Genomic DNA, 288358 nt, shown 5'->3' with positions numbered 1-288358 from the left:
AGCCCTTAGAGCCTTCCATGCAATAACGAAGCCGCTAGCCAGTCTAAAACCTCCTACAGAACTGTTACTTAAAGGGACAGTCTAAACCCTCCTACAGAACTGTTACTTAAGGGGACAGTCTAAACCCTCCTACAGAACTGTTACTTAAGGGGACAGTCTAAACCCTCCTACAGAACTGTTACTTAAAGGGACAGTCTAAACCCTCCTACAGAACTGTTACTTAAGGGGACAGTCTAAACCCTCCTACAGAACTGTTACTTAAGGGGACAGTCTAAACCCTCCTACAGAACTGTTACTTAAGGGGACAGTCTAAACCCTCCTACAGAACTGTTACTTAAAGGGACTACATACACTGGGCACTGGGAGGTACAGACTGGGTAACAGAACAAGAGGGAGTGTTACAGGTCACTACAGAGAGAGTACAGACTAGCTGAGTATCTCACATGTGTCACTAAACACCTTACACACAGCTCTGAAGGAGAGGTACACTGAGCACTGGGAGGTACAGACTGGGTAACAGAACAAGAGGGAGTGTTACAGGTCACTACAGAGAGAGTACAGACTAGCTGAGTATCTCACATGTGTCACTAAACACCTTACACACAGCTCTGAAGGAGAGGTACACTGGGCACTGGGAGGTACAGACTGGGTAACAGAACAAGAGGGAGTGTTACAGGTCACTACAGAGAGAGTACAGACTAGCTGAGTATCTCACATGTGTCACTAAACACCTTACACACAGCTCTGAAGGAGAGGTACACTGGGCACTGGGAGGTACAGACTGGGCAACAGAACAAGAGGGAGTGTTACAGGTCACTACAGAGAGAGTACAGACTAGCTGAGTATCTCACATGTGTCACTAAACACCTTACACACAGCTCTGAAGGAGAGGTACACTGGGCACTGGGAGGTACAGACTGGGTAACAGAACAAGAGGGAGTGTTACAGGTCACTAAAGAGAGAGTACAGACTAGCTGAGTATCTCACATGTCACTAAACACCTTACACACAGCTCTGAAGGAGAGGAACAGATAGGGTAACAGAACAAGAGGGAGTGTTACAGGTCACTACAGAGAGAGTACAGACTAGCTGAGTATCTCACATGTGTCACTAAACACCTTACACACAGCTCTGAAGGAGAGGTACACTGGGCACTGGGAGGTACAGACTGGGTAACAGAACAAGAGGGAGTGTTACAGGTCACTACAGAGAGAGTACAGACTAGCTGAGTATCTCACGTGTGTCACTAAACACCTTACACACAGCTCTGAAGGAGAGGTACACTGGGCACTGGGAGGTACAGACTGGGTAACAGAACAAGAGGGAGTGTTACAGGTCACTACAGAGAGAGTACAGACTACCTGAGTATCTCACATGTGTCACTAAACACCTTACACACAGCTCTGAAGGAGAGGTACACTGGGCACTGGGAGGTACAGACTGGGTAACAGAACAAGAGGGAGTGTTACAGGTCACTACAGAGAGAGTACAGACTAGCTGAGTATCTCACATGTGTCACTAAACACCTTACACACAGCTCTGAAGGAGAGGTACACTGGGAGGTACAGACTGGGTAACAGAACAAGAGGGAGTGTTACAGGTCTCTACAGAGAGAGTACAGACTAGCTGAGTATCTCACATGTGTCACTAAACACCTTACACACAGCTCTGAAGGAGAGGTACACTGGGAGGTACAGACTGGGTAACAGAACAAGAGGGAGTGTTACAGGTCACTACAGAGAGAGTACAGACTAGCTGAGTATCTCACGTGTGTCACTAAACACCTTACACACAGCTCTGAAGGAGAGGTACACTGGGCACTGGGAGGTACAGACTGGGTAACAGAACAAGAGGGAGTGTTACAGGTCACTACAGAGAGAGTACAGACTAGCTGAGTATCTCACATGTGTCACTAAACACCTTACACACAGCTCTGAAGGAGAGGTACACTGGGAGGTACAGACTGGGTAACAGAACAAGAGGGAGTGTTACAGGTCACTACAGAGAGAGTACAGACTAGCTGAGTATCTCACGTGTGTCACTAAACACCTTACACACAGCTCTGAAGGAGAGGTACACTGGGCACTGGGAGGTACAGACTGGGTAACAGAACAAGAGGGAGTGTTACAGGTCACTACAGAGAGTACAGACTAGCTGAGTATCTCACATGTGTCACTAAACACCTTACACACAGCTCTGAAGGAGAGGTACACTGGGCACTGGGAGGTACAGACTGGGTAACAGAACAAGAGGGAGTGTTACAGATCACTACAGAGAGAGTACAGACTAGCTGAGTATCTCACATGTGTCACCAAACACCTTACAAACAGCTCTGAAGGAGAGGTACACTGGGCACTGGGAGGTACAGACTGGGTAACAGAACAAGAGGGAGTGTTACAGGTCACTACAGAGAGAGTACAGACTAGCTGAGTATCTCACGTGTGTCACTAAACACCTTACAAACAGCTCTGAAGGAGAGGTACACTGGGCACTGGGAGGTACAGACTGGGTAACAGAACAAGAGGGAGTGTTACAGGTCACTACAGAGAGAGTACAGACTAGCTGAGTATCTCACGTGTGTCACTAAACACCTTACAAACAGCTCTGAAGGAGAGGTACACTGGGCACTGGGAGGTACAGACTGGGTAACAGAACAAGAGGGAGTGTTACAGGTCACTACGAGTACAGAATAGCTGAGTATCTCACATGTGTTACTAAACACCTTACACACAGCTCTGAAGGAGAGGTACACTGGGCACTGGGAGGTACAGACTGGGTAACAGAATAAGAGGGAGTGTTACAGGTCACTACAGAGAGAGTACAGACTAGCTGAGTATCTCACGTGTGTCACTAAACACCTTACACACAGCTCTGAAGGAGAGGTACACTGGGCACTGGGAGGAACAGATAGGGCAACAGAACAAGATGGAGTGTTACAGGTCTCTACAGAGAGAGTACTAACTAGCTGAGTATCTCACAAGTGTCAACAACCCAAAGCACAGACAGATACTCACTAAATACAGAATCTCTGACCACCAGTTGGAAATAGAGACTGGCAGATATCAGGCAAAATGGAGACCCAGGGCAGCCAGACAATAAGCACAGTGTGACAGTGGGGACATAGAGAGTGAAGCGCACTTCCTCTTGTACTGTACAAGATACAAAGGGATAAATACTTCCCAAAAATAATGAAAGAAATAACAGACTTCCCACAGATGTCGGAACAAGAAAGACTATGTGTACTCTTAGGGGGAAACAACAAAGCTACAAGGATAGTAGCAAGATATGTAGCAGACTGTCACATGACCAGAACCCCCAATCAGATTAAATGAAATATCATATTTACTCACTATACTCCTACTTTATAAATTGTTATTGATCTGTTTTATTGTAACATATTACTTTGGCAACACATGTAGTAATGTCATGCTAATAAAGTATTCTTGACTTACAGAGAGTGTAGGGGGTGAGGGTAAAGAGAGTGTAGGGGGTGAGGGTAAAGAGAGTGTAGGGGGTGAGGGTAAAGAGAGTGTAGGGGGTGAGGGTAAAGAGAGTGTAGGGGGTGAGGGTAAAGAGAGTGTAGGGGGTGAGGGTACAGAGAGTGTAGGGGGTGAGGGTAAAGAGAGTGTAGGGGGTGAGGGTAAAGAGAGTGTAGGGGGTGAGGGTAAAGAGAGTGTAGGGGGTGAGGGTACAGAGAGTGTAGGGGGTGAGGGTACAGAGAGTGTAGGGGGTGAGGGTACAGAGAGTGTAGGGGGTGAGGTACAGAGAGTGGGAAGCAGTGAGGTACAGAGTGTGTAGAGGGTGAGGTACAGAGAATGGGAAGCAGTGAGGTACAGAGAGTGTGTAGGGGGTGAGGTACAGAGAGTGGGAAGCAGTGAGGTACAGAGAGAGTGTAGGGGGTGAGGGTACAGCGAGAGTGTAGGGGGTGAGGGTACAGCGAGAGTGTAGGGGGTGAGGGTACAGCGAGAGTGTAGGGGGTGAGGGTTCAGAGTGAGTGTAAACCTCACCCCCTGCACCCTCTCTCTGAACCCTCACCCCCTGCACCCTCTCTCTGAACCCTCACCCCCTGCACACTCACTCTGAACCCTCACCCCCTACATTCGCTCTGAACCCTCACCCCCCTCACCCCCTGCACCCTCTCTCTGTAACCTCACCCCCTGTACCCTCTCTGTACCCTCACCCCCTGCACTCTCTCTCTGTACCCTCACCCCCTGCACTCTCTGGACCCTCACTTCCTGCACTCTCTCTGTACCTCACTGTGCCCTCTCTCTGCCCTCTTCCCCTGCAGAGGGTGAGTGTAGAGAGGTTATAGAGAGAGTGTAGAGGGTGAGGGCTGAGAGAGGGCACAGTGAGGTACAGAGAGAGTGTAGGGTGTGAGGGTAGAGAGAGTGCAGGGGAAGAGGGTAGGGAGAGGACATAGTGAGGTACAGAGAGAGTGCAGGGGGTAATGTACAGCGAGAGTGCAGGGGCTGAGGGCACAGAAGTACACAGAGTGTAGGGGGTGAGGGTACACAGAGAGTGTAGGGGGTAAGGGTACACAGAGAGTGTAGGGAGTGAGGGTACAGACAGTGGAGGGCAGCATAGCCCGGAACAAACATAAGAATTAAGGCCCTTAGGAGTGTGCTGCTGTGAAGTGGCAACAATGTTGCATTATTGAGGGTGGGGTTTAGCTTACCTTTAAGAAGTCAGGTTACAGGCCCCAAACCCTCTTTCCAGCTCATCTTCACATCTTGCAGGATCTGTCATTCTGTCTGATACCAGTCTGATCTGCTGCAACAGGAAGTGTTCAGCCGGAGTGCCTGTAAGGATGGATGAGTTAGAAGAGCTGTTGATAGGAGACTTTGATTCTGAGGAGGATATTGTGCCGCCATCACCTACTAATCCGGTGAGTCGTGCCCCTGTTTCCTCCTCTTTATACCCTAATGTCAGGGTGGTCCCCCCTTCTCAGGCCCCTCTGTCTGTTGTCCCCACATCAGGCCCCCTTCCCCTTGGTTAGTGGTGCTGGGGTTCCTTGTGGGTCCGGGGTTAGCCCCCCATCCTCTAATGTATTTCCCCCTAATGTACCGGTGGCTGGGCCTAGTGGGAGTGTCGTGGCCTTACCCTCTCTGTCGGTCACGCTGTCCGGTGAGGCAGTGTCCACGGCCGTCGCGCTCCTCCAATCGCTTGCGTCGGTGCTTTCTGGCGTCGGGCTTCCATCTTCTTGCGTCGGATCTCCTTCTCCGGTCCGTCGGTCAGCTGCACGGGTTCCGTTGTCCACGCCTGCTTTGGGTGACGTCCCTTCTGGTTTGGCCATTTCCGGTGACGTCACATCCGCTGACGTCACTTCTGGAACGGCCATTCGGGACCAGGCCAGCAAGCGGGCAGCATCGTCTTCGCCTCCGGGGTACTTGGGTAAGAGAGGAGTGCCTCGGGGGGGGCGAAGCCCGCGGGGGGCACAGCGAGCCACAAGTATGCAGCGCACGCATAGGGGCGCACCATGTTGGCAGTTTCTGAGCGCAGTATTGAGCAGCACGAGGGCAATCATGGCGCATATGAGCTGACCGGGGGTACGCAGTAGCTGTTAGTGCACAGGCAGGGGGCAATTGTGGTGCAGATGTGCAGGCTGCTAGTACGCCATTAGCCGTTAGTGAGCCGCAGGCAGGGGGCAATTTTGGCATATATGAGCAGGCTGCAGGCCTGACCGGAGGTATGCCAGTAGCATCTTTGGAGTTAGGGCCTCAGGCTTCAATTAGACAGGCGGGGGGCAAACGGCAGGCTGCATTGCGCAGCACCCGCAGCACATCGCAGGGTGTGCGCGCATCACCCGTGGGCACGGCCCTCAGTGGGGCTACCCAGGGAGCGGTTACCAGGGCTTCTGCTAAGAGCACCCCTAGCTCAACGCTTAGCTTATGCCAAGGTGTTTCACAAAATACAGAACAGGGCCTAGGGAAACAGGTCCAGTTTGCTGATGCAGTTTTGGATGACCATGTGGGAAGTGTGTCTGATAATGTGATGCATTTGAGTGGCGTAGAGCGTAGGAATATTAGCCCTGGGGGGATTGTTGCCTTTGATGATGGGCCTTCGTCCTCTCCCCGTGGTACTCCTCTCTCGCATTTCTCTTTTCAGACTATCATGGAGCCACAGAGCGCTTTGGTGCTAATGCAGTCCAGTCCTGGTGAGGAAGAGCGGAGCTGGGAGCAACCTTCGACTTCCTCGGATCCTTTGCCGGTGCAGCATCCCCTGGGAGCTGGTAAGCCCATTTTGCCTTCTGGGCATAGGGGTTTTAGTTCCTCATCTGATAACTCGGGGTCTGAGAGTGATAGATCACTGGGGTTGGAGGCTAAGGGGCAGAAAAGGATGTATAGAATGGTTAAATGGCTAGTTGAGTAAAGGGAGGCCATGGGTTTGCCTCTCCCCCCTGGTTCATCCCGCATGGAGCCCAGTGTTCCTTTGCCGACACCTCCCACGCCAACGGGAGTTGCTAGCCCTGAGGCGACCAATAGGCGGAAGGCGGCTATGTATGGTGACACAGACCTGTGGCCTGCATTTTGCCTGCATGAACATCTTAAATCTAAAATGGTTCGTCGGATTCAAGACGGGAAATATGTTCACATGTTTGAACTTTCGGCTGAGGCCTACCGTCAGAAAGAAATGGCAGAGGATGGTACGGGCCCCAAGAAGTTTAAAAGGCCCGATACGTATGATGAGTGGCGCAAATGTTTTCGGGTGTATGCGTCATGTTATATAACTAAATTCCCTGATCAGGCTTTGAATATCCTGAAATATCAGGATTCTGTCGAAACCGTTTATGAGCGGTACAAAGGAGGGGCGTGGCTGGACTATGACATCGCGTTCCGCAGGAAGAAGGTTGGTAACTCTCTCCTTTCTTTTGGGGATATAGATTCACGGCTGTGGGCGCAATTGGGGCCTGAAAAGCAGGTTGTACCTGTACAGGCTCCCACTGGTCTCTCTGGCACTCGTGCCTCCCTGTGTTCTCGACGGCGGCCTACAGGCGTATGCTGGTGATTCCAGGATAAGCTCTGCGCTAGGGGAACAGCGTGCGCTTTCCATCATGCCTGTCATTACTGCGGGGGCGGCCACTCGGTTTCCGAGTGTACCAGGTCCCAGGATGCAGGCCGGTCCCAGGAGCGTCTGGGTCTCGCTTCCAAGCCTTTCACTTCTGGAAAGGGCGGCCACCCCACTGAGGGTAGCCGTAAATGGCTGATTCTTTATCCAGATAAAGGGGCCGCCGATTTACTTTGTGACGTTCTCCGATGGGGATTTATTATTCCCGTCGGTTACGCGGTGGTCGGTTCCTCGGTTCATAGGAACCTGAAGTCCGCATATCAATTTCCCAACGTAGTGAGGGAGAAATTGGAAAAGGAGATAGCGTTGGGTCGCATGGCTGGCCCGTTTGGAGAGATTCCGATTCCGCGGTTGGTTGTCTCTCCTTTGGGTGTCGTCCCAAAGAAAGAGCCGGGTAAGTTTCGGCTCATTCAGCATCTATCCTTTCCGAATGGTGGTTTCAGTCAATTATGCTATGTCCCCCGAGCTTAGCTCGGTTCATTATCAGTCCTTCAATGACGCGCTTGCGCTGGTCCGTAGGGCTGGGGTTGGGGCCTGTTTGGTGAAACTGGATGTGGAATCCGCATTTCGGCTCCTTCCAATTCACCCCTCCTCCTTTCGGCTTATGGGGTGTTGGTTTGAGGGCAAGTATTATGTGGATAAATGCTTGCCTATGGGTTGCTCCATTTCCTGTGCCAATTTTGAAGCTTTCAGTAGCTTCTTGCACTGGTCCATCGCGGCGGTTGCTGGTTTTAATGGCCTGGACCACTATTTGGACGATTTTTTGCTCGTTGGTCATGCAGGGTCTTCCGAATGTGCTTTCTTGATGAAAGTCACTAGACTTCTGCTGAACAGAATGGGAGTTCCTCTGGCTGAGGACAAGACCCAGGGTCCTTGTACGTGCCTCACTTTTCTGGGCATCGAAATTGATTCTGCGGCAAAACGGTGTTGTTTGCCGCAAGATAAAATTGCCCGCATGCTGGAGACTGTACGTGCTATAAAGGTGAAGCCTTATCGGTCCGTGAAGGACCTTCAGACTTTATTGGGCCTACTTAATTTCGCCGGAAGGATTATTCCTATGGGAAGGATTTTCCTTCGGCGGCTCGAACGGCAGATGTGCGGTGAGCGGTCGCAGACTTGCAACTTTCGTGTGTCGCCTGAAATGATAGACGACCTGACTGTATGGGAGCAATTTTTGACCTGCTTTAATGGTATTTGCCTGTGGCAGGAGGTTGTTCTATCCAATGCGGGGATTCAATTGTTTACTGATGCGGCAGGGTCCCATGGGTACAGTGCTTACTTGTCCGGGCAGTGGAGCACCGGCTGGTAGCCTCGCTCGTGGGTTGACAAAGGCCTGGTTCGTAATCTTTGCCTTTTGGAACTTTTTCCCATTATAGTAGCCCTGGAAGTTTGGGGTGATCAGCTTCGGGACCACGAAGTGATTTTCTGGACGGATAACATGAGCGTTGTCTTTGCCATTAACAAGCTCACGTCCGGTTCACCTCCTGTTGTGCGATACTTACGGCTGTTGGTGTTGAGGTGTCTGCTCCTGAATATTGTGTTCCATGCTAGGCATGTCCTGGGCGTCCAGAATAGGATTGCGGATGCGCTTTCCCGCTTTCAATGGGAAGCCTTTTATGCATTAGTGCCTCATGCGGATACTAACAGTTCGCTTTGTCCTGGTTATTTATGGCAGGTTGTGCTGGATGGGGACCTTTGATCGGGATGATCCGTTCTTTGCTTGTCCTGTCCACCTGGAAAACTTACGTGAAACATTGGACCGAATGGATCGCTTTCTGCGACAGGATGGGCCGACCCTCTTGTGATGGTGACCAATGGGGTCTTCTGGACTGTATTACCGAACTCAAAGGTAATGGGGTATCGAAGGGGGCGGTCGGGTCTCGACTGACCGCCGTGTCCTTTTTCTGTAAGCTGTACGGCCTCACTGACTCTGTCCTTGTGTGAAAAAAATAGCAGGCACTGCATACAGGGTTTCATGCAAATAAAATCCCAAGTTTATTGGATAAAGTAAACGGTAAATACCAATCCAAAGATGACAGGACAGTCCATCAAAGTTACTCATAGACAGGCTGTGGTGGGGACAGAGGCAGTGGTCTGACGTGTTTCGCGCCACCTACAGACGCTTACTCATAGACCTAGTACATATCTAAACAATATGCTCTTTATATACCTTACTAGATTAAAAATTAACCCTATAGTGACCATGAAAGCAGGACACAGGGAAAACACTTAATGTAAAATACTTAGACAAGCAATATACATGTAAAAGACAGCTAAACTATATACTAATCAGTTGAAAGCTTACGACTTTCTACTCATATACTAAACAACATATTTTGAACCAAGACAAGTTATGGAGATTAAGATATGTTAAGAACACTATCTATTGGCAATGAAATAAATCTTAATAGCAGATTTAAAGCATTAAAACAAGCCTATATAACAAAATGTTCCATAACAATGTGCAAGCCTTTACAAAAAGGACAAAAATAGACAGATGATATCAATAATGAACTACTTATATTCACTAAATTCTCTAGAAGTGGTGTAAAATAGGAATTGGGAATACTGACAAAATATATTAACCTAATAAATGTAATTGGGAGGTGAATAAAAATCTGGGAAAGCAATTAGATATTCCTTTCAACAGAGATTAGGCATCAATAAAAAAATTGATGTCACATTCTCTATTCAATCCAAAAGGACTTCTTGTTTTTAATTGGAGAATCCAATAGATTTCCTTTCTTTGCAGTATATAATATCACCTCCTCTGGATGGCAAAGTGGCAACATCTATGATACGGATGGAGACATTTGCTATATTTGTGAAATGTTCTCCGTTAAAATGGTTGGCTATAGCTGACTCCTTGACATCATTTTTGGTGTCCCTGAGATGTTCACTGAATCTTTTTCTGACCTCCCTAGAGGTTTGACCCACGTATTGCAGCTGACACAAATTACATGCGAGTAAATAGACAACGAAGGTAGTGCACAATTGGCATAAAAATTGGTTATACCTCCGTTGAGTGATACTTCTGGTAAAGTGATCTCCCAAACCAATACAGGCAAACATTCCACAATTTCTACTAAGGCATTTAAAGTTCCCTTGCTTATTAAACCACCTAGAGCTTGTTAAGTGTGCTCTTGTTACATTGCTGGGAGAAAGACTTCTAGCTAAAGTTTTTGTTTTTTTTAGCAACAAATTTACAATGTGTGATAATGGGCGCTAATATAGAATCTCCTTCAAGTATATGAAGATGTTTCTGTAAAATTTTAGCTATTTTTGTATACTGACTGGTATATTCAGTGGTAAAAACCATAGCTTTATTGAAAGTATTCTCTTTGGTTTTATTGTTACGAACATCATATGATTGAATGTCTCTTCTACATTTCTCTAATGTGCGTTCATTGTATCCTCTGGCTATGAGCCTCTTTTTGAGGTCTAATGATTGTGATTCATAGATTTCTGGTGACTGAGTATTTCTCTTTAACCTTATAAACTGTCCTCGAGGAACAGCTTTAATAAGGTGACTGGGGTGCTGAGAAGAAGCGTGCAAAATATTGTGCTGCCTGCAACTGGCTTACGGTAAGTTTTAGTGATAACCTTATTGCCACTAATCTGTAAGGTTAAATCAAGATAATTCACCTCAGCTTGATTAAAAATTCCAGTGAATTTAAGATTCATAAAGTTATTGTCTAAAAAACCAATAAATCTATTAAACATCTCTTCATCAACAGGTTTTTTTAAAATGATCAAAATATCATCTATGTATCTCACAAATAACAATATATCTTCCAGCCATGGGTTAAATGCACTATAGATATAATTTAGCTCCCACCAAGAAACATATAGATTTGCGAACGCAGGGGCAAATTTTGCCCCCCTAGCCGTCCCGCAAATTTGTCTGTAAAAAGTCCCTTCAAACAAAGTAATTGTGAGACAGCACAAACCAAAGGACATCACCAATATATTTTTTTGGTATCATATTCCAGACTCAATTCTCTTTCCAAAAATAATTCTACTGCTTCAATTCCAAGATGTTGTGGTATGGAAGTATAGAGTGAACCAATGTCTACTACTAACCATGTGTAGTCTGGTTCCCACACCACAGTTTGTAAAGTGTGTATAAGATGTGAACCGTCTTTAAGATAGGATAAATGTTTAACAGCTAATGGTTGGAGGATACTATCAATCCATGCCCCCAAAGGTTCAAACAAGGACCCCACTCCTGAGACAATGGGTCTACCCGGAGGGTGAGTGAGGTCCTTGTGAACCTTGGGGACATGGTAAAAGATAGGTACAAGTGGATTTCTAGGGAATAAAGTGTCTAAGTCAGTCTCTCTGAATACACCCAAGTGAATACCTTCAGTTATTAGTTTCACAAGGTCATGTTTATAACGTTTGACAGGGTTTCCTGTGAGCTTTTGATAAACCTTAGAATCCGACAGCTAAGCTAATCCGACATTCTAAGGTTTATCAAAAGCTCACAGGAAACCCTGTCATACGTTATAAACATGACCTTGTGAAACTAATAACTGGGTGTATTGGGTGTATTCAAAGAGACTGACCTAGACACTTTAGTCCCTAGAAATCCACTTGTACCTATCTTTTACCATGTCCCCAAGGTTCACAAGGACCTCACTCACCCTCCGCATAGACCCATTGTCTCAGGAGTGGGGTCCTTGTTTGAACCTTTGGGGGCATGGTTGGATAGTATCCTCCAACCGTTAGCTGTTAAACAGTTATCCTATCTTAAAGACAGTTCACATCTTATACACACTTTACAAACTGGTGTGGGAACCAGACTACACATGGTTAGTAGTAGACATTAGTTCACTCTATACTTCCATACCACAACATCTTGGAATTGAGGCAGTAGAATTATTTTTGGAAAGAGAATTGTTTTGGAATATGATACCAAAAAATATATTGGTGATGTCCTTCGGTTTGTGCTGTCTCACAATTACTTTGTTTGAAGGGACTTTTTACAGACAAATTTGCGGGACGGCTATGGGGGCAAAATTTGCCCCTGCATTCGCAAAACATAATTTATGTAAGAATTTACCTGATAAATTAATTTCTTTCATATTGGCAAGAATCCATGAGCTAGTGACATATGGGATATACAATCCTACCAGGAGGGGAGTAAAGTTTCCCAAACCTCAAAATGCCTATAAATACATCCCTCACCACACCCACAATTCAGTTTTACAAACTTTGCCTCCTATGGAGGTGGTGAAGTAAGTTTGTGCTAAGATTTCTACGTTGATATGCGCTTCTCAGCATTGTTGAAGCCCGATTCCTCTCAGAGTACAGCGAATGTCAGAGGGACGTGAAGGGAGTATCACCTATTGAATACAATGATTTCCCTAACGGGGGTCTTTTTCATGGGTTCTCTGTTAACGGTCGTAGAGATTCATCTCCTACCTCCCTTTTCAGATCGACGATATACTCTCAAATTTACCATTACCTCTACTAGGAACTGTTTTAGTACTGGTTTGGCTATCTGCTATATGTGGATGGGTGTCTTTTGGTAAGTATGTTTTCATTTACTTAAGACACTCAGCTATGGTTTGGCACTTTATGCAAATTATATAAAGTTCTAAATATATGTTTCTTTCATGTAATTAACAAGAGTCCATGAGCTAGTGACGTATGGGATATACATTCCTACCAGGAGGGGCAAAGTTTCCCAAACCTTAAAATGCCTATAAATACACCCCTCACCACACCCACAAATCAGTTTTACAAACTTTGCCTCCAAGGGAGGTGGTGAAGTAAGTTTGTGCTAGATTCTACGTTGATATGCGCTCCGCAGCAAGTTGGAGCCCGGTTTTCCTCTCAGCGTGCAGTGAATGTCAGAGGGATGTGAGGAGAGTATTGCCTATTGAATGCAGTGATCTCCTTCTACGGGGTCTATTTCATAAGGTTCTCTGTTATCGGTCGTAGAGATTCATCTCTTACCTCCCTTTTCAGATCGACGATATACTCTTATATTTACCATTTCCTCTACTGATTCTCGTTTCAGTACTGGTTTGGCTTTCTACAAACATGTAGATGAGTGTCCTGGGGTAAGTAAGTCTTATTTTCTGTGACACTCTAAGCTATGGTTGGGCACTTTATTTATAAAGTTCTAAATATATGTATTCAAACATTTATTTGCCTTGACTCAGAATGTTCAACTTTCCTTATTTCCAGACAGTCAGTTTCATATTTGGGATTATGCTTTAAATTATCATATTTTTTCTTACCTCAAAAATTTGACTTTTTTCCCTGTGGGCTGTTAGGCTCGCGGGGGCTGAAAATGCTTCATTTTATTGTGTCATTCTTGGCGCGGACTTTTTTGGCGCAAAAATTCTTTTCCGTTTCCGGCGTCATACGTGTCGCCGGAAGTTGCGTCATTTTTGACGTTATTTTGCGCCAAAAATGTCGGCGTTCCGGATGTGGCATCATTTTTGGCGCCAAAAGCATTTAGGCGCCAAATAATGTGGGCGTCTTATTTGGCGCCAAAAAATATGGGCGTCGCTTTTGTCTCCACATTATTTCAGTCTCATTTTTCATTTGCTTCTGGTTGCTAGAAGCTTGATGTTTGGCATTTTTTTCCCATTCCTGAAACTGTCTTATAAGGAATTTGATCTATTTTGCTTTATATGTTGTTTTTTCTCTTACATATTGCAAGATGTCTCACGTTGCATCTGAGCCAGAAGATACTACAGGAAAACCACTGCCTGCTGGATCTACCAAAGCTAAGTGTATCTGCTGTAAACTTTTGGTAGCTATTCCTCCAGCTGTTGTTTGTAATAATTGTCATGACAAACTTGTTAAAGCAGATAATATTTCCTTTAGTGATGTACCATTGCCTGTTGCAGTTCCCTCAACATCTAAGGTGCAGAATGTTCCTGATAACATAAGAGATTTTGTTTCTGAATCCATAAAGAAGGCTTTGTCTGTTATTTCTCCTTCTAGTAAACGTAAAAAGTCTTTTAAATCTTCTCTCTCTACAGATGAATTTTTAAATGAACACCATCATTCTGATTCTTTGGACTCTTCTGGTTCAGAGGATTCTGTCTCAGAGATTGATGCTGATAAATCTTCATATTTATTTAAGATGGAATTTATTCGCTCTTTACTTAAAGAAGTACTAATTGCTTTAGAAATAGAGGATTCTAGTCCTCTTGATACTAATTCTATACGTTTGGATAAGGTTTTTAAAGCTCCTGCGGTTATTCCAGAAGTCTTTCCTGTTCCTAATGCTATTTCTGCAGTAATTGCTAAGGAATGGGATAAATTGGGTAATTCATTTACTCCTTCTAAACGTTTTAAGCAATTATATCCTGTTCCGCCTGACAGGTTAGAATTTTGGGACAAAATCCCTAAAGTTGATGGGGCTATTTCTACCCTTGCTAAACGTACTACCATTCCTACGTCAGATGGTACCTCGTTTAAAGATCCTTTAGATAGAAAAATTGAATCTTTTCTAAGAAAAGCTTATCTATGTTCAGGTAATCTTCTTAGACCTGCTATATCATTGGCTGATGTTGCTGCAGCTTCAACTTTTTGGTTGGAAACTCTAGCGCAACAAGTAACAAATCGTCTATCTTAGCCAGAAGAGCTTTATGGCTTAAGACTTGGAATGCTGATATGGCTTCTAAATCAACTCTACTTTCCATTTCTTTCCAGGGAAACAAATTATTTGGTTCTCAGTTGGATTCTATTATTTCAACTGTTACTGGTGGGAAAGGAACTTTTTTACCACAGGATAAAAAGTCTAAAGGTAAAAACAGGGCTAACAATCGTTTTCGTTCCTTTCGTTTCAACAAAGAACAAAAGCCTGATCCTTCGTCCTCAGGAGCAGTTTCAGTTTGGAAACCATCTCCAGTCTGGAATAAATCCAAGCCTGCTAGAAAGGCAAAGCCTGCTTCTAAGTTCACATGAAGGTACGGCCCTCATTCCAGTTCAGCTGGTAGGGGGCAGGTTACGTTTTTTCAAAGAAATTTGGATCAATTCTGTTCACAATCTTTGGATTCAGAACATTGTTTCAGAAGGGTACAGAATTGGTTTCAAGATGAGACCTCCTGCAAAGAGATTTTTTCTTTCCCATGTCCCAGTAAATCCAGTGAAAGCTCAAGCATTTCTGAATTGTGTTTCAGATCTAGAGTTGGCTGGAGTAATTATGCCAGTTCCAGTTCCGGAACAGGGGATGGGGTTTTATTCAAATCTCTTCATTGTACCAAAGAAGGAGAATTCCTTCAGACCAGTTCTGGATCTAAAATTATTGAATCGTTATGTAAGGATACCAACGTTCAAGATGGTAACTGTAAGGACTATATTGCCTTTTGTTCAGCAAGGGAATTATATGTCCACAATAGATTTACAGGATGCATATCTGCATATTCCAATTCATCCAGATCATTATCAGTTCCTGAGATTCTCTTTTCTAGACAAGCATTACCAATTTGTGGCTCTACCGTTTGGCCTTGCTACAGCTCCAAGAATTTTCACAAAGATTCTCGGTGCCCTTCTGTCTGTAATCAGAGAACAGGGTATTGTGGTATTTCCTTATTTGGACGATATCTTGGTACTTGCTCCGTCTTTACATTTAGCAGAGTCTCATACGAATCGACTTGTGTTGTTTCTTCAAGATCATGGTTGGAGGATCAATTTACCAAAAAGTTCTTTGATTCCTCAAACAAGGGTAACCTTTCTGGGTTTCCAGATAGATTCAGTGTCCATGACTTTGTCTTTAACAGACAAGAGACGTCTAAAATTGATTACAGCCTGTCGAAACCTTCAGTCTCAATCATTCCCTTCGGTAGCCTTATGCATGGAAATTCTAGGTCTTATGACTGCTGCATCGGACGCGATTCCCTTTGCTCGTTTTCACATGCGACCTCTTCAGCTCTTTATGCTGAACCAATGGTGCAGGGATTACACGAAGATATATCAATTAATATCTTTAAAACCGATTGTTCGGCACTCTCTAACGTGGTGGACAGATCACCATCGTTTAATTCAGGGGGCTTCTTTTGTTCTTCCGACCTGGACTGTAATTTCAACAGATGCAAGTCTCACAGGTTGGGGAGCTGTGTGGGGATCTCTGACGGCACAAGGAGTTTGGGAATCTCAGGAGGTGAGATTACCGATCAATATCTTGGAACTCCGTGCAGTTTTCAGAGCTCTTCAGTTTTGGCCTCTTCTGAAGAGAGAATCGTTCATTTGTTTTCAGACAGACAATGTCACAACTGTGGCATACATCAATCATCAAGGAGGGACTCACAGTCCTCTGGCTATGAAAGAAGTATCTCGAATTTTGGTTTGGGCGGAATCCAGCTCCTGTCTAATCTCTGCGGTTCATATCCCAGGTGTAGACAATTGGGAAGCGGATTATCTCAGTCGCCAAACGTTGCATCCGGGCGAATGGTCTCTTCACCCAGAGGTATTTCTTCAGATTGTTCAATTGTGGGGGCTTCCAGAGATAGATCTGATGGCCTCTCATCTAAACAAGAAACTTCCCAGGTATCTGTCCAGATCCCGGAATCCTCAGGCGGAGGCAGTGGATGCATTATCACTTCCTTGGAAGTATCATCCTGCCTATATCTTTCCGCCTCTAGTTCTTCTTCCAAGAGTAATCTCCAAGATTCTGAGGGAATGCTCGTTTGTTCTGCTAATAGCTCCGGCATGGCCTCACAGGTTTTGGTATGCGGATCTTGTCCGGATGGCATCTTGCCAGCCATGGACTCTTCCGTTAAGACCAGACCTTCTGTCACAAGGTCCTTTTTTCCATCCGGATCTGAAATCCTTAAATTTAAAGGTATGGAGATTGAACGCTTGATTCTTGGTCATAGAGGTTTCTCTGACTCCGTGATTAATACTATGTTACAGGCTCGTAAATCTGTATCTCGAGAGATATATTATAGAGTCTGGAAGACTTATATTTCTTGGTGTCTTTCTCATCATTTTTCTTGGCATTCTTTTAGAATACCGAGAATTTTACAGTTTCTTCAGGATGGTTTAGATAAGGGTTTGTCCGCAAGTTCTTTGAAAGGACAAATCTCCGCTCTTTCTGTTCTTTTTCACAGAAAGATTGCTATTCTTCCTGATATTCATTGTTTTGTACAAGCTTTGGTTCGTATAAAACCTGTCATTAAGTCAATTTCTCCTCCTTGGAGTTTGAATTTGGTTCTGGGAGCTCTTCAAGCTCCTCCGTTTGAACCTATGCATTCATTGGACATTAAATTACTTTCTTGGAAAGTTTTGTTCCTTTTGGCCATCTCTTCTGCTAGAAGAGTTTCTGAATTATCTGCTCTTTCGTGTGAGTCTCCTTTTCTGATTTTTCATCAGGATAAGGCGGTGTTGCGAACTTCTTTTGAATTTTTACCTAAAGTTGTGAATTCCAACAACATTAGTAGAGAAATTGTGGTTCCTTCATTATGTCCTAATCCTAAGAATTCTAAGGAGAAATCATTGCATTCTTTGGATGTTGTTAGAGCTTTGAAATATTATGTTGAAGCTACGAAATCTTTCCGTAAGACTTCTAGTCTATTTGTTATCTTTTCCGGTTCTAGGAAAGGCCAGAAAGCTTCTGCCATTTCTTTGGCATCTTGGTTGAAATCTTTAATTCATCTTGCCTATGTTGAGTCGGGTAAAATTCCGCCTCAAAGAATTACAGCTCATTCTACTAGGTCAGTATCTACTTCCTGGGCGTTTAGGAATGAAGCTTCGGTTGACCAGATCTGCAAAGCAGCAACTTGGTCCTCTTTGCATACTTTTACTAAATTCTACCATTTTGATGTATTTTCTTCTTCTGAAGCAGTTTTTGGTAGAAAAGTTCTTCAGGCAGCGGTTTCAGTTTGAATCTTCTGCTTATGTTTTTTGTTAAACTTTATTTTGGGTGTGGATTATTTTCAGCAGGAATTGGCTGTCTTTATTTTATCCCTCCCTCTCTAGTGACTCTTGTGTGGAAAGATCCACATCTTGGGTAGTCATTATCCCATACGTCACTAGCTCATGGACTCTTGTTAATTACATGAAAGAAAACATAATTTATGTAAGAACTTACCTGATAAATTCATTTCTTTCATATTAACAAGAGTCCATGAGGCCCACCCTTTTTTGTGGTGGTTATGATTTTTTTGTATAAAGCACAATTATTCCAATTCCTTATTTTATATGCTTCGCACTTTTTTTCTTATCACCCCACTTCTTGGCTATTCGTTAAACTGATTTGTGGGTGTGGTGAGGGGTGTATTTATAGGCATTTTAAGGTTTGGGAAACTTTGCCCCTCCTGGTAGGAATGTATATCCCATACGTCACTAGCTCATGGACTCTTGTTAATATGAAAGAAATGAATTTATCAGGTAAGTTCTTACATAAATTATGTTATTGTACTTATATTTGCCATGAGTCAGGTTCATGTATTTCCTTTTGCAGACTGTCAGTTTCATATTTGGGAATATAAACACTAAGAAATTTATTTCTTACCTGGGGTTTAGTCTTTTTCAATTTGACTATTTTTTGCATTTGCGGGTATTAGGTCCGCGGGTGCGTCAAATGTTAGACTTTATTACGTCATTTCTTTCATGTAATTAGCAAGAGTCCATGAGATAGTGACGTATGGGATATACATTCCTACCAGGAGGGGCAAAGTTTCCCAAACCTCAAAATGCCTATAAATACACCCCTCACCACACCCACAAATCAGTTTTACAAACTTTGCCTCCTATGGAGGTGGTGAAGTAAGTTTGTGCTAGATTCTACGTTGATATGCGCTCCGCAACAGGTTGGAGCCCGGTTTTCCTCTCAGTGTGCAGTGAATGTCAGAGGGATGTGAGGAGAGTATTGCCTTTGAATGCAATGATCTCCTTCTACGGGGTCTATTTCATAGGTTCTCTGTTATCGGTCGTAGAGATTCATCTCTTACCTCCCTTTTCAGATCGACGATATACTCTTATATATACCATTACCTCTGCTGATTTTCGTTTCAGTACTGGTTTGGCTTTCTACAAACATGTAGATGAGTGTCCTGGGGTAAGTAAGTCTTATTTTCTGTGACACTCTAAGCTATGGTTGGGCACTTTTGTATAAAGTTCTAAATATATGTATTCAAACATTTATTTGCCTTGACTCAGGATGTTCAACATTCCTTATTTTCAGACAGTTTCATATTTGGGATAATGCATTTGAATCAATCATTTTTTCTTACCTTAAAAAAATTGACTTTTTCCCTGTGGGCTGTTAGGCTCGCGGGGGCTGAAAATGCTTCATTTTATTGCGTCATTCTTGGCGCGGACTTTTTTGGCGCAAAATTTTTTTTCTGTTTCCGGCGTCATACGTGTCGCCGGAAGTTGCGTCATTTTTGACGTTCTTTTGCGTCAAAAGTGTCGGCGTTCCGGATGTGGCGTCATTTTTGGCGCTAAAAGCATTTAGGCGCCAAATAATGTGGGCGTCTTATTTGGCGCTAAAAAAATATGGGCGTCACTTTTGTCTCCACATTATTTAAGTCTCATTATTTATTGCTTCTGGTTACTAGAAGCTTGTTCACTGGCATTTTTTTCCCATTCCTGAAACTGTCATTTAAGGAATTTGATCAATTTTGCTTTATATGTTGTTTTTTCTATTACATATCGCAAGATGTTCCACGTTGCAACTGAGTCAGAAGATACTTCAGGAAAATCGCTGCCCGGTGCTGGAGCTACCAAAGCTAAGTGTATCACTTTTGGTATCTGTTCCTTCAGCTGTTGTTTGTATTAAATGTCATGACAAACTTGTTAATGCAGATAAAATTTCCTTTAGTACTGTTACATTACCTGTTGCTGTTCCGTCAACATCTAATACTCAGAGTGTTCCTGATAACATAAGAGATTTTGTTTCTAAATCCATTAAGAAGGCTATGTCTGTTATTTCTCCTTCTAGTATACATAAAAGTCTTTTAAAACTTCTCTTTTTTCAGATGAATTTTTAAATGAACATCATCATTCTGATACTGATAATGGTTCTTCTGGTTCAGAGGTTTCTGTCTTAGAGGTTGATGCTGATAAATCTTTGTATTTGTTCAAGATGGAATTTATTCGTTCTTTATTTAAAGAAGTATTAATTGCATTAGAAATAGAGGATTCTGGTCCTCTTGATACTAAAACTAAACGTTTAAATAAGGTTTTTAAATCTCCTGTAGTTATTCCAGAAGTGTTTTCTCTCCCTGATGCTATTTCTGAAGTAATTTCCAGGGAATGGAATAATTTGGGTAATTCATTTACTCCTTCTAAAACGTTTTAAGCAATTATATTCTGTGCCATCTGACAGATTAGAGTTTTTGGGACAAAATCCCTAAGGTTAATGGGGCTGTCTCTACTCCTGCTATATTTTTAGCGGATGTTGCTGCAGCTTCAACTTTTTGGTTAGAAGCTTTAGCGCAACAAGTAACAGATCATAATTCTCATAGCATTATTATTCTATAACATGCTAATTATTTTATTTGTGATGCCATCTTTGATATCATTAGAATTGATGTCAGGTATATATCTCTAACTATTTTAGCTAGAAGAGCTTTATGGCTTAAAACTTGGAATGCTGATATGTCTTCTAAGTCAACTTTGCTATCCCTTTCTTTCCAGGGTAATAATTTATTCGGTTCTCAGTTGGATTCTTTTATCTCAACTGTTACTGGAAGGAAGGGAACTTTTTTACCACAGGATAAAAAATCTGAGGTAAATTTAGGTCTAATAATTGTTTTCGTTCCTTTCATCACAACAAGGAACAAAAGCCTGATCCTTCATCCTCAAGAGCGGTATCAGTTTGGAAACCTTCTTCACTTTGGAATATATCCAAGCCTTATAGAAATCCAAAGCCAGCTCCTAAGTCCCCATGAAGGTGCGGCCCTCATTCCAGCTCAGCTGATATGGGGCAGTTTATGTTCTTTTCAAAGAAATTTGGATCAATTCCGTTCACAATCTCTGGTTTCAGAACATTGTTTCAGAAGGGTACAGAATTGGCTTCAAGTTAAGGCCTCCTGCAAAGAGATTTTTTTCTTTCCCGTGTCCCAGTAATCCCAGCAAAGGCTCAAGCATTTCTGAAATGTGTTTCTGATCTAGAGTTGGCTGGAGTAATTATGCCAGTTCCAGTTCTGGAACAGGGGCTGGGGTTTTATTCTATCTCTTCATTGTACCAAAGAAGGTCAATTCCTTCAGACCAGTTCCGGATCTAAAAATATTGAATCGTTATGTAAGGATACCAACATTCAAGATGGTAGCTGTAAGGACTATCCTGCCTTTTGTTCAGCAAGGGCATTATGTCTACAATAGATTTACAGGATGCATATCTGCATATTCCGATTCATCCAGATCACTTTTAGTTTCTGAGATTCTCTTTTTTAGACAAGCATTACCAGTTTTGTGGCTCTACCGTTTGGCTTAGCATCAGCTCCAAGAATTTTTACAAAGGTTCTCGGTGCCCTTCTGTCTGTATTCAGAGAACAGGGTATTGGTATTTCCTTATTTGGACGATATCTTGGTACTTGCTCAGTCTTCACATTTAACAGAATCTCATACAAATCGACTTGTGTTGTTTCTTTAAGATCATGGTTGGAGGATCAATTTACCAAAAAGTTCATTGATTCCTCAGACAAGGGTAACCTTTTTAGGTTTCCAGGTAGATTCAGTGTCTATGACTCTGTCTTTGTCAGACAAGAGAAGTCTAACATTGATATCAGCTTGTCAAAACCTTCAGTCACAATCATTCCCTTTGGTAGCCTTATGCATGGAAATTTTAGGTCTTATGACTGCTGCATCGGACGCAATCTCCTTTGCTCATTTTCACATGCGACCTCTTCAGCTCTGTATGCTGAACCAATGGTGCAGGGATTACACAAAGATATCTCAATTAATATCTTTAAAACCGATTGTACGACACTCTCTGACGTGGTGGACAGATCACCATCATTTAGTTCAGGGGGCTTCTTTTTGTTCTTCCGACCTGGACTGTAATTTCAACAGATGCAAGTCTTACAGGTTGGGGAGCTGTGTGGGGGTCTCTGACGGCACAAGGGGTTTGGGAATCTCAGGAGGTGAGATTACCGATCAATATTTTGGATCTCCGTGCAATTTTCAGAGCTCTTCAGTCTTGGCCTCTTCTGAAGAGAGAGTCGTTCATTTGTTTTCAGACAGACAATGTCACAACTGTGGCATACATCAATCATCAAGGAGGGACTCACAGTCCTCTGGCTATGAAAGAAGTATCTCGAATTCTGGTTTGGGCGGAATCCAGCTCCTGTCTAATCTCTGCGGTTCATTTCCCAGGTATAGACAATTAGGAAGTGGATTATCTCAGTCGTCAAACGTTGTATCCGGGCGAATGGTCTCTTCACCCAGAGGTATTTCTTCAGATTGTTCAAATGTGGGAACTTCCAGAAATAGATCTGATGGTTTCTCATCTAAACAAGAAACTTCCCAGGTATCTGTTCAGACCCCGGGATCCTCAGGCGGAGGCAGTAAATGCATTATCTTTTCCTTGGAAGTATCATCCTGCCTATATCTCTCCGCCTCTAGTTCTTCTTCCAAGAGTACTCTCCAAGATTCTGAAGGAATGCTCGTTTGTTCTGCTGGTAGCTCCAGCATGGACGGATTCTTTTTCGGATGGCCTCTTGCCAACCGTGGGCTCTTCCGTTAAGACCAGACCTTCTGTCGCAAGGTCCTTTTTTCCATCAGGATCTCAAATCTTTAAATTTAAGGGTATGGAGATTGAACGCTTGATTCTTGGTCAAAGAGGTTTCTCTGACTCTGTGATTAATACTATGTTACAGGCTCGTAAATCTGTATCTAGAGAGATATATTATAGAGTCTGGAAGACTTATATTTCTTAGTGTCTTCTCATCATTTTTCCTGGCATTCTTTTAGAATTCCGAGAATTTTTTTACAGTTTCTTCAGGATGGTTTAGATAAAGGTTTGTCCGCAAGTTCCTTGACAGGACAAATCTCTGCCCTTTCTGTTCTTTTTCACAGAAAGATTGCTAATCTTCCTGATATTCATGGTTTTGTACAAGACTTGGTTCGTATAAAACCTGTCATTCAGTCAATTTCTCCTCCTTGGAGTTTGAATTTGGTTCTGGGGGCTCTTCTAGCTCCTCCTTTTGAACCCATGCATTTATTTGGACATTAAACTTCTTTCTTGGAAAGTTTTGTTTCTTTTGGCCATCTCTTCTGCCAGAAGAGTCTCTGAATTATCTGCTCTTTCTTGTGAGTCTCCTTTTCTGATTTTTCATCAGGATAAGGCGGTGTTGAGAACTTCTTTTGAATTTTTTCCTAAGGTTGTGTATTCTAACAACATTAGTAGAGAAATTGTGGTTCCTTCATTATGTCCTAATCCTAAGAATTCTAAGGAGAAATCATTGCATTCTTTGGATGTTGCTAGAGCTTTGTATTATTATGTTGAAGCTACTAAGTCTTTCCGAAAGACTTCTAGTCTATTTTTCATCTTTTCTGGTTCTAGAAAAAGCCAGAAAGCTTCTGCCATTTCTTTGGCATCTTGGTTGAAATCTTTAATTCATCATGCCTATGTCGAGTCGGGTAAAACTCCGCCTCAAAGGATTACAGCTCATTCTACTAGGTCAGTTTCTACTTCCTGGGCGTTTAGGAATGAAGCTTCGGTTGATCAGATTTGCAAAGCAGCAACTTGGTTCTCTTTGCATACTTTTACTAAATTCTACAATTTTGATGTGTTTTCTTCTTCTGAAGCAGTTTTTGGTAAAAAAGTACTTCAGGCAGCGGTTTCAGTTTGAATCTTCTGCTTATGTTTTCATTAAACTTTATTTTGGGTGTGGATTATTTTCAGCAGGAATTGGCTGTCTTTATTTTATCCCTCCCTCTCTAGTGACTCTTGCGTGGAAAGATCCACATCTTGGGTAGTCATTATCCCATACGTCACTAGCTCATGGACTCTTGCTAATTACATGAAAGAAAACATAATTTAAGTAAGAACTTACCTGATAAATTCATTTCTTTCATATTAGCAAGAGTCCATGAGGCCCACCCTTTTTGTGGTGGTTATGATTTTTTTTTGTATAAAGCACAATTATTCCAATTCCTTATTTTTTATGCTTTTGCACTTTTTTCTTATCACCCCACTTCTTGGCTATTCGTTAAACTGAATTGTGGGTGTGGTGAGGGGTGTATTTATAGGCATTTTAAGGTTTGGGAAACTTTGCCCCTCCTGGTAGGAATGTATATCCCATACGTCACTAGCTCATGGACTCTTGCTAATATGAAAGAAATGAATTTATCAGGTAACTTCTTACATAAATTATGTTATTTATTTAAAATGGAATTTATTCGTTCTTTACTTAAAGAAGTCCTAATTGCATTAGAAATTGAGGATTCTGGTCCTCTTGATACTAAATCTAAACGTTTAGACAAGGTCTTTAAATCTCCTGTAGTTATTCCAGAAATTTTTCCTGTTCCTGGTGCTATTTCCAGTAATTTCCAGGGAATGGAATAAATTGGGTAATTAATTTACTCCTTCTAAACGTTTTAAGCACTTATATCCTGTGCCGTCTGACAGATTAGAATTTTGGGACAAAATCCCTAAAGTTGATGGGGCTATCTCTACCCTTGCTAAACGTACTACTATTCCTATGGCAGATGGTACTTCCTTTAAGGATCCTTTAGATAGGAAAATTGAATCCTTTCTAAGAAAAGCTGATCTGTGTTCAGGTAATCTTCTTAGACCTGCTATATCTTTGGCGGATGTTGCTGAAGCTTCAAATTTTTGGTTGGAAACTTTAGCGCAACAAGAAACAGATCATGATTCTCATAACATTATTATTCTTCTTCAACATGCTAATAATTTTATCTGTGATGCCATTTTTGATATTATCAGAGTTGATGTCAGGTTTATGTCTCTGGCTATTTTAGCTAGAAGAGCTTTATGGCTTAAAACTTGGAATTCTGATATGTCTTCTAAATCGACTCTACTTTCCCTTTCTTTCCAGGGTAATAAATTATTTGGTTCTCAGTTGGATTCTATTATCTCAACTGTTACTGGTGGGAAAAGAACTTTTTTACCACAGGATAAAAAATCTAAGGGTAAAAACAGGGCTAATAATCGTTTTCGTTCCTTTCGTTTCAACAAAGAACAAAAGCCTGATCCTTCATCCTCAGGAGGAGTTTCAGTTTGGAAACCATCTCCAGTCTGGAATAAATCCAAGCCTTCTAGAAAAGCAAAGCCAGCTTCTAAGTCCACATGAAGGTACGGCCCTCATTCCAGCTCAGCTGGTAGGGGGCAGATTACGTTTTTTCAAAGAAATTTGGATCAATTCTGTTCACAATCTTTGGATTCAGAACATTATTTCAGAAGGGTACAGAATTGGTTTCAAGATAAGACCTCCTGCAAAGAGATTCTTTCTTTCCCGTGTCCCAGTAAACCCAGCGAAAGCTCAAGCATTTCTGAAATGTGTTTCAGATCTAGAGTTGGCTGGAGTAATTATGCCAGTTCCAGTTCTGGAACAGGGGCTGGGGTTTTATTCGAATCTCTTCATTGTACCAAAGAAGGAGAATTCCTTCAGACCAGTTCTGGATCTAAAAATATTGAATCGTTATGTAAGGATACCAACATTCAAAATGGTAACTGCAAGGACTATCCTGCCTTTTGTTCAGCAAGGGCATTATATGTCTACAATAGATTTACAGGATGCATATCTGCATTTTCCGATTCATCCAGCGCACTATCAGTTTCTGAGATTCTCTTTCCTAGACAAGCATTACCAGTTTGTGGCTCTGCCGTTTGGCCTAGCAACAGCTCCAAGAATTTTTACAAAAGTTCTCGGTGCCCTTCTATCTGTAATCAGAGAACAGGGTATTGTGGTATTTCCTTATTTGGACGATATCTTGGTACTTGCTCAGTCTTCACATTTAGCAGAATTTCATACGAATCGACTTTTGTTGTTTTTTCAAAATCATGGTTGGAGGATCAATTCACTAAAAAGTTCATTGATTCCTCAGACAAGGGTAACCTTTTTGGGTTTCCAGATAGATTCAGTGTCCATGACTCTGTCTTTGACAGACAAGAGACGTCTAAAATTGATTTCAGCTTGTCGAAACCTTCAGTCACAATCATTCCCTTCGGTAGCCTTATGCATGGAAATTCTAGGTCTTATGACTGCTGCATCGGACGCGATCCCCTTTGCTCGTTTTCACATGCGACCTCTTCAGCTCTGTATGCTGAATCAATGGTGCAGGGATTACACAAAGATATCTCGACTAATATCTTTAAAACCGATTGTACGACACTCTCTAACGTGGTGGACAGATCACCATCGTTTAATTCAGGGGGCTTCTTTTGTTCTTCCGACCTGGACTGTAATTTCAACAGATGCAAGTCTCACAGGTTGGGGAGCTGTGTGGGGATCTCTGACGGCACAAGGAGTTTGGGAATCTCAGGAGGTGAGATTACCGATCAATATTTTGGAACTCCGTGCAATTTTCAGAGCTCTTCAGTCTTGGCCTCTTCTGAAGAGAGAATCGTTCATTTGTTTTCAGACAGACAATGTCACAACTGTGGCATACATCAATCATCAAGGAGGGACTTACAGTCCTCTGGCTATGAAAGAAGTATCTCGAATTCTGGTTTGGGCGGAATCCAGCTCCTGTCTAATCTCTGCGGTTCATATCCCAGGTATAGACAATTGGGAAGCGGATTATCTCAGTCACCAAATGTTGCATCCGGGCGAATGGTCTCTTCACCCAGAGGTATTTCTTCAGATTGTTCAAATGTGGGAGCTTCCAGAAATAGATCTGATGGCGTCTCATCTAAACAAGAAACTTCCCAGGTATCTGTCCAGATCCCGGGATCCTCAGGCGGAAGCAGTGGATGCATTATCACTTCCTTGGAAGTATCATCCTGCCTATATCTTTCCGCCTCTAGTTCTTCTTCCAAGAGTAATATCCAAGATTCTGAAGGAATGCTCGTTTGTTCTGCTGGTAGCTCCGGCATGGCCTCACAGGTTTTGGTATGCGGATCTTGTCCGGATGGCCTCTTTCCATCCGTGGATTCTTCCGCTAAGACCAGACCTTCTGTCGCAAGGTCCTTTTTTCCATCAGGATCTCAAATCCTTAAATTTAAAGGTATGGAGATTGAACGCTTGATTCTTGGTCAAAGAGGTTTCTCTGCCTCTGTGATTAATACTATGTTACAGGCTCGTAAATCTGTATCCAGAGAGATATATTATAGAGTCTGGAAGACTTATATTTCTTGGTGTCTTTCTCATCATTTTTCTTGGCATTCTTTTAGAATTCCGAGAATTTTACAGTTTCTTCAGGATGGTTTAGATAAAGGTTTATCCGCAAGTTCTTTGAAAGGACAAATCTCTGCTCTTTCTGTTCTTTTTCACAGAAAGATTGCTAATCTTCCTGATATTCATTGTTTTGTACAAGCTTTGGTTCGTATAAAACCTGTCATTAAGTCAATTTCTCCTCCTTGGAGTTTGAATTTGGTTCTGGGGGCTCTTCAAGCTCCTCCGTTTGAACCTATGCATTCATTGGACATTAAATTACTTTCTTGGAAAGTTTTGTTCCTTTTGGCGATCTCTTCTGCCAGAAGAGTCTCTGAATTATCTGCTCTTTCTTGTGAGTCTCCTTTTCTGATTTTTCATCAGGATAAGGCGGTGTTGCGAACTTCTTTTGAATTTTTACCTAAGGTTGTGAATTCCAACAACATTAGTAGAGAAATTGTGGTTCCTTCATTATGTCCTAATCCTAAGAATTCTAAGGAGAAATCGTTACATTCTTTGGATGCTGTTAGAGCTTTGAAATATTATGTTGAAGCTACTAAGTCTTTCCGAAAGACTTCTAGTCTATTTGTTATCTTTTCCGGTTCTAGAAAAGGCCAGAAAGCTTCTGCCATTTCTTTGGCATCTTGGTTGAAATCTTTAATTCATCATGCCTATGTCGAGTCGGGTAAAACTCCGCCTCAAAGGATTACAGCTCATTCTACTAGGTCAGTTTCTACTTCCTGGGCGTTTAGGAATGAAGCTTCGGTTGATCAGATTTGCAAAGCAGCAACTTGGTCCTCTTTGCATACTTTTACTAAATTCTACCATTTTGATGTATTTTCTTCTTCTGAAGCAGTTTTTGGTAGAAAAGTACTTCAGGCAGCGGTTTCAGTTTGAATCTTCTGTTTATGTTTTTCATTAAACTTTATTTTGGGTGTGGATTATTTTCAGCAGGAATTGGCTGTCTTTATTTTATCCCTCCCTCTCTAGTAACTCTTGCGTGGAAAGATCCACATCTTGGGTAGTCATTATCCCATACGTCACTAGCTCATGGACTCTTGCTAATTACATGAAAGAAAACATAATTTATGTAAGAACTTACCTGATAAATTCATTTCTTTCATATTAGCAAGAGTCCATGAGGCCCGCCCTTTTTTGTGGTGGTTATGATTTTTTTGTATAAAGCACAATTATTCCAATTCCTTATTTTATATGCTTTCGCACTTTTTTCTTATCACCCCACTTCTTGGCTATTCGTTAAACTGAATTGTGGGTGTGGTGAGGGGTGTATTTATAGGCATTTTAAGGTTTGGGAAACTTTGCCCCTCCTGGTAGGAATGTATATCCCATACGTCACTAGCTCATGGACTCTTGCTAATATGAAAGAAATTAATTTATCAGGTAAGTTCTTACATAAATTATGTTTTTTGGTGCAGGAAATTACGTTTTTTGACGCAACTTCATCATTTCTGGCGTCATACGTGACGTAGAGACCTTTCACACGGCAGCGTCATTAGTGACGCAAGTGTGTCATTTCCGGTTATTTTTGGCGCCAAATAAGTTTTTCTTCATTATTTCAATACCCCATTGTTGTTTGCCTCCTGCTTTCCTTTCTATCAAGAGGCCTATGCTTTTGCATTTTTTCCCATTCCTGAAACTGTCATTTAAGGAAATAGATAATTTTGCTTTATATGTTGTTTTTTCTCTTACATTGAGCAAGATGTCCCAATCTGATCCTGCCTCTGAAGTTTCTGCTGGAACTTTGCTGCCTGACATGGGTTCTACAAAAGCTAAGTGCATTTGTTGTAAAATTGTAGAAATTATTCCACCAAATGTCATTTGTAATAGTTGTCATGATAAACTTTTACATGCAGATAGTGTTTCTATCAGTAATAGTACATTGCCAGTTGCAGTTCTTTCAACTTCTAATGTGCATGATATACCTGTAAATTTTAAAGAATTTGTTTCTGAATCTATTATGAAGGCTTTGTCTGCATTTCCACCTTCTAATAAACGTAAAAAGGTCTTTTAAAACTTCTCATTTAGGTGATGAAATTTCAAATGACCAACAACATAATAATTCATCCTCTTCTGATGAGGATCTATCTGAAACAGAAGATCCTTCCTCAGATATTGACACTGACAAATCTACTTATTTATTTAAAATAGAGTATATGCGTTCTTTATTAAAAGAAGTGTTAATTACTTTGGATATTGAGGTAACCAGTCCTATTGACGTTCAGTCTAATAAACGTTTAAATGCTGTTTTTAAACCTCCTGTGGTTTCCCCAGGTGTTTTTCCCATTCCTGAAGCTATTTCTGATATGATTTCTAGGGAATGGAATAAGCCAGGTACTTCCTTTATTCCTTCTTCAAGGTTTAAGAGATTGTATCCTTTACCAGCAAAATCTATAGAGTTTTGGGAAAAGATCCCCAAAGTTGATGGGGCTATTTCTACTCTTGCTAAACGTACCACTATTCCTATGGAAGATAGCACTTCCTTTAAGGATCCTTTAGATAGGAAGCTTGAATCTTATCTAAGGAAGGCCTATTTATATTCAGGTCATCTTCTCAGACCTGCTATTTCTTTGGGTGATGTTGCGGCTGCATCAACTTTTTGGTTGGAAAATTTAGCGCAACATGAATTGGATTCTGACATATCTAGCATTGTTCGCTTACTGCAACATGCTAATCATTTTATTTGTGATGCCATTTTTGATATTATCAAAATTGATGTTAGATCCATGTCTTTAGCTGTATTAGCTAGAAGAGCTTTGTGGCTTAAATCTTGGAATGCTGATATGACATCTAAATCTAGATTACTATCTTTCTTTCCAAGGTAATAATTTATTTGGTTCTCAGTTGGATTCTATTATTTCAACTATCACTGGAGGAAAAGGAGTTTTTTTGCCTCAGGATAAAAAACCTAAGGGTAAATCTAAGGCTTCTAACCGTTTTTGTTCTTTTCGTCAGAATAAGGAACAAAAACTCAATCCTCCTCCCAAGGAATCTGCTTCCAGTTGGAAGCCTTCCTCAAATTGGAATAAAACCAAGCCATTTAGGAAACCAAATCTGCCCCTAAGTCCGCATGAAGGTGCGGCCCTCATTCCAGCTCAACTGGTAGGGGGCAGATTAAGGGTTTTCAAGGTTTTTCAAGGATTTTTGGATAAAATCTGTCCAAAATCATTGGATTCAGAGCATTGTCTCTCAAGGGTATCGAATAGGATTCAAAGTAAGACCTCCTGTGAGAAGATTTTTTCTCTCACGCATCCCTGTAAATCCAGTAAAAGCTCAGGCTTTTCTGAAGTGTGTTTCAGACCTGGAGTCTTCAGGGGTAATCATGCCAGTTCCTCCTCGGGAACAAGGTTTGGGGTTTTATTCAAACCTATTCATTGTACCAAAGAGAAAATTTGTTCAGACCAGTTCTGGATCTGAAAATTTTGAATCGTTATGTAAGAGTACCAACTTTCAATATGGTGACTATAAGGACTATTCTGCCTTTTGTTCAGCAAGGACATTATATGTCCACAATAGACTTGCAGGATGCATACCTTCATATTCCAATTCATCCAGAACACTATCAGTTTCTGAGATTCTCTTTTCTAGATAAGCATTACCAATTTGTTGCTCTTCCATTTGGCCTAGCAACAGCTCCAAGAATCTTTTCAAAGGTTCTGGGTGCCCTACTTTCTGTAATAAGAGAACAGGGTATTGCGGTGTTTCCTTATTTGGACGATATCTTGGTACTAGCTTAGTCTTTACATACTGCAGAATCTCACACGAATCAACTAGTGTTGTTTCTTCGGAAACATGGTTGGAGGATCAATTTACCAAAAAGTTTCTTGATTCCTCAGACAAGGGTCACCTTTTTAGGCTTCCAGATAGATTCAGTGTCCATGACTCTGTCTCTAACAGACAAGAGACGTTTAAAATTGGTTGCAGCATGTCGGCTCCTTCAGTCTCAGTCATTCCCTTCAGTGGCTATGTGCATGGAAGTTATAGGTCTCATGACTACAGCATCGGACGCAATCCCCTTTGCTCGTTTTCACATGAGACCTCTACAGCTTTGTAGGCTGAATCAATGGTGCAGGGATTATACAAAGATATCACAATTAATATCCTTTAATCCCAATGTACGACACTCTCTGACATGGTGGATAGATCACCATCGTTTGGTTCAAGGGGCTTCTTTTGTTCGCCCAACCTGGACTGTGATCACAACAGATGCAAGTCTTTCAGGTTGGGGAGCTGTTTGGGGGTCTCTGACAGCACAAGGGGTTTGGAATCCAGCTCCTGTCTAATCTCTGTGATGCATATCCCAGGTGTAGACAATTGGGAGGCGGATTATCTCAGCCGCCAGACTTTACATCCAGGGGAGTGGTCTCTCCATCCAGATGTGTTTTCTCAGATTGTTCAGATATGGGGGCTTCCAGAGATAGATCTCATGGCCTCTCATCTAAACAAGAAACTTCCCAGATACCTGTCCAGGTCCAGGGATGTTCAGGCGGAAGCAGTGGATGCACTGACTCTTCCTTGGTGTTATCAACCTGCTTATATCTTCCCGCCTCTAGTTCTCCTTCCAAGAGTGATTTCCAAAATCATCATGGAACAGTCTTTTGTGTTGCTGGTGGCTCCAGCATGGCCACACAGGTTTTGGTATGCGGATCTGGTTCGGATGTCCAGTTGCCCGCCTTGGCCACTTCCGTTACGGCCGGACCTACTATCTCAAGGTCCGTTTTTCCATCAGGATCTCAAATCATTACATTTGAAGGTATGGCAATTGAACGCTTAGTTCTAAGTCATAGAGGTTTCTCTGATTCAGTGATTAATACTATGTTACAAGCTTGTAAATCTGTCTCTAGAAAGATTTATTATAGAGTTTGGAAGACTTACATTTCATGGTGTTCTTCTTATAAATTCTCCTGGCATTCTTTTAGAATTCCTAAAATTTTGCAGTTTCTTCAGGATGGTTTGGATAAGGGTTTGTCTGCAAGTTCCTTGAAAGGACAAATCTCCGCTCTTTCTGTTTTATTTCACAGAAAGATTGCTATACTTCCTGATATACACTGTTTTGTACAGGCTTTAGTTCGTATTAAGTTTGTCATTAAGTCAATTTCTCCTCCTTGGAGTCTTAATTTGGTTCTGAGGGCTTTACAGGCTCCTCCATTTGAACCTATGCATTCTTTGGACATTAAACTATTTTCTAGGAAAGTGTTGTTCCTTTTGGCTATCTCTTCTGCTAAAAGAGTTTCTGAGCTATCTGCTCTTTCTTGTGAGTCTCCTTTTCTGATTTTTCATCAGGATAAGGCAGTTTTGCAGACTTCTTTTCAATTTTTACCTAAGGTTGTGAATTCTAACAACATTAGTAGAGAAATTGTTGTCCCTTCTTTATGTCCTAATCCTAAGAATTCTTTGGAGAGATCCTTACATTCTTTGGATGTGGTAAGAGCTTTGAAATATTATGTGGAAGCTACTAAAAATTTCAGAAAGACTTCTAGTCTATTTGTTTTATTTTCTGGTCCTAGGAAAGGTCAGAAAGCTTCTGCTATTTCCTTGGCTTCTTGGTTGAAACTTTTGATTCATCAAGCTTATTTGGAGTTGGGTCAAACCCCACCTCAGAGAATTACAGCTCATTCTACTAGATCAGTCTCCACTTCATGGGCTTTTAAGAATGAAGCTTCAGTTGATCAGATTTGCAAAGCAGCCACTTGGTCCTCTTTGCATACATTTACTAAATTCTACCATTTTGATGTATTTGCTTCTTTGGAAGCAGTTTTTGGTAGAAAAGTTCTTCAGGCAGCTGTTTCAGTTTGATTCTTCTGCTTTTTGATTTGTTTTTTTCTTTCAAAAATGAAAATAAACTTATTTTTGGGTTGTGGATTATTTTCTCAGCGGAATATGGCTGTTTTTGTTTTATTCCCTCCCTCTCTAGTGACTCTTGAGTGGAAGACTCCACATCTTGGGTATTGATATCCCATATGTCACTAGCTCATGGACTCTTGCCAATTACATGAAAGAAAACATAATTTATGTAAGAATTTACGTGATAAATTCATTTCTTTCATATTGGCAAGAGTCCATGAGGCCCACCCTTTTTATGGTGGTTATGATTTTTTCTATAAATTACAATTATTTCCAAATTTCCTTTGTTGATGCTTTCTACTCCTTTCTTTATCACCCCACTGCTTGGCTATTCGTTAAACTGAATTGTGGGTGTGGTGAGGGGTGTATTTATAGGCATTTTGAGGTTTGGGAAACTTTGCCCCTCCTGGTAGGATTGTATATCCCATATGTCACTAGCTCATGGATTCTTGCCAATATGAAAGAAATGAATTTATCAGGTAAATTCTTACATAAATTATGTTTTGCGAATGCAGGGGAAAATTTTGCCCCCATAGCCGTCCCGCAAATTTGTCTGTAAAAAGTCCCTTCAAACATAAAGTAATTGTGTGACAGCACAAACCGAAGGACATCACCAATATATTTTTTGGTATCATATTCCAAAACAATTCTCTTTCCAAAAATAATTCTACTGCCTCAATTCCAAGATGTTGTGGTATGGAAGTATAGAGTGAACTAATGTCTACTACTAACCATGTGTAGTCTGGTTCCTACACCAGTTTGTAAAGTGTGTATAAGATGTGAACTGTCTTTAAGATAGGATAACTGTTTAACAGCTGACGGTTGGAGGATACTATCCAACCATGCCCCCAAAGGTTCAAACAAGGACCCCACTCCTGAGACAATGGGTCTATGCAGAGGGTGAGTGAGGTCCTTGTGAACCTTGGGGACATGGTAAAAGATAGGTACAAGTGGATTTCTAGGGACTAAAGTGTCTAGGTCAGTCTCTTTGAATACACCCAATACACCCAGTTATTAGTTTCACAAGGTCATGTTTATAACGTATAACAGGGTTTCCTGTGAGCTTTTGATAAACCTTAGAATGTCGGATTAGCTTAGCTGTCGGATTCTAAGGTTTATCAAAAGCTCACAGGAAACCCTGTCAAACGTTATAAACATGACCTTGTGAAACTAATAACTGAAGGTATTCACTTGGGTGTATTCAGAGAGACTGACTTAGACACTTTATTCCCTAGAAATCCACTTGTACCTATCTTTTACCATGTCCCCAAGGTTCACAAGGACCTCACTCTCCCTCCGGGTAGACCCATTGTCTCAGGAGTGGGGTCCTTGTTTGAACCTTTGGGGGCATGGTTTGATGGTATCCTCCAACCGTTAGCTGTTAAACATTTATCCTATCTTAAAGACGGTTCACATCTTATACACACTTTACAAACTGTGGTGTGGGAACCAGACTACACATGGTTAGTAGTAGACATAGGTTCACTCTATACTTCCATACCACAACATCTTGGAATTGAAGCAGTAGAATTATTTTTGGAAAGAGAATTGAGTCTGGAATATGATACCAAAAAATATATTGGTGATGTCCTTTGGTTTGTGCTGTCTCACAATTACTTTGTTTGAAGGGACTTTTTACAGACAAATTTGCGGGACGGCTATGGGGGCAAAATTTGCCCCTGCGTTCGCAAATCTATATTTCTTTCATGTAATTAGCAAGAGTCCATGAGCTAGTGACGTATGGGATATACATTTCTACCAGGAGGGGCAAAGTTTCCCAAACCTCAAAATGCCTATAAATACACCCCTCACCACACCCACAAATCAGTTTTACAAACTTTGCCTCCTATGGAGGTGGTGAAGTAAGTTTGTGCTAGATTCTACGTTGATATGCGCTCCGCAGCAGGTTGGAGCCCGGTTTTCCTCTCAGCGTGCAGTGAATGTCAGAGGGATGTGAGGAGAGTATTGCCTATTTGAATTCAATGATCTCCTTCTACGGGGTCTATTTCATAGGTTCTCTGTTATCGGTCGTAGAGATTCATCTCTTACCTCCCTTTTCAGATCGACGATATACTCTTATATATACCATTACCTCTACTGATTCTCGTTTCAGTACTGGTTTGGCTTTCTACTACATGTAGATGAGTGTCCTGGGGTAAGTAAGTCTTATTTTCTGTGACACTCTAAGCTATGGTTGGGCACTTTTGTATAAAGTTCTAAATATATGTATTCAAACATTTATTTGCCTTGACTCAGGATGTTCAACGTTCCTTATTTCAGACAGTCAGTTTCATATTTGGGATAATGCATTTGAATAAATAATTTTTTTCTTAACTTAAAATTTGACTTTTTTTCCTGTGGGCTGTTAGGCTCGCGGGGGCTGAAAATGCTTAATTTTATTGCGTCATTCTTGGCGCAGACTTATTTGGCGCAAAAAGTTTTTTCTGTTTCCGGCGTCATACGTGTCGCCGGAAGTTGCGTCATTTTTGACGTTTTTTTTGCGCCAAAAGTGTCGGCGTTCCGGATGTGGCGTCATTTTTGGCGCCAAATAATGTGGGCATCTTTTTTGGCGCTAAAAAATATGGGCGTCACTTTTGTCTCCACATTATTTAAGTCTCATTATTTATTGCTTCTGGTTGCTAGAAGCTTGTTCACTGGCATTTTTTCCCATTCCTGAAACTGTCATTTAAGGAAGAAGATACTTCTGGAAAAACGTTGCCTGGTGCTGGATCTACCAAAGTTAAGTGTATCTGTTGTAAACTTGTGGTATCTGTTCCTCCAGCTGTTGTTTGTAATGAATGTCATGACAAACTTGTTAATGCAGATAATATTTCCTCTAGTAATGTTACATTACCTGTTGTGGTTCCATCAACATCTAATACTCAGTGTTCCTGTTAACATAAGAGATTTTGTTTCTAAATATATTAAGAAGGCTATGTCTGTTATTCCCCCTTCTAGTAAACGTAAAAGGTCTTTTAAAACTTCTCATTTTTCAGATGAATTTTTAAATGAACATCATCATTCTGATTCTGATAGTGGTTCCTCTGGTTCAGAGGATTCTGTCTCAGAGGTTGATGCTGATAAATCTTCATATTTATTCAAAATGGAATTTATTCGTTCTTTACTTAAAGAAGTCTTAATTGCATTAGAAATAGAGGATTCTGGTCCTCTTGATACTAAATCTAAACGTTTAAATAAGGTTTTTAAATCTCCTGTAGTTATTCCAGAAGTTTTTCCTGTCCCTGATGCTATTTCTGAAGTAATCTCCAGGGAATGGAATAATTTGGGTAATTCATTTACTCCTCCTAAACGTTTTAAGCAATTATATCCTGTGCCATCTGACAGATTAGAATTTTGGGACAAAATCCCTAAGGATGATGGGGCTGTCTATACTCTTGCTAAACGTACTACTATTCCTACGGCAGATAGTACTTCCTTTAAGGATCCTTTAGATAGGAAGATTGAATCCTTTCTAAGAAAAGCTTACTTATGTTCAGGTAATCTTCTTAGACCTGCTATATCTTTAGCGGATGTTGCTGCAGCTTCAACTTTTTGGTTAGAAGCTTTAGCGCAACAAGTAACAGATCATAACTCTCATAGCATTGTTAATCTTCTTCAACATGCTAATAACTTTATTTGTGATGCCATCTTTGATATCATTAGATTTGATGTCAGGTATATGTCTCTAGCTATTTTAGCTAGAAGAGCTTTATGGCTTAAAACTTGGAATGCTGATATGTCTTCTAAGTCAACTTTGCTTTCCCTTTCTTTCCAGGGTAATAAATTATTTGGTTCTCAGTTGGATTCTATTATCTCAACTGTTACTGGAGGGAAAGGAACTTTTTTACCACAGGATAAAAAATCTAAAGGTAAATTTAGGTCTAATAATCGTTTTCGTTCCTTTCGTCACAATAAGGAACAAAAGCCTGATCCTTCGCCCTCAGGAGCGGTATCAGTTTGGAAACCATCTCCAGTCTGGAATAAGTCCAAGCCTTTTAGAAAACCAAAACCAGCTCCCAAGTCCACATGAAGGTGCGGCCCTCATTCCAGCCCAGCTGGTAGGGGGCAGATTACGATTTTTCAAACAAATTTGGATCAATTCAATTCACAATCTTTGGATTCAAAACATTGTTTCAGAAGGGTACAGAATTGGCTTCAAGATAAGGCCTCCTGCAAAGAGTTTTTTTCTTTCCCGTGTCCCAGTAAATCCAGCAAAGGCTCAAGCATTTCTGAAATGTGTTTCAGATCTACAGTTGGCTGGAGTAATTATGCCAGTTCCAGTTCTGGAACAGGCGCTGGGGTTTTATTCAAATCTCTTCATTGTACCAAAGAAGGAGAATTCCTTCAGACCAGTTCTGGATCTAAAAATATTGAATCGTTATGTAAGGATACCAACATTCAAAATGGTAACTATAAGGACTATTCTGCCTTTTGTTCAGCAAGGGCATTATATGTCCACAATATATTTACAGGATGCATATCTGCATATTCCAATTCATCCAGATCACTATCAGTTTCTGAGATTCTCTTTCCTAGACAAGCATTACCAGTTTGTGGCTCTGCCGTTTGGCCTAGCAACAGCTCCAAGGATTTTTACAAAGGTTCTCAGTGCCCTTCTGTCTGTAATCAGAGAACAGGGTATTGTGGTATTTCCTTATTTGGACGATATCTTGGTACTTGCTCAGTCTTCACATTTAGCAGAATCTCATACGAATCGACTTGTGTTGTTTCTTCAAGATCATGGTTGGAGGATCAATTTACCGAAAAGTTCATTGATTCCTCAAACAAGGGTTACCTTTTTAGGTTTCCAGATAGATTCAGTGTCCATGACTCTGTCTCTGACAGACAAGAGACGACTAAAATTGATCTCAGCTTGTCGAAATCTTCAATCACAATCATTCCCTTCGGTAGCCTTATGCATGGAAATTCTAGGTCTTATGACTGCTGCATCGGATGCGATCCCCTTTGCTCGTTTTCACATGCGACCTCTTCAGCTCTGTATGCTGAACCAGTGGTGCAGGGATTACACAAAGATATCTCAATTAATATCTTTAAACCGATTGTACGACACTCTCTGACGTGGTGGACAGATCACCATCGTTTAGTTCAGGTGGCTTCATTTGTTCTTCCGACCTGGACTGTAATTTCAACAAATGCAAGTCTCACAGGTTGGGGAGCTGTTTGGGGGTCTCTGACAGCACAAGGGGTTTGGGAATCTCAGGAGGTGAGATTACCTATCAATATTTTGGAACTCAGTGCAATTTTCAGAGCTCTTCAGTCTTGGCCTCTTCTAAAGAGAGAATCGTTCATTTGTTTTCAGACAGACAATGTCACAACTGTGGCATACATCAATCATCAAGGAGGGACTCACAGTCCTCTGGCCATGAAAGAAGTATCTCGAATTCTGGTATGGGCGGAATCCAGCTCCTGTCTAGTTTCTGCGGTTCATATCCCAGGTATAGACAATTGGGAAGCGGATTATCTCAGTCGCCAAACGTTACATCCGGGCGAATGGTCTCTTCACCCAGAGGTATTTCTTCAGATTGTTCAAATATGGGGACTTCCAGAAATAGATCTGATGGCCTCTCATCTAAACAAGAAACTTCCCAGGTATCTGTCCAGATCCAGGGACCCTCAAGCGGAAGCAGTGGATGCATTGTCACTTCCTTGGAAGTATCATCCTGCCTATATCTTTCCGCCTCTAGTTCTTCTTCCAAGAGTAATCTCCAAGATTCTGAATGAATGCTCGTTTGTTCTGCTGGTAGCTCCAGCATGGCCTCACAGGTTTTGGTATGCGGATCTTGTCCGGATGGCCTCTTGCCAACCGTGGACTCTTCCGTTAAGACCAGACCTTCTGTCGCAAGGTCCTTTTTTCCATCAGGATCTCAAATCCTTAAATTTAAAGGTATGGAGATTGAACGCTTGATTCTTAGTCAAAGAGGTTTCTCTGACTCTGTGATTAATACTATGTTACAGGCTCGTAAATCCGTATCTAGGGAGATATATTATAGAGTCTTTCTCATAATTTTTCCTGGCATTCTTTTAGAATTCCGAGAATTTTACAGTTTCTTCAGGATGGTTTGGATAAAGGTTTGTCTGCAAGTTCCTTGAAAGGACAAATCTCTGCTCTTTCTGTTCTTTTTCACAGAAAAATTGCTAATCTTCCTGATATTCATTGTTTTGTACAAGCTTTGGTTCATATAAAACCTGTCATTAAGTCAATTTCTCCTCCTTGGAGTTTGAATTTGGTTCTGGGGGCTCTTCAAGCTCCTCCGTTTGAACCTATGCATTCATTGGACATTAAATTACTTTCTTGGAAAGTTTTGTTCCTTTTGGCCATCTCTTCTGCCAGAAGAGTTTCTGAATTATCTGCTCTTTCTTGTGAGTCTCCCTTTCTGATTTTTCATCAGGATAAGGCGGTGTTGCGAACTTCTTTTAAATTTTTACCTAAGGTTGTGAATTCTAACAACATTAGTAGAGAAATTGTGGTTCCTTCATTATGTCCTAATCCTAAGAATTCTAAGGAGAAATCATTGCATTCTTTGGATGTAGTTAGAGCTTTGAAATATTATGTTGAAGCTACTAAGAATTTCCGAAAGACTTCTAGTCTCTTTGTTATCTTTTCCGGTTCTAGGAAAGGTCAGAAGGCCTCTGCCATTTCTTTGGCATCCTGGTTGAAATCTTTAATTCATCATGCTTATGTCGAGTCGGGTAAAACCCCGCCTTAAAGGATTACAGCTCATTCTACTAGGTCAGTTTCTACTTCCTGGGCGTTTAGGAATGAAGCTTCGGTTGATCAGATTTGCAAAGCAGCAACTTGGTCTTCTTTGCATACTTTTACTAAATTCTACCATTTTGATGTGTTTTCTTCTTCTGAAGCAGTTTTTGGTAGAAAAGTACTTTAGGCAGCTGTTTCAGTTTGATTCTTCTGCTTATAATTTCAGTTTTTTTCATTATAAGATTTAAACTTTATTTTGGGTGTGGATTTTTTTCAGCGGAATTGGCTGTCTTTATTTCTTTCATGTAATTAGCAAGAGTCCATGAGCTACTGACGTATGGGATATACATTCCTACCAGGAGGGGCAAAGTTTCCCAAACCTCAAAATGCCTATAAATACACCCCTCACCACACCCACAATTCAGTTTTACAAACTTTGCCTCCTATGGAGGTGGTGAAGTAAGTTTGTGCTAGTTCTACGTTGATATGTGCTCCGCAGCAAGTTGGAGCCCGGTTTTCCTCTCAGCGTGCAGTGAATGTCAGAGGGATGTGAGGAGAGTATTGCCTATTTGAATGCAGTGATCTCCTTCTACGGGGTCTATTTCATAGGTTCTCTGTTATCGGTCGTAGAGATTCATCTCTTACCTCCCTTTTCAGATCGACGATATACTCTTATTTATATACCATTACCTCTGCTGATTTTCGTTTCAGTACTGGTTTGGCTTTCTACAAACATGTAGATGAGTGTCCTGGGGTAAGTAAATCTTATTTTCTGTGACACTCTAAGCTATGGTTGGGCACTTTATTTACAAAGTTCTAAATATATGTATTCAAACATTTATTTGCCTTGACTCAGAATGTTCAACATTCCTTATTTTCAGACAGTCAGTTTCATATTTGGGATAATGCATTTGAATCAATCATTTTTTCTTACCTTAAAAATTTGACTTTTTTTCCCTGTGGGCTGTTAGGCTCGCGGGGGCTGAAAATGCTTCATTTTATTGCGTCATTCTTGGCGCGGACTTTTTTGGCGCAAAAAATCTTTTCTGTTTCCGGCGTCATACGTGTCGCCGGAAGTTGCGTAATTTTTTGACGTCCTTTGGCGCCAAAAATTTCGGCGTTCCGGATGTGGCGTCATTTTTGGCGCCAAAAAGCATTTAGGCGCCAAACAATGTGGGCGTATTATTTGGCGCCAAAAAATATGGGCGTCGCTTTTGTCTCCACATTATTTCAGTCTCATTTTTTCTTTGCTTCTGGTTACTAGAAGCTTGTTTATTGGCATTTTTTTCCCATTCCTGAAACTGTCATTTAAGGAATTTGATCAATTTTGCTTTATATGTTGTTTTTTCTCTTACATATTGCAAGATGTCTCATGTTGCATCTGAGTCAGAAGATACTTCAGGAAAATCGCTGTCTAGTGCTGGAACTACCAAAGCTAAGTGTATCTGCTGTAAACTTTTGGTAGCTATTCCTCCGGCTGTTGTTTGTATTAATTGTCATGACAAACTTGTTAAAGCAGATATTTCCTTTAGTAATGTACCATTGCCTGTTGCATTTCCCTCAACATCTAAGGTGCAGAATGTTCCTGATAACATAAGAGATTTTGTTTCTGAATCCATCAAGAAGGCTATGTCTGTTATTTCTCCTCGTAAACATAAAAAATCTTTTAAAACTTCTCTCTCTACAGATGAATTTTTAAATGAACATCATCATTCTGATTCTGATGACTCTTCTGGTTCAGAGGATTCTGTCTCAGAGATTGATGCTGATAAATCTTCATATTTATTTAAAATGGAATGTATTCGTTCTTTACTTAAAGAAGTACTAATTGCTTTAGAAATAGAGGATTCTGGTCCTCTTGATACTAATTCTAAACGTTTAGATAAGGTATTTAAATCTCTTGTGGTTATTCCAGAAGTTTTTCCTGTTCCTAATGCTATTTCTGAAGTAATTTCCAGAGAATGGGATAAATTGGGTAATTCATTTACTCCTTCTAAACGTTTTAAGCAATTATATCCTGTGCCGTCTGACAGATTAGAATTTTGGGACAAAATCCCTAAAGTCGATGGGGCTATTTCTACCCTTGCTAAACGTACTACTATTCCTACGTCAGATGGTACTTCGTTTAAAGATCCTTTAGATAGGAAAATTGAATCCTTTCTAAGAAAAGCTTATCTGTGTTCAGGTAATCTTCTTAGACCTGCTATATCTTTGGCTGATGTTGCTGCAGCTTCAACTTTTTGGTTGGAGACTTTAGCACAACAAGTAACAGATCATGATTCTCATAATATTATTATTCTTCTTCAGCATGCTAATAATTTTATCTGTGATGCCATTTTTGATATTATCAGAGTTGATGTCAGGTTTATGTCTCTAGCTATTTTAGCTAGAAGAGCTTTATGGCTTAAAACTTGGAATGCTGATATGGCTTCTAAATCAACTCTACTTTCTATTTCTTTCCAGGGTAACAAATTATTTGGTTCTCAGTTGGATTCTATTATCTCAACTGTTACTGGTGGGAAAGGAACTTTTTTACCACAGGATAAAAAATCTAAGGGTAAAAACAGGGCTAATAATCGTTTTCGTTCCTTTCGTTTCAACAAAGAACAAAAGCCTGATCCTTCATCCTCAGGAGCAATTTCAGTTTGGAAACCATCTCCAGTCTGGAATAAATCCAAGCCTTCTAGAAAGGCAAAGCCTGCTTCTAAGTCCACATGAAGGTGCGGCCCTCATTCCAGCTCAGCTGGTAGGGGGCAGGTTACGTTTTTTCAAAGAAATTTGGATCAATTCTGTTCACAATCTTTGGATTCAGAACATTGTTTCAGAAGGGTACAGAATTGGTTTCAAGATGAGACCTCCTGCAAAGAGATTTTTTCTTTCCCGTGTCCCAGTAAATCCAGTGAAAGCTCAAGCATTTCTGAATTGTGTTTCAGAGCTAGAGTTGGCTGGAGTAATTATGCCAGTTCCAGTTCTGGAACAGGGGATGGGGTTTTATTCAAATCTCTTCATTGTACCAAAGAAGGAGAATTCCTTCAGACCAGTTCTGGATCTAAAAATATTGAATCGTTATGTAAGGATACCAACGTTCAAAATGGTAACTGTAAGGACTATCTTGCCTTTTGTTCAGCAAGGGCATTTTATGTCCACAATAGATTTACAGGATGCATATCTGCATATTCCGATTCATCCAGATCATTATCAGTTCCTGAGATTCTCTTTTCTGGACAAGCATTACCAGTTTGTGGCTCTGCCGTTTGGCCTAGCTACAGCTCCAAGAATTTTTACAAAGGTTCTCGGTGCCCTTCTGTCTGTAATCAGAGAACAGGGTATTGTGGTATTTCCTTATTTGGACGATATCTTGGTACTTGCTCAGTCTTTACATTTAGCAGAATTTCATACGAATCGACTTGTGTTGTTTCTTCAAGATCATGGTTGGAGGATCAATTCACCAAAAAGTTCATTGATTCCTCAGACAAGGGTAACCTTTCTGGGTTTCCAGATAGATTCAGTGTCCATGACTCTGTCTTTAACAGACAAGAGACGTCTTAAATTGATTTCAGCTTGTCGAAACCTTCAGTCACAATCATTCCCTTCGGTAGCCTTATGCATGGAAATTCTAGGTCTTATGACTGCTGCATCGGACGCGATCCCCTTTGCTCGTTTTCACATGCGACCTCTTCAGCTCTGTATGTTGAATCAATGGTGCAAGGATTACACAAAGATATCTCAATTAATATCTTTAAAACCGATTGTACGACACTCTCTAACGTGGTGGACAGATCACCATCGTTTAATTCAGGGGGCTTCTTTTGTGCTTCCGACCTGGACTGTAATTTCAACAGATGCAAGTCTCACAGGTTGGGGAGCTGTGTGGGGATCTCTGACGGCACAAGGAGTTTGGGAATCTCAGGAGGTGAGATTACCGATCAATATTTTGGTACTCCGTGCAATTTTCAGAGCTCTTCAGTCTTGGCCTCTTCTGAAGAGAGAATCGTTCATTTGTTTTCAGACAGACAATGTCACTACTGTGGCATACATCAATCATCAAGGAGGGACTCACAGTCCTCTGGCTATGAAAGAAGTATCTCGAATTCTGGTTTGGGCAGAATCCAGCTCCTGTCTAATCTCTGCGGTTCATATCCCAGGTATAGACAATTGGGAAGCGGATTATCTCAGTCGCCAAACGTTGCATCCGGGCGAATGGTCTCTTCACCCAGAGGTATTTCTTCAGATTGTTCAAATGTGGGAGCTTCCAGAAATAGATCTGATGGCGTCTCATCTAAACAAGAAACTTCCCAGGTATCTGTCCAGATCCCGGGATCCTCAGGCGGAAGCAGTGGATGCATTATCACTTCCTTGGAAGTATCATCCTGCTTATATCTTTCCGCCTCTAGTTCTTCTTCCAAGAGTAATCTCCAAGATTCTGAAGGAATGCTTGTTTGTTCTGCTGGTAGCTCCGGCATGGCCTCACAGGTTTTGGTATGCGGATCTTGTCCGGATGGCCTCTTGCCATCCGTGGACTCTTCCGCTACGACCAGACCTTCTGTTGCAAGGTCCTTTTTTCCATCAGGATCTCAAATCCTTAAATTTAAAGGTATGGAGATTGAACGCTTGATTCTTGGTCAAAGAGGTTTCTCTGACTCTGTGATTAATACTATGTTACAGGCTCGTAAATCTGTATCCAGAGAGATATATTATAGAGTCTGGAAGACTTGTATTTCTTGGTGTCTTTCTCATCATTTTTCTTGGCATTCTTTTAGAATTCCGAGAATTTTACAGTTTCTTCAGGATGGTTTAGATAAAGGTTTATCCACAAGTTCTTTGAAAGGACAAATCTCTGCTCTTTCTGTTCTTTTTCACAGAAAGATTGCTAATCTTCTTGATATTCATTGTTTTGTATAAGCTTTGGTTCGTATAAAACCTGTCATTAAGTCAATTTCTCCTCCTTGGAGTTTGAATTTGGTTCTGGGGGCTCTTCAAGCTCCTCCGTTTGAACCTATGCATTCATTGCTTTCTTAAAATTAAATTACTTTAAATTACTTTCTTGGAAAGTTTTGTTCCTTTTGGCAATCTCTTCTGCCAGAAGAGTTTCTGAATTATCTGCTCTTTCTTGTGAGTCTCCTTTTCTGATTTTTCATCAGGATAAGGCAGTGTTGCGAACTTCTTTTGAATTTTTACCTAAAGTTGTGAATTCTAACAACATTAGTAGGGAAATTGTGGTTCCTTCATTATGTCCTAATCCTAAGAATTCTAAGGAGAAATCATTGCATTCTTTGGATGTTGTTAGAGCTTTGAAATATTATGTTGAAGCTACTAAGTCTTTCCGAAAGACTTCTAGTTTATTTGTTATCTTTTCTGGTTCTAGAAAAGGCCAGAAAGCTTCTGCCATTTCTTTGGCATCTTGGTTGAAATCTTTAATTCATCTTGTCTATGTTGAGTCGGGTAAATCTCCGCCTCAAAGGATTACAGCTCATTCTACTAGGTCAGTTTCTACTTCCTGGGCGTTTAGGAATGAAGCTTCGATTGATCAGATTTGCAAAGCAGCAACTTGGTCCTCTTTGCATACTTTTACTAAATTCTACCATTTTGATGTATTTTCTTCTTCTGAAGCAGTTTATGGTAGAAAAGTACTTCAGGCAGCGGTTTCAGTTTGAATCTTCTGCTTATGTTTTTCATTAAACTTTATTTTGGGTGTGGATTATTTTCAGCAGGAATTGGCTGTCTTTATTTTATCCCTCCCTCTCTAGTGACTCTTGCGTGGAAAGATCCACATCTTGGGTAATCATTATCCCATACGTCACTAGCTCATGGACTCTTGCTAATTACATGAAAGAAAACATAATTTATGTAAGAACTTGCCTGATAAATTCATTTCTTTCATATTAGCAAGAGTCCATGAGGCCCGCCCTTTTTTTGGGGTGGTTATGATTTTTGTATAAAGCACAATTATTCCAATTCCTTATTTTATATGCTTTCGCACTTTTTTATCACCCCACTTCTTGGCTATTCGTTAAACTGAATTGTGGGTGTGGTGAGGGGTGTATTTATAGGCATTTTGAGGTTTGGGAAACTTTGCCCCTCCTGGTAGGAATGTATATCCCATACGTCACTAGCTCATGGACTCTTGCTAATATGAAAGAAATGAATTTATCAGGTAAGTTCTTACATAAATTATGTTTTCTTCCTATATCTAAAACTGACTAAGAAGGGAGAGGAGCTTGGATATCTTTGCTGGCCCACGAGGGCTCAGCCTGTTGCCCAGTTAGACTCACCAGGGCCTACATGGACGTGCGTCCGGAGGGTTCATCACAATTCCTTGTTCACAGGGATGGTTCCCCGTTAACGAGGTTCCAATTCCGTAGAGTCTTGGGCTGGGCAGCATCTCGGGTGGGCTTTGACCCGAGGGTCATTGCTTCTCATTCGTTCAGGGTTGGTCTGCTGACCATATTAGAGAGTTGGGGAGATGGAGGTCTAAGATATATTTGTTGTATGTTAGGCCTTTAACTGTGTAAGTGATTCTTTTGCAATGTTCCCCAGTTAACTCTTATTTCTTTTTAGGGCCGAGGAGTGGTCCATTGAGAGTGTGGATCACGGGTCACTCCTACATCCACTGGGCTGAGCTGCGAGCGATCGCGAGACCTGATGGGCGTCAGCTGGGGTTCCCCTCATCTAGAGTCACCATTAGATGGTTGGGGCATAGGGGGCTAACTTGGCAGGGTCTGCCTTAGTTACTGCATGGGGCGTTGCACAGGTGGGAGAAACCCCATGTTTTGATCATCCACGCTGGGGGGAATGATATGGGGCTCTTGCCATGCAAGCAGCTTAGTGCAGTAATTCAGTCTGATCTGCGCACTTTTCAGACTTGGGTCCCTCACGCTAAAATAGGGTGGTCCAACATCACCCCAGAATTGAGTGGCGACACATGCAGTCCCACAGGGCAGCCTTTCAGGTCCGTAAGAAGATTAACAGGGAGGTTAGGATCTTCTTAGGCCAGTCATGAGGTTTTATTGTGGAACACGGGAACATTACAACGGCTGAGAGGAGCCTCTACAGAAGGGAAGGGGGGCACCTTCCCTTCTGTAGAGGGGCATTGACCTGTTCTTATGTAATTTGAGGCATTCTATTTTTTTACACCTATGAGTGGCGGCAAGAGCTATGCCTATTGGGCTGTCTCTTGTGGCGGTTGGTCTGCGCCCCGGTTTGCCATCAGAGGTAGAGTGATGGCTGCGCAGTGGAGGGTGGTCTCTGCAGGCACGCGCCTGGGGGTCCCTCCCCCATTCTAAAGATGCAGAGAACTCCCTAAGACTTTCTGCGTGCAGCTAAGCTCTGCTTGTGTAGGCATTCGCTGGTGCGGCCCTTCTTCCTAGCAGGGGGTTGCTTACTCTCCTAGCTAGATTGCTGCCACCTGTTATAAGTTGGCCTCATTGCCTCAGCCGGTTCTCTTGTTCTACAATAAATGTGACCCACGGGTCTTTTCCCACACTGTGTTTGTGTTTTTATTTATCTATTTAAGGTTATAAATAAGTTACTGTTATATAGTTATGATTGAGTCAGTTCTATGGCTCTTATGTATTACAGCAAGCCAGGAGGATAGGGAATTTAATTACTTATGAGTGAGTGCAGGGGATGAGGGTAGAGAGAGGGTACAGAGAGTGCAGTGGGTGAGGGCACAGTTAGGTACAGAGAGAGTGCAGGGGGTGAGGGTACAGAGAGAGAGTGCAGGGGGTGAGGGTACAGAGAGAGTGCAGGGGGTGAGGGTACAGAGATAGAGTGCAGGGGGTGAGGGTACAGAGAGAGAGTGCAGGGGGTGAGGGTACAGAGAGAGAGTGCAGGGGGTGAGGGTACAGAGAGAGAGTGCAGGGGGTGAGGGTACAGAGAGAGAGTGCAGGGGGTGAGGGTACAGAGAGAGAGTGCAGGGGGTGATGTACAGAGAGAGAGTACAGAGAGAGTGCAGGGGGTGATGTGCAGGGGGTGATGTACAGAGAGAGGGTGCAGAGAGAGTGCAGGGGGTGATGTACAGAGAGAGGGTGCAGAGGGTGAGGGTACAGAGAGAGAGTGCAGGGAGTGATGTACAGAGAGAGTGCAGGGAGTGATGTACAGAGAGAGTGCAGGGAGTGATGTACAGAGAGAGTGCAGGGAGTGATGTACAGAGAGAGTGCAGGGGTGATGTACAGAGAGAGTGCAGGGGTTATGTACAGAGAGAGGGTACAGAGGGAGTGCAGGGGTGATGTACAGAGAGAGTGCAGGGGGTGATGTACAGAAAGAGGGTACAGAGAGAGTGCAGGGGTGATGTACAGAGAGAGTGCAGGGAGTGATGTACAGAGAGAGTGCAGCAGGTGATGTACAGAGAGAGTGCAGGGAGTGATGTACAGACAGAGGGTGCAGAGAGAGTGCAGGGGCTGATGTACAGAGGGAGTGCAGGGGGTGATGGTACAGAGAGAGTGTAGGGGGTGAGGATACAGAGAGAGTGCAGGGGGTGAGGATACAGAGAGAGTTCAGGGGGTGAGGATACAGAGAGAGTGCAGGGGGTGATGTACAGAGAGAGTGCAGGGGGTGATGTACAGAGAGAGTGCAGGGGTGAGGTACAGAGAGAGTGCAGGGGGTGATGGTACAGAGAGAGTGCAGGGGGTGATGGTACAGAGAGAGTGCAGGGGGTGATGGTACAGAGAGAGTGCAGGGGGTGATGGTACAGAGAGAGTGCAGGGGGTGATGGTACAGAGAGAGTGCAGGGGGTGATGGTACAGAGAGAGTGCAGGGGGTGATGGTACAGAGAGAGTGCAGGGGGTGATGGTACAGAGAGAGTGCAGGGGGTGATGGTACAGAGAGAGTGCAGGGGTGATGGTACAGAGAGAGTGCAGGGGGTGATGGTACAGAGAGAGTGCAGGGGGTGATGGTACAGAGAGAGTGCAGGGGGTGATGGTACAGAGAGAGTGCAGGGGGTGATGGTACAGAGAGAGTGCAGGGGGTGAGGGTACAGAGAGAGTGCAGGGGGTGAGGGTACAGAGAGAGTGCAGGGGGTGAGGGTACAGAGAGAGTGCAGGGGGTGAGGGTACAGAGAGAGTGCAGGGGGTGAGGGTACAGAGAGAGTGCAGGGGGTGAGGGTAGAGAGAGGGCAGGAGTCGGAGAACTTACAGAGGGCACAGACAGACAGGGAAGGAGGGAGGAGACATACAGAACAGGGAAGTAGAATAGTGAAAGTAAGTCAGATGGAGCTGAGAAACTGCAGGAACAAGTAGGGCATGTCTGTGGGTACAAGGTAGGTCTCATATACTGTATGTCACACATGCACTGTGTATTACACACACTATGTATTACACACACACATACACACTATGTATTACACACACACACACATACACACTATGTATTATACACACACACACACACACTATGTATTATACACACACACACACACTATGCATTACACACACACACTATGTATTTAAGTATAATAGTTAACCAAGCTATTTTCTAAATTATTTGCTTTGCAAGGGTTGCATTTTTAATTTAAAAAAAGGAAATAACTAAATAACTTTATTTCTAGCATTCCTTTTTTTTTTTTTTTTTTCTGTCTGTGTGGGTAATTAGGGGTGGGATTATTTTCACCTGTGTGTGCCTTGCAAGCCTATAAATTTAGCACATTTACTCTGTGAGCTTGCTCTTTCAGGCTTGCTGAATTGATTCTCTGTTAAAGTAACATTGTCTGTTTAAGTATAATAGTTAGCTAACCAAGGTAGTTAGGCAAACAAGGTTTTGGAGTAACCAAGGGGAAATAAATTTATTTTATACTTTTACGTTAAACCTTTTATTAAGAATCAGTGATAATATCATTCAGTGTACAGCTTGCCACACGTTTGCATCACTGGAGCAGCCGCTTCTGGGATTATATGTTTGTGGCAAGTGCGAGCATATTGTCTCTTTAGAAACTCGTATTGGGGATCTGGAGGAACGAATTGCAACACTACATGAAATTCAGACACTTGAAAGGGAAGTGGATAGGACTGAGCTGGTTGTTAATGGTTCCAGCAGTGGGAATGGGGAGGATTCAGATGAGGAGACTCCAGGATGTAGCTGGGTCACAGTAAGAGGGCGAAGTAAGCGGAAGAGACAGGCCAGTTCTGAGCTGGTACACCCCAATAGATTTGCAAGATTAAGTGAAGATGTTGGGGATATCAGTTCAGGGGTGGCAGTGTCAGAGAGGGCCGTGTTGCCTAGTATAGTGAACAGTCCTTTAGCTGTGGAAGAGGAGCATACTATGGTGGGCAGTCCTTCAGTCATGGAAGAGGGGCATACAAGTCAGGGCCAGAGGCAGATGTTGGTGGTAGGAGACTCTATTATAAGGAAGGTTGATAGGGTAATTTGTCATCCAGACCCTTTACATAGAACAGTTTGCTGTCTTCCAGGGGCTCGTGTTAGGCATATTGTGGAGCGTATTGATAGATTGTTAGAGGGATGTGGGTCTGATCCTGCAGTCATGGTGCATATTGGTACTAATGAAGGAATCAGTGGGAGATGGAGAGTCCTAAAAAATGACTTCAGGGAGTTAGGTAGCAAGCTAAGGACCTCCAAAGTAATATTTTCTGAGATATTACCAGTGCCGTGTGTTAACTCAGTAAGGCAGAAGGAGCTAAGGTCTGTTAATTCATGGCTAAAAACATGGTGTAAAAATGAGGGGTTTGACTTTTTAGAACACTGGGCTGATTTTTCACTAGGGTACAATTTCTACAGTAAGGATGGATTGCACCTGAATGACATGGGTGCAGGTGTGTTGGGGGAAAGGATGGTAGCACGTTTAGAGAACCTTTTAAACTAGGCAAAGGGGGGGAGGGTCAATTAGAACAAAATAGAACAGAGAGATCAGTCTCTGAATATGTCACTCCCTTAATATCTCAAGGAAGGGATGACTTAAGAAATGTCACATTAGAAAGTATAGAGGAAAGTACACCAAGTAGCAGCAGAAAGCACATGAAAATTAAATGTGTGACAACAAATGCAAGAAGCATGACAGGTAAAATGGGGGAGCTGACGCTCTTAGTTGCAGAAGAGGACTATGATGTTATCAGTATAACTGAAACTTGGTGGGATGATTCACATGACTGGGCAGTTAACTTAGAGGGGTATACATTATTTAGGATGGACAGGAATAATAAAAGGGGTGGAGGAATTTGCATGTATATTAAACCTGACCTTAAACCTACAATAAGGGAAGATATTTATGATACAAGTGACAATGTAGAGACCCTGTGGGTTGAAATAAAGAGTGGGGGGAAAAATCCTAAAAAAATATTACTAGGAACATGCTACAAGCCTCCCAACATTAGTGACCCGGAGGAAACTCAACTACTTATCCAAATAGGTAAGGCTGCTAATAACAGTGCTGTAATTATGGGAGATTTTAACTACCCTGATATAAACTGGGCCAATGAAACTAGTAATTCAGCTAAGGGGGATAGATTTTTAAATGTTCTCAGGGATAACTTCTTGTCACAATTAATAGAGGAGCCAACTAGGAGTAAAGCTATATTGGATTTAGTGCTATCAAACAATACAGATATAATATCAAACATAGAAGTTAAAGAACATTTGGGTAACAGTGATCATAACATGGTCACATTTGAAATCTCTTTTCATATGCAGTGTTTTAAAGGCTTAACTAAGACTTTTAATTTCAAGAAAGCAAAATTCAACGATTTAAGGAAATCATTAAATAATATAAATTGGGACAATGTATTTTCTAATAAAAATACAGAGGATAAATGGATAATATTTAAAAATTTGTTAAATAAATATACATATCAATACATACCATATGGTTATAAAAATAAAAATAAAAAAACTAAGCCTAACCCTAAAAGGTTCTTTAAGTACATAAATAGCAAAAAATCTAAGAAGGATAATATAGGTACATTAAAATGTGTGGAGGGTAGCATGATAAATAATGACAGGGAGAAGGCTGAGGTACTAAACCAGTTTTTTTCTTCAGTATACACAAGAGAGGAACCATTGAATGATACTTTGGAACAGAATAGAACATGCCAGTCCATACCACTAACTGGGTTTTGTTTAGAGGATATCAGGAAAAAACTAAAAAATATTAAGGTAAATTAAACTCCAGGCCCAGATGGAATACACCCAAGGGTGTTAAGTGAACTTAGCACTGTTATAGACAAACCTTTACTCTTAATTTTTCAAGACTCATTATCCTCAGGCATGGTACCCCAGGATTGGCGTAAAGCTGATGTGGTGCCACTCTTCAAAAAGGGAAGCAGGGATGATCCAGGAAGCTATAGACCAGTTAGTCTGACATCAATAGTGGGGAAGATATTTGAAGGGATTATAAGGGATTATATTGATGAGCATATTTGTGTAAACAAGATTATGAGTTCTAATCAGCATGGCTTTAGGAGAAATAGATCATGTCAAACTAATCTAATTAGATTCTACGAGGAAGTAAGTAAAAATATAGATAAAGGGGAATCAGTTGATGTGATATACTTAGATTTTGCAAAGGCATTTGATACAGTGCCACATGATAGATTAATGCACAAAATTAAGGGACTGGGAATAGCTGAAAATGTTAGCTCATGGATAAATAACTGGATAAAAGATAGGGAGCAACGAGTACTAGTAAATGGATCATACTCAGATTGGACAAAGGTAATCAGTGGCGTCCCCTAGGGATCAGTACTGGGCCCTGTTCTTTTTAATATTTTTATAAATGACTTGGAGCAAGGATTAAATAGCGACATCTCTATTTTTGCAGATGATACTAAGTTAAGTAAGGTCATTAGGTCAGAGCAGGACGAACTCTCTTTACAAAAGGATTTGCTAAAATGAGAACTATGGGCAAGTGAATGGAAAATGAGATTTAATACGGAAAAATGTAAGGTTCTACATTTTGGAAGTAAAAATAAGCAGGCTACGTATTTTTTAAATGGGACAAGACTTAGCCAAACACAGGAGGAAAGGGATTTGGGAGTAGTAATAGATAACAAGCTAAAGATGAGTGCACAATGCAGGGCAGCGGCTTCAAAGGCTAATAAGATATTAGCATGTATTAAAAGAGGCATTGATTCAAGGGAGGAAAGCATAATTCTGTCATTATATAAAGCCCTGGTAAGACCTCACCTTGAGTTTGGAGTGCAGTTCTGGGGACCGATTGCTAAAAAAGATTTCTTTCATGTAATTAGCAAGAGTCCATGAGCTAGTGACGTATGGGATATACATTCCTACCAGGAGGGGCAAAGTTTCCCAAACCTTAAAATGCCTATAAATACACCCCTCACCACACCCACAATTCAGTTTTACAAACTTTGCCTCCGATGGAGGTGGTGAAGTAAGTTTGTGCTAGATTCTACGTTGATATGCGCTCCGCAGCAAGTTGGAGCCCGGTTTTCCTCTCAGCGTGCAGTGAATGTCAGAGGGATGTGAGGAGAGTATTGCCTATTTGAATGCAGTGATCTCCTTCTACGGGGTCTATTTCATAGGTTCTCTGTTATCGGTCGTAGAGATTCATCTCTTACCTCCCTTTTCAGATCGACGATATACTCTTATATATACCATTACCTCTGCTGATTCTCGTTTCAGTACTGGTTTGGCTTTCTACAAACATGTAGATGAGTGTCCTGGGGTAAGTAAATCTTATTTTCTGTGACACTCTAAGCTATGGTTGGGCACTTTGTTTATAAAGTTCTAAATATATGTATTCAAACATTTATTTGCCTTGACTCAGAATGTTCAACTTTCCTTATTTTTCAGACAGTCAGTTTCATATTTGGGATAAATGCATTTGTTTCAATCATTTTTTCTTACCTTAAAAAATTTGACTTTTTCCCTGTGGGCTGTTAGGCTCGCGGGGGCAGAAAATGCTTCATTTTATTGCGTCATTCTTGGCGCGGACTTTTTTGGCGCAAACATTTTTTCTGTTTCCGGCGTCATACGTGTCGCCGGAAGTTGCGTCATTTTTTGACTTTTTTTGCGTCAAAAATGTCGGCGTTCCGGATGTGCCGTCATTTTTGGCGCCATAAGCATTTAGCCGCCAAAATAATGTGGGCGTCTTTTTTGGCGCTAAAAAATATGGGCGTCATTTTTGTCTCCACATTATTTAAGTCTCTTTATTTATTGCTTCTGGTTGCTAGAAGCTTGTTCACTGGCATTTTTTTCCCATTCCTGAAACTGTCATTTAAGGAATTTGATCAATTTTGCTTTATATGTTGTTTTTTTCTTTTACATATTGCAAGATGTTCCACGTTGCAACTGAGTCAGAAGATACTTCAGGAAAATCACTGCCCAGTGCTGGAGCTACCAAGCTAAGTGTATCTGCTATAAACTTTTGGTATCTGTTTCTCCAGCTGTTGTTTGTATTGCATGTCATGTCAAACTTATTAATGCAGATAAAATTTCCTTTAGTACTGTTACATTACCTGTTGCTGTTCCGTCAACATCTAATTTTCAGAGTGTTCCTGATAACATAAGAGATTTTATTTTTTTAAATCCATTAAGAAGGCTATGTCTGTTATTTCTCCTTCTAGTATACATAAAAGTCTTTTAAAACTTCTCTTTTTTTCAGATGAATTTTTAAATGAACATCATCATTCTGATACTGATAATGGTTCTTCTGGTTCAGAGGTTTTCTGTCTCAGAGGTTGATGCTGATAAATCTTTGTATTTGTTCAAGATGGAATTTATTCTTCTTTACTTAAAGAAGTATTATTTGCATTAGAAATAGAGGATACTGGTCCTCTTGATACTAAATGTAAACGTTTAAATAAGGTTTTTAAATCTCCTGTAGTTATTCCAGAAGTGTTTAATCTCCCTGATGCTATTTCTGAAGTAATTTCCAGGGAATGGAATAATTTGGGTAATTTATTTACTCCTTCTAGACGTTTAAGCAATTATATCCTGTGCCATCTGACAGATTAGAGTTTTTTGGGACAAAAATCCCTAAGGTTATGGGGCTGTCTCTACTCCTGCTAATGTACTACTATTCCTACGGCAGATAGTACTTCATTTAAGGATCCTTTAGATAGGAAAATTGAATCTTTTCTAAGAAAAGCTTACTTATGTTCAGGTAATCTTCTTAGACCTGCTATATTTTTAGCGGATGTTGCTGCAGCTTCAACTTTTTGGTTAGAAGCTTTAGCGCAACAAGTAACAGATCACAATTTTATAGCATTATTATTATTCTATAACATGCTAATAATTTTATTGGTGATACCATCTTTTGATATCATTAGAGTTGATATCAGGTATATGTCTCTAGCTATTTTAGCTAGAAAAGCTTTATGGATTAAACTTGGAATGCTGATATGTCTTCTAAGTTAACTTTGCTTTCCCTTTCTTTCCAGGGTAAATAATCATTTTCGTTCCTTTCCTCGCAACAAGGAACAAAAGCCTGATCCTTCATCCTCAGGAGCGGTATCAGTTTGGAAACTATTTCCAGTTTGGAATATATCCAAGCCTTATAGAAACCTATAGCCAGCTCCTAAGTACCTATGAAGGTGCGGCCTTTATTCCAGCTCAGCTGGTATGGGGCAGATTACGTTTTCTTCAAAGAAATTTGGATAAATTCCGTTCTCAATCTCTGGTTTCAGAACATTGTTTCAGAAAGGTACAGAATTGGCTTCAAGTTAAGGCCTCCTGCTAAGAGATTTTTTTTTTTCTTTCCCGTGTCCCAGGTAACACAGCAAAGTCTTAGCATTTCTGAAATGTGCTTCAGATCTAGAGTTTGCTGGAGTAATTATGCCAGTTCCAGTTCTGGAACAGGGGCTGGGGTTTTATTTTATCTCTTCATTGTACCAAAGAAGGTCAATTCCTTCAGACCAGTTCCGGATCTATCATTATTGAATCGTTATGTTAGGATACCAACATTCAAGATGGTTACTGTAGGACTATCCTGCCTTTTGTTTAGCAAGGGCATTATATGTCTACAATAGATTTACAGGATGTGTATCTGCATATTCCGATTCATCCAGATCACTTTTAGTGTCTGAGATTCTCTTTTTAGACAAGCATTACCAGTTTTGTGGCTCTACCGTTTGGCCTAGCCTCAGTTCCAAGAATTTTTTTCAAAGGTTCTCGGTGCCCTTCTTTCTGTAATCAGAGAACAGGGTTTTGGTATTTCCTTATTTGGACGATATCTTGGTACTTGCTCAGTCTTCTCATTTCGAAGAATCTCATACGAATCGACTTGTGTTGTTTCTTCAAGTTCATGGTTGGAGGATCAATTTACCAATCAGTTCATTGATTCCTCAGACAAGGGTAACCTTTTTAGGTTTCTAGATAGATTCAGTGTCTATGACTCTGTCCTTGTCAGACAAGAGAAGTTTAACATTAATATCAGCTTGTCAAAACCTTCAGTTACAATCATTCCCTTTGGTAGCCTTATGCATGGAAATGTTAGGTCTTAGGACTGCCGCATCAGATGCGATCTCCTTTGCTCGTTTTCACATGCGACCTCTTCAGCTCTGTATGCTGCACCAATGGTGCAGGGATTACTCAAAGATATCTCAATTAATATCTTTAAACCGATTTTACGACACTCTCTGACATGGTGGACAGATCACCATCGTTTAGTTCAGGGGGCTTCTTTGTTCTTCCGACCTGGACTATAATCTCAACAGATGCAAGTCTTACAGGTTGGGGAGCTGTGTGGGGGTATCTGACGGCACAAGGGGTTTGGGAATCTCAGGAGGTGAGATTTCCGATCAATATTTTGGAACTCCGTGCAATTTTCAGAGCTCTTCAGTCTTGGCCTCTTCTGAAGAGAGAGTTGTTCATTTGTTTTCAGATAGACAATGTCACAACTGTGGCATACATCAATCATCAAGGAGGGACTCACAGTCCTCTGGCTATGAAACAAGTATCTCGAATTTTGGTTTGGGCGGAATCCAGCTCCTGTCTAATCTCTGCGGTTCATATCCCAGGTATGGACAATTGGAAAGCGGATTATCTCAGTCGCCAAACGTTGCACCTGGGCGAATGGTCTCTTCACCCAGAGGTATTTCCTCAGATTGTTCAAATGTGGGAACTCCCAGAAATAGATCTGATGGCTTCTCATCTAAACAAGAAACTTCCCAGGTATCTGTCCGGATCCCGGGATCCTCGGGCGGAGGCAGTGGATGCATTATCACTTCCTTGGAAGTATCATCCTGCCTATATCTTTCCGCCTCTAGTTTTTCTTCCAAGAGTAATCTCCAAGATTCTGAAGGAATGCTCGTTTGTTCTGCTAGTAGCTCCGGCATGGCCTCACAGGTTTTGGTATGCGGATCTGGTCCGGATGGCCTCTTGCCAACCGTGGACTCTTCCGTTAAGACCAGACCTTCTGTCGCAAGGTCCTTTTTTCCATTAGGATCTGAAATCCTTAAATTTAAAGGTATGGAGATTGAACGCTTGATTCTTGGTCAAAGAGGTTTCTCTGACTCTGTGATTAATACTATGTTACAGGCGCGTAAATCTGTATCTAGAGAGATATATTATAGAGTCTGGAAGACTTATATTTCTTGGTGTCTTTCTCATCATTTTTTGGCATTCTTTTAGAATTTTACAGTTTCTTCAGGATGGTTTAGATAAGGGTTTGTCCGCAAGTTCCTTGAAAGGTCAAATCTCTGCTCTTTCTGTTCTTTTTCATAGAAAGATTGCTATTCTTCCTGATATTCATTGTTTTGTACAAGCTTTGGTTCGTATAAAACCTGTCATTAAGTCAATTTCTCCTCTTTGGAGTTTGAATTTGGTTCTGGGGGCTCTTCAAGCTCCTCCGTTTGAACCTATGCATTCATTGGACATTAAATTACTTTCTTGGAAAGTTTTGTTCCTTTTGGCAATCTCTTCTGCCAGAAGAGTTTCTGAATTATCTGCTCTTTCTTGTGAGTCTCCTTTTCTGATTTTTCATCAGGATAAGGCGGTGTTGCAAACTTCTTTTTGATTTTTTACCTAAAGTTGTGAATTCCAACAACATTAGTAGAGAAATTGTGGTTCCTTCATTATGTCCTAATCCTAAGAATTCTAGGGAGAAATCGTTGCATTCTTTGGATGTTGTTAGAGCTTTGAAATATTATGTTGAAGCTACTAAGTCTTTCCGTAAGACTTCTAGTTTATTTGTTATCTTTTCCGGTTCTAGAAAAGGCCAGAAAGCTTCTGCCATTTCTTTGGCATCTTGGTTGAAATCTTTATTTCATCATGCTTATGTCGAGTCGGGTAAAACTCCGCCTCTAAGGATTACAGTTCATTCTACTAGTTCAGTTTCTACTTCCTGGGCGTTTAGGAATGAAGCTTCGATTGATCAGATTTGCAAAGCAGCAACTTGGTCCTCTTTGCATACTTTTACTAAATTCTACCATTTTGATGTATTTTCTTCTTCTGAAGCAGTTTTTGGTAGAAAAGTACTTCTGGCAGCGGTTTCAGTTTGAATCTTCTGCTTATGTTTTTCATTAAACTTTATTTTGGGTGTGGATTATTTTCAGCAGGAATTGGCTGTCTTTATTTTATCCCTCCCTCTCTAGTGACTCTTGTGTGGAAAGATCCACATCTTGGGTAGTCATTATCCCATACGTCACTAGCTCATGGACTCTTGCTAATTACATGAAAGAAAACATAATTTATGTAAGAACTTACCTGATAAATTCATTTCTTTCATGTTAGCAAGAGTCCATGAGGCCCGCCCTTTTTTGTGGTGGTTATGATTTTTTTGTATAAAGCACAATTATTCCAATTCCTTATTTTATATGCTTTCGCACTTTTTTCTTATCACCCCACTTCTTGGCTATTCGTTAAACTGAATTGTGGGTGTGGTGAGGGGTGTATTTATAGGCATTTTAAGGTTTGGGAAACTTTGCCCCTCCTGGTAGGAATGTATATCCCATACGTCACTAGCTCATGGACTCTTGCTAATATGAAAGAAATGAATTTATCAGGTAAGTTCTTACATAAATTATGTTATTGCAGAACTAGAAAAAGTTCAGAGAAGGGCCACAAAGCTAATAAGGGGATTGGAGAAATTAACCTATGAGGAGAGGCTAGCCAAACTGGGTCTGTTCTCTTTAGAAAAAAGGCGCTTGAGAGGTGACATGATTACTTTATATAAATATATTCAAGGCCCATATACAGAGATGGCAGAAGCTCTTTTTATTCCAAGAAAATTGTTTGACAAGAGGTCATAATTTAAGGTTGGAGGAAAGGAGATTTAATCTCCTGCAACGGAAACGTTTTTTCACTGTAAGAGCAATAAAATTGTGGAACTCATTACCAAAGGAGGTAGTGAATGCCAATACCATAGATTCATTTAAAAATAGTCTGGATAAATTTCTGTATATAAACAAAATTCATGGATATGATTGCTAGTATTAAATGGGTCACATTTTAATGGGGTTATTTAAGCTTAACTGGAGCTTTTTGTAAGTATTTTAGATTTGTATAGGTTGAACTCGATGGACTTCAGTCTTTTTTCAACCTTATCTACTATGTTACGCACACACACACACACTATGTATTACACACATATGACATGTCACACACACGCGCACACACACACTATGTATTGCGCACACACTATGTATTACACACACACACACATGACATGTCACAAGCACACACACGCTATGTGTTACACACACATGACATGTCACACACACACGCTATGTATTACACACACATGACATGTCACACGCACGCACACACGCTATGTATTACACACACATGACATGTCACACGCGCACACACACACATGTCACACGCACACACACTCGCTATGTATTACACACACATGACATGTCACACGCACACACACACACGCTATGTATTACACACACATGACATGTCACACGCACACACACACACGCTATGTATTACACACACATGACATGTCACACGCACACACACGCTATGTATTACACACACATGACATGTCACACGCACACACACGCTATGTATTACACACACATGACATGTCACACGCACACACACACGCTATGTATTACACACACATGACATGTCACACGCACACACACACGCTATGTATTACACACACATGACATGTCACACGCACACACACACGCTATGTATTACACACACATGACATGTCACACGCACACACACGCTATGTATTACACACACATGACATGTCACACGCACACACGCTATGTATTACACACACATGACATGTCACACGCGCACACACACGCTATGTATTACACACACATGACATGTCACTCGCACACACACGCTATGTATTACACACACGACATGTCACACGCACACACACGCTATGTATTACACACACATGACATGTCACACGCACACACACGCTATGTATTACACACACATGACATGTCACACGCACACACGCTATGTATTACACACACATGACATGTCACACGCACACACACGCTATGTATTACACACACATGACATGTCACACGCGCACACACACGCTATGTATTACACACACATGACATGTCACACGCGCACACACACGCTATGTATTACACACACATGACATGTCACACGCGCACACACACGCTATGTATTACACACACATGACATGTCACACGCGCACACACACTATGTATTACACACACATGACATGTCACACGCGCACACACACTATGTATTACACACACATGACATGTCACACGCGCACACACACACTATGTATTACACACACATGACATGTCACACGTGCACACACACGCTATGTATTACACACATGACATGTCACACGCGCACACACACGCTATGTATTACACACATGACATGTCACACGCGCACACACACGCTATGTATTACACACATGACATGTCACACGCGCACACACACGCTATGTATTACACACATGACATGTCACACGCGCACACACACGCTATGTATTACACACACATGACATGTCACACGCGCACACACACGCTATGTATTACACACACATGACATGTCACACGCGCACACACGCTATGTATTACACACACATATGACATGTCACACGCGCACACACGCTATGTATTACACACACATATGACATGTCACACGCGCACACACTATGTATTACACACACACGCTAATATTACACACACACGCTGTGTATTACACACACACACTGTGTATTACACACACACACACACTATGACATGTCACACACACACATATGACGTCACACGTGCACACACACACACACACACTATGTATTACACACACACGCTGTGTATTACACACACACACACACACACTATGACATGTCACACACACACACACACATATGACGTCACACGTGCACACACACACACACACTATGTATTACACACACATATATGACATGTCACACACTCACAAACACACTATTACACATATGTCTCTCTCACACACATGACATGTCACGCGCGCGCACACACTATGTATTACACACACACACACATGACATGTCACACGCACACACACACACACTATGTGTTACACATATTTGACATGTCACACGCACACACACAATGTGTTACACACACATATGACATGTCACACACGCAAGCGCGCGCGCACACACACACACACACTATGTGTTACACACACAGACACACACATGACATAACACACACACACACTATGTATTACACACACATGTCACACTCACACACACTATGTATTACACAAACAAATTAAATGTCACACACACACCGCAAGAGTACACGATTTTTAGCCCGCCCAGAAGTTACATTACTTGCACCATGTGAACAGGCATAGCGGCGACTGAAGAGAAGATCCTGAGCGCACACGTGACGTGTCTCTCCCTCTGAGCAGTCAGCGTTCCTGGGATGGTCCTGAGGAGGAGGGGAGGGACATAGACTGGGAAGGAGGTGTCTCTAGCAGGTGATTGGTGGACTGGTGTTACTGTAGCATGAGAGTGGCCCATCGGAATTTAGCACCGACACGACACCGGCCTTTTCATTACAGACGGTGCTGTGGGATCATGATACTTCCTGTGAGCCCCACATCTTCACATCTGAGGGAAAATATTAACTTGTTCCAATGTTTAAAATGCACTGAGGTCCCTGGGAGGCAGCTGAGAGGCTAAAACGCTAATAAAGTACCGCTTTATTATGCACTGTGTTTTAATTTGAAATAGTATTTTCTAAGCTGCCTCCCAGGGACCTGAGTGCATTTTAAACATTAGAACAAGTTAATATTTTCCCTCAGATGTGAAGACGTGAGGCTCACAGGAAGTATCACGATCCCACAGCACCGCCTGTAATGAAAAAGCCGGTGTCGTGTCGGTGCTAAATTCCGATGGGCCACTCTCATGCTACAGTAACACCAGTCCACCAATCACCTGCTAGAGACATCTCCTTCCCAGTCTATGTCCCTCCTCTCCTCCTCGGGACCATCCCAGGAACGCTGACTGCTCAGAGGGAGACACACGTCACCTGTGCAAAATGAATGTGTTATAGTAATTTATAAGAAAATCGTGATTCTCCCCCCTCCCCCATATCGCCCAGCCCTAACACACACTACACACTATGAGACCTATTTATGAAATGTCTGTCGGACTCCAACAGTGCGGATCAGGTCCAACTGACATCGCTGAATGCGGAGAGCAATACGCTCTACGTATTCAGCATTGCACCAGCAGCTCTTGTGATCTGCTGGTGCAACGCTGACCCCTGCAGACTCGTAGCCAATAGGACGCCAGCAGGGAGGTGTCAATTCCAGCGATTCCTGTCCGCCTCATCAGAGCAGACAGACAGGTTATGGAGCAGCGGTCTTTAGACTTCTGCTTCATAACTGGTGTTTCTGGCGAGCCTGCAGGCTCACCATAAACACGGGGCATCAAGCTCCATTCAGAGCTTGATAGATAGGCCCCTATGTATTACACACATATATGATTTGAGACAATGTATGCAGCGATCAAAAGATGATGCTATGACTACGGCTATTGCCGAAACGCGTAAGCGAGAGAATGCTACGCTATCTTTTTATATGTTGTTCAAGTGATATGTTTTAATGAAAGCCGCAGTGCTGGAATAAAAGTTGTTTTACTGGATATTGCCTGGTGCTCCTCATTTGGATCTTTTGATCTCTGCATACATTGTCACAAAGGTTGGGTTTCGGAGTGAGCACAGGTCACAGAAGGAAAGTCAGACCCTGGGTGAGAGAGAGGATTTCCCACAAGTCACTGCGGCGTAAGCATAAGCGAACCGGATGAGAAGAAAGTCAGGAGCGAGAGAAGTCACAGCCGTTACTGCATTGATCGAGGAGGGAGCCCGTGCTTAACAAAGGTATATAAAACCGAAATTTGGAAAAGAGGCTCCTGTGGACCGACAAGCAGATAAGACGTGAGTGACCAACAACATAAGTGCCGCCAAGAGCGGGTAAGATACCAATGTATATATCAAGACTGCTTTTTGCTGCCACAACAAATTGACACTTTGAATTAGAAACATTTTATACAATTTGTGAAGTGACATTTGTAAATCAAAAGAAGCACATTTGAGAGGTGCAAATATAGTGGGAATATCCTTGACCACAGGTTTTACACTAAGTGAAAGATAAAGGTCTTTTGGTGCTTGGACTTTTTTGTTTGTGTGACACATATATGATTTGTCACACACATAAATTATTATTAGTTATTTGTAGAGCGCCAAAGGTTCCGCAGCGCTAAGGACATGGGTCTAATATGCAAGGACATGGGTCTAATATGCAGGTAACAGTTATGAGAGACAAAGGGATAGAGGGCTCAGCCAAGAGTATCACTGTTGTAAATCATCTCTCCTGAAAATGATCTACAAAGCAGCTAGGCGTGTAGGCAGGGCCGGTGCTAGACTATGTTACGCCCTAGGCAAGACCAGCTACTTGCTGCCCCCCCAAAAAAAAGAATGGAAAAAAATCTGATGAAATACCTAGTAAGACTCATGATCAAAAAACTTGCAATGATCCATTTGATGTGGCCAATCGCATGTTGTTGCAAGGTAAATTTGAAATACCACAAACAAGTAGACAACCTCGGGTAACTGCAGTATGCACTCAAGGTTTCCAGTGCCACAAATGTCTGAAGTAAATAATTTTTATGTTGAATTAACCATTTCTTTCATGTAATTGGCAAGAGTCCATGAGCTAGTGACGTATGGGATATACAATCCTACCAGGAGGGGCAAAGTTTCCCAAACCTCAAAATGCCTATAAATACACCCCTCACCACACCCACAAATCAGTTTTTACAAACTTTGCCTCCTATGGAGGTGGTGAAGTAAGTTTGTGCTAAGATTTCTACGTTGATATGCGCTTCTCAGCATTTTGAAGCCCAATTCCTCTCAGAGTACAGCAAATGTCAGAGGGAAGTGGAGAATATCACCTATTGAATGCAACGCTTTTCCTAACGGGGGTCTTTTTCATAGGTTCTCTGTTATCGGTCATAGAGATTCATCTCCTACCTCCCTTTTCAGATCGACAATATACTCTCATATACCATTACCTCTACTGATAACTGTTTCAGTACTGGTTTGGCTATCTGCTATATGTGGATGGGTGTCTTTTGGTAAGTATGTTTCTTTCATGTAATTGGCAAGAGTCCATGAGCTAGTGACATATGGGATATACAATCCTACCAGGAGGTGCAAAGTTTCCCAAACCTCAAAATGCCTATAAATACACCGCTCACCGCTCACCACACCCACAATTCAGTTTTACAAACTTTGCCTCCTATGGAGGTGGTGAAGTAAGTTTGATATGCGCTTCTCAGCATTGTTGAAGCGCAATTCCTCTCAGAGTACAGTGAATGTCAGAGGGAAGTGAAGGGAGTATCACTTATTGAATACGATGATTTCCCTAACGGGGGTCTATTTCATGGGTTCTCTGTTATCGGTCGTAGAGATCTCCTACCTCCCTTTTCAGATCGACAATATACTCTTATATATACCATTTCCTCTACTGATTCAGTACTAGTTTGGCTATCTGCTATATGTGGATGGGTGTCTTTGGTAAGTATGTTTTCATTACTTAAGACACATCCAGCTATGGTTTGGCACTTTATGCATTTATATAAAGTTCTAAATATATGTATTATACTTATATTTGCCATGAGTCAGGTTCATGTATTTCCTTTTTGCAGACTGTCAGTTTCATATTTGGGGAAAGTTAATGTTAAGAAATATTTTTCTTACCTGGGGTTTAGTCTTTTTTTTCAATTGACTACTTTGTTTCAAATTACGGGCTGACTTAGGCTCGCGGGTGCGCCAAATGCTACACTTTATTGCGTCATTCTTTGCGCAAGAATTTTTTTGGCGTGAAAGGCACATTCCGTTGATGCAAGTTCGTCATTGACGCAGAGGTTCACACAGGGTTGCGTTGTTAGTGACGCTAGTGTGTCATTTCCGGACATGTTTGGCGGCAAAAATTTTTCCAGTTACGTTGTGCGTCATACTTGGCGCTAAATTTTTTTCAGTATTTATTTGCCCCATTGCTTTTGCCTCTTGCCTTTTTCTATGTCAGAGGGCTATGCTATTTGCATTTTTTCCCCATTCCTGAAACTGTCCTATAAGGAAATTGACAAATTTTGCTTTATATGTTGTTTTTTATTTTACATTTTGCAAGATGTCTCAATCTGATCCTGCCTCAGAAGTATCTGTTGGAACTTTGCTGCCTGATGTCGGTTCTACTAAAGCTAAGTGCATTATATTTCCGAATGTCATTGTATGATAAACTTTGTACATGCAGATATTGTATCCATCAGTTAATAGTGCATTTACTGTTGTTGTTCCTTCAACTTTTAATGTACATGTTATACGAAATTTAAAGAATTTGTTTATGATTCTATTCAGAAGGCTTTGTCTGCTATTTTGCTTTCTAATTAATATAAAGGTCTTTTAAAACTTCTCATAAGGTTGATGAAATTTCAAATGACCGACAATATAATGAATTATCCTTTTCTGATGAGGATCTATCTGATTCAGAAGATCTTTCCTCAGATATTGACACTAACAGATCTACTTATTTATTTAAAATGAAGTATTTTCGTTCTTTGTTAAAGAAGTGTTAATTATTTTGGATATCATGGAAACTAGTCTTCTTGATATTAGAACTAGTAAATTCTGTTTTTAAACCTCCTGTGATTGATCCAGAGGTTTTTTTCCTGTTCCTGTTGCTATTTCTCTTATGATTTCTTAGGAATGGAATTAGCCGGGTACTTATTTTATTCCTTCTTCAAGGTTTAAAAAAATTGTATCCTTTTACCAGCAATTTCTATAGAGTTTTATGAAAAGATCCTCAGCTTGTTGGGGCTATTTCTACTCTTGCTGAACGTACCTTTATTCCTATGGAAGATAGTACTTAAGTTCTTTTAGATAGGAGACTTGAATCTTATCTAAAGAAAGCTTATTTTTGTTCAGGTCGTCTCAGGCCTGCATTTTCTTTGGCTGATGTTGCAGCTGCATCAACTCTTTTGTTGGAGATTTAGCGCAACAAGATTTGGATTCTGATTTATCTAGTATAGTTCGCTTTCTGCAACATACTAATCAGTTCTGAAGCCATTTTTTTATATCATCAAGATTGATGTTAGATCTATGTCTTTAGCTATTTTTAGCTACAAGAGTTTTGAGGCTTAAATCTTGGAATGTTTATATTACTTTTTAAGTCTAGATTGCGATCTCTTCTTTCCATGGTAATAAGAGAACTAAGGGTAAATATTAAGCTTCGAAATCGTTTTCGTTCTTTTTTTCAAATAAGGAACAAAAACCTAATCCTTCCCTATGGAATCTGTTTCCAATTGGAAACCTTCTTTAAATAGAATAAATCCAACCCATTTAAGAAACAAAAAAGACAGCCCCTAAGTCCGCATGAAGGTGCGACTCTCATTCCAGCTCAGCTGGTAGGGGGCAGATTAAGTTTTTTTTCAAGAATGTTTTGGATAATTCGGTCCAAATTAATGGTTTCAGAGTATTGTCTCTCAGGGGTTTCGAATAGGATTCAGAGTAAATCCTCCTGTGAGAAGATTTTTTCTCTCGCGTATCCCAGTACATCCAGTTAAAGCTCAGGCTTTCCCTAAGTGTGTTTCAGACCTGGAGTTTCAGGGGTAGTCATGCCAGTTCCTTTTCAGGGACAAGGTCTGGGGTTTTTATTCAAATTTATTCATTGTCTCAAAGAAGGAAATTTCATTCAGATCAATTCTGGATCTGAAAATTTTGAATCGTTATGTAAGAGTACCAACTTTCAAGATGGTGACTATAAGGACTATTCTGCATTTTGTTCAGCAAGGACATTATATGTCCACAATAGACTTGCAGGATGCATACCTTCATATTCCGATTCATCCAGAACACTATCAGTTTCTGAGATTCTCTTTTCTAGACAAGCATTACCAATTTGTTGCTCTTCCATTTGGCCTAGCAACAGCTCCAAGAATCTTTTCAAAGGTTCTGGGTGCCCTACTATCTGTAATCAGAGAACAGGGTATTGTGGTGTTTCCTTATTTGGACGATATCTTGGTACTAGCTCAGTCTTTACATACTGCAGAATCTCACACGAATCAACTAGTGTTGTTTCTTCGGAAACATGGTTGGAGGATCAATTTACCAAAAAGTTTCTTGATTCCTCAGACAAGGGTCACCTTTTTAGGCTTCCAGATAGATTCAGTGTCCATGATTCTGTCTCTAACAGACAAGAGATGTTTAAAATTGTTCGCAGCATGCCGGCACCTTCAGTCTGTCATTCCCTTCAGTGGCTATGTGCATGGAAGTTTTAGGTCTCATGACTGCAGCATCGGACGCGATAACCTTTGCTCATTTTCACATGAGACCTCTACAGCTTTGCATGCTGAATCAATGGTGCAGGGATTATACAAAGATATCACAATTAATATCCTTGAATCCCAATGTACGACAATCTCTGACATGGTGGATAGATCACCATCGTTTGGTTCAAGGGGCTTCTTTTGTTCGGCCAACCTGGACTGTGATCTCAACAGATGCAAGTCTTTCAGGTTGGGGAGCTGTTTGGGGATCTCTGACAGCACAAGGGGTTTGGAAATCTCAAGAGGCGAAAATCTTGGAATGCTGATATTACTTTTTAAGTCTAGATTGCTATCTCTTCTTTCCATGGTAATAAGAGACCTAAGGGTAAATATTAAGCTTCTAAATCGTTTTCGTTCTTTTTTTCAATTAAGGAACAAAAACCTAATCCTTCCCTATGGAATCTGTTTCCAATTGGAAACCTTCTTTAAATAGAATAAATCCAACCCATTTAAGAAACCAAAAAGCCAGCCCCTAAGTCCGCATGAAGGTGAGACTCTCATTCCAGCTCAGCTGGTAGGGGGCAGATTAAGTTTTTTTTCAAGAATGTTTTGGATAATTCGGTCCAAATTAATGGTTTCAGAGTATTGTCTCTCAGGGGTTTCGAATAGGATTCAGAGTAAATCCTCCTGTGAGATGATTTTTTCTCTCACGTATCCCAGTAAATCCAGTTAAAGCTCAGGCTTTCCTGAAGTGTGTTTCAGACCTGGAGTTTCAGGGGTAGTCATGCCAGTTCCTTTTCAGGGACAAGGTCTGGGGTTTTTATTCAAATTTATTCATTGTCTCCAAGAAGGAAATTTCATTCAGATCAATTCTGGATCTGAAAATTTTGAATCGCTATGTAAGAGTACCGATTTTCAAATGGTGACTTTAAGGACTGTTCTGCCTTTTATTCAGCAAGGACTTTTTAGGTCCATAATGGATTGCAGGATGTATACTTTCATATTCCGATTCATTCAGATTATTATTAGTTCCTGAGATTCTCTTTTCTAGACAAGCGTTACCAATTCGTTGCTTTTACCATTTTTGGATTTGCAACCACTCAAAGAATCTTTTTTAAAGGCTTCTGGTGCCCTGCTTTATGGAAAACAGAGAGCAGGGTATTAGTGTTTCCTCATTTGGACGATATTTTGGTACTAGCTCAGTCCTTCCGTTCTGCAGAATCTCACACTTATCAACTAGTGTTGTTTCTTCAGAAACATGGTTGGAAGATCAATTTTCCAAAAAGTTTTTTGATTCCTCAGACAAGGGTCACCTTTTTAGGTTTCCAGATAGATTCAGTGTCCATGACTCTGTCTCTAACAGACAAGAGACGTTTGAAGTGGTTGCAGCCTTCAGTCTCAGTCATTCCCTTCAGTGGTTATGTTCATGGAAAATTTAGGTTTCATGACTGCAGCATTGGACGCATTTCTCTTTGCCCGTTCTCACATGAGACCTCTCCAGCTTTGTTTGCTGAATCCATGGTGCAGGGATTATACTAAGAGATCACAATTAATATCCTTAAATCCCAATGTTGACACTCTGACGTGGTGGTAAATCACCAGCGTTTAGTTCAAGGGGCTTCTTTGTACAGCTAACCTGGACTATGATCTCTACAGATACAAGTCTTTCAGGTTGGTTTGGGGATCTCTGACAGCACAAGAGGTTTTGGAAATCTCAAGAGGCGATATTACCAATCAATATTTTAGATCTCCATTCTATTCTCAGAGCTCTTCAGTTTTGGCTTTTGTTAAAGAGAGAACTTCATTTATTTTCAAACAGACAATATCACATTCAGTGGCATTCGTCAATCAGCAGGGTGGGACTCACAGTCCACAAGCTATGAAGAAGTATCTCGGATACTTGCTTGGGCGGAATCCAGCTCCTGTCTAACTTCTGTGGTGCATATCCCAGGTGTAGACATTGGGAGGCGGATTATCTCAGCCATCAGACCTTACATTCTGCGGAGTGGTTCCTCCATCCAGATGTGTTTTCTCAGATTGTTCAAGATATGGGGTCTTTCACTGATAGATCTGATGACCTCTCATCTAAACAAGAGACTTCCCAGATGCCTGTCCAGGTTCAGGGACTTCCAGGCGGAAGCAGTGGGTGCGCTGACACTTCCTTGGTGTTATCAACCTACTTATATTTTCCTGGCTCTAGTTCTTTTTCCAAGAGTGATTTCCAGAATCATCATGGAACAATCGTTTGTGTTGCTGGTGGTTCCAGCATGGCCCCACAGGTTTTGGTATGCGGATCTTGTTCAGATGTCCAGCTGCCAACCTTGGCCACTTCCGTTAAGGTCGGACCTACTGTCTCAAGGTCTGTTTTTCCATCAGGATCTCAAATCATTAAATTTGAAGGTATGGAAATTGAACACTTAGTGCTAAGTCATAAAGGTTTCTCTGACTCAGTGATTAATACTATGTTACAAGCTCGTAAATCTGTCTCTAGAAAGATTTATTATCGAGTTTGGAAGACCTACATTTTATGGTGTTCTTCTCATAAATTCTCTTCGCATTCTTTTAGAGTTGCAAGAATTTTACAGTTTATTCAGGATGGTTTGGATAAGGTTTTGTCTGCAAGTTCCTTGAAGGGACAAATCTCTGCTCTTTCTGTTTTATTCACAGAAAGATTGCTAAACTTCCTGATATTCACTGTTTTGTACAGGCTTTAGTTCTTGTTTAAGCCTGTCATTAAATCAATCTCTCCTCATTGGAGTCTTAATTTGGTTTTGAAGGCTTTACATGCTCCTCCATATTGTGCCTATGCATTCTTTGGACATTTAACTACTTTCTTGGAAAGTATTGTTCCTTTTGGTCATCTCTTCTGCTAGAAGAGTTTCTGAGCTATCTGCTCTTTCTTGTGAATCTCCTTTTCTGATTTTTCATCAGGATAAGGCGGTTTTGCGGAATTCATTTCAATGTTTTCCTAAGGTTGTGAATTCTAAACATTAGTAGAGAAATTGTTGTTCCTTCGTTGTGCCCTAATCCTAAGAATTCTTTGGAAAGTTTTTTACATTCTTTGGATGTGGTGAGAGCTTTGAAATATTATATTGAAGCTACTAAGATTTCAGGAAGACTTCTAGTCTATTTGTTATATTTTCTGGTCCTAGGAGAGGTCAGAACAATTTCTGCTATTTCCTTGGTTTGTTGATAAAAGCTTTTGATTCTTCAAGCTTATTGGAGTAGGGTTAGGCCCTGCTTCATAGAATTACAGCTCATTTTACTAGATCAGTCGCCACTTCGTGGGCTTTTAAGAATGAAGTTTCAGTTGATCAAATTTGCAAGCGGCAATTTAGTCCTCTTTACATACATTTACTTAATTTTACCATTTTGATGTATTTGCTTCTTCAGAAGCAGTCTTTGGTAGAAAAGTTCTTCAGGCAGCTGTTTCAGTTTGATTCTTCTGCTGATGTTTTAAGTATTTCTTTTCTTTATGAGAATAACTTAATCCCTCCCTCTTTAGTGACTCTTGCGTGGAGTTCCACATATTGGGTATTTGGTATCCCATACGTCACTAACTCATGGACTCTTGCCAATTACATGAAAGAAAACATAATTTATGTAAGAACTTACCTGATAAATTCATTTCTTTCATATTGGCAAGAGTCCATGAGGCCCACCCTTTTTATGGTGGTTATGATTTTTTTTGTATAAAGCACAATTATTTCCAAATTCCTTTGTTGATGCTTTTTACTCCTTTCTTTATCACCCCACTACTTGGCTATTCGTTAAACTGAATTGTGGGTGTGGTGAGGGGTGTATTTATAGGCATTTTGAGGTTTGGGAAACTTTGCCCCTCCTGGTAGGATTGTATATCCCATACGTCACTAGCTCATGGACTCTTGCCAATATGAAAGAAATGAATTTATCAGGTAAGTTCTTACATAAATTATCGGCTAGATTTAGAGTTTTGCGGCCAAAGGGGTGCGATAGCTACACGTGTTTTTTCCCCCCCGCACCTTTTAAATAACGCTGGTATTTAGAGTTCTCTGAAGGGCTGCGTTAGGCTCCAAAAAGGGAGCGTACAGGCATATTTACCGCCACTTCAACTCTAAATACCAGCGTTGCTTACGGTAGCGGCCAGCTGGAAAAACGTGCTCATGCACGATTCCCCCATAGGAAACAATGGGGCAGTTTGAGCTGCAAAAAAACCTAACACCTGCAAAAAAGCAGCGTTCAGCTCCTAACGCAGCCCCATTGTTTCCTATGGGGAAACACTTCCTAAGTCTGCACCTAACACCCTAACATGAACCCCAAGTCTAAACACCCCTAACCTTACACTTATTAACCCCTAATCTGCCGCCCCGCTATCGCTGACCCCTGCATATTATTATTAACCCCTAATCTGCCGCTCCGTACAACTCCGCCACCTACATTATACCTATGTACCCCTAATCTGCTGCCCCTAACACCGCCGACCCCTATATTATATTTATTAACCCCTAATCTGCCCCCCCAACGTCGCCGCTACCTTACCTACACTTTTTAACCCCTAATCTCTCGCCGCCACTATAATAAATGTATTAACCCCTAAACCGCCTCACTCCCGACTCGCAAACCCTATAATAAATTTTATTAACCCCTAATCTGCCCTCCCTAACATCGCCGACACCTAACTTCAAGTATTAACCCCTAATCTGCCGACCGGACCTCGCCGCTACTATAATAAATGTATTAACCCCTAAAGCTAAGTCTAACCCTAACACTAACACCCCCTAAGTTAAATATAATTTTTATCTAATGAAATAAATTAAATCTTATTAAATAAATTATTCCTATTCAAAGCTAAATACTTACCTGTAAAATAAATCCTAATATAGCTACAATATAACGAATAATTATATTGTAGCTATTTTAGGATTTATATTTATTTTACAGGCAACTTTGTATTTATTTTAACTAGGTACAATAGCTATTAAATAGTTATTAACTATTTAATAGCTACCTAGTTAAAATAATTACAAAATTACCTGTAAAATAAATCCTAACCTAAGTTACAATTAAACCTAACACTACACTAGCAATAAATAAATTAAATAAATTAACTACAATTACGTACAATTAAATCAAGTAAACTAAATTACAAAAAACAAACAAACACTAAATTACAAAAAAAAAAGATTACAAGAATTTTAAACTAATTACACCTACTCTAAGCCCCCTAAAAAAAATAACAAAGCCCCCCAAAATAAAAAAAATGCCCTACCCTATTCTAAAATAAAAAGTTAACAGCTCTATTACCTTACCAGCCCTTAAAAGGGCCTTTTGCGGGGCATGCCCCAAAGAAATCAGCTCTTTTGCCTGAAAAAAAAACATACAATACCCCCCCAACATTACAACCCACCACCCACATACCCCTAATCTAACCCAAACCCCCCTTAAATAAACCTAACACTAAGCCCCTGAAGATCTCCCTACCTTGTATTCACCCAGCCGGGTATCACCGATCCGTCCAGAAGTGGTCCTCCAGAGGGTCCGAAGTCTTCATCCTATCCGGCCAGAAGAGGTCCTCCAGAGGGTCGGAAGTCTTCATCCAGACGGCATCTTCTATCTTCTTCCATCCGGAGCGGAGCGGGTTCCTTTAAATGACGTCATCCAAGATGGCATCCCTCGAATTCCGATTGGCTGATAGGATTCTATCAGCCAATCGGAATTAAGGTAGGAAAAATCTGATTGGCTGATTGAATCAGCCAATCAGATTGAAGTTCAATCCGATTGGCTGATTGGATCAGCCAATCAGATTGAGCTCGCATTCTATTGGCTGTTCCGATCAGCCAATAGAATGCAAGCTCAATCTGATTGGCTGATTGTATCAGCCAATCCGATTGAACTTGAATCTGATTGGCTGATTCAATCAGCCAATCAGATTTTTCCTACCTTAATTCCGATTGGCTGATAGAATCCTATAAGCCAATCGGAATTCGAGGGACGCCATCTTGGATGACGTCATTTAAAGGAACCTTCATTCGGACTTAGGACGTCGTTAGAAGAGAATGGATCCGCGCCGGCTGCTTCAAGATGGACCCGCTCAGCTCCGGATGGAAGAAGATAGAAGACTTCCGAGCCTCTGGAGGACCTCTTCTGGCCGGATAGGATGAAGACTTCGAACCCTCTGGAGGACCTCTTCTGGACGGATCGGTGATACCCGGCTGGGTGAATACAAGGTAGGGAGATCTTCAGGGGCTTAGTGTTAGGTTTTTTAAGGGGGGTTTGGGTTAGATTAGGGGTATGTGGGTGGTGGGTTGTAATGTTGGGGGGGTATTGTATGGTTTTTTTTTCAGGCAAAAGAGCTGATTTCTTTGGGGCATGCCCCGCAAAAGGCCCTTTTAAGGGCTGGTAAGGTAATAGAGCTGTTAACTTTTTATTTTAGGATAGGGTAGGGCATTTTTTTTTATTTTGGGGGGCTTTGTTATTTTTTTAGGGGGCTTAGAGTAGGTGTAATTAGTTTAAAATTCTTGTAATCTTTTTTTTTTTTTTGTAATTTAGTTTAGTTGATTTAATTGTAGGTAATTGTAGTTAATTTATTTAATTTATTTATTGCTAGTGTAGTGTTAGGTTTAATTGTAACTTAGGTTAGGATTTATTTTACAGGTAATTTTGTAATTATTTTAACTAGGTAGCTATTAAATAATAAATAACTATTTAATAGCTATTGTACCTAGTTAAAATAAATACAAAGTTGCCTGTAAAATAAATATAAATCCTAAAATAGCTACAATATAATTATTCGTTATATTGTAGCTATATTAGGATTTATTTTACAGGTAAGTATTTAGCTTTAAATAGGAATAATTTATTTAATAAGATTTAATTTATTTCGTTAGATAAAAATTATATTTAACTTAGGGGGGTGTTAGTGTTAGGGTTAGACTTAGCTTTAGGGGTTAATACATTTATTATAGTAGCGGCGGATTAGGGGTTAATACTTGAAGTTAGGTGTCAAAGATGTTAGGGAGGGCAGATTAGGGGTTAATACTATTTATTATAGGGTTTTTGAGGCGGGAGTGCGGCGGTTTAGGGGTTAATACATTTATTATAGTGGCGGCGAGGTCCGGTCGGCAGAATAGGGGTTAATAAGTGTAGGTAAGGTAGCGGTGACGTTGGGGGGTCAGATTAGGGGTTAATAAATATTATGTAGGTGTCGGCGATGTTAGGGGCAGCAGATTAGGGGTACATAGGGATAATGTATGTGGTGGTGGCGGCGGTGTGCGGTCGGCAGATTAGGGTTAAAAAATTTTATTAGAGTGGCGGCGATGTGGGGGGGCCTCGGTTTAGTGGTACATAGGTAGTTTATGGGTGTTAGTGTACTTTAGAGCACAGTAGTTAAGAGCTTTATAAACCGGCGTTAGCCCATAAAGCTCTTAACTCCTGACTTTTTTCTGCAGCTGGAGTTTTGACAGAGTTCTAACGCTCACTTCAGCCAAGACTCTAAATACCGGCGTTTGGAAGATCCCATTGAAAAGTTAGGATACGCAATTGGCGTAAGGGGATCTGTGGTATGGAAAAGTCGCGGCTGGAAAGTGAGCGTTAGACCCTTTCTGACTGGCTCTAAATACCAGTGGGCGGTAAAAAGCAGCGTTAGGACACCTTAACGCTGCTTTTGACGGCTAACGCAGAACTCTAAATCTAGGTGTATGTTTTTTATTACTTAAGACACCTCAGCTATGGTTTGGCACTTTATGCATTTATATAAAGTTCTAAATATATGTATTGTACTTATATTTGCCATGAGTCAGGTTCATGTATTTCCTTTTGCAGATTGTCGGTTTCATATTTGGGGAAAATTAATATTAAGAAATATTTTTCTTACCTGGGGTTTAGTCTTTCTTTTTTTTTTTCAATTGACTACTTTGTTTCAAATTGCGGGCTGACTTAGGCTCGCGGGTGCGCCAAATGCTACACTTTATTGCGTCATTCTTGGCTGGAGAATTTTTTTTGCGTGTGAAAGGCACGTCCGTTGACACAAGTTCGTAATTTCTGGCATCGTAATTGACGCAGAGGTTCACACAGGGTTGCGTCGTTAGTGACGCGAGTGTGTCATTTCTGGACATGGTTGGCGCCAAAAAAATTTCAGTTACATTGGGCGTCATACTTGCCGCTAAACTTTTTTCATTATTTATTACCCCATTGCTTTTTGCCTCTTGCCTTTTTCTATGTCAGAGGGCTATGCTGTTTGCATTTTTTTCCCATTCCTGAAACTGTCATATAAGGAAATTGATAATTTTGCTTTATATGTTGTTTTTTCTTTTACATTTTGCAAGGAACTTTGCTGCCTGACATCGGTTCTACCAAAGCTAAGTGCATTTGTTGTAAAATTATGGAGATTATATCGCCGAATGTCATTTGTATTAGTTGTCATGATAAACTTTTACATGCAGATAGTGTGTCCATCAGTAATAGTACATTGCCGGTTGCAGTTCCTTCAACTTCTAATGTACATAATATACCTATGAATTTTAAAGAATTTGTTACTGATTCTATTCAGAAGGCTTTGTCTGCATTTCCACCTTCTAATAGGCGTAAGAGGTCTTTTAAAACTTCTCATAAAGTTGATGAAATTTCAAATGACCGACAACATAATGAATTATCCACCTCTGATGAGGATCTATCTGATTCAGAAGATCCTACCTCAGATATTGACACTGACAAATCTACTTATTTATTTAAAATGGAGTATATGCCTTCTTTGTTAAAAGAAGTGTTAATTACTTTGGATATTGAGGAAGCTAGTCCTCTTGATATTAAAACCAGTAAACGTTTTAATTCTGTTTTTAAACCTCCTGTGGTTACTCCAGAGGTTTTTCCTATTCCTGATGTTATTTCTGATATGATTTCTAAGGAATGGAATAAGCCGGGTATTCCTTTTAATCCTTCTGCAAGGTTTAAAAAATTGTATCCTTTACCAGCAATTTCAATAGAGTTTTGGGAAAAGATCCCCAAGTTGATGGGCTATTTCTACTCTTGCTAAACGAACCACTATTCCTTTGGAAGATAGTACTTCCTTTAAAGATCCTTTAGATAGGAAGCTTGAATCTTATCTAAGGAAAGCCAATTTATATTAAGGTCATCTTCTTAGGCCTGCAATTTCTTTGGCTGATGTTGTAGCTGCTTCAACTTTTTGGTTGGAGAATTTAGCGCAACAAGAATTGGATTCTGACTTATATAGCATTGTTTGTTTACTGCAACATGCTAATCATTTTATTTGTGATGCTATTTTTGATATTATCAAAATTGATGTTTGTAACGGTACCAACAGGATACCAAGGGTTAACACCAGGGAACAATGTCCTGCATAGGGAATCAGCAATTCACAACCCAGCCAGTTTTCAGGTTTAAAATAGAATGTCATTTATTAAAGGCTATGCCTAGTATTTATGCAGGTCTGACCCCCCCCCCAGATGGGGGTTGAAAGAATGTTGTACATTAGATGGAGGGAACACGCCCTTGACATGATACAATAGATTTGCCTTGCTTAAGCTGATAACAATTTAAACACAAGACACATTTGGCTTTTCTTATCACCTAAGCATTTGCTCTCTGAGGGTGATTAAACAATGGACTGTTTATCAATAACATTAATGACAGTGCACAATAGCTGAGGCTAAAGCTGAACACAGTTAACTCCTTCAGTGCTGACAGAAGGGTCTGTCACATCTACATAGCACAATATACAGCCTATAGACAACGTTTCTTACGTTATAGTCCAGAAGTGGCTAGGTTTGCCACAATGTTAGATCCATGTCTTTAGCTATTTTAGCTAGAAGAGCTTTGTGGCTTAAATCTTGGAATGCTGATAGGACATCTAAGTCTAGATTACTATCTCTTTCTTTCCAAGGTAATAATTTATTTGGTTCTCAGTTGGATTCTATTATTTCAACTGTTACTGGGGGGAAGGGAGTTTTTTTGCCTCAGGATAAAAAACCTAAGGGTAAATCTAAGGCTTCTAATCGTTTTCATTCCTTTCGTCAAAATTAGGAACAAAAACCTAATGCTTCCCCCAAGGAATCTGTTTCCAATTGGAAGCCTTCCTTAAATTGGAATAAATCCAAGCCTTTTAAGAAACCAAAGTCAGCCCCTAAGTCCGCATGAAGGTGCGGCCCCTCATTCCAGCTCAGCTGGTAGGGGGCAGATTAAGGTTTTTCAAGAATGTTTGGGCGAATTCTGTCCAACATTAATCGATTCAGAGTATTGTCTCTCAGGGGTACCAAATAGGATTCAGAGTAAGACCTCCTGTGAGAAGATTTTTTTCTCTCACGCATCCCAGTAAATCCAGTAAAAGCCCAGGCTTTCCTGAAGTGTGTTTCAGACCTGGAGTCTTCAGGGGTAATCATGCTGGTTCCTTTTCAGGAACAGGGTCTGGGGTTTTATTCAAATCTATTCATTGTCCCAAAGAAGGAAAATTCATTCAGACCAGTTCTGGATCTGAAAATTTTGAATCGCTATGTAAGAGTACCAACTTTCAAGATGGTGACTATAAGGACTATTCTGCATTTTGTTCAGGAAGGACATTATATGTCTACAATAGAGTTGCAGGATGCATACCTTCATATTCCGATTCATCCAGAACATTATCAGTTCATGAGATTCTCTTTTCTAGTCAAGCATTACCAATTTGTTGCTCTTCCATTTGGCCTAGCAACAGCTCCAAGAATCTTTTCAAAGGTTCTGGGTGCCCTACTATCTGTAATCAGAGAACAGGGTATTGTGTTGTTTCCTTATTTGGACGATATCTTGGTACTAGCTCAGTCTTTACATACTGCAGAATCTCACACGAATCAACTAGTGTTGTTTCTTCAAAGACATGGTTGGAGGATCAATTTACCAAAAAGTTTCTTGATTCCTCAGACAAGGGTCACCTTTTTAGGTTTACAGATAGATTCAATGTCCATGACTCTGTCTCTAACAGACAAGAGACATTGGAAATTGGTTGCAGCCTGTCGGCACCTTCAGTCTCAGTCATTCCCTTCAGTCTCAGCCATTCCCTTCAGTGGCTATGTGCATGGAAGTTTTAGACCTCATGACAGCAGCATCGGACGTGATTCCTTTTGCTCGTTTTCACATGAGACCTCTCCAGCTTTGCATGTTGAATCAATGGTGCAGTGACTATACAAAGATATCACCGTTAATATCCTTAAATCCCAATATTCAACACTCTCTGACGTGGTGGTTAAATCACCAGCGTTTAGTTCAAGGGGCCTCCTTTGTTCGGCCAACCTGGACTGTGATCACTACAGACGCAAGTCTTTCAGGTTGGGGAGCTGTTCGTGAATCTCTGACAGCACAAGGGGTTTGGAAATCTCAAGAGGCGAGATTACCAATCAATATTTTAGAACTCTGTGCCATTCTCAGAGCTCTTCAGTTTTGGCCTCGGTTGAAGAGAGAACCGTTCATTTGCTTTCAGACAGTCAATATCACAACTGTGGCATATGTCAATCATCAGGGTGGGACTCACAGTCCCCAAGCAATGAAAGAAGTATCTCGGATACTTGCTTGGGTGGAATCCAGCTCCTGTCTAATCTCTGCAGTGCATATCCTAGGTGTAGACAATTGGGAGGCGGATTATCTCAGCCGTCAGCCTTTACATCCAGGGGAGTGGTCTCTCCATCCAGATGTTTTTCTCAGATTGTTCAGATGTGGGGTCTTCCAGAGATAGATCTCATGGCCTCTCATCTAAACAAGAAACTTCCCAGATACCTGTCCAGGTCCAGGGATGTTCAGATGGAAGCAGTGGATGCACTGACACTTCCTTGGTGTTATGATCCTGCTTACATTTCTCTGCCTCTAGTTCTTCTTCCAAGAATGATATCCAAAATCATCATGGAACAATCGTTTGTGTTGCTGGTGGCTCCAGCATGGCCACACAGGTTTTGGTATGCGGATCTTGTTCGGATGTGCAATTGCCAACCTTGGCCACTTCCGTTAAGGCTGGACCTTCTGTCTCAAGGTTTGTTTTTCCATCAGGATCTCAAATCATTAAATTTGAAGGTATGGAAATTGAATGCTTAGTACTAAGTCATAGAGGTTTCTCTGACTCAGTAATTAATACTATGTTACAAGCTCATAAATCTGTCTCTAGGAAGATTTAGTATCGACCCCGCCTCAGAGAATTACAGCTCATTCTACTAGATCAGTCTCCACTTCGTGGGCTTTTAAGAATGAAGCTTCAGTTGATCAGATTTGCAAAGCAGCAACTTGGTCTTCTTTGCATACATTTACTAAGTTCTACCGAGTTGATGTATTTGCTTCTTCTGAAGCAGTTTTTGGTAGAAAATTTCTTCAGGCAGCTGTTTCAGTTTGATTCTTCTGCTGATGTTTTCAGTTTTTCTTGTCGTTAAAAGAATTAACTTATTATTTGGGTTGTGGATTATTTTTTCAGCGGAAAAAGGCTGTTTTTTATTTTATCCCTCCCTCTCTAGTGACTCTTGCGTGGAGTTCCACATCTTGGGTATTGATATCCCATACGTCACTAGCTCATGGACTCTTGCCAATTAAATGAAAGAAAACATTATTTATGTAAGAACTTACCTGATAAACTCATTTCTTTCATATTGGCAAGAGTCCATGAGGCCCACCCTTTTTATGGTGGTTATGATTTTTTGTATAAAGCACATTTATTTCCAAATTCCTTTGTTGAAGCTTTTTACTCCTTTCTTTATCACCCCACTACTTGGCTATTCGTTAAACTGAATTGTGGGTGTGGTGAGGGGTGTATTTATAGGCATTTTGAGGTTTGGGAAACTTTGCCCCTCCTGGTAGGATTGTATATCCCATACGTCACTAGCTCATGGACTCTTGCCAATATGAAAGAAATGAATTTATCAGGTAAGTTCTTACATAAATTATGTTTTTCTGAGTGTCTTCACCTAATCCATCAATCTAGGAGCTACATTTATTATTGTCAAATGAGACTATACCAAAAACATTATTTACCTATATTTAAAGAGACAGTACATTTCAACACAGTGATCTTGTCAGGTCCACAGTTGTGATTCTCATCATTGATACATTTCTCAACAGATAAAACTAAAGTTTCAAAGAATGTATTACACAGACAGTATACTCAGTGCAGCCAGCTTGCTTTGTGTCTATGGAACATGCTATATAATCACCTGTAAAGGTTTGAGACCCATCTCTATCAGATTTTGACAAGTCGAAGGCCCCGCATTCCTGGCATTTCACCAATGAAAATGAAGCATTGCTCTATATGGGTTACATTTTGCCTCTGGCCTTTTCAATTAGTTTGGTAAAAGCCCCCTTAAAGCTTTCTTCTGGATCTCCAGCAATAGTTCAGTTGCACAATTTGGCAGAAAGTCTTCAACGATGATGCAAGAGATCAACACTGTAAATTATGTGAGCACAAGCAAAAATAATGAAAGCAGTAATTTAACATCGTCTGTAACTTTGAATAAAATTGCAAGCTAAGTCTTATGAATCAGATCACATAATCTAGGAACCTGACTCTAAGACGATAGATATTTGTCTTGCTTAATCTACCAGATAGACAAAGATTCTCTGTGTAGTTAATATCTGAAGAGGTTTCATGGCAAATGTATTCAAAGATCGATTATAATAATAGTAGTAACAATAGTACGTTAGAAATACAAATGATTAAAGCATTTCATTGTAGCTCCAATGTTATTTGCTTACCCTGCTACATAGTTTAACCCAAAAATATTCAACTTGTAAACCTAACAACTGGCAACAACAAAAAGCCTAAAACGTATTAACGGTGATTTCTAACAGGTGCAAGAGGGACATGCTAATTAAATGCTGTAAATTGTTAGAACATTTTATCAAAAGATTTAGTTAACTATAACCTAGATTACGAGTTATGCACGCTATAGGGAAATTAACAAACGCAAGAAAAGTTGCATTATTTAACCCCCTATAGTGCAGCCATTACAAGTTTTTCAAAACCCGGCTTGTGCATGTGATATGGGGTCTTAAAGCTTTATACTGCACCAAAAACAAGCCCTGTTTTGACGTGCTTGTGCACGCTTTCCCCATAGAAATCAACGGGCAGAAGGTGTCAGAAAAAGTCTAACATCTGTGATCGTGGAAAGAAAAGCTCCGTAATGCACCCCAATTGAAGTCTATGGGGAAAGAAAACTAACTAACGTTTAAACCTAACATAAACCCAGCGTCTAAAAACCCTTAATCTGACTGAAGGGGCATCTTTGTTTTGTTCTGAACTATGGAGGCACACATGGAGGTTACAGCAAGACCTTTAACTTTCTTTTCTTTAAGAAGTGCACAAGAGAGGGAAGATTTAAACCCTGACTGTGGGAATATTTTTTCAATGGACAGATCCAAACACACTTTATCTGCATTATTTGAGGAAATGGAGTCCAATCTGATAAGAGAAAATAAACTTAAATGGGACATTTGGACACTGGAGAGCTATACTAAATTGAAAATAATACCCAGAGGTTTAAGGTTAAACAAATATCCTACATTTAACAGAGGATAGGGCATTTATCAATCAGTGGAATGATGTTTTGTCCGAGTGTTCATTTAGATTGATGCAATTGTTGATACAATATAAGACCAATCAACTGCTTAATGCAAAAAATGCGGTTATCTTAATACAGGATGAATTGAATATTAGAAGCGAACATGCAAGCTACCCTAAATTTGACCAAACCCTGCAAAGTATAGTGGCAGAAGCTAAGAAAGTATTGTTAGACAGAAAACATTCCAAATTTGTGAGGGACCAGTCTGATTATACAAATAATATGGTATATATTTGGAATAGAAAAGAGAGATTCCAAACTAGAAGAGATTGTAACCAAAGAAATAACTTTGGGTTCAGAGGCAAAGGCCGAAGAAATAGAGGAAGAGGTAGAAGTGGAAGACATATTGAATTCTCAGACAGTGAAACAGAAGGGACAGGGGACAGCTCATTTTCTGGGGGTGAGGAAGATTCAGGGTCTGGTGCACAAACTAGTCAAGTTATGCATAATTATCCGTATGATCTATAGAATAGATAGAGAGGAGCGCCAAAAGAGGCAGGGTCTGATAAATGTAATGCTAGATCTTAGGTTCGTATAGCTTTTGCTTAGTGTTAGAATCGTCTCTATGCGTATGTATCATAGAAATAAATCTATAGGTAGGTTGTAGTATATATCACACAAAATATTTATTACAATTAGTACGGATAAACCGTATACAAGTTTATACAGTAAAAACAGATGTTATATAGTTAAAACAGTAAGAAATACAATTAAAATTATTAAATACAATCTCACAAATTAAAAACAACAGTTAGGTACATGGATCCATGTGGTCCCAATTCTAAGAAGATATGGCCTAAGGCAATCTAGAAGATAAATATAAATGGTTGTCTGTTTATGATATGGTAAGTTGTTTTACTGGCGTCTCTTGCACAGTGATATAAGTGCAAGAATGCTATCTCAACATAGGTACAAGAATGTCACTTTTAACACTTTAACATAACAAGTGTGGTAGAAGTGTTGTGTAAAAAGTGAGTTTGGTGATAAATAAAAAATGGAAGAAATAGAAAAACGGTTCAAAATAAGATTTACAATAGCTTGTCGGTGAACACTTAAGATATACACCACAGATAAATACAAATGTGATCCAAAAATAATGTGTGTACAAAGGTGTAGGTGTGTAAAAAAGGGTATAAATAAAGGTGAAACCTCAAAAACCTAAAAAACTATTTCTGCACAACTCAAAAATATTGTGAGCAATAAATGTGTGCACAAATCAAACGATGTAGACTAAAAGACTTCTGAAGTATATATGTCCCTAAAGTTCAGTCCATATGATGAAATAATCCTTTGAGACTCCTGAGTTGTAGTCCTAAAGATGTGTATAAGTTGAAGTCCTATAAATGCATTGTGAAAAATATAAAATTTATATAAAAATTTTCAAAAAATTATATGAAAAAATATGTGAAAGTGGAAATGTAATGTGAAAGTGTAATCGTATAAAAAGTGATGAGTCACAGGTCAAAAATGCACAAATATAAAAATAAAAAATGGAAATAGAAATAATGTTGTTCCGGAAATTCCTCAAGACCTACAAAAAAACAAATACTAACATAGTGTGATACTGTTTAGGTATTCTTAGAAATAATAGGAATATAACTCACCATCTATATTGTCAACGCATTTCGGCCTGCCAAGGAGGCCTTTCTCAAGACTAATAGATGGTGTTGGTGAGCTCAAGCTTATAAACCCTTAATTGACCAATCATCTCTATGTTTGTGGCGCCAAAATTTAGCGCCAAAAAACGTTCAGCCGGAACCGGAAGTGATATACCGGAAGTTATCACATGTTTCTCCGGACATTTCAATCCGTTCATTGTTTAGTTCTTTTTTATTTTTCTCATATGTCCTGGCCATTTCCCAATGTCTGCTATCAACTCTAATACTCTCCTGTGGGAGCTCTCACTTTATTCTTACCCACTACCTTGTTGGGTGCCGCAATCGCTATGGACCGGAAATGCCCAAACAAATGTGACTTCCGGTGTGACCCACTGCAACCGGAAGTGTCGGATGAGAGCGTTTCCGGTCCCATCTATATGCTTATGTTGGTTTCTGTGTCTGCCCGCTTAATACAGACCGCCCAACCGGTTTCGATAGATATAATCCTGCCACCTATACTGTAGGTGTCAGGTGTGTGCTAGTTGTTCCAGAAATGGGGAACATTGTTTGGCCAAATTCTTTCCGGTGTTGTTACCCAGAACCGGAAGTCTAAGAGCCGTATCTTAGTCTCTATCTTAAATTGCCACAAATCAAGATCTGATTGGTCAAGATCAAATATTTGTAATGCATGTGTGTAGTCTCATATATGGGGCCACACACAGCCACATGTTCTCTAATTTAAAAGACAATTCCCTATATATCGGAGACCTTATCCCATAGGTCTGTTGTTAGTATGTCATATCCAAAACAGAAATCTGTTTTATATACCATTATTCGCATATGTCATTCTAGATATTTGCAATATATACACAAGAATTTTGTATACAAATATATAAAAAAGTATGATTATTTTAAATCGGAAAGCAACTTTCCACAATTTGCTATATTTTATTTGTTTAGGTGAAATACTCATTGTTGAATGTGTGTTGAATGCCTCCCTTAGGTTGTATGTGTTCTATATGTTGGAGCGAGATAGAGGTGGAATAGAGTTGGAATCTGAGAGATGAAGTAGAGTTATGTTAAGTCTCAGTTGCTGTGTGATGGGTTACATCATGTCTCTTTTGTTTTAGGTGCCCAAGAGGAGTATGTTAAAAAATGAGAACGAGTAGAGATAGAGGATAGTGGAGAATCCCCCTCAATGGAGTGTCATCTTCTATTTGCTGAGGGATATTACTATGATACTTGGAAGCGTGGGCATAGGAGCAAGAGGAGACCTGTCAGCTAGAGGGCATCGTAATGTGACAATAGGTCAGGTTTCTATACATTATTGTAGCAGATGAAGCATAAAAATAGTCAAAGTTCAGAGATAAGACAAGGCATATTATTGTGTGCTAGATTTGGTTTTTCCATTTCGAGGGGGAGCCTTTGGTTATAATTGATCTCCAATATGTTCCGAAGTTGTCTAGAGCGGTGTGCATTCGTCCTTTTGATGTTCGTATGGTTGTATGTTCACTTTAGACTGAGGAGATGGGATAAGTCTTCCTTGTTGTTTAGACCTTTTGGATAAAGGCAGTCGAGGTCGAAGATCCATCTCGACTCTGCAATCAGGAGCTTCTTCTCATAGTTCCCTCCTCTCCAATTTGGTTTTATTGTTTGGATCCCAAAATAGCTGAGGTCTTTTATATTTCCTCTGTGTTTATTGGCAAAATGTCTGTATAGTGCCGTGTCGGTGTTGCCATGCTCAATTTGTAGTAAGTGTTCCCGTATCCTGTCCTTTAGGCACCTTGAGGTCTGCCCGACGTATTGGAGTCCACAGTTGCATTGGATTATGTAGATCGTCCCCTTATTGCTGCACCTTATCAGACTCTTTATTTCGTATTCGGTGTTGGAATTATAGGAGGTGAATTTCTTTGTCTTTAGCCCCCTCTTGCACGCTTTGCAGCTAGGGCACGGATAAAATCCTTTAATGTGTTTTCCTGATGTGTCTTTCACTCTTGTCTCTCTCAGACGTGGGATACTGGGGGATAATATGTTCTTTAGGTTGTCCGATTTTCTGTAAATGAATCTCGGTTTCTCAATCAGGGTTTCCCCTATAATATCGTCATTCCTCAGTAGGTTCCAATGTCTTCTTACAATTCTCTCTATTAACCGTCTATTCTCACTGTATTGAGTGATGAAGGCAACATCTATGTGGTCGGTGTTATCGTCTATTTTCACTCTCTTGTCCTTATATTTCAGAAGCTCTTTGCGATCCCTGCTTCTGACCTCCTCTATGTCCTTCTGTAGTCTCACTTCGTCCTAACCTCTTTCCAGGAAACGTGTCTTAAGTACCTCTGCCTGGGTTTCCCATAGATCTTGGTCTGAGCAGTTCTTTTTCAATCTGATTAATTGTCCCTTCGGGATGTTTTCTTTCCATCTTGAGTGATGGCAGCTTTCGTTGTGGATGTAGTTGTTACAATCTACTGGTTTGAAATATGTGGAGGTCTTGATTTTTCCATCGGTGATCATTATTTTTAAATCCAGAAATGTGATCTCAGTACTGCTGATCTCATAGGTGAATTTGAGATTGTTGGTATTTTTGTTCATGACGCTCAAGGTGTGTTCCAAGTCCTCTTTGGAACCGCTCCATATTATGAGGATGTCATCTATATACCTATGGTAGGACACTAGGTCCGCGCCGGCTGGGCAGGAATCCCAGAAGATGTGCTCCCATCTGCCCATGTAGAGGTTGGCATAGCTCGGCACGAACCTAGTCCCCATAGCTGTTCCGCATAGTTGCCTGTAATATTTCCCATCGTGATGAAAGTAATTATGTGTCAAGATGTAACTGATTCCTTCCAGAATGAATTCTTTCTGAAGATCTGGCAATGTCTGATCTTTCCTTAGGAAGTACTCAACCGCTTCCAGGCCTCCCTCATGCGGTATGCTGGTATATAGGGAGGTCACATCGCATGTGACAAGTAGGTAGCCTTCCTTCCAGTCTGTGTTGTCCAGGATGTTTAAGATTTGGGTTGAGTCTCACATAAGATGGTAGCTTTGTTACATATTTCTGCAGGTTTCTGTCCAGGTATTCTGACAGATTGCTGGATAATGACCCTATGCCGGAAATAATGGGTCTTCCTGGAGGGTTGTGGAGTGTTTTATGTATTTTAGGAAGGTAATAGAAGACTGGAGTGATCGGGTGTTCTATGCTCATATATCTGTATTCTTTATGGTTGAGAATCTCGTTGTCATGAGCCTCTCCTAGGATACCATCCAATTCTCTCTTGTATGCTCCTACTGGGTTACTTCTCAGAATTTCGTAAGTTTCCTTGTCGGATAGTATTCTCTTGCACTCCATGCTGTAGTCTTCTTTGTTTAAAACCACAATGCCTCCTCCCTTATCTGCAGGTTTTATTACTATGTCTCTGTTGTTCTCTAGTTCTCTGATAGTCTTCATCTGGATCTTCGATAAGTTGTGCTTGTGTCTTGTTAGTTGTTACGGATTGATGTTTCTCAAGTCGTTGCTTACCATCATCTCGAAGGTTTCTATAGCGTTACCCTTACTTGCTGTAGGGTAGAATGATGAGCTGGGTTTCAAATCAGAATGTTGATAAGGATCCGTATTTTGTTGCGTACTCTGTCTGATGTTCTGACTTCTCATGTCGGATTCTATAGGTGATTTCATAAAATGGCGTTTCAGGGTTAGTTTCCTGACAAATTGTTTAATGTTGACGAACGTGTCGAATTTGTTGAGCCCCTTGGAGGGGGCAAAGGAAAGGCCATAATTGAGGATCGAGTTCTCTTTGTCTGTTAGTATGGTGCTGCTGAGGTTGTAGATTCCTTTATAGGTAGCTCCTTTCTCTTGTGTTTCCCCTTTCTGTGTTTGTTTGCTATTTATTCTCCTTCCTCCTCTCTTTCCCCTATGGTTTTTCTTTTTTCCATCGGGTGCTGGAATTCTTCTGTATTCGAATTCTTTCTTTTCATGGAAGTTCTCTCTAGTTCCTTGGTGGTTAGTTGATGATCCTCTAAAAAACGTTGTCCAGAATTAGAGGCTTTCTGGTTGTCATTCATGTTTCCATTCGAAGTTTTATTGGCCAGTCTTGTGTTTGGTGGTCTTGGGTCTAGTTGAATGCTCACTTGGTTTTGTACCCCGACAGTGGGTCTTATTTTGTTCATAGTCGGTGTGTTCTTATGTCCCTGATGTTCCCTCCTTTTGTCGTAGGGGTTGTAAGAGTGATATTCCTGGTTCTGCTGATTCCATCCTTTGTTGAATCTCCTCGGAGTATGGGTCTCTTCCTCATATCCAAAATGGTGTTCCCTCCTATCATTGTGTTGAGCATAGTTATTCCTAAAATCTTGTCTTTCATTGTTTCTCCATCGTGGATATTGGTTGTTACCATATGTGAATCTTTCATTCATATTCCATCTTTGAGAATTGTAGTTGTCTTGGTATTGGTATTGTCTGTGTGGGTTGTAGTTATTCATCCCCCTATCGTAGTGAAAGTTTTCACTTCTATTGTCTCTATTGTGGTACGTTCTTCTCGGGTAGTGGTGTGGTGCCCACTGACCTCTATTATGATACTCTGGGTTGATTCTTTCCGTGTTCCACCCCTGGTGATGGGTTTGCTGTCTGTGTCCGTATCCATTGTTCCATTCCCTCGGGGTGTGTGGTTCGTATTCGTTGAATCGACCCCTTCTTCTTTCTTGAGGATTCTGGGTTGGTCGGTTCTTTTTATAGTTCACTGTTGTCCAACCTTCTTCCTCAGTGGTTGTTCTACCGTCTGAGTCCTCCATAGGTCTGGCTTCGTCAGTGGTGTTGTTCTCATCATTGTCTCTATTCTTGATAAGGTTGAGTTCCCTGTTCAACTTCCTACTTTTTTTGTTGATGATATCTTCTCTCACCTTGGAGATCTTCTTGTCTAGGTTCTCCTTTCTTTCGATGATCTCTTTGGTTTCTGTAATGTGACCTTCTGGACCAATTAGTTCATCCTCATTGACCTTGATTTCTGTGTCTACTTGTTTCAGGATAGTTTCTCTATGCTCGATGATAGCCTCCATGAGGGATCTAGATGCTTTTAGGAGGATGTCTGACCAACAAAAATACCAACAATCTCAAATTCACCTATGAGATCAGCAGTACTGAGATCACATTTCTGGATTTAAAAATAATGATCACCGATGGAAAAATCAAGACCTCTACATATTTCAAACCAGTAGATTGTAACAACTACATCCACAACGAAAGCTGCCATCACTCAAGATGGAAAGAAAACATCCCGAAGGGACAATTAATCAGATTGAAAAAGAACTGCTCAGACCAAGATCTATGGGAAACCCAGGCAGAGGTACTTAAGACACGTTTCCTGGAAAGAGGTTATGACGAAGTGAGACTACAGAAGGACATAGAGGAGGTCAGAAGCAGGGATCGCAAAGAGCTTCTGAAATATAAGGACAAGAGAGTGAAAATAGACGATAACACCGACCACATAGATGTTGCCTTCATCACTCAATACAGTGAGAATAGACGGTTAATAGAGAGAATTGTAAGAAGACATTGGAACCTACTGAGGAATGACGATATTATAGGGGAAACCCTGATTGGGAAACCGAGATTCATTTACAGAAAATCGGACAACCTAAAGAACATATTATCCCCCAGTATCCCACGTCTGAGAGAGACAAGAGTGAAAGACACATCAGGAAAACACATTAAAGGATTTTATCCGTGCCCTAGCTGCAAAGCATGCAAGAGGGGGCTAAAGACAAAGAAATTCACCTCCTATAATTCCAACACCGAATACGAAATAAAGAGTCTGATAAGGTGCAGCAATAAGGGGACGATCTACATAATCCAATGCAACTGTGGACTCCAATACGTCGGGCAGACCTCAAGGTGCCTAAAGGACAGGATACGGGAACACTTACTACAAATTGAGCATGGCAACACCGACACGGCACTATACAGACATTTTGCCAATAAACACAGAGGAAATATAAAAGACCTCAGCTATTTTGGGATCCAAACAATAAAACCAAATTGGAGAGGAGGGAACTATGAGAAGAAGCTCCTGATTGCAGAGTCGAGATGGATCTTCGACCTCGACTGCCTTTATCCAAAAGGTCTAAACAACAAGGAAGACTTATCCCATCTCCTCAGTCTAAAGTGAACATACAACCATACGAACATCAAAAGGACGAATGCACACCGCTCTAGACAACTTCGGAACATATTGGAGATCAATTATAACCAAAGGCTCCCCCTCGAAATGGAAAAACCAAATCTAGCACACAATAATATGCCTTGTCTTATCTCTGAACTTTGACTATTTTTATGCTTCATCTGCTACAATAATGTATAGAAACCTGACCTATTGTCACATTACGATGCCCTCTAGCTGACAGGTCTCCTCTTGCTCCTATGCCCACGCTTCCAAGTATCATAGTAATATCCCTCAGCAAATAGAAGATGACACTCCATTGAGGGGGATTCTCCACTATCCTCTATCTCTACTCGTTCTCATTTTTTAACATACTCCTCTTGGGCACCTAAAACAAAAGAGACATGATGTAACCCATCACACAGCAACTGAGACTTAACATAACTCTACTTCATCTCTCAGATTCAAACTCTATTCCACCTCTATCTCGCTCCAACATATAGAACACATACAACCTAAGGGAGGCATTCAACACACATTCAACAATGAGTATTTCACCTAAACAAATAAAATATAGCAAATTGTGGAAAGTTGCTTTCTGATTTAAAATAATCATACTTTTTTATATATTTGTATACAAAATTCTTGTGTATATATTGCAAATATCTAGAATGACATATGCGAATAATGGTATATAAAACAGATTTCTGTTTTGGATATGACATACTAACAACAGACCTATGGGATAAGGTCTTCGATATATAGGGAATTGTCTTTTAAATTAGAGAACATGTGGCTGTGTGTGGCCCCATATATGAGACTACACACATGCGTTACAAATATTTGATCTTGACCAATCAGATCTTGATTTGTGGCAATTTAAGATAGACTAAGATACGGCTCTTAGACTTCCGGTTCTGGGTAACAACACCGGAAAGAATTTGGCCAAACAATGTTCCCCATTTCTGGAACAACTAGCACACACCTGACACCTACAGTATAGGTGGCAGGATTATATCTATCGAAACCGGTTGGGCGGTCTGTATTAAGAGGGCAGACACAGAAACCAACATAAGCATATAGATGGGACCCGGAAACGCTCTCATCCGACACTTCCGGTTGCAGTGGGTCACACCGGAAGTCACATTTGTTTGGGCATTTCCGGTCCATAGCGATTGCGGCACCCAACAAGGTAGTGGGTAAGAATAAAGTGAGAGCTCCCACAGGAGAGTATTAGAGTTGATAGCAGACATTGGGAAATGGCCAGGACATATGAGAAAAATAAAAAAAGAACTAAACAATGAACGGATTGAAATGTCCGGAGAAACATGTGATAACTTCCGGTATATCACTTCCGGTTCCGGTTGAACGTTTTTTGGCGCTAAATTTTGGCGCCACAAACATAGAGATGATTGGTCAATTAAGGGTTTATAAGCTTGAGCTCACCAACACCATCTATTAGTCTTGAGAAAGGCCTCCTTGGCAGGCCGAAACGCGTTGACAATATAGATGGTGAGTTATATTCCTATTATTTCTAAGAATACCTAAACAGTATCACACTATGTTAGTATTTGTTTTTTTGTAGGTCTTGAGGAATTTCCGGAACAACATTATTTCTATTTCCATTTTTTATTTTTATATTTGTGCATTTTTGACCTGTGACTCATCACTTTTTATACGATTACACTTTCACATTACATTTCCACTTTCACATATTTTTTCATATAATTTTTTGAAAATTTTTATATAAATTTTATATTTTTCACAATTGGATCTAAAATGCATTTATAGGACTTCAACTTATACACATCTTTAGGACTACAACTCAGGAGTCTCAAAGGATTATTTCATCATATGGACTGAACTTTAGGGACATATATACTTCAGAAGTCTTTTAGTCTACATCGTTTGATTTGTGCACACATTTATTGCTCACAATATTTTTGAGTTGTGCAGAAATAGTTTTTTAGGTTTTTGAGGTTTCACCTTTATTTATACCCTTTTTTACACACCTACACCTTTGTACACACATTATTTTTGGATCACATTTGTATTTATCTGTGGTGTATATCTTAAGTGTTCACCGACAAGCTATTGTAAATCTTATTTTGAACCGTTTTTCTATTTCTTCCATTTTTTATTTATCACCAAACTCACTTTTTACACAACACTTCTACCACACTTGTTATGTTAAAGTGTTAAAAGTGACATTCTTGTACCTATGTTGAGATAGCATTCTTGCACTTATATCACTGTGCAAGAGACGCCAGTAAAACAACTTACCATATCATAAACAGACAACCATTTATATTTATCTTCTAGATTGCCTTAGGCCATATCTTCTTAGAATTGGGGCCACATGGATCCATGTACCTAACTGTTGTTTTTAATTTGTGAGATTGTATTTAATAATTTTAATTGTATTTCTTACTGTTTTAACTATATAACATCTGTTTTTACTGTATAAACTTGTATACGGTTTATCCGTACTAATTGTAATAAATATTTTGTGTGATATATACTACAACCTACCTATAGATTTATTTCTATGATACATACGCATAGAGACGATTCTAACACTAAGCAAAAGCTATACGAACCTAAGATCTAGCATTACATTTATCAGACCCTGCCTCTTTTGGCGCTCCTCTCTATCTATTCTATATATCCTATTAACCTAGTGGGTGATTTTTGGGGGACCCACAACAGACAGGAGCAAGAGGTCACCAAACGCAGCGCTGTAAGATATCAATATTTCAATTCATTATCCGTATGATCAACAACTTATGGGACAAACTAATTGTAGTCAACAAGTGGTTATACCTAAAGTAAATACACAACAGCCTGTATCCATATTGAAAAATACCCAGAACGTTTCTAAATCCAAATACAGTACCCCAGCAATAGAACACACACACACTGTAAGCAATCCTGTAAATAATCCAGTACACCAGCAATATAACACACACACTGTAAGCAATCCTGTAAATAATCCAGTACCCCAGCAATAGAACACACACACACTGTAAGCAATCCTGTAAATAATCCAGTACCCCAGCAATAGAACACACACACACACTGTAAGCAATCCTGTAAATAATCCAGTACCCCAGCAATAGAACACACACACACACTGTAAGCAATCCTGTAAATAATCCAGTACCCCAGCAATAGAACACACACACACACTGTAAGCAATCCTGTAAATAATCCAGTACCCCAGCAATAGAACACACACACACTGTAAGCAATCCTGTAAATAATCCAGTACCCCAGCAATAGAACACACACACACTGTAAGCAATCCTGTAAATAATCCAGTACCCCAGCAATAGAACACACACACACACACTGTAAGCAATCCTGTAAATAATACAGTACCCCAGCATTAGAACACACACACACTGTAAGCAATCCTGTAAATAATACAGTACCCCAGCAATAGAACACACACACACACTGTAAGCAATCCTGTAAATAATCCAGTACCCCAGCAATAGAACACACACACACTGTAAGCAATCCTGTAAATAATCCAGTACCCCAGCAATAGAACACACACACTGTAAGCAATCCTGTAAATAATACAGTACCCCAGCAATAGAACACACACACACTGTAAGCAATCCTGTAAATAATACAGTACCCCAGCAATAGAACACACACACACTGTAAGCAATCCTGTATATAATCCAGTACCCCAGCAATAGAACACACACACACTGTAAGCAATCCTGTAAATAATACAGTACCCCAGCAATAGAACACACACACACACACTGTAAACAATCCTGTAAATAATCCAGTACCCCAGCAATAGAACACACACACACACACACACTGTAAGCAATCCTGTAAATAATCCAGTACCCCAGCAATAGAACACACACACACACTGTAAGCAATCCTGAAAATAATCCAGTACCCCAGCAATAGAACACACACACACTGTAAGCAATCCTGTAAATAATACAGTACCCCAGCAATAGAACACACACACACTGTAAGCAATCCTGTAAATAATCCAGTACCCCAGCAATAGAACACACACACACACTGTAAGCAATCCTGTAAATAATACAGTACCCCAGCAATAGAACACACACACTGTAAGCAATCCTGTAAATAATCCAGTACCCCAGCAATAGAACACACACACACTGTAAGCAATCCTGTAAATAATACAGTACCCCAGCAATAGAACACACACACACACTGTAAGCAAACCTGTAAATAATCCAGTACCCCAGCAATAGAACACACACACACACACACACTGTAAGCAATCCTGTAAATAATCCAGTACCCCAGCAATAGAACACACACACACTGTAAGCAATCCTGTAAATAATCCAGTACCCCAGCAATAGAACACACACACACACTGTAAGCAATCCTGTAAATAATACAGTACCCCAGCAATAGAACACACACACACACACTGTAAGCAATCCTGTAAATAATACAGTACCCCAGCAATAGAACACACACACACACTGTAAGCAATCCTATAAATAATACAGTACCCCAGCAATAGAACACACACACACACTGTAAGCAATCCTGTAAATAATACAGTACCCCAGCAATAGAACACACACACACACACTGTAAGCAATCCTGTAAATAATACAGTACCCCAGCAATAGAACACACACGCACTGTAAGCAATCCTGTAAATAATACAGTACCCCAGCAATAGAACACACACACACTGTAAGCAATCCTGTAAATAATCCTGTACCCCAGCAATAGAACACACACACACTGTAAGCAATCCTGTAAATAATCCAGTACCCCAGCAATAGAACACACACACACTGTAAGCAATCCTGTAAATAATACAGTACCCCAGCAATAGAACACACACACACTGTAAGCAATCCTGTAAATAATACAGTACCCCAGCAATAGAACACACACACACTGTAAGCAATCCTGTATATAATCCAGTACCCCAGCAATAGAACACACACACACTGTAAGCAATCCTGTAAATAATACAGTACCCCAGCAATAGAACACACACACACACACTGTAAGCAATCCTGTAAATAATCCAGTACCCCAGCAATAGAACACACACACACACACACACACTGTAAGCAATCCTGTAAATAATCCAGTACCCCAGCAATAGAACACACACACACACTGTAAGCAATCCTGAAAATAATCCAGTACCCCAGCAATAGAACACACACACACTGTAAGCAATCCTGTAAATAATACAGTACCCCAGCAATAGAACACACACACACTGTAAGCAATCCTGTAAATAATACAGTACCCCAGCAATAGAACACACACACACACTGTAAGCAAACCTGTAAATAATCCAGTACCCCAGCAATAGAACACACACACACACTGTAAGCAATCCTGTAAATAATCCAGTACCCCAGCAATAGAACACACACACTGTAAGCAATCCTGTAAATAATCCAGTACCCCAGCAATAGAACACACACACACACTGTAAGCAATCCTGTAAATAATACAGTACCCCAGCAATAGAACACACACACTGTAAGCAATCCTGTAAATAATACAGTACCCCAGCAATAGAACACACACACACTGTAAGCAATCCTGTAAATAATACAGTACCCCAGCAATAGAACACACACACACACACACACTGTAAGCAATCCTGTAAATAATCCAGTACCCCAGCAATAGAACACACACACACTGTAAGCAATCCTGTAAATAATACAGTACCCCAGCAATAGAACACACACACTGTAAGCAATCCTGTAAATAATACAGTACCCCAGCAATAGAACACACACACACACTGTAAGCAATCCTATAAATAATACAGTACCCCAGCAATAGAACACACACACACACTGTAAGCAATCCTGTAAATAATACAGTACCCCAGCAATAGAACACACACACACACTGTAAGCAATCCTGTAAATAATACAGTACCCCAGCAATAGAACACACACACACTGTAAGCAATCCTGTAAATAATCCAGTACCCCAGCAATAGAACACACACACACTGTAAGCAATCCTGTAAATAATCCAGTACCCCAGCAATAGAACACACATACACTGTAAGCAATCCTGTAAATAATACAGTACCCCAGCAATAGAACACACACACACACTGTAAGCAATCCTGTAAATAATACAGTACCCCAGCAATAGAACACACACACACACACACACTGTAAGCAATCCTGTAAATAATACAGTACCCCAGCAATAGAACACACACTGTAAGCAATCCTGTAAATAATCCAGTACCCCAGCAATAGAACACACACACACTGTAAGCAATCCTGTAAATAATACAGTACCCCAGCAATAGAACACACACACACACTGTAAGCAATCCTGTAAATAATACAGTACCCCAGCAATAGAACACACACACACACTGTAAGCAATCCTGTAAATAATACAGTACCCCAGCAATAGAACACACACACACTGTAAGCAATCCTGTAAATAATACAGTACCCCAGCAATAGAACACACACACACACACACTGTAAGCAATCCTGTAAATAATCCAGTACCCCAGCAATAGAACACACACACACTGTAAGCAATCCTGTAAATAATCCAGTACCCCAGCAATAGAACACACACACACTGTAAGCAATCCTGTAAATAATCCAGTACCCCAGCAATAGAACACACACGCACTGTAAGCAATCCTGTAAATAATCCAGTACGCCAGCAATAGAACACACACACACTGTAAGCAATCCTGTAAATAATCCAGTACCCCAGCAATAGAACACACACACACTGTAAGCAATCCTGTAAATAATACAGTACCCCAGCAATAGAACACACACACACACTGTAAGCAATCCTGTAAATAATACAGTACCCCAGCAATAGAACACACACACACTGTAAGCAATCCTGTAAGTACCCCAGCAATAGAACACACACACACACACTGTAAGCAATCCTGTAAATAATACAGTACCCCAGCAATAGAACACACACACACACTGTAAGCAATCCTGTAAATAATACAGTACCCCAGCAATAGAACACACACACACACACTGTAAGCAATCCTGTAAATAATACAGTACCCCAGCAATAGAACACACACACACACTGTAAGCAATCCTGTAAATAATACAGTACCCCAGCAATAGAACACACACACACTGTAAGCAATCCTGTAAATAATACAGTACCCCAGCATTAGAACACACACACACTGTAAGCAATCCTGTAAATAATACAGTACCCCAGCAATAGAACACACACACACTGTAAGCAATCCTGTAAATAATACAGTACCCCAGCAATAGAACACACACACACACTGTAAGCAATCCTGTAAATAATACAGTACCCCAGCAATAGAACACACACACACTGTAAGCAATCCTGTAAATAATCCAGTACCCCAGCAATAGAACACACACACACACTGTAAGCAATCCTGTAAATAATACAGTACCCCAGCAATAGAACACACACACACACTGTAAGCAATCCTGTAAATAATACAGTACCCCAGCAATAGAACACACACACACTGTAAGCAATCCTGTAAATAATACAGTACCCCAGCAATAGAACACACACACACACTGTAAGCAATCCTGTAAATAATACAGTACCCCAGCAATAGAACACACACACACACACTGTAAGCAATCCTGTAAATAATACAGTACCCCAGCAATAGAACACACACACACACTGTAAGCAATCCTGTAAATAATACAGTACCCCAGCAATAGAACACACACACACACTGTAAGCAATCCTGTAAATAATACAGTACCCCAGCAATAGAACACACACACACTGTAAGCAATCCTGTAAATAATCCAGTACCCCAGCAATAGAACACACACACACTGTAAGCAATCCTGTAAATAATCCAGTACCCCAGCAATAGAACACACACACACTGTAAGCAATCCTGTAAATAATACAGTACCCCAGCAATAGAACACACACACACACACTGTAAGCAATCCTGTAAATAATACAGTACCCCAGCAATAGAACACACACTGTAAGCAATCCTGTAAATAATCCAGTACCCCAGCAATAGAACACACACACACACTGTAAGCAATCCTGTAAATAATCCAGTACCCCAGCAATAGAACACACACACACACACTGTAAGCAATCCTGTAAATAATCCAGTACCCCAGCAATAGAACACACACACACTGTAAGCAATCCTGTAAATAATACAGTACCCCAGCAATAGAACACACACACACTGTAAGCAATCCTGTAAATAATACAGTACCCCAGCAATAGAACACACACACACACTGTAAGCAATCCTGTAAATAATACAGTACCCCAGCAATAGAACACACACACACTGTAAGCAATCCTGTAAATAATACAGTACCCCAGCAATAGAACACACACACACACTGTAAGCAATCCTGTAAATAATACAGTACCCCAGCAATAGAACACACACACACTGTAAGCAATCCTGTAAATAATACAGTACCCCAGCAATAGAACACACACACACTGTAAGCAATCCTGTAAATAATCCAGTACCCCAGCAATAGAACACACACACACTGTAAGCAATCCTGTAAATAATACAGTACCCCAGCAATAGAACACACACACACACACTGTAAGCAATCCTGTAAATAATACAGTACCCCAGCAATAGAACACACACACACACTGTAAGCAATCCTGTAAATAATACAGTACCCCAGCAATAGAACACACACACACTGTAAGCAATCCTGTAAATAATACAGTACCCCAGCAATAGAACACACACACACACTGTAAGCAATCCTGTAAATAATACAGTACCCCAGCAATAGAACACACACACACACTGTAAGCAATCCTGTAAATAATACAGTACCCCAGCAATAGAACACACACACACACTGTAAGCAATCCTGTAAATAATACAGTACCCCAGCAATAGAACACACACACACACTGTAAGCAATCCTGTAAATAATCCAGTACCCCAGCAATAGAACACACACACACTGTAAGCAATCCTGTAAATAATCCAGTACCCCAGCAATAGAACACACACACACTGTAAGCAATCCTGTAAATAATACAGTACCCCAGCAATAGAACACACACACACTCACTGTAAGCAATCCTGTAAATAATACAGTACCCCAGCAATAGAACACACACACACACTGTAAGCAATCCTGTAAATAATACAGTACCCCAGCAATAGAACACACACACACTGTAAGCAATCCTGTAAATAATACAGTACCCCAGCAATAGACACACACACACTGTAAGCAATCCTGTAAATAATACAGTACCCCAGCAATAGAACACACACACACTGTAAGCAATCCTGTAAATAATACAGTACCCCCAGCAATAGAACACACACACACTGTAAGCAATCCTGTAAATAAACAGTACCCCAGCAATAGAACACACACACACTGTAAGCAATCCTGTAAATAATACCAGTACCCCAGCAATAGAACACACACACACTGTAAGCAATCCTGTAAATAATACAGTACCCCAGCAATAGAACACACACAACACACTGTAAGCAATCCTGTAAAATAATACAGTACCCCAGCAATAGAACACACACCACACTGTAAGCAATCCTGTAAATAATACAGGTACCCCAGCAATAGAACACACACACACACTGTAAGCAATCCTGTAAATAATACAGTAACACACACACACACACTGTAAGCAATCCTGTAAATAATCCAGTACCCCAGCAATAGAACACACACACACACTGTAAGCAATCCTGTAAATAATACAGTACCCCAGCAATAGAACACACACACACACACTGTAAGCAATCCTGTAAATAATACAGTACCCCAGCAATAGAACACACACACACACTGTAAGCAATCCTGTAAATAATACAGTACCCCAGCAATAGAACACACACACACACACTGTAAGCAATCCTGTAAATAATACAGTACCCCAGCAATAGAACACACACACACACACTGTAAGCAATCCTGTAAATAATCCAGTACCCCAGCAATAGAACACACACACACACTGTAAGCAATCCTATAAATAATACAGTACCCCAGCAATAGAACACACACACACACTGTAAGCAATCCTGTAAATAATCCAGTACCCCAGCAATAGAACACACACACACACTGTAAGCAATCCTGTAAATAATACAGTACCCCAGCAATAGAACACACACACACACTGTAAGCAATCCTATTAATAATACAGTACCCCAGCAATAGAACACACACACACACTGTAAGCAATCCTGTAAATAATCCAGTACCCCAGCAATAGAACACACACACACACTGTAAGCAATCCTATAAATAATACAGTACCCCAGCAATAGAACACACACACACACACTGTAAACAATCCTGTAAATAATCCAGTACCCCAGCAATAGAACACACACACACTGTAAGCAATCCTGTAAATAATCCAGTACCCCAGCAATAGAACACACACACACTGTAAGCAATCCTATAAATAATACAGTACCCCAGCAATAGAACACACACACACTGTAAACAATCCTGTAAATAATCCAGTACCCCAGCAATAGAACACACACACACTGTAAGCAATCCTGTAAATAATCCAGTACCCCAGCAATAGAACACACACACACACTGTAAGCAATCCTATAAATAATACAGTACCCCAGCAATAGAACACACACTGTAAGCAATCCTGTAAATAATCCAGTACCCCAGCAATAGAACACACACACACACACTGTAAGCAATCCTGTATATAATCCAGTACCCCAGCAATAGAACACACACACACTGTAAGCAATCCTGTATATAATCCAGTACCCCAGCAATAGAACACACACACACTGTAAGCAATCCTGTAAATAATACAGTACCCCAGCAATAGAACACACACACACACACACACTATAAGCAATCCTGTATATAATCCAGTACCCCAGCAATAGAACACACACACACACTGTAAGCAATCCTGTAAATAATACAGTACCCCAGCAATAGAACACACACACACACTGTAAGCAATCCTGTAAATAATACAGTACCCCAGCAATAGAACACACACACACACTGTAAGCAATCCTGTAAATAATACAGTACCCCAGCAATAGAACACACACGCACTGTAAGCAATCCTGTAAATAATCCAGTACCCCAGCAATAGAACACACACACACACTGTAAGCAATCCTGTAAATAATACAGTACCCCAGCAATAGAACACACACACACACTGTAAGCAATCCTGTAAATAATACAGTACCCCAGCAATAGAACACACACACACACTGTAAGCAATCCTGTAAATAATACAGTACCCCAGCAATAGAACACACACACACACTGTAAGCAATCCTGTAAATAATACAGTACCCCAGCAATAGAACACACACACACTGTAAGCAATCCTGTAAATAATCCAGTACCCCAGCAATAGAACACACACACACTGTAAGCAATCCTGTAAATAATACAGTACCCCAGCATTAGAACACACACACACTGTAAGCAATCCTGTAAATAATACAGTACCCCAGCAATAGAACACACACACACTGTAAGCAATCCTGTAAATAATACAGTACCCCAGCAATAGAACACACACACACTGTAAGCAATCCTGTAAATAATACAGTACCCCAGCAATAGAACACACACACACACTGTAAGCAATCCTGTAAATAATCCAGTACCCCAGCAATAGAACACACACACACACTGTAAGCAATCCTGTAAATAATACAGTACCCCAGCAATAGAACACACACACACACACTGTAAGCAATCCTGTAAATAATACAGTACCCCAGCAATAGAACACACACGCACTGTAAGCAATCCTGTAAATAATCCAGTACCCCAGCAATAGAACACACACACACTGTAAGCAATCCTGTAAATAATCCAGATACTATTGAAAGAACAGAAATGAATCAGGTTTTTTGCATCCTCCAGCCAAAACCAGACGGGGGGGGGGGGAGAGATACCCTCTCAGAACACAACAGAGACAAACACATTACCAGTAACTAATGTTATTAACTTATCCCTCTATCCCTTAAATGATGTAGAATTAAAACTATTGGGATTAGGGTTTGTGTCTACGAATACATTTAATCTATTCAATACACTACTAGATGTCAACAAATTGATCAGAAAATTGACTTTAAAAAAATATTTTTCATTGAACAACTACAGTTCCAATGAAGACAAGTCACAAGAGAGCATGGTTGTTCGGCCTAGCTCATTTGGGAATAGGGATGCTAGTGAATTAGATTTCCAGCATCTATGTGACTTGAACACATTGGAAAGTCTAGCTGAAGAAAATGTTGTGAATGAGGCTTACTTTGAACATGGTATATGCACCTCAAGATTTAAGAAAACATCAACTTTTTACCTGATACAGGGTCGAGGGAATATAATTGAAAAATTCCAGAACAGGGTTGAACAAGATCTTACCAACTTATATTACAAACAGGCAAATACCAAATATAATCTAACATACAAAGAAAAGGAAACACTAAAGAAACTGGCACAAAATAAAGAATTGATAATACGTGCCGCTGATAAGGGTGGTTCTGTAGTGGTTCAGAATAGGGAGGATTTCATCAATGAGGCCCTAAGACAGCTAACAAATGTACATAATTATAGAACATTGAGCTCAGACCCCACTAACACCTTTAATAAGAAGCTAAGAGATTTGGTCGATGATGGTGTGGAACAAGGCTTTATTGAAACAAGTACAAGTGAGTACCTAATAGTCACTAATCCTAAAATACCAACATTTAACCACCTTCCCAAGGTATATAAGAGTACAGAGAATGTGGTAGGAAGGCCAATAGTTAGTGGTATAGGGTCTTTTTAAGAACATTTGTCAGAATGGCTAGATATGATCTTACAGCCTATGGTGCTAGATCTCTGGAGCCATGTGAGGGATACGAAACATATCTTGCAGATAGTATCCGATGTAGAGTGGAGTGACAGGTTTACTTGGCTAACTGTAGATGTCCAATCGCTATATTCTTCAATACCACACAAAATGGCTTACAAGCAATAGCTTACTATATGAATAAATATTGTGGCAAGGACCCTGAATACTGTGAATTTGTAGTGAGGGTAACGGACTTTCTTCTAAAGCACAACTATTTTTCGTTTGAGGGGGTTTTCTATCTCCAGGTGTGTGGCACCGCTATGGGGGCACGGTTTGCGCCCTCTTATGCCAACCTATTTTTGGGTTGGTGGGAGCGAGGCCACATATTTGGAGATGGGAACCCCTTCAGAGAGAATATAGTTGTATACAAACGCTTCATAGATGGCCTGCTATTTATTTGGCAAGGTGATCAAGAGACTATGGAAATGTTTGTATTTGGGTTAAATTGTAATGATGTGGGGTTAAGATTCACCTCAGAACATCATAGGAAGAGTATTAATTATCTTGATGTAACCTTAAGTGGAGAAAATGGGGAAAGCATTAAGTCTACAGTATATAGAAAGCCTATATCAGGCAACACTTTGCTGCCATGCATCAAGCTGCAATCCTAGGAGCACATTTAAAGGGATAGTGAAAGGCCAATACACACGACTAAGACGAAACTGTTCGGATGACAATAGCTATCAAGAACAAGCCTATTTATTAACAGAGAGGACATCAAAAACAACTAATAGAATCCGCTAAACTTTCAGTAATGAAAATGAATTGTAAAGATCTGCTAGAGAGAGAAGGAAGAAATACAAGAAAGAGGGACTCATCTAATGATTTATAACAACATATAGCAGTCAATACACTAATGTTTGTAATATTATAAAAAACATCTTCCATTATTGAGAGCAGATGATGGCTTAGCTGATCTAAGTGTAAAGGATTTGCCTATAAAAAGAACATTAGCATTGGCAATATGGTTTCACCTACTAAATTACCAAGTAAGAAACATTCATAACATTCATCATGGTTGACAACTAGAGGCATGTATAAGTGTCACTTCACAAATTGTGTAGCCTGTGGAAAGGTGGACACAGGGATTAGCTTCATCTCTACCCACACAGGGCAGGAATATCAAAAACGCATGTGTATGAACTGCAGGTCCACGTATGTGATTTATCTAATCACATGCAAAGACTGTCAGAAACAGTACGTAGGTCTCACGGTGAGAGAAGTTAGATCCAGAATAAGGTAACATTTATCTTCTATAAAACTGGGGGTTGCTAGTACACCGCTAGTACAACATTTCACCACAGTTCACAACAAAAACTCTAGCAGGTTTACCTGGACCGCTATAGAGAGGGTATTGCAACCTCCAAATGGGGGTGATGGAGAGAAAATTCTAGGTAGACGAGAAGTATTTTGGATTTTTAAACTCCAAACTAGGGTCCCTAACGGTTTTAATTCAGATTTTGATCTTATGAATTACTGGCAATAAAAGTATTGATCACAACAAGGTAAGCTACCAGAATGATTCAAGTCCCTACTAAGTCCTTATATACATATATGTGCAAGCACTAACTTTGAATATACATTTGAACACATGAATGTGGCTATACATGAGCATTTTTATAATTGTAAATGTAAGCATATAATCTAGATTTAGTTGAACCTCTGTTCATAATATAAGTGATGAGGGAACTCTATACTAAATGAGCAAAAGTAGTGTGCAGGGACAAGCACGCTCCTCTACCCTCTCAGGATGATAAATCTTATAAACTCGAATGAAAAATTAAAACAGTAATTTATAATAGTATATATTTCAAATTATAGAATTGCGGTGTTTACATGCATTTACAATGGTTTAATTGTTGCCTTAAAGGAATAGGAGTGTAAGGGTTAACTTTCTGTAACATACACATTAGGATCACAAGTGTTAATGATTTAACAATTAAGTTGTAACCAATAAGAAATGGCCTGCTGCTTTTAAATATGTACATTTTACTGAGACTAACAGCAGATTTGGAGCCGAAACATGTCAGTTGCTGTTATCTGACCATTTCTCTAAACTTTGTTCCATTGTTTGTGCCATCGTATGGAATTTTAATGACGCCAAGGTGTAAATAAAGACTTATTTTTTACCATATCTCGCTGCCGGTGCTCCTCATTTTCCTATTGAACATTTGAAAGAAAACTAACTAACGTTTAAACCTAACATAAACCCAGCGTCTAAAAACCCTTAATCTGCCCCCCACCGACATCACCACCACCTACATAATGTTATTAACCCCTAATCTGCCGCCCCGATATTGTCGCCACCTAAATAAAGCTATTAAGACCTAATCTGCCGCTCCTGATATCGCCGCCACTATACTAAAGTTATTAAACCCTATTGCCCTGCACCCCAACATCGCCCACACTATAATAAATCTATTAACCCCTAAACCTCTGGCCTCCCACATCACTACCACTAAATAAATCTATTAACCCCTAAACCGCCAGCCCCTCATATCTCAACAACCTAAATTAAATTATTAACCCCTACACTTATCTTTAAACCTAACCCTAACCCTAAACCTAGCCTTAACACCCCCTAACTTTAACAATAATTACAATAGAGCTAAGTTAAACTTACAATTATTAACTAAATAATACCTAGTTAAAACTAAATACATACTTACCTGTGAAATAAAACCTAAGCTAGCTACAATATAACTAATAGTAATGTATTTATTTTAACTTGGTAGACTAGATAGTAAACAGTTATTAACTATTTACTAACTACCTAGTTAAAATAAATACAAACTTACCTGTGAAAATAAACCTAACCTGCCTTACACTAAAACCTAAAATGACAAAAAAATAAAAAAAATACCATTACAAAAAATAACAAACAAAATTATCAAAAATAAAAAAGAATTACACCTAATATAATAGCCCAATCAAAATAAAAAGCCCCCCAAAATAAAAAAAACCCTAGGCTACAATAAACTAACAAAAGCCCTTAAAAGGGCTTTTTGTGGGGCATTGCCCCAAAGATATCAACTCTCTTACCTCCCCCAACAGTAAAACCTACCACCCAACCAGCCCCCCAAAATAAAAAAACCTAACTCTAAAAAAAACCTAATCTACTCATTGCCCTGAACAGGGCATTTGGATGGGAATTGCTCTTAAAATGGCATTTAGCGGAGCGGGTCCATCCTGAAGACATCTGGCGCGGAACGGTCGCCGCCATACACTGAATCTTCAATGCAAGTTATGCGATTCAAGATGCCGTCCCTTGCATTCCTATTGGCTGAAAATTTTGAATCAGCCAATAGGAATTAGAGCTGCTAAAATCCTAAATCCTAAAATCCTATTGACTGTTGAAATCGTATTTTGCAGCCCCCCGCACCCCTCTGTGGAAGCGCAAGTGAAACTCTACCGCGTCAGGGGACCTCCGTTAATTTTAATGTGCTCTTTACTGGTCAATTAATAATATTTATCACATTCAACTTTGTATATATTTTTTTGGACTAAATTTAAACTGCCGCATTCCTGGCGCAAAGCCAGAGCGGCAGTTGGACTTTGTATCGTAACTGATGGTTTTCTTTATTAGCCACTCATAACTGCAGTTCGGATTTGCAACTTCAGTAACCCTTCCTTGCTGGCTTTAAGCTTATTACATTTCGTTACAACTGGAGTTTTTTACAAAGCTGAAACATTTATAATGGGAATTGCCTGCAGTGATATATAAGTGTTTGTAACGCCTGCACAACATTTCTCCCTTTTGTATTATTTTCTATACCCAGTCAGTAACTAACAGCATCAATAGCAGTAATATTATAGCTTTCTTTAACCAAACCTGTAAAGATTATAGCAATTTAATACGCAAGATTATTTTGGCCAATAAAGCCAGTTTAAGAATGAGTGATCCCAGTTATCTTAAACTATAAATTAAAAGTTTGAATTTAACCTGGTTTACTCTCATGACCAGTATTGTAGTGTTTTTAATCGTTGCAGGGCAGCAAATTTTCAAGCTGTCTGTTTTTATAATTAATATCAATAAAAGTTTTTTTTATTTATATCAGAGTATCATTCCTTCTCCAATTGTGCTTAGAGGCATTTCTTTTACCTACTGATGTGGGTTATTTCTTTTGATATGAACATACAGCCTCCTGTTACATAATTACAGCCATGAACATACAGCCTCCTGTTACATAATTACAGCCATGAACATACAGCCTCCTGTTACATAATTACAGCCATGAACATACAGCCTCCTGTTACATAATTACAGCCATAAACATACAGCCTCCTGCTACATAATCACAGCCATAAACATACAGCCTCCTGCTACATAATTACAGCCATGAACATACAGCCTCCTGTTACATAATTACAGCCATGAACATACAGCCTCCTGTTACATAATTACAGCCTCCTGTTACATATTTACAGCCATGAACATACAGCCTCCTGTTACATAATTACAGCCATAAACATACAGCCTCCTGCTACATAATCACAACCATAAACATACAGCCTCCTGCTACATAATTACAGCCATGAACATACAGCCTCCTGCTACATAATTACAGCCAGGAACATACAGCCTCCTGCTACATAATTACAGCCATGAACATACAGCCTCCTGCTACATAATTACAGCCATGAACATACAGTCTCCTGCTACATAATTACAGCCATAAACATAGTCTCCTGCTACATAATTACAGCCATAAACATACAGTCTCCTGCTACATAATTACAGCCATAAACATACAGCCTCCTGCTGCATAATTACAGCCATAAACATACAGCCTCCTGCTACATAATTACAGCCATAAACATACAGCCTCCTGCTACATAATTACAGCCATAAACATACAGCCTCCTGCTACATAATTACAGCCATAAACATACTGTCTCCTGCTACATAATCACAGCTATAAACATACTGTCTCCTGCTACATAATTACAGCCATAAACATACTGTCTCCTGCTACATAATTACAGCCATAAACATACTGTCTCCTGCTACTTAATCACAGCTATAAACATACTGTCTCCTGCTACATAATTACAGCCATAAACATACTGTCTCCTGCTACATAATCACAGCTATAAACATACAGCCTCCTGCTACATAATTACAGCCATAAACATACTGTCTCCTGCTACATAATCACAGCTAATACTTATTTCAGGATGAATCATCCGCCCTTATGCTATTTTACAATATGTATTTATGCTGCATATTGACTGGAATTGTCAGCATAAAAATATTAAAAGGACATTACAGGAAGTAACTGGAATTTAAATGTTACAAGAAAGCCTAAACTAACACGTTTTCACACTTTCATGTGCACAATTAGGGGGATATCTATCAAGCCGTCAACTGCAAATACGCTGGAATTCCGCAACGTAATTGTTGCGAGCTTGATCCGACCTAGTTATCAAAGCCTACAGACCGGCAAAAGTTGAAATCTGTTACCTAACATACGATCCGCCGGTCTAAATCCGACACAGATCGATGCTTACGTCATTACAGATGTTCTGAATACACATTCGGATCTATTTGACACTTTTTCAAAGTTATCAAATAGCTAACAGGTACGCTTGCGGCTATTCCGGCCCAGCGTACCTGGTTTTCAATCCGCCACCCTGGAGGCCGCGGATGCCATAGGAATCAATGGGAGTCTGAAAGCAGCGAAAGCTCATGTTCGATGCTGCCAGATATCCCATTGATTTCTATAGTTGAAAACAAATAATGTTAACACCTAACATAAGCCCCGAGTCTAAACACCCCTAATCGGCCGCCCCGACATCGCTGCAATCTAAATAGAATTTATTAACCCCTATTCCGCCACTCCCCGACCCCGCCGCAACCTAAATAAAAGTATTTACGTTTAGTGACAGGGTATAAATAAAGTTGGTAAAAAGCCAAATAGACGCAAGATCGATGACTGCTAGTTAACAGTCCAATGCTCATACTTGGTGCGCGTCTTTTTTGCCGGCTTTTTTATAAATATGGAGAGCGTGTTCAGGTGTGCGGCGAGCGTATTGGTGCCGTCGTATTAAAAAGTTGACAGCTTGATAAATATCCCCCTTAGTATCTAAACCAAAGCTCATTACTAAAACGTCACATAAAATAACCCAGCAGCCTATCTGCCTTCTCTCCAGGGCAGACAATAATGCACAGAATGATTTAGCTCTGCATTAGTTAGACTCCGGGCATCACATTTATTCCAAATCATTGCATTAATATCCTGCATGGGTATTGTCTGTCACAATGGGGCATAACATGACTGGCTGTATGTCACATGACTGGCATTCCCAGTGCTGGGTAAATCACACACATAAGTAACAACGGCAGTTCCTTAGTTTAGATTATCCATAGTATTAACTGCCAGCACAGCATAAGTAGTTGCTCTATCAGTCTATCAGCAGCAAATAGACATTTATTTCACCTAACTGGTGAATGTGCTTAGCAAACAAACTGCAAGTTAATTGACTCGAATCATATCCTCCATATGGCTAGGCATTTGTCTTATAGGTGTGTAGCTGTGTGTCCTAGAGATGGGTAATTGTGTGCCTGTATATGGCTAGGTATGTGTCTTACAGGTGGATAGCTATGTATTCTAGACATGGGTAATTGTGTGCCTAGATATGGCTAGATTTGTGTCTTATAGGTGGGTAGCTGTGTGTCCTAGAGATGAGGAACTGTGTGCCTAGATATGGCTAGATCTGTGTCTTATAGGTGGGCAGCTGTGTGTCCTAGAGATGGGTAATTGTGTGCCCTATACATGGCGAGGTATGTGTCTTACAGGTGGGTAGCTGTGTCTCCTAGAGATGGGGAATTGTGTGCCTAGATATGGCTAGATTTGTGTCTTATAGGTGGGTAACTGTGTGTCCTAGAGTTGAGAAATTGTGTGCCTAGATATGGCTAGATCTGTGTCTTATAGGTGGTCAGCTGTGTGTCCTAGAGATGAGTAATTGTGTCCCTAGATATGGCTAGGTATGTGTCTTACAGATGGGTAGCTGTGTGTCCTAGAGATGGGTAATTGTGTGCCCTATATATGGCGAGGTATGTGTCTTACAAGTGGGTAGCTGTGTGTCCTAGAGATGGGGAATTGTGTGCCTAGATATGGCTAGGTATGTCTTACAGGTGGGTAGCTATGTATCCTAGAGATGGGGAATTGTGTGCCTAGATTTCCTAGAGATTATTATTATTATTATTATTATTATTATTATTATTATTCTTTATAAAGCGCTAACAGATTCCACAGCGCTGTTCATGAGTACAAAGATTAAAGTACAATCCAATATAAAAGACACCAGCCAAAGTTTAACAAACAAACAAATACAGGGGCAATTGAGGGCCCTGTTACCGTGGGAACTTACAATCTAGATGGGTAGGAGGGTGAGAAACAGGAGGTGGGGACTGCAAAGGTGGGAATGATGTTAGTGTGGAGTTAGATGAGGGCAGCTATTGGGCAAGTAGAATTAATTTGGTACTGATTTGGAGATAGGCTTCCCTGAACAAAAAGGTCCTGTAGTCTAGCACGGGAAGAGGTGATGGTAAAAGATGCAAGGAACAGGTCATTGTTGGATCTTAGAGGGCGGGCTGGAGTATATTTGTTGATGATTAAGGACAGGTAGGGGTGGCTGCATTGTTAAGGGCTTTGTATGTCAGGGTGAGAATTTTTAATTTAATTCTGCTGTGAATGGGGAGCCAGTGAAGGGACTCGCAGAGAGGTGCAGCAGATACAGAGCGTCTGGAGAGGAGGATTAGCCTAGCAGAGCCATTTAGGATGGATTGAAGAGGGGAGAGGCGGGAGAGAGGGAGGCCAGTTAGTAGGTTATTGCAGTAGTCAAGCCGGGAAATTACTAGGGAATGGATTAGCTGTTTAGTAGTTTTAGCACTCAGAATTGGACAGCAGAAAAGATAGCTCAGCATGCTAATGCACTGTGGCTGAGCTCTGTAGCAACCCAAGGGTTGCAGGTTCGATCCCCGGCGAGGTCCAATCAGTCTTTCATCCTTCCGAGGTCGATAAAATGAGCAGCGCCTTGAGACCCTTATGGGTGATTAGCCGTGCTTTACAAGTAACAAATACATATATACAATACACAGAAACTGACAAATTTTGGAGATATTGCATAGCTGGTTGCGAAAGGATGAAGAGAGCCATTGGATGTGGGGTATGAAAGACAGATTGGAGTCAAGTGTAACTCCTAGGCAGTGGACTTGGGGTGATGGGGAGATAGTGGTGACACCAACAGTGATTGAAAAGTTAGAAACGGGGATAGAATTAGAGGGGGGGATTAGAAGGAGCTCAGTCTTGGACATGTTGATTTTTAGGTGGTGAGAGGCCATCCAAGAAGAAATGCCAGATAGGTATATCTGAGTATCGTCAGCGCAGAGGTGATAGTTGAAGCCATACCTACAAATAAATTTACCCAGTGAGGAAGTATAAATAGAGAAGAGTAGAGGACCCAGAACAGAGCCTTGAGGTACTCCGACAGAGGCAATGGAGAGGAGTTGCCAGCAAAGGAGACAGAAAGAAGATCATTAGTAACCTTGGTGAGGGAAGCGTCAGTTGAGTGTTGGGGATGGAAGCCAGATTGCAAGGGGTCAAGCAATGAGTTGGAGGACAAGAAGTGGGTTAGGCGATCGATAACTAGTTTTTCCAGGATTTTTTAAGCTAGCGGAAGCAGTTATATGGAGCGGTAGTTTGCAGGAGAATTGGGGTCAATGGAGGGTTTTTTGAGGATGGGGTGACCTTTGCATGTTTGAAGGAAGATAGGAATGAACCAGTAGTAAGGGATAGGTTGAATATGTGAGTAAGAGCTGGAGTGAGGGTAGAATATAGAGAAGGTATTAGATGTGAAGGGATAAGGTCAAATGGGCAGGTAGTGAGGTGTGAGGAAGACAATAGGGAACTCACTTCATTCTCAGTGGTTGGGGGGAAGGTGCTGAGAGTGGTGGAGGGGGTGGCCAGGGGCAGAGATGGAAGGTTGCAGTCTTGTGTTGGGAAATTACTTCGGATGGTAAGTGTTTTGTTGATAAAGTAGTCTGCCTGGTCTTGAGCACTAAAGGCAGATGAAGGGGGTGGTGCAGGTGGATAGAATAGAGAGTTGAAAATGGAGAAGAGACATTTAGGATTTGAGGAATGAGTAGATATAAGAGAAGAGAAGTAGGTTTGCTTGGCTAAGTGAAGGGCAGAGGAGTAAGAATAAAGAATGAACATATAGTGGAGGAAATCTGGTTCAGAGAGGGATTTCCTCCAGGCATGTTCAGCAGCACAGGAGAATTTCTTTCATGTAATTGGCAAGAGTCCATGAGCTAGTGACGTATGGGATATACTATCCTACCAGGACTGGCAAAGCCTCCCAAACCTCAAAATGCCTATAAATGCACCCCTCACCACAACCACAATTCAATTTTACAAACTTTGCCTCCTATGGAGGTGGTGAAGTAAGTTTGTGCTTGATTTTCTTAGTTGATATGCGCTTCTCAGCATTTTGAAGCCCGATTCCTCTCAGTACAGTGTTTGTCAGAGGGATGTGAAGGGAGTATCACCTATTGATTCTATGGTTTTCCTCACAGGAAATCTTTTCAAAGGTTCTCTGTTATCGGTCGTAGAGATTCATCTCCTACCTCCCTTTTCAGATTGGCGATATACTCTCATATTCCATTACCTCTACTGATAATGTTTCAGTACTGGCTTGGCTATATGTGGATGGGTGTCTTTCGGTAAGTATGTTTTCATTACTTAAGACACTCACAGCTATGGTTTTGCACTTTATGTATTAATATAAAGTTTTAAATATATGTATTGTACTTATATTTGCCATCAGTCAGGTTTATGTATATTTCCTTTTGCAGACTATCAAAATTGGGAAACATATTTATGAAGTTATTTTTTCTTACCTAGGGTATAGTCTTTTCTTCAAATTGACTGCTTTTTCATTAATTTTCACGGGCAAAATTAGGCTCGCAAGGTCGCAAAATGCTGATATTTATTGCGTCATTCTTTTTTGGCGCGAAGGTTCGTTCGGTGACACAATTCGTAATTTCTGGTGTCTTAGTTAACACCATGTTTCCTTGCACAAGGTTGCGTTTGCCATGACGCGAGTTGCGTAATTTCCGGATGTTGTTAGCGCCAAAAAAATAATTTTGCAATGCGCGTCATACTTGGCGTCAAATAATTTAATTATTTAAACCCCACTTCCTATATGCCTCTTGCCTCTTTTTATGCTCAAAGGGCTATGCTGTTTGCATTTTTTTCCCATTCCTGAAACTGCCATATAAGGAAAATGATAATTTCTTTCATGTAATTAACAAGAGTCCATGAGCTAGTGACGTATGGGATATACATTCCTACCAGGAGGGGCAAAGTTTCCCAAACCTTAAAATGCCTATAAATACACCCCTCACCACACCCACAAATCAGTTTTACAAACTTTGCCTCCAAGGGAGGTGGTGAAGTAAGTTTGTGCTAGATTCTACGTTGATATGCGCTCCGCAGCAAGTTGGAGCCCGGTTTTCCTCTCAGCGTGCAGTGAATGTCAGAGGGATGTGAAGAGAGTATTGCCTATTGAATGCAGTGATCTCCTTCTACGGGGTCTATTTCATAAGGTTCTCTGTTATCGGTCGTAGAGATTCATCTCTTACCTCCCTTTTCAGATCGACGATATACTCTTATATTTACCATTTCCTCTACTGATTCTCGTTTCAGTACTGGTTTGGCTTTCTACAAACATGTAGATGAGTGTCCTGGGGTAAGTAAGTCTTATTTTCTGTGACACTCTAAGCTATGGTTGGGCACTTTATTTATAAAGTTCTAAATATATGTATTCAAACATTTATTTGCCTTGACTCAGAATGTTCAACTTTCCTTATTTCCAGACAGTCAGTTTCATATTTGGGATTATGCATTGAATTATCATATTTTTTCTTACCTCAAAAATTTGACTTTTTTCCCTGTGGGCTGTTAGGCTCGCGGGGGCTGAAAATGCTTCATTTTATTGCGTCATTCTTGGCGCGGACTTTTTTGGCGCAAAAATTCTTTTCCGTTTCCGGCGTCATACGTGTCGCCGGAAGTTGCGTCATTTTTTGACGTTATTTTGCGTCAAAGATGTCGGCGTTCCGGATGTGGCGTCATTTTTGGCGCCAAAAGCATTTAGGCGCCAAATAATGTGGGCGTCTTTTTTGGCGCTAAAAAATATGGGCGTCATTTTTGTCTCCACATTATTTAAGTCTCATTATTTATTGCTTCTGGTTGCTAGAAGCTTGTTCACTGGCATTTTTTTCCCATTCCTGAAACTGTCATTTAAGGAATTTGATCAATTTTGCTTTATATGTTGTTTTTTTCTTTTACATATTGCAAGATGTTCCACGTTGCAACTGAGTCAGAAGATACTACAGGAAAATCACTGCACAGTGCTGGAGCTACCAAGCTAAGTCTGCTATAAACTTTTGGTATCTGTTTCTCCAGCTGTTATTTGTATTGCATGTCATGTCAAACTTATTAATGCAGATAAAATTTCCTTTAGTACTGTTACATTACCTGTTGCTGTCCGTCATCATTTAATTTTCAGAGTGTTCCTGATAACATAAGAGATTTTATTTTTTAAATCCATTAAGAAGGCTATGTCTGTTATTTCTACTTCTAGTATACATAAAAGTCTTTTAAAACTTCTCTTTTTTTCAGATGAATTTTTAAATGAACATCATCATTCTGATACTGATAATGGTTCTTCTGGTTCAGAGGTTTCTGTCTCAGAGGTTGATGCTGATAAATCTTTGTATTTGTTCAAGATGGAATTTATTCGTTCTTTACTTAAAGAAGTGTTATTTGCATTAGAAATAGAGGATTCTGGTCCTCTTGATACTAAATGTAAACGTTTAAATAAGGTTTTTAAATCTCCTGTAGTTATTCCAGAAGTGTTTTATCTCCCTGATGCTATTTCTGAAGTAATTTCCAGGGAATGGAATAATTTGGGTAATTTATTTACTCCTTCTAGACGTTTAAGCAAATTATATCCTGTGCCATCTGACAGATTAGAGTTTTTTGGGACAAAAATCCCTAAGGTTATGGGGCTGTCTCTACTCCTGCTAATGTACTACTATTCCTATGGCAGATAGTACTTCATTTAAGGATCCTTTAGATAGGAAAATTGAATCTTTTCTAAAAAAAGCTTACTTTTGTTCAGGTAATCTTCTTAGACCTGCTATATTTTTAGCGGATGTTGCTGCAGCTTCAACTTTTTGGTTAGAAGCTTTAGCGCAACAAGTAACAGATCATAATTTTATAGCATTATTATTATTCTATAACATGCTAATAATTTTATTGGTGATACCATCTTTTGATATCATTAGAGTTGATGTCAGGTATATGTCTCTAGCTATTTTAGCTAGAAAAGCTTTATGGATTAAACTTGGAATGCTGACATGTCTTCTAAGTCAACTTTGCTTTCCCTTTCTTTCCAGGGTAAATAATCATTTCGTTCCTTTCCTCACAACAAGGAACAAAAGCCTGATCCTTCATCCTCAGGAGCGGTATCAGTTTGGAAACTATTTCCAGTTTGGAATATATCCAAGCCTTATAGAAACCTATTGCCAGCTCCTAAGTATCTATGAAGGTGCGGCCCTTATTCCAGCTCAGCTGGTATGGGGCAGATTACGTTTTCTTCAAAGAAATTTGGATCAATTCCGTTCTTAATCTCTGGTTTCAGAAACATTGTTTCAGAAAGGTACAGAATTGGCTTCAAGTTAAGGCCTCCTGCTAAGAGATTCTTTTCTTTCCCGTGTCCCAGTTGACACAGCAAGGCTCAGCATTTCTGAAATGTGTTTCAGATCTAGAGTTGGCTGGAGTATTTATGCCAGTTCCAGTTCTTGAACAGGGGCTGGGGTTTTATTTTATCTCTTCATTGTACCAGAGAAGGTCAATTCCTTCAGACCAGTTCTGGATCTATCATTATTGAATCGTTATGTTAGGATACCAACATTCAAGATGGTTACTGTAGGACTATCCTGCCTTTTGTTTAGCAAGGGCATTATATGTCTACAATAGATTTACAGGATGTGTATCTGCATATTCCGATTCATCCAGATCACTTTTAGTGTCTGAGATTCTCTTTTTAGACAAGCATTACCAGTTTTGTGGCTCTACTGTTTGGCCTAGCCTCAGTTCCAAGAATTTTTTTCAAAGGTTCTCGGTGCCCTTCTTTCTGTAATCAGAGAATAGGGTTTTGGTATTTCCTTATTTGGACGATATCTTGGTACTTGCTCAGTCTTCTCATTTTTAGGTTTCTAGATAAATTCAGTGTCTATGACTCTGTCCTTGTCAGACAAGAGAAGTTTAACATTGATATCAGCTTGTCAAAACCTTCAGTCACAATCATTCCCTTTGGTAGCCTTATGCATGGAAATGTTGGGTCTTAGGACTGCCGCATCAGATGCGATCTCCTTTGCTCGTTTTCACATGCGACCTCTTCAGCTCTGTATGCTGAACCAATGGTGCAGGGATTACTCAAAGATATCTCAATTAATATCTTTAAACCGATTTACGACACTCTCTGACATGGTGGACAGATCACCATCGTTTAGTTCAGGGGGCTTCTTTGTTCTTCCGACCTGGACTATAATCTCAACAGATACAAGTCTTACAGGTTGGGGAGCTGTGTGGGGGTATCTGACGGCACAAGGGGTTTGGGAATCTCAGGAGGTGAGATTTCCGATCAATATTTTGGAACTCCGTGCAATTTTCAGAGCTCTTCAGTCTTGGCCTCTTCTGAAGAGAGAGTTGTTCATTGTTTTCAGATAAGACAATGTCACAACTGTGGCATACATCAATCATCAAGGAGGGACTCACAGTCCTCTGGCTATGAAAGAAGTATCTCGAATTTTGGTTTGGGCGGAATCCAGCTCCTGTCTAATCTCTGCGGTTTATATCCCAGGTATGGACAATTGGAAAGCGGATTATCTCAGTCGCCAAACGTTGCATCCGGGCGAATGGTCTCTTCACCCAGAGGTATTTCTTCAGATTGTTCAAATGTGGGAACTTCCAGAAATAGATCTGATGGCTTCTCATCTAAACAAGAAACTTCCCAGGTATCTGTCCAGATCCCGGGATCCTCAGGCGGAGGCAGTGGATGCATTTTCACTTCCTTGGAAGTATCATCCTGCCTATATCTTTCCGCCTCTAGTTCTTCTTCCAAGAGTAATCTCCAAGATTCTGAAGGAATGCTCGTTTGTTCTGCTGGTAGCTCCGGCATGGCCTCACAGGTTTTGGTATGCGGATCTTGTCCGGATGGCCTCTTGCCAACCGTGGACTCTTCCGTTAAGACCAGACTTTTTGTCTCAAGGTCCTTTTTTCCATCAGGATCTGAAATCCTTAAATTTAAAGGTATGGAGATTGAACGCTTGATTCTTGGTCAAAGAGGTTTCTCTGACTCTGTGACTAATACTATGTTACAGGCTCGTAAATCTGTATCCAGAGAGATATATTATAGAGTCTGGAAGACTTATATTTCTTGGTGTCTTTCTCATCATTTTTCTTGGCATTCTTTTAGAATACCGAGAATATTACAATTTCTTCAGGATGGTTTAGATAAGGGTTTGTCCGCAAGTTCCTTGAAAGGTCAAATCTCTGCTCTTTCTGTTCTTTTTCACAGAAAGATTGCTATTCTTCCTGATATTCATTGTTTTGTACAAGCTTTGGTTCGTATAAAGCCTGTCATTAAGTCAATTTCTCCTCCTTGGAGTTTGAATTTGGTTCTGGGGGCTCTTCAAGCTCCTCCATTTGAACCTATGCATTCATTGGACATTAAATTACTTTCTTGGAAAGTTTTGTTCCTTTTGGCCATCTCTTCTGCCAGAAGAGTTTCTGAATTATCTGCTCTTTCTTGTGAGTCTCCTTTTCTGATTCTTCATCAGGATAAGGCGGTGTTGCGAACTTCTTTTGAATTTTACCTAAAGTTGTGAATTCCAACAACATTAGTAGAGAAATTGTGGTTCCTTCATTATGTCCTAATCCTAAGAATTCTAAGGAGAAATCGTTGCATTCTTTGGATGTTGTTAGAGCTTTGAAATATTATGTTGAAGCTACGAAATCTTTCTGTAAGACTTCTAGTCTATTTGTTATCTTTTCCGGTTCTAGGAAAGGCCAGAAAGCTTCTGCCATTTCTTTGGCATCTTGGTTGAAATCTTTAATTCATCTTGCCTATGTTGAGTCGGGTAAAATTCCGCCTCAGAGAATTACAGCTCATTCTACTAGGTCAGTATCTACTTCTTGGGCGTTTAGGAATGAAGCTTCGGTTGACCAGATCTGCAAAGCAGCAACTTGGTCCTCTTTGCATACTTTTACTAAATTCTACCATTTTGATGTATTTTCTTCTTCTGAAGCAGTTTTTGGTAGAAAAGTTCTTCAGGCAGCGGTTTCAGTTTGAATCTTCTGCTTATGTTTTTTGTTAAACTTTATTTTGGGTGTGGATTATTTTCAGCAGGAATTGGCTGTCTTTATTTTATCCATCCCTCTCTAGTGACTCTTGTGTGGAAAGATCCACATCTTGGGTAGTCATTATCCCATACGTCACTAGCTCATGGACTCTTGTTAATTACATGAAAGAAAACATAATTTATGTAAGAACTTACCTGATAAATTAATTTCTTTCATATTAACAAGAGTCCATGAGGCCCACCCTTTTTTGTGGTGGTTATGATTTTTTTGTATAAAGCACAATTATTCCAATTCCTTATTTTATATGCTTCGCACTTTTTTTCTTATCACCCCACTTCTTGGCTATTCGTTAAACTGATTTGTGGGTGTGGTGAGGGGTGTATTTATAGGCATTTTAAGGTTTGGGAAACTTTGCCCCTCCTGGTAGGAATGTATATCCCATACGTCACTAGCTCATGGACTCTTGTTAATATGAAAGAAATGAATTTATCAGGTAAGTTCTTACATAAATTATGTTTTTGCTTTATATGTTTTTTTTCTCTTACATTTGCAAGATGTCTCAATCTGATCCTGTCTCAGAAACCACTGTTGGAATCCTGCTGCCTGATAACAGTTCTACCAAAGCTAAGTGTTGTAAGTTAGCGGAGATTATATCTCCAGCTGTAGTATGTAACAGTTGTCATGATAAGCTTTTACATGCAGAGAATGTATCCATCAGTACTAGTACAATGCCTGTTGTTCCTTCAACATCTAATGTACATAATATCCCTGTTGATATGAAGAATTATATTGCTGATGCGATTCAGAAGGCTCTGTCTGCTATTCCACCTTCTAATAAATGTAAAAGGTCTTTTAAAACTTCTGATAAAGTTGATGACATTTCAAATGACCGACAACATACTGATTTATCCTCCTCTGATGAGGATCTATCTGGTTCAGAAAATCCTACCTCAGATATTGACACTGACAAATCTACTTATCTCTTTAATATGGAGTATATTCATTCCTTGTTAAGAGGTGTTGATTACTTTGGATATTGAGGAAACTAGTCCTCTTGATATTAAAACTAGTAAATGTTTAAATTCTGTTTATAAACCTCCTGTGGTTACTCCAGAGGTTTTTCCAGTTCCTGATGCTATTTCTGATATGATTTCAAAGGAATGGAATAGGCCTGGTACTTCTTTTATTCCTTCTTCTAGGTTTAAAAAGTTGTACCTTTTGCCAGCTGTTAGGTTGTAGTTTTGGGGAAATACTACAAGGTTGATGGGGCTATTTCTACTCTTGCCAAATGTTACTACTATTCCTATGGAAGATAGTACTTCTTTTAAGGACCCTTTAGATAGGAAACTTGAATTTTATGTAAGGAAAGCTTATTTATATTCTGGCTACATTTGCAGCTGCATCAACTTTTTGGTTGGAAAGCTTAGCGCAACAGGAAACAGATCCTGATTTAGCTAGCATTGTTCATTTGCTTCAACATGCTAATCATTTTATCTGTGATGCTATTTTTAATATCATCAATATTGATGTTAAATCTATGTCTTTAGCTATTTTAGCTAGAAGAGCTTTGTGGCTCAAATATTCGAATGCTGACATGGTATCTAAATCTAGATTACTATCTCTTTCTTTCCAAGGTAACAATTTATTTGGTTCTCAGTTGGATTCAACTATTTCAACTGTCACTGGGGGGAAGGGAGTTTTTTTTACCTCAGGATAAAAGATCTAAGGGTAAATCTAATGTTTTTAATCATTTTCGTTCCTTTCGATAGAGTAAGGAACAGAAATCCAAACCTTCCCCCAAAGAATCTGGTTCCAATTGGAAACCTTATTCAAGTTGGAATATATCCAAGCCTTTTAAGAAACCAAAGCCAGCCCCCAAGTCTGCAAGAAGGTGCGGCCCCCATTCCAGCTCAGCTGGTGGGGGGCAGATTAAAATTTTTCAAAAACATTTGGGCAGATTCTGTCCAAAATCAATGGATTCAGAGTATTGTCTCTCAAGGGAATCAAATAGGTTTCAGAGTAATACCTCCTGTAAGAAGATTTTTTCTCTCACACGTTCCAGCAAATCCAGTGAAGGCTCAGGCTTTTCTGAAGTGTGTTTCAGATCTAGCGCTTTCAGGGGTAATCATACCAGTTCCATTTCAGGAACAGGGTCTGGGGTTTTATTCAAATCTATTCATTGTCCCAAAAAAAGAATTCTTTCAGACCAGTTCTGGATCTGAAGTTTTTGAATCAATTTGTAAGGGTCCCAATTTTCAAGATGTTGACTATAAGGACTATTCTGCCTTTTGATCAGCAAGGTCATTACATGTCCTCAATAGACTTACAGAATGCGTATCTTCACATTCCGATTCATCCCGACCACTATCGGTTTCTGAAATTTTCTTTTCTAGACAAGCATTACAAATTTGTCGCTCTTCCTTTTGGCCTAGCGACAGCTCCAAGAATTTTTTCAAAGGTTCTCGGTGCCCTACTCTCTGTAATCGGAGAACAGGGTATTGCAGTGTTTCCTTATTTGGACAATATCTTAATACTAGCTCAGTCTTTACATTCTGCCGAATCTCACACGAATCAACTATTGTTGTTTCTTCAAAGACATGGTTGGAGGATCATTTTACCAAAAAGTTGCTTGATTCCTCAGACAAGGGTCACCTTTTTAGGTTTCCAGATAGATTCAGTGTCCATGATTCTGTCTCTAACAGACAAGAGTCAAATAAAATTGTTTTCAGCTTGTCGAAACCTTCAGTCTCAATCATTCCCTTCAGTAGCTATGTGCATGGAAGTTTTAGGTCTCATGACTGCAGCATCGGACGCGATCCCCTTTGCTCATTTTCATATGAGACCTCTTCAGCTTTATATGCTGAATCAATGATGCAGGGATTATATCAAAATAAATATCCTTAAATTCCAATGTTCGACTCTCTCTGACTTGGTGGTTAGATTGCCATCATATAGTTCAAGGGACCTCTTTTGTTCATCCAACCCGGACTGTAATCACAACTGATAGAAGTCTTTCAGGTTGGGGAGCTGTCTGGGGATCTCTGACAGCACAAGGGGTTTGGAAATCTCAAGAGGCGAGATTACCAATCAATACCTTAGAACTCTGTGCTATTTTCAGGACTTTTCATCATGGTGGGACTCACAGTCCCTTAGCTATGAAAGAAGTATCTCAAATACTTTCTTGGGCAGAATCCAGCTCTTGTCTAATTTCTGCGGTACATATCCCAGGTGTAGACAATTGGGAAGCAGATTATCTCAGCCATCAGACTTTACATCCTGGGGAGAGTGGTCTCTCCATCCAGATGTGCTTTTTCAGATTGTTCAGATGTGGGGTCTTCCAGAAATAGATCTGATGGCTTCCCATCTAAACAATAAACTTCCCAGGTACTTGTCCAGGTCCAGGGATCCTCAGGTGGAGTCGTGGATGCGTTGGCAGTTCCTTGGTTTTACCAACCTGCTTATATCTTCCCGCCTCTAGTTCTTCTTCCAAGAGTGATCTCCAAGATCATAATGGAACAATCGTTTGTATTTCTGGTAGCACCAGCATGGCCTCACAGGTTCTGATATGCGGATCTTGTCCCGATGTCCAGTTGCCAACTTTGGCCACTTTCTTTAAGACCAGACCTTCTGTCTCAAGGACCGTTTCTTTCATGTAATTGGCAAGAGTCCATGAGCTAGTGACATATGGGATATACAATCCTACTAGGAGGGGCAAAGTTTCCCAAACCTCAAAATGCCTATAAATACACCCCTCACCACACCCACAATTCAGTTTTACAAACTTTGCCTCCTATGGAGGTGGTGAAGTAAGTTTGTGCTAAGATTTCTACGTTGATATGCGCTTCTCAGTATTGTTGAAGCCCAATTCCTCTCAGAGTACAGCGAATGTCAGAGGGACGTGAAGGGAGTATCACTTATTTGAATACAATGATTTCCCTAATGGGGGTCTATTTTATAGGTTCTCTGTTATCAGTCGTAGAGATTCATCTCCTACCTCCCTTTTCAGATCGACGATATACTCTTAATTTACCATTACCTCTACTAATAACTGTTTTAGTACTGGCTTGTCTATCTGCTATATGTGGATGGGTGTCTTTTAAACATTTTAAGAAATGTATTTCTTACCTGGGGTTTAGTTTTGTTTTTGTTTTCAATTGACTACTTCTTGCTATTGCGGGTATTAGGCCCTCGGGTGCGTCAAATGCTTAACTTTATTGCGTCATTCTTGGCACGAAATTTTTTTGACGCGGAAAAAGACGTTTATGACGCAACTTCGTCATTTCCGGCATTATACGTGATGCCGAGACCTTTCACACGGCGGCGTCATTAGTGACGCGAGTGTGTAATTTCCGGTTATTTTTGGCGCCAAAAAAAGTTTACGTTACGTTGTGCGTCATACTCGGCGCCAAATTTTTTTCATTATTTCAATACCCCATTGATGTTTGCCTCTTGCTTTTTTCTTTATCAGATGCCTATGCTTTTGCATTTTTCCCATTCCTGAAACTGTCATATAAGGAAATAGATAATTTTGCTTTATATGTTGTTTTTTCTCTTACATTGAGCAAGATGTCCCAATCTGATCCTGTCTCAGAAGTTTCTGCTGGAACATTGCTGCCTGACATGGGTTCTACAAAAGCTAAGTGCATTTGTTGTAAAATTGTAGAAATTATTCCACCAAATGTCATTTGTAATAGTTGTCATGATAAACTTTTACATGCAGATAGTGTTTCTATCAGTAATAGTACATTGCCAGCTGCAGTTCCTTCAACTTCTAATGTGCATGATATACCTGTAAATTTTAAAGAATTTGTATCTGATTCTATTATGAAGGCTTTGTCTGCATTTCCACCTTCTAATAAACGTAAAAGGTCTTTTAAAACTTCTCATTTAGCTGATGAAATTTCAAATGACCAACAACATAATTTATCCTCTTCTGATGAGGATCTATCTGATTCAGAAGATCCTTCCTCAGACATTGACACTGACAAATCTACTTATTTATTTAAAATAAAGTATATGCGTTCTTTATTAAAAGAAGTGTTAATTACTTTGGATATTGAGGTAACCAGTCCTATTGACATTCAGTCTAATAAACGTTTAAATGCTGTTTTCTTTCATGTAATTAGCAAGAGTCCATGAGCTAGTGACGTATGGGATATACATTCCTACCAGGAGGGGCAAAGTTTCCCAAACCTCAAAATGCCTATAAATACACCCCTCACCACACCCACAATTCAGTTTTACAAACTTTGCCTCCGATGGAGGTGGTGAAGTAAGTTTGTGCTAGATTCTACGTTGATATGCGCTCCGCAGCAAGTTGGAGCCCGGTTTTCCTCTCAGCGTGCAGTGAATGTCAGAGGGATGTGAGGAGAGTATTGCCTATTTGAATGCAGTGATCTCCTTCTACGGGGTCTATTTCATAGGTTCTCTGTTATCGGTCGTAGAGATTCATCTCTTACCTCCCTTTTCAGATCGACGATATACTCTTATATATACCATTACCTCTGCTGATTCTCGTTTCAGTACTGGTTTGGCTTTCTACAAACATGTAGATGAGTGTCCTGGGGTAAGTAAATCTTATTTTCTGTGACACTCCAAGCTATGGTTGGGCACTTTATTTATAAAGTTCTAAATATATGTATTCAAACATTTATTTGCCTTGACTCAGAATGTTCAACTTTCCTTATTTTCAGACAGTCAATTTCATATTTGGGATAATGCATTTGATTTAATCATTTTTTCTTACCTTCAAAAATTTGACTCTTCCCTGTGGGCTGTTAGGCTCGCGGGGGCTGAAAATGCTTCATTTTATTGCGTCATTCTTGGCGCTGACTTTTTTGGCGCAAAAAATTCGTTTCCATTTCCGGCGTCATACGTGTCGCCGGAAGTCGCGTCATTTTTTTGACGTTATTTTGCGCCAAAGATGTCGGCGTTCCGGATGTGGCGTCATTTTGGCGCCAAAAAGCATTTAGGCGCCAAATAATGTGGGCGTCTTATTGGCGCGAAAAATATGGGCGTCGCTTTTGTCTCCACATTATTTAAGTCTCATTTTTCATTTCTTCTGGTTGCTAGAAGCTTGTTCTTTGGCATTTTTTCCCATTCCTGAAACTGTCATTTAAGGAATTTGATCAATTTTGCTTTATATATATGTTGTTTTTTCTCTTACATATTGCAAGATGTCTCACGTTGCATCTGAGCCAGAAGATACTACAGGAAAATCGCTGTCTAGTGCTGGATCTACCAAAGCTAAGTGTATCTGCTGTAAACTTTTGGTAGCTATTCCTCCAGCTGTTGTTTGTATTGATTGTCATGACAAACTTGTTAAAGCAGATAATATTTCCTTTAGTAAAGTACCATTGCCTGTTGCAGTTCCTTCAACATCTAAGGTGCAGAATGTTCCTGATAATATAAGAGATTTTGTTTCAGAATCCATAAAGAAGGCTATGTCTGTTATTTCTCCTTCTAGTAAACGTAAAAAATCTTTTAAAACTTCTCTCCCTACAGATGAATTTTTAAATGAACATCATCATTCTGATTCTGATGACTCTTCTGGTTCAGAGGATTCTGTCTCAGAGGTTGATGCTGATAAATCTTCATATTTATTTAAAATGGAATTTATTCGTTCTTTACTTAAAGAAGTACTAATTGCTTTAGAAATAGAGGATTCTGGTCCTCTTGATACTAATTCTAAACGTTTGGATAAGGTATTTAAAGCTCCTGTAGTTATTCCAGAAGTTTTTCCTGTTCCTAATGCTATTTCTGCAGTAATTTCCAAAGAATGGGATAAATTGGGTAATTCATTTACTCCTTCTAAACGTTTTAAGCGATTATATCCTGTGCCGTCTGACAGATTAGAATTTTGGGACAAAATCCCTAAAGTTGATGGGGCTATTTCTACCCTTGCTAAACGTACTACTATTCCTACGTCAGATGGTACTTCGTTTAAGGATCCTTTAGATAGGAAAATTGAATCCTTTCTAAGAAAAGCTTATCTGTGTTCAGGTAATCTTCTTAGACCTGCTATATCTTTGGCTGATGTTGCTGCAGCTTCAACTTTCTGGTTGGAAACTTTAGCGCAACAAGTAACACATCATGATTCTCATGATATTATTATTCTTCTACAGCATGCTAATAATTTTATCTGTGATGCCATTTTTGATATTATCAGAGTTGATGTCAGGTTTATGTCTCTAGCTATTTTAGCTAGAAGAGCTTTATGGCTTAAAACTTGGAATGCTGATATGGCTTCTAAATCTACTTTACTTTCCATTTCTTTCCAGGGTAACAAATTATTTGGTTCTCAGTTGGATTCCATTATTTCAACTGTTACTGGTGGGAAAGGAACTTTTTTACCACAGGATAAAAAATCTAAAGGTAAAAGCAGGGCTAATAATCGTTTTCGTTCCTTTCGTTTCAACAAAGAACAAAAGCCTGATCCTTCATCCTCAGGAGCAGTTTCAGTTTGGAAACCATCTCCAGTCTGGAATAAATCCAAGCCAGCTAGAAAGGCAAAGCCTGCTTCTAAGTCCACATGAAGGTGCGGCCCTCATTCCAGCTCAGCTGGTAGGGGGCAGGTTACGTTTTTTCAAGGAAATTTGGATCAATTCTGTTCACAATCTTTGGATTCAGAGCATTGTTTCAGAAGGGTACAGAATTGGTTTCAAGATGAGACCTCCTGCAAAGAGATTTTTTCTTTCCCGTGTCCCAGTAAATCCAGTAAAAGCTCAAGCATTTCTGAAATGTGTTTCAGATCTAGAGTTGACTGGAGTAATTATGCCGGTTCCAGTTCCGGAACAGGGGATGGGGTTTTATTCAAATCTCTTCATTGTACCAAAGAAGGAGAATTCCTTCAGACCAGTTCTGGATCTAAAAATATTGAATCGTTATGTAAGAATACCAACGTTCAAGATGGTAACTGTAAGGACTATCTTGCCTTTTGTTCAGCAAGGGAATTATATGTCCACAATAGATTTACAGGATGCATATCTGCATATTCCGATTCATCCAGATCATTATCAGTTCCTGAGATTCTCTTTTCTGGACAAGCATTACCAGTTTGTGGCTCTGCCGTTTGGCCTAGCTACAGCTCCAAGAATTTTTACAAAGGTTCTCGGTGCCCTTCTGTCTGTAATCAGAGAACAGGGTATTGTGGTATTTCCTTATTTGGACGATATCTTGGTACTTGCTCAGTCTTTACATTTAGCAGAATCTCATACGAATCGACTTGTGTTGTTTCTTCAAGATCATGGTTGGAGGATCAATTTACCAAAAAGTTCTTTGATTCCTCAGACAAGGGTAACCTTTCTGGGTTTCCAGATGGATTCAGTGTCCATGACTCTGTCTTTAACAGACAAGAGACGTCTAAAATTGATTGCAGCTTGTCGAAACCTTCAGTCACAATTATTCCCTTCGGTAGCCTTATGCATGGAAATTCTAGGTCTTATGACTGCTGCATCGGACGCGATCCCCTTTGCTCGTTTTCACATGCGACCTCTTCAGCTCTGTATGCTGAAGCAATGGTGCAAGGATTACACGAATATATCTCATTTAATATCTTTAAAACCGATTGTTCGACACTCTCTAACATGGTGGACAGATCACCATCGTTTAATTCAGGGGGCTTCTTTTGTGCTTCCGACCTGGACTGTAATTTCAACAGATGCAAGTATCACAGGTTGGGGAGCTGTGTGGGGATCTCTGACGGCACAAGGAGTTTGGGAATCTCAGGAGGTGAGATTACCGATCAATATTTTGGAACTCCGTGCAATTTTCAGAGCTCTTCAGTTTTGGCCTCTTCTGAAGAGAGAATCGTTCATTTGTTTTCAAACAGACAATGTCACAACTGTGGCATACATCAATCATCAAGGAGGGACTCACAGTCCTCTGGCTATGAAAGAAGTATCTCGAATTTTGGTTTGGGCGGAATCCAGCTCCTGTCTAATCTCTGCGGTTCATATCCCAGGTATAGACAATTGGGAAGCGGATTATCTCAGTCGCCAAACGTTGCATCCGGGCGAATGGTCTCTTCACCCAGAGGTATTTCTTCAGATTGTTCAAATGTGGGAACTTCCAGAAATAGATCTGATGGCGTCCCATCTAAACAAGAAACTTCCCAGGTATCTGTCCAGATCCCGGGATCCTCAGGCGGAGGCAGTGGATGCATTATCACTTCCTTGGAAGTATCATCCTGCCTATATCTTTCCGCCTCTAGTTCTTCTTCCAAGAGTAATCTCCAAGATTCTGAAGGAATGCTCGTTTGTTCTGCTGGTAGCTCCGGCATGGCCTCACAGGTTTTGGTATGCGGATCTTGTCCGGATGGCCTCTTGCCAACCGTGGACTCTTCCGTTAAGACCAGACCTTCTGTCACAAGGTCCTTTTTTCCATCAGGATCTGAAATCCTTAAATTTAAAGGTATGGAGATTGAACGCTTGATTCTTGGTCAAAGAGGTTTCTCTGACTCTGTGATTAATACTATGTTACAGGCTCGTAAATCTGTATCTCGAGAGATATATTATAGAGTCTGGAAGACTTATATTTCTTGGTGTCTTTCTCATCATTTTTCTTGGCATTCTTTTAGAATACCGAGAATTTTACAGTTTCTTCAGGATGGTTTAGATAAGGGTTTGTCCGCAAGTTCTTTGAAAGGACAAATCTCTGCTCTTTCTGTTCTTTTTCACAGAAAGATTGCTATTCTTCCTGATATTCATTGTTTTGTACAAGCTTTGGTTCGTATAAAACCTGTTATTAAGTCAATTTCTCCTCCTTGGAGTTTGAATTTGGTTTTGGGAGCTCTTCAAGCTCCTCCGTTTGAACCTATGCATTCATTGGACATTAAATTACTTTCTTGGAAAGTTTTGTTCCTTTTGGCCATCTCTTCTGCCAGAAGAGTTTCTGAATTATCTGCTCTTTCTTGTGAGTCTCCTTTTCTGATTTTTCATCAGGATAAGGCGGTGTTGCGAACTTCTTTTGAATTTTTACCTAAAGTTGTGAATTCCAACAACATTAGTAGAGAAATTGTGGTTCCTTCATTATGTCCTAATCCTAAGAATTCTAAGGAGAATTCTTTGCATTCTTTGGATGTTGTTAGAGCTTTGAAATATTATGTTGAAGCTACGAAATCTTACCGTAAGACTTCTAGTTTATTTGTTATCTTTTCCGGTTCTAGAAAAGGCCAGAAAGCTTCTGCCATTTCTTTGGCATCTTGGTTGAAATCTTTAATTCATCTTGCCTATGTTGAGTCGGGTAAAACTCCGCCTCAAAGAATTACAGCTCATTCTACTAGGTCAGTTTCTACTTCCTGGGCGTTTAGGAATGAAGCTTCGGTTGACCAGATTTGCAAAGCAGCAACTTGGTCTTCTTTGCATACTTTTACTAAATTCTACCATTTTGATGTATTTTCTTCTTCTGAAGCAGTTTTTGGTAGAAAAGTACTTCAGGCAGCGGTTTCAGTTTGAATCTTCTGCTTATGTTTTTCGTTAAACTTTATTTTTGGGTGTGGATTATTTTCAGCAGGAATTGGCTGTCTTTATTTTTATCCCTCCCTCTCTAGTGACTCTTGTGTGGAAAGATCCACATCTTGGGTAGTCATTATCCCATACGTCACTAGCTCATGGACTCTTGCTAATTACATGAAAGAAAACATAATTTATGTAAGAACTTACCTGATAAATTCATTTCTTTCATATTAGCAAGAGTCCATGAGGCCCGCCCTTTTTTTGTGGTGGTTATGATTTTTGTATAAAGCACAATTATTCCAATTCCTTATTTTATATGCTTTCGCACTTTTTTATCACCCCACTTCTTGGCTATTCGTTAAACTGAATTGTGGGTGTGGTGAGGGGTGTATTTATAGGCATTTTGAGGTTTGGGAAACTTTGCCCCTCCTGGTAGGAATGTATATCCCATACGTCACTAGCTCATGGACTCTTGCTAATATGAAAGAAATGAATTTATCAGGTAAGTTCTTACATAAATTATGTTTTTAAACCTCCTGTGGTTTCCCCAGGGGTTTTTCCTATTCCTGAAGCTATTTCTGATATGATTTCTAGGGAATGGAAACAGCCAGGTACTTCTTTTATTCCTTCTTCAAGGTTTAAAAAATTGTATCCTTTACCAGCAAAATCTATAGAGTTTTGGGGAAAAATCCCCAAAGTTGATGGGGCTATTTCTACTCTTGCTAAACGTACCACTATTCCTATGGAAGATAGTACTTCCTTTAAGGATCCTTTAGATAGGAAGCTTGAATCCTATCTAATGAAGGCCTATTTATATTCAGGTCATCTTCTCAAACCTGCTATTTCTTTGGCTGATGTTGCGGCTGCCTCAACTTTTTGGTTGGAGAATTTAGCGCAACAAGAATTGGATCCTGACATATCTAGCATTACTCGCTTACTGAAACATGCTAATAATTTTATTTGTGATTTTTTATATTATCAAAATTGATGTTAGATCCATGTCTTTAGCTGTATTAGCTAGAAGAGCTTTGTGGCTTAAATCTTGGAATGCTGATATGACATCTAAATCTAGATTACTATCTCTTTCTTTCCAAGGTAATAATTTATTTGGTTCTCAGTTGGATTCTATTATTTCAACTATCACTGGAGGAAAAGGAGTTTCTTTCATGTAATTAGCAAGAGTCCATGAGCTAGTGACGTATGGGATATACATTCCTACCAGGAGGGGCAAAGTTTCCCAAACCTCAAAATGCCTATAAATACACCCCTCACCACACCCACAATTCAGTTTTACAAACTTTGCCTCCGATGGAGGTGGAGAAGTAAGTTTGTGCTAGATTCTACGTTGATATGCGCTCCGCAGCAAGTTGGAGCCCGGTTTTCCTCTCAGCGTGCAGTGAATGTCAGAGGGATGTGAGGAGAGTATTGCCTATTTGAATGCAGTGATCTCCTTCTACGGGGTCTATTTCATAGGTTCTCTGTTATCGGTCGTAGAGATTCATCTCTTACCTCCCTTTTCAGATCGACGATATACTCTTATATATACCATTACCTCTGCTGATTCTCGTTTCAGTACTGGTTTGGCTTTCTACAAACATGTAGATGAGTGTCCTGGGGTAAGTAAATCTTATTTTCTGTGACACTCTAAGCTATGGTTGGGCACTTTGTTTATAAAGTTCTAAATATATGTATTCAAACATTTATTTGCCTTGACTCAGAATGTTCAACTTTCCTTATTTTCAGACAGTCAGTTTCATATTTGGGATAATGCATTTGATTTAATCATTTTTTCTTACCTTCAAAAATTTGACTCTTCCCTGTGGGCTGTTAGGCTCGCGGGGGCTGAAAATGCTTCATTTTATTGCGTCATTCTTGGCGCGGACTTTTTTGGCGCAAAAAATCTATTTCCGTTTCCGGCGTCATACGTGTCGCCGGAAGTTGTGTCATTTTTTGACGTTATTTTGCGCCAAAAATGTCGGCGTTCCGGATGTGGCGTCATTTTTGGCGCCAAAAGCATTTAGGCGCCAAATAATGTGGGCGTCTTATTTGGCGCGAAAAAATATGGGCGTCGCTTTTGTCTCCACATTATTTCAGTCTCATTTTTTATTGCTTCTGGTTGCTAGAAGCTTGTTCTTTGGCATTTTTTCCCATTCCTGAAACTGTCATTTAAGGAATTTGATAAATTTTGCTTTATATATATGTTGTTTTTTCTCTTACATATTGCAAGATGTCTCACGTTGCATCTGAGTCAGAAGATACTACAGGAAAATCGCTGTCTAGTGCTGAATCTACCAAAGCTAAGTGTATCTGCTGTAAACTTTTGGTGGCTATTCCTCCAGCTGTTGTTTGTATTGATTGTCATGACAAACTTGTTAAAGCAGATAATATTTCCTTTAGTAAAGTACCATTGCCTGTTGCAGTTCCTTCAACATCTAAGGTGCAGAATGTTCCTGATAATATAAGAGATTTTGTTTCTGAATCCATAAAGAAGGCTATGTCTGTTATTTCTCCTTCTAGTAAACGTAAAAAATCTTTTAAAACTTCTCTCCCTACAGATGAATTTTTAAATGAACATCATCATTCTGATTCTGATGACTCTTCTGGTTCAGAGGATTCTGTCTCAGAGGTTGATGCTGATAAATCTTCATATTTATTTAAAATGGAATTTATTCGTTCTTTACTTAAAGAAGTACTAATTGCTTTAGAAATAGAGGATTCTGGTCCTCTTGATACTAATTCTAAACGTTTGGATAAGGTATTTAAAGCTCCTGTGGTTATTCCAGAAGTTTTTCCTGTTCCTAATGCTATTTCTGCAGTAATTTCCAAAGAATGGGATAATTTGGGTAATTCATTTACTCCTTCTAAACGTTTTAAGCAATTATATCCTGTGCCGTCTGACAGATTAGAATTTTGGGACAAGATCCCTAAAGTTGATGGGGCTATTTCTACCCTTGCTAAACGTACTACTATTCCTACGTCAGATGGTACTTCGTTTAAGGATCCTCTAGATAGGAAAATTGAATCCTTTCTAAGAAAAGCTTATCTGTGTTCAGGTAATCTTCTTAGACCTGCTATATCTTTGGCTGATGTTGCTGCAGCTTCAACTTTTTGGTTGGAAACTTTAGCGCAACAAGTAACACATCGTGATTCTCATGATATTATTATTCTTCTTCAGCATGCTAATAATTTTATCTGTGATGCCATTTTTGATATTATCAGAGTTGATGTCAGGTTTATGTCTCTAGCTATTTTAGCTAGAAGAGCTTTATGGCTTAAAACTTGGAATGCTGATATGGCTTCTAAATCAACTTTACTTTCCATTTCTTTCCAGGGTAACAAATTATTTGGTTCTCAGTTGGATTCCATTATTTCAACTGTTACTGGTGGGAAAGGAACTTTTTTACCACAGGATAAAAAATCTAAAGGTAAAAACAGGGCTAATAATCGTTTTCGTTCCTTTCGTTTCAACAAAGAACAAAAGCCTGATCCTTCATCCTCAGGAGCAGTTTCAGTTTGGAAACCATCTCCAGTCTGGAATAAATCCAAGCCAGCTAGAAAGGCAAAGCCTGCTTCTAAGTCCACATGAAGGTGCGGCCCTCATTCCAGCTTAGCTGGTAGGGGGCAGGTTACGTTTTTTCAAGGAAATTTGGATCAATTCTGTTTACAATCTTTGGATTCAGAGCATTGTTTCAGAAGGGTAGAGAATTGGTTTCAAGATGAGACCTCCTGCAAAGAGATTTTTTCTTTCCCGTGTCCCAGTAAATCCAGTAAAAGCTCAAGCATTTCTGAAATGTGTTTCAGATCTAGAGTTGACTGGAGTAATTATGCCAGTTCCAGTTCCGGAACAGGGGATGGGGTTTTATTCAAATCTCTTCATTGTACCAAAGAAGGAGAATTCTTTCAGACCAGTTCTGGATCTAAAAATATTGAATCGTTATGTAAGGATACCAACGTTCAAGATGGTAACTGTAAGGACTATCTTACCTTTTGTTCAGCAAGGGAATTATATGTCCACAATAGATTTACAGGATGCATATCTGCATATTCCGATTCATCCAGATCATTATCAGTTCCTGAGATTCTCTTTTCTGGACAAGCATTACCAGTTTGTGGCTCTGCCGTTTGGCCTAGCTACAGCTCCAAGAATTTTTACAAAGGTTCTCGGTGCCCTTCTGTCTGTAATCAGAGAACAGGGTATTGTGGTATTTCCTTATTTGGACGATATCTTGGTACTTGCTCAGTCTTTACATTTAGCAGAATCTCATACGAATCGACTTGTGTTGTTTCTTCAAGATCATGGTTGGAGGATCAATTTACCTTCTTTGATTCCTCAGACAAGGGTAACCTTTCTGGGTTTCCAGATGGATTCAGTGTCCATGACTCTGTCTTTAACAGACAAGAGACGTCTAAAATTGATTGCAGCTTGTCGAAACCTTCAGTCACAATCATTCCCTTCGGTAGCCTTATGCATGGAAATTCTAGGTCTTATGACTGCTGCATCGGACGCGATCCCCTTTGCTCGTTTTCACATGCGACCTCTTCAGCTCTGTATGCTGAAGCAATGGTGCAAGGATTACACGAAGATATCTCAATTAATATCTTTAAAACCGATTGTTCGACACTCTCTAACATGGTGGACAGATCACCATCGTTTAATTCAGGGGGCTTCTTTTGTGCTTCCGACCTGGACTGTAATTTCAACAGATGCAAGTCTCACAGGTTGGGGAGCTGTGTGGGGATCTCTGACGGCACAAGGAGTTTGGGAATCTCAGGAGGTGAGATTACCGATCAATATTTTGGAACTCCGTGCAATTTTCAGAGCTCTTCAGTTTTGGCCTCTTCTGAAGAGAGAGTCGTTCATTTGTTTTCAGACAGACAATGTCACAACTGTGGCATACATCAATCATCAAGGAGGGACTCACAGTCCTCTGGCTATGAAAGAAGTATCTCGAATTTTGGTTTGGGCGGAATCCAGCTCCTGTCTAATCTCTGCGGTTCATATCCCAGGTGTAGACAATTGGGAAGCGGATTATCTCAGTCGCCAAACGTTGCATCCGGGTGAATGGTCTCTTCACCCAGAGGTATTTCTTCAGATTGTTCAAATGTGGGAACTTCCAGAAATAGATCTGATGGCATCCCATCTAAACAAGAAACTTCCCAGGTATCTGTCCAGATCCCGGGATCCTCAGGCGGAGGCAGTGGATGCATTATCACTTCCTTGGAAGTATCATCCTGCCTATATCTTTCCGCCTCTAGTTCTTCTTCCAAGAGTAATCTCCAAGATTCTGAAGGAATGCTCGTTTGTTCTGCTGGTAGCTCCGGCATGGCCTCACAGGTTTTGGTATGCGGATCTTGTCCGGATGGCCTCTTGCCAACCGTGGACTCTTCCGTTAAGACCAGACCTTCTGTCACAAGGTCCTTTTTTCCATCAGGATCTGAAATCCTTAAATTTAAAGGTATGGAGATTGAACGCTTGATTCTTGGTCAAAGAGGTTTCTCTGACTCTGTGATTAATACTATGTTACAGGCTCGTAAATCTGTATCTCGAGAGATATATTATAGAGTCTGGAAGACTTATATTTCTTGGTGTCTTTCTCATCATTTTTCCTGGCATTCTTTTAGAATACCGAGAATTTTACAGTTTCTTCAGGATGGTTTAGATAAGGGTTTGTCCGCAAGTTCTTTGAAAGGTCAAATCTCTGCTCTTTCTGTTCTTTTTCACAGAAAGATTGCTATTCTTCCTGATATTCATTGTTTTGTACAAGCTTTGGTTCGTATAAAACCTGTCATTAAGTCAATTTCTCCTCCTTGGAGTTTGAATTTGGTTCTGGGAGCTCTTCAAGCTCCTCCGTTTGAACCTATGCATTCATTGGACATTAAATTACTTTCTTGGAAAGTTTTGTTCCTTTTGGCCATCTCTTCTGCCAGAAGAGTTTCTGAATTATCTGCTCTTTCTTGTGAGTCTCCTTTTCTGATTTTTCATCAGGATAAGGCGGTGTTGCGAACTTCTTTTGAATTTTTACCTAAAGTTGTGAATTCCAACAACATTAGTAGAGAAATTGTGGTTCCTTCATTATGTCCTAATCCTAAGAATTCTAAGGAGAAATCGTTGCATTCTTTGGATGTTGTTAGAGCTTTGAAATATTATGTTGAAGCTACGAAATCTTTCCGTAAGACTTCTAGTCTATTTGTTATCTTTTCCGGTTCTAGAAAAGGCCAGAAAGCTTCTGCCATTTCTTTGGCATCTTGGTTGAAATCTTTAATTCATCTTGCCTATGTTGAGTCGGGTAAAACTCCGCCTCAGAGAATTACAGCTCATTCTACTAGGTCAGTTTCTACTTCCTGGGCGTTTAGGAATGAAGCTTCGGTTGACCAGATTTGCAAAGCAGCAACTTGGTCCTCTTTGCATACTTTTACTAAATTCTACCATTTTGATGTATTTTCTTCTTCTGACGCAGTTTTTGGTAGAAAAGTACTTCAGGCAGCGGTTTCAGTTTGAATCTTCTGCTTATGTTTTTCGTTAAACTTTATTTTGGGTGTGGATTATTTTCAGCAGGAATTGGCTGTCTTTATTTTATCCATCCCTCTCTAGTGACTCTTGTGTGGAAAGATCCACATCTTGGGTAGTCATTATCCCATACGTCACTAGCTCATGGACTCTTGCTAATTACATGAAAGAAAACATAATTTATGTAAGAACTTACCTGATAAATTCATTTCTTTCATATTAGCAAGAGTCCATGAGGCCCGCCCTTTTTTTGTGGTGGTTTTGATTTTGTATAAAGCACAATTATTCCAATTCCTTATTTTATATGTTTTCGCACTTTTTTATCACCCCACTTCTTGGCTATTCGTTAAACTGAATTGTGGGTGTGGTGAGGGGTGTATTTATAGGCATTTTGAGGTTTGGGAAACTTTGCCCCTCCTGGTAGGAATGTATATCCCATACGTCACTAGCTCATGGACTCTTGCTAATATGAAAGAAATGAATTTATCAGGTAAGTTCTTACATAAATTATGTTTTTTCTGCCTCAGGATAAAAAACCTAAGGGCAAATCTAAGGCTTCTAACTGTTTTCGTTCCTTTCGTCAGAATAAGGAACAAAAACTCAATCCTCCTCCCAAGGAATCTGCTTCCAGTTGGAAGCCTTCCTCAAATTGGAATAAATCCAAGCCATTTAGGAAACCAAAGTCTGCCCCTAAGTCCGCATGAAGGTGCGGCCCTCATTCCAGCTCCTCTGGTAGGGGGCAGATTAAGGTTTTTCAAGGATTTTTGGATAAAATCTGTCCAAAATCATTGGATTCAGAGCATTGTCTCTCAGGGGTATTGAATAGGATTCAAAGTAAGACCTCCTGTGAGAAGATTTTTTTCCCTCAGCATCCCTGTAAATCCAGTAAAAGCTCAGGCTTTTCTGAAGTGTGTTTCAGACCTGGAGTCTTCAAGGGGTAATTATGCCAGTTCCTCCTCAGGAACAAGGTTTGGGGTTTTATTCAAACCTATTCATTGTACCAAAGAAGTACCAACTTTCAAGATGGTGACTATAAGGACTATTCTGGCTTTTGTTCAGCAAGGACATTATATGTCCACAATAGACTTGCAGGATGCATACCTTCATATTCTGATTCATCCAGAACACTATCAGTTTCTGAGATTCTCTTTTCTAGACAAGCATTACCAATTTGTTGCTCTTCCATTTGGCCTAGCAACAGCTCCAAGAATCTTTTCAAAGGTTCTGGGTGCCCTACTATCTGTAATCAGAGAACAGGGTATTGTGGTGTTTCCTTATTTGGACGATATCTTGGTACTAGCTCAGTCTTTACATACTGCAGAATCTCACACAAATCAACTAGTGTTGTTTCTTCGGAAACATGGTTGGAGGATCAATTTACCAAAAAGTTTCTTGATTCCTCAGACAAGGGTCACCTTTTTAGGCTTCCAGATAGATTCAGTGTCCATGACCCTGTCTCTAACAGACAAGAGACGTTTAAAATTGGTCGCAGCATGCCGGCACCTTCAGTCTGTCATTCCCTTCAGTGGCTATGTGCATGGAAGTTTTAGGTCTCATGACTGCAGCATCAGACGCGATCCCCTTTGCTCGTTTTCACATGAGACCTCTACAGCTTTGCATGCTGAATCAATGGTGCAGGGATTATACAAAGATATCACAATTAATATCCTTGAATCCCAATGTACGACAATCTCTGACATGGTGGATAGATCACCATCATTTGGTTCAAGGGGCTTCTTTTGTTCGACCAACCTGGACTGTGATCTCAACAGATGCGAGTCTTTCGGGTTGGGGAGCTGTTTGGGGATCTCTGACAGCACAAGGGGTTTGGAAATCTCAAGAGGCGAGATTACCAATAAATATTTTAGAACTCTGTGCAATTCTCAGGGCTCTTCAGTTTTGGCCTCTGCTAAAGAGAGAACCATTCATTTGTTTTCAGACAGACAATATCACAACTGTGGCTTATGTCAATCATCAGGGTGGGACTCATAGTCCCCAAGCTATGAAAGAAGTATCTCGGATACTTGCTTGGGCGGAATCCAGCTCCTGTCTAATCTCTGCGGTACATATCCCAGGTGTAGACAATTGGGAGGTGGATTATCTCAGCCGCCAGACTTTACATCCAGGGGAGTGGTTTCTCCATCCAGATGTGTTTTCTCAGATTGTTCAGATGTGGGGTCTTCCAGAGATAGATCTCATGGCCTCTAATCTAAACAAGAAACTTCCCAGATACCTGTCCAGGTCCAGGGATGTTCAGGCGGAAGCAGTGGATTCACTGACACTTCCTTGGTGTTATCATCCTGCTTACATCTTCCCGCCTCTAGTTCTCCCTCCAAGAGTGATCTCAAAAATCATCATGGAACAGTCTTTTGTGTTGCTGGTGGCTCCAGCATGGCCACACAGGTTTTGGTATGCGGATCTGGTTCGGATGTCCAGTTGCCCGCCTTGGCCACTTCCTTTACGGCCGGACCTACTATCTCAAGGTCCGTTTTTCCATCAGGATCTCAAATCATTAAATTTGAAGGTATGGAAATTGAACGCTTAGTTCTAAGTCATAGAGGTTTCTCTGACTCAGTGATTAATACTATGTTACAAGCTCGTAAATCTGTTTCCAGAAAGATTTATTATAGGGTTTGGAAGACTTACATTTCATGGTGTTCTTCTCATAAATTCTCCTGGCATTCTTTTAGAATTCCTAGAATTTTACAGTTCCTTCAGGATGGTTTGGATAAAGGTTTGTCTGCAAGTTCCTTGAAAGGTCAAATCTCTGCTCTTTCTGTTTTATTTCACAGAAAGATTGCTATACTTCCTGATATTCACTGTTTTGTACAGGCTTTAGTTCGTATTAAGCCTGTCATTAAATCAATTTCTCCTCCTTGGAGTCTTAATTTGGTTCTGAAGGCTTTACAGGCTCCTCCATTTGAGCCTATGCATTCTTTGGACTTTAAACTACTTTCTTGGAAAGTGTTGTTCCTTTTGGATATCTCTTCTGCTAGAAGAGTTTCTGAGCTATCTGCTCTTTCTTGTGAGTCTCCTTTTCTGATTTTTCATCAGGATAAGGCAGTTTTGCGGACTTCTTTTCAATTTTTACCTAAGGTTGTGAATTCTAACAACATTAATAGATAAAAAAAAATCCCTTCTTTGTGTCCTAATCCTTAGAATTATTTGGAAAGATCCTTATATTCTTTGGATGTGGTAAGAGCTTTGAAATATTATGTGGAAGCTACTAAAGATTTCAGGAAGACTTCCAGTCTATTTGTTTTATTTTCTGGTCCTAGGAAAGGTCAGAAGGCTTCTGCTATTTCCTTGGCTTCTTGGTTGACACTTTTGATTCATCAAGCTTATTTGGAGTCGGGTCAGGCCCCGCCTCAGAGAATTACAGCTCATTCTACTAGATCAGTCTCCACTTCGTGGGCTTTTAAGAATGAAGCTTCAGTTGATCAGATTTGCAAAGCGGCGACTTGGTCCTCTTTACATACATTTACTGAATTCTACCGTTTTGATGTATTTGCTTCTTCGGAAGCAGTTTTTGGTAGAAAAGTTCTTCAGGCAGCTGTTTCAGTTTGATTCTTCTGCTTTTGTTTTAAGTTTTTTCCTTTCAAAAATGAAATAAACTTATTTTTTTGGGTTGTGGATTAAATTTTTTCAGCGGAATATGGATGTTTTTATTTTTATTCCCTCCCTCTCTAGTGACTCTTGAGTGGAAGACTCCACATCTTGGGTATTGATATCCCATATGTCACTAGCTCATGGACTCTTGCCAATTACATGAAAGAAAACATAATTTATGTAAGAACTTACCTGATAAATTAATTTCTTTCATATTGGCAAGAGTCCATGAGGACATGATCTGTATTTATGTAGTTGTGTGCACTAGATATCTGTATTTATGTAGTTGTGTACACTAGATATCTGTATTTATGTAGTTGTGTGCACTAGATATCTGTATTTATGTAGCACTAGATATCTGTATTTATGTAGTTGTGTACACTAGATATCTGTATTTATGTAGTTGTGTGCACTAGATATCTGTATTTATGTAGCACTAGATATCTGTATTTATGTAGTTGTGTGCACTAGATATCTGTATTTATGTAGTTGTGTGCACTAGATATCTGTATTTATGTAGCACTAGATATCTGTATTTGTGTAGTTGTGTACACTAGATATCTGTATTTATGTAGTTGTGTGCACTAGATATCTGTATTTATGTAGTTGTGTGCACTAGATATCTGTATTTATGTAGTTGTGTACACTAGATATCTGTATTTATGTAGTGGTGTGCACTAGATATCTGTATTTGTGTAGTTGTGTGCACTAGATATCTGTATTTGTGTAGTTGTGTACACTAGATATCTGTATTTCTGTAGTTGTGTGCACTAGATATCTGTATTTGTGTAGTTGTGTGCACTAGATATCTGTATTTGTGTAGTTGTGTGCACTAGATATCTGTATTTATGTAGTTGTGTGCACTAGATATCTGTATTTGTGTAGTTGTGTGCACTAGATATCTGTATTTGTGTAGTTGTGTGCACTAGATATCTGTATTTGTGTAGTTGTCTGCACTAGATATCTGTATTTGTGTAGTTGTGTGCACTAGATATCTGTATTTGTGTAGTTGTGTGCACTAGATATCTGTATTTGTGTAGTTGTGTGCACTAGATATCTGTATTTATGTAGCACTAGATATCTGTATTTGTGTAGTTGTGTGCACTAGATATCTGTATTTATGTAGTTGTGTGCACTAGATATCTGTATTTATGTAGCACTAGATATCTGTATTTGTGTAGTTGTGTGCACTAGGTATCTGTATTTATGTAGTTGTGTGCACTAGATATCTGTATTTATGTAGTTGTGTGCACTAGATATCTGTATTTATGTAGTTGTGTGCACTAGATATCTGTATTTATGTAGTTGTGTACACTAGATATCTGTATTTGTGTAGTGGTGTGCACTAGATATCTGTATTTATGTAGTTGTGTGCACTAGATATCTGTATTTATGTAGTTGTGTGCACTAGATATCTGTATTTATGTAGTTGTGTGCACTAGATATCTGTATTTATGTAGTTGTGTGCACTAGATATCTGTATTTATGTAGTTGTGTGCACTAGATATCTGTATTTATGTAGTTGTGTGCACTAGATATCTGTATTTATGTAGTTGTGTACACTAGATATCTGTATTTATGTAGTTGTGTGCACTAGATATCTGTATTTATGTAGTTGTGTGCACTAGATATCTGTATTTATGTAGCACTAGATATCTGTATTTATGTAGCACTAGATATCTGTATTTATGTAGTGGTGTGCACTAGATATCTGTATTTATGTAGCACTAGATATCTGTATTTGTGTAGTTGTGTTCACTAGATATCTGTATTTATGTAGTGGTGTGCACTAGATATCTGTATTTATGTAGCACTAGATATCTGTATTTGTGTAGTTTTGTGCACTAGATATCTGTATTTATGTAGTGGTGTGCACTAGATATCTGTATTTATGTAGCACTAGATATCTGTATTTGTGTAGTTGTGTTCACTAGATATCTGTATTTGTGTAGTTGTGTGCACTAGATATCTGTATTTGTGTAGTTGTGTGCACTAGATATCTGTATTTATGTAGTTGTGTGCACTAGATATCTGTATTTATGTAGTTGTGTGCACTAGATATCTGTATTTGTGTAGTTGTGTGCACTAGATATCTGTATTTGTGTAGTTGTGTGCACTAGATATCTGTATGTATGTAGTTGTGTGCACTAGATATCTGTATTTGTGTAGTTGTGTGCACTAGATATCTGTATTTATGTATGTGTGTGCACTAGATATCTGTATTTGTGTAGTTGTGTGCACTAGATATCTGTATTTATGTAGTTGTGTGCAATAGATATCTGTATTTGTGTAGTTGTGTGCACTAGATATCTGTATTTGTTAGTTGTGTGCACTAGATATCTGTATTTGTGCAGTTGTGTGCACTAGATATCTGTATTTATGTAGTTGTGTACACTAGATATCTGTATTTATGTAGTTGTGTACACTAGATATCTGTATTTATGTAGTTGTGTGCACTAGATATCTGTATTTATGTAGTTGTGTGCACTAGATATCTGTATTTATGTAGTTGTGTGCACTAGATATCTGTATTTATGTAGTTGTGTGCACTAGATATCTGTATTTATGTAGCACTAGATATCTGTATTTATGTAGCACTAGATATCTGTATTTATGTAGTGGTGTGCACTAGATATCTGTATTTATGTAGCACTAGATATCTGTATTTGTGTAGTTGTGTTCACTAGATATCTGTATTTATGTAGTGGTGTGCACTAGATATCTGTATTTATGTAGCACTAGATATCTGTATTTGTGTAGTTGTGTGCACTAGATATCTGTATTTATGTAGTGGTGTGCACTAGATATCTGTATTTATGTAGCACTAGATATCTGTATTTGTGTAGTTGTGTGCACTAGATATCTGTATTTATGTAGTTGTGTGCACTAGATATCTGTATTTATGTAGTTGTGTGCACTAGATATCTGTATTTGTGTAGTTGTGTGCACTAGATATCTGTATTTATGTAGTGGTGTGCACTAGATATCTGTATTTGTGTAGTTGTGTGCACTAGATATCTGTATTTGTGTAGTTGTGTGCACTAGATATCTGTATTTGTGTAGTTGTGTGCACTAGATATCTGTATTTGTGTAGTTGTGTGCACTAGATATCTGTATTTGTGCAGTTGTGTGCACTAGATATCTGTATTTATGTAGTTGTGTAGCACTAGATATCTGTATGTATGTAGCACTAGATATCTGTATTTATGTAGTTGTGTGCACTAGATATCTGTATTTGTGTAGTTGTGTGCACTAGATATCTGTATTTATGTAGCACTAGATATCTGTATTTATGTAGTTGTGTGCACTAGATATCTGTATTTATGTAGCACTAGATATCTGTATTTATGTAGTTGTGTACACTAGATATCTGTATTTATGTAGTTGTGTGCACTAGATATCTGTATTTATGTAGTTGTGTGCACTAGATATCTGTATTTATGTAGTTGTGTGCACTAGATATCTGTATTTATGTAGTTGTGTGCACTAGATATCTGTATTTATGTAGCACTAGATATCTGTATTTATGTAGTGGTGTGCACTAGATATCTGTATTTATGTAGCACTAGATATCTGTATTTGTGTAGTTGTGTTCACTAGATATCTGTATTTATGTAGTGGTGTGCACTAGATATCTGTATTTATGTAGCACTAGATATCTGTATTTGTGTAGTTGTGTGCACTAGATATCTGTATTTATGTAGTGGTGTGCACTAGATATCTGTATTTATGTAGCACTAGATATCTGTATTTGTGTAGTTGTGTGCACTAGATATCTGTATTTATGTAGTTGTGTGCACTAGATATCTGTATTTGTGTAGTTGTGTGCACTAGATATCTGTATTTGTGTAGTTGTGTGCACTAGATATCTGTATTTATGTATGTGTGTGCACTAGATATCTGTATTTGTGTAGTTGTGTGCACTAGATATCTGTATTTGTGTAGTTGTGTGCACTAGATATCTGTATTTGTGTAGTTGTGTGCACTAGATATCTGTATTTATGTAGTTGTGTGCACTAGATATCTGTATTTATGTAGTTGTGTGCACTAGATATCTGTATTTATGTAGTTGTGTGCACTAGATATCTGTATTTATGTAGTTGTGTGCACTAGATATCTGTATTTATGTAGTTGTGTGCACTAGATATCTGTATTTATGTAGTTGTGTGCACTAGATATCTGTATTTGTGTAGTTGTGTGCACTAGATATCTGTATTTATGTAGTTGTGTGCACTAGATATCTGTATTCATGTAGTTGTGTGCACTAGATATCTGTATTTTGTAGTTGTGTGCACTAGATATCTGTATTTATGTAGTTGTGTGCACTAGATATCTGTATTGTAGTTGTGTGCACTAGATATCTGTATTTTATGTAGCACTAGATATCTGTATTTATGTAGTTGTGTGCACTAGATATCTGTATTTATGTAGCACTAGATATCTGTATTTGTGTAGTTGTGTTCACTAGATATCTGTATTTATGTAGTGGTGTGCACTAGATATCTGTATTTATGTAGCACTAGATATCTGTATTTGTGTAGTTGTGTGCACTAGATATCTGTATTTATGTAGTGGTGTGCACTAGATATCTGTATTTGTGTAGTTGTGTGCACTAGATATCTGTATTTATGTAGTGGTGTGCAGTAGATATCTGTATTTGTGCAGTTGTGTGCACTAGATATCTGTATTTATGTAGTTGTGTGCACTAGATATCTGTACTTATGTAGTTGTGTGCACTAGATATCTGTACTTATGTAGTTGTGTGCACTAGATATCTGTATTTATGTAGTTGTGTGCACTAGATATCTGTATTTATGTAGTTGTGTGCACTAGATATCTGTATTTGTGTAGTTGTGTGCACTAGATATCTGTATTTGTGTAGTTGTGTGCACTAGATATCTGTATTTGTGTAGTTGTGTGCACTAGATATCTGTATTTGTGTAGTTGTGTGCACTAGATATCTGTATTTGTGTAGTTGTGTGCACTAGATATCTGTATTTGTGTAGTTGTGTGCACTAGATATCTGTATTTGTGTAGTTGTGTGCACTAGATATCTGTATTTGTGTAGTTGTGTGCACTAGATATCTGTATTTATGTAGTTGTGTGCACTAGATATCTGTATTTATGTAGTTGTGTGCACTAGATATCTGTATTTATGTAGCACTAGATATCTGTATTTATGTAGTTGTGTGCACTAGATATCTGTATTTATGTAGTTGTGTGCACTAGATATCTGTATTTATGTAGTTGTGTGCACTAGATATCTGTATTTATGTAGTTGTGTGCACTAGATATCTGTATTTATGTAGTTGTGTGCACTAGATATCTGTATTTATGTAGTTGTGTGCACTAGATATCTGTATTTATGTAGTTGTGTGCACTAGATATCTGTATTTATGTAGTTGTGTGCACTAGATATCTGTATTTATGTAGTTGTGTGCACTAGATATCTGTATTTATGTAGTTGTGTGCACTAGATATCTGTATTTATGTAGTTGTGTGCACTAGATATCTGTATTTATGTAGTTGTGTGCACTAGATATCTGTATTTATGTAGCACTAGATATCTGTATTTGTGTAGTTGTGTGCACTAGATATCTGTATTTATGTAGTGGTGTGCACTAGATATCTGTATTTGTGTAGTTGTGTGCACTAGATATCTGTATTTATGTAGTGGTGTGCACTAGATATCTGTATTTGTGTAGTTGTGTGCACTAGATATCTGTATTTATGTAGTTGTGTGCACTAGATATCTGTATTTATGTAGTTGTGTGCACTAGATATCTGTAATTATGTAGTTGTGTGCACTAGATATCTGTATTTATGTAGTTGTGTGCACTAGATATCTGTATTTATGTAGTTGTGTGCACTAGATATCTGTATTAGTGTAGTTGTGTGCACTAGATATCTGTATTTATGTAGTTGTGTGCACTAGATATCTGTATTTGTGTAGTTGTGTGCACTAGATATCTGTATTTGTGTAGTTGGTGTGCACTAGATATCTGTATTTGTGTAGTTGTGTGCACTAGATATCTGTATTTGTGTAGTTGTGTGCACTAGATATCTGTATTTATGTAGTTGTGTGCACTAGATATCTGTATTATGTAGTTGTGTGCACTAGATATCTGTATTTATGTAGTTGTGTGCACTAGATATCTGTATTTATGTAGTTGTGTGCACTATCTGTATTTATGTAGTTGTGTGCACTAGATATCTGTATTTATGTAGTTGTGTGCACTAGATATCTGTATTTGTGTAGTTGTGTGCACTAGATATCTGTATTTATGTAGTTGTGTGCACTAGATATCTGTATTTGTGTAGTTGTGTGCACTAGATATCTGTATTTGTGTAGTTGTGTGCACTAGATATCTGTATTTGTGTAGTTGTGTGCACTAGATATCTGTATTTATGTAGTTGTGTGCACTAGATATCTGTATTTGTGTAGTTGTGTGCACTAGATATCTGTATTTATGTAGTTGTGTGCACTAGATATCTGTATTTGTGTAGTTGTGTGCACTAGATATCTGTATTTATGTAGCACTAGATATCTGTATTTATGTAGTTGTGTGCACTAGATATCTGTATTTATGTAGTTGTGTGCACTAGATATCTGTATTTATGTAGTTGTGTGCACTAGATATCTGTATTTATGTAGTTGTGTGCACTAGATATCTGTATTTATGTAGTTGTGTGCACTAGATATCTGTATTTATGTAGTTGTGTGCACTAGATATCTGTATTTATGTAGTTGTGTGCACTAGATATCTGTATTTATGTAGCACTAGATATCTGTATTTATGTAGCACTAGATATCTGTATTTATGTAGTGGTGTGCACTAGATATCTGTATTTATGTAGCACTAGATATCTGTATTTGTGTAGTTGTGTTCACTAGATATCTGTATTTATGTAGTGGTGTGCACTAGATATCTGTATTTATGTAGCACTAGATATCTGTATTTGTGTAGTTGTGTGCACTAGATATCTGTATTTATGTAGTGGTGTGCACTAGATATCTGTATTTATGTAGCACTAGATATCTGTATTTGTGTAGTTGTGTTCACTAGATATCTGTATTTGTGTAGTTGTGTGCACTAGATATCTGTATTTATGTAGTTGTGTGCACTAGATATCTGTATTTGTGTAGTTGTGTGCACTAGATATCTGTATTTATGTAGTTGTGTGCACTAGATATCTGTATTTATGTAGTTGTGTGCACTAGATATCTGTATTTGTGTAGTTGTGTGCACTAGATATCTGTATTTGTGTAGTTGTGTGCACTAGATATCTGTATTTGTGTAGTTGTGTGCACTAGATATCTGTATTTGTGTAGTTGTGTGCACTAGATATCTGTATTTGTTAGTTGTGTGCACTAGATATCTGTATTTGTGTAGTTGTGTGCACTAGATATCTGTATTTATGTAGTTGTGTGCACTAGATATCTGTATTAGTGTAGTTGTGTTGCACTAGATATCTGTATTTGTGTAGTTGTGTGCACTAGATATCTGTATTTGTGTAGTTGTGTGCACTAGATATCTGTATTTATGTAGTTGTGTGCACTAGATATCTGTATTATGTTAGTTTGTGTGCACTAGATATCTGTATTTATGTAGTTGTGTGCACTAGATATCTGTATTTATGTAGTTGTGTGCACTAGATATCTGTATTATGTAGTTGTGTGCACTAGATATCTGTATTTATGTAGTTGTGTGCACTAGATATCTGTATTTATGTAGTTGTGTGCACTAGATATCTGTATTTATGTAGTTGTGTGCACTAGATATCTGTATTTGTGTAGTTGTGTGCACTAGATATCTGTATTTAGTGTAGTTGTGTGCACTAGATATCTGTATTTGTGTAGTTGTGTGCACTAGATATCTGTATTTATGTAGTTGTGTGCACTAGATATCTGTATTTATGTAGTTGTGTGCACTAGATATCTGTATTTGTGTAGTTGTGTGCACTAGATATCTGTATTTATGTAGTTGTGTGCACTAGATATCTGTATTTATGTAGTTGTGTGCACTAGATATCTGTATTTATGTAGTTGTGTGCACTAGATATCTGTATTTTTGTAGTTGTGTGCACTAGATATCTGTATTTGTGTAGTTGTGTGCACTAGATATCTGTATTTGGTGTAGTTGTGTGCACTAGATATCTGTATTTATGTAGTTGTGTGCACTAGATATCTGTATTTGTGTAGTTGTGTGCACTAGATATCTGTATTTGTGTAGTTGTGTGCACTAGATATCTGTATTATGTAGTTGTGTGCACTAGATATCTGTATTTGTGTAGTTGTGTGCACTAGATATCTGTATTTGTGTAGTTGTGTGCACTAGATATCTGTATTTGTGTAGTTGTGTGCACTAGATATCTGTATTTATGTAGTTGTGTGCACTAGATATCTGTATTTGTGTAGTTGTGTGCACTAGATATCTGTATTTGTGTAGTTGTGTGCACTAGATATCTGTATTTGTGTAGTTGTGTGCACTAGATATCTGTATTTGTAGTTGTGTGCACTAGATATCTGTATTTATGTAGTTGTGTGCACTAGATATCTGTATTTATGTAGTTGTGTGCACTAGATATCTGTATTTATGTAGTTGTGTGCACTAGATATCTGTATTTATGTAGTTGTGTGCACTAGATATCTGTATTTATGTAGTTGTGTGCACTAGATATCTGTATTTATGTAGTTGTGTGCACTAGATATCTGTATTTATGTAGTTGTGTGCACTAGATATCTGTATTTATGTAGCACTAGATATCTGTATTTATGTAGCACTAGATATCTGTATTTATGTAGTTGTGTGCACTAGATATCTGTATTTATGTAGCACTAGATATCTGTATTTGTGTAGTTGTGTTCACTAGATATCTGTATTTATGTAGTTGTGTGCACTAGATATCTGTATTTATGTAGCACTAGATATCTGTATTTGTGTAGTTGTGTGCACTAGATATCTGTATTATGTAGTTGTGTGCACTAGATATCTGTATTTATGTAGCACTAGATATCTGTATTTGTGTAGTTGTGTGCACTAGATATCTGTATTTGTGTAGTTGTGTGCACTAGATATCTGTATTTGTGTAGTTGTGTGCACTAGATATCTGTATTTGTGTAGTTGTGTGCACTAGATATCTGTATTTATGTAGTTGTGTGCACTAGATATCTGTATTTTGTAGTTGTGTGCACTAGATATCTGTATTTGTGTAGTTGTGTGCACTAGATATCTGTATTTTGTAGTTGTGTGCACTAGATATCTGTATTTGTGTAGTTGTGTGCACTAGATATCTGTATTTATGTAGTTGTGTGCACTAGATATCTGTATTTGTGTAGTTGTGTGCACTAGATATCTGTATTTGTGTAGTTGTGTGCACTAGATATCTGTATTTGTGTAGTTGTGTGCACTAGATATCTGTATTTGTGTAGTTGTGTGCACTAGATATCTGTATTTGTGTAGTTGTGTGCACTAGATATCTGTATTTATGTAGTTGTGTGCACTAGATATCTGTATTTATGTAGTTGTGTGCACTAGATATCTGTATTTTGTAGTTGTGTGCACTAGATATCTGTATTTATGTAGTTGTGTGCACTAGATATCTGTATTTTTGTAGTTGTGTGCACTAGATATCTGTATTTATGTAGTTGTGTGCACTAGATATCTGTATTTATGTAGTTGTGTGCACTAGATATCTGTATTTATGTAGTTGTGTGCACTAGATATCTGTATTTATGTAGTTGTGTGCACTAGATATCTGTATTTATGTAGTTGTGTGCACTAGATATCTGTATTTATGTAGTTGTGTGCACTAGATATCTGTATTTATGTAGTTGTGTGCACTAGATATCTGTATTTGTGTAGTTGTGTGCACTAGATATCTGTATTTATGTAGTTGTGTGCACTAGATATCTGTATTATGTAGTTGTGTGCACTAGATATCTGTATTTATGTAGTTGTGTGCACTAGATATCTGTATTTATGTAGTTGTGTGCACTAGATATCTGTATTATGTAGCACTAGATATCTGTATTTATGTAGCACTAGATATCTGTATTATTAGTGGTGTGCACTAGATATCTGTATTTATGTAGCACTAGATATCTGTATTTATGTAGTTGTGTGCACTAGATATCTGTATTCATGTAGTTGTGTGCACTAGATATCTGTATTTATGTAGTTGTGTGCACTAGATATCTGTATTTATTGTAGTGGTGTGCACTAGATATCTGTATTTATTGTAGCACTAGATATCTGTATTTGTGTAGTTGTGTTCACTAGATATCTGTATTTATGTAGTGGTGTGCACTAGATATCTGTATTTATGTAGCACTAGATATCTGTATTTGTGTAGTTTTGTGCACTAGATATCTGTATTTATGTAGTGGTGTGCACTAGATATCTGTATTTATGTAGCACTAGATATCTGTATTTGTGTGTTGTGTTCACTAGATATCTGTATTTGTGTAGTTGTGTGCACTAGATATCTGTATTTGTGTAGTTGTGTGCACTAGATATCTGTATTTATGTAGTTGTGTGCACTAGATATCTGTATTTATGTAGTTGTGTGCACTAGATATCTGTATTTATGTAGTTGTGTGCACTAGATATCTGTATTTATGTAGTTGTGTGCACTAGATATCTGTATTTATGTAGTTGTGTGCACTAGATATCTGTATTTGTGTAGTTGTGTGCACTAGATATCTGTATTTATGTAGTTGTGTGCACTAGATATCTGTATTTGTGTAGTTGTGTGCACTAGATATCTGTATTTGTGTAGTTGTGTGCACTAGATATCTGTATTTATGTAGTTGTGTGCACTAGATATCTGTATTTATGTAGTTGTGTGCACTAGATATCTGTATTTGTGTAGTTGTGTGCACTAGATATCTGTATTTATGTAGTTGTGTGCACTAGATATCTGTATTTGTGTAGTTGTGTGCACTAGATATCTGTATTTTGTAGTTGTGTGCACTAGATATCTGTATTTGTGTAGTTGTGTGCACTAGATAATCTGTATTTGTGTAGTTGTGTGCACTAGAATCTGTATTTTGTAGTTGTGTGCACTAGATATCTGTATTATGTGCTTGTGTGCACTAGATATCTGTATTTACTGTGCACTAGATATCTGTATTTATGTAGTTGTGTGCACTAGATATCTGTATTGTGTAGTGTGTGCACTAGATATCTGTATTTATGTAGCACTAGATATCTGTATTTATGTAGTTGTGTGCACTAGATATCTGTATTTATGTAGCACTAGATATCTGTATTTATGTAGTTGTGTGCACTAGATATCTGTATTCATGTAGTTGTGTGCACTAGATATCTGTATTTATGTAGTTGTGTGCACTAGATATCTGTATTTATGTAGTTGTGTGCACTAGATATCTGTATTCATGTAGTTGTGTGCACTAGATATCTGTGTTTATGTAGTTGTGTGCACTAGATATCTGTATTTATGTAGTTGTGTGCACTAGATATCTGTATTTATGTAGCACTAGATATCTGTATTTATGTAGCACTAGATATCTGTATTTATGTAGTGGTGTGCACTAGATATCTGTATTTATGTAGCACTAGATATCTGTATTTGTGTAGTTGTGTTCACTAGATATCTGTATTTATGTAGTGGTGTGCACTAGATATCTGTATTTATGTAGCACTAGATATCTGTATTTGTGTAGTTGTGTGCACTAGATATCTGTATTTATGTAGTGGTGTGCACTAGATATCTGTATTTGTGTAGTTGTGTGCACTAGATATCTGTATTTATGTAGTGGTGTGCAGTAGATATCTGTATTTGTGCAGTTGTGTGCACTAGATATCTGTATTTATGTAGTTGTGTGCACTAGATATCTGTACTTATGTAGTTGTGTGCACTAGATATCTGTACTTATGTAGTTGTGTGCACTAGATATCTGTATTTATGTAGTTGTGTGCACTAGATATCTGTATTTATGTAGTTGTGTGCACTAGATATCTGTATTTGTGTAGTTGTGTGCACTAGATATCTGTATTTATGTAGTTGTGTGCACTAGATATCTGTATTTGTGTAGTTGTGTGCACTAGATATCTGTATTTGTGTAGTTGTGTGCACTAGATATCTGTATTTGTGTAGTTGTGTGCACTAGATATCTGTATTTGTGTAGTTGTGTGCACTAGATATCTGTATTTGTGCAGTTGTGTGCACTAGATATCTGTATTTATGTAGTTGTGTGCACTAGATATCTGTATTTGTGTAGTTGTGTGCACTAGATATCTGTATTTATGTAGCACTAGATATCTGTATTTATGTAGTTGTGTGCACTAGATATCTGTATTTATGTAGCACTAGATATCTGTATTTATGTAGTTGTGTGCACTAGATATCTGTATTTATGTAGTTGTGTGCACTAGATATCTGTATTCATGTAGTTGTGTGCACTAGATATCTGTATTTATGTAGTTGTGTGCACTAGATATCTGTATTCATGTAGTTGTGTGCACTAGATATCTGTATTTATGTAGTTGTGTGCACTAGATATCTGTATTCATGTAGTTGTGTGCACTAGATATCTGTATTTATGTAGTTGTGTGCACTAGATATCTGTATTTATGTAGTTGTGTGCACTAGATATCTGTATTCATGTAGTTGTGTGCACTAGATATCTGTGTTTATGTAGTTGTGTGCACTAGATATCTGTATTTATGTAGTTGTGTGCACTAGATATCTGTATTTATGTAGCACTAGATATCTGTATTTATGTAGCACTAGATATCTGTATTTATGTAGTGGTGTGCACTAGATATCTGTATTTATGTAGCACTAGATATCTGTATTTATGTAGTTGTGTGCACTAGATATCTGTATTCATGTAGTTGTGTGCACTAGATATCTGTATTTATGTAGTTGTGTGCACTAGATATCTGTATTTATGTAGTGGTGTGCACTAGATATCTGTATTTATGTAGCACTAGATATCTGTATTTGTGTAGTTGTGTTCACTAGATATCTGTATTTATGTAGTGGTGTGCACTAGATATCTGTATTTATGTAGCACTAGATATCTGTATTTGTGTAGTTGTGTGCACTAGATATCTGTATTTATGTAGTGGTGTGCACTAGATATCTGTATTTATGTAGCACTAGATATCTGTATTTGTGTAGTTGTGTTCACTAGATATCTGTATTTGTGTAGTTGTGTGCACTAGATATCTGTATTTATGTAGTTGTGTGCACTAGATATCTGTATTTGTGTAGTTGTGTGCACTAGATATCTGTATTTGTGTAGTTGTGTGCACTAGATATCTGTATGTATGTAGTTGTGTGCACTAGATATCTGTATTTGTGTAGTTGTGTGCACTAGATATCTGTATTTATGTATGTGTGTGCACTAGATATCTGTATTTGTGTAGTTGTGTGCACTAGATATCTGTATTTATGTAGTTGTGTGCAATAGATATCTGTATTTGTGTAGTTGTGTGCACTAGATATCTGTATTTATGTAGTTGTGTGCAGTAGATATCTGTATTTGTTAGTTGTGTGCACTAGATATCTGTATTTGTGTAGTTGTGTGCACTAGATATCTGTATTTGTGTAGTTGTGTGCACTAGATATCTGTATTTATGTAGTTGTGTGCACTAGATATCTGTATTTATTTGTGTGCACTAGATATCTGTATTTGTGTAGTTGTGTGCACTAGATATCTGTATTTATTTGTGTGCACTAGATATCTGTATTTGTTAGTTGTGTGCACTAGATATCTGTATTTGTGTAGTTGTGTGCACTAGATATCTGTATTTGTGTAGTTGTGTGCACTAGATATCTGTATTTATGTAGCACTAGATATCTGTATTTATGTAGTTGTGTGCACTAGATATCTGTATTTATGTAGCACTAGATATCTGTATTTATGTAGTTTTGTACACTAGATATCTGTATTTATGTAGTTGTGTGCACTAGATATCTGTATTTATGTAGTTGTGTGCACTAGATATCTGTATTTATGTAGTTGTGTGCACTAGATATCTGTATTTATGTAGTTGTGTGCACTAGATATCTGTATTTATGTAGCACTAGATATCTGTATTTATGTAGCACTAGATATCTGTATTTATGTAGTGGTGTGCACTAGATATCTGTATTTATGTAGCACTAGATATCTGTATTTGTGTAGTTGTGTTCACTAGATATCTGTATTTATGTAGTGGTGTGCACTAGATATCTGTATTTATGTAGCACTAGATATCTGTATTTGTGTAGTTGTGTGCACTAGATATCTGTATTTATGTAGTGGTGTGCACTAGATATCTGTATTTATGTAGCACTAGATATCTGTATTTGTGTAGTTGTGTTCACTAGATATCTGTATTTGTGTAGTTGTGTGCACTAGATATCTGTATTTATGTAGTTGTGTGCACTAGATATCTGTATTTGTGTAGTTGTGTGCACTAGATATCTGTATTTGTGTAGTTGTGTGCACTAGATATCTGTATGTATGTAGTTGTGTGCACTAGATATCTGTATTTGTGTAGTTGTGTGCACTAGATATCTGTATTTATGTATGTGTGTGCACTAGATATCTGTATTTGTGTAGTTGTGTGCACTAGATATCTGTATTTATGTAGTTGTGTGCAATAGATATCTGTATTTGTGTAGTTGTGTGCACTAGATATCTGTATTTATGTAGTTGTGTGCAGTAGATATCTGTATTTGTTAGTTGTGTGCACTAGATATCTGTATTTGTGTAGTTGTGTGCACTAGATATCTGTATTTGTGTAGTTGTGTGCACTAGATATCTGTATTTATGTAGTTGTGTGCACTAGATATCTGTATTTATTTGTGTGCACTAGATATCTGTATTTGTGTAGTTGTGTGCACTAGATATCTGTATTTATTTGTGTGCACTAGATATCTGTATTTGTTAGTTGTGTGCACTAGATATCTGTATTTGTGTAGTTGTGTGCACTAGATATCTGTATTTAAGACAGTGGAGGGCAGCATAGCCCAGAACGAACATAAGAATTAAGGCCCTTAGGAGTGAGCTGCTGTGAAGTGGCAACAATGTTGCATTTTTGTGGGTGGGTACAGGGCTCACCTTTAAGAAGCCAAGCTACAGGCCCCAAACCCTCTTTCCAGCTTGTCTTCACAGCTTGCAGGATCACAGCATCTTCATTCTCTGGTTAAGCAGTCTGCTGCAGCATGGGCTGTTTTTTTTCAAAGTCTTCCAGAGCACCTGTGAAGAGTGATGTGTTGGAGGAGTTACTGATCGGAGTCCCACCATCTCCGGTGAGTCGTACCCCGATCTTTCCCCCCCTTTTCTCTGTAATTTAATGGGGAAGTCAGGGGGGGATCTGTGTGTCCTATTGGTGTTAGATTATTTCCCAGGTAGGCCCATCTTCCCCCCCTCTCCCTCCCGGTCAGTTAGTGGTTGGGGCCTGGGGGCCGGGTACCCTCTTCTCCTCCCCTTAATCATTTAACATACCCCTGATGCGCGTCTCTAGGGTGGATCGTTGGCTGGAGTGAGTGTGAGCATTCATACTTACCTCCGCCATCGGTTACGGTGTCCACGAAGCCCAGGCCTGCAGCGGTTGCGCTCTTGCAGGGCTTGTGTCGGCGGTCCCCCTTTAGCGGTCGCGACTTTCGGTGGTTCTTCCCCTCCTCCTGGTCGTCGGATGGCTTCGGGCGAGTCTTCGGCCATGCGGGCGGCGGCATCCATCATTTGACGGCGTCTCTTCCGGTCTCGGCGCTTCCGGTGACGTCACTTCCGGTGACGTCACTTCCGGAACCGCCATTTGAGATCCGGTAGCCAAGCGGGTGGGATCGTCTCCTCCTCCGGGGTCCCCAGGTAAGAGAGGAGTGCCTGGGGGGGGGACGAGGCCCGCTGGGGGGGGGGCGCGCAGCGAGGCTCAGGGGCTCTGCGCTCGCTGGCAGATGAATTGCTTGCAATGCCTGGGGAGTATGATGTGGAAAGCATGGGAGAATTTGCAGGCCAGAAGCTGTGGTTCAAGTGATGAGAATGGGCATTTATGAGCAGGCCGCAGGCCTGACTGGGGGTTTCTTTTGTTTATTAACAAGATTGTTTAGATAGTCAGCCTTTTCTTTGCAGTCAGTCAGTGGCGCAAGGCCTGACTGTTAGCGGCCAATTGAGGCCTAGCAGGAATTACGCCGTGTCATGCTGCGGTGCATGAGAGGCCCATCACATAGGGCACGCAGGCGTTCACCTGGGGTACCCCCCCTGTGGGATGCATTTGGGGTAACAATTAACGTTTTTCGGCCAGGAAGGGCCCAGGTGTTTTTTCTCTTAGTTTCTGCTCAGCATGGAGATAGCACAGAACAGGGCTTCTCTAGTCAGGTGTAGTGGCGAATGCAGTGTCTGCATCACAAGAGAGTGGCATGTCTGAGTGTATGGAACAGTGTGTGGCGCATTGCGCAATGTTCTGGGTGAGGGGGACTAGATTCTACTGTGGCTGGGGGGTCCTTGTCCTCTCCCCGTGGTACTCCTCTCTTGCATTTCTCATTTCAGGCCAAGGAGGAGCACAGCCGGGAGTAACCTTCAGTCTCCTTGGATCCTTTGCCGTGCAGCGCCCCTGGGAGCTGGAGAGCATGGAATCGCAAGAAGTGGTGTATCTCATGGAGCCACAGAATGCTTGGGTGCCGATGCAGTAAAGTCCAGGTGTTCGTGGCAAGGAAGAGTGCAGCGCCCCTCTTGGAACTGGTGAGACCATTTTATCTTTTGGGCATAGGGGCTTTAGTTCATCTTCGGATGATTTTGGGTCTGAGTGAGTGATAGGCCCCTGGGGTCGAAGGCTAAAGAGCAGAAGGGAATGTATAAAATTGATGACGTGGGTAGTCAAGGTGCGTAAGGCCATGGGTCCTCCCCCTCTCCCCTGGTTTCTCTTGCTAGAACCCTGTGTTCTTTGCAGACACCTCCTGCGCAGCGGGGGTGGCTGTCCCTGGGGCGACAGATGGGCGTACAACGGCCATGTATGGGGACGAGCACAAGCAGCCCTCATTAGGCCTTCTCGAGCATCTGAAGTCTGAATTTGTTAGACGCATTCGAGAGGGTAAGTATGTGCATAGGTTTGAACTTTCGGCCAAGGTCTATCACCAGGAAGAAATGGCGGTGTTACATCGCTAAACTTCCCGATCGGGCTCTGAATATCCTCAAATATCAAGATGCCATCTAAACAGCTTGCGAGCGGTTTCGGGAACGGGCATAGCGGGATTATGGCGTCGCGTTCAGCGATAGATGGTTGGTAATCCCCTCCTGAATTTGGCGACGTAGATTTGTGGTTAGGGGCATAGTTCGTGCCCGAAAAATCCTTTTTTGCCCGGGCAGGTCTCTGCTGGGTCCCAGGGCAATTGCGCACCTTAGCGCTCTCAGCGGCGTTCCACAGGTATTTCCTGCGCAGTTCCAGAATAAGCTCTGCCCCAAAGGGCCGGCGAGTGTTTTTGCGACGTGAGTAAGCACCGCGGGGTGGCCACTCCGGTTGGAGTGTAACAGATCCCACGATGCAGGCCGGTCGCAAGAGCAGCCTAGTTCCAGTTTCAAACCTTTCACTGCCGGAAAGGGTGGCCACCCCACTGAGGGTAGCCGCAATTGGTAGCCGTAATTCGGATAGGAGGGTGGCTGCCTTGCTAGGCGGCGGCCTCCGTCAGGGATTCATTATCCCCTTCAGATTCGTAGTATAGGGTCTACGAAATCGGCATACAAGTTTCCTAGCGTTGCGAGGAAAAGGAGGGACAAGGAGATTGCTTTGGGCCGCACGGCTGGCTCATTTGTGGAGATTACGATTCGAGGATTGGTTCCTCTCTCCTCTTGGGGTTGTTCCTAAGAAGGAGCCGGGTAAGTCCCGGCTCATCCAGCACCTTACCTTCCCTGGAGGGTGGTCGGGCAGCAACGCTATTTCCCCTGAGCCAGTTCGGTTTACTACCAGTCCTTTGATGACGCGTTATCACTGGTATGGAGGACAAACCTGGATGTGGTATCAGCATTTCGGATGCTTTCCATTCATCTCTCCTCCTTACACCCTGGGATGTTGGCGTGAGGGCAAATATTTTGTGGACAAAAGCTTGCCTATGAGCTGTTCTATATCATGTGCTCATTTTGAAGCCTTCAGAGCTTCTTGCACTGGGCCATCTCAGTGATTGCTGTTTTGATGGCCGGCACATTGCCTGGACGATGTCCTGCTGTTTGGATATGCTGGATACGCTGTGTGTGCTTTCTTGATGAAAGTGATTCGATTTTTGCTGACCAGAATGGGTCTCCCTCTGGCGGAGGGTGAGGCCCAGTGCCTTTGCATGTGCCTTACCTTTTTGGGTATCAAGATTGACTCTTCGTTAATGCAGTGTCATTTGCTACAAGATACGATTGCCCGTATGGTTGGTAAGGTTCGGGAAATCGGGTCCTTTGTTGGTTCCATGAAGGATCTCCAGACCATGTTGGTTCTTCTGAATTTCGCCGGTAGGATTATTCCTATAAGAAGAAATTTTCTTCGGCGGCTCGGAGGGCATCGTGCGGTCACAAGCGAGTGAGTTTGTGTAATGGCAGAAATGTTCGATGACTTGGCAGTATGGGGACAATTCTGGAACCATTTTTAATGAGATCTGCTCATGGTCGAAGTTTGTTCCTTCCAACATAGTAATTCAGTTGTTACTGATGCGGCAGGGTCTCACGGGTGGGGGTCCTTCTTGTCCAGTCACTGGAGTGCCGTCCCCTGGCCTCGGTCATGGGTTCTGAGGGGCTTGTTAAGAAGTTTACCCTGTTAGAGCTCCCCCCCCCCATTATTATTTCCTTTGAGGTTTAGCGTGAGCAGCTAAGGGATCGGGAGGTCGTGTTCTGGATGGATAACAAGAGCGTCATGTTGCTGTTAACATGCTCTCGTGGGGATCTCCCGCGGTAGTGCGGTACCCTCGCATGCTGGTTCTGAAGTGTCTGCACCCGGTGTACAGAATAGAATTGCTGATGCGCTCTTTCGTTTCAATGGAAAGCATTCTATGCGTTGGCTCCTCAGGCGGACATTAACGGAGTCGTTTGTTCCTATTATTTATGGCAGGTAGCGCCGGTGGGTGATCTTTGATTGCCATGATCCGTTCTTGCTGGCCCTCTCTACTTGGACCGCTTAGGTGAAGCATTGGTCAAAATAGATCACCTTCTGTGATAGGACGAGCCGGCCATCTTGAGGTGTTGTCCAATGGGGTCTTTGGGACGGATCAACAAGCTTAAAGGTAATGGGGTTTTTTCTGGAGGGTCAGTCGGATCTCGGCTGACTGCCGTGTCCTTCTTCTGTAAATTTATGGCCTCTCGGTTCTTCAAGAACCTTCCTGGTCAGGCAGGTGTTGAGGGACTGGGGGGCGTATGGTGCCCAGAACAAGGGATGTTAGGGAGCCCATTACCATCAGGAGATTGGTTCCTGTGTCGAACCGTGCCTGTGGTGGGTTCTCATGCCGACAAGGGTTCCCGTTCTCCGCTGCCTTTGGGCTGGTTTTTTCACGGGGCACTGAGGGTGGTACAACCCCTGGGGTCTGTAGGCCTCCTCATGTCAAGAACGACGAGTCATCTGATCTAATTTTCCTCTCCAGATCAAAGACAGAACAAGAAGGGAAAGGAGGTGGACGTCTTAACCCGCCACGTGGGCTCATTTTGTTGCCCAGTCAGGTTGCTTAGGACCTATATGGACGCGATACGGAGGGTCCATTACAATTTCTGGTTCACGAGGACGGTTCCCCGTTGACCAGATGTCAATGCAGGAGAGGCCTGAGCTGGGCAGCATGTAAAGCGGGCCCTGACCCAAGGGTCATTGCCCCCACTCCTTCAGGGTTGGAGCGTCTTCCGCTGCCGCAGGTTTGTGTTGGTCTGCCGACCACATTAAGGGCGCTGGGGAGATGGAGGTCTAAGTGATACATGTTGTATGTTAGGCCATTAACAATATGAATGTTTTGTTTTCTTATGTTGCGATGTTCCCAGTTAACTGTTGTTTCTTTACAGGGCCAAGAGATGGTCCACTGAGACTGCTGATCGTGGGTCACTCCTACATTCACTGGGCGGAGCTGAGAGCGATCGCAAGCCCTGACGGGCAACAACTGGGTCCCCCCCCATTAGGTCACTGTTAGGTGGCTAGGTCGTAGGGGTTTGAGTTGGCAGGATCTGCCTGGGTTGCTGCACGGGGCATTGCACAGGTGGGACAAACCCCAAGTTATGATCATTCACGCACATGGTAGTGATATGGGGCTCCTACCGTGCACACTGCCCAGTGGGGTGATTCAGTCTGATTTGTACACTTTCCAGACATGGATCCCAATGTTAAGATAGGGTGGCCAATAGCATCCCCAGAATTGAGTGGTGCCATGTGCAGCCCACAGGGTGGCCTTTCAGGTCAGAAAGAAACTGAACAGGGAGGTTAGGATTTTGTCCTAGCGCATTCCGTAGGGTTTGTTGTGGAACATGGGAACATCACAACGGCTGGGAGAAGCCTCTACAGGAGTGATGGGGTGTACCTCCCTGAGAGGGGCATCGACCTGTTCCTGGGTAATTTGAGGCGTGCTATATTATTACATTATTATTATTATGTGGGTGGCGGCAAGAGCTGTGCCTGTGGGCTATCTCTTGTGGCGGTTTGTACCACGCCCCGGTTTGCCATTAGAGGTAGAGTGACGGCTGGCCCAGGGGGAGGGTAGTCTCTGCAGGCGCGCGCCTGGGGCACCTCCCCCCATTTGATGTTGCCGAGAACTCCCTAAGTCTGTGCGTGCAGCTAAGCTCCGCTTGTGTAGGCATTCACGGGCGTGGTCCAATTTCCTAGCGGGGGGTACTTACTCTCCTAGCTAGATTGCCGCCACCTGGTTTAAGGTTTGCTGAGTTGCTTCCAGCCGGTTCCTATGTTCTATAATAAATGCGGACCCTATGGGTCTTTATACCCGCACACCTGTGTTTGTGTCATTATTCAAGTTATGTATTACCAAAGTCATTTATGGTAAAGTAAGTTATAAGTTAAGTTATGTGTCAGTCAGTTATGACTGGTAAGTTATTACAGCAAGCCAGGAGGATAGGGCATTTAATTACTTAAGACAGTGGAGGGCAGCATAGCCCAGAACGAACATAAGAATTAAGGCCCTTAGGAGTGAGCTGCTGTGAAGTGGCAACAATGTTGCATTTTTGTGGGTGGGTACAGGGCTCACCTTTAAGAAGCCAAGCTACAGGCCCCAAACCCTCTTTCCAGCTTGTCTTCACAGCTTCCCTCCCGCCCTCCCTTTTCATTGGTAAGGCGGCAATCACTTAGGCTGGACATCACTAGGGTGTTTTTATCAGCAGGGTGTCTGAGGCAGGATGAGGGCTACGCGGCTCGCTTTCTTAAGCCCAAGGACGTTAATTTTTTTTTTTGACTCCCCAGGTAGTGGCATGTACACGCGCCTAGTCACACCTGGTCCTACTGGTCTGGAGCTTTATAATATCACACCCTGGCTAGGCGGTTTGTACCACGCCCCGGTTTGCCATTAGAGGTAGAGTGACGGCTGGCCCAGGGGGAGGGTAGTCTCTGCAGGCGCGCGCCTGGGGCACCTCCCCCCATTTGATGTTGCCGAGAACTCCCTAAGTCTGTGCGTGCAGCTAAGCTCCGCTTGTGTAGGCATTCACGGGCGTGGTCCAATTTCCTAGCGGGGGGTACTTACTCTCCTAGCTAGATTGCCGCCACCTGGTTTAAGGTTTGCTGAGTTGCTTCCAGCCGGTTCCTATGTTCTATAATAAATGCGGACCCTATGGGTCTTTATACCCGCACACCTGTGTTTGTGTCATTATTCAAGATATGTATTACCAAAGTCATTTATGGTAAAGTAAGTTATAAGTTAAGTTATGTGTCAGTCAGTTATGACTGGTAAGTTATTACAGCAAGCCAGGAGGATAGGGCATTTAATTACTTATGTAGTTGTGTGCACTAGATATCTGTATTTATGTAGTTGTGTGCACTAGATATCTGTATTTGTTAGATGTGTGCACTAGATATCTGTATTTGTGTAGTTGTGTGCAATAGATATCTGTATTTATGTAGTTGTGTGCACTAGATATCTGTATTTGTTAGTTGTGTGCACTAGATATCTGTATTTGTGTAGTTGTGTGCACTAGATATCTGTATTTGTGTAGTTGTGTGCACTAGATATCTGTATTTGTGTAGTTGTGTGCACTAGATATCTGTATTTATGTAGCACTAGATATCTGTATTTATGTAGTTGTGTGCAATAGATATCTGTATTTGTGTAGTTGTGTGCACTAGATATCTGTATTTGTGCAGTTGTGTGCACTAGATATCTGTATTTGTGTAGTTGTGTGCACTAGATATCTGTATTTGTGTAGTTGTGTGCACTAGATATCTGTATTTGTGTAGTTGTGTGCACTAGATATCTGTATTGATGTAGTTGTGTGCAATAGATATCTGTATTTGTGTAGTTGTGTGCACTAGATATCTGTATTTGTGTAGTTGTGTGCACTAGATATCTGTATTTGTGTAGTTGTGTGCACTAGATATCTGTATTTATGTAGTTGTGTGCACTAGATATCTGTATTTATGTAGTGGTGTGCACTAGATATCTGTATTTATGTAGCACTAGATATCTGTATTTATGTAGTTGTGTTCACTAGATATCTGTATTTATGTAGTGGTGTGCACTAGATATCTGTATTTATGTAGCACTAGATATCTGTATTTGTGTAGTTGTGTTCACTAGATATCTGTATTTATGTAGTGGTGTGCACTAGATATCTGTATTTATGTAGCACTAGATATCTGTATTTGTGCAGTTGTGTGCACTAGATATCTGTATTTATGTAGTGGTGTGCACTAGATATCTGTATTTGTGTAGTTGTGTGCACTAGATATCTGTATTTGTGTAGTTGTGTGCACTAGATATCTGTATTTATGTAGTTGTGTGCACTAGATATCTGTATTTATGTAGTTGTGTGCACTAGATATCTGTATTTATGTAGTTGTGTGCACTTGATATCTGTATTTATGTAGTTGTGTGCACTAGATGTCTGTATTTATGTAGTTGTGTGCACTAGATATCTGTATTTATGTAGCACTAGATATCTGTATTTATGTAGTTGTGTGCACTAGATATCTGTATGTATGTAGTTATGTGCACTAGATATCTGTATTTATGTAGCACTAGATATCTGTATTTATGTAGTTGTGTGCACTAGATATCTGTATGTATGTAGTTATGTGCACTAGATATCTGTATTTGTGTAGTTGTGTGCACTAGATATCTGTATTTATGTAGTTGTGTGCACTAGATATCTGTATTTATGTAGTTGTGTGCACTTGATATCTGTATTTATGTAGCACTAGATATCTGTATTTGTGTAGTTGTCTGCACTAGATATCTGTATTTATGTAGTTGTGTGCACTAGATATCTGTATTTATGTAGTTGTGTGCACTAGATATCTGTATGTATGTAGTTGTGTGCACTAGATATCTGTATTTATGTATTTGTGTGCACTAGATATCTGTATTTGTGTAGTTGTGTGCACTAGATATCTGTAGTTGTGTGCACTAGATATCTGTATTTGTGTAGTTGTGGGCACTAGATATCTGTATTCGTGTAGTTGTGTGCACTAGATATCTGTATTTGTGTAGTTGTGGGCACTAGATATCTGTATTCGTGTAGTTGTGTGCACTAGATATCTGTATTTGTGCAGTTGTGTGCACTAGATATCTGTATTTGTGCAGTTGTGTGCACTAGATATCTGTATTTGTGCAGTTGTGTGCACTAGATATCTGTATTTGTGCAGTTGTGTGCACTAGATATCCGTATTTGTGTAGTTGTGTGCATTAGATATCTGTATTTGTGTAGTTGTGTGCACTAGATATCTGTATTTATGTATTTGTGTGCACTAGATATCTGTATTTGTGTAGTTGTGTGCACTAGATATCTGTATTTGTGTAGTTGTGTGCACTAGATATCTGTATTTGTGTAGTTGTGTGCACTAGATATCTGTATTTATGTAGTTGTGTGCACTAGATATCTGTATTTGTGTAGTTGTGTGCACTAGATATCTGTATTTGTGTAGTTGTGTGCAGTAGATATCTGTATTTGTGTAGTTGTGTGCACTAGATATCTGTATTTATGTAGTTGTGTGCACTAGATGTCTGTATTTGTGTAGTTGTGTGCACTAGATATCTGTATTTGTGTAGTTGTGTGCACTAGATATCTGTATTTATGTAGTTGTGTGCACTAGATATCTGTACTTATGTAGTTGTGTGCACTAGATATCTGTATTTGTGTAGTTGTGTGTACTAGATATCTGTATTTATGTAGTTGTGTGCACTAGATATCTGTATTTATGTAGTTGTGTGCACTAGATATCTGTATTTATGTAGTGGTGTGCACTAGATATCTGTATTTGTGTAGTGGTGTGCACTAGATATCTGTATTTATGTAGTTGTGTGCACTAGATATCTGTATTTGTGTGCACTAGATATCTGTATTTGTGTAGTTGTGGGCACTAGATATCTGTATTCGTGTAGTTGTGTGCACTAGATATCTGTATTTGTGTAGTTGTGGGCACTAGATATCTGTATTCGTGTAGTTGTGTGCACTAGATATCTGTATTTGTGCATAAGTAATTAAATGCCCTATCCTCCTGGCTTGCTGTAATAACTTACCAGTCATAACTGACTGACACATAACTTAACTTATAACTTACTTTACCATAAATGACTTTGGTAATACATAACTTGAATAATGACACAAACACAGGTGTGCGGGTATAAAGACCCATAGGGTCCGCATTTATTATAGAACATAGGAACCGGCTGGAAGCAACTCAGCAAACCTTAAACCAGGTGGCGGCAATCTAGCTAGGAGAGTAAGTACCCCCCGCTAGGAAATTGGACCACGCCCGTGAATGCCTACACAAGCAGAGCTTAGCTGCACGCACAGACTTAGGGAGTTCTCGGCAACATCAAATGGGGGGAGGTGCCCCAGGCGCGCGCCTGCAGAGACTACCCTCCCCCTGGGCCAGCCGTCACTCTACCTCTAATGGCAAACCGGGGCGTGGTACAAACCGCCTAGCCAGGGTGTGATATTATAAAGCTCCAGACCAGTAGGACCAGGTGTGACTAGGCGCGTGTACATGCCACTACCTGGGGAGTCAAAAAATTAACGTCCTTGGGCTTAAGAAAGCGAGCCGCGTAGCCCTCATCCTGCCTCAGACACCCTGCTGATAAAAACACCCTAGTGATGTCCAGCCTAAGTGATTGCCGCCTTACCAATGAAAAGGGAGGGCGGGAGGGAAGCTGTGAAGACAAGCTGGAAAGAGGGTTTGGGGCCTGTAGCTTGGCTTCTTAAAGGTGAGCCCTGTACCCACCCACAAAAATGCAACATTGTTGCCACTTCACAGCAGCTCACTCCTAAGGGCCTTAATTCTTATGTTCGTTCTGGGCTATGCTGCCCTCCACTGTCTTAAGTAATTAAATGCCCTATCCTCCTGGCTTGCTGTAATAACTTACCAGTCATAACTGACTGACACATAACTTAACTTATAACTTACTTTACCATAAATGACTTTGGTAATACATAACTTGAATAATGACACAAACACAGGTGTGCGGGTATAAAGACCCATAGGGTCCGCATTTATTATAGAACATAGGAACCGGCTGGAAGCAACTCAGCAAACCTTAAACCAGGTGGCGGCAATCTAGCTAGGAGAGTAAGTACCCCCCGCTAGGAAATTGGACCACGCCCGTGAATGCCTACACAAGCGGAGCTTAGCTGCACGCACAGACTTAGGGAGTTCTCGGCAACATCAAATGGGGGGAGGTGCCCCAGGCGCGCGCCTGCAGAGACTACCCTCCCCCTGGGCCAGCCGTCACTCTACCTCTAATGGCAAACCGGGGCGTGGTACAAACCGCCACAAGAGATAGCCCACAGGCACAGCTCTTGCCGCCACCTACATAATAATAATAATGTAATAATATAGCACGCCTCAAATTACCCAGGAACAGGTCGATGCCCCTCTCAGGGAGGTACACCCCATCACTCCTGTAGAGGCTTCTCCCAGCCGTTGTGATGTTCCCATGTTCCACAACAAACCCTACGGAATGCGCTAGGACAAAATCCTAACCTCCCTGTTCAGTTTCTTTCTGACCTGAAAGGCCACCCTGTGGGCTGCACATGGCACCACTCAATTCTGGGGATGCTATTGGCCACCCTATCTTAACATTGGGATCCATGTCTGGAAAGTGTACAAATCAGACTGAATCACCCCACTGGGCAGTTTGCACGGCAGGAGCCCCATATCACTACCATGTGCGTGAATGATCATAACTTGGGGTTTGTCCCACCTGTGCAATGCCCCGTGCAGCAACCCAGGCAGATCCTGCCAACTCAAACCCCTACGACCTAGCCACCTAACAGTGACCTAATGGGGGGGGACCCAGTTGTTGCCCGTCAGGGCTTGCGATCGCTCTCAGCTCCGCCCAGTGAATGTAGGAGTGACCCACGATCAGCAGTCTCAGTGGACCATCTCTTGGCCCTGTAAAGAAACAACAGTTAACTGGGAACATCGCAACATAAGAAAACAAAACATTCATATTGTTAATGGCCTAACATACAACATGTATCACTTAGACCTCCATCTCCCCAACGCCCTTAATGTGGTTGGCAGACCAACACAAACCTGCGGCAGCGGAAGACGCTCCAACCCTGAAGGAGTGGGGGCAATGACCCTTGGGTCAGGGCCCGCTTTCCATGCTGCCCAGCTCAGGCCTCTCCTGCATTGACATCTGGTCAACGGGGAACCGTCCTCGTGAACCAGAAATTGTAATGGACCCTCCGTATCGCGTCCATATAGGTCCTAAGCAACCTGACTGGGCAACAAAATGAGCCCACGTGGCGGGTTAAGACGTCCACCTCCTTTCCCTTCTTGTTCTGTCTTTGATCTGGAGAGGAAAATTAGATCAGATGACTCGTCGTTCTTGACATGAGGAGGCCTACAGACCCCAGGGGTTGTACCACCCTCAGTGCCCCGTGAAAAACCAGCCCAAAGGCAGCGGAGAACGGGAACCCTTGTCGGCATGAGAACCCACCACAGGCACGGTTCGACACAGGAACCAATCTCCTGATGGTAACGGGCTCCCTAACATCCCTTGTTCTGGGCACCATACGCCCCCCAGTCCCTCAACACCTGCCTGACCAGGAAGGTTCTTGAAGAACCGAGAGGCCATAAATTTACAGAAGAAGGACACGGCAGTCAGCCGAGATCCGACTGACCCTCCAGAAAAACCCCATTACCTTTAAGCTTGTTGATCCGTCCCAAAGACCCCATTGGACAACACCTCAAGATGGCCGGCTCGTCCTATCACAGAAGGTGATCTATTTTGACCAATGCTTCACCTAAGCGGTCCAAGTAGAGAGGGCCAGCAAAGAACGGATCATGGCAATCAAAGATCACCCACCGGCGCTACCTGCCATAAATAATAGGAACAAACGACTCCGTTAATGTCCGCCTGAGGAGCCAACGCATAGAATGCTTTCCATTGAAACGAAAGAGCGCATCAGCAATTCTATTCTGTACACCGGGTGCAGACACTTCAGAACCAGCATGCGAGGGTACCGCACTACCGCGGGAGATCCCCACGAGAGCATGTTAACAGCAACATGACGCTCTTGTTATCCATCCAGAACACGACCTCCCGATCCCTTAGCTGCTCACGCTAAACCTCAAAGGAAATAATAATGGGGGGGGGGAGCTCTAACAGGGTAAACTTCTTAACAAGCCCCTCAGAACCCATGACCGAGGCCAGGGGACGGCACTCCAGTGACCGGACAAGAAGGACCCCCACCCCCGTGAGACCCTGCCGCATCAGTAACAACTGAATTACCATGTTGGAAGGAACAAACTTCGACCATGAGCAGATCTCATTAAAAATGGTTCCAGAAATGTCCCCATACTGCCAAGTCATCGAACATTTCTGCCATTACACAAACTCACTCGCTTGTGACCGCACAACGCCCTCCGAGCCGCCGAAGAAAATTTCTTCTTATAGGAATAATCCTACCGGCGAAATTCAGAAGAACCAACATGGTCTGGAGATCCTTCATGGAACCAACAAAGGACCCGATTTCCCGAACCTTACCAACCATACGGGCAATCGTATCTTGTAGCAAATGACACTGCATTAACGAAGAGTCAATCTTGATACCCAAAATGTAAGGCACATGCAAAGGCACTGGGCCTCACCCTCCGCCAGAGGGAGACCCATTCTGGTCAGCAAAAATCGAATCACTTTCATCAAGAAAACACACACAGCGTATCCAGCATATCCAAACAGCAGGACATCGTCCAGGCAATGTGCCGGCCATCAAAACAGCAATCACTGAGATGGCCCAGTACAAGAAGCTCTGAAGGCTTCAAAATGAGCACATGATATAGAACAGCTCATAGGCAAGCTTTTGTCCACAAAATATTTGCCCTCACGCCAACATCCCAGGGTGTAAGGAGGAGGGATGAATGGAAAGCATCCGAAATGCTGATACCACATCCAGTTTGCCCTCCATACCAGTGATAACGCGTCATCAAAGGACTGGTAGTAAACCGAACTGGCTCAGGGGAAATAGCGTTGCTGCCCGACCACCCTCTAGGGAAGGTAAGGTGCTGGATGAGCCGGGACTTACCCGGCTCCTTCTTAGGAACAACCCCAAGAGGAGAGAGGAACCAATCCTCGAATCGTAACCTCCACAAATGAGCCAGCCCTGCGGCCCAAAGCAATCTCCTTGTCCCTCCTTTTCCTCGCAACGCTAGGAAACTTGTATGCCGATTTCGTAGACCCTATACTACGAATCTGAAGGGGATAATGAATCCCTGACGGAGGCCGCCGCCTAGCAAGGCAGCCACCCTCCTATCCGAATTACGGCTACCAATTGCGGATACCCTCAGTGGGGTGGCCACCCTTTCCGGCAGTGAAAGGTTTGAAACTGGAACTAGGCTGCTCTTGCGACCGGCCTGCATCGTGGGATCTGTTACACTCCAACCGGAGTGGCCACCCCGCGGTGCTTACTCACGTCGCAAAAACACTCGCCGGCCCTTTGGGGCAGAGCTTATTCTGGAACTGCGCAGGAAATACCTGTGGAACGCCGCTGAGAGCGCTAAGGTGCGCAATTGCCCTGGGACCCAGCAGAGACCTGCCCGGGCAAAAAATGATTTTTCGGGCACGAACTATGCCCCTAACCACAAATCTACGTCGCCAAATTCAGGAGGGGATTACCAACCATCTATCGCTGAACGCGACGCCATAATCCCGCTATGCCCGTTCCCGAAACCGCTCGCAAGCGGATTAGATGGCATCTTGACATTTGAGGATATTCAGAGCCCGATCGGGAAGTTTAGTGATGTAACACCGCCATTTCTTCCTGGTGATAGACCTTGGCCGAAAGTTCAAACCTATGCACATACTTACCCTCTCGAATGCGTCTAACAAATTCGGACTTCAGATGCTCGAGAAGGCCTAATGAGGGCTGCTTGTGCTCGTCCCCATACATGGCCGTTGTACGCCCATCTGTCGCCCCAGGGACAGCCACCCCCGCTGCGCAGGAGGTGTCTGCAAAGAACACAGGGTTCTAGCAAGAGAAACCAGGGGAGAGGGGGAGGACCCATGGCCTTACGCACCTTGACTACCCACGTCATCAATTTTATACATTCCCTTCTGCTCTTTAGCCTTCGACCCCAGTGGCCTATCACTCACTCAGACCCAAAATCATCCGAAGATGAACTAAAGCCCCTATGCCCAAAAGATAAAATGGTCTCACCAGTTCCAAGAGGGGCGCTGTACTCTTCCTTGCCACGAACACCTGGACTGTACTGCATCGGCACCCAAGCATTCTGTGGCTCCATGAGATACACCACTTCTTGCGATTCCATGCTCTCCAGCTCCCAGGGGCGCTGCACGGCAAAGGATCCAAGGAGACTGAAGGTTACTCCCGGCTGTGCTCCTCCTTGGCCTGAAATGAGAAATGCAAGAGAGGAGTACCACGGGGAGAGGACAAGGACCCCCCAGCCACAGTAGAATCTAGTCCCCCTCACCCAGAACATTGCGCAATGCGCCACACACTGTTCCATACACTCAGACATGCCACTCTCTTGTGATGCAGACACTGCATTCGCCACTACACCTGACTAGAGAAGCCCTGTTCTGTGCTATCTCCATGCTGAGCAGAAACTAAGAGAAAAAACACCTGGGCCCTTCCTGGCCGAAAAACGTTAATTGTTACCCCAAATGCATCCCACAGGGGAGGTACCCCAGGTGAACGCCTGCGTGCCCTATGTGATGGGCCTCTCATGCACTGCAGCATGACACGGCGTAATTCCTGCTAGGCCTCAATTGGCCGCTAACAGTCAGGCCTTGCGCCACTGACTGACTGCAAAGAAAAGGCTGACTATCTAAACAATCTTGTTAATAAACAAAAGAAACCCCCAGTCAGGCCTGCGGCCTGCTCATAAATGCCCATTCTCATCACCTGAACCACAGCTTCTGGCCTGCAAATTCTCCCATGCTTTCCACATCATACTCCCCAGGCATTGCAAGCAATTCATCTGCCAGCGAGCGCAGAGCCCCTGAGCCTCGCTGCGCGCCCCCCCCCCCAGCGGGCCTCGTCCCCCCCCCAGGCACTCCTCTCTTACCTGGGGACCCCGGAGGAGACGATCCCACCCGCTTGGCTACCGGATCTCAAATGGCGGTTCCGGAAGCGACGTCACCGGAAGTGACGTCACCGGAAGCGCCGAGACCGGAAGAGACGCCGTCAAATGATGGATGCCGCCGCCCGCATGGCCGAAGACTCGCCCGAAGCCATCCGACGACCAGGAGGAGGGGAAGAACGCGACCGCTAAAGGGGGACCGCCGACACAAGCCCTGCAAGAGCGCAATCGCTGCAGGCCTGGGCTTCGTGGACACCGTAACCGATGGCGGAGGTAAGTATGAATGCTCACACTCACTCCAGCCAACGATCCACCCTAGAGACGCGCATCAGGGGTATGTGAAATGATTAAGGGGAGGAGAAGAGGGTACCCGGCCCCCAGGCCCCAACCACTAACTGACCGGGAGGGAGAGAGGGGGAAGATGGGCCTACCTGGGAAATAATCTAACACCAATAGGACATACAGATCCCCCCCTGACTTCCCCATTAAATTACAGAGAAAAGGGGGGAAAGATCGGGGTACGACTCACCGGAGATGGTGGGACTCCGATCAGTAATTCCTCCAACACATCACTCTTCACAGGTGCTCTGGAAGACTTTGAAAAACAGCCCGTGCTGCAGCAGACTGCTTAACCAGAGAATGAAGATGCTGTGATCCTGCAAGCTGTGAAGACAAGCTGGAAAGAGGGTTTGGGGCCTGTAGCTTGGCTTCTTAAAGGTGAGCCCTGTACCCACCCACAAAAATGCAACATTGTTGCCACTTCACAGCAGCTCACTCCTAAGGGCCTTAATTCTTATGTTCGTTCTGGGCTATGCTGCCCTCCACTGTCTGTTGTGTGCACTAGATATCTGTATTTGTGCAGTTGTGTGCACTAGATATCCGTATTTGTGTAGTTGTGTGCACTAGATATCTGTATTTGTGTAGTTGTGTGCACTAGATATCTGTATTTATGTATTTGTGTGCACTAGATATCTGTATTTGTGTAGTTGTGTGCACTAGATATCTGTATTTGTGTAGTTGTGTGCACTAGATATCTGTATTTGTGTAGTTGTGTGCACTAGATATCTGTATTTATGTAGTTGTGTGCACTAGATATCTGTATTTGTGTAGTTGTGTGTACTAGATATCTGTATTTATGTAGTTGTGTGCACTAGATATCTGTATTTATGTAGTTGTGTGCACTAGATATCTGTATTTATGTAGTGGTGTGCACTAGATATCTGTATTTGTGTAGTGGTGTGCACTAGATATCTGTATTTATGTAGTTGTGTGCACTAGATATCTGTATTTATGTATTTGTGTGCACTAGATATCTGTATTTATGTATTTGTGTGCACTAGATATCTGTATTTGTGTAGTTGTGTGCACTAGATATATGTAGTTGTGTGCACTAGATATCTGTATTTGTGTAGTTGTGTGCACTAGATATCCGTATTTATGTAGTTGTGTGCACTAGATATCTGTATTTGTGTAGTTGTGTGCACTAGATATCTGTATTTGTTTAGTTGTGTGCACTAGATATCTGTATTTGTGTAGTTGTGTGCACTAGATATCTGTATTTGTGTAGTTGTGTGCACTAGATATCTGTATTTATGTATTTGTGTGCACTAGATATCTGTATTTGTTTAGTTGTGTGCACTAGATATCTGTATTTGTGTAGTTGTGTGCACTAGATATCTGTATTTGTGTAGTTGTGTGCACTAGATATCTGTATTTGTGTAGTTGTGTGCACTAGATATCTGTATTTGTGTAGTTGTGTGCACTAGATATCTGTATTTGTGTAGTTGTGTGCACTAGTGTAACGGTACCAACCGGATACCAAGGGTTAACACCAGGGAACAATGTCCTGCATAGGGAATCAGCAGTTCACAACCCAGCCAGTTTTCAGGTTTTAAACAGAATAACACTTTATTTGAAGGCAGCATACAGATTTATACAGGTTTTTGACCCCCCCCCCCCCCAGATGGGGGTGGAAAGAATGTTGTACATTAGATAAAAGGGAGAAGCGCCCTTGACATGATACAATAGGATTATATTACTTAAACACTTCAACCACAGGACACTCTTGACTCTCCTTATCACTTAGGCGTTTCTCTCTGAGGGTGATCAAACAATAGAATGCTAAGCATTAATTAGATTGTAGCTGGAGCCAGCCACTTGTGGTTAGAAAATAAAGTTAACACTTTCAGTCCTGACCGAAGGGTCTGTCACAGACAACCTTTCTTACGTTATAGTCCAGAAGTGGCTAGGTTTGCCACAATGCTCCCCCAGAACCAAGCCGGCATACACAGTCTGATCCCAACGGATCGGCTTGGGGATGTCCGGGGCAACAACTTTCGGCTCAAGTAAGCTACGGGGTGTTCTCCGCCATCTGCTCCAACTTGGCTCAGTACTGCCCCCACCCCAAACATGGAAGCGTCTCTTCCCGGAGGGACTGGGCTTGGGTAGTCACAGGGTTAACATTAGCGGGATCCATGGGAGCATAGGCAGAAACAAGGGGGGCCAAGTCATTTCCAAGGAGAACATCAGCAGGTAAGTCCTTCTTGACCCCCACATTCACAAGTCTAGCGCCCACTCCCCAATCCAAATGTACCCTGGCAACAGGTAGGCGGAACACAGTGCCCCCTGCTACCCTCACAGCCACAGTGTCTCCAGTGTGCTGTTTCTCAGGCACCAAGTTCTCTTGAAGCAAGGTCATGGTAGCACCAGTATCCCGTAGACAACTGACCTCCTTCCCATTCACTTTAACCCGTTGCCGGTTATTCCGGTGGGCAGCTTGCACGGGGTCTGCTTCATGTAGGCTGCCCCAGCATTCTGGCGCCTCTACGTAGCGGGCCACAGGCTGAGGATTATGTGGGATTCCGCCAGCGGGTCTTCTCCAGGACTGTGCTTGATTCGCTGCATTTAGGGGACACTCTGGTCTTTTGTGCCCTAGTTGCTTACATCCAAAGCACCGAATAGGTTGTGAGTAGCCCCGCGAATTGAACCGGGCTCTCTGAGGGTAGTTCGTGGCCGGAGGCCGTGTGGTATAGCGGTGCGCCGGGGGTTGGTAACTGGCAGCTGCTGGGGTGACTGGGGGTCTGTACTCCACTCTAGCAGTGGGCAATCGGTATACTGCTCCCCCTGCCCCTCGTACTGCCACGGATCCGCCAGTGGGTGCTGTATCCGGCACCAAATGGGGAGCTATCAGGGTTAAAGTAGCTCCCGAATCCCGAAGTCCCTGGACCGACATCACCTCAGGCAGAATTCCCAGGGGTTCCTCGGCTTGGGTGCTCAACACCTCATGAGCGGCTGGCTCCGTTTGGTAATGGTGAGCAGCTGCCCTTGGGGCCAGGTTCTGTCTGACCTGGTTCCAAGCTTGTCTGCTCCGATTTTGGGTGCACTCACGTGCCATATGTCCCCACTGCTTGCAGGTGTGGCATTGTATATTAGCCCGTCCGTTGTTAGGCTGTAGTCCATGGTGCCTCCTGGCATCAAAATGCTGGTCTGCTAATCTGGCTGCTTCGGTTAAGGTGAGGGGTTTTCGATCTCTCACCCATTCTTGGGCTTCTGGGGACAAGCCGTTAAAGAATTGCTCCAACAGCATCAGTTGTCGCAATTCTTCCATGGTGGTAGCTTGGCTGGCCTGTATCCACCCCTGAGATGCTTGATCCAGCTTGTGGGCCCACTCTGCATGGGAATCTCTTTCTGGCTTGCGCAGGCCTCTAAACTTGCGCCGGTATGCCTCTGAGGTAATGGCATATCTTTCCAAGATCGCTCTCTTCACTTTAGCGTAATCCTTGCTGTCCTCCCTGGGTACAGCGCGATACGCTTCCGCTGCCCTACCGGCTAGCTTGCCTGCTAGCACCGGCACCCATACGGACTGCTCCAAATCATGTAACTCGCACAGTCTCTCAAAATCCTGTAAATACCCATCAATCTCATCCTTCTCCTCACAAAACATTTTAAATGCATGGTATGGGATTTTGGGTCTTACTGGGTTGCTGAGTGCGTCCAAAATGGATTCTGCTCGGGAGGATGCATTCCGCGGACTGTGTGCCATCACGTACTCCTGCACATCTGCCATTACCACGGATAGCATATCCCGTGGTACAGGTTGGGGTAAAAATTCCAGCCTGGTCCTCATTTCCCTCTGGTATAGGGTCTCCTCCATGGCTGCTGGAGGCGTAGCGCTGCGAGCTCTGTCTCCCTCCATCAGCTCAGCAATTAATATAGCCTTGGGTTTGCTGCTGCCTATCTTTCCCCTGGCTTCTAGCAGTTCCTTTTACGTTTGTCTCTTTAGCTTAGAATAATCCATCTCCATTCACTTCGGTCCCTGGTACTCCTTCCATCTTAGTCAGTATTGTAGTAATCCCCCTCTTCCTGAGGTTACTGGCTTGTGTAGTTGCTCTTCTGGGCGATAAGGTTCATTCCGTCGCTTGCCACCAATTGTCACGGTACCAACCGGATACCAAGGGTTAACACCAGGGAACAATGTCCTGCATAGGGAATCAGCAGTTCACAACCCAGCCAGTTTTCAGGTTTTAAACAGAATAACACTTTATTTGAAGGCAGCATACAGATTTATACAGGTTTTTGACCCCCCCCCCCCCCAGATGGGGGTGGAAAGAATGTTGTACATTAGATAAAAGGGAGAAGCGCCCTTGACATGATACAATAGGATTATATTACTTAAACACTTCAACCACAGGACACTCTTGACTCTCCTTATCACTTAGGCGTTTCTCTCTGGGGGTGATCAAACAATAGAATGCTAAGCATTAATTAGATTGTAGCTGGAGCCAGCCACTTGTGGTTAGAAAATAAAGTTAACACTTTCAGTCCTGACCGAAGGGTCTGTCACAGACAACCTTTCTTACGTTATAGTCCAGAAGTGGCTAGGTTTGCCACAACTAGATATCTGTATTTGTGTAGTTGTGTGCACTAGATATCTGTATTTGTGTAGTTGTGTGCACTAGATATCTGTATTAGTGTAGTTGTGTGCACTAGATATCTGTATTTATGTAGTTGTGTGCACTAGATATCTGTATTTGTGTAGTTGTGTGCACTAGATATCTGTATTTGTGCAGTTGTGTGCACTAGATATCTGTATTTATGTAGTTGTGTGCACTAGATATCTGTATTTATGTAGTTGTGTGCACTAGATATCTGTATTTGTGTAGTTGTGTGCACTAGATATCTGTATTTATGTAGTTGTGTGCACTAGATATCTGTATTTATGTAGTTGTGTGCACTAGATATCTGTATTTGTTAGTTGTGTGCACTAGATATCTGTATTTGTGTAGTTGTGTGCACTAGATATCTGTATTTATGTAGTTGTGTGCACTAGATATCTGTATTTATGTAGCACTAGATATCTGTATTTGTGTAGTTGTGTGCACTAGATATCTGTATTTATGTAGTTGTGTGCACTAGATATCTGTATTTATGTAGCACTAGATATCTGTAGTTGTGTAGTTGTGTGCACTAGATATCTGTATTTATGTAGTTGTGTGCACTAGATATCTGTATTTATGTAGCACTAGATATCTGTATTTGTGCAGTTGTGTGCACTAGATATCTGTATTTGTGTAGTTGTGTGCACTAGATATCTGTATTTATGTAGTTGTGTGCACTAGATATCTGTATTTATGTAGCACTAGATATCTGTATTTATGTAGTTGTGTGCACTAGATATCTGTATTTGTGTAGTTGTGTGCACTAGATATCTGTATTTGTGTAGTTGTGTGCACTAGATATCTGTATGTATGTAGTTGTGTGCACTAGATATCTGTATTTGTGTAGTTGTGTGCACTAGATATCTGTATTTGTGTAGTTGTGTTCACTAGATATCTGTATTTATGTAGTTGTGTGCACTAGATATCTGTATTTATGTAGTTGTGTGCACTAGATATCTGTATTTATGTAGCACTAGATATCTGTATTTATGTAGCACTAGATATCTGTATTTATGTAGCACTAGATATCTGTATTTATGTAGTTGTGTGCACTAGATATCTGTATTTATGTAGCACTAGATATCTGTATTTATGTAGTTGTGTGCACTAGATATCTGTATTTGTGTAGTTGTGTGCACTAGATATCTGTATTTATGTAGTTGTGTACACTAGATATCTGTATTTATGTAGTTGTGTGCACTATATATCTGTATTTATGTAGTTGTGTGCACTAGATATCTGTATTTATGTAGTTGTGTGCACTAGATATCTGTATTTGTGTAGTTGTGTGCACTAGATATCTGTATTTATGTATTTGTGTGCACTAGATATCTGTATGTATGTAGTTGTGTGCACTAGATATCTGTATTTATGTAGTTGTGTGCACTAGATATCTGTATTTTTGTAGTTGTGTGCACTAGATATCTGTATTTATGTAGTTGTGTACACTAGATATCTGTATTTATGTAGTTGTGTGTACTAGATATCTGTATTTGTGTAGTTGTGTGCACTAGATATCTGTATTTGTGTAGTTGTGTGCACTAGATATCTGTATTTGTGTAGTTGTGTGCACTAGATATCTGTATTTATGTAGTTGTGTGCACTAGATATCTGTATTTATGTAGCACTAGATATCTGTATTTGTGTAGTTGTGTGCACTAGATATCTGTATTTATGTAGCACTAGATATCTGTATTTGTGTAGTTGTGTGCACTAGATATCTGTATTTATGTAGTTGTGTGCACTAGATATCTGTATTTATGTAGCACTAGATATCTGTATTTGTGAATTTGTGTGCACTAGATATCTGTATTTATGTAGCACTAGATATCTGTATTTGTGTAGTTGTGTGCACTAGATATCTGTATTTATGTAGTGGTGTGCACTAGATATCTGTATTTATGTAGCACTAGATATCTGTATTTATGTAGCACTAGATATCTGTATTTATGTAGTTGTGTGCACTAGATATCTGTATTTGTGTAGTTGTGTGCACTAGATATCTGTATTTATGTAGTTGTGTGCACTAGATATCTGTATTTATGTATGTGTGTGCACTAGATATCTGTATTTGTGTAGTTGTGTGCACTAGATATCTGTATTTATGTAGTTGTGTGCACTAGATATCTGTATTTATGTAGTTGTGTGCACTAGATATCTGTATGTATGTAGTTGTGTGCACTAGATATCTGTATTTTTGTAGTTGTGTGCACTAGATATCTGTATTTATGTAGTTGTGTGCACTAGATATCTGTATTTATGTAGTTGTGTGCACTAGATATCTGTATTTATGTAGTTGTGTGCACTAGATATCTGTATTTATGTAGTTGTGTGCACTAGATATCTGTATTTATGTAGTTGTGTGCAATAGATATCTGTATTTGTGTAGTTGTGTGCACTAGATATCTGTATTTATGTATGTGTGTGCACTAGATATCTGTATGTATGTAGTTGTGTGCACTAGATATCTGTATGTATGTAGTGGTGTTCACTAGATATCTGTATTTATGTAGTTGTGTGCACTAGATATCTGTAGTTGTGTAGTTGTGTGCACTAGATATCTGTATTTATGTAGTTGTGTGCACTAGATATCTGTATTTATGTAGTTGTGTGCACTAGATATCTGTATTTATGTAGTTGTGTGCAATAGATATCTGTATTTGTGTAGTTGTGTGCACTAGATATCTGTATTTATGTATGTGTGTGCACTAGATATCTGTATGTATGTAGTTGTGTGCACTAGATATCTGTATTTGTGTAGTTGTGTTCACTAGATATCTGTATTTATGTAGTTGTGTGCACTAGATATCTGTAGTTGTGTAGTTGTGTGCACTAGATATCTGTATTTATGTAGTTGTGTGCACTAGATATCTGTATTTATGTAGTTGTGTGCACTAGATATCTGTATTTGTGTAGTTGTGTACACTAGATATCTGTATTTATGTAGTTGTGTGCACTAGATATCTGTATTTATGTAGTTGTGTGCACTAGATATCTGTATTTATGTAGTGGTGTGCGCTAGATATCTGTATTTGTGTAGTTATGTGCGCTAGATATCTGTATTTATGTAGTTGTGTGCACTAGATATCTGTATTTATGTAGTTGTGTGCACTAGATATCTGTATTTATGTACCACTAGATATCTGTATTTGTGTAGTTGTGTGCACTAGATATCTGTATTTATGTAGCACTAGATATCTGTATTTGTGTAGTTGTGTACACTAGATATCTGTATTTATGTAGTTGTGTGCACTAGATATCTGTATTTATGTAGTTGTGTGCACTAGATATCTGTATTTATGTAGTGGTGTGCGCTAGATATCTGTATTTGTGTAGTTATGTGCGCTAGATATCTGTATTTATGTAGTTGTGTGCACTAGATATCTGTATTTATGTAGTTGTGTGCACTAGATATCTGTATTTATGTAGCACTAGATATCTGTATTTGTGTAGTTGTGTGCACTAGATATCTGTATTTATGTAGCACTAGATATCTGTATTTGTGTAGTTGTGTGCACTAGATATCTGTATTTGTGTAGTTGTGTGCACTAGATATCTGTATTTATGTAGCACTAGATATCTGTATTTGTGTAGTTGTGTGCACTAGATATCTGTATTTGTGTAGTTGTGTGCACTAGATATCTGTACTTATGTAGTTGTGTGCACTAGATATCTGTATTTGTGTAGTTGTGTGCACTAGATATCTGTATTTGTGTAGTTGTGTGCACTAGATATCTGTAGTTGTGTAGTTGTGTGCACTAGATATCTGTATTTGTGTAGTTGTGTGCACTAGATATCTGTATTTATGTAGCACTAGATATCTGTATTTATGTAGTTGTGTACACTAGATATCTGTATTTGTGTAGTTGTGTGCACTAGATATCTGTATGTATGTAGTTGTGTACACTAGATATCTGTATTTGTGTAGTTGTGTGCACTAGATATCTGTATTTGTGTAGTTGTGTGCACTAGATATCTGTATTTGTGTAGTTGTGTGCACTAGATATCTGTATTTATGTAGTTGTGTGCACTAGATATCTGTATTTGTGTAGTTGTGTGCACTAGATATCTGTATTTATGTAGTTGTGTGCACTAGATATCTGTATTTATGTAGCACTAGATATCTGTATTTGTGTAGTTGTGTGCACTAGATATCTGTATTTATGTAGTTGTGTGCACTAGATATCTGTATTTATGTAGTTGTGTGCACTAGATATCTGTATTTATGTAGTTGTGTGCACTAGATATCTGTATTTATGTAGCACTAGATATCTGTATTTGTGTAGTTGTGTGCACTAAATATCTGTATTTATGTAGCACTAGATATCTGTATTTGTGCAGTTGTGTGCACTAGATATCTGTATTTATGTAGCACTAGATATCTGTATTTATGTAGCACTAGATATCTGTATTTGTGTAGTTGTGTGCACTAGATATCTGTATTTATGTAGCACTAGATATCTGTATTTGTGCAGTTGTGTGCACTAGATATCTGTATTTATGTAGCACTAGATATCTGTATTTATGTAGCACTAGATATCTGTATTTATGTAGCACTAGATATCTGTATTTGTGCAGTTGTGTGCACTAGATATCTGTATTTATGTAGCACTAGATATCTGTATTTATGTAGTTGTGTGCACTAGATATCTGTATTTGTGTAGTTGTGTGCACTAGATATATGTATTTGTGTAGTTGTGTGCACTAGATATCTGTACTTATGTAGTTGTGTGCACTAGATATCTGTATTTATGTAGTTGTGTGCACTAGATATCTGTATTTGTGTAGTTGTGTGCACTAGATATCTGTATTTGTGTAGTTGTGTGCACTAGATATCTGTATTTATGTATGTGTGTGCACTAGATATCTGTATTTATGTATGTGTGTGCACTAGATATCTGTATTTATGTATGTGTGTGCACTAGATATCTGTATTTGTGTAGTTGTGTGCACTAGATATCTGTATTTGTGTAGTTGTGTGCACTAGATATCTGTAGTTGTGTAGTTGTGTGCACTAGATATCTGTATTTGTGTAGTTGTGTGCACTAGATATCTGTATTTATGTAGCACTAGATATCTGTATTTATGTAGTTGTGTACACTAGATATCTGTATTTGTGTAGTTGTGTGCACTAGATATCTGTATGTATGTAGTTGTGTACATTAGATATCTGTATTTGTGTAGTTGTGTGCACTAGATATCTGTATTTGTGTAGTTGTGTGCACTAGATATCTGTATTTGTGTAGTTGTGTGCACTAGATATCTGTATTTGTGTAGTTGTGTGCACTAGATATCTGTATTTGTGTAGTTGTGTGCACTAGATATCTGTATTTGTGTAGTTGTGTGCACTAGATATCTGTATTTGTGTAGTTGTGTGCACTAGATATCTGTATTTGTGTAGTTGTGTGCACTAGATATCTGTATTTATGTAGTTGTGTGCACTAGATATCTGTATTTGTGTAGTTGTGTGCACTAGATATCTGTATTTATGTAGTTGTGTGCACTAGATATCTGTATTTGTGTAGTTGTGTGCACTAGATATCTGTATGTTTGTAGTTGTGTGCACTAGATATCTGTATTTATGTAGTTGTGTGCACTAGATATCTGTATTTGTGTAGTTGTGTGCACTAGATATCTGTATTTATGTAGTTGTGTGCACTAGATATCTGTATTTGTGTAGTTGTAGTGGCAACTAAGATATCTGTATATAGGTGCTGCACTAGATATCTGTATTTATGTAGCACTAGATATCTGTATTTTGTGTAGTTGTGTTCACTAGATATCTGTATGTATGTAGTGTGCACTAGATATCTGTATTTGTGTAGTTTGTGGCACTAGATATCCTGTATGTTATGTAGCCACTAGATATCTGTATTTATGTAGTTGTGTGACAATCGATATCTGTATTTGTGTAGTTGTGTGCACTAGATATCTGTATGTTATGTATGTGTGTGCACTAGATATCTGTATGTATGTAGTGTGTGCATAGATATCTGTATTTATGTAGTGGTGTGCACTAGATATCTGTATTTATGTAGTTGTGTGCACTAGATATCTGTATTTTGTAGTTGTGTGCACTAGATATCTGTATTTATGTATTTGTGTGCACTAGATATCTGTATGTATGTAGTTGTGTGCACTAGATATCTGTATTTATGTAGTTGTGTGCACTAGATATCTGTATTTTTGTAGTTGTGTGCACTAGATATCTGTATTTATGTAGTTGTGTGCACTAGATATCTGTATTTATGTAGTTGTGTGCACTAGATATCTGTATTTTGTAGTTGTGTGTGCACTAGATATCTGTATTTGTGTAGTTGTGCACTAGATACTGTAGTTGTGTGCACTAGATATCTGTATTTGTGTAGTTGTGTGCACTAGATATCTGTATTTATGTAGTTGTGTGCACTAGATATCTGTAATTGTAGTTGTAGCACTAGATATCTGTATTTGTGTAGTTGTGTGCACTAGATATCTGTATTTATTGTAGCACTAGATATCTGTATTTGTGTAGTTTGTGTGCACTAGATATCTGTATTTATGTAGTTGTGTGCACTAGATATCTGTATTTATGTAGCACTAGATATCTGTATTTGTGTAGTTGTGTGCACTAGATATCTGTATTTATGTAGCACTAGATATCTGTATTTGTGTAGTTGTGTGCACTAGATATCTGTATTTATGTAGTGGTGTGCACTAGATATCTGTATTTATGTAGCACTAGATATCTGTATTTATGTAGCACTAGATATCTGTATTTATGTAGTTGTGTGCACTAGATATCTGTATTTGTGTAGTTGTGGTGCACTAGAATATCTGTATTTGTGTAGTTGTGTGCACTAGATATCTGTATTTATGTATGTGTGTGCACTAGATATCTGTATTTGTGTAGTTGTGTGCACTAGATATCTGTATTTATGTAGTTGTGTGCACTAGATATCTGTATTTATGTAGTTGTGTGCACTAGATATCTGTATGTATGTAGTTGTGTGCACTAGATATCTGTATTTTTGTAGTTGTGTGCACTAGATATCTGTATTTATGTAGTTGTGTGCACTAGATATCTGTATTTATGTAGTTGTGTGCACTAGATATCTGTATTTATGTAGTTGTGTGCACTAGATATCTGTATTTATGTAGTTGTGTGCACTAGATATCTGTATTTATGTAGTTGTGTGCAATAGATATCTGTATTTTGTGTAGTTGTGTGCACTAGATATCTGTATTTATGTATGTGTGTGCACTAGATATCTGTATGTATGTAGTTGTGTGCACTAGATATCTGTATGTATGTAGTGGTGTTCACTAGATATCTGTATTTATGTAGTTGTGTGCACTAGATATCTGTAGTTGTGTAGTTGTGTGCACTAGATATCTGTATTTATGTAGTTGTGTGCACTAGATATCTGTATTTATGTAGTTGTGTGCACTAGATATCTGTATTTATGTAGTTGTGTGCAATAGATATCTGTATTTGTGTAGTTGTGTGCACTAGATATCTGTATTTATGTATGTGTGTGCACTAGATATCTGTATGTATGTAGTTGTGTGCACTAGATATCTGTATTTGTGTAGTTGTGTTCACTAGATATCTGTATTTATGTAGTTGTGTGCACTAGATATCTGTATTTGTGTAGTTGTGTGCACTAGATATCTGTATTTATGTAGTTGTGTGCACTAGATATCTGTATTTATGTAGTTGTGTGCACTAGATATCTGTATTTGTGTAGTTGTGTACACTAGATATCTGTATTTATGTAGTTGTGTGCACTAGATATCTGTATTTATGTAGTTGTGTGCACTAGATATCTGTATTTATGTAGTGGTGTGCGCTAGATATCTGTATTTGTGTAGTTATGTGCGCTAGATATCTGTATTTATGTAGTTGTGTGCACTAGATATCTGTATTTATGTAGTTGTGTGCACTAGATATCTGTATTTATGTACCACTAGATATCTGTATTTGTGTAGTTGTGTGCACTAGATATCTGTATTTATGTAGCACTAGATATCTGTATTTGTGTAGTTGTGTACACTAGATATCTGTATTTATGTAGTGTGTGGCACTAGATATCTGTATTTATGTAGTTTGTGTGCACTAGATCTCTGTATTTTATGTAGTGGTGTGCGCTAGATATCTGTTATTTGTGTAGTTATGTGCGCTAGATATCTGTATTTATGTAGTTGTGTGCACTAGATATCTGTATTTATGTAGTTGTGTGCACTAGATATCTGTATTTATGTAGCACTAGATATCTGTATTGTGTAGTTGTGTGCACTAGATATCTGTATTTATGTAGCACTAGATATCTGTATTTGTGTAGTTGTGTGCACTAGATATCTGTATTTGTGTAGTTGTGTGCACTAGATATCGGTACTTAGTGTAGTTGTTGGTGCACTAATATCTGTACTTATGTAGTTGAGTGGCACTAGATATCTGTATTTGTGTAGTTTGTGTGCACTAGATATCTTGTTAGTTGTGTGCCTAGATTGTTGTGTGCACTAGATATCTGTACTTATGTAGTGTGTGTGCACTAGATATCTGTATTTGTGTAGTTGTGTGCACTAGATATCTGTATTTGTGTAGTTGTGTGCACTAGATATCTGTATTTAGTGTAGTTGTGTGCACTAGATATCTGTATTTGTGTAGTTGTGTGCACTAGATATCTGTATTTATGTAGTGGCACTAGATATCTGTATTTGATGTAGTTGTGTAGCACTAGATATCTGTATTTAGTGTAGTTGTGTGCACTAGATATCTGTATGTATGTAGTTGTGTGCACTAGATATCTGTATTTGTGTAGTTGTGTGCACTAGATATCTGTATTTGTGTAGTTGTGTGCACTAGATATCTGTATTTGTGTAGTTGTGTGCACTAGATATCTGTATTTATGTAGTTGTGTGCACTAGATATCTGTATTTGTGTAGTTGTGTGCACTAGATATCTGTAGTTATGTAGTTGTGTGCACTAGATATCTGTATTTAGTTGTGGCACTAGATATCTGTATTTGTGTAGTTGTGTGCACTAGATATCTGTATTTATGTAGTTGTGTGCACTAGATATCTGTATTTATGTAGTTTGTGTGCACTAGATATCTGTATTTATGTAGTTGTGTGCACTAGATATCTGTATTTATGTAGCACTAGATATCTGTATTTGTGTTAGTTGTGTGCACTAAATATCTGTATTTATGTGAGCACTAGATATCTGTATTTGTGCAGTTGTGTGCACTAGATATCTGTATTTATGTAGCACTAGATATCTGTATTTATGTAGCACTAGATATCTGTATTTGGTGTAGTTGTGGTGCACTAGATATCTGTATTTATGTAGCACTAGATATCTGTATTTGTGCAGTTGTGTGCACTAGATATCTGTATTTATGTAGCACTAGATATCTGTATTTATGTAGCACTAGATATCTGTATTTATGTAGCACTAGATATCTGTATTTGTGCAGTTGTGTGCACTAGATATCTGTATTTATGTAGCACTAGATATCTGTATTTATGTAGTTGTGTGCACTAGATATCTGTATTTGTGTAGTTGTGTGCACTAGATATATGTATTTGTGTAGTTGTGTGCACTAGATATCTGTACTTATGTAGTTGTGTGCACTAGATATCTGTATTTATGTAGTTGTGTGCACTAGATATCTGTATTTGTGTAGTTGTGTGCACTAGATATCTGTATTTGTGTAGTTGTGTGCACTAGATATCTGTATTTATGTATGTGTGTGCACTAGATATCTGTATTTATGTATGTGTGTGCACTAGATATCTGTATTTATGTATGTGTGTGCACTAGATATCTGTATTTGTGTAGTTGTGTGCACTAGATATCTGTATTTGTGTAGTTGTGTGCACTAGATATCTGTAGTTGTGTAGTTGTGTGCACTAGATATCTGTATTTGTGTAGTTGTGTGCACTAGATATCTGTATTTATGTAGCACTAGATATCTGTATTTATGTAGTTGTGTACACTAGATATCTGTATTTGTGTAGTTGTGTGCACTAGATATCTGTATGTATGTAGTTGTGTACATTAGATATCTGTATTTGTGTAGTTGTGTGCACTAGATATCTGTATTTGTGTAGTTGTGTGCACTAGATATCTGTATTTGTGTAGTTGTGTGCACTAGATATCTGTATTTGTGTAGTTGTGTGCACTAGATATCTGTATTTGTGTAGTTGTGTGCACTAGATATCTGTATTTGTGTAGTTGTGTGCACTAGATATCTGTATTTGTGTAGTTGTGTGCACTAGATATCTGTATTTGTGTAGTTGTGTGCACTAGATATCTGTATTTATGTAGTTGTGTGCACTAGATATCTGTATTTGTGTAGTTGTGTGCACTAGATATCTGTATTTATGTAGTTGTGTGCACTAGATATCTGTATTTGTGTAGTTGTGTGCACTAGATATCTGTATTTGTGTAGTTGTGTGCACTAGATATCTGTATTTGTGTAGTTGTGTGCACTAGATATCTGTATTTGTGTAGTTGTGTGCACTAGATATCTGTATTTGTGTAGTTGTGTGCACTAGATATCTGTATTTGTGTAGTTGTGTGCACTAGATATCTGTATTTATGTAGTGGTGTGCACTAGATATCTGTATTTATGTAGTTGTGTGCACTAGATATCTGTATTTATGTAGCACTAGATATCTGTATTTGTGTAGTTGTGTGCACTAGATATCTGTATTTATGTAGCACTAGATATCTGTATTTATGTAGTGGTGTGCACTAGATATCTGTATTTATGTAGTTGTGTGCACTAGATATCTGTATGTATGTAGTTGTGTGCACTAGATATCTGTATTTATGTAGCACTAGATATCTGTATTTATGTAGTTGTGTGCACTAGATATCTGTATGTATGTAGTGGTGTGCACTAGATATCTGTATTTATGTAGCACTAGATATCTGTATTTGTGTAGTTGTGTGCACTAGATATCTGTATTTATGTAGTTGTGTGCACTAGATATCTGTATGTATGTAGTTGTGTGCACTAGATATCTGTATTTATGTAGCACTAGATATCTGTATTTGTGTAGTTGTGTGCACTAGATATCTGTATTTGTGTAGTTGTGTGCACTAGATATCTGTACTTATGTAGTTGTGTGCACTAGATATCTGTATTTATGTAGTTGTGTGCACTAGATATCTGTATTTATGTAGCACTAGATATCTGTATTTGTGTAGTTGTGTGCACTAGATATCTGTATTTATGTAGCACTAGATATCTGTATTTGTGTAGTTGTGTGCACTAGATATCTGTATTTGTGTAGTTGTGTGCACTAGATATCTGTACTTATGTAGTTGTGTGCACTAGATATCTGTATTTATGTAGTTGTGTGCACTAGATATCTGTATTTGTGTAGTTGTGTGCACTAGATATCTGTATTTGTGTAGTTGTGTGCACTAGATATCTGTATTTATGTATGTGTGTGCACTAGATATCTGTATTTGTGTAGTTGTGTGCACTAGATATCTGTAGTTGTGTGCACTAGATATCTGTATTTGTGTAGTTGTGTGCACTAGATATCTGTATTTATGTAGCACTAGATATCTGTATTTATGTAGTTGTGTACACTAGATATCTGTATTTGTGTAGTTGTGTGCACTAGATATCTGTATGTATGTAGTTGTGTACACTAGATATCTGTATTTGTGTAGTTGTGTGCACTAGATATCTGCATTTGTGTAGTTGTGTGCACTAGATATCTGTATTTGTGTAGTTGTGTGCACTAGATATCTGTATTTATGTAGTTGTGTGCACTAGATATCTGTATTTGTGTAGTTGTGTGCACTAGATATCTGTATTTGTGTAGTTGTGTGCACTAGATATCTGTATTTGTGTAGTTGTGTGCACTAGATATCTGTATTTATGTAGTTGTGTGCACTAGATATCTGTATTTGTGTAGTTGTGTGCACTAGATATCTGTATTTATGTATTTGTGTGCACTAGATATCTGTATGTATGTAGTTGTGTGCACTAGATATCTGTATTTATGTAGTTGTGTGCACTAGATATCTGTATTTTTGTAGTTGTGTGCACTAGATATCTGTATTTATGTAGTTGTGTGTACTAGATATCTGTATTTATGTAGTTGTGTGCACTAGATATCTGTATTTGTGTAGTTTGTGTTGCACTAGATATCTGTATTTGTGTAGTTGTGTGCACTAGATATCTGTATTTGTGTAGTTGTGTGCACTAGATATCTGTATTTATGTATGTGTGTGCACTAGATATCTGTATTTATGTAGTTGTGTGCACTAGATATCTGTATTTGTGTAGTTGTGTGCACTAGATATCTGTATTTATGTAGTTGTGTGCACTAGATATCTGTATTTGTGTAGTTGTGTGCACTAGATATCTGTATTTGTGTAGTTGTGTTCACTAGATATCTGTATTTATGTAGTTGTGTGCACTAGATATCTGTATTTATGTAGCACTAGATATCTGTATTTGTGTAGTTGTGTGCACTAGATATCTGTATTTATGTAGCACTAGATATCTGTATTTGTGTAGTTGTGTGCACTAGATATCTGTATTTATGTAGTTGTGTGCACTAGATATCTGTATTTATGTAGCACTAGATATCTGTATTTGTGTAGTTGTGTGCACTAGATATCTGTATTTATGTAGCACTAGATATCTGTATTTGTGTAGTTGGTGCACTAGATATCTGTATTTATGTAGTTGTGTGCACTAGATATCTGTATTTATGTAGCACTAGATATCTGTATTTATGTAGCACTAGATATCTGTATTTATGTAGTTGTGTGCACTAGATATCTGTATTTGTGTAGTTGTGTGCACTAGATATCTGTATTCATGTAGTTGTGTACACTAGATATCTGTATTTATGTAGTTGTGTGCACTAGATATCTGTATTTATGTAGTTGTGTGCACTAGATATCTGTATTTGTGTAGTTGTGTGCACTAGATATCTGTATTTATGTAGTTGTGTGCACTAGATATCTGTATTTATGTAGTTGTGTGCACTAGATATCTGTATGTATGTAGTTGTGTGCACTAGATATCTGTATTTATGTAGTTGTGTGCACTAGATATCTGTATTTTTGTAGTTGTGTGCACTAGATATCTGTATTTATGTAGTTGTGTGTACTAGATATCTGTATTTATGTAGTTGTGTGCACTAGATATCTGTATTTGTGTAGTTGTGTGCACTAGATATCTGTATTTGTGTAGTTGTGTGCACTAGATATCTGTATTTATGTAGTTGTGTGCAATAGATATCTGTATTTGTGTAGTTGTGTGCACTAGATATCTGTATTTATGTATGTGTGTGCACTAGATATCTGTATGTATGTAGTTGTGTGCACTAGATATCTGTATTTATGTAGTGGTGTGCACTAGATATCTGTATTTATGTAGCACTAGATATCTGTATTTGTGTAGTTGTGTTCACTAGATATCTGTATTTATGTAGTTGTGTGCACTAGATATCTGTATTTGTGTAGTTGTGTGCACTAGATATCTGTATTTATGTAGTTGTGTGCACTAGATATCTGTATTTATGTAGTTGTGTGCAATAGATATCTGTATTTGTGTAGTTGTGTGCACTAGATATCTGTATTTATGTATGTGTGTGCACTAGATATCTGTATGTATGTAGTTGTGTGCACTAGATATCTGTATTTATGTAGTGGTGTGCACTAGATATCTGTATTTATGTAGCACTAGATATCTGTATTTGTGTAGTTGTGTTCACTAGATATCTGTATTTATGTAGTTGTGTGCACTAGATATCTGTATTTGTGTAGTTGTGTGCACTAGATATCTGTATTTATGTAGTTGTGTGCACTAGATATCTGTATTTATGTAGTTGTGTGCACTAGATATCTGTATTTGTGTAGTTGTGTACACTAGATATCTGTATTTATGTAGTTGTGTGCACTAGATATCTGTATTTATGTAGTTGTGTGCACTAGATATCTGTATTTATGTAGTGGTGTGCGCTAGATATCTGTATTTGTGTAGTTATGTGCGCTAGATATCTGTATTTATGTAGTTGTGTGCACTAGATATCTGTATTTATGTAGCACTAGATATCTGTATTTGTGTAGTTGTGTACACTAGATATCTGTATTTATGTAGTTGTGTGCACTAGATATCTGTATTTATGTAGTTGTGTGCACTAGATATCTGTATTTATGTAGTGGTGTGCGCTAGATATCTGTATTTGTGTAGTTATGTGCGCTAGATATCTGTATTTATGTAGTTGTGTGCACTAGATATCTGTATTTATGTAGTTGTGTGCACTAGATATCTGTATTTATGTAGCACTAGATATCTGTATTTGTGTAGTTGTGTGCACTAGATATCTGTATTTATGTAGCACTAGATATCTGTATTTGTGTAGTTGTGTGCACTAGATATCTGTATTTGTGTAGTTGTGTGCACTAGATATCTGTACTTATGTAGTTGTGTGCACTAGATATCTGTATTTATGTAGTTGTGTGCACTAGATATCTGTATTTGTGTAGTTGTGTGCACTAGATATCTGTATTTGTGTAGTTGTGTGCACTAGATATCTGTATTTATGTATGTGTGTGCACTAGATATCTGTATTTGTGTAGTTGTGTGCACTAGATATCTGTATTTATGTAGCACTAGATATCTGTATTTATGTAGTTGTGTACACTAGATATCTGTATTTGTGTAGTTGTGTGCACTAGATATCTGTATGTATGTAGTTGTGTACACTAGATATCTGTATTTGTGTAGTTGTGTGCACTAGATATCTGTATTTATGTAGTTGTGTGCACTAGATATCTGTATTTGTGTAGTTGTGTGCACTAGATATCTGTATTTGTGTAGTTGTGTGCACTAGATATCTGTATTTGTGTAGTTGTGTGCACTAGATATCTGTATTTATGTAGTTGTGTGCACTAGATATCTGTATTTGTGTAGTTGTGTACACTAGATATCTGTATTTATGTAGTTGTGTGCACTAGATATCTGTATTTATGTAGTTGTGTGCACTAGATATCTGTATTTATGTAGTGGTGTGCGCTAGATATCTGTATTTGTGTAGTTATGTGCGCTAGATATCTGTATTTATGTAGTTGTGTGCACTAGATATCTGTATTTATGTAGTTGTGTGCACTAGATATCTGTATTTATGTAGCACTAGATATCTGTATTTGTGTAGTTGTGTGCACTAGATATCTGTATTTATGTAGCACTAGATATCTGTATTTGTGTAGTTGTGTGCACTAGATATCTGTATTTGTGTAGTTGTGTGCACTAGATATCTGTATTTGTGTAGTTGTGTGCACTAGATATCTGTACTTATGTAGTTGTGTGCACTAGATATCTGTATTTATGTAGTTGTGTGCACTAGATATCTGTATTTGTGTAGTTGTGTGCACTAGATATCTGTATTTGTGTAGTTGTGTGCACTAGATATCTGTATTTATGTATGTGTGTGCACTAGATATCTGTATTTGTGTAGTTGTGTGCACTAGATATCTGTATTTGTGTAGTTGTGTGCACTAGATATCTGTAGTTGTGTAGTTGTGTGCACTAGATATCTGTATTTGTGTAGTTGTGTGCACTAGATATCTGTATTTATGTAGCACTAGATATCTGTATTTATGTAGTTGTGTACACTAGATATCTGTATTTGTGTAGTTGTGTGCACTAGATATCTGTATGTATGTAGTTGTGTGCACTAGATATCTGTATTTGTGTAGTTGTGTGCACTAGATATCTGTATTTGTGTAGTTGTGTGCACTAGATATCTGTATTTATGTAGTTGTGTGCACTAGATATCTGTATTTGTGTAGTTGTGTGCACTAGATATCTGTATTTATGTAGTTGTGTGCACTAGATATCTGTATTTATGTAGCACTAGATATCTGTATTTGTGTAGTTGTGTGCACTAGATATCTGTATTTATGTAGTTGTGTGCACTAGATATCTGTATTTATGTAGTTGTGTGCACTAGATATCTGTATTTATGTAGTTGTGTGCACTAGATATCTGTATTTATGTAGCACTAGATATCTGTATTTGTGTAGCACTAGATATCTGTATTTGTGTAGTTGTGTGCACTAGATATCTGTATTTATGTAGCACTAGATATCTGTAGTTGTGTAGTTGTGTGCACTAGATATCTGTATTTGTGTAGTTGTGTGCACTAGATATCTGTACTTATGTAGTTGTGTGCACTAGATATCTGTATTTATGTAGTTGTGTGCACTAGATATCTGTATTTGTGTAGTTGTGTGCACTAGATATCTGTATTTGTGTAGTTGTGTGCACTAGATATCTGTATTTATGTAGTTGTGTGCACTAGATATCTGTATTTGTGTAGTTGTGTGCACTAGATATCTGTATGTATGTAGTTGTGTGCACTAGATATCTGTATTTGTGTAGTTGTGGGCACTAGATATCTGTATGTATGTAGTTGTGTGCACTAGATATCTATTTGTGTAGTTGTGTGCACTAGATATCTGTATGTATGTAGTTGTGTGCACTAGATATCTGTATTTGTGTAGTTGTGTGCACTAGATATCTGTATTTGTGTAGCTGTGTGCACTTGATATCTGTATTTGTGTAGTTGTGTGCACTAGATATCTGTATTTATGTAGTTGTGTGCACTAGATATCTGTATTTGTGTAGCACTAGATATCTGTATTTGTGTAGTTGTGTGCACTAGATATCTGTATTTATGTAGCACTAGATATCTGTATTTATGTAGTTGTGTGCACTAGATATCTGTATTTATGTAGTTGTGTGCACTAGATATCTGTATTTATGTAGCACTAGATATCTGTATTCGTGTAGTTGTGTGCACTAGATATCTGTATTTGTGTAGTTGTGTGCACTAGATATCTGTATGTATGTAGCACTAGATATCTATTTATGTAGTTGTGTGCACTAGATATCTGTATTTATGAAGTTGTGTGCACTAGATATCTGTATTTATGTAGCACTAGATATCTGTATTCGTGTAGTTGTGTGCACTAGATATCTGTATTTGTGTAGTTGTGTGCACTAGATATCTGTATGTATATAGTTGTGTGCACTAGATATCTGTATGTATGTAGTTGTGTGCACTAGATATCTGTATTTATGTAGTTGTGTGCACTAGATATCTGTATGTATGTAGTTGTGTGCACTAGATATCTGTATGTATGTAGTTGTGTGCACTAGATATCTGTATGTATGTAGCACTAGATATCTGTATTTATGTAGTTGTGTGCACTAGATATCTGTATTTGTGTAGTTGTGTGCACTAGATATCTGTATTTGTGTAGTTGTGTGCACTAGATATCTGTATTTATGTAGTTGTGTGCACTAGATATCTGTATTTATGTAGTTGTGTGCACTAGATATCTGTATTTGTGTAGTTGTGTGCACTAGATATCTGTATTTGTGTAGTTGTGTGCACTAGATATCTGTATTTATGTAGTTGTGTGCACTAGATATCTGTATTTATGTAGTTGTGTGCACTAGATGTTGCTAGTTATATTCTTCACATCAGAATTGCTTTGTGATCCTCTCTCTCTCTTTGCCCACAGGTGTCTCTTCTGGACCCTCATTTCAGGTAATCTATACAATGTTCCTTACTTAGCTGTCTTCCTACACACTCTCTCTTTATCCCCCTCTCTAGTGTGTGTGAGTTAGTCCTGGGAAGAGGAGCCCGACAAAACCCCGACCCCTTGTGCATCAGAGCTCATTCCTGTCTATATAATCATCTCCCTCCCTGTAGCCATTTGTAGGTGGACTGATTTCTCTGTCTTCTGCATTGGAAGCCCCAGAGAGCTTCCATTCCTGGTGTAGCTAATCTAATACTTTTATAGCTCAGTACCATGGGATCAGTGGATTATGTGGTAATCTAATGTCCCTGTGTTCTTCTCCAGCAGTGTCAGGGGTCTCTGTGGAGATGGTCGGACAAGTGGGAGACTCGGTGACCATGCCCTGCCCACTGCACTCTATGCAGCAGCACCCTACAGGGCTGTTGGTGTACTGGCAGCTGAACGATAAGGATGTTGTTGCTGCTGTAGTTAATGGGATGGTGGAAGACAAGTACCAAGATCCCAGATACAAAGGGCGGACGTATCTGAGTCCTGAGGGGCTGAAAAATGGGAATTTCAGTTTACGGCTGTCGAATCTTTCTCTGAGTGACCAGAAGATATATGACTGCATTATCATGCTGGAACTGGATGACGACATGAAGGACCTGGGGATAACCAGCATACACCTGGTGGTGAAAGGTAATTATTAAAATGACATAGTACAGTACCTGCACGCTCTTACAATATGAACAAGGCAACAGTTACAACGCAGAATTGTTTTTTTTGTAACTTAGTGTTTGTTTGTTTTTGTACTTTAGGTTTAATTGTAGATTTAAATAATTTTAGTAGGGTTAGTTTTTTTAATATGTAATTTATTTTATTTAATTGCTAGTTTAATGTTATTTTAGTATAATAGGGTAGGTTAATTAATACTTTAATATAGTTTATTTTAATTCTACAGGTGTTTTTTTTGTTTGTTTTTTAGTTTCAAAAGTTTATTGAGATTCAAGCGTTTACATGGAAATAAACATACAAAATGAAATCAATTACACTCTTGAGTCATTTTACATCTTAATTTTTCTGAAGGTATGAATAAAAGGGATGAAGGGGTGGGGGGGGGGGGGAAAGGGAGATTCAAGTACGGCTACAATAAATACCAGAATTAAGAGAAAAAGTAATTGTACAATAAGGTATACTATCCAGGCCTACGTGTTTCTCTAACGTTACTAAGGGCTTTTCTATGACCTTTTCTTTTCTAGGGCTTGTTTAAGCTACTTAGGATAAGAGTATATGTAGGTTTCCCATACAAAAAGCATCTGAGCGTATAGGTCTACATTTTTATTTTTCATGTAGGAATATTCCTCCAGAGATATTGTGCGATTACACTCTGAGTGCCAATGTGCCAGGGAGGGGATCTTGTCTGACTTCCAATTCCTCGCAATCATGATTTTAAAGCTATTGCTCAGAATATAAAATAATTTTTTTAATGGGGTAGAGAGTTTGCTCTGGACCTTATTAAAGAGCCACAAGCAGGGATCCAAGGGGGTGGGTACTCCTAGTATTTTACTGGTTTCTTGAGCTATCTCGGTCCAAATAGGCTTTAGTTTGCTGCATTGCCACCATATGTGGGACATGTGGCATTCCCCAGATCCACATCTCCAGCATTGTGCTGATTTGAGTTTATATATTTTTTTACACTGCTCTGGGGTTAGGTACCATCTCTGTAGTAATTTTAAATTGAGCTCAACAAATTTGCAGGAGACAGGTTTTTTTTATATTGGCAAAAATTTGCAAGGCATCTGTATATGTAATTTCTATACCTAATTCAGAATTCCATCCGTCTATGTAGTATGGAAGAGCTCCATGTGGTTGTTGTGATAAGAGGGAGTGTGTAATAGATAGGGAGTGTCTGGTAGGAGTGCTTTTATGACAGATAGATTCAAAAGGTGTCATTGACCTGATCATATTATTGGTTTGTGGATGAGATGTGATATATGAATGACACTGTCTGTAGAAAAGCCAGTCTCCAAAGACAGAGAAGCCCGCGGAAACTAGTTCCTCTATGTTAGAAGAATATTGTTCGTTTCCTAAGTGGTGAATCTGCAAGGATCTGATAGAGGTACCTGCAAGCTTAGCTGTCATCGAGAGACCAGGCCGGAATTCGTTATTATGTGTTAACGGTGTTAAAGGTGAGAATTTTGACGATATATTGGGGTATTCGGTCAGAATCCCGTCCCAGACTCTGAAGGTTTCTGAAATAGTTTGTCTGGTGGATTTTAAGAATCTATCTCTATCCTTTGGTGACCAGCATAGTTGGCCCAAGTGTTGATTTTGTGTCATATCGTGTTCTAATTGTACCCATGTTTTGTCATTCAGGTTCGAGTACCAGTCTATAATTCGCTGTAGGAAGGTAGCTTGTCTATACCGGTGGAAGTCAGGGACCCCGAGGCCTCCCATATGTATGGGGAGAAACATGATCTTTTTACCAATTCTCGTTCTATTGTTGAACCAAATGAAGTCTAAAATGTTTGATTGCAGGGTGTTGATATAGTTTACAGGGAGGGGAATGGGTAGGGTTTGAAAGAGATAAAGGAGTCTCGGAAGGATGGTCATTTTAATAACGTTGATCCTCCCTAGCCAGGAGATATGCTTCCTTTTCCAGTTGGAGAGATCTGTAATTATCCCCTTAAGGAGCGGTTTATAATTTAGAGTGAAAAGTTGATCTGGTGATGGTGTTAGTTGGATGCCTAGATATTTGAGTGAGTTTGTTTGCCAGCGGAATGGGCATATATGTTTGATTAGGTCTATGTCTGTTGGCGGGACATTAACATTCATGATTTCCGATTTCGTTTTATTAATTAGGAAGTTGGATACAATACTAAATTTATCTAACTGACGGATGATATGTGGTATAGTGGTTAAGGGGTTAGTGATGCAGAATAAGACATCGTCGGCGTATAACATAATTTTGTGGTGTGAATTTTGAATTTGTATACCTGTTGTTATAAGGGGGTGATTCCGAATTTTATGTGCTAGTATTTCTATTACACAGGCAAATAGCAGTGGGGAAAGGGGACAACCCTGTCTTGTGCCATTTGTGATATGAAATGGGGCTGAGAGAGAACCATTTATGTGGACTCTGGCTGTTGGGGTAGAGTACATGGCGAACACCCGATTTATAAAGTCCTGCCCCACACCCATTTTTCGTAGTACCGCTCTCAGAAACTGCCAACCAACGCGGTCGAATGCCTTCTCCGCGTCGGTCGTTAGAACCAAGAGCGGAATATTTTTGTGTGTAGCATATTCTATTAGTTGTATAACCCGGACCGTATTGTCTTTTGCTTCCCTGGTTGGCATGAATCCGACCTGGTCTTTTTCAATTAATTGTGGCAATACTGTGTTTAATCTTACTGCAAGAATTTTGGCATATATTTTCAGGTCTGTGTTTAGAAGAGAGATTGGTCTGTAGTTTTCTACATATTCAGGGCTTTTTCCAGGTTTTGGTATAATTGAGATGAAAGCTTCCAGTGTTCGAGTGGGAAAAGGGTTTTCTGGGGTTATTGAATTAAAGAGAGAGAGAAGGTGTGGGGAAAGGAGATCTATGTATTTTTTATAATAATAGTTAGTGTAGCCGTCGGGGCCTGGTGCTACAGGTAAGTTTTAATTTATTTGAAGATAGGGATGTTGTAATTTTTATTTAAAGTTAGGGGGTTGTTAGGTTAAGGGGTTAATAGCTTAATTTAGTTTTTTGATGGCTGACGGTTTAGGGGTTAATAGGTTTAGTTAGTTGTGGTGATGTGGGAGGCCAGAGGTTTAGGGGTTAATAAGTTTATTTAGGTTGTGGCGGTGTCGTGGAACGGCAGGATATCGGTAAATAACTATATTCATGTTAGGTCGGGGAGCGGATAGGGGTTAATAACATTATGTAGGAGGCGGCAATGTCGGGGGCGGGCGGATTAGGGGTGTTTAGACTCTGGGTTTATGTTAGGGTGTTAGGTGTAAACATAACTTTTTTTTCTACCATAGAAATCAATGGGGTATACTTCATTCTCTTGCAGCATCGAACATAAGCTTTCGGTGCTTTCAGACTCCCATTGATTTCTATGGCATCTGTGGCCTCAAGGATGGCAGTTTGAAAACCAGGTACGATGCGTCCGAATAGCCGCGAGCGTACCTGATTAAAGTTTGATAAATAGGAAAAAGTGCCAAATAGAGCCGAAGGTGTAATCAGAACATCTGTAATGACGTAAGCATCGATCTGTGCCGGATTGAGACCGCGGATCGTATGTTACGTCACAAATTTCAACATTTGCGGAATTCCGATTACGGAATTCCGGTGTATTTTAGGTTGACAGCTTGATAGATAGGCCTCTCTAACTCTATTTAAATAAATAAAAACTTACCTATGAAATAAAAATAAACCTAACATTAAACTATAAATTCACCTAACATAACTATTCTAATAAAATAAAAAAAACTACCAATTGAAATATATAAATTACAATTTTAAAAAATCCTAACACCACAAAAAAATTTAAAAAATCTAAATTACAACTAAAAATAACACAGCCTACAAAAAATTAAAAAAATCTACGTTTACCAAAAAATAATAAACACTAAAATCACAAAAAATAAAAAACACTAAGATTACAAATAAAATAAATGTAATTATCGAAAATAAAAACAATTACACCTAATCTAATAGCCCTATAAAAATAAAAACACCCCCTTGTCTACAATAAACTACCAATAGCCCTTAAAAGGGCTTTTTGTAGGGCATTGCCTTAAAGAAATTAGCTCTTTTACCTGTAAAAAAATACAAAGTCCCCCCAACAGTAAAACCCACCACCCAACCAACCCCCCCCAAATAAAAAACCTAACTATAAAAGAAACCTAAGCTACCCATTTCCCTTAAAGGGGGATTTTTATAGGCATTGCCCTCAAAAGAGCATTTAGCTCTTTTGCATTGCCCTTAAAAGGGCATTCAGCTCTTTTAAAAAGCCCAAACCTTAATCTAAAAAAAAACAAACACCCAAAATAAAAAAACTAACACTAACCCCAGAAGATCTCACGGTTTCTGAAGTCCGGAAATCCAGGTGGCGAGGTCTTTATCCATCCTGGGGGCGTCTTCTATCTTCATCCCGGCAGAGTGGAGTCATCCCGGAAGCTGATCCCATCCTGCGGGTAGCGTCCTCTTCATATAGTTGCCGCCGTACACTGAAGTTGAATGCAAGGTAGCCGTTTCAAAATGGCGTCCCTTGCATTCCTATTGGCTGATTTGATTCTTCAAATTCAAATCAGCCAATAGGATGAGAGCTTCTGAAATCCTTTTGGCTGTTCAAAACAGCCAATAGGATGAGAGCTACTGAAATCCTATTGGCTGACTTAAACAACCAATAGGGTTTCAGTAGCTCTCATTTTATTGGCTGATTTGAACAGCCAATAGGATTTCAGAAGCTCTCATCCTATTGGCTGATTTGAATTTGAAGAATCAAATCAGCCAATAGGAATGCAAGGGACGCCATTTTGAAACGGCTACCTTGCATTCAACTTCAGTGTACGGTGGTGACCGTATGAAGAGGACGCTCCACGCAGGATGGGATCAGCTTCCAGAATGGCTCCGCTCCGCACCGCTGGGATGAAGATAGAAGACGCCCCCGGGATGGATGAAGACCTTGCCGCCTGGATGTCTGGACTTCAGAAACGTGAGTAGATCTTCTGGGGTTAGTGTTAGTTTTTTTTTTTTGGGGGGGGGGTGTTTTTTTAGATTAGGGTTTGGGCTTTTTTAAAAGAGCTGAATGCAAAAGAACTAAATACCCTTTTAAGGGCAATGCCCTTATTATTGTAGGCTATGGGGTGTTTTTATTTTGTGGGGGCTTTTTTATTTTTATAGGGCTATTAGATTAGGTGTAATTTTTTTTATTTTTGATAACTTTGTTTATTTTTTGTAATCCTAGTAATTTTTTAATTTTTCGTGATTTTAGTGTTTATTATTTTTTGGTAAACGTAGATTTTTAAAAAAATTTGTAGGATGTTTTTTTTTTAGTTCTAATTTAGATTTTTTTTAATTTTTTCGTAGTTATAGGTTTTTTAAAATTTTTAATTTAGATATTTTAATTGACAGTTTTTTTTATTTTATTAGAATAGTAAGGTTAGGTTAATTTATAGTTTAATGTTAGGTTTATTTTTATTTCACAGGTAAGTTTTTATTTATTTAAATAGAGTTATATTGTAATTTTAATTTAAAGTTAGGGTGGTGTTGGGTTTAGGGGTTAATAGTTTACTATAGTGTTTTGTGATGTGGGGGGCAGAATAGGGGTTAATAACTATTTAGTGTCGGCGATGTTGGGGCAGAAAATTAGGGGTGTTTAGACTAGGGGTTTATGATAGGTTTAAACGTAACTTTTTTTTTCCCCATAGACATCAATGGGAATGCGTTACGGCGATTGCAATTCCGCACTTCAGGTGTTAGTTTTATTTCTAACACCTTCTCCCTATTGATGTCTATGGGGGAAAGCATGCACAAGCACGTCAAAGCAGCCCTTGACTTTTGTGCGGTATGGAGCTTATCGCCACCATATCGCACACACAAGGCGGCTTTTCAGAAACTTGTAATGGCAGCGCTATGGAGGGTAAAATAACGCAACTTTTGTTACGTTAGTTTTGCAAATGTCTCTGGAAGAGGTTTATTAGGATGAATTAGCTGTCAATTATATACTTATAAGTACAGTTCCTCCCCCCCAACCCTTTCAGCATTATAGGTTTACTATTGGTCATTTAAGTAACTTCTAGGGAAATCAAAATGTCTGTGCTCAAAAAGCGAGAGGCATATGATTGACTCTTTGCTCTGTCACTGTGTCGCCCTGTTGTGAGTCTGTGTTATGTTGTTGCCGTGATGCTAGCATCAATTTGTGTGTTCCCAGTGTACCCATTTGCCAATGGTGATATCTTTCTAGCTGAAGTAATGTTGTAACTTGTGATTTCCAGTCTTCTACTGTGGGGACCACGTCAGACTTCCAATGTCTTGGTATTAAGATTTAGGCACTATTTAGCATGAGTGTCAATAACGCTTTATGTCTGGAATTATCGAGTTTTGGTAGTGTTAGGAATAGGAGAATCTGTGGGTTGTTAGGCAATGTTTGCTATATGACCTTCAAAATTTGGGTGAGGACTCCGGTCCAGAATGTTTCCAGCTTAGTGCAATGCCACCAAATATGTGTTGGTGTTCCTATTTCACCACATCCTCTCCAACATTTGTTGCTGGATGTTTTATATATCTTTTGGAGTCTGCTTGGGGTAAGGTACCACCTTGTGAGGTATTTATAACTAGTTTCTTGTATCCTTGTGGAGATTGAAGACTGTTTGGTGTATAGGAATGCTGCATTCCACTCTTTGCATGTGAAGTTGGACCCCAGTTCCTTTTCCCATGATTTAGTATAAGTAGGTAATGTGTATTTCTTTCATGTAATTAGCAAGAGTCCATGAGCTAGTGACATATGGGATATACATTCCTACCAGGAGGGGCAAAGTTTCCCAAACCTCAAAATGCCTATAAATACACCCCTCACCACACCCACAAATCAGTTTTACAAACTTTGCCTCCCCTGGAGGTGGTGAAGTAAGTTTGTGCTAGATTCTACGTTGATATGCGCTTCGCAGCAGGCTGGAGCCCGGTTTTCCTCTCAGTGTGCAGTGAATGTCAGAGGGATGTGAAGAGAGTATTGCCTATTTGAATTCAATGGTTTCCTTCTATGGGATCTATTTCATAGGTTCTCTGTTAACGGTCGTAGAGATTCATCTCTTACCTCCCTTTTCAGATCGACGATATACTCTTATATACCATTACCTCTACTGATTCTAGTTTCAGTACTGGTTTGGCTTTCTACTACATGTAGATGAGTGTCCTGGGGTAAGTAAGTCTTATTTTTTGTGACACTCTAAGCTATGGTTGGGCGCTTTTATATAAAGTTCTAAATATATGTGTTTAAACATTTATTTGCCTTGATTCAGGATGATAAATATTCCTTATTTCAGACAGTCAGTTTCATTTTTTGGGATAATGCATATGAATAAATCATCCTGCCTATATCTTTCCGCCTCTAGTTCTTCTTCCAAGAGTGATCTCCAAGATTCTAAAAGAGCATTCATTTGTTCTGCTGGTGGCTCCAGCATGGCCTCACAGGTTTTGGTATGCGGATCTTGTTCGGATGGCTACTTGCCAACCTTGGACTCTTCCGTTAAGACCAGACCTTCTTTCTCAATGTCCTTTTTTCCATCAGGATCTCAAATCATTAAATTTGAAGGTATGGAGATTGAACGCTTGATTCTCAGTCATAGAGGTTTCTCTGACTCTGTAATTAATACTATGTTACAGGCTCGTAAATCTGTGTCTAGGAAGATATATTATCGAGTCTGGAAGACTTACATTTCTTGGTGTTCTTCTCATCAATTTTCCTGGCATTCTTTTAGAATTCCTAGAATTTTACAGTTTCTTCAGGATGGTCTGGATAAAGGTTTGTCTGCAAGTTCCTTGAAAGGACACATTTCTGCTCTTTCTGTGCTGTTTCACAGAAAGATTGCTAATCTTCCTGATATTCATTGTTTTGTACAGGCTTTGGTTCGTATAAAACCTGTCATTAAGTCAATCTCTCCTCCTTGGAGTTTGAATTTGGTTCTGGGGGCTTTACAAGCTCCTCCGTTTGAACCTATGCATTCTCTGGATATTAAATTACTTTCTTGGAAAGTGTTGTTCCTTTTGGCCATCTCTTCTGCTAGAAGAGTTTCTGAGTTATCTGCTCTTTCTTGTGAATCTCCTTTTCTGATTTTTCATCAGGATAAGGCGGTGTTGCGGACTTCATTTAAATTTTTACCTAAAGTTGTGAATTCTAACAACATTAGTAGAGAAATTGTGGTTCCTTCATTGTGTCCTAATCCTAAGAATTCTAAGGAAAGATCGTTACATTCTTTGGATGTAGTTAGAGCTTTGAAATATTATGTTGAAGCTACTAAAGATTTCCGAAAGACTTCTAGTCTATTTGTTATCTTTTCCGGTTCCAGGAAATGTCAGAAGGCCTCTGCCATTTCTTTGGCATCTTGGTTAAAGTCTTTGATTCATCATGCTTATGTCGAGTCGGGTAAAACTCCGCCTCAAAGGATTTCAGCTCATTCTACTAGGTCAGTTTCTACTTCCTGGGCGTTTAGGAATGAAGCTTCGGTTGATCAGATTTGCAAAGCAGCAACTTGGTCTTCTTTGCATACTTTTACTAAATTCTACCATTTTGATGTGTTTTCTTCTTCTGAAGCAGTTTTTGGTAGAAAAGTACTTCAGGCAGCTGTTTCAGTTTGATTCTTCTGCTTATAATTTCAGTTTTTTTCATTATAAGATTTAAACTTTATTTTGGGGTGTGGATTATTTTTCAGCGGAATTGGCTGTCTTTATTTTATCCCTCCCTCTCTATTGACTCTTGCGTGGAAGTTCCACATCTTGGGTATTTATTATCCCATACGTCACTAGCTTATGGACTCTTGCTAATTACATGAAAGAAAACATAATTTATGTAAGAACTTACCTGATAAATTCATTTCTTTCATATTAGCAAGAGTCCATGAGGCCCACCCTTTTTTGTGGTGGTTATGATTTTTTTGTATAAAGCACAATTATTCCAATTCCTTATTTTTTATGCTTTCGCACTTTTTTTCTTATCACCCCACTTCTTGGCTATTCGTTAAACTGATTTGTGGGTGTGGTGAGGGGTGTATTTATAGGCATTTTGAGATTTGGGAAACTTTGCCCCTCCTGGTAGGAATGTATATCCCATACGTCACTAGCTCATGGACTCTTGCTAATATGAAAGAAATGAATTTATCAGGTAAGTTCTTACATAAATTATGTTTTTTGTTTGTACAGAGTGGATATCTCATGCTTGTGTCAGTATATTCATAAGAATCTTCAGTAGTGCTCTCCAAATAATATATCAGTCTATGGCAGGTTTATAATACAATACATTTAATAATTATCCTTTAAAATATAAACCCTCAATCAATATGCATCTACTAGAAACCATAAAATTAATATAAATATCTGAATTCTTTTTATTAGTTAATATCTATGAACACTTTGGAATATATTTGTAATACCAGGATATGGAATAATATTATATGCGTTTAAAAACTATTTAAATATGCTATGCAAAATTCATAAAAGTCTACCTTCTTCACAATAGAAATTTCACCCAGTTAACACAATGAGATTCCAAGATCTTTAACTGCTAAACACCCAAGCAATACAATTCTGACAATGCTTATTTAAACAATTTATTCTAACACAATTCTAATTTAAAACATCAGAAATTGTATATATTATTTATGCAAAAACCCAATTCTGAGTTATAACTATATATTTGCACAGATAAAAAATTTAAAATTTAGGATTAGTTTAACAATACACAGGCTATGAAATACTAGCTTTAAAATACAATTTATTTCTTTAAGTCTGTTTATATATAGCAACAATGAATGTTTGCTCTAAATGTTTTGCATACAAAAGGCAAGCTGAGAGCTATTCAAGGCCATGAAATACAGTTTAAAAACACAATTTGCTCTCTTCAATCTACCACAATATTTTAATATATTACCAGGATGAACACCAATCGATATCCAATATCTTTCAGCAGGTTTAATCTCATCTCAGAAATACCAATAAGTATATTTTGCAATCAATGAGAAAAGGGTAGATCAGCTTTGCCAAAGTAAAATGGTATTTTTCACACCCAACACACCAGTTATAAGTTAGCTCAGCAAAAATCTGTCCTGTCTCTCCCTCTTGCTCTTACTTATATATCTTTCCATCATAGGTGAGAATATGGGTGGCCCTCATGCTTGTCCCTTCTGATTGGGTATCTAATCGGATTGACCCTTATGGAGCTGAGCATGGTCACCATGGGAACGCATCTTTTAAATAGTTAAGTCCCTTAACTGTTATGCTGGGTTCTGGCCCTCGGGTGGCAGCATGACAACACAAACAGATTCACCTGAACATTTCTAACAGTGAAAGAAAATATTCCTTTAAAATAATGTAATAACTGCCATAATTTCTTGCATAAATAACTTACAATCCGAATTCCAGGCAGGATAACCTCATGTCAATTTTCTGATTATTTTAATATGAAACATCAAATTCTTTATAATATTACTCTACATTAAAAGAATTATACTGCTAATTATTAGCTTAAAATCCATTACAATTTTATCAGTATCCTGGCATTTATATACAAATATATTCAGTATTCAGTACTGCATTGTATTCCAACATGTTTCTAATACATCCTGGATGTATGAATCCTGTCTATGCAGATCTGAAATTATATGTCTGAAAAATAAAAACAATACAGAGGTTATTTTTGTGATACAGTTAAACATTTTAGACCGACTAAAATAGTCACCTATCAAGCTTAGTAAATACCCATGTAATATCAGAAAATTAGACAATTCCCAAATTTCTACATTCAAATATGTTTATTTGCTTTATTTTCAGTAGGTTTCAAAGTTACACTATGACATATGTCTTTCTGGCCAGGTTTCCATTGACCCACTTACACAGCATGGGGTCCATTTGCATTTGAAATGTACAGAGTTACTTTCCCACAAAATATCTCAATATGTGAATAAACCTAGGCGCCAATCCTACAGAGGCTAAGGTATTGGGACTGCTGATGTATTAAATTAAAATATTTAATGGATAAAATGGATAAATTCAACAATATATATTAAATGCGTACATAAAAAGAATTCATGCATCCATGTGGTACACGTGATAAAATGAATGCACAATAGTAAAATAAATGCACAATAGTAAGCAGTAAAAAATATATAATGGTACAATATGTGAACAACTTGAGGGTATAGAAAGTCCAATGAAAATCCTGAGAGTGGAGAAAATAGGTTAAGTGAGTTCAATAATCCATTTAAAGGTGGTTAAAAAGTCAATAATAACAGAAAATCAGTGGTAACCAATGAGTTGAAAAATCCTGTGATGTCAGAAATATAAAAAAATATAAAAATCTTTTAATGTGACTAGATGATAAAATCCAAACTTTCCAAAACAAATGTCAAAGGTGAGTAAAAATCAACAATGAAAAAAATGTCAAAGGTGAGTAAAATTCAACGATGAAAAAAATGTCAAAGGTGAGTAAATTCAACGATGAAAAAAAAAAGAGAACAATTGAAAAATGTGGAAAATGTGAAAAAATATAACAAAATAATACCAAAAATATAACAAAATATACAATTGATAAAAATATACAATTGATGAAAATGTGAAAAAAGAAGGAAAAAATGTGCAAGAACACAAGCCTCTGGGGTGTCCAAGAGGTGAGATTAATAGGTTAATGTAGCTGTAACTCCATGCTCCTTAAATTACAAAAGCACAAACCAACCAAAAAATGACAGGTGTAACCAAAATTGATGGCTGGAACAAACAAAATTGGAGATGATTATGAACAAAGATGTATAGCAGTCCTCCTGTGGAAAAAATAAAAAAGCAATGTGTAGAAGATTCACAAGTAAAATCAGCAATTGAAAGGAGGCTTACCAGTTCAAGGTCTACGCGTTTCAGCCCGTGCAAGGCCTTTATCAAGACTGGTTATATGTTAAGACTGCAAGCCTTATATAGAAGAATAGATGATTGACCGGATGTTTGCTGAAACCGCAACTTCCGGTTTTTGCTTGAGGAATTTTAGATGGATATAGCTCTTTAATGTAACATATATTTCCGTTTGGTGATATGTTACTTGTATGGCTAAAAATTATACATGATACAAAGTTAAAAATACTAATAATACTTTTGCCTCCGTATAGACGTGACGTCACTTCCGGTTGAGATACAGAATGTATGTTCGAAATTCGGTATGAGTGCTATACGATGGCTAAATGATAGTCATTGCCCAAGATCCAATATTAAAAGTTTAATAGTACACTTTATATGAGTGCCCAATCAATGTATCTAGTAAATACTATTATTAATCCGATTTGCGTGGATTCTCATTGGTCGTGACGTCACGAATGTGTGCGCTAATGATTGGCGTTTTATGGGGTGTGTATCCGGGCTAGAAAAGCCCTAATTGTATTTATCATTGGTTCAATTTGGGGTGTGACGAGGCCAACGTTATTCTATTGGTTCAGTACTATTTCATTGTTTTGCGATCGATGGAAAAGGACAGCAATTTATTGTGGCGACTTCATTTATCCCTGGCATCATTTTCTTCTGTAAGCTAGGTGCTAGTTTGCTTCTTAAGTTCTTAGTTTTCCTATAGATGAACCTAGGTTTTTGAGGGAGTTTATCACCGATCACATCATCATCCTTTAAAAGAGCCCAATGTTTCTGGAATAAACTTTCAATGATCTTCTTAATTTCTCTATATTCGGTGATCATTGGGATGTTAAGGATGGTGTCTTCTACCTTAGTCGTCCTTTTTCTGTATTTCGTTAATTCAGTTCTTTTGATGTTGTCAACTTCTTGGATCTTTTGTTCCAACACGTTCTCATTGTATCCTCTCTCCAGAAATTTTGTTTTGATCAATAGAGCCTGTTCTTCCCATGTATTTTGGGTGGAGCAGTTTTTCCTCATCCTTAGTAACTGTCCCTTGGGGATCTTGTCTTTCCAGTTGTTGTGATGGCAGCTAGTTCTATGGATATAATTATTACTATCCACTTCCTTGAAGTGCATGGATGTCTCAATCTTCCCTTCCTTGATTTCTATTTTAAGATCAAGGAAGATTAGTTCAGTAGTACTCCATATATACGTGAACTTCAGATTATTAATATTTTTGTTCATGACTTCGATAGTGTAGTCTAAGTCAGCCTGAGTCCCCTTCCAGATGATAATGATGTCTTCTATGTATCGGCGATAGAGGACCAGGTCCTCGCTCGCTGGCCAGGAATCCCAAAATATATGTTCCCACATGCCCATGTATAAATTGGCGTAACTCGGCGCGAACCTGGTCCCCATTGCCGTACTGCAGATCTGTTGGTAAAAGTTTCCTTCGTCACAGAAGTAGTTATGCGTCAGTATATATTGAATACTTTCCAGGATAAAATCCTTTTGATCATTGGTTATTTCGGGATCTTTTTCAAGGAAGAATTCCACTGCTTTCAGCCCTTCTAGGTGTGGAATACACGTGTATAATGTCTCACATACCTTTGCAGATTAAGATCTACATATTCTGACAAAATATGTAGATCTTGATCTTAATCTGCAAAGGTATGTGAGACAGTTACCTTCTTACCTAAAGGACTCCACTCAGATATTGAACCTCCTAGAAGAAATATCTTGGGAAGATGGCTACATTCTAGCAACATGTGACGTTATGTCATTATACACGTGTATTCCACACCTAGAAGGGCTGAAAGCAGTGGAATTCTTCCTTGAAAAAGATCCAGAAATACCCAATGATCAAAAGGATTTTATCCTGGAAAGTATTCAATATATACTGACGCATAACTACTTCTGTGACGAAGGAAACTATTACCAACAGATCTGCGGTACGGCGATGGGGACCAGGTTACGCCAATTTATACATGGGCATGTGGGAACATATATTTTGGGATTCTTGCCCAGCGAGCGTGGACCTGGTCCTCTATCGCCGATACATAGACAACATCATTATCATCTGGAAGGGGACTCAGGCTGACTTAGACTACACTATCGAAGTCATGAACAAAAATATTAATAATCTGAAGTTCACGTATATATGGAGTACTACTGAACTAATCTTCCTTCCACGCACTTCAAGGAAGTGGATAGTAATAATTATATCCATAGAACTAGCTGCCAACACAACAACTGGAAAGACAACATCCCCAAGGGACAGTTACTAAGGATGAGGAAAAACTGCTCCACCCAAGATAAATGGGAAGAACAGGCTCTATTGATCAAAACAAAATTTCTGGAGAGAGGATACAATGAGAACGTGTTGGAACAAAAGATCCAAGAAGTTGACAACATCAAAAGAACTGAATTAACGAAATACAGAAAAAGGACGACTAAGGTAGAAGACAACATCCTTAACATCCCAATGATCACCGAATATAGTGAAAATAAGAAGATCATTGAAAGTATATTCCAGAAACATTGGGCTCTTTTAAAGGATGATGATGTGATCGGTGATAAACTCCCTCAAAAACCTAGGTTCATCTATAGGAAAACTAAGAACTTAAGAAGCAAACTAGCACCTAGCTTACAGAAGAAAATGATGCCAGGGATAAAAGATGTATTTGGGAAAGTGATAAAAGGCTTCTTTCCTTGCCTGTCATGTAAGGCATGCAAATGTGGAACGAAATCCGCAACGTTTAGTTGCTCTAATACAAAAGAGAAATTCAAAGTTCACGATCTAATTAGATGCCACGACAGAGGAGTTATATATTTGTTACAATGCTCATGTGGGCTTCAATATGTGGGCCAAACTTCGAGAACCTTGAAAGATAGGATACGCGAACATCTGTTGCTTATTGAGAAACTCAATATGGATACAGCATTATACAAACATTTCTCTACAATTCATAAAGGAAATGTAAGGGATCTAACCTACATGGGAATACAGAAAGTCAGAAAAGACTGGAGAGGTGGCAACTACGAAAACAAACTACGGATTGCAGAGTCCAAATGGATTTTTAAACCTCGATTGCCTCTTTCCCAAAGGATTAAATAATAAAGAAGATCTCTCCCATCTCTTCAATATGATCTGATCCCACAACTTTCCATGTATAATTCACATCTACCCTGCTAGTTTGCTATGGTTCTATCTCAGTTTGCTATTACTCCATTTTGCCAGCCCACTACTGTTTGATTGGGCCGCCATTCTGATTATTAGTCCTTGTGACTATCAGGGATAATTATATCCCGCACCCAACATATGTGTAAGTTCTCTCTCCTTATATCATTTCCAATGGAATATTAGCACCTCCCTTCTTATGGCAGCTTTGATGTTGTAGAAATGGTCCATTTTAGCTATGTCCAGCAAGATATAGGTAAGAAACGCTCAACCACTAATCCAAGGATTACCATCTTGAGTAGATTATAAAATATCCTTCCAAATTTTTCAACTAGTAGTTAATCAAGATTCTCAATAATTGGCAATAGACCAATTTTTAAATTCTATACCTATGCCAGATCCACATCATTTTGAACATATAGGCTTATTAGGACAATTCACTGTGACCAGTCTCCTGATCCCCCCTGACATAGATTGATATAACATAGTTATGATCTATCATTATTTTTCCACCATCATACTGATACTAATAACCACAAGGTAGCAATAAGTTACTGATTTATGGTAAATGGACATATAACTAAATTACGCCTAGTGGTGTGGATTTTCCCATGATAAACGGACATACCAGGCTCCTCGTATTGCCTCGGTAAAATCCTCTTAATTATAATGACTTCAATCTCTCAATTTACCTCCTATTGCCTCTAAAAAAACTCTATTCAAAACCCTTTTTTGACTAATACTGGTAAACATTAACCTTAAGATTACTAGCCTCCGGACCTGCCATCAGTTACAGGGTGGTATACAAATTTTTTTTAAGTATGCTCTGTATTAGAACAACTTCTTAATCAAATGCTTATACTTGTATACAAGGCCACTAGCTCCCATGCATGCCATCATCTACAGGGTGGTAATCGTTCAAAATATGCTCTATATCAGAGCAATTCTATATAAGTTTATTAAACGTCTATATTTCTATATATTCTCCCTCCACACTCCTATCATTGAATTTTTATTCGCCCTTCACACTCCTATTGTTGAAAGAGTCCCTTTCCTTATAATTATTATCTCTTAGGGTCAGAGCCATCAGCCACAGGGTGGTACTAACCCTTTGGAGCATGCTCTATAATAGAACAACCTTCTATACTCAGGCGCTTATATCTCCATATATATCCGTCATCCTGCACTCCTATCATATTAAGAGTCTTTTCCCTACAATTACAATCTTTCAAGTTCAAAGACATACTCTCTATTTTTAACATACAAACATATGTGAGTATCAAATTTAAACAGTTGCATACTGTTCGAATCATCTCTATCTGAAGAATTTCTCTATACACTGACACTATACACAACAATATAGTTTACTCAGCTATATATTGTTTAAACTATCTCCCCTCATTTTTATAGATAGTCTCTATACATCATTTTAGAAACCTAACTCATGCACTAGTATTCTTTAATCTTTATTAGTATTCTCCAATGTTATTAATCGATCTCTAATATGTAAGTACATTTGAGGCATAAAACATTACATTCACAGTCACTGTATTCTTCACTCAAATGAAGTCGCCACAATAAATTGCTGTCCTTTTCCATTGATCGCAAAACAATGAAATAGTACTGAACTAATAGAATAACGTTGGCCTCGTCACACCCCAAATTGAACCAATGATAAATACAATTGGGGCTTTTCTAGTCCGGACACACACCCCACAATGCGCCAATCATTAGCGCACACATTCGTGATGTCACGACCAATGAGAATCCATGCAAATCGGAATAATAATAGTGTTTACTAGATACATTGATTGGACACTCATATAAAGTGTACTATTAAACTTTTAATATTGGATCTTGGGCAATGACTATCATTTAGCCCTCGTATAGCACTCATACCGAATTTCGAACATACATTCTGTATCTGTATCTCACCGGAAGTGACGTCACGTCTATACGGAGGCAAAAGTATTATTAGTATTTTTAACTTTGCATCATGTATAATTTTTAGCCATACAAGTAACATATCACCAAACGGAAATATATGTAACATTAAAGAGCTATATCCTTCTAAAATTCCTCAAGCAAAAACCGGAAGTTGCGGTTTCAGCAAACATCCGGTCAATCATCTATTCTTCTATATAAGGCTTGCAGTCTTAACATATAACCAGTCTTGATAAAGGCCTTGCACGGGCCGAAACGCGTAGACCTTGAACTGGTAAGCCTCTTTTCAATTGCTGTTTTAACTTGTGAATTATTTTTTCCACAGAAGGACTGCTATACATATTTGTTCATACTCGTCTCCAATTTTGTTTGTTCCAGCCATCAATTTTGGTTGCACCTGTCATTTTTTGGTTGGTTTGTGCTTTTGTAATTTGAGCATGGAGTTACAGCTACATTAACCTATTAATCTCACCTCTTGGACACCCCAGAGGCTTTTGTTCTTGCACATTTTTTCCTCCTTTTTTCACATTTTTATCAATTGTATATTTTTATCAATTGTATATTTCTCCTACATTGGTGTGTCCGGTCCACGGCTTCATCCTTACTTGTGGGATATTCTCATTCCCTACAGGAAGTGACAAAGAGAGCACACAGCAAAGCTGTCCATATAGTCCCCCCTCTAGCTTCGCCCCCCAGTCATTCTCTTTGCCGCTCTGAACAAGTAGCATCTCCACGGGGGTGGTAAAGAGTATGTGGTGTTAGTTGTAGTTTTTTATTTCTTCTATCAAGAGTTTATTTTAAAATAGTGCCGGCTTGTACTATTTACTCTACAGCAGAAAGTGATGAAGATTTCTGTTGAGAGGAGTATGATTTTAGCACCAGTAACTAAAATCCATTGCTGTTCCCACGCAGGACTTTTGAAACCAGAGAACATCAGTTGGGGGGAACAGTTTGCAGGCTTAACTGCTTCAGGTATGATCAGTCATTTTTCTAACAAGACCATGTAATGCTAGAAGACTGTCAGAAATTCCCTCTGGGATAGGTAAGCCATTTTTTTCTTAGACTTAGACTAAATAAGGTGTTTTTTCAGACTTTAAAACACTTTTGGGGTTTAATTTCGGCCTGGCACTTATTTGGACACCTAAATCTAGTCAGAAAGGCCCCTTCACTCTGGAATGAAGAGGGAGGAGGCCTCATTTTCAGGCCTCAATTGCGCAGTTGTTTTTTGCCTAGGCAGTCCATGCAGCTTCATGTGGGATCAGAAAAGGCTCCAGGGAGGCTTATTTCCTACTAAAATAATCCCTAGGAAGGTAATGGGCTACAGTGGAAGCTGTGGCTAGTACTGTAGTGTTTTTAACCTGTTAATAACTGTTATTAGCTCCGGTTTGGGCATTAAGGGGTTAATTGGTCTGAAAATTTGTGTGCAATCTTTTCAAAGCATTAAGACTCTGTGGTGAAAATTTCATAAAAATCGGATGTTTATTTCATGGTTTTTTGATGTTTCAATAATAAAGTGTGCACTTTTATTATTTAAAGAGACAGTAACGTTTTTGTCAAAAATAATTTTTATTGCATTGTAGTTCTGTTTAAGCCTGTCAAACATGTCTGACCTTTCAGATAACCTATGTTCTGTATGTCCAAAGGCCAAGGTGGTTCCCCCATTAAATTTATGTGTGAAGTGTGCCATAGCGTCCAAACAGCTTAAGGACAGTACAATCACACTTAAAAATATAGCCCAAGATGATTCTTTAGCTGAAGGTAGTGAAGATAGCTTGCTTTCCTCTCCTTCTGTGTCAACACCAGCTATGCCCGCGCAGGCGATGCCCAGTACATCTAGCGCACCAATTGCGATTACTATGCAACAGTTAGCGGCAGTAATGGATAATTCTCTCTCAGCATTTTATCCAAACTGCCAGCTTTTCCTAGGAAGCCTGATTGCTCAGTTTTAAACACAGACAATGAGCAAGCAGACGCAGAGGATAATTTATCTGTAGTGCCCTCACATCAATCTGACTTGGCGGTGAGGGAGGGCCTGTCTGAGGGAGAAATTTCTGACAGGAAAAGTTTCTCAGCAGGCAGAGCCTGATACCATAACATTTAAATTTAAGCTAGAACACCTCCGCGCCCTACTTAAGGAGGTCCTAGTTGCACTTGATGATTGTGATCCTTTGGTGATCCCAGAAAAATTGTGTAAAATGGACAAATTCCTAGAGGTCCCAGTACACACTGATGCGTTTCCGATACCTAAGATGGCGGATATCGTGTCTAAGGAGTGGGAGAAGCCAGGTGTACCTTTTGTTCCCCCTCCTATATTTTAGAAAATGTTCCCAATTGTTGACCCTAGAAGGGACGCGTGGCAGACGGTCCCCAAGGTAGAGGGGGCAGTTTCAACACTAGCTAAGCGCACGACTATACCAATAGAAGACAGTTGCGCTTTCAAAGAATAAAAAATTTGAAGGTTTACTTAAGAGAATTTTTGTTCTACAAAGTTTCCTTCTTCGACCAATTTCCTGCATTATTCCTGTAACTACTGCAGCGGCTTTTTAGTTTGAGGAACTGGAAAACTCGCTCCAGAAGGAGACTTCTTATGTCGAAGTCATGGATAGAATTCACGCCCTAAAGCTGGCTAATTCTTTCATCACAGATGCCGCTTTGCAAGTAGCTAAACTAGCGGCGAAAAATTCTGGTTTTGCCATTGAGTGCTTTGGATAAAATCATGGTCGGCTGATGGGTCGTCCAAAACAAAATTGCTTAATATTCCTTTCAAGGGTAAGACCCTATTCGGGCCAGAGTTGAAAGAGATTATTTCAGATATCACTGGGAAAGGGCCATGCCCTTCCACAAGGTAGAGCCTTCAAGGCTAAAAACAAGACCAATTTTCGTTCCTTTCGCAACTTCAGGAATGGACCTGCTTCAACCTCTACAGCTACTAAGCAAGAGGGTAACGCTTACCAGCCCAAGCCAACATGGAAACCTTTGCAGGGCTGGAACAAGGGTAAACAGGCCAAGAAGCCTGCTGCTGCTACCAAGACAGCATGAAAGGGTAGCCCCGATCCGGGACCGGATCTAGTAGGGGGCAGACTTTCTCTCTTTGCTCAGGCTTGGGCAAGAGATGTTCCGGACCCCTTGGCACTAGAAATTGTCTCTCAGGGATACCTTCTAGAGTTCAAAGACCTTTCCCCAAGGGGAAGGTTCCTCATGTCTCACTTATCTTTAGACAGATAAGGAAACAGGCATTCTTACTTTTTACTCAAACCTGTTTGTAGTTCCCAAAAAGGAGGGAACGTTCAGGCCAATTCTGGATTTAAAGATCCTAAACAAATTCCTCAAAGTTCCATCATTCAAAATGGAAACAATTCGAACAATTTTACCAATGATCCAGGAGGATCAATACACGACTACCGTGGACCTAAAGGATGCATACCTGCATATTCCTATCCACAAAAATCACCATCAGTTCTTAAGGTTCGCCTTTCTGGACAAGCATTACCAGTTTGTGGCTCTTCCTTTTGGGTTAGCCACCGCTCCCAGAATTTTCACAAAGGTGCTAGGGTCCCTTCTAGCGGTACTAAGACTGCAGGGCATTGCAGTAGCACCTTACCTGGACGACATCTTAATACAGGCGTCGTCTTTTCCCAGAGCCAAGGCTCATACAGATATTATTCTTGCTAAGGTTTCACGGGTGGAAGGTGAACGTAGAATAAAGTTCTCTGTCCCCGGTCACAAGGGTTCCTTTCCTGGGAACAATAATAGACTCGGTAGAAAGGAAAATCTTTCTGACGGAGGTCAGGAAGTCAAAACTTTCAAATGCTTGTCGAGTTCTTCACGCCATTCCTCAGCCGTCTGTGGCTCAGTGCATGGAGGTAATCGGTCTAATGGTTGCGGCAATGGACATAGTCCTGTTTGCCAGAATTCATCTAAGACCACTGCAATTGTGCATGCTCAGGCAGTGGAATGGGGATTATGCAGATTTGTCTCCCCAGATACAAATGGACCAGAAAACCAGAGAATCGATCCTCTGGTGGTTGTCTCAGGATCACCTGTCTCAGGGAATGAGTTTCCGCAGACCAGAGTGGATCATTGTCACGACCGACGCCAGTCTCTTAGGCTGGGGCGCGGTCTGGGACTCCCTGAAAGCTCAGGGTCTATGGTCTCGGGAAGAATCTCTTCTCCCGATAAACATTTTGGAACTGAGAGCGATATTCAATGCGCTCCTGGCTTGGCCTCAACTAGCGAAGGCCAAATTTATAAGATTTCAGTCGGACAACATGACGACTGTGGCATACATCAATCATTAGGGAGGAACAAAGAGTTCCCTGGCGATGAGAGAAGTATCCAAGATAATCAAATGGGCGGAGGATCACTCCTGCCATCTATCTGCAATTCACATCCCAGGAGTAGACAACTGGGAGGCGGATTATTTGAGTCGTCAGACTTTCCATCCGGGGGAGTGGGAACTTCACCCGGAGGTCTTTGCCCAGTTAACTCAACTATGGGGCATTCCAGATATGGATCTGATGGCGTCTCGTCAGAACTCCAAGGTTCCACGCTACCGGTCCAGGTCCAGGGATCCCAAGGCGACATTGGTGGATGCATTAGTGGCGCCTTGGTCGTTCAATCTAGCTTATGTCTTTCCACCATTTCCTCTCCTTCCCAGGCTAGTAGCCAGGATCAAACAGGAGAAGGCTTCGGTGATTCTAATAGCTCCTGCGTGGCCACGCAGGACTTGGTATGCAGACCTGGTGAATATGTCATCGGTTCCACCATGGAAGCTACCTTTGAGACAGGACCTTCTAGTACAAGGTCCATTCGAACATTCAAACCTAGTTTCTCTGCAACTGACTGCTTGGAGATTGAACGCTTGATCCTATCTAAGCGTGTGTTTTCGGAATCTGTTATAGATACTCTGGTTCAGGCCAGAAAGCCTGTGACCAGGAAAATTTACCATAAGATATGGCAAAAATATCTCTGTTGGTGTGAATCCAAGGGTTACTCATGGATTAAATTTAAGATTCCAAGAATACTTTCCTTTCTCCAAGAGGGATTGGAGAAAGGTCTGTCAGCTAGTTCTATAAAGGGACAGATATCTGCTCTGTCTGTTTTGTTACACAAACATCTGGCAGCCGTGCCAGATGTTCATGCGTTTGTACAGGCGTTAGTCAGAATCAAGTCTGTCTACAGACCTGTGACTCCTCCATGGAGTCTAAACTTAGTTCTTTCAGTTCTTCAAGGGTTTCCGTTTGAACCTTTACATTCCATAGATATTACGTTACTATCTTGGAAAGTTTTGTTTTTGGTTGCTATTTCTTCTGCTAGAAGAGTTTCTGAATTGTCTGCTTTGCAGTGTAATTCACCCTATCTGTTTTTTTCATACAGATAAGGTAGTTTTTACGTACCAAGCCTGGTTTTCTTCCAAAAGTGGTTTCCAATAGGAATATTAACCAGGAAATAGTTGTTCCTTCTCTGTGTTCGAATCCAGTTTCGAAGAAGGAACGTTTGTTACATAATCTGGATGTGGTTCGTGCTTTAAAATTCTATTTAGAAGCAACAAAGGATTTCAGACAGACATCATCCTTGTTTGTCGTCTATTCTGGTAAGAGGAGAGGTCAGAAAGCTACTGCTACCTCTCTTTCCTTCTGGCTTAAAAGCATCATCCGATTGGCTTATGAGACTGCCGGACGGCAGCCTCCTGAACGAATTACAGCTCACTCTACTAGAGCTGTGGCTTCCACATGGGCTTTCAAGAATAAGGCTTCTGTTGAACAGATCTGTAAGGCAGCGACGTGGTCTTCTCTGCATACATTTGCCAAATTTTACAAATTCGATACTTATGCTTCTTCGGAGGCTATTTTTGGGAGAAAGGTTTTACAAGCAGTGGTGCCTTCCGTTTGGGTTACCTGACTTGTTCCCTCCCTTCATCCGTGTCCTGGAGCTTTGGTATTGGTTCCCACAAGTAAGGATGAAGCCGTGGACTGGACACACCAATGTAGGAGAAAACAGAATTTATGTTTACCTGATAAATTTCTTTCTCCTACGGTGTGTCCGGTCCAAGGCCCGCCCTGGCTTTTAGTCAGGTTTAAAATTTTTGTTTCTTGTACACTACAGTTACGACTGCACCCTATGGTTCTCCTTTTTCTCCTAACCGTCGGTCGAATGACTGGGGGGCGGAGCTAGAGGGGGGACTATATGGACAGCTTTGCTGTGTGCTCTCTTTGCCACTTCCTGTAGGGAATGAGAATATCCCACAAGTAAGGATGAAGCCGTGGACCGGACACACCGTAGGAGAAAGAAATTTATCAGGTAAACATAAATTCTGTTTTTGTTATATTTTTGGTATTATTTTGTTATATTTTTTCACATTTTCCACATTTTTCAATTATTCTCTTTTTTATTTTTTTTCATCGTTGAATTTTACTCACCTTTGACATTTGTTTTGGAAAGTTTGGATTTTATCATCTAGTCACATTAAAAGATTTTTATATTTTTTATATTTCTGACATCACAGGATATTTCAACTCATTGATTACCACTGATTTTCTGTTATTATTGACTTTTTAACCACCTTTAAATGGATTGTTGAACTCACTTAACCTTTTATCTCCACTCTCAGGATTTTCATTGGACTTTCTATACCCTCAAGTTGTTCACATATTGTACCATTATATATTTTTTACTGCTTACTATTGTGCATTTATTTTACTATTGTGCATTCATTTTATCACGTGTACCACATGGATCCATTAATTCTTTTTATGTATGCATTTAATATATAATGTTGAATTTATCCATTTTATCCATTAAATATTTTAATTTAATACATCAGCAGTCCCAATATCTTAGCCTCTGTAGGATTGGCGCCTAGGTTTTTTTCACATATTGTTTCATTTTACGGTGTCAGATAGGGACCACCACCCCTGGGCGATAAGGAACCAGTTGGCGCTTCAGTAGACCCCAGTCCATTCCACAAAATATCTCACCTAGACCAGACTGCCAGGCAACATTGTGATTTTATCATATATTTCCAGGTAGTAAGATACATGGTCTCTTGAGATGGCTGTTAAATTTAATTAAACCAAATGCTCTATTGTCCTCACTTGTGTGTTTAGAATAACTTTGCATACTAAGTGGGGGAGAACTAAAACATGAATGAAATTAATCATTTTCTACTGACTAGCCAAATATATGATTAAATATATATATTTATTAACCCTAAAATATATGATTAAAATTTATATATATATTAACCTTATATATACCTTGACACTTGGGTGGTGTGTCAAGTAGGCATAGTGCCTCAAATGAGGTATGTTTTCTAATGTAATGTTTGTTAGGGTGTGTGTTTACATAATGGCAAATCTGTTTGTGAGAGAACCAGGTCAGAGGTATTCCTGTGTGTGTGTCCAGTATTTCGTCAAGTGGTTTGGTTTTCCCATCTCTGTATAGTATTGAGATTGTTCGGTCTTTAATGTGATTGGGGTTGTCCACCTGTGTCTCTTTAAGATTCCATGGTAGAGATGGATTGTTGCTAATGGGTGTCATGGGAGATACTATCCCAGATATGTTGGTGGATGTGTGTAGTTGTTTATCCCAGGTTGAAAAGAAATCCGCGAGTATGGGGTATTTATGTATTACTGATGGTCTGTGCCCTGCTGGGAGCCACGCAACGATCCCCGCATTAGTTAGTTCCAAAACTTGCCTGTCTAGTTGGACCCATTGTTTATATGTGCTGTTGGCACACCAGTCCAACAGCCTATGTAATGTTATAGCAATTTTATATGTGGGGATGTGTGGGACTCCCAGACCTCCCCTGTCTCTGTAGAGGCATTGGGGTGGTCTGCAATATGTATAAAAGTCTCGGGAGTATATTCATTTTTATCACATTTTTTCTGCCGAACCAAGAAATTGTCTTATTTTTCCAACTTGAGAGGTCAGCTGATATGGTCTTCTCTAGCAGTTTATAGTTAGATTGAAACACTACTTTAGGGTTTGGTGCAGGAAATATTCCCAGGTACTTTAATTCTTTGTTTTTTAAGTGGGAAATTAGGTGTTAAGCGATGTAGTAGTTGTTCCTCGTACGGGAGATTCATCATTTCTGATTTGGTGACATTTAAGAGAAAATTAGAGATAAGCCCATATTCTTTGAATGTGTCTAGAGTGTTCAGTATTGAGGTTTCTATCTTGCTAAGCGTGAGTAAGATATCATCAGCATATAATGCCAATTTATATTCTGTGCCGTTTATGTGTATCCCTGTAATTTGGGTATGTTGTCTTATTCTTTGCATCAAAAACAAAAAGATTCCAGCCTCCAAAATCAATAAAAGACCTTTATTCTTCCATGTAGGGTCCCAGAACTCTCATACAACGTTTCAGGCTTTCACTAGGCCCTTAGTCATGTATACTTAATTATACAGGTTCTTGTCTTTTATACCTCCACCTGTTACCTGTTCACATGGGAGCATTTTTTTGCACAATAGCGACATCTTGTGGATGTAAACCATATTGCATCCAATTTAGTTCTTATTTAATGCTCCAATGTGAATATTTGTTTTTTGTTGCATTGCTATAAAAGCATTAAAAACATTATAAACATTAAAAACCCATATACACAATTTAAAAGAGGAGCACATAACATTATCAACAGAATAACCTAAGTTTTTCTCACAAATTGAAGAAATTAAAGGAAATAAGCAAAAAAAGTTACATCATCATTATAACTTGAAAACACGGGTGAAACGCATCAGGGGTGTTGAGTGGGACGATGGGGTCCCAATTGCTGTAATTTTGTTGTAATTTTAAATCTATCTGAGCCTTAGTTGATGTAATATTATAAGGTTATACGTAATACTCCAATATTGATAGTGTCCATCTACAGTGATAACGTAATGTTAAACATCTGTTTAATCAGTCACTATTAACAGGAGCTGTCCCAGATGATTGGATAATAGCAAAATGTAATACCTCTTCATAAAAAGGGCAGTAGAGCGGAATCTGGTAACTACAGGTCCGCTAGTTTAACTTTAGTAGTAGGGACATTAATGGAAAGCCTCTTAAAAGAATGAAATATGACTTACATAAAGACAAACAATTTAGAGGACCACAATCAGCATGGTTTTACTTCAGGGAGATCGTGTCAGACTAATCTAATCGACTTCTTTGATTATGTAACAAAAGAATTATGCTATATCAACTGCTCCACCCTTGTATATCTAGATTTCAGCAAAGCATTTGACACCGTCCCACACAATAAACTAATTCACATTTTGTATCTCCTTGGTCTAGACTCAAAATTTGTGAACTGGTGGATTGCTGGCTTAAAGGGACATAATACTCATATGCTAAATCACTTGAAACTGATGCAGTATAACTGTAAAAAGCTCACAGGAAAATAACAACTGAGCATCTCTATGTAAAAAATGAAGATATTTTACCTCACAATCACCTCAGCTCAGCAGAGTAAGTTCTGGGTAAAAAGCTATACTCAGCTGCTGCTCAGCTGCAGGTAAAACAAATAAAAAATGAAGAAATGAACAGCAGCCAATCAGCATCAGCAGTGCTGAGGTCATGGATCGTTTTGCTGTGATCTCATGAGATTTCACTTAACTCTCATGAGATTTCATTGTAAACTTCCTTACACTGAATAGGGAAACAAGATGAGTGTGTACGAATGCTCGCTCCTTCCGCTGTTCCGGGACAGACATACTGATTTGCGACTTAGAAGTCCTTTACAATGGGAGGTGGCTACTGAGAAACTTTTGAGGTAAAATATATTTCTTTTTTACATAGAGATGTTCAGGTGATATTTTCTAGTCAGTTTTTACAGCTATACTGCATCACTGTCAAGTGTTTAAACATGTGGGTATTATGGCCATTTAAGGACAGAAAACAAAGTGTCTTAGTAAATGGAGTTCATTCAGCGGAGGGGGCTGTTACTAGTGGTGTTCATCAGGGTCAGTTCTGGGGCCTGTTTTGTTTAACATATTTATCTGTGATATCAGCAAATGGCAAATATAATGCAGCAATCAGAAAGTTCTCCTTTAAATCTTCAATTTTATTATTTCATTATTGCATAACAGGAACAGACAACATCTTGTGGTGTTGTCTGTTCCTGTTATGCAATAATGAAATAATAAAATTGAAGATTTAAAGGAGAACTTTCTGATTGCTGCATTATATTTGACACTTACAAGCTGGGCAGTAGCTTGTGATTGTTCTCCCTCTGGGTTCTAGTGCTGGACACAATCCTATGAATCTTGATATCAGCAAATGGCTACAGGGGAAAGTATGTCTGTTTGCAGATGATACAAAAATTTGTAACAGAGTGGATGTTCCAGGGGGGGGGGTAGACAAAATGAGAAGTGATTTACAACAATTGGAGGATTGGACAAACGACTGGGATCTAAAGTTTAACACAGCAAAGTGTAAAATAATGCATTTACTGAAGAAAAATCCAAATGTTAATTACAGAATCAATGACACTTTACTGACTGTTACAGATGAGGAACAGGACTTGGGCATTATTATATCAGATGATTTAAAACTTAGTAAATAATGTAGTAATGCAGCGAGTAAGGCTAGCAGAATGCTTGGATGTATTGGTAGAGGTATTTGCAGCAGAAATAGTAAGGTTCTTATGCCACTTTATAGATCATTAGTTAGGCCTCATCTTGAGTATTGTGTGCAGTTCTGGAGGCCATATCTTCAGAAGGATATTAACAAACATGAATCTGTGCAAAGGAGGGCTACCAAAATGGTACATGGTCTAAATGATAAAACTTACCAGGATAGGCTCAATGACCTAAATATGTATAGCTTAGAGGAGAGAAGGGAAAGAGGTGATATGATAGCAACTTTCAAGTACGTTAAAGGGTTTAGTAAAACTGAGGCTGTGGGTATTTTATATAAAATGGGAAAATCAAGAACAAGGGGTCATGAGCTCAAGCTAAAGGGTAGTAGATTCAGGAGTAATTTGAGGAAGCTTCTTTACAGAAAGAGTGATTGATTTATGGAATAAACTTCCCCAAGAGGTAGTAGCAACAAACACTGTGGGGGACTTTAAAAATGCATGGGACAAGCATAAGGCTATCCTACAAAGTAGATAAGTTTATACTGTTAGGTAATATCGGCCAGACTTTCTGGGACTATGGCTGTTATCTGCCGTCAATATCTATGTTTCTATGTAACGTAACAATTTACAAAAATCAAAGAACCTCTATAAACTGTTATTCTAGCATACAAGGGGGCAATGATATTTAAAACTGCCCAGATATACGATTCACTTAATAGCTGCTCTCATAAGAGCAAAGTCAACTATACCAATACTGCCTGCCATAGGCCTAGATTACGAGTCTTGCAGGTACAGGTGTACCGCTCACTTTTTTGGCTAGACTTGGAAATACCGCAAATCCACTTACGTCAATTGGCGTATCCTATATTTTCAATGGGACTTGCATAGCGCCGGTATTACGAGTCTTCCAAAAAGTGAGCGGTACACCCTCTCCTGTCAAGCCTGGTACCGTATTTTAAAGTCAGTAGTTGGGTTTTACACTACAACGCCGTAGCATAAAACTCTTAACTAAAGTGCTAAAAAGTACACTAACACCCATAAACTACCTATTAACTCTTAAACCGAGGCCCCCCCACATCGCAAACACTAAAAAAAAATTTAAACCCATAATCTGCCGAACCGGACATCGCCGCCACTATACTAAATATATTAACCCCTAAACCACTGCACTCACGCATCGCAAACATTAGTTAAATATTATTAACCCCTAATCTGCCATCCCTAACATCGCCGCCATCTACCTACATTTATTAACCCCTAATCTACCTCCCCCAAAGTCGCTGCCACCATATTAAAGTTATTAACCCCTAAATCTAAGTCTAACCCTAACACCCCCTAACTTAAATATAATTTAAATAAATCTAAATAAAATTACTACAATTAACTAAATTATTCCTATTTAAAACTAAATACTTACCTATAAAATAAACCCTAAGCTAGCTACAATATAACTAATAGTTACATTGTAGCTAGCTTAGGGTTTATTTTTATTTTACAGGCAACTTTGTATTTATTTTAACTAGGTACAATAGTTATTAAATAGTTATTAACTATTTAATAACTACATAGTTAAAATAAACTGTAAAATAAAACCTAACCTAAGTTACAATTACACCTAACACTACACTATAATTAAATTAATTAACTAAATTAAATACAATTAATTACAATTAAATAAAATTATCTAAAGTACAAAAAACCCCCACTAAATTACAGAAAATAATAAAGAAATTACAAGATTTTTAAACTAATTACACCTAGTCTAATCCCCCTAACAAAATAACCCCCCCCCCCAAATAAAAAAGCCCTACCCTACACTAAATTACAAATAGCCTTTAAAAGGGCCTTTTGCGGGGCATTGCCCCAAAGTAATCAGCTCTTTTACCTGAAAAAAAATTTACAATCCCCCCCCAACATTAAAACCCACCACCCACACAACCAACCCTAATCTAAAACCCACCCAATCCCCCCTTTAAAAAAAACTAACACTAACCCCCTGAAGATCACCTTACCGGGAGACATCTTCACCCAACCGGGTCGAAGTCCTCAACGAAGCCGGCTGAAGTCTTCATCCAAGCCGGGCGAAGTGATCCTCCAGACGGGCAGAAGTCTTCATACAGACGGCATCTTCTATCTTCATCCATCCGGCGCGGAGCGGCTCCATCTTCTAGACATCCGACGCGGAGCATCCTCTTCATCCAACGTCTTCTTGAACAATGACGATTCCTTTAAGTGACGTCATCCAAGATGGCGTCCCTTCAATTCCGATTGGTTGATAGAATTCTATCAGCCAATCTGACTTAAGGTAGGAAAAATCCTATTGCCTGATGCAATCAGCCAATAGGATTGAAGTTCAATCCTATTGGCTGATCCAATCAGCCAATAGGATTGAGCTTGCATTCTATTGGCTGATTGGATCAGCCAATAGGATTGAACTTCAATCATATTGGCTGATTGCATCAGTGTCAGGGTGCCAGGAATCAGACTGAGACGAGACGTGCAAAAATAATCACACCTTTATTAATAGCAAAAAATAATAAAAAGTCCACAAGTCTAATAACAAGCCAGGAATCAAAACCAGAGCTGGTAGTCAGACGAGCCGAGTCAGCAGCCAAAGCGAATAGTCAGACGAGCCGGAATCAGGAACTAGGAGAACAGCAGAGTCAGGAACAAGCCAGGGATCAGGAACCAGGAGGGACGTCAGACAGCCAGGTAATGCACAGGAGCTCTCACAAACAGGTCTGAGACAACGCAAGGGCAAAGCATACTGAACAAAGGCCCTTTAAATAATAAGTGATGACATCACAATTCTGAGACTGCATCCTGTCTCACATGGATGATGTAAACCAGTCTGGCCATAAAAGGAAGTACAGGAAGTGAGCAGCATCTCCCAGAATGCACCAAAGTCAGCAAGAGAGGTGAGTAAAATGGCTGCCAGCAGCACATGGCAAACAAGGCAGGAAAAAACCCTGACAGTACCCTCCCCTCAATTACCCCTCCCCCGCGGGAGGACAAAAGGCTTATTGGGGAAACGGGCATGGAAGGCACGGAGGAGGGCGGGAGCATGAACATCAGAGGAGGGAACCCATGAACGCTCCTCTGGACCGTAGCCCCTCCAATGAACCAAATACTGTACGTGGCCCCTGGACATACGAGAGTCAATAATGCTGCTGACCTCATACTCCTCATGGTTGTCAACAAAGATAGGATGGGGACGAGGCAACACAGTGGTAAAATGATTACAAACCAATGGTTTCAAGAGGGAGACATGAAAAACATTGGAGATGCGCATTGCAGGAGGAAGGTCAAGAGCGTAGGCCACAGGATTGACCCTTCGGAGTATTCGAAAAGGACCAACATAACGGGGAGCCAGTTTATTGGAAGGCACATGAAGGTTTCAAGTTGCGGGAGGACAGCCAAACTCTCTCACCAACCTGGTAGGAAGGTGCAGGCTGTGCATAGAACGATGAAGGCAATCCTGAATCTGCACCCACGTGGAACGGAGTTGCCAGAGATGCTCCTCCAAAGCCGGAATACCCTGAGACATGAATGAATCGGGCAACAAGGATGGTTGAAACCCATAATTCGCCATGAACGGGGATAACATGGAGGAAGCATTAATAGCACTATTACGAGCAAACTCTGCCCAAGGTAACAGTTCAGACCAATTATTGTGGTGATCTGAGACATAGCAATGGAGGAACTGTTCCAGAGCTTGATTAGACCGTTCGCAGCCCCATTGGATTGAGGGTGATATGCCGAGGAGAAGGAGAGCTGGATCCCCATTTGAGCACAAAAGGAATGCCAAAATCTGGAGACAAACTGGCTACCCCGGACCGACACTATCTCCTTGGGTAACCCATGTAAATGGAAGACCTCACGGGCAAAAATTGAAGCAAGCTCCTGAGCGGTAGGCAACTTCAAGGGAATGCAATGTGACTTTTTAGAAAAACGGTCAACCACCATAAGGATAACAGTATTGCCATTGGAAACAGGGAGCTCGACAATGAAGTCCATGGAAAGATGTGTCCAAGGACGCTCACCATTAGCAATAGGTTGAAGAAGACCCACAGGAAGACGTCGAGGAGTCTTATTCTGTGCACAAACTGAGCAGGAGGCAACATACACAGCAAAATCAGAACGAAGACCTGGCCACCAGAATTGTCGAGTGACAGACCAAATCATTTGGTTCTTGCCTGGGTGACCTGCGACTTTAGGATAGTGGTAAGTGTGCAAAAGTTTAGTTCGAAGATTCTCAGGAACAAAACACTTACCACTTGGTTTCTCAGGAGGTGCATTGGTTTGTGCAGCCAGGATCTCCTCCCCCAAGAGAGAAGTCAAATTAGTACATATGGTAGCCAAAATATGGTCAGAAGGTATAACTGGAGTAGCTACAGACTCCGCCTTGGACAGAGGTGAAAATTGTCGAGAGAGGGTATCAGCCCTAACATTCTTACTACCAGGCAGGTAGGAGACCACATAATTAAACCGAGACAAAAATAGCGCCCATCTGGCCTGTCGGGGCGACAAACGTTTTGCTTCAGATAGATAAGTTAAATTCTTGTGGTCAGTAAGAATGAGCACTGGCACGCTAGTACCCTCGAGAAGATGCCTCCATTCCTTGAGTGCCAAAATTATGGCCAGTAATTCCCTGTCTCCAATTTCATAATTGCACTCTGCTGGAGACAATTTCTTAGAGAAGAAACCACACGGATGCAAGGAACCGTCAGATGTAGGACGTTGAGACAAGAGGGTACCTACTCCAGTCTCAGACGCATCGACCTCAAGAACGAAAGGCAGGACAGGGTTAGGATGAGCCAGAACTGGAGCGGCAGCAAAGGCAGTCTTAAGACTATCAAAGGCCTTAATGGCAGTAGGTGACCAGTGGAGTGGATTATTCTCTTTACAGGTCATGTCTGTGATAGGTTTGACCAAGGAAGAAAAGTTTTTAATAAACTTTCTATAGTAATTGGCGAACCCCAAAAAACATTGAATAGACCGAAGACCAACTGGGCGAGGCCACTGCAGAACTGCAGACAACTTGTCAGGGGAGGAGTGGCACAGTGGTGTCGCCTTACGTCACACAGGAAGTTGCTGAGGAGCTGTGCGGCTGCAGTGTGAGGCAGAGAGGGAAGGTGCTGAGAACTGAGCACCTACCCACTGAGGCATAGTGGGTCTGCAGGTCGGCAGAGTGACGGTAAATAGGACGAACTGGATGATCCGGGAACAAGCCACGGCCAGGAGGAATGGCATAGGCCCATGGTAGTGAGTCTGCTTTAGAAATTCAACCACCATTAACAACAGGTGAGACCCTCCCCCTAAGTTTAAGCACGCAGGCCCTAAAATACAGAGGGCTAACATAAGGAAGAATTCAACAACAGGAAATAAGGTACTGCTCTCCTCCATAACTCTTTCTTATTATCAGACTGTGCATTGTAAAGTGACTGTAGCAATACCTGGTTTTGAAGGGAAAAAAAGAAAGAAAAAAAAGATGAACATTTAAAATACAGCAGCATCTGAAAACTTTGAACTGAGTGTTTACAATTGTGCACTGTTTGAGGTGTGATAGTGTGGCATGTGAATACTCTATGGGCAATAAGGTGAATACTTAAGCCTGTGATATTTAAGCCAGAATATCTGGGCACTAAGCAATTCCAGAGAAGTGTAGCTGCAGTTACAAACTTAAGCACACATCTACTTCCCCTCCCCCGCTGCAGAAAAAATCCTCCTCAGACAATAGGGAAGAAGGGAGAGGAGATTAGTTTTGGGTCCATCTGTATGAACATTCAGAGTGTAACTATATGTTTAACTAACAAAAAGGGAGTGTGAGTGGCTGCTACAAAATCAAAGGGGGCTGGGTCTGCAATCTTTTTACTGGCTAAAGAGAATATGAACTTTTGTTAAACCAGGCTGACTATAAAGCTGTTCTACAACTCGTATAAAGGTTTATGATAGATGGTATGAATGTAAGCCCCTTCCTCACTCCACTTAAAGTTCTGGAACTTCTCTACCTCTTAAAAACAAAGTAACATATTACAGGGTTTGAGAGCATGAATCTCCACTATTTGCTTTAAAGAGCTAACAAGCTGACAAGCTGATATATGTGTAATGATAAAGGAAAGGCTGTGGATGGATAAATACCTGAAATCTCAGAAAATGTCACCAAAACAAAAAACAGGGGATAGAAAATCTACTAAAAATATTAATATTTCTGGCTCATCGATACTGGAAGAAGAAAGTGAGGCCAATATCATTGCTAATCAAGTTTCTGCATTAATTTTTCCTAAAATGGAAGAAATAAATATAAAATTGGCTTCAATTATGGAGGAGATGTAGAGGCAAAATGAGCGGCTCACAGAAATGGAGCAAAGAATTTCATACTGTGAAGATAATCTAACTACTCAAGATACCAAACTTAATTTATTAATAAAACAAAATGTTAAATTGGAAGCTAAAGTTGAAGAATTGGAGGCCAGAAGCAGACAAAACAACTTAAGGATAATTGGGCTAACTGAAGAGGTTAAACCAGAAAACTTGATACACTTTGCAGAAATAATCCTGCCTTCACTATTGGAAATAGAAGGAGGTGGCGTGAGATTTGTGGTAGAAAGAGCCCACCGGGTGGGACAAGTATTGGAAGCCTCTGAGACAAGACCAGCTAGGCCCAGAGCTGTGGTGGTGAAATATCTGTCCTTTCAAAGCAAATGGGCTATCTTGAGAGCCTATAGAAAACTGCAGCAGCTCACTTATAAAGAAGTTTTAATCTTCCAGGATTTTTCAAATGAGACTGCAAGCAAAAGGAAAGCATTCTCGCATATCTGTACACTGTTGGTGAAGGGAGGGAAGAACTTTTCCTTAATGTATCCAGCTAAATTGAAAATCAGAGAGGGGAACGACTTTTTTTTTGTTTTTGAATCCCCAGATCAAGCCCAAAGATTTCTGGACAGAGATATGAAACCCAATTAGTTTTTTATTGCTGGACTGCCCATCACCTTCCAGTGATGTTTTTTTTCCCTGGGGGATTAAGGATAATTTCCCGTTTCTTTTTTGTTTTTTTGCATATTTAGATATTCATAGAGAATCCACAGGAATAATATATTAGTTTGTTTATTGTTTATTGAAAATATGAATGTAAAATGTAAAGCACTGCAGGCAAGGGAATCTTTGCATAATTAGGTCAGCTCTCTTTAACTGTATAGGTTTTATGTGTTTAATCATTTAATGAAGGTTTATTTAAAATTGTTTGCTTTTTTTTTTTTGGATACCTAGATACTTATAGAAGAGTTCACAGGAACAATATACTAGTTTGTTTATTGAAAATGTGAGAAATGAATTTAAAGCACATTTGGTATATTTATATACTTATAGAAGAGTTCACAGGAACAATACACTAGTTTGTTTATTGAAAATATGAGAAATAAATGTAAAGCACTAAAGGCAAGGGATTTTTTGCACAAATGGGTTAGCTCTTTTGTAATTGTATAGGTTTTATGTGTTTAGATATTTAATGAAGGTTCTTTTTTTTTTTTTTTGCATACTTTGATATTTATAGAAAGTTTACAGGAATAATATACCAGCTTGTTTATTGAAAAAATGCGAAATGAATGTAAAGCACTGAGGGCAAGGAAATCATTGCACAATTGGGTTAGCTTTTTTGTAATTGTATAGGTTTTATGTGTTTAGATGTTCAATGAAGGTTGTTTTTTTTTTTTTTCTCTCCTGTGTGCATACTCAAATACTTATAGAGAGCTTACAGGAATAATATACCAGCTTGTTTATTGAAAAAATGGAAATTATGAGAAATTAATGTAAAGTACTGAAGGCAAGGGAATTTTTGCATAATTGGGTTAGCTCTTTTGTAATTGTATAGGTTTTATGTTTCTAGATTTTTAATGAAGGGTTTTTTTTGTTTTTTTTCACTCTCTCCTTTCCCTTCTAGGGAAGGGATTCACTGTGAGGTGTTAGGAATATAGAAAGGGTAAGATGGGTATCTGTTCAATATGTATCAAAATGAAAGTATATGGAATAATGACTCATAAAGATGAGATAAAGATGGAAACAATGAGGAGAGGATTTAGTAGCTTTGAGGTATATGGTCTTGCCCCTTTCCCCCTCTTTCTGCCCCCCCTCCCCCTTTTTTTTCTTTTCTCTTTCTGAAGGAAAGTAATGGTTAAATTACTGTCTTGGAATGTAGGGGGGATAAATTCCCCAATAAAACGCAAAGCCATTGTGAATTTCTTGAGTAAGAAGAAAGTGGATATTATAGGACTCCAGGAGACGCACCTGTCTGAGTGTGAACATCAAAAAATCAGAGCGGGATGGATAGCTGAAGTTATCGGCTCATCATATAAGAAATCTGCACGGGGGCAGCAATTGTACTACACCAGAAACTATTATATTATATAATTAAGAAAAAAATAATCGATAAGGAAGGGAGATATGTGTTTATACATATAAATATAGATGGTAGGGATTATTTTATTGGAAACATATATGGTCCCAATAAATTAGATTGGAAATTCTGGGGGAACATCTTTAAAATTATAGATAGATTTTCAATGTATGAGACAATAATTATGGGAGACTATAATATTACACCAGACTTTCTCCTTGATAGAGGGAAACTGGGGGGCAATCAGAGGAAAACAATTCCTAATCGGAATGCAAAATATGAAGAAAAAAAAAATTCAACTCTATTAGAATCATACAATTTGAGGGATGTATGGAGATTTTTCAATCCCAATAATTTAGAATTTACGTGCCTATCAAAAACACATTTGACATTAGCTCGGTTAGATTTATTTTTGATATTATTATTATTATTATCAGGTATTTATAAAGCGCCAGCAGATTACGTAGCGCTATACAAGAAATAATGGAACATTACAGGGATGCATTACAAACACAAACAAACAAGTACAGTATTGGGGTACATTACAGTTGTAGGTGCAATAATGAGTTATACAAAAGAAGAGGAATGCCCTGCCCTTGAGCACAATCAGTAGTAGCTCACTTTAAATACAAAGTGTCCTGCAGATAGAAAGGCTCTTAAGCTTACAATCTAAGGGAGAGGTAATGGACACGAAAGGTAAGGGAAATAAGTCTGATATAAGGCAGGGTAAGCTGAGAGTGGGTGAAGTGTGTGGCAAGAAAATGAGGGTTGAGAGAGTGTAACAGAATATGGTAAAATGTCAGTACAGAGGCTGTAAGTGTGAATTTTTGTCTCTAACCTGGTTCGTTAGCAACAGCTGCACATAATTGCTGTTAGGAGGTGTTTATATATTAAGGTAAACACCAGGGTGGGAGGCTTGGGGGGCTAGTGCGTGCAAATTTTCAGAGATATTGCAGTAGGTGTGAGCTTGAAATTTGCAGGGGAAATTTCAGAGATATTGCAGTAAGAACATTGATCAATAGAATTGAGGACACAAAAATCTTGGAGTTTACATTATCAGATCATGCTCCTATAGTTTTGATAATAAAGGAACCTAATAAGCCAAATTATAACTCATTTTATATGCCCAGTTATTTGAATAACTCATTTACGTTTGCCCAGTTTTTAAAGGGAAAATGGCAGGAATTTAAGTACAACAATCTGAATTATTCAGGGAATGTAGACATTTACTGGGAAGCAGCAAAAGCTACTTTGAAAGCAGATATTACAACATACGTAATTAAAGCAAAGAAAGAAGCCCAAATTAGTCAGGAGAAACTCTTGGCAGCTCTATCCTCAGCATATTCAAGAATGAGAAATTCGCCGACAAAGGAGAATAGAGTAGCTTATTATAAAGCAGGGAAAGAAAGAGATGAGTTGTTGCTCTCTATAGCAGGGAAAGCCCTTTTGAAAGGTTCAGCATATTTTGAAAGATTCGGGAATAAAGGCAGTAAATATCTAGCAAATTTGATAAATAGAACAAAAAAACATAATTTATGTAAGAACTTACCTGATAAATTCATTTCTTTCATATTAGCAAGAGTCCATGAGCTAGTGACGTATGGGATATACATTCCTACCAGGAGGGGCAAAGTTTCCCAAACCTCAAAATGCCTATAAATACACCCCTCACCACACCCACAAATCAGTTTAACGATTAGCCAAGAAGTGGGGTGATAAGAAAAAAGTGCGAAAGCATAAAAAATAAGGAATTGGGAATAATTGTGCTTTATACAAAAAAATCATAACCACCACAAAAAAGGGTGGGCCTCATGGACTCTTGCTAATATGAAAGAAATGAATTTATCAGGTAAGTTCTTACATAAATTATGTTTTCTTTCATGTAATTAGCAAGAGTCCATGAGCTAGTGACGTATGGGATAATGACTACCCAAGATGTGGATCTGTCCACGCAAGAGTCACTAGAGAGGGAGGGATAAAATAAAGACAGCCAATTCCTGCTGAAAATAATCCACACCCAAAATAAAGTTTAAATGAAAACATAAGCAGAAGATTCAAACTGAAACAGCTGCTATGTACTTTTCTACCAAAAACTGCTTCAGAAGAAGAAAACACATCAAAATGCTAGAATTTAGAAAAAGTATGCAAAGAAGACCAAGTTGCTGCTTTGCAAATTTGATCAACCGAAGCTTCATTCCTAAACGCCCAGGAAGTAGAAACTGACCTAGTAGAATGAGCTGTAATCCTCTGAGGCGGAGTTTTACCCGACTCAACATAGGCATGATGAATTAAAGATTTCAACCAAGATGCCAAAGAAATAGCAGAAGCTTTCTGGCCTTTTCTAGAACCGGAAAAGATGACAAATAGACTAGAAGTCTTTCGGAAAGTCTTAGTAGCTTCAACATAATATTTCAAAGCTCTAACAACATCCAAAGAATGCAATGATTTCTCCTTAGAATTCTTAGGATTAGGGCATAATGAAGGAACTACAATTTCTCTACTAATATTGTTGGAATTCACAACCTTAGGTAAAAAATTCAAAAGAAGTTCGCAACACTGCCTTATCCTGATGAAAAATCAGAAAAGGAGACTCACAAGAAAGAGCAGACAATTCAGAGACTCTTCTGGCAGAAGAGATGGCCAAAAGGAACAAAACTTTCCAAGAAAGTAATTTAATGTCCAATGAATGCATAGGTTCAAACGGAGGAGCTTGAAGAGCCCCCAGAACCAAATTCAAACTCCAAGGAGGAGAAATTGACTCAATGACAGGTTTAATACGAACCAAGGCTTGTACAAAACAATGAATATCAGGAAGAATAGCAATCTTTCTGTGAAAAAGAACAGAAAGAGCAGAGATTTGACCTTTCAAGGAACTTGCGGACAAACCTTTATCTAAACCATCCTGAAGAAACTGTAAAATTCTCGGAATTCTAAAAGAATGCCAGGAAAAATGATGAGAAAGACACCAAGAAATATAAGTCTTCCAGACTCTATAATATATCTCTCTAGATACAGAATTACGAGCCTGTAACATAGTATTAATCACAGAGTCAGAGAAACCTCTTTGACCAAGAATCAAGCGTTCAATCTCCATACCTTTAAATTTAAGGATTTGAGATCCTGATGGAAAAAAGGACCTTGCGACAGAAGGTCTGGTCTTAACGGAAGAGTCCACGGTTGGCAAGAGGCCATCCGGACAAGATCCGCATACCAAAACCGGTGAGGCCATGCTGGAGCTACCAGCAGAACAAACGAGCATTCCTTCAGAATCTTGGAGATTACTCTTGGAAGAAGAACTAGAGGCGGAAAGATATAGGCAGGATGATACTTCCAAGGAAGTGATAATGCATCCACTGCCTCCGCCTGAGGATCCCGGGATCTGGACAGATACCTGGGAAGTTTCTTGTTTAGATGAGAAGCCATCAGATCTATTTCTGGAAGTTCCCACATTTGAACAATCTGAAGAAATACCTCTGGGTGAAGAGACCATTCGCCCGGATGCAACGTTTGGCGACTGAGATAATCCGCTTCCCAATTGTCTATTCCTGGAATATGAACCGCAGAGATTAGACAGGAGCTGGATTCCGCCCAAACCAGAATTCGAGATACTTCTTTCATAGCCAGAGGACTGTGAGTCCCTCCTTGATGATTGATGTATGCCACAGTTGTGACATTGTCTGTCTGAAAACAAATGAACGATTCTCTCTTCAGAAGAGGCCAAGACTGAAGAGCTCTGAAAAATTGCACGGAGTTCCAAAATATTGATCGGTAATCTCACCTCCTGAGATTCCCAAACCCCTTGTGCTGTCAGAGACCCCCACACAGCTCCCCAACCTGTGAAACTTGCATCTGTTGAAATTACAGTCCAGGTCGGAAGAACAAAAGAAGCCCCCTGAACTAAACGATGGTGATCTGTCCACCACGTCAGAGAGTGTCGTACAATCGGTTTTAAAGATATTAATTGAGATATCTTTGTGTAATCCCTGCACCACTGGTTCAGCATACAGAGCTGAAGAGGCCGCATGTGAAAACGAGCAAAGGGGATCGCGTCCGATGCCGCAGTCATAAGACCTAGAATTTCCATGCATAAGGCTACCGAAGGGAAAGATTGTGACTGAAGGTTTAGACAAGCTGATATCAACTTTAGATGTCTCATGTCTATCAAAGATAGAGTCATGGATACTGAATCTATCTGAAAACCTAAAAAGGTTACCTAAGTCTGAGGAATCAATGAACTTTTTGGTAAATTGATCCTCCAACCATGATGTTGAAGAAACAACACAAGTCGATTCGAATGAGATTCTGCTAAATATGAAGACTGAGCAAGTACCAAGATATCGTCCAAATAAGGAATACCACAATACCCTGTTCTCTGATTACAGACAGAAGGGCACCGAGAACCTTCATAAAAAAATCTTGGAGCTGTAGCTAGGCCAAACGGCAGAGCCACAAACTGGTAATGCTTATCTAGGAAAGAGAATCTCAGAAACTGATAGTGATCTGGATGAATCGGAATATGCAGATATGCATCCTGTAAAACTATAGTAGACATATAATGCCCTTGTTGAACAAAAGGCAGGATAGTCCTTACAGTTACCATTTTGAATGTTGGTATCCTTACATAACGATTCAATATTTTTAGATCCAGAACTGGTCTGAAGGAATTTTCCTTCTTTGGTACAATGAAGAGATTTTAATAAAAACCCCAGTCCCTGTTCCAGAACTGGAACTGGCAAAATTACTCCAGTCAACTCTAGATCTGAAACACATTTCAGAAATGCTTGAGCCTTTGCTGGGTTTACTGGGACACGGGAAAGAAAAAATCTCTTTGCAGGAGGCCTTATCTTGAAGCCAATTCTGTACCCTTCTGAAACAATGTTCTGAATCCAAAGATTGTGAAACAGGGAATTGATCCAAATTTCTTAGAAAAAACGTAATCTGCCCCCTACCAGCTGAGCTGGAATGAGGGCCGCACCTTCATGTGGACTTGGGAGCTGGCTTTGATTTTCTAAAAGGCTTGGATTTATTCCAGACTGGAGATGGTTTCCAAACTGATACCGCTCCTGAGGATGAAGGATCAGGTTTTTGTTCCTTGTTGTGACAAAAGGAATGAAAACGATCATTACCCTGGAAAGAAAGGGAAAGCAGAGTAGACTTAGAAGACATAACAGCATTCCAAGTCTTAAGCCATAAAGCTCTTCTAGCTAAAATAGCTAGAGACATATACCTGACATCAACTCTAATGATATCAAAGATGGCATTACAAATAAAATGATTAGCATGTTGAAGAATAAAAATGCTATGAGAATTATGATCTGTTACTTGTTGCGCTAAAGCTTCTAACCAAAAGATGAAGCTGCAGCAACATCCGCTAAAGATATAGCAGGTCTAAGAGGATTACCTGAACACAAGTAAGCTTTTCTTAGAAAGGATTCAATTTTCCTATCTAAAGGATCCTTAAGGAAGTACCATCTGCCGTAGGAATAGTACGCTTAACAAGAGTAGAGACAGCCCCATCAACTTTAGGGATTTTGTCCCAAAACTCTAATCTGTCAGATGACACAGGATATAATTGCTTAAAACGTTTAGAAGGAGTAAATGAATTACCCAAATTATTCCATTCCCTGGAAATTACTTCAGAAATAGCACTAGGGACAGGAAAAAACTTCTGGATTAACTACAGGAGATTTAAAAACCTTATCTAAACGTTTAGATTTAGTAACAAGAGGACCAGAATCCTCAATTTCTAATGCAATTAGGACTTCTTTAAGTAAAGAACGAATAAATTTCATTTTAAATAAATATGAAGATTTATAAGCATCAACCTCTGAGACAGAATCCTCTGAACCAGAAGAACCATTATCAGAATCAGAATGATGATGTTCATTTAAAAATTCATTTGAAAAATGAGAAGTTTTAAAAGACTTTTTACATTTTACTAGAAGGAGGAATAACAGACATAGCCTTCTTAATGGATTTTAAAAACAAAATCTCTTATGTTATCAGGAACACTCTGAGTATTAGATGTTGATAGAACAGCAACAGGTAATGTAACAGTACTTAAAGGAAATATCTGCATAAACAGTTTGTCATGACAAAACAGTACAAACAACAGCTGGAGGAACAGATACCATAAGTTTACAGTAGATACACTTAGCTTTGGTAGCTCCAGCCCCAGGCAGGGATATTCCAGAAGTATCTTCTGACTCAGCTTCAACGTGGGACATCTTGCAATATGTAATAGAAAAAACAACATATAAAGCAAAATTTATCAAATTCCTTAAATGACAGTTTCAGGAATGGGAAAAAAATGCCAGAGAATAAGCTTCTAGCAACCAGAAGCAAAAAATCAATGAGACTTAAATAATGTGGAGACAAAAGTGACGCCCATATTTTTTAGCGCCAAAAAAGACACCCACATTATTTGGCGCCTAAATGCTTTTGGCGCCAAAAATGACGCCACATCCGGAACGCCGACACTTTTGGCGCAAAAGAACGTCAAAAATGACGCAACTTCCGGCGACACGTATGACGCCGGAAACAGAAAATAATTTTTGCGCCAAAAAAGTCCGCGCCAAGAATGACGCAATAAAATGAAGCATTTTCAGCCCCCGCGAGCCTAACAGCCCACAGGGAAAGTCAAATTTTTAAGGTAAGAAAAAAATGAATTATTCATATGCATTATCCCAAATATGAAACTGACTGTCTGAAATAAGGAATGTTGAACATCCTGAGTCAAGGCAAATAAATGTTTGAATACATATATTTAGAACTTTATACAAAAGTGCCCAACCATAGCTTAGAGTGTCACAGAAAATAAGACTTACTTACCCCAGGACACTCATCTACATGTAGTAGAAAGCCAAACCAGTACTGAAACGAGAATCAGTAGAGGAAATGGTATATATAAGAGTATATCGTCGATCTGAAAAGGGAGGTAAGAGATGAATCTCTACGACCGATAACAGAGAACCTATGAAATAGACCCCGTAGAAGGAGATCACTGCATTCAAATAGGCAATACTCTCCTCACATCCCTCTGACATTCACTGCACGCTGAGAGGAAAACCGGGCTCCAACCTGCTGCGGAGCGCATATCAACGTAGAATCTAGCACAAACTTACTTCACCACCTCCATAGGAGGCAAAGTTTGTAAAAACTGATTTGTGGGTGTGGTGAGGGGTGTATTTATAGGCATTTTGAGGTTTGGGAAACTTTGCCCCTCCTGGTAGGAATGTATATCCCATACGTCACTAGCTCATGGACTCTTGCTAATTACATGAAAGAAAAAAGGAAAACAATAGGTTTAATAAACTCAGAGGGTAAAATACAAAATAAAGTGGAAGAGATTACATTATTATTTCAGAAATATTTTGCAGATCTATATCTATCTCAATCTCTTAAAAAAGAAACTATTCAGAAGTTTTTAACAAACATTAAGCTTCCAAAAATTACAGAGGAAGATAAAACAGAGCTTAATGCACCTATCACTGAGATAGATATTTAAATACCCTAAAGGCTATGAGCAAGGGAAAGGCACCTGGGCCGGATGGCTTGCCACTAGAGTTTTATCTATGCCTTAAAGAGTATATTGTAGAAACTCTGAGGGAAGTATATAATCATTTCTTTATTCATAGTCAAAAGATCTCTGCACAATTTAAGTCAGCTAATATTATTCTCCTCCCTAAGGAGGGGAAAGATGTTACACAATTATCTTCTTATAGGCCAATCTCTCTTTTAAATCTTGATTACAAGATATTGATGAAAATAATGGCTGATAGACTATTCTTCCAAGATTACTCCATATTGATCAGGCGGGGTTTGTAATGTGTAGAACTCCAGAAATGAATATAAGGAAGATACTCCAAGTAATATGCAAGTATAGTAGCCACAGTTGTGGGGAGAATGACTTGGCTCTGCTGGAGGCCTTCCTGCTATCTTTGGATGCAGAGAAGGCCTTCGACAGAGTCGAGTGGGCATTCATGATGGAAGTATTGGCTAGATATGGTTTTGAGGGTGGGTTTTTGGGATTAGTAGCGAATGTATGGTCTGATTCAGAAGCTTCGGTTTTGGTCAATAGCTATTTATCGTCCCCCTTCCCCTTGAAGAGTGGCACAAGGCAGGGCTGTCCTATGTCCCCATTGCTTTTTGATCTAGTACTGGAGCCACTGGCCATTCTTCTTAGGAGTTTTTTGGTAGGTGCTGAGATTGGTAAAGGAAGGGTTAAAATTTCGCTTTTTGCGGATGATCTTTTAATGTTTGTTTCTTCCCCAGATAAATATGTCAAGGGTATAATAGATATACTGGACTCTTATGGAGTGGTATCAGGTTACAAAATAAATTACTCTAAATCCAAAATCTTATGGTTAAAGAAACCAATGGATACTCAAATATATCAATTCATAGAAACACAGAATTTTTGGGTTATTTGGGAATTTACCTATCATCAGATCCAGCTAAATGGTATGAATTAAATATTACTCCAGCCCTTCAACATAATATTGAAAGATTGAAACAATAGGTTAATATGCCGCTCTCATTAACGGGAAGGGTGGCAGTATTTAAAATGTTTATTCTACCCAGAATTCTCTACTTCATTAGAATGCTCCCAATAATGATAAAATATATAGATATCCGCAATTTTTTTAAAGAACTCCGGCACTTACTGTGGAAAGGGAAAAAGCCGAGGATTAGATTAGAAAAATTATATCTTCCAATCTCTAAAGGGGAACTGGCTCTCCCTAACTTAAAAAATTATAACAATGCAGCTTTAATATGATATCCATTGGATTGGTTAACACATGCGGATAATTTCTCGAACCGTGAAATAGAGGATGCAGTTTGTGGGCCATTATCTTTGCCATTTATTTTGCATGCTTCAGACAGGGAACTCGGTTTCAGAATTCGGACACATCCTCTTTATAAAGATATTATAAGGGCTTGGAGGACGGCAATGAGATCGGTAGGTCATGGATATATGACCACTAGATATCTGCCCTTTTTGGGAAATCCTAGATTTATTCCAGGCTTAAGTTATAAGGTATTTCATCGTTGGAGGCTTAAAAATATTATATATATAAATCAATTGATCAGTCCTTTATCGACACGCCCTTATAATTTCAGGGAGTTTCAGTTAAAATATGATGTGCCATCATCAGATAAGTTTTACTTTTTTCAGGCAAAACATTATCTGTTGCAAATGTTAGTCGAAGAATCAAGGATCGTTCATAAACATCCAATCCTAGATTGTACAAGAGTTAAAAAGGGTCTTTTATCTATTCTATATGGAATACTACAAACCCCAGAGACGGAGAGAGTTATTGCAGATTACACTAATAGGTGGGGCAAGTTTATCACCTGGAACTGGACGGTTTCAAAATGGAGAACCACAACAGCCATGGATAACGGAGCAGTTTTGTTAGTAACGAGTGCGGGCTGAAGGGGCCTGCCATCAATGGCCTCAGTAGCAAGCGGAATGGACTGAGGCAAAACAGGAATGGAGTGCTTTGATACAAAAGCACTGTCAATGAAATAGGCCGCAGCACCGGAGTCAACAAGAGCCTGGGTGACTATGGAGGAGTCCACCCAGGACAGGACAACCGTGACCAAAGGTTTCTCCTTAAGCGGTTCTGGGGACAAGGATAAACCACCTAAGGTCTGCCCCCGACAGGACCTTAGGTGTTAGCATTTCCCGGCCGTGTAGGACAAGACTTCAAAAGGTGGCCCTGTAACCCACAATAGAGGCAGAGCCCCTCCCTCCTCCTAAAGGCCCTCTCCGCCACGGAGAGACATGTGAATCCCAACTGCATCGGCTCAGCAGTACCTGGTGACTCTGGACCAGGAGGCATGGGAGGAGAGGGAGGCATGGGTGGGAACGAACAAGTAGGAGACAACGGTACAGGAGGCTTCCGCAAGCCAGGAGGGACGTCAGACAGCCAGGTAATACACAGGAGCTCTCACAAACAGGTCTGAGACAACGCAAGGGCAAAGCATACTGAACAGAGGCCCTTTAAATAATAAGTGATGACATCACAATTCTGAGACTGCATCCTGTCTCACATGGATGATGTAAACCAGTCTGGCCATAAAAGGAAGTACAGGAAGTGAGCAGCATCTCCCAGAATGCACCAAAGTCAGCAAGAGAGGTGAGTAAAATGGCTGCCAGCAGCACATGGCAAACAAGGCAGGAAAAAACCCTGACAATCAGCCAATAGGATTTTTCCTACCTTAATTCCGATTGGCTGATAGAATTCTATCAGCCAATCGGAATTGAAGGGACGCCATCTTGGATGACGTCACTTAAAGGAACCGTCATTGTTCAAGAAGACGTCGGATGAAGAGGATGCTCCACGTCGGATGTCTAGAAGATGCAGCCGCTCCGCGCCGGATGGATGAAGATAGAAGATGCCGTCTGGGTGAAGACTTCTGCCCGTCTGGAGGACCACTTCTGCCGGCTTCGTTGAGGACTTTTTTTAAGGGGGAATTGGGTGGGTTTTAGAGTAGGGTTGGTTGTGTGGGTGGTGGGTTTTAATTTTGGGGGGGGGGATTGTAAAAATTTTTTCAGGTAAAAGAGCCGATTACTTTGGGGCAATGCCCTTTTAAGGGCTATTTGTAATTTAGTGTAGGGTAGGGCTTTTTTATTGGGGGGGGGGCTTTTTTATTTTGTTAGGGGATTAGATTAGGTGTAATTAGTTTTAAAATCTTGTTATTTCTTTATTATTTTCTGTAATTTAGTGTTTGTGTTTTTTTGTACTTTAGATAATTTTAGTTAATTGTAATTCATGTTATTTAATTTAGGTAATTAATTTAATTATAGTGTAGTGTTAGGTGTAATTGTAACTTAGGTTAGGTTTTATTTTACAGGTAAATTTGTCTTTATTTTAACTATGTAGTTATTAAATAATTAATAACTATTTAATAACTATTGTACCTAGTTAAAATAAATACAAAGTTGCCTGTAAAATAAAAATAAACCCTAAACTAGCTACAATGTAACATTTAGTTATATTATAGCTATATTAGGGTTTATTTTATAGGTAAGTATTTAGTTTTAAATAGGAATTATTTAGTTAATTGTAGTAATTTTATTTAGTTTTATTTAAATTATATTTAAGTTAGGGGGGGTTAGGGTTAGACTTAGGTTTAGGGGTTATTAACTTTATTATAGTGGTGGCGACGTTGTGGGCGGCAGATTAGGGGTTAATAAATATAGGTAGCGGCGACATTAGGGGCGGCAGATTAGGGGTTAATAAATATAATGTAGGTGTCGGCAATGTTGGGGGCGGCAGATTAGGGGTTCATAAGTATAATGTAGGTGGCGGCGGTGTCCGGAGCGGCAGATTAGGGGTTACTAATATAATGTAGGTGTCGCGATGTCGGGGGCGGCAGATTAGGGGTTAATAAGTGTAAGATTAGGGGTGTTTAGACACGGGGTTCATGTTAGGGTGTTAGGTGTAGACATAACTTTTATTTCCCCATAGGAATCAATGGGGCTGCGTTAGGAGCTTTACGCTGCTTTTTTGCAGGTGTTAGTTTTTTTTTCAGCCGGCTCTCCCCCATTGATTCCTATGGGGAAATCGTGCATGAGCACGTTCAGCCAGCTCACCGCTAACGTAAGCAGCACTGGTATTGAGGTGAGATGTGGAGCAAAATTTTGTTCTTCGCTCACTTTTTTTGCGGTTAACGCTGGGTTTGTAAAAACCCGTAATACCAGCGCTGTCTGTAAGTGAGTGGTGAGCATAAACTGCTCATTAGCACCGCACAGCTTCTAACGCAAAACTCGTAATCTAGGTGATAGACTTTTGATGTAATATTGTGAGCGGTGGTGGATTACAATACCAGCGTAATCAATCTATACAATTTGTGTAATAATAATTATATACAAGTTGCTTATGCAGAGCATTACCTTAGATGAGAGCTACTTTGTCAAATATACCAAATATTATATATTATTATCTAACACTTGGGATACCAGTATACGCATTGGGGTCAAAGCACGAACAGCAGACCAGACCTAACTATAAATATCTAACTAGCGTGGATGCTAATCAGCACTAACAAGGAGAATATTGTGAACGCTAGTAGTGAATAAACACCACACACTTATCATTTACAAACAATGTAGATATCAATAAAATCACTAAATATTTAGATATTGGATACTTGATACTATCCGTATCAATTTCTTATTGAAGTCAACTATAATTAATTGTTACAGTCCACAATCGATACATTGTTGCACAAACACATGCCTTCCTCTGGAATTACGTGTTGTTTATGTATTCATTGAAGTTAACTTCATTCAAGTGGCAAAGTCCACAATTGACACAATGTTGTCCAGATATATTTGATCCTCTGAAAATACATGTGGTTTAACACAAAAAACATATACATGTAACCAATTCATGTGCATATAAATACTAATTCATGAATATTAACCCCTTAAGGACCAGCGACGTACCCTGTATGTCGCTGGCCTTTTTTTCGGATTTGATTGTTTTATATCGCGGTCTTGCCACCAGTGTTGAGACTGCTCTATTCCACAAAGCCTGCTGGAGGGAGGGAATTAATAGTGTGTTCTTGCTAGACTTGTGCTATTATGTCCTGAAAAAACCCTTAACGACCAGTGACATATAGGGTACATTGTGGTCATTAAGGGGTTAATACAACAAATATTAACTAAAGGCTATATCTTATATGTGCATAGAATGAGGGGGTGTATGGTATAATCCAACATCACTCATAAACAGATAGCACTCAGAGGAGACTAAGACTGAGGTTATATAGATTTTTATAGTATACTAAAAACGAGGAATCCTGTATATAGAGAATCTTTCACCAATGCTACAGTGTCACCAGATATGATAACAATGTAGAAAGGCCCAATAGCCATAATATAGGGACACAGTGATACTTTTACACCACAATAGCTCACAATAGGGATTTTAATTTGTTGTATTCACCTATCTTTTAAAAGTTCAAATAAAAGTTATATTTTAATTATTTTCTGCCTCCACAACCAGTCTGGGCAAAGAGTGCTAACAAAGCATTTCTCTCCAGGGAATTCTTTTCCCAATTGTTTGCATGTTCTAACCAAATGCTAGCACCACTCCTCCATTAGAAAATAAATATTGATACAGATATATAAAGTATCTTAAAAAGCAGAAGAGATTGCCTTAATAGTGTCCTTGTCACTTTGTATATAAATATGTGATGGAGTGTATGTGGGCAGTTTTATTTTGTATATCAAAATATTTCTGTTTTAGGAGTGCTGACTTCCTTTGGTATTCTTTGGCTAAATATTCTTTTAGGTGTTGCCTGGACTGGGTCAGAGTCGTGTCTATGGGGATAGAATGTGATTCTAATTTATGTTTTTTTCCCAGTATCCTATCTGTGCTAATGTAGAATTTAGAAATTGCCTATTCTTTTTCCAGTCTATGGTGCACTGCACTGGGGCATGGTCTGACCATGTTATAGGTAGAATGTTTAAATCTGTTGCCATGGAGAGTCCTACCTGATCCGTAAATATATAGTCAATTCTTGTATACGTTTTGTGTGGGTGAGATTAAAAAGTGTAATCTCTTATATTTGGATTGAGTGTTCTCCAAATATTATGTAGAGTCAATTGTGCTAATTGGGTTGTGACTGACTTTATTGTCCTTTTGTGCGTGTGGGTGATTCCTGCTGACGCATCTAGTGAGAGGTTAAAATCCTGACCAAGGAACAGTGTGCTTTTGGTATGTTCCAGTATTTTTTGGCAGATTGTTTTAAAGAGAATATGTTGGTCTGTGTTTGGTAAATATGTTTGCCAAGGTGATTGGCCTATTGTACATGAGACCTGTTAGTATTATATATCTGCCATTTTTGTCTTTCACTGGGATTGTCACCTGAAAGTGAATGGGATTTTTGATGAGAATTCCCACCCCTCCTGTTTTAGAGTTGACTGATGCTAAGTAGGTATTTTGGTATTTGTGGCTTAGCAGTTTCGGCTCATGTCCCTTTTTAAAGTGGGTTTCCTGAAGGAATAGAACACCACTAGTGGCTCTGTATAAGTCCCTAAATACCATAGACCTTTGTTCAGGGATATTTAGTCTCTTTACATTCATGGTAGTGAATGTGAGCGTGTGTGTGTTCTGTGGCATCTTGACTTTTTCAGGTAGAGGGTCATCTAAAGGTCTTGTGAACACGTTGGGGGGGGGGAGTATGAACTATAGGTAGTGAGGGGCAGAGGTGTCCGGCAACGTCAGCTAATGAGGTTGTTAATGCGGGGGCTTTGTTTCTGTGCAGTCGCTAAGTCAAGCAGTCTCCTGAGTTGTATGCTGTAGTATAGGTCATCTCAGATACTATGTGTGCCTTAATGCTCTGAAAGTGAGCTTAATACAGAAGAAAAATATTTTTAACAGTTACAACTATTGTAAACAGTGATATAATACTCGAAAGTTCCTTATCCTGCTTATATTATCTATGAGATAATTCGATGTAAACTAATTAAGCAATATAGAGTCCTGGAAAATATCCTAAAACAGAAAAACAATGTTTTCAAACAGTGGTTACAAACAGTAAGGGTAGTATCCCTACCTCCAAAACTAGGGTTGCACCGATACCGATACTAGTATCGGTACTGATACCAAGTACTTGCATGAGTACTTGTACTCGTGCAAATGCACCGATACTTAAACCGATACCTCCACTTACTACCCATATGCTATCTTGTGGTGTTTTTTTCAAACTGCATGTTCCCATTTCATTTAAAGCTGGAGTGAAGACTAAACTAAAAATTGTTTACTACTGTTCTGCTAATACAAATTGCTCTTATTTGTATTATTGTAGGAGAGATTACTTTACATCGTTTAGACAAACCCCTGAAGTACTGGGCAGTTAATAAACTGAGATTTCCAGCTCTGGGTAAAATGGCCCAAAAATATCTTTCTGCCCCATGCAGTAGTGTGGAAAGATGAACCTCCTTACTGATAGCAAAAACAGACTTATAGCTGAATATGCAGAGACGCTTCTGTTCTGTTCCTTAATAAGAACTTGCCACTAACTTTTGAAAAATTATTCTAATTGCTAGATTGCCTGTTATACTGCTAGTTCTCATCTTGCACAATTATGTTAAAAACATACTGTACTCTGAGGAACATCTTAGCTTATATAATTGCAGGAAGAGTACTCATAGGAAAAATTAAGTTAATCCCAATGAACACTCATCCTGCAATTATAGGACTAGATTTAGATTACATTTGATTGGTAAGCTTAACCAATGCTCTGTTCACATTTCCAACTCCATAGCCTTTAATGGAGTAGGACGTGTAAGAGAGCATTGGTAAAGCTTACCAGTCAAATGTAATCTAGCCCATAGTGTTGTTCGCCATGATTAAACAGTGCACTGTTCTATTATTTACTGTATGGCACTTTTGGTTGGTTGCAATTTTATTTTTGTTATTTATTGTTGTTGTTAATATATTTTATTGTACATTTTTTATTTCTAAACATGTTCTGTGAACTTTGTGACAAATAACACCTGTTTTATTATTTCATAATGTCTTATGAGCTACAGTCCTTCATAATTATAAAGAAGGAATCTTAAATAATTAGTCTGTATTGTGCTTGGTAAACTGTCACATGACATTAAAAAAAAAGTATCGGTAATTGGTATCGGCGAGTATTTGAAAACAAGTATCGGTACTTGTACTCGGTCTTAAAAAAATGGTATCGGTGCAACCCTATCCAAAACTCTATCTTATGTAAAAAAGTAAAAACTTTGATATACGACCTGTAGCTACAGTGGCTTCCACAAAGGTCTTACAGGTTCTTGAGTGTTCTGTAAAGTCAAGGTAAGACATAGTCCGGAGCTCGGTCTTTAAGTGAAGATGGTGAGTTCCGATCAGCTGGTTGGGAGCTGCTGTCGGTTGATCTGCCGTCTGTCCGTTGCTCCCTTGTGTATTTCTGTCCTTCTTCTGGATGTAGTATACTGATTTTTAGAGCTTCACAAAAGCTTGAGAGGCCATCCATGCTTCTAAAGGTGGCTGTAGTGTCTCCTTTGGTAGCTATTATACTGACTGGGAATCCCCAGCGATAAGGAATTTTCTGATCCCTCAGCGTTGTGATGAATTGTAGCTCCCTTCTTTTCTTCTACAAGATACAATGAGTCCACGGATTTCATCCTTACTTGTGGGATATTATCCTCCTGCTAACAGGAAGTGGCAAAGAGCACCACAGCAGAGCTGTATATATAGCTCCTCCCTTCCCCTCTCCCTCCAGTCATTCTCTTTGCCTGTGTTATACTAGGAAGAGGTAAAGTGAGGTGTTAGTTTTATTTTCTTCAATCAAGAAGTTTTTTATTTTAATATGTACCGGTGTGTACTATTTTCCTCAGGGGGATATGGAAGAAGATTTCTGCCCTGAGGTTGATGATCTTAGCAGCTGTAACTAAGATCCACGTTGGTTCCCACAAGACTTCTGAAGGTAACATAAGGACATCTTCAGTGTGGAGAACGGTTTGCTACAAGCAGCATTAAGGTATGTGCAGCCCTTTATTTCTGAGGAGACTTGATATATCAGAACTGGCTGGCATTTATTTCCCTGTAAGGGAATGGGGTAAGCAGTAGACCTGTTATACAGAGGGGTGTTACTGGAGTCCCTTGTTTTTATTTTTTCTAAGTGACATTATATGGGCATGATATGACACTCTGGGAGAGGCATAAAGGCAGTAAAACGATTGGGATTTTTATTGTATTTGTTGGGATGTTTATTGTATTGTTTTTATTGGGCCTACTCCGACATCTGCCATAAGGGGCGGGGCTTGTTTTTGCGCGCTCAGATGCGCACTTCCTTCTGACAGAGAAGCAGCAAGCAGTAACTCCGGTTGCTCCTGGACAGTGGTTCTCTGGTCCGGAGTGTTGGCTCATCATTTTGAAGTACCCTGGGGGCAGGTAGGCGCCACAGCAGAGCTAGGCGAGGTGCAGGGGGTATTTTTGTGTAAACTGATATCGTTTCTGATCTAAGTCACTTTAGAGCCTTATTTCTCCCCTTACTCCTGGGGTGCAGTAATTTTTGGATAAACCAATTAGTTTATGTTAATTTTTGAGACAAATTAACGTTATCTAAGCAGTTTTGGAAACGTGCCTGAGTATCTCCTCTGTCTTTGTGGTTCAGCAGCTTTACTATGACATCCCTCGGCGTGGCCTTTGGCGGCGGCTTTGCCCTCATAGTCCTGTGCGCTCTTTCATTTATTATCTCTGGTGAGCTGCTTGATCCCTTGATTGTTCTGAACAGATTTTGAAGACAGCCTTCTAGCACAGCTGGTTGTATCATTTCAGGTATGCCGCAAAGTTTCTGCGCCCTCTGTTGTCCAGATCCTCCACCTTTTCTAGGAGATGGTGTATTGTCTCCTCTTGATCGTAGGCTATCTTTGATATATGTGGTATATCGTTGCAGGTGGTGTTATGGTTTTCTTCGAGTGTTGAGACCTTAGTGGAGACCTTGGTTAAGTCTCTTTTAAGCTGTCCATACAAGCACTTAACCTCTCCCATAATCTCTTTAATATCATCCTTGGTGCACAGGGATTGTAGGTCTTCCTTGGTTATGAGGAGCTGCTGAGGGTGGGGAGAGGTGTTTTTTGAGGGTGTGCTGTGGGATTGTTAATTGTGGAGCCCATATTGGGTGGAATAATGGCCGGTTCTTGGTGTTTGAGATATTGCTGCATCAGTTTAACATTGCTGTTATGTTCTGCCCTGCTGGTCTTGCGGCCTGGCATATCCAGATATATGATGCTGCAGTATTATATGTCTTTTGGCTATTAGTGCAGATATCTGGACGGGAACAGAGCAAGAGTTAGGCGTTATTGGCAAGTGTCCTTTACACCCTGTTCCAAATTATTATGCCAATGATATCTTTCTCATTTACCTAAATAATTGATGTAAACAACAGTCAGCATAATTCTCATGTTATCAACTATTAAGAGTACAATTCAAATTGTATTGAACAAACCTCCTAATGATAACAGTATTTTTTTTTTCAAAATAAACTTATAATGCACTGTTCCAAATTATTATGCACAGTAAGTTTCAAAACACTTTATAGGTTGTAAAGAACTGAAAATTGTCATTTGTTGTGTTTGCAGCATATTTACTGAAATCAAAAGCTATTTCAATCAAACTTTGAACAACATTTTAACTTTTTAAACATTTTAACAGGTCACGTTACATTTTAACATAGGACCCCTTATTTGAAAGCAGCTTCACAAGTCTTGCATCCATTGAACTTTTTTGGACAGTTCTGCTTGAATTTGTTTGCAAGATGTCAGAATAGCCTCCCAGAGCTGCTGTTTGGATGTAAACTGCCTCCCACCCTCATAGATCTTTTGCTTGAGGATGCTCCAAAGGTTCTCAATAGGATTGAGGTCAGGGGAGGATGGAGGCCACACCATGACTTTCTCTCCTTTTATCCCCATAGCAGCCATTGATGCAGAGGTATTCTTTGCAGCATGAGATGGTGCATTGTCATGCATGAAGATGATTTTATTACGGAAAGCATAGTTCTTCCTTCTGTACCAGGGAAGGAAGTGGTCAGTCAGGAATGCCACATACTTTGCAGAGGTCATCTTTATACCTCCGGGCCCCCAAAAGGGGCCGACCAGCTCTCTTCCCATGATTCTGGCCCAAAACATGACTCCACCACCGCCTTGCTGACGTCGCAGCTTTGTTGGAACAGGGTGGCCATCCACCAACCATCCACTACTCCATCCATCTGGACCATCCAGGGTTGCACGGCACTCATCAGTGAACAGGACTGTTTGAAAATTAGTCTTCATGTATTTTTCTGCCCAATGCAGCCGTTTCTGCTTGTGAGCATTGGTTAGTGGTGGCCGAATGGACAGTTGCAAGACTCTGGAGGACTCTACACCTTGATGTCCGTGGGACTCCAGAGGCATCAGCAGCTTCAAATATCTGTTTGCTGCTATGTAATGGTATTTTAGCAGCTGCTCTCTTGATCCAAAGCATGGATGTGGCAGAAATCTTCCTCAATGTGCCTTTATCTGCACAAACCCGTCTGTGCTCTGAATCAGTCACAAATCTCTTAATAGTGCAATGATCACGCTTACGTTGTCGTGAAATATCTAATGTTTTCATACCTTGTCCAAGGCATTGAACTATTTCACTCTTTTCGGCAGCAAAGAGATCCTTTTTCTTCCCCATATTGCTTGAAAATGGTGCTGTGCTTAATAATGTGGAACACCCTCCTTTAGTAGTTTTTTCTTTAATTGGGCTCACCTGGCAATTTAATTATCACAGGTGTCCGAGATTGTTTTCAGTGATCAAAAGAGCCCTGAGACACAATGCCATCCATGAGTTAAACTAAAAAAAATATTTAATCTTTGTGACACTGAAATAGAATTTGCATAATAATTTGGAACAGGGTGTATACTAGGGATGTCAAATATAATGTGCAGAGTTCTGTTTCATTTATCCTTTTGCAGGAGTAAGATGAGGCTTTGCCTGTGTAATTTGTGTTATTTATTTTTATTTTATTTTTTATTTATTTTTTTTACTTTGTGTGTTACCTTTGTTATCAGTAGTCTGCTAGTGCTTCTGGGGGGACAAATTTCTGTGTTGGCCCAGTGTGTCCGGTGTACTTATTTCTTTATGGTGGGTCTTTAGGGCAATAAGCGCCTGATGAGGATTATCTTTTGTGGCCTGTATCTAGAAATTGCTGCCTGTTGTTGCTGCTCAGCAGTGATATTTGGGCCCACGTGGGTTCGGGTGTGACCGGCTCCTATTATGCTGCGGCCTGAATGTGACTGGGGGATCTTCCATCGCTCCAATATAGCCGGTATGTTTATTGATACCTAGGGAGTTTCTAAGTCTGTAAGGGCCTGATGTGGAAAGCTTTTAGCGGTCTGTGATCGGATTGTGTTTTTTAATGCTACTGCTTTTCAGTATTACCTGGTCCCGAGTGGCTCCCGTGCGATCGGGACTTGCTTTGTTTCCTCTGGCTGTCTTTAAGCCACACACGACTGCTACAACAGTTTCCCTGCTACTGATCACTGCTCCGCCGGTCTGCTGCACTGCCTTGCTTGCTGCTTGTAGCGTGTGCCGTATCTTGGTCAGGGTGTGTAGGGCCTTTACAAAGCGGCGCATACTCCTGCTTCATGCCGTTCGTGAGCCCCGTTCCGTGCTTTTCTGCTGTCCTGTGCACTGTGGGGTATGCGATGCCTTGTTTGTGGGTAGTGGATTCTAGCCCTGTAGCTAATTTTATAGGGTTTTAGTAGATAGGGCCTAGGAGCTAAAGGACTATATGGCCATCTTCCAGCGTGGCCAAGCTCCACCCGATATCTTTTATTTTATATTTCTTCTTAGCATGTTTACAAGCTGTACAATTTAAACAGGGGGGACAGTCACTTTCTTGCCATTCAAGTCTACTAGGGAGAAATGTCCTTTTCTTTTTAGCTGATTTTTTTGATAGCTTAGGTTTTAGATTGTTCCCCCTTCTGTATATAAACTTAATTCTAAGTGGCAACTTATCTCCAGTGACATTGTCTGTAACTAGAATGTACCAGTTTATGATTCTCACTATACTCAGATATTAAGTAATATCTATGTTCTTATTACCATTTCTTATGGTTGAATCTTTGTATTTCAACAAATCTTTAGTTTCTTTCCTGGATACTATCGCAATGGTTTCCTCAATTTTTTTTATTTTTTTTTATTTAAAGTTTTTATTGAGGTTTTCAAGAGAAACAATACAAACAATCCATGAGAAAAAAAATATGATAATGACATACAAGAAAATAACATCCAATAGAAAATATTGTCCAGTATTTAAATATGATAATGACATACAAGAAAATAACATCCAATAGAAAATATTGTCCAGTATTTAAATATGATAATGACATACAAGAAAATAACATCCAATAGAAAATATTGTCCAGTATTTAAGGACACAAAACAGTGTCTGTAAAGTATATAAGACAAACCTAAATTAAACCTCGCTTTTATATTTTAGGGTTCCCCCAATAGACAAAAGGCCACTCTTGGACCTATACATATTCGTGTGACATAGAGAAGGGGGGCTAATAAGTCTCAAAGGCCACTTTTGGGCCATGATTTATAATACATCATATTCCCTGTTTTTGCAAACTAAATAATAGCAACGGCAGTAAAGGCACTATAGGTAACAAAGTTAATGGTAGAGTGCAGAGGTCAGATAATACTTTATATTGCAACAGGACATTAGAACAAAAAGTTAAGTTATAGACATGCAAGTACTATGGAGCATATAAATCACTAGACAACTAGCTTTATGTGGACCACATAACATGAATAGTGAGGCACCAACACCTAAACTATATAAAGAGAATTTAAAATATATCTATCATTAAGGGGGGGTATATAGGGGTGGTACATATATAGAGGTCCCAAATTCTCAGACTATGTTCTACTTGATCGCATCTAAGAGTAAACTTTGTGGAGTGACTAGCATTAATACCTATATAGGTAACAAGACAGCAAGGTTAAGCAGTTAATTTAGTCAGCAAAGTTAATGCGTTAAGATCAGCGGGTCAACACACTATAACCTAGGTAGATTTATAGGGATATTGAAATCTCATTACTCCTAGCCCTTCTACTAAAATGAGTGGGACCTATAAAGGGGATATATGAATTTAATGGCTTATAGCGATCTATAACAGAAAAACTGCGCTCACTAGGTATTAGCTCATATGGACATGACAGTTACTACACGTTAATAAGCCCTTTAACCATTGTATACACGACATGCATCTCAAGTAAATGCAATAGAGAGCTATGGCGTTCATGAGTCAATGGGCCCTGCTGGAAGTCCAAAAGCCATGGGGCAGTTTATGGGGGAAGGGAGCACCAACAACCGTTTTGGCTAGGAAACGTCCTTGTCATCCTGTGACTTGGGGTAAGTTCCCACTATATCATAGTTATTGCTGAATAAAGGGACAAACAGGATGTTGAAGTCCAATGGGTGTAGGGGTATGCAGAGCCTGAAGCGGCTCGTCATTCTGATTGTTCAGCTTACCCAACTCCGTTCCGCTCAAAGACCAAGGTGCTGACCTCGCAAAATAAGTTTCCAGGGCAGGAGAAAAATGCTGCCGTGTTCCCCCTGCAAGTACTCTGCCTACCACTCCCAGCAAGATGCAGATGACAGAGCACACTTATCGCTCCGGTGGGCGACAGGCCTTGATACCTTGAAAGTAATGTTGGGAGCTTCTCACTGCTCCATTTTCCGACTTAGGAGTTAGTGCCGGGACATGCCGTCCGTTACACGCATGCGGATCCGCTGCCTCTGGAGGACCTAGGAAGCCAAGACTACGATTGAGCCCACCGCTCTCCCCGGCACGTCTCGGCCAGGCTAGATGAGGCTGTCTGGCAACCTCCGGTAACGGCAGTGTAGTGTCATTGGCGTCTGGGGCATGGCTGTATAGGGATCGCTGGGTTGCGACAACATCTTTGGGTAAGTACTGTGCTGATCTTTCCACTGCCCCCACAACACCACACTGCTCAATCCCAGGGCTTAGGACAGGGATAAGTTTGTCTTCGCTGTTACAGTTCTGCAATTCAGTATTCTGCTCACTTTCAAAGGTCTCTTTCATGGTAGTATTAGGAGGGCAAGGTGCCTGTGCATTCATTTGTAATCTCTCGTAGTGGCGGGGGACAGGCTGGATGATCTGCACAGTGGCTCTGCTTAATTGTGTCCTTTGTGCCTCCACAGCCCCTCCGGGACACATGGAAATGGTATGTGTATCAGCGATCTTAAATGGCGGATATGCCAAAACTTGCTGCATAGTACTTGGCTTTTTTTGGCTTTCGCCTCCAAGCGACTCAACCGTGTTACTTTTACTTGTCTTAGAAGCGATAGATCTTGTAAGAGAATGCAGCTTCTCCACTTCAGTATCCCAAACTCTAGCGATTTCCTCAAAGTGCGATTGTAGAAGGGCCTCAATCTCCAACAGCATACCATGAGTGCCGGTCGCCATTGTGGAAGAGATCTAGATCTTACAGGGATCAATGTTGTACAGAAATAAGGGCAGCAATAATATGCTGCTATTAACCCAGAGTCATCAAGATCCCCGGGGGGGGGGGGTAGTATGTGCGGAAGCCTCGACGGCACAGAGTAACTGAGTCACAAATTAGGCCTGCTTGCCATGCGGTCAGCTTCCATGCAATCAAGCTGAGGAACATAGGATGAGCCGTCTATATAATATTATCTCGCTAACTCCTCCAGGGAAACTTCAGGGCACCTTCCCAAAGGTGTCAGGTGCAAAAGTTATTTTTTTAAAAGAGAGAATAATAGTTATATCCAAGTAAGAGTCAGGACCTCCTCATATACACGACCTTCCGCAACAGCTGTAGGCTCCGCCCCCCGGTTTCCTCAATTTTGATAACATAACCTCTATCGAAGAATCTTTTGTTTTAAAGCTTGTGAGTGTTCTGAATTTTCAGACTATATATCACAATTTCTTCATAGACGGAAAAAAATGCCCTTTGTAATGTTATCTTTCCAATGTCTAAGATGACAGCTGGTGTTGTGTATATTATTGTTTGAATCTACAGGTTTGAATAAGGTTTTAGAAATTATTTTATCTCCTTCAGTCCTTATTTCTAAATCAAGGAATGTGATTTTTTTTCTTTGCTCATTTCAGATGTGAACTGTAAATTGAGAGTGTTTAAATTAATTTTTCGAACAAAGTAATTTAGAGATTCTTAATCACCATTCCAAATAATAAGAATGTCGTCAATATATCTTTTGAAGAGGAGTTTGCTGACCAGCCATTAGTGAGGAGAAATTCTTCCTCCCACTTGCCCATATACAAGTTTGCATAGCTAGGTGCAAATTTGGTCCCCATAGCAGTACCACATTTTTTGTTATATTCATCTATCTAGTATCTATTTATCTTTCTATCTGTATGTAGGTCATTGCATACATTTGGAGCCCTTTATTATTTACTAATAATGGTTTTACCTGGGAATATACGGATATGGGAATAAGGATCAGCGATAAATCTTCTCTATAACAACCAATGCTGAGCATACAGGGATTTGTCTTTTGTGAAGGTTACATAAGAACAAGAACATTAAACACTTTTAGATTATTTCTCAACAATTTATCCTTTGCAAGAAAAATGCAAAATATAAATCATGTGCAATGAAGAAAAAAAATGTCAGGAATTGCTGAGGGGTTAATAGTGACAGCTATAGCTTTCACTGAGGTTTGCAAAAGGTCTTTATGTAAATCATGGTAGTTGTTTTGCTTCCAGCTGCCGCTATGCTGAGGTCACAGCTTTATAACATCAGTAATGATGTAACCAATCAGATTAAGCCTAGAAGAATAAATAACCAGTCAAATCTCACTGGGTAAAGAGGAGGAGCCACAGCACATGGCAGAGGAGGAGCTATATTTGGGTTCCTAGGGGGCTTGCACCTTGGAAGCTTGTGATGTTTGAGATGTTTTTATTGGGTGATATTTTGTTCTTTTTCTTCCTTAATTGGTCAGCAGTAGCGACAACAAGCTGCCATGTTGCAGCAAAAGAAAAAGAAAATAAGCTTTAACCTTTTTTTTAATGAAATACCCAGATCTCAGGGCTAAGACAGACTCAGACTGATATGGTGTATACATTGTACCCATTATATACTGGTAATCAGTGACAATATAGGCCTAGATTACAAGCGCTAATGTTAATATCACTGGATAGCGTTAACATGACAAGTTCATGGTACAGAAGGTTTAGAGCAGCTGAATCATTGTAGCGCATCCTGTACTTTCATAGGAGATTGCGACTGCGCTAAATATCACTCAAGCTGAGAGTTATGGGCTGTGCTCGAGCGAAAGCCAAAATAGCACCAGAAGAACAAACCGACCTGAGACCTGAAGTAAAGTGTAATGGTAAAATAAAAGTTCATCAAAACACAAGCAAAACACATTCAAACACAAGCAAAACACATTCAAACACAAGCAAAACACATTCAAATAATAGCAAAACCCATTCAAATAAAAGCAAAACCCATTCAAATAAAAGCAAAACCCATTCAAATAAAAGCAAAACACATTCAAATAAAAGCAAAACGCATTCAAATAAAAATATACATTTTAAGTAAAAAAAAAATGTTTAATATTGAGAAAAAAAATGGTTTAAAAGGGTTATATATATATATGCGTGTGTCTAATATGTACAGTATACATAAACACTTGCTGGGTAAGGGGATCCTCTGTGCACAAACAATACAAATCTAGCGCTCGCTTGATTCCACAGAGAAAAAGTGTGATGTAAATAGTGCTTGGTGTAACCACATTTAACGGACTTAAATAAAATAATCATCTTTATTAAATCAAACATTTAAATTGGGTCTTAAAAGTAGAAGTGCCGTGACCATAGATCTATATATTAGAATAAATATCGGCTTCACCGTGCGTGTTATGCTATTAAAGGTGCTGAATAAATTGATCAAATCTCTCACAGTTATAATAACATTATAGCCAGTGTTTAAACTTATAACGGCAGCAATATTGCAACTTAGAGGAAGGTGAATTTGTATCAATCACACATTACTGGGAATAAGGATACTTATGTAGCAACAGCTATTGGATCCTATTAGCAATAGCATTCTTAACCAGTAGCTGCCGGAGCTCGCAGAACCAACCCTAAGGGTTAATAAGGTGTGTGCTGTAGTGGAAATGCATTGCTGTTCTGCACTTAATGGTAGCAGTGATATTTCAGTGAAGAACCTTACTTATATATTGTGTGTTCACTAGGTAGAATCCGAACTATTATCATATATAAGATTGCCGTGTAATTAACACATAATAAATAGTATGTTACAGATTACCTTAAAGGACTGTAATATCAATACAGATGAGGACTATTACTAGTACAGAAATATCGTAGTATTAAAGGGACATAATACTCATATGCTAAATCACTTGAAACTGATGCAGTATAACTGTAAAAAGCTGACAGGAAAATATCACCTGAGCATCTCTATGTAAAAAAGGAAGATATTTTACCTCACAATTTCCTCAGCTCAGCAGAGTAAGTTCTGTGTAAAAAGTTATACTCAGCTGCAGGTAAAAAAATTAAAAAAATGAAGAAATGAACAGCAGCCAATCAGCATCAGCAGTGCTGAGGTCATGAACTCTTACTGTGATCTCATGAGATTTGACTTAACTCTCATGAGATTTCATAGTAAGCTTCCTTTACCTGATTGGTGAAATAATATGAGAGTTCACGATGCTCATCCCTTCAGTTGTCCCGGGACAGACACACCAATATGCTGCTTAGAAATCCTTTAGAATGGGAGGTGGCTACTGAGGATTTTTTGAGGTAAAATATCTTTCTTTTTTACATAGAGATGTTCAGGTGATATTTTCTAGTCAGCTTTTTACAGCTATGCTGCATCACTTTCAAGTGTTTAAACATTTGGGTATTATGGCCCTTTAAGGATAGAAGCAGAGGTACTATTACAATTCCAGTACCGTGTTTATTAAATCAAACTACCAATAAGCAGTCAGCGTGCATACAGCGGTACTATTACAATTCCAGTACCGTGCTTGTTATTAAATCAAACTACCAATAGGCAGTCAGCGTGCATACAGCGGTACCATAACAATTCCAGTACCGTGCTTGTTATTAAATCAAACTACCCATAGGCAGTCAGCGTGCATACAGCGGTACTATAACAATTCCAGTACCGTGCTTGTTATTAAATCAAACTACCAATACGCAGTCAGCGTGCATACAGCGGTACTATAACAATTCCAGTACCGTGCTTGTTATTAAATCAAACTACCAATAAGCAGTCAGCGTGCATACAGCGGTACTATAACAATTCCAGTACCGTGCTTGTTATTAAATCAAACTACCCATAGGCAGTCAGCGTGCATACAGCGGTACTATAACAATTCCAGTACCATGCTTGTTATGAAATAAAACTACCCATAGGCAGTCAGCGTGCATACAGCGGTACTATAACAATTCCAGCACCGTGCTTGTTATTAAATCAAACTACCAATAAGCAGTCAGCGTGCATACAGCGGTACTATAACAATTCCAGTACCGTGCTTATTAAATCAAACTACCCATAGGCAGTCAGCGTGCATACAGCGGTACTATAACAATTCCAGTACCGTGCTTATTAAATCAAACTACCCATAGGCAGTCAGCTAGCATACAGCGGTACTATAACAATTCCAGCACCGTGCTTGTTATGAAATAAAACTACCCATAGGCAGTCAGCGTGCATACAGCGGTACTATAACAATTCCAGTACTGTGCTTATTAAATCAAACTACCCATAAGCAGTCAGCGTGCATACAGCGGTACTATAACAATTCCAGTACCGTGCTTGTTATTAAATCAAACTACCAATAAGCAGTCAGCGTGCATACAGCGGTACTATAACAATTCCAGTACCGTGCTTATTAAATCAAACTACCCATAGGCAGTCAGCGTGCATACAGCGGTACTATAACAATTCCAGTACCGTGCTTATTAAATCAAACTACCCATAGGCAGTCAGCTAGCATACAGCGGTACTATAACAATTCCAGCACCGTGCTTGTTATGAAATAAAACTACCCATAGGCAGTCAGCGTGCATACAGCGGTACTATAACAATTCCAGTACTGTGCTTATTAAATCAAACTACCCATAAGCAGTCAGCGTGCATACAGCGGTACTATAACAATTCCAGTACCGTGCTTGTTATTAAATCAAACTACCAATAAGCAGTCAGCGTGCATACAGCGGTACTATAACAATTCCAGTACCGTGCTTATTAAATCAAACTACCCATAGGCAGTCAGCGTGCATACAGCGGTACTATAACAATTCCAGTACTGTGCTTATTAAATCAATCTACCCATAAGCAGTCAGCGTGCATACAGCGGTACTATAACAATTCCAGTACCGTTTTTGTTATGAAATAAAACTACCCATAGGCAGTCAGCTAGCATACAGCGGTACTATAACAATTCCAGTACCGTGCTTGTTATGAAATAAAACTACCCATAAGCAGTCAGCGTGCATACAGCGGTACTATAACAATTCCAGTACCGTGCTTGTTATTAAATCAAACTACCCATAGGCAGTCAGCGTGCATACAGCGGTACTATAACAATTCCAGTACTGTGCTTATTAAATCAAACTACCAATAAGCAGTCAGCGTGCATACAGCGGTACTATAACAATTCCAGTACCGTGCTTGTTATTAAATCAAACTACCCATAGGCAGTCAGCGTGCATACAGCGGTACTATAACAATTCCAGTACTGTACTTGTTATTAAATCAAACTACCCATAGGCAGTCAGCGTGCATACAGCGGTACTATAACAATTCCAGTACCGTGCTTGTTATTAAATCAAACTACCCATAGGCAGTCAGCGTGCATACAGCGGTACTATAACAATTCCAGTACCGTGCTTGTTATTAAATCAAACTACCCATAGGCAGTCAGCGTGCATACAGCGGTACTATAACAATTCCAGAACCGTGCTTGTTATTAAATCAAACTACCAATAAGCAGTCAGCGTGCATACAGCGGTACTATAACAATTCCAGTACCGTGCTTGTTATTAAATCAAACTACCCATAGGCAGTCAGCTAGCATACAGCGGTACTATAACAATTCCAGTACCGTGCTTGTTATTAAATCAAACTACCCATAGGCAGTCAGCGTGCATACAGCGGTACTATAACAATTCCAGCACCGTGCTTGTTATTAAATCAAACTACCCATAGGCAGTCAGCGTGCATACAGCGGTACTATAACAATTCCAGTACTGTGCTTGTTATTAAATCAAACTACCCATAAGCAGTCAGCGTGCATACAGCGGTACTATAACAATTCCAGTACCATGCTTGTTATTAAATCAAACTACCAATAAGCAGTCAGCGTGCATACAGCGGTACTATAACAATTCCAGTACCGTGCTTGCTATTAAATCAAACTACCCATAGGCAGTCAGCGTGCAAACAGCGGTACTATAACAATTCCAGTACCATGCTTGTTATTAAATCAAACTACCAATAGGCAGTCAGCGTGCATACAGCTGTACTATAACAATTCCAGTACCGTGCTTGTTATTAAATTAAACTACCAATAGGCAGTCAGCGTGCATACAGTGGTACTATAACAATTCCAGTACCGTGCTTGTTATTAACCCCTTAAGGACACGGCCATTTTTCAATTTCTTTCCCTGAAGGACCAGGGCTATTTTTAAATTTCTGCGGTGTTTGTGTTTAGCTGTAATTTTCCTCTTACTCATTTACTGTACCCATACATATTATATACCGTTTTTCTCGCCATTAAATGGACTTTCTAAAGATACCATTATTTTCATCATATCTTATCATTTACTTTAAAAAATTTATAAAATATTAGGAAAAAATGAAAAAAAACACTTTGACCCCCACAATCTGTTACACATCTACAACCACCAAAAAACACCCATGCTAAATAGTTTCTAAATTTTGTCCTGAGTTTAGAAATACCCAATGTTTACATGTTCTTTGCTTTTTTTGCAAGTTATAGGGCCATAAATACAAGTAGCACTTTGCTATTTCCAAACCATTTTTTTTTCAAAATTAGCGCTAGTTACATTGGGACACTGATATCTGTCAGGAATCCCTGATTAACCCTTGACATGTATATATTTTTTTTTAGAAGACATCCCAAAGTATTGATCTAGGTCCATTTTGGTATATTTCATGCCACCGTTTCACCACCAAATGCAATCAAATAAAAAAAAAATGTTCACTTTTTCCCAAATATTTTCACAAACTTTAGGTTTCTCACTGAAATTATTTACAAACAACTTGTGCAATTATGGCATAAATGGTTGTAAATGCTTCTCTGGGATCCCCTTTGTTCAAAAATAGCAGACATATATGGCTTTGGCGTTGCTTTTTGTTAATTATAAGGCCGCTAAATGCCACTGCGCATCACACGTGTATTATGCCCAGCAGTGAAGGGGTTAATTAGGGAGGATGTAGGGAGCATCTAGGGTTAATTTTAGCTTTAGTGTAGTAGACAACCCCAAGTATTGATCTAGGCCCATCTTGGTATATTTCATGCTACCATTTCACCGCTAAATGCGATCAAATTAAAAAAAACGTAAAATTTTTCACAATTTTAGGTTTCTCACTGAAATTATTTACAAACAACTTTTGCAATTATGGCATAAATGATTGTAAATGCTTCTCTGGGATCCCCTTTGTTCAGAAATAGCAGACATATATGGCTTTGGCGCTGCTTTTTGGTAATTATAAGGCCGCTAAATGCCACTGCGCACCACACGTGTATTATGCCCAGCAGTGCAGGGGTTAATTAGGTCATTTGTAGGGAGCTTGCAGGGTTAATTTTAGCTTTAGCGTAGAGATCAGCCTCCCACCTGACACATCACACCCCAGGATCCCTCCCAAATAGCTCTCTTCCCTCCCCCATCCCACAATTGTCCCCGCCATCTTAAGTACTGGGAGAAAGTCTGCCAGTGCTAAAATAAAAGGTATATTTAAAATTTAAAAAAAAATTGTAAAGCATATTTACATATGCAGCTGTGTAGGATCCCCCCTTAGCCCCCAACCTCCCTGACCCCCCCCCCCCCCCCCCAAACAGCTCTCTAACCCTCCACCTCTACCTTACTGGGAGCCATCTTGGGTACTGGCAGCTGTCTGCCAGTACCCTGTTTGCAAATACAAATGGGATTTTTTTAGGTTTTTTTTATTTTTTTCCCATTTTTTCTGTAGTGTAGCTTCCCCCCCCACCCCACAGACAAATCCCCCACCCGCTCCCAGATCCCTTAGATTTATTTTTGTTGGGGATTGTATCCCCCCTTACTGCCAGTCTTATATAATTATTTTGCTGTAGTGTAGCGGTTCCCACCCGCTCCCTCCCCGTGCACGCACCCACCCGCCGGCCCCCGTGCGCGCGCCCAACAACCCCGCCCCCAACTCTCTTCAATTTGTCACCGATGGCCGCCCACGGTCAGCTCCCACCCACCAACGATTGCGGCCATCGATGCCGGTGCAGAGAGGGCCACAGAGTGGCTCTCTCTACATCGGATGGGGGAAAAATGTTATTGCAGGATGCCTCGATATCGAGGCATCACTGCAATAACCGTAAAGCGGCTGGAAGCGATCAGGATCGATTCCAGCCGCTTTAATCCCCAAAGTCGGACAGGGTACGTCGCTGGTCTTTAAAGACCAGGTTGTGTGCGACGTACCCTGTACGACTCGTGTCGTTAAGGGGTTAAATCAAACTACCAATAGGCAGTCAGCGTGCATACAGCGGTACTATAACAATTCCAGTACCGTGCTTGTTATTAAATCAAACTACCAATACGCAGTCAGCGTGCATACAGCGGTACTATAACAATTCCAGTACCGTGCTTGTTATTAAATCAAACTACCCATAGGCAGTCAGCTAGCATACAGCGGTACTATAACAATTCCAGTACCGTGCTTGTTATTAAATCAAACTACCAATACGCAGTCAGCGTGCATACAGCGGCACTATAACAATTCCATTACCGTGCTTGTTATTAAATCAAACTACCCATAGGCAGTCAGCTAGCATACAGCGGTACTATAACAATTCCAGTACCGTGCTTGTTATTAAATCAAACTACCAATACGCAGTCAGCGTGCATACAGCGGTACTATAACAATTCCAGTACTGTGCTTGTTATTAAATCAAACTACCCATAGGCAGTCAGCGTGCATACAGCGGTACTATAACAATTCCAGTACCGTGCTTGTTATTAAATCAAACTACCCATAAGCAGTCAGCGTGCATACAGCGGTACTATAACAATTCCAGTACCGTGCTTGTTATGAAATAAAACTACCCATAAGCAGTCAGCGTGCATACAGCGGTACTATAACAATTCCAGTACCGTGCTTGCTATTAAATCAAACTACCCATAGGCAGTCAGCATGCAAACAGCGGTACTATAACAATTCCAGTACCGTGCTTGTTATTAAATCAAACTACCCATAGGCAGTCAGCGTGCATACAGCGGTACTATAACAATTCCAGTACCGTGCTTGTTATTAAATCAAACTACCCATAGGCAGTCAGCTAGCATACAGCGGTACTATAACAATTCCAGTACCGTGCTTGTTATTAAATCAAACTACCCATAGGCAGTCAGCGTGCATACAGCGGTACTATAACAATTCCAGTACCATGCTTGTTATTAAATCAAACTACCCATAGGCAGTCATCATGCAAACAGCGGTACTATAACAATTCCAGTACCGTGCTTGTTATTAAATCAAACTACCCATAGGCAGTCAGCGTGCATACAGCGGTACTATAACAATTCCAGTACTGTGCTTGTTATTAAATCAAACTACCCATAAGCAGTCAGCGTGCATACAGCGGTACTATAACAATTCCAGTACCGTGCTTGTTATTAAATCAAACTACCCATAGGCAGTCAGCTAGCATACAGCGGTACTATAACAATTCCAGTACCGTGCTTGTTATTAAATCAAACTACCCATAGGCAGTCAGCTAGCATACAGCGGTACTATAACAATTCCAGTACCGTGCTTGTTATTTAATCAAACTACCCATAGGCAGTCAGCGTGCATACAGCGGTACTATAACAATTCTAGTACCGTGCTTGTTATTAAATCAAACTACCAATAAGCAGTCAGCGTGCATACAGCGGTACTATAACAATTCCAGCACCGTGCTTGTTATTAAATCAAACTACCAATAAGCAGTCAGCGTGCATACAGTGGTACTATAACAATTCCAGTACCGTGCTTGTTATTAACCCCTTAAGGACACGGCCATTTTTCAATTTCTTTCCCTGAAGGACCAGGGCTATTTTTAAATTTCTGCGGTGTTTGTGTTTAGCTGTAATTTTTCTCTTACTCATTTACTGTACCCATACATATTATATACCGTTTTTCTCACCATTAAATGGACTTTCTAAAGATACCATTATTTTCATCATATCTTATCATTTACTTTAAAAAAATTATAAAATATTAGGAAAAAATGGAAAAACCACACACTTTTTCTAACTTTGACCCCCACAATCTGTTACACATCTACAACCACCAAAAAACACCCATGCTAAATAGTTTCTAAATTTTGTCCTGAGTTTAGAAATACCCAATGTTTACATGTTCTTTGGTTTTTTTTTTGCAAGTTATAGGGCCATAAATACAAGTAGCACTTTGCTATTTCCAAACCATTTTTTTTTTTCAAAATTAGCGCTAGTTACATTGGGACACTGATATCTGTCAGGAATCCCTGATTAACCCTTGACATGTATATATTTTTTTTTAGAAGACATCCCAAAGTATTGATCTAGGTCCATTTTGGTATATTTCATGCCACCATTTCACCACCAAATGCAATCAAATAAAAAAAATTGTTCACTTTTTCCCAAATATTTTCACAAACTTTAGGTTTCTCACTGAAATTATTTACAAACAACTTGTGCAATTATGGCATAAATGGTTGTAAATGCTTCTCTGGGATCCCCTTTGTTCAAAAATAGCAGACATATATGGCTTTGGCGTTGCTTTTTGGTAATTATAAGGCCCCTAAATGCCACTGCGCATCACACGTGTATTATGCCCAGCAGTGAAGGGGTTAATTAGGGAGCATGTAGGGAGCATCTAGGGTTAATTTTAGCTTTAGTGTAGTGTAGTAGACAACCCCAAGTATTGATCTAGGCCCATCTTGGTATATTTCATGCTACCATTTCACCGCTAAATGCGATCAAATTAAAAAAAAACGTAAAATTTTTCACAATTTTAGGTTTCTCACTGAAATTATTTACAAATAACTTTTGCAATTATGGCATAAATGATTGTAAATGTTTCTCTGGGATCCCCTTTGTTCATAAATAGCAGACATATATGGCTTTGGCGTTGCTTTTTGGTAATTATAAGGCCGCTAAATGCTGCTGCGCACCAACACGTGTATTATGCCCAGCAGTGCAGGGGTTAATTAGGTCATTTGTAGGGAGCTTGCAGGGTTAATTTTAGCTTTAGCGTAGAGATCAGCCTCCCACCTGACACATCACACCCCAGGATCCCTCCCAAATAGCTCTCTTCCCTCCCCCATCCCACAATTGTCCCCGCCATCTTAAGTACTGGCAGAAAGTCTGCCAGTACTAAAATAAAAGGTATATTTAAAATTTAAAAAAAAATTGTAAAGCATATTTACATATGCAGCTGTGTAGGATCCCCCCTTAGCCCCCAACCTCCCTGATCCCCCCCCCCCAAACAGCTCTCTAACCCTCCACCTCTACCTTACTGGGAGCCATCTTGGGTACTGGCAGCTGTCTGCCAGTACCCTGTTTGCAAATACAAATGGGTTTTTTTTTCCATTTTTTCTGTAGTGTAGCTTCCCCCCCCCCCCCAGACAAATCCCCCACCCGCTCCCAGATCCCTTAAATTTATTTTTGTTGGGGATTGTATCTCCCCTTACTGCCAGTCTTATATAATTATTTTGCTGTAGTGTAGCGGTTCCCACCCGCTCCCTCCCCGTGCACGCGCCCACCCGTCGGCCCCCGTGCGCGCGCCCAACAACCCCGCCCCCGATCTCGCCCCCTCTCTCTTCAATTTGTCACCGATGGCCGCCCACCCGCCTCCCACGGTCAGCTCCCACCCACCAACGATTGCGGCCATCGATGCCGGTGCAGAGAGGGCCACAGAGTGGCTCTCTCTGCATCGGATGGGGGAAAAATGTTATTGCAGGATGCCTCGATATCGAGGCATCACTGCAATAACCGTAAAGCGGCTGGAAGCGATCAGGATCGATTCCAGCCGCTTTAATCCCCAAAGTCGTACAGGGTACGTCGCTGGTCTTTAAAGACCAGGTTGTGTGCGACGTACCCTGTACGACTCGTGTCGTTAAGGGGTTAAATCAAACTACCCATAGGCAGTCAGCGTGCATACAGCGGTACTATAACAATTCCAGTACCGTGCTTGTTATTAAATCAAACTACCCATAGGCAGTCAGCGTGCATACAGCGGTACTATAACAATTCCAGTACCGTGCTTGTTATTAAATCAAACTACCAATAGGCAGTCAGCGTGCATACAGCGGTACTATAACAATTCCAGCACCGTGCTTGTTATGAAATAAAACTACCCATAAGCAGTCAGCGTGCATACAGCGGTACTATAACAATTCCAGCACCGTGCTTGTTATGAAATAAAACTACCCATAGGCAGTCAGCGTGCATACAGCGGTACTATAACAATTCCAGTACCATGCTTGTTATTAAATCAAACTACCCATAGGCAGTCAGCGTGCATACAGCGGTACTATAACAATTCCAGCACCGTGCTTGTTATGAAATAAAACTACCCATAAGCAGTCAGCGTGCATACAGCGGTACTATAACAATTCCAGCACCGTGCTTGTTATGAAATAAAACTACCCATAAGCAGTCAGCGTGCATACAGCGGTACTATAACAATTCCAGTACCTTGCTTGTTATTAAATCAAACTACCCATAAGCAGTCAGCGTGCATACAGCGGTACTATAACAATTCCAGCACCGTGCTTGTTATGAAATAAAACTACCCATAAGCAGTCAGCGTGCATACAGCGGTACTATAACAATTCCAGCACCGTGCTTGTTATGAAATAAAACTACCCATAAGCAGTCAGCGTGCATACAGCGGTACTATAACAATTCCAGTACCTTGCTTGTTATTAAATCAAACTACCCATAGGCAGTCAGCGTGCATACAGCGGTACTATAACAATTCCAGCACCGTGCTTGTTATGAAATCAAACTACCCATAAGCAGTCAGCGTGCATACAGCGGTACTATAACAATTCCAGCACCGTGCTTGTTATGAAATCAAACTACCCATAAGCAGTCAGCGTGCATACAGCGGTACTATAACAATTCCAGTACCGTGCTTGTTATTAAATCAAACTACCCATAGGCACCGTGCTTGTTATTAAATCAAACTACCCATAGGCAGTCAGCGTGCATACAGCGGTACTATAACAATTCCAGCACCGTACTTGTTATGAAATCAAACTACCCATAAGCAGTCAGCGTGCATACAGCGGTACTATAACAATTCCAGCACCGTGCTTGTTATGAAATAAAACTACCCATAAGCAGTCAGCATGCATACAGCGGTACTATAACAATTCCAGCACCGTGCTTGTTATGAAATAAAACTACCCATAAGCAGTCAGCGTGCATACAGCGGTACTATAACAATTCCAGTACCTTGCTTGTTATTAAATCAAACTACCCATAGGCAGTCAGCGTGCATACAGCGGTACTATAACAATTCCAGCACCGTGCTTGTTATGAAATCAAACTACCCATAAGCAGTCAGCGTGCATACAGCGGTACTATAACAATTCCAGCACCGTGCTTGTTATGAAATCAAACTACCCATAAGCAGTCAGCGTGCATACAGCGGTACTATAACAATTCCAGTACCGTGCTTGTTATTAAATCAAACTACCCATAGGCACCGTGCTTGTTATGAAATAAAACTACCCATAAGCAGTCAGCGTGCATACAGCGGTACTATAACAATTCCAGTACCGTGCTTGTTATTAAATCAAGCTACCCATAAGCAGTCAGCGTGCATACAGCGGTACTATAACAATTCCAGCACCATGCTTGTTATTAAATCAAACTACCCATAAGCAGTCAGCGTGCATACAGCGGTACTATAACAATTCCAGTACCTTGCTTGTTATTAAATCAAACTACCCATAGGCAGTCAGCGTGCATACAGCGGTACTATAACAATTCCAGCACCGTGCTTGTTATTAAATCAAACTACCCATAGGCAGTCAGCTAGCATACAGCGGTACTATAACAATTCCAGTACCGTGCTTGTTATTAAATCAAACTACCCATAGGCAGTCAGCGTGCATACAGCGGTACTATAACAATTCCAGCACCGTGCTTGTTATTAAATCAAACTACCCATAGGCAGTCAGCGTGCATACAGCGGTACTATAACAATTCCAGCACCGTGCTTGTTATGAAATCAAACTACCCATAAGCAGTCAGCGTGCATACAGCGGTTCTATAACAATTCCAGTACCTTGCTTGTTATTAAATCAAACTACCCATAGGCAGTCAGCGTGCATACAGCGGTACTATAACAATTCCAGCACCGTGCTTGTTATTAAATCAAACTACCCATAGGCAGTCAGCTAGCATACAGCGGTACTATAACAATTCCAGTACCGTGCTTGTTATGAAATAAAACTACCCATAAGCAGTCAGCGTGCATACAGCGGTACTATAACAATTCCAGCACTGTGCTTGTTATTAAATCAAACTACCCATAGGCAGTCAGCGTGCATACAGCAGTACTATAACAATTCCAGTACCATGCTTGTTATTAAATCAAACTACCCATAGGCAGTCAGCGTGCATACAGCGGTACTATAACAATTCCAGCACCGTGCTTGTTATGAAATCAAACTACCCATAAGCAGTCAGCGTGCATACAGCGGTACTATAACAATTCCAGCACCGTGCTTGTTATGAAATAAAACTACCCATAAGCAGTCAGCGTGCATACAGCGGTACTATAACAATTCCAGTACCGTGCTTGTTATTAAATCAAACTACCCATAGGCAGTCAGCGTGCATACAGCGGTACTATAACAATTCCAGCACCGTGCTTGTTATGAAATAAAACTACCCATAAGCAGTCAGCGTGCATACAGCGGTACTATAACTAAGTTAAAATACTAATAGGAGCCCCAAACAACTCCCTCCCGCCCTTGACATGTTTTGCCAAACTGCTTGTTAAAAAGGATAAGGTGCGTCATCCTCAATGGGATTTCTAGCCGTAAAATCTTGTGAGATTCCGATAGTATGATGTCACGATTTTTCCAATCCGTCTATCATCCTAGGCATCCTTTTACCTATTGTTACCTATTGTTATTGGGATGATATTTTTTTAGTCAGTGTATTATTACTGATATGTTATTTCAGGGAAGCACTATCCAAGAAAGGATTAACTTATAAATGGAATTTGTTATTTCTTTGAGTCATACAGTTTCGCTAAAGTATTAATGTGTAAGATTATATATCTCAATTGCTTTGGGCTGTATATTTTAGATTATTTAGGGTTATCCATGATATTACCGAATTGTGATTGTTAATGGGTTCTCTTAATATTTGTGCTAAATTTAAAAAATGAGTAATAATGAAAATAGAAATACAAATTGCAAAAAATAATTAAATATTTATAATGATACCAATGAACTACATTGGTATGTGTGATAGTGCTCGATCAAATGAATTGACTGGTGTACAATGATTGGATCAGTAAATAAAATACGTGATATTGGGATACCACTGGTACTGGGCTACTTATTAATATATTCTTAATGATAGTACTATATATTTATCTTATACTTATTAGCCATATATAGAGTGGCAGAACCAGATGTTATCACATTCAAGTGTCAAATATACATGTGAAACTATGGTGTTAAATATATTTCTTCTATAATGCTGTGATTATTATATGACGTGATAAATACTTTTCGAAGTGGAGTGATGAGGTGATATATATATATATATATATATATATATATATATACACACACATATATATACACACATATTGGGTTCTCCGAAGAGAGAAGTGCTCTACCAGGAAGGAACAACAGCTCATCAGCTAGTTCTATGGCGATTTACCACCCGGAAGCAGCCTCTTTTAACACCAGTGTGCTTTTCACAGAGGAAAACTTCCCTGAAGTGTATCAGTCTGATCCCGCCATGCAAGGTCAGTCCAGCCCCGAAATACCAGGCAATTCTCCTATGAACAAAGAACATGACAACCCCAGACGATCGTTTCGGCCTCCTATGGGCCTCGTCAGTGAGGTGCAGTCACATTCCTCTAGGCACACTGGGCATGGAGTCCACGTCTGGTTTCCCCCATCACCCATAGGGAGACCTCCCCAGGGTGATTTATAATTTGCATATTGGGTTCTCCGAAGAGAGAAGCGCTCTACCAGGAACGAACAAGAGGCTGCTTCCGGGTGGTAAATCGCCATAGAACTAGCTAATGAGCTGTTGTTCGTTCCTGGTAGAGCGCTTCTCTCTTCGGAGAACCCAATATGTATGTATGTATGTATGTGTATATATATATATATATATCCTATTAATCAAAGCCTCTAATGTGAGACATATGTAGCACGTGCTGCAGTATCACACCTTGTCACACACACACACGTGCTGCAGTATCACACCCTGTCACATACACACACGTGCTGCAGTATAACACACTGTCACATATACACACGTGCTGCAGTATCACACACTGTCACACACACACACACACGTGCTGCAGTATCTCACCCTGTCACACACACACACACACACGTGCTGCAGTATCACACCCTGTCACACACACACACACACGTGCTGCAGTATAACACACTGTCACACACACACACGTGCTGCAGTATCACACCCTGTCACACACACACACACACGTGCTGCAGTATCACACCCTGTCACACACACACACACACGTGCTGCAGTATCACACCCTGTCACACACACACACACGTGCTGCAGTATCACACCCTGTCACACACACACACGTGCTGCAGTATCACACACTGTCACATACACACACGTGCTGCAGTATCACACACTGTCACATACACACACGTGCTGCAGTATCTCACCCTGTCACACACACACGTGCTGCAGTATCACACCCTGTCACACACACACGTGCTGCAGTATCACACCCTGTCACACACACACGTGCTGCAGTATCTCACCCTGTCACACACACACACGTGCTGCAGTATCTCACCCTGTCACACACACACACGTGCTGCAGTATCACACCCTGTCACACACACACACGTGCTGCAGTATCACACCCTGTCACACACACACACGTGCTGCAGTATCACACCCTGTCACACACACACACGTGCTGCAGTATCACACCCTGTCACACACACACACGTGCTGCAGTATCACACCCTGTCACACACACGTGCTGCAGTATCACACCCTGTCACACACACGTGCTGCAGTATCACACACTGTCACACACACACACGTGCTGCAGTATCACACCCTGTCACACACACACACGTGCTGCAGTATCACACCCTGTCACACACACACGTGCTGCAGTATCACACCCTGTCACACACACGTGCTGCAGTATCACACCCTGTCACACACACGTGCTGCAGTATCACACACTGTCACACACACACACGTGCTGCAGTATCACACACTGTCACATACACACGTGCTGCAGTATCACACCCTGTCACACACACACACGTGCTGCAGTATCACACCCTGTCACACACACACGTGCTGCAGTATCACACCCTGTCACACACACGTGCTGCAGTATCACACCCTGTCACACACACGTGCTGCAGTATCACACACTGTCACACACACACACGTGCTGCAGTATCACACACTGTCACATACACACGTGCTGCAGTATCACACCCTGTCACACACACACACACGTGCTGCAGCATCACACCCTGTCACACACACACACGTGCTGCAGCATCACACCCTGTCACACACACACACGTGCTGCAGCATCACACACTGTCACATACACACACGTGCTGCAGTATCACACCCTGTCACATACACACACGTGCTGCAGTATCTCACCCTGTCACATACACACACGTGCTGCAGTATCACACCCTGTCACATACACACACGTGCTGCAGTATCTCACCCTGTCACATACACACACGTGCTGCAGCATCACACCCTGTCACACACACACACGTGCTGCAGCATCACACCCTGTCACACACACACACGTGCTGCAGCATCACACACTGTCACATACACACACGTGCTGCAGTATCACACCCTGTCACATACACACACGTGCTGCAGTATCTCACCCTGTCACATACACACACGTGCTGCAGTATCACACCCTGTCACATACACACACGTGCTGCAGTATCTCACCCTGTCACATACACACACGTGCTGCAGTATCTCACCCTGTCACATACACACACGTGCTGCAGCATCACACCCTGTCACACACACACACGTGCTGCAGCATCACACACTGTCACATACACACACGTGCTGCAGCATCACACCCTGTCACATACACACACGTGCTGCAGTATCACACCCTGTCACATACACACACGTGCTGCAGTATCACACACTGTCACATACACACACGTGCTGCAGTATCACACACTGTCACATATACACACGTGCTGCAGTATCACACCCTGTCACATATACACACGTGCTGCAGTATCACACCCTGTCACATATACACACGTGCTGCAGTATCACACCCTGTCACACACACGTGCTGCAGTATCACACCCTGTCACATACACACACGTGCTGCAGTATCACACACTGTCACTGAGCACTAATCCTAGATATTCTGCCTCAGAGACCTTCCCGCATGTCGTCCTGTCATTGATGACTACAAATGTGTGTTTCTTTGCAGCTGGCTTTAACATCCCATCAGTGACCAGCTCTGTGACCGGGAAAGTAAAATATGGCCAGGAGGTGACAATGACCTGTAGGTCTCATGGTGGCTTATTTATCCCAAATGTGACATGGCTGAATTCTACTGACGGATCCCCCATGTATGAGGGAAGAATACACAGTATGCATGAGAAGCACGGGACCGTTATCTCTGTCACTAGCACCATGTGCCTTAATGTCACTTCTACCTACAATGTGACCTGCAGAGTGACCGACGCACAAGACAATGTCACCTCTCTAAACTGTATGTAACTTTTATGTGGCACATAAATATCTTGTATACTTCATACACAAATATATGAATTATCAGAAGGGTTATATGGTGCAACAGGAGGAGTTATAGGGAGGGTTAAATGGTGCAACAGGAGGAGTTATAGGGAGGGTTATATGGTGCAATAGGAGGAGTTATAGGGAGGGTTATATGGCGCAATAGGAGGAGTTATAGGGAGGGTTATATGGCGCAATAGGAGGAGTTATAGGGAGGGTTATATGGCGCAATAGGAGGAGTTATAGGGAGGGTTATATGGCGCAATAGGAGGAGTTATAGGGAGGGTTATATGGTGCAATAGGAGGAGTTATAGGGAGGGTTATATGGTGCAATAGGAGGAGTTATAGGGAGGGTTATATGGTGCAATAGGAGGAGTTATAGGGAGGGTTATATGGTGCAATAGGAGGAGTTATGGGGAGGGTTATATGGCGCAATAGGAGGAGTTATGGGGAGGGTTATATGGTGCAATAGGAGGAGTTATGGGGAGGGTTATATGGCGCAATAGGAGGAGTTATGGGGAGGGTTATATTGCGCAATATTATGAGTTATAGGGAGGGTTATATTGCGCAATATTATGAGTTATAGGGAGGGTTATATTGCGCAATATTATGAGTTATGGGTAGGGTTATATTGCGCAATATTATGAGTTATGGGGAGGGTTATATGGTGCTAAAGGAGGGAAGGTTATAAGGAGATACAATAGGAGGTTTTATAGGGATTGTTAGACAGTCATGGGAAAAAGAAAGTACAGCCTCTTTGTATTCTATGGTTTTACGTATCAGGACATAATAAAAAGCATCTTGTCTTAAAATTAGGTTAATACAATGTCAGATGAACAACAACACATGACATATTACACCGAAGCCATGTCTGAAAAACGAAGTACAGCATGTAACAAAAAGTTAATCCAGACAAAGCTTCTTGTTACTTTTAATAATGCTTAAAAACAGCAAAAAATCATCTTACATTACGGGTAAAATTAAACAGGGGCAATACAGACAGGTCTGACGCCTTTCAGCTCAGTGGAGCCGTACTCATAGACCTCTCAAAAACCTAAGTACACCCTTACTGCTTCCCTAGGAAGAGGCTAAGTAGAAGCCAGGTGCTGCTAATCAAATGCCCCTGATTAATTGATCATCAGCAGGTGTGACGATCTCTATAAAAGCTGCTCTTTCCGAGCATTCAGGTGTTAACACAATTCCAAGGACTAGGAAAGACATCAGCAATGATCTCAGAGAAGCAATTGTTGCTGCCCATTGGAGAGACAAGACCAAAGTTGAGATGTTTGGCCATAATGCAGGGAGGGTTATATGGTGCAATAGAAGGAGTTACAGGGAGGGTTACATGGTCCAATAAGAGGAGTTACATGGTCCAATAGGAGGAGTTACAGGGATGGTTACATGGTCCAATAGAAGGAGTTACAGGGAGGGTTATATGGTGCAATAGGAGGAGTTATAGAGAGGGTTATATGGTGCAATAGGAGGAGTTATAGGGAGAGTTATATGGTGCAATTGGGGGAGTTATATGGAGGGCTATATTGCACAATAGGAGGAGTTATAAGAAGGGCTATATGGCACAATAGGAGGAGTTATAAGAAGGGCTATATGGCACAATAGGAGGAGTTACATAGTGGGTTATATGGAGCAACATGAGTAATTAGAGAATATCATGTAGCAAGCAGAATTGTGTTTTATAATTTTTTTTCTTTCCAATTTTGGCTCTAGATCTTTTAGAGATTGACACAGAGTTGGATTATAGTAATGAGACACTTCGTCAGGTCCCCAAGGTTGTGTCAGTCAGTCTTGTTTCCCTGCTCTTGATTGGTGTCCTACTGTGTGCCGTGATCTGGCTGATTAAACGTAATGTGTGCTGCAATCGGTACTCAGGTGAGAGGGGGCTGAAATCTGATAACTGCAGATAAATACATATATATCTTACATAACTCCTCGTCACCCTGACTACTCTTACATGACTCATCATCACGCTGCCTTCTCTTACATGACTCCTCGTCACATTGACTACTCTTACGTGACTCCTCGTAATGCTGCCTACTCTTACGTGACTCCTCGTCGCGCTGCCTACTCTTACGTGACTCCTCGTCGCGCTGCCTACTCTTACGTGACTCCTCGTCATGCTACCTACTCTTACGTGACTCCTCGTCGCGCTGCCTACTCTTACGTGACTCCTCGTCGCGCTGCCTAGAGAAAAATTCCTCCATTTAACCAAATTAAAAAACTAAACTACAACAACTACATAGTACAAACAAACAAAACAAAACCTAACATGAGGTAATATAATACTCCAGAGGCAACACCCATCTTTTCCAGGAAACAAGGATGTTGGGGGGGGGGGCATTGCCATTACTGGAAATTAGAAGGCATAGTTTGAAACCATTAATTGCTTCGTCCTGTGTCCAAAGATCTGTTTAGTGTGGTATAGTGGCGGTCAAGCTATAGATTATATTACACATAGATGAACAGTACTTTTCAACCATTTCACTAGAGAAAAAAAATCAACTGAACATAGGGGTAACATATATATTATCAATCATGTGTGTGTGGCCTTCATGGAAGAACAGAAGTTGCCTGAGCAGGTAGAGTCGGCTCTAATTAGATCAAGCATCGGCGAGTGGATGCCGTCATGTATCTCCATTCTCTCCATTGGGTAGCAGGATTACCTTTCAAAGTCAGTCAGGGTTGGTCCAGCTCTCTGTCATGTAGGTTTTCATTAAGTATAAAAAGGGGTATGTCGGAAGGGGTGGAGGATTTTGGCCCTCAAGCGTTCAGGTAGGTATAGTAGAAATGGTTCCCATTTACGTATAAATTGTTGTATTCTGATAACACGATTACTTTGAACATCAGCTTGTTCTATTAGAATTTGTTGATGTGGTGCATTGGTTAGATTTCTCTTGTAAGATGTATCGAGTCCACGGATTCATCCTTACTTGTGGGATATTTTCCTCCGCTACAGGAAATGGCAGAGAGAACACCCACAGCAGAGCTGCCTATATAGCTCCCCCTTAGCTCCACCCCCAGTCATTCTCTCTGCCTGCTTAACTGTGAGGAAGGGCAAAGAGGAGTGTGGTGACAAAAATGTTAGGTTTTTATTTTCTCAAGCAAAAGTTTGTTATTTTTAAATGGTATCGGTGTGTACTATTTACTGTCTGGCAGAAAAGGGATGAAGATTTCTGCAAGGAGGATGATGATCTTAGCATTTTGTAACTAAGATCCACTGCTGTTCTCACAAGGGCTGAAGAGTACAGGAAAACTTCAGTTGGTGGAACAGTTTGCAGGCAAAACTGCATTAAGGTATGTTCAGTCTATGTTTTTCTAGACAGACTATGTTATTTCTAGAAAAGGCTGGCAATATCCCCATGAGGGAAGGGTAAGCTGTATTCTGACACTTGGATAGGAATTTCAGCTTGCATAAAGGGCTCATCAGTTACTGGTGACACTGTTTGGTAAAAACGTTTTTGTTTATTCGGTGAATGATGCAATTATAACTTTTTTTGAAGGGACTAAAGGGGTAATTGTGGCTTGTTTTTGAGTTTTCTAACCCACATGGTTAATTTAGAGACACTCTAGTGTTTGTCTGTTAGGCCTCAAAACATTGAGTGAGGTGGGAGGGGCCTATTTTCGCGCCTCAGTTGTGCAGTTTCTTTTCCTCTGAGACTTCTAACTGCTTCTCCAGAGGTTCCTGCCGTGTTTGAGGGCTGTAAAAGAAGTTTTTTCCCCAAAAATTGTTCTGAAGGGCAGGTAGGAGCCACAGCAGAACTGTGGCAAAGTGCTGAAAGTCTTTTTTACTGGTTTTGATGTTTTTTCAATCCGTTTTTGCCATTAAGGGGTTAATTGTTTATTTGCATAGCTGTGCAAAGTTACGGCTAGATTTAGAGTTCGGCGGTAAAAGGGCTGTTAACGCTCCGCGGGTTTTTTTCTGGCCGCACCATAAATTTAACTCTGGTATCGAGAGTTCAAACAAATGCTGCGTTAGGCTCCAAAAAAGGAGCGTAGAGCATATTTAGCGCAAATGCAACTCTCGATACCAGAGTTGCTTACGGACGCGGCCGGCCTCAAAAACGTGCTCGTGCACGATTCTCCCATAGGAAACAATGGGGCTGTTTGAGCTGAAAAAAAACCTAACGCAGCCCCATTGTTTCCTATGGGGAAACACTTCCTACGTCTGCACCTAACACTCTAACATGTACCCCGAGTCTAAACACCCCTAGCCTTACACTTATTGACCCCTAATCTGCCGCCCCCGCTATCGCTGACCCCTGCATTACACTTTTAACCCCTAATCTGCCGCTCCGTAAACCGCCGCAACCTACGTTATCCCTATGTACCCCTAATCTGCTGCCCTAACATCGCCGACCCCTATGTTATATTTATTAACCCCTAATCTGCCCCCCACAACGTCGCCGACACCTACCTACACTTATTAACCCCTAATCTGCCGAGCGGACCTGAGCGCTACTATAATAAAGTTATTAACCCCTAATCCGCCTCACTAACCCTATCATAAATAGTATTAACCCCTAATCTGCCCTCCCTAACATCGCCGACACCTACCTTCAATTATTAACCCCTAATCTGCCGACCGGAGCTCACCGCTATTCTAATAAATGTATTAACCCCTAAAGCTAATTCTAACCCTAACACTAACACCCCCCTAAGTTAAATATAATTTTTATCTAACGAAATAAATTAACTCTTATTAAATAAATGATTCCTATTTAAAGCTAAATACTTACCTGTAAAATAAATCCTAATATAGCTACAATATAAATTACATTTATATTATAGCTATTTTAGGATTAATATTTATTTTACAGGTAACTTTGTATTTATTTTAACCAGGTACAATAGCTATTAAATAGTTAAGAACTATTTAATAGTTACCTAGTTAAAATAATTACAAATTTACCTGTAAAATAAATCCTAACCTAAGATATAATTAAACCTAACACTACCCTATCAATAAAATAATTAAATAAACTACCTACAATTACCTACAATTAACCTAACACTACACTATCAATAAATTAATTAAACACAATTGCTACAAATAAATACAATTAAATAAACTATCTAAAGTACAAAAAATAAAAAAGAACTAAGTTACAGAAAATAAAAAAATATTTACAAACATAAGAAAAATATTACAACAATTTTAAACTAATTACACCTACTCTAAGCCCCCTAATAAAATAACAAAGACCCCCAAAATAAAAAATTCCCTACCCTATTCTAAAATACAAAAATTACAAGCTCTTTTACCTTACCAGCCCTGAACAGGGCCCTTTGCGGGGCATGCCCCAAGAATTTCAGCTCTTTTGCCTGTAAAAAAAAAAAAAAAATACCCCCCCCCCAACATTACAACCCACCACCCACATACCCCTAATCTAACCCAAACCCCCTTAAATAAACCTAACACTAATCCCCTGAAGATCTTCCTACCTTGTCTTCACCATCCAGGTATCACCGATCCGTCCTGGCTCCAAGATCTTCATCCAACCCAAGCGGGGGTTGGCGATCCATAATCCGGTGCTCCAAAGTCTTCCTCCTATCCGGCAAGAAGAGGACATCCGGACCGGCAAACATCTTCTCCAAGCGGCATCTTCTATGTTCTTCCATCCGATGACGACCGGCTCCATCTTGAAGACCTCCAGCGCGGATCCATCCTCTTCTTCCGACGACTAGACGACGAATGACGGTTCCTTTAAGGGACGTCATCCAAGATGGCGTCCCTCGAATTCCGATTGGCTGATAGGATTCTATCAGCCAATCGGAATTAAGGTAGGAATTTTCTGATTGGCTGATGGAATCAGCCAATCAGAATCAAGTTCAATCCGATTGGCTGATCCAATCAGCCAATCAGATTGAGCTCGCATTCTATTGGCTGATCGGAACAGCCAATAGAATGCGAGCTCAATCTGATTGGCTGATTGGATCAGCCAATCGGATTGAACTTGATTCTGATTGGCTGATTCCATCAGCCAATCAGAAAATTCCTACCTTAATTCCGATTGGCTGATAGAATCCTATCAGCCAATCGGAATTCGAGGGACGCCATCTTGGATGACGTCCCTTAAAGGAACCGTCATTCGTCGTCTAGTCGTCGGAAGAAGAGGATGGATCCGCGCTGGAGGTCTTCAAGATGGAGCCGGTCGTCATCGGATGGAAGAACATAGAAGATGCCGCTTGGAGAAGATGTTTGCCGGTCCGGATGTCCTCTTCTTGCCGGATAGGAGGAAGACTTTGGAGCACCGGATTATGGATCGCCAACCCCCGCTTGGGTTGGATGAAGATCTTGGAGCCAGGACGGATCGGTGATACCTGGATGGTGAAGACAAGGTAGGAAGATCTTCAGGGGATTAGTGTTAGGTTTATTTAAGGGGGTTTGGGTTAGATTAGGGGTATGTGGGTGGTGGGTTGTAATGTTGGGGGGGGGGTATTGTATGTTTTTTTTTACAGGCAAAAGAGCTGAACTTCTTGGGGCATGCCCCGCAAAGGGCCCTGTTCAGGGCTGGTAAGGTAAAAGAGCTTGTAATTTTTGTATTTTAGAATAGGGTAGGGAATTTTTTATTTTGGGGGTCTTTGTTATTTTATTAGGGGGCTTAGAGTAGGTGTAATTAGTTTAAAATTGTTGTAATATTTTTCTTATGTTTGTAAATATTTTTTTATTTTCTGTAACTTAGTTCTTTTTTATTTTTTGTACTTTAGATAGTTTATTTAATTGTATTTATTTGTAGCAATTGTGTTTAATTAATTTATTGATAGTGTAGTGTTAGGTTAATTGTAGGTAATTGTAGGTAGTTTATTTAATTATTTTATTGATAGGGTAGTGTTAGGTTTAATTATATCTTAGGTTAGGATTTATTTTACAGGTAAATTTGTAATTATTTTAACTAGGTAACTATTAAATAGTTCTTAACTATTTAATAGCTATTGTACCTGGTTAAAATAAATACAAAGTTACCTGTAAAATAAATATTAATCCTAAAATAGCTATAATATAAATGTAATTTATATTGTAGCTATATTAGGATTTATTTTACAGGTAAGTATTTAGCTTTAAATAGGAATCATTTATTTAATAAGAGTTAATTTATTTCGTTAGATAAAAATTATATTTAACTTAGGGGGGTGTTAGTGTTAGGGTTAGACTTAGCTTTAGGGGTTAATACATTTATTAGAATAGCGGTGAGCTCCGGTCGGCAGATTAGGGGTTAATAATTGAAGGTAGGTGTCGGCGATGTTAGGGAGGGCAGATTAGGGGTTAATACTATTTATGATAGGGTTAGTGAGGCGGATTAGGGGTTAATAACTTTATTATAGTAGCGCTCAGGTCCGCTCGGCAGATTAGGGGTTAATAAGTGTAGGTAGGTGTCGGCGACGTTGTGGGGGGCAGATTAGGGGTTAATAAATATAACATAGGTGTCGGCGATGTTAGGGGCAGAAGATTAGGGGTACATAGGGATAACGTAGGTGGCGGCGCTTTGCGGTCGGAAGATTAGGGGTTAATTATTTTAAGTAGCTTGCGGCGACGTTGTGGGGGGCAAGTTAGGGGTTAATAAATATAATATAGGGGTCGGCGGGGTTAGGGGCAGCAGATTAGGGGTACATAAGTATAACGTAGGTGGCGGTCGGCAGATTAGGGGTTAAAAATTTTAATCGAGTGGCGGCGATGTGGGGGGACCTCGGTTTAGGGGTACATAGGTAGTTTATGGGTGTTAGTGTACTTTAGGGTACAGTAGTTAAGAGCTTTATAAACCGGCGTTAGCCAGAAAGCTCTTAACTCCTGCTTTTTTCAGGCGGCTGGAATCTTGTCGTTAGAGCTCTAACGCTCACTTCAGAAACGACTCTAAATACCAGCGTTAGAAAGATCCCATTGAAAAGATAGGCTACGCAAATGGCGTAGGGGGATCTGCGGTATGGAAAAGTCGCGGCTGAAAAGTGAGCGTTAGACCCTTTAATCACTGACTCCAAATACCAGCGGGCGCCCAAAACCAGCGTTAGGAGCCTCTAACGCTGGTTTTGACGGCTACCGCCGAACTCTAAATCTAGGCCTTACTAAGGCTATATGATACTACTGTAAAAATTTTGTTAAGTTTACTGCTTTTTTACACTGTTTTGCAAAATTTGTGCAGCTTTTTTTTCTCTTAAAGGCACAGTACCGTTTTATTTCTAAGTGTTATTTACTTTGATTACAGTGTTTTCCAAGCTTGCTTGTTACATTACTAGCCTGTTTAACATGTCTGACATCAAGGAAAATCCTTGTTCAATATGTTTGGAAGCCATTGTGGTACCCCCTCTTAGAATGTGTCCCAATTGTACTGATATGTCTATAAACTATAAAGAACATATATTAGCACTTAAAAATAGAGCAATAGATGATTCTCAGTCAGAAGTAAATGGGGAGAGCTAGATGCTAAACCCTCAAGTGTCACAACTAGTAACGCCCGCACAAGTGACGCCAAGTACCTCTAGTGCGTCGAATTCATTTATTTTACAAGACATGGCCACAGTTATGAATACAACCCTCACAGAGGTTTTATCCTGACTGCCTGGTTTACAAGGAAAGCGGGACAGCTCTGGGTTAAGGAAAAATGCTGAGCAGTCTGACGCTTTTGTAGCCGTATCTGATATGCCCTCACAATGCTCTGAGGTAGGGGGTGAGGGATTTGTTATCTGAGGGAGAAATTTCTGATTCAGGAAAGACGCTTCCTCAGACAGATTCTGATATGACGGCCTTTAAATTTAAGCTTTAACACCTCCGCTTATTGCTCAGGGAGGTATTAGCGGCTCTAGATGATTGTGACCCTATAGTGGTCCCAGAGAAATTGTGTAAGATGAATAAATACTTAGAGGTTCCTGTTTACTCTGATGTTTTTTTCCAGTCCCTAAGAGGATTGTTAATATTATTGCTAAGGAATGGGATAGACCAGGTATTCCGTTCATTCCCCCTCCTGTTTTTAAGAAAATGTTTCCCATATCTGACACCATGCGGGACTCGTGGCAGACAGTTCCTAAGGTCGAGGGAGCTATTTCTACCCTGGCTAAGCATACAACTATACCTATTGAAGTCAGTTGTGCTTTCAAAGATCCTGTGGATAAAAAAAATTAGAGGGTCTCCTGAAGAAATTTTTTGTTCATCAAGGTTTTCTTCAACCTATTGCGTTCATTGTTCCTGCAACTACTGCAGCTGCTTTCTGGTTTGAGGCTCTAGAAGAGGCTCTTCAGATGGAGACTCCATTAGAAGAAATTTTGGACAGAATTAAGGCCCTTAAGTTGACTAATTATTTTATTACAGATGCCGCTTTTCAACTGGCTAAATTAGCGGCAAAGAATTCAGGTTTTGCCATTTTAGCACGCAGGGCGTTATGGCTTAAATCCTTGTCTGCTGATGTGTCATCTAAAACTAAACTTTTGAACATCCCTTTCAAAGGAAAGACCCTATTCGGGCCTGAACTGAAAGAGATTATTTCAGACATCACTGGAGGGAAAGGTCATGTCCTCCCTCAGGATAGATCAAATAAGATGAGGACCAAACAAAATAATTTTCGTTCCTTTTGGAATTTCAAGAGTGGTCCCGCTTCAGCTTCCTCTGCTGCAAATCAAGTGGGGAATTTTGCCCAATCCAAGTCAGTCTGGAGACCTAACCAGGCTTGGAACAAGGGTAAATCGGCCAAGAAGCCTGCAGCTGCCTCTAAGACAGCATGAAGGGGTAGCCCCCGATCCAGGACCGGATCTAGTAGGGGGCAGACTCTCTCTCTTCGCTCAGGCTTGGGCAAGAGATGTTCACGATCCCTGGGTTTTAGAAATTGTGTCCCAGGGATATTTTTTGGAATTCAAAGGCTCTCTTCCAAGGGGGACTTTTCACATTTCTCGATTGTCTGTAAACAGACGAAGAGAGAGGCGTTCTTACGCTGTGTAGAAGACCTACATACCATGGGGGTGATCCGCCCAGTCCCAAAAGAGGAACAGGGGCTAGGTTTTTACTCAAACCTGTTTGTGGTTTCCAAAAAAAGAGGGAACTTTCAGATCAATCTTGGATCACAACATTCTAAACAAGTTCCTCAAAGTTCCATCATTCAAGATGGAGACTATTCGGTCTATTCTACCTCTGATCCAGGACGGTCACTATATGACCACCGTGGACTTAAAGGATGCGTATCTACACATCCCAATTCACAGAATTTTCACAAGGGTGCTAGGGTCCCTTCTGGCGGTTCTACGACCACGGGGCATAGCAGTGGCGCCTTATCTAGACGACATCTTATTTCAGGTGTCAACTTTCCAGCTATCCAAGTCTCACACGGACATTGTGTTGGCTTTTCTGAGATCTCACAGGTGGACGGTGAACATAAAAAAGAGTTCTCTCTTCCCTCTTATAAGAGTTTCCTTCCTAGGGACTGTGATAGACTCGGTAGAAATGAAAATATTTCTGATGGCGGTCAGAAAATCAAAGCTCTTAACCACTTGCTGAGCTATTCATTCCATTCCTCAGCCATCAGTGGCTCAGTATATGGAGGTAATCGGACTCATGGTAGCGGCAATGGACATAGTTCCTTTTGCCCGCCTACACCTCAGTCCACTACATCTATGCATGCTCAAAAGGTGGAATGGGGATTATGCAGATTTGTCTCCTCAACTGCATCTGGACCAGGAGACCAGAGATTCTCTTCTCTGGTGGTTGTCTCAGGACCACCTGTCTCAGGGAATGTGTTTCCGCAGGCCAGAGTGGCTCATTGTAACGACAGATACCAGCCTGCTAGGCTGGGATGCAGTCTGGAACTCCCTGAAAGCACAGGGCTTATGGTCTCGGGAGGAATCTCTTCTCCCGATAAATATTCTAGAACTGAGAGCGATATTCAATGCGCTCAGCTTGCTGTGGCCAAATTCATCAGGTTTCAGTCGGACAACATCACGATTGTAGCTTATATCAATCATCAAGGAGGAACAAGGAGTTCTCTAGCGATGATGGAGGTAACCAAAATAATCCGATGGGCAGAGGATCACTCTTGCCATCTCTCAGCTATCCACATCCCAGGAGTAGAGAACTGGGAGGCGGATTTCCTAAGTCGTTAGACTTTTCATCTGGGGGAGTGGGAACTCCATCCGGAGGTATTTGCCCAGCTGATTCAGCTATGGGGCCCACCAGAATTGGATCTGATGGCGTCCCGTCAGAATGCCAAACTTTCTTGTTACGGGTCCAGGTCCCGGGATCCCAAGGCGGTACTGATAGATGCTCTAGCAGTGCCTTGGTCCTTCAATCTGGCCTATGTATTTCCTCTCCTTCTACGTCTAGTTGCCAAAATAAAGCAGGAGAGAGCTTCAGTGATTCCGATAGCACCTGCATGGCCATGCAGGACTTGGTATGCAGACCTAGTGGACATGTCCTCGGTTCTACCATGGACTCTGCCAATGAGGCAGGACCTTCTAATCCAAGGTCTGTTCACGCATCCAAATCTAATTTCTCTGCATCTGACTGCTTGGAGATTGAACGCCTGATTCTATCAAAGCGTGGTTTCTCTGAGTCGGTCATTGATACCCTGATTCAGACTAGAAAGCCTGTCAGCAGGAAGATCTATCATTTGGCACAAATATCTTTATTGGTGTGAATCCAAAAGTTACTCATGAAGTAAGATTAGGATTCCTAGAATATTGTCTTTTCTCCAAGAAGGTTTGGAGAAGGGATTATCAGCTAGTTCCTTATAAGGACAAATATCTGCTTTGTCTATTCTTCTACACAAACGTCTGGCAGATGTCCCAGACGTTCGAGCATTTAGTCAGGCTTTGGTCAGAATCAAGCCTGTATTTAAACCTGTTGCTCCACCATGGAGCCTAAATTTAGTTCTTAAAGTTCTTCAAGGGGTTCCGTTTGAACCTATGCATTCCGTGGATATTAAGCGTCTATCTTGGAAAGTTTTGTTTTTAGTAGCTATCTCTTCGGCTCGAAGAGTTTCTGAGCTATATGCTTTACAGTGCGATTCCCCTTCTCTTATTTTCCATGCAGATAAGGTGGTTTTGCGTACCAAACCTGGGTTTCTTCCTAAGGTTGTTTCTTATAAGAATATCAATCAAGAGATTGTTGTTCCTTCACTGTGTCCTAATCCTTCTTCAAAGAAGGAACGTCTGTTGCACAATCTTGATGTGGTTCGTGCTTTAAAGTTCTACTTACAAGCAACTAAAGATTTCCGTCTAACATCTTCATTGTTTGTTGTTTATTCTGGTAAGCGGAGAGGTCAGAAGGCTACGGCTACCTCTCTTTCCTTTTGGCTGAAAATCATCATCCGTTTGGCTTATGAGACTGCTGGCCAACAGTCTCCTGAAAGAATTACTGCTCATTCTACTAGACCTGTGGCTTCCACATGGCTTTTAAAAATGAGGCTTCTGTTAAACAGATTTGTAATGCGGCGACTTGGTCTTCGTTTCATACTTTTTCCAATTTTGATACTTTTGCTTCTTCGGAGGCTATTTTTGGGAGAAAGGTTCTACAAGCAGTGGTGCCTTCCGTTTAAGGTCCCTGTCTTGTCCCTCCCTTCATCCGTGTCCTAAAGCTTTGGTATTGGTATCCCACAAGTAAGGATGAATCCGTGGACTCGATACATCTTACAAGAGAAAACATAATTTATGCTTACCTGATAAATTTATTTCTCTTGTGATATATCGAGTCCACGGCCCGCCCTATTTATTAAGACAGGCATATATATTTTTATTTTTAAACTTTCAGTCACCACTGCACTCTATAGTTTCTCCTTTTTCTTCCTAGCCTTCGGTCGAATGACTGGGGGGTGAAGCTAAGGGGGGAGCTATATAGGCAGCTCTGCTGAGGGTGTTCTCTCTGCCACTTCCTGTAGGGGAGGAGAATATCCCACAAGTTAGGATGAATCCGTGGACTCGATACATCACAAGAGAAATAAATTTATCCGGTAAGCATAAATTATGTTTTTTTAAAGGGGGGTTCTCTGTGTTTAACCCAGTATTGTAATTTTAGTTTCCTTGCTATTAGTACTACCATGTTCAGGAATCTGTAATGAGTGGGGGGCGTCATGTTGTCTTGCAAGAAGAATATGTACGTTGCTGTCAAAGTTATCTCTGCAGTTTGGGGCAATCCCATAAGAGATGCGTCATATCTGCAGCAGGAGCTGAGCACTTATTGCAGATATTTTCCACATTCGGGACCCATTTAGAATGCAGCCTAAAGGTTATATATGCTTGATCTAGGAATTTTATTTGTGTTTCACGTAGGTATGAGGATAAGGTGGCTTCTCTTGTTGCAGTTATACTTCACAATATGAGATCCTGTGTGACGTCAGGAATATGTTGGTCTTGCTATTTAGAGAGAAAGTGTTGTATGGTTTGAGGTTCATGTTGTGTTGCTAACATCTTTTATATGGGCAAAATGGAGTGTATGCCTTGTGCAGCCAGGCTACACAAAGTGTCTATGTTGGTCAAGTCAAGGGATGCTAGGCCTTCAGTCAACAGGGTTTGGACATAGTGACGACTTTGGAAGTAGGCAAATTTGTGGCTGATGGGAAGGTTATATTGCGTTTGAAGATCTGAGAAAGGATGCAATTGACTAGAGGCGAGGTTAAATAATTGAGCCACTGATGTTAGACCTTGATGTTCCCAATGTTTGAAAGCAGTTGTGGTATATCCAGGTATACAATTTGGGTTTCCTTGGAGGGGTAGGTATTACTAAGGGTGAATTTTACCTTCCATAATTTGCAAATTTTTGCACAAGCTCGGAGTGGGTCTTTGATTATAATGTTCTGTTTACTGTGGGGGGGGGGGGTAAGGGATGATAAAGTCGTATGTGGAAGGAATGCAGGATGTATAGGCGTTAGTATTTTGCGTTCTATGGGTAGGCAAAAGTAGTCTGACTGAGTTAACCACCCCACTTCCAATTTAGCTAAGGAGGCCCAATCGTACCACTGTAAGTTGGGAAGACTGAGTCTACCCGATTTATTTGGTATTGCTAGGTGGTTTCTGCTAATTTTTGGGGGGTTTTTGTTGCCAAATGAAGGTGCCAAATAGGGTTGACAGATATTCAAGTCTCTTTTTGTAAGCAGTATTAGGAGCATTTGGAGAAAGTATAATAATTTGGAAAGATAATCATCTTGAGGAGTTGTATTCTGCCTGTGAGAGAGGCAAGCCTCTCCACCCCTTAATTAAATTTTGGATGTTAGTGATGGATTTGCCAATATTTAAATGGTATAATTAATTGGTGTCTGTATGTAGGTTAATCCCCAAGTATTTGAAAGTTCCTGTGGTTATTTTCAAATCAACGCCACTTAATTGGGATTTTTTGGTATTGAGTAGCCATGTCAGCTTGGACTTGTCAATGTTTATCTTATAGCCGGAGATGTTACCAAATTTGTCCATTGTTCATATGCTGGTTGGGGGCATACAAGAGAAGATCGTCAACATAAAGGGACAGATATATAGTTTGCTTATGAAGTTTTAGACCTTCACTATGTTGTCGTATAAAGCAAGCTAAGGGCTCTATTTCCAGGTTGAAAAGTAATGGGGACAGAGTAAATCCCTTTCTAGTACCTCTTTTAATGAGAAAAGAGTGAGATGTGTGACCGTTAATTAATTAGGGAGGCAGAAGGCGATTTGTACAATTGATGAAGTGTGTTAAGAAATTTCCATATATGCCAAAGATGGCTATGGACGTATATAGGTGATCCCACTCTATTCTGTCAAACGTCTTTTCTGCGTCTATTGAGAGAAGGCAGGCATCAGTGAATGATTTGTTAGGGTTTGTTTGATGTGTGTTATTATAATGAGTGATGACAGCCAAGGTCTTCCTAATATAAATTACTGAGGAGCAATGTTTGAGGAATCCTGTCTGGTCAGGATGTATTAAGTCGGACAACACTTCAGCCAGCCTGTCCACCAAAACAGCTTGTAATCACTGTTGAGTAGCGAGATATGTCTGTAAGAAGAGGTTAGCTTAGGGTCTCTGTCTGGTTTTGGAAGGATACAGATGTGTGCATCTGTGAATCTTGAATCTGGGGCAGCTTGTCCTGACAGGTAATTGGAATAGGTAAAAGCTAGTGTTGGGGCTACATCTGTACTGAGGATTTTGTAGTATTCAATGGGGAGGGAATATGGACCTGCGGCTTTTCCTACTTTAGCGTTACTGATGGCTTGGAGGACTTCTTGTGTATGAATGGGGGAGTTGAGACTATCACGTTGGGTGTCCATTAGTTGGGGTATTTTAACATTACTCAAATGCATGCTTATCCAAGTCCTTAACTTGTTATTTGGTGTATAAGGTTTTATAAAAGGCTGTGAATTCTTGAATAATGTCTTGGGTGTCAAGTCTTAAGTCATTTTTTTGTATTGTTATATTTCTGTTTGTTGATCACAGAGGGATTATTTAGGTAGTAATTGTATGCTTTGATGAGGTCCATTAGGAGTTGTGAGGTAACTTGTTTTTGTGATTTGTTATGATGGGCTGTGTATGCCGTGATTCTTCCCCTAATGACTGCTTTTGAGGTATGCCAAAATAAATCTGCATTTGCTCTGTGTTGTTTGTTATCAAAGGCATATTCTAGCCAATTGTTGTCTGAATTCTGCGTTGTTGTATAAGTAGGAGGGGAACCTCCACTATTTGGGGGGGGTCGCCTCAGTAGGTTGAAGGATTAACTGTATGGGGGCATAATCCGATATAGTAATTGGCAGAAGTGTTTAGTATGTTGGGGGTTATTTGAGGGGAGGTGAGAAAGTAGTCAATGCGAGAGAAAGTATGATGTATCTTAGACACACATGTGTAATCCCTTTGGTCTGGGTGTTAGGATCTCCATAGGTCAATCAGTTCCAGGCCCTCTCTAAATATGGATATGAGTCTTGATTACTTTTCATGTTTATTTCGGGACTGTTTTGTTGCACGCTGCCTATTCTTACATGACTCCTCGTCACGCTGCTTGATCTTACATTGCTCACTCTCTCTTGATCTTACATTGCTCACTCTCTCTGATAACCGTATACACTTTCCAAACACTAACTGTATGATTCAACCTCTTATTAATCCTGCTGAGTATTCTCACCTTGCTCATTTCTATCCCTGCACTTTATGCCCTGAATCCTATTCCTTCCCCAGCACCTTCATTTCAAAGCCATCCTCTCCTCAGGTTACCATTAGTCAACTACACAATCATCTCTTGCTGGACTTTGGCTCACCCTTTGTAATTCACACTCTTTATTTTCTGACAGGTGTTAATGGAAACCACGTGGATCAAATAAACTGTTAGTGCTGGACAGGTGCAGAAAATTAGATCCATAACAAAATTCAGATGACAGAGCATGTTCTCTGCATGAAGTGACAGATAGCACCTCTCTGTGAGGACATGTGTAGGAGCCGATCCCTTATTTACAGTGGCACATGGAGGGGTCTGTCCTAACCTTTGAGAAGATAAGACGAAGGATGGCACCTCCTGCCAGAGTGATGGAAGTGACGTGTTTGGCAACAGCAATTGCCTATTCATCAACATTTTCCATACTTCATATCACAGTTCTGTGGTGTAATGAGAGAGGGATGACACATGCTGTGTCCATTGTGCTGGGAAAGAAGATTTGAAGAGATTGAGCTTTGTAAATCTGACCAAACCACTTCACTTATGTCCATAAGTCTTGCACACACAAAGCAGGTGATGACCAAGAAACCACTTTGTCATTTCAAGGTAACAATGACTTACTGCCCTATTTCAATTTATTACCCAACAACCACCTCATACATTGTCACAACCATTCCAAGCACTGAGTCAGTCATGGCAAGGTCACAATTAATGCTTTAACTATTCTTTGTATACAACTCTGCCACAGCAAATTCACAGCCTCATCCCAAGGTTACAGTGACAAAGTGACCTATTCTACAATTTCAACCAGTGCCTAAGGGATTCCAAAGTTATATCCCATGGTCCAACTATGAATTCAGCACACAGACCCTGTCCCCAAGATCAATCAGCCAAAGGACACAACCACGACTGTTCTTTCCACTGTGCATACAAACCATATCTGCAGGGTCTAGATTCCTAGTACTAGCACAGAAAGCTCTCAAAGAATATTTCTAACAATACAGAAAAAGCAGCATTTCTAAATGTTCAGCTTAAATCTACAGATGAAGAATGTACAGTGCAGTTACTTAATATACCAAAATGGAACTGAAAATAAGTCACTTGTGAGTAAAAGTATTTGCCAAACTTCATTTAATCAAAGAACAGAGCCCAGATGACATGACGCAGAGACCCTCAGCTGTAAGATGCAACAGATTGTCCCCTAGAGGGCAGGTTATGGCACAGGCATTAAATAACAGAAGCCTAGCATGAAAAATGCAGCAACTAATGTATCAGACAATAAAACTAATTACCATAGAAAATATCTCCAATTTTTTGTTAGTTTGCTATTTTTACCTTGTTCATTTATGTGTTGTTGTGTTACTTCATTTATTGCAACAAGGACATGAAATAGTATCAATTATATATAAAGTTAGTTTTCTTCTGGTTATTATTAAATAGATCTAGAACAGTATATGTCTCTGTAAAAATAACCCCCAGGTTACAGGTATATATTTCGATAAAGCTTTAAAAAAAAGCAAAAAAAAACAAAAAAACACACTTGCTCCTTCTTCAGGGCTTCACATAGCTCCTCAGACTGCATAACCCCACAAGCTCTCTCTTCAGGGCTTCACATAGCTCCTCAGACTGCATCACCCCACTCGCTCCCTCTTCAGGGCTTCACATAGCTCCTCACACTGTATCACCCCACTTGCTCCCTTTTCAGGGCTTCACATAGCTCCTCAGACTGCATCACCCCACAAGCTCTCTCTTCAGGGCTTCACATAGCTCCTCAGACTGCATCACCCCACTCGCTCCC

At 40.1% G+C, this 288358-nt stretch overlaps 1 protein-coding gene across 1 annotated transcript; it reads left to right on the top strand.

Annotated features, from left to right (window-relative positions):
• The first annotated feature begins 49114 nt into the window (after window positions 1-49114).
• LOC128652783 (ICOS ligand) lies at window positions 49115-287870 on the top strand. The gene is made up of 6 exons (XM_053705714.1): window positions 49115-49156; window positions 191988-192013; window positions 192330-192683; window positions 270162-270446; window positions 272195-272356; window positions 286700-287870. Exons 1-6 carry the CDS (start codon window positions 49140-49142, stop codon window positions 286735-286737), a joined length of 882 nt encoding a protein of 293 aa, XP_053561689.1. The 5' UTR covers window positions 49115-49139; the 3' UTR covers window positions 286738-287870.
• Window positions 287871-288358: the final 488 nt, after the last annotated feature.

The sequence above is a fragment of the Bombina bombina genome, chromosome 3 (assembly GCF_027579735.1).
Source record: "Bombina bombina isolate aBomBom1 chromosome 3, aBomBom1.pri, whole genome shotgun sequence".
NCBI lineage: Eukaryota > Metazoa > Chordata > Amphibia > Anura > Bombinatoridae > Bombina > Bombina bombina.
This window is presented reverse-complemented; position numbering and strand designations above follow the sequence as displayed.

Coding starts and splice junctions, on each gene's coding strand:
- LOC128652783 (XM_053705714.1), top strand. Junction 270,447..272,194: donor CAATGTCACCTCTCTAAACT/GTATGTAACTTT, acceptor TTTTGGCTCTAG/ATCTTTTAGAGATTGACACA. Junction 272,357..286,699: donor GTGCTGCAATCGGTACTCAG/GTGAGAGGGGGC, acceptor ATTTTCTGACAG/GTGTTAATGGAAACCACGTG.